This window comes from Acanthopagrus latus, chromosome 1 (assembly GCF_904848185.1).
Source record: "Acanthopagrus latus isolate v.2019 chromosome 1, fAcaLat1.1, whole genome shotgun sequence".
NCBI lineage: Eukaryota > Metazoa > Chordata > Actinopteri > Spariformes > Sparidae > Acanthopagrus > Acanthopagrus latus.
The window spans coordinates 2,238,048-2,509,765 of record NC_051039.1 but is presented as its reverse complement, the minus strand read 5'-3'; the positions used below and the strand labels follow the sequence as shown (position 1 = coordinate 2,509,765).

Sequence of the window (271,718 nt, the reverse complement as noted above, 5' to 3'; positions counted from 1 at the left end):
AAAAAGGATACAGCACTCAGAAACAGAGAGAGTTTTCAGGAGGGCAGCATGTCAGTTATAAAGTTTCTTGAAGCTGAATGATCCTAGGAGCTATGTTGTCCGGGGCTTAATGCCCCTGGTAGGGTCTCCCAAGGCAAACAGGTCCTAGGTGACAGGTCAGACTAAGATCGGTTCAAAAACCCCTAATGACAGAGATAATATCAAGGACGCGTATGTCGCCCAGATTGGCGTTACCGGGGCCCCACCCTGGAGCCAGGCCTGGGGTTGAGGCTCGCAGGCGAGCGCCTGGTGGGCACAGCCCGAGGGAGGGACATGGGCCCGCCCTCCAGTGAGCTCACCACTTGCAGGAGGGTCCAGAAGGGGCAGGTGCGGTGTGATTTGGGTGGCGGTCGTGGGCGGGGGCCCCGGCGACCCAATCCCCGGATGGTGACTCTAGCCATGGGGACATGAAATGTCACCTCACTGGGGGGGGGGAGAGCCTGAGCTGGTGCGAGAGGTTGAGCGGTACCGGCTAGAGATAGTCGGGCTCGCCTCTACGCACAGTCTGGGCTCTGGAACCGAACTCCTTGAGAGAGGCTGGACTCTCTTCCACTCTGGAGTTGCCTGCGGTGAGAGGCGGCGAGCTGGTGTGGGCTTATTTATATCTCCTCGGCTCAGCCACCATGTGTTGGAGTTTACCCCAGTGAACTAGAGGGTCGTTTCTCTGCGCCTTAGGGTTGGGGATAGGTCTCTCACTGTTGTTTCGGTTTATGGGCCGAACAGCAGTGTAGAGTACCCGGCCTTCTTGGAGTCCCTGGGAGGGGTACTGGAGAGTGCTCCAACCGGGGACTCTGTCGTTCTATTGGGGGACTTCAACGCTCACGTGGGCAGCGACAGTGTTACCTGGAGGGGTGTGATCTGAACCCGAGTGGTGTTTTGTTACTGGACTTCTGTGCCAGTCACAGTTTGTCCATAACGATCACCATGTTCAAGCATAAGGGTTTCCGTATGTGCACGTGGCACCAGGACACCCTAGGCCAGAGGTCAATGATCGACTTTGTGGGCGTGTCATCAGACTTCTGGCCGCATGTCTTGGACACTCGGGTGAAGAGAGGAGCTGAGCTGTCAACTGATCACCACCTGGTGGTCAGTCGGATCCACTGGCAGGGGAGGAAGCTGGACAGACCTGGCAGACCCAAATGTATTGTGAGGGTCTGCTGGGAACATCTGGCGGAACCCTCTGTCAGGGAGGTCTTCAACTCCCACCTCCGGGAGAGCTTGGACCTGATCCCGAGGGAGGCTGGGGACATTGAGTCCGAATGGACCATGTTCTCCACTTCTATTGTTGACGCGGCTGTCCGGAGCTGTGGCTGTAAGGTCTCCGGTGCCTGTCGTGGTGGCAATCCCCGAACCCGGTGGTAAACTCCGGAAGTAAGGGATGCTGTCAAGCTGAAGAAGGAGTCCTATCAAGCCTGGTTGGCCCGGGGGACTCCTGAAGCAGCTGACGGGTACCGGCAGGCCAAGCGAGCGGCAGCACGGGAGGCTCCTCAGTGGCAAAGCACCGGGAGTGGATGAGATCCGCCTTGAGTACCTCAAGTCTCTGGATGTTGTGGGGCTGTCTTGGCTGACATGTTTCTGCAACATTGCATGGCAGTCGGGGACAGTGCCTCTGGACTGGCAGACCGGGGTGGTGGTCCCCCTATTTTAAAAGGGGGACTAGAGGGTGTGTTCCAGCTATCGGGGGATCACACTCTTCAGCCTCCCTGGGAAAGTCTATTCCAGGGTACTGGAGAGGAGAATTCGGCTGATAGTCGAACCTCGGATTCAGGAGGAACAATGCGGTTTTCGTCCGGGGCGCGGAACACTGGACCAGCTCTATACCCTCCGCAGGGTGCTCGAGGGTTCATGGGAGTTTGCCCTACCAGTCCACATGTGTTTTGTGGACTTGGAGAAAGCATTTGACCGTGTCCCTCGTGGCATTCTGTGGGAGGTGCTCCGGGAGTACGGGGTCGGAGGCCCTCTGTTAAGGGCCGTACGGTCCCTGTACGACCGGAGCAGGAGCTTGGTTCCCATTGCCGGCAGTAAGTCAGACCTGTTCCCGGTGCATGTTGGACTCCAGCAGGGCTGCCCTTTGTCACCAGTTCTGTTCATTATTTTTATGGACAGAATTTCTAGGCGCAGCCACGGGCCGGAGGGGATCTGGTTCGGGAGCCACTGGATTTCATCTCTGCTTTTTGCGGACAATGTTGTCTTGTTGGCTCCGTCGAGCCAGGACCTCCAGCATGTCCTGGGACGGTTTGCAGCCGAGTGTGAAGCAGCTGGGATGAGAATCAGCACCTCCAAGTCCGAGGCCATGGCTCTCGACCGGAAAAGGGTGGCTTGTCCCCTCCGGGTTGGGGGAGAGTTACTGCCTCAGGTGGAGGAGTTTAAGTATCTTGGGGTCTTGTTCACAAGTGAGGGAAGGATGGAGAGTGAGATTGACAGGCGGATTGGTGCGGCGGCCGCAGTAATGAGGTCGTTGTATCAGTCTGTCGTGGTGAAGAGAGAGCTGAGTCGAAAGGCAAAGCTCTCGATTTACCGCTCAATCTACGTTCCTACCCTCACCTATGGTCATGAACTTTAGGTCATGACTGAAAGAATAACATCCTGGATACAAGCGGCTGAAATGAGTTTCCTCTGCAGGGTGGCAGGGCGCTCCCTTAGAGATAGGGTGAGGAGCTCTGTCACCCGGGAGGAGCTCAGAGTAGAGCTGCTGCTCCTCCACATCGAGAGGAGCCAGCTGAGGTGGTTCAGGCATCTGTTTCGGATGCCCCCGGGACGCCTCCCTCGGGAGGTGTTCCTGGCATGTGGAGAGCTAGAGGAAGTTTGAGGGAAGTCTGGGTGTTCCTGGCCCGGCCAGTGCCCCCGCAACCCGGTCGGATAAGCGGATGAAAATGGATGGATGGATGGATGTTTAAAGCTCCAGAGAATGAAGTCTGGTGGTTAGAGTCAGTGTGCGGTCATATCCAGTATTTTAACAAACATCCTCACCAAAAAGTTCTGCACTAAGTACTTTTGAAAAAAGGTGTTTTGATGAAATAGCATGGTAGCCAATAGATGGTGGATTGGTTGTATTTCCATGGAACTTGGACGGAGGACGGATCTCAGCCCAGAATATATCCTATTATAGATCCTTATGGATTTTTACTCACTTTCGTTAATATTGAGAGTTGGGATGGATGTTTTTTTCACATTTTCTTTAATTTATCAGAGATCTTGATGAAAAAATCAAGTGGCTGGTATCTACAAGTGAGTAAAATCGGATGCCTTTCAAAAACAAAAAATCTGGATGAAGCTCTTTTAAAGGTTTTATTTGATATTGGACAAGGCTTGTCTGAGTTAAAAAAAAAAGGACTGTTGGTCCTTGGCGGAGGTATGCACTCTACTGAATGCTATCCAACTGCTGAAACAGGTTTTGTTTTCTGTAACATTTTGTATTTTCAGGACAGTTGTTCCTCTCTGAGCTGCAGTTAACGACAAACACTGACACTGAAAGAACCAAACTACACAGATTAATTGAGACATGAACTGCTGTAAACACACAGAGCAGTAAATGTGAGCAGGTGATGGTTGTTGTATAAGAATATGAACTCTGTCCTGAGGTGATCAGCAGCCAGATGTCCAGGGAGGTAACCACACCTGCCTTTCAAAACCTCTCAAGCTGTTTGTGTGTCTGCGAGGGAAATTAGGCCGGATTAAGTGAGGTCGCCTGTTAAAGTGAACCGTAATGTCTCTGGACAGGGTGCTGCTCAAAGTGTCAGCTGCCATATGTCACATACAATCAACTCTTTAACGTCAAGGTTTCATTCATCTGCTTCATGATTCACCACTTATGAGCTTTGAGTTCAGTTCAGGTTTTCTTCACAGTGACATCATTTTGCCCATTTTGTCTCTGACATTGTTACACTTCCTTGTGTCTGTTTGTGTTTTTGAAATACTTTTGCATTATAATACTTTGTTTGAGGTGTCTTATTTTATACAGCACATGGACATAAAGTACAAATTAATGATTGAGAGACTTATAAAAAGAAACTTACAGTCTAGACTAACCTTATTTTTGAGGCTGTGTTATCATGTGATGGCTCGGACATCATGGGGTCTTGCAATTCCCGACAATGTAAATTACACACTTTTAGGAACAACACTTACATGGTAAAAGACAGTTGATTGTTGAGTCTCATTCCCAGGACGTGTTGGGTTGGTGAAGTGTCCCGAGCAGAGTCGGCAGCAGAATCCTCTGAATTTGAGTTATACATACATTTCCCTCACGTACAGGTTGCACATAAGACCTAGATAAACTGCTTGAAGGTGGAGGAATCTGCCCTCTGCTGCCTTTTCAAGGTGTGAGGCCTCCGTGGGGAGAGAATCAGGCTCCATATGCCGGTCTAATCCAGTCCAGGTGGTCCTGTCTGCTCCTATTAGAGGAGGCTGCAACCAGAGGAGCCTCCAGCAGGCTGCCTCTGAGTCAAAGAGGAAAGCTGGTGATACGCTGCTTACCCTGAGATTACAGGAAAATGACCCAGGAGACGCCCTGACTCTGCCCGACTCTGACACTAACGATGCATTTCTATGCCGACTCTTCTCAGTAGCTGGTCAGGAGGTTCAGAGAACAACACTTGATCCCTATTAACCTGCCAACATGTCCCGTTGTTGTCTGGCGAAGGATCAAGAGCAGAAGTCATGCAGCACCGAAGAAGAAAAAGAAAGCTGCTCCAGTGTTTGCATACAATCTATCCATCACGGTCACACGGAAGATGTTTATAGCTTCCATGTTTATAGTTTCATTTATTCATATCTTATCTTAATTAATTGTTTTATCCTGTTTCTTTTTTATTTGCCACTCAGACACTTTTTACTTTACTTTTTTAAATTATGAGCTGCTGTATAAAGTGAATTTCACCAGTGCAGGATTTATTAAAAAAACTAAAATGTCTTAATATTTCTTACAGATGTTATTTCCCTACCAGTTTGAATGAAGTAATCGTGTAAACAGTTGTTATAAACTTTAATCAAGGCTTCTGAGCATATTCCATGATCAGTGACGGCGATGAAAATATAAATATATAAATACAAACATAAATAATTAACCTATAAAACCTACAGTTAAAGTACTAGTGATGCTGGGGTGTAATGTGACAAACAACACAAACATCGAGTCAAAAAACAAGGTTAAGATCTCTGATCATACTGAACCCTGGTCTGAAAAGATTAGTTTTAACCTCCTGGGAGTCTCAGACGGGTGGAGTTATCTACATCAATACAATATGTTGAAGCAGAAGAGGCTGAGACTTCCTGAGAAAAGCTCTTCAGGCTCTAAAAACCTTTGGATACAACACTTCCCAAAATGCAACTTGGTAGCTCTTCTTAATAAAACCTCTCTGTCTGCTAAATGTTTTTAAACTCTACAGTCTCAGTTTGTCATCAGAACTGTCTGATAACGATTTAAAACCGTCTTCACAGGTTCTGTTGGACTCCTCCCTCCTCACTTCTACTCACTCTCGGCCTCTCAGTTTGGAAGCTGAACTGCAGCTCCGTCACCACCTCAACATTTTGGCGATTATCGTCTCTGCAAAAAACAGATATGTTCAAGTTTATACGTGTCGTGCATGTTGACATTTCTACGATATGTGTCACATCGTGTTCACACAGCATGTTTGTAAGTTGACTTTCATGTCAGGAGGTCGATGGTCGACTTAACGACCAAGCCAGTGACAACTGTTCATGAAGCAGTTTAAACATTTGCCTGTGTTTGATGTGGATTTTCAGGGTCCATTTCCCTCTTGGGTTCTTGTTCTCGTGCTCCTCAGCAGTTGCAGCATATCTGTGTTTTGCAGAAACGTACATTGCCAACATTTATTCTGCTGACTGTGAACTGACAGACCTGCAGCTCTGAGCTCGTCTGGATCTTGCTACGTTTACCTGTTTGGTGATACTCGCCACCCGTCTGCCACCCTGTGTTGGAAAGCAAAACCAAATCTAGACAGTGTTTGAAACATGATGTGACTCCTGTTTGTTGTGTTCACTTGAAGTCACAGCTCTGCTCTCCCATCAGACAGCTGATCTTCCTCCACCAGGTCTCCGAGAGGCTCTTGATCTTATCGGGCGTCTTCTTCCTCAGAGTCAGCCTCTGCTGCTGGACGCTACAAGTGTCTGTCTGCTGGATGCTGGCCAGGATGGCCGAATCAAAAGCGTCCTTCAGGTTCTTCTGGGTTAGAGCCGAGCACTCTGCAAAGCCCACTGCCCCGATCTCCTGGGCGAGCTGCCGGCCCTCCTCGGTGCCCACCGGCCGCTCCTGGTTCTGTGCCAGGTGGATCAAGACCTGGACGTCCTCCCTCAGGTCCAGCTGGGTGCCTACGAGGACCAGAGGCGCACCAGGACAGTGCTGACGGACCTCGGGAACCCACCTAGTGATCAGGTTGCGGAAAGAGCAGGGGCGGACCACGCTGTAGCAGAGGAGGAAGACGTCGGCGTTCTTGTAGCACAGCGGCCGGAGCCGGTCCAGCTCGTCCTTCAGACAAAGAAACCAGGTTAGAGGAAACTTCAAAAACAAGAGTGGCATCTGATGTCACCATGCTGTTGTTGCTCCTGCAATGTCTTGATTAATGTTGAGGACCATCACTGCAACTGAGCACTCACGTTGTTGTAAAGTCATAGATTTGCTACTACTGACTGATCCTGGATCTTTGGGGTCGATGTTGATCCAAATAATGGAGAGTAAAAGTCCATATGATATATTCTTAAATATGCAGAATATACACACAAAGAGTGTTTTGCAGTGATGCCTCAAATTGAACATTTGTGAAAAAGATATATACAAAACTGAGAAAGGATATTTTTTTATAGCTTAAGAGACTTTAAGATCCAAAAAGGCACCTGAGTGCACTGAAACCATAGCAACCATAGCACCTTTTTCTGTTGTTGCTCTGTAAGAAAAATAAAAAAGTTTTCATATCGGACGGCAAATGTACATGGTGATATATCAGTGACAGGCAAATATCAGCCCATAATGTTGGCCAGTCAATATGTCTGTCAGGCTCTTGTCTAAAATCTAACAAACAGCAACAGAAAACTGGAAAAAAAAAACCTAAAAATAATAAGTAAACAATTTGAGAAACACTTCCAAACAGACCTGACAGCCTCACTGCCTGAAGGTGGACCAGATGAATTTAGTCAGCAGGTTTTTATCAAGACTTGGATTTATCTGGTCTTCAGCTGTCATATCAGAGGTGAAAGTTAACTTTACATTTTGTCTGTTTTAACAAATGAATGGTTTAACAGATCTGAAACTGGATTTAGAACAACCGGTTTGAACATTCAGAATAAATCTAATCCAAGTTTGACTAATATTTATAGTTTTATTGTGCCTGCAAATACATTTTCATGTTGCTACAATTCAGACTAAAACAAACAGGCACCAATTTACTGTTTGAAACTGAGTTTAGAAAATATTTATTTAACTTCAGACTGATTCTTATTTCTGTCCAGCTTTGGTTTATTTATTTTTTCTATGTCTGTAAATCTCCTGTTTTCCTGAAGAAGTAGTGTCCTTCTTTAAATCGTTTAAAATCGTCCTTTAACTTGACTTCACGATACAAAAAAAACAAAACAAAAAAAACATTTAAAAAGACCTTTAAACTGTTGGGATGTTAGAAGTTACGCTCCTGATGGGAAGGTTGGGTGGGTGCAGGAGCTCTCAGGGTGACTGAGGGGGCAGAACGGGCTTCGTGCCTGCAGGGGGCGATGTAAGCTGTGGAGTTACAGGACTACTTGGCTCTTAAACTAAAGGGGGTCTTAAAGGATTTCAGTCCAGGACTAAAAGCAGGCTGCAGGGGGCAACAAACACAAACACAGCAAGAGCTGCAGCTCACTGACAAATACTTATAGATCGATGATGACTTACATTGATTGATCCGTCAACCAGCCCCCATTTCTATCATGAAGAGAAAGAAGTGAAGCTGAGTGATTAGTAGAGATGTGATGCAGCTGCGTGTTCAGGTGTGTTGGTAGATGTTACTGTATGTGGGCTCTTTGTGGTTCTGTTCCAACAGAAGGTGCAGCTCACCTGTCCGGCCATGTCACACAGCTGCAGCCGCACTGGTTTCCCGTCCACCACAACCATCACTGAGAGGATAAAGATGTGTGTACAGTTTGTGTTACACATGTTTAACATCATCTCTTTGAATCCATCTACAGGCTGGAAAACGAAAAATATCAGCGTGTAACAATTTAAACTTGAACTTTCAGTCGTGCGTAAAACTCGTGCGTAACGCTCCGAAATCAGATACAGTGGAGACAAAGTTTACCGGTGAAGTTGTCGAACGCAGTCGGAACATATTCTGTCGGGTATCCGTTGGTGGTGTAGCTGACGATGAGGCTGGTCTTGCCCACGGCTCCGTCTCCAACCAGGACGCAGTTCACCTTGCGCTCAGGTGCGGAGCCGGACCGCCGGCGCTTCGCGCTCAGAGGGAAGTCCCGGTTCTTCAAGATCCGAGGCGGAGTCGTGGGACCGTCCACTCCGCACATCGGTTCCGACACACGGCGCGGCTTCTGCTTCACGACCTCCTGAGGCAGCATGTCTCTGCCTTCTGACAGGGAGCGGGGTTTTTGTTTTGTTTGTTTAGAGGCTCCCTGCGCGCTCCATCCTCTCACAGCCCACGTGTTTCCTCTGCTGTTGTAGTTTTGGTTCAAACTGCGAACACAAAGCGCCAAACGACATTTAAGGTGTGATTCAAGTGAACCGAGGCAGAGAGTGTTGAAGCGCGCAGCGGCACAGCCGTCGGGTTTCTCCGCTCAGCAGGAGCTCCTGATTGGCATTCTCCCTACATCTGCTGCGGTCGTGATTCATAAGAGGCTTACCGAGCAGAGCGCCATATGAAGCTCCAGAGCTTTCCAAGTGAAATGAACTAAGCCTACTGGAAGCCTTTATCCCTCGGGGTAAAATATACAGTATGTCACCCTCTTGAGCCAATTAAAAGATAGAAATAAAAGTCTGAACTTTCATATTGATCGTGCATGTATTCATTCTGTGGAGCAGAGGGCGGGAAACACAACACACACAGGCTGAGTTTTATGTTTTATCCTTTTTTAATATTGTAAGAACCCGTGGAAATGGATTACAAACTATATAGAATAAAATAAATTATATTTAAATCTCAAAATCCTCCCAGATTGAGCTCCTTGAGACAAACTCTGCCCTCAGTGTTGCATAAATGTGAGAAAATATAGAATAAATGACAATAAAACGCAAATAATCAGACGGTTTATGTTTCCCGATCAGTCTGACTCACTGCTTCTGTCCAGTTAATCGATCAACCCGATAGTTCACCTCCACCAGGACTGTTCATAGGACAACATGTAGAGGTGATGTGGCGCACTGACGCCCCCTAGTGGCGGAGTCCCGTCAGCTGTGGGCACTGAAGGACCGTGTGCAGCATGAATCACCACGTCTTGTCACTGTGACCAGCAACAAATAAACAGCTTCCACAGTCAGACAGTCAGTCAGACAGTCAGTCAGACAGTCAGTCAGACAGACAGACAGACAGACAGACAGACAGACAGACAGTCAGGCAGGCAGGCAGGCAGGCAGGCAGGCAGGCAGGCAGACAGACAGACAGACAGTCAGTCAGTCAGTCAGTCAGGCAGGCAGGCAGGCAGACAGACAGACAGACAGACAGACAGACAGACAGACAGACAGGTAGGCAGGCAGGCAGGCAGGCAGGCAGGCAGGCAGGCAGGCAGACAGACAGACAGACAGACAGTCAGGCAGACAGGCAGGCAGGCAGGCAGGCAGTCAGTCAGTCAGACAGACAGACAGACAGACAGACAGACAGACAGACAGTCAGTCAGACAGTCAGACAGACAGTCAATCAGTCAGACAGTCAATCAGTCAGACAGACAGACAGACAGACAGTCAGACAGACAGTCAATCAGTCAGACAGGCAGGCAGGCAGACAGACAGGCAGGCAGACAGTCAGTCAGTCAGACAGGCAGACAGACAGACAGGCAGACAGACAGTCAGTCAGTCAGTCAATCAGTCAGACAGACAGGCAGACAGTCAGACAGTCAGACAGACAGGCAGACAGACAGTCAGTCAGTCAGACAGGCAGACAGACAGTCAGACAGTCAGACAGTCAGACAGACAGACAGTCAGACAGACAGTCAGTCAGTCAGTCAGTCAGTCAGACAGACAGTCAGTCAGTCAGTCAGTCAGACAGACAGACAGTCAGTCAGGGAGCCTGAAGCTGAAAACAGATTAAACCATCAGGCTGCAGTGAAACAAATGACTCAGGGAACCACAGAAACCTAGTTTCTGGTTGTAATGTGTTTGTGTTTATGATCCTCATCGAGCCAGAAATTAATGAGAAACATAAACGAATCACACGGCTGCAGAGCCTCCTGATCCGGTTATCAAACCATCTTTGACATGAGAGAATTTTTATATAACGGTTCAACTAATATGAAGTGACACTCAGAGCTGTTAAAGGTTTTGATCCTTTTCAGGTGTTCAGGTATCCATGAAATCAGTCCTGCGGTAGAGAAAATCGTTGATATTCTATTTAATTTGTCAGATGAGGTGGAGCGCTGTAGAAGAACTGAACTGATGATTATGATTGTTTCAGGTCGTCATGGCCTGATTTATACCTGCTAACCAGGTTTGAATTCTGTCGTTACAGACGAGATGAGCTTTCATTTCTACTGGAGGCTTCAGCAGAGCGACGACACAGTGAGAGAGCAGCCGTGTGTGTGTGTGTGTGTGTGTGTGTGTGTGTGTGTGTAGGAGGCAGACTGCGTTGCCATGCATTGAGCAGCACCAAAAAACACCAGTGAGTGGGAGTGAAACCATACGCACCCGCAAAGAACAAGACACCTTCTTCTCACACACAGACACACACACACAGACACACACACACAGACACACACACACACACACACACACACACACACACACACACACACACACACACACACACACACCATGCACAGCTCCACTGTGTGCTGTCTAATTGTTGATCCAGCGTCTGAGTTACCACGCTGCTCTCTGCCGCAGACAGTTTTGATCATATCTGCGTCTGAGATTCATTATTCCAATGACATTAGTTTTCTCAGGGTGATATTTTCTAACGCCGACTTTATTTGATAAAAGTGCAGCTGTGATAGAATCCACCAGGCAAACAGGGACGTTGTGAAACATTCTAAATTCACAAGGAAAAAAATATTTTATTTGTCTGTGTCAAACTGGAACACAGAGCTCAGGACTCAATCATCTTCACACTGAAGAATAATTTTCTTTCCTTCATTAACTTCTTGTATCTTAATTATTTTAGCCCCATTTATTGTTAGGTTATGTTGTGTTTAGCGTGTCTGTTACAGTACATACAAGAAACCTGAATAAATGATTTGAGGATTGAGTGGCATGATATCTAGTCAAGACAAAGGAGGCTGAGTCTGCACGATGTCGAGGTGTGGAGGAGAGGATTGTCGTGTTGTGATATCCAGGCGAGACGGAGGGGAGTGTCTGATGTGCTGGTCGGCATCGTGCATGGCAGCCACCGCCTCCAGTGTATGAATGTATGTATGAATTACTGTAAGTCCTAAATGCCTTAAATGTAAATGAGCGTCATGGCACGATATCCAGGCGAGGCAGAAAAGGGTTGTGATGGCACGACAGTCACACACGATGGAGGGGAGTGTGACGGCGTTGATGAGACTGGAGACCATCAGGGTATGTTCTGGTCGTGTCTGTGACAACTGTGGCAACACCGGGTATTTTAAACCAAAGCACGAGCTCTTCCTCATCTTCATGAAGCGTAAAGAATCGCACAGTTGAAAATGTAAAGAAATGTAAAGCTTGAACATTTCCGTGGTTTGCAGAAACGTCCAGTGCCAACATTTTTCTTCTGATGTCTGGGGTTGTCAAAGAGATGAGGACTGCAAAAAAAACAAAAATGTCCTCATTTACAAACCTCAAACTAAAACTTGATCCTGGAAAGACATTCGTACAAGAAGCAAACTGTCTCTCAGCTCCTCAACGGTGTGAATCTGCTTTAACCAGGCGCTGACATCACTGCTGCTTAACAGGATTAATGAAGAGTCAGAGAAAAACAACGGCTCTGTGAATGGAGACATCAGGCAGCCCTGCTCCAGGAGCTGGCACACAACCCAGAAACCATAAACCCTGTCAACACACACACACACACACACACACACACACACACACACACACACACACACACACACACACACACACACACACACACACACACACACACGTAACATACAAAGCTGCCATTCTACTCATGTACAAACAGTCTCCCTCCTCCTCCTCCTCCTCCAACATCTGATAAACTAGACACCTAATCAGAATCTTTGGGGTCCCCGGGCCTCCTATTGGAGTTTGCAGACCAGGCAAATACATTAACTCAATTTAGAGTTTGGGATTAAGGAACCACCCCTCCCCCCTCATAATACACACACACACACACACACACACACACACACACACACACACACATATACACATAAATACAACAAACACACACCATCCACCCTCCTCCTCCTCTGCCCTTCCTCCTCTCATCTCTCTTTTTGATGGGATCAGCTGAGCGCTACATTCTCCTCTTCTTCCCCTGCAGCCTCTCTCCCTCTCCCTCTCCCTCTCCCTCTCTCCCTCTCCCTCTCCCTCTCCCTCTCCCTCTCCCTCTCCCTCTCTCCCTCTCTCCCTCTCCCTCGGGGGACCGGGGTGCTCGGACTCTATAGTTATGGGCCGGGGCCATCTGTCACCGTGCGCATTCACGCAGCCACCAGAAGGCCGCAACATGTGCAGATTTAAATGGAGAACCCAACTTTCCCAGGACACACAGGCCTGACCCCGGCAGCCGCGGCAACCTCCCCCTCCTCCTCCTCTTCCTCCTCCCTCCCCATCACCCCGTGCCTCACCCCTCCTCCTCCACCTCCTCCTCCTCCATCCCACGGCCATCACCAGCACCATCCTGCATCCCTAAAAAACCCCAGACCCCACCCACCTGCCACACCCTCCTCCAACACCACCAAGAAATACTGTCTGCATGTGAATCAGTGAATTACAGCCTCCCCCCCTCCAAAAAAACCCTCCTGGACCAATCACCCCCCAGCCCAAACACAGCCCACTAAGTGTGTGTGTGTGTATGGTAATGGCTGTGCTGCATGCACAAGCACCTTCTTTACACACAATGATGGATTTCCACCTTACGTAGCAGCTGATGGTGCAGGGGGAGGTGATGCAGGAGGTGGGGTGAGGGTGGGAGGAGAAGGGGATGAGGGCAACCCCTGGTGGATGTGTGAGAAAGAGAGAGATCAGCTGATTGGTAAAATTGATTGTGAAGGAGAGAGGGAAAGGAAGAAGGGGAGTGTGTGTGTGTGTGTGTTGAGAAGCAATACAAGTGTGTGTTGTGGTTTTTGTGGTTGTGGGGAGGGGTGGGAGGGCGAGGGGGCTGAGGGGTGGGAGGGTAACAGGATTGGTCTTGTCTGTGGGACCCACAGGGAGGACAATGGGACCGGCGGGGGTGGGGCGAGTGTCACACGCTTTTGCTTTGTGGCTCGGTCAACAGGCGTGTGCCACGGGTGTCGTCTCGCCTCCCCTCGCCTGCTGTCCGACTCGGGAGAAGGACCGGCAGCCATGAGAACCGGGGCCCCGGGCCCTTTAATGAGGGGCGTGCTGTTTCTTATCAAAGATGGACAAGCCATCATTACAATCATCATTAGAAGCTGCACAATGGAGCACGCCTCCCTTACCAATGGATGGGAAAATCCTCCTACAGAGCTGCGGCGGTGGCAGTTGGGGGATGAAATCAAAAAAAAAAAAAAAAAAGAGCACAAAAAAGTCTGAATGTGTCTATTTAGTGAACCTGCAACAGTTACGTCTGGTGAGGCAGCACGACTCATCAGGTGCAACTGAAAGATTACTGCTCCAAACAAAACACTTCATCATGCAAATTACACTGAGATCCCACATTATGTTAGAGCAATAACCTCCGTTACACGTTTATAACCGGGATATAAACACTATCTGATGGAGGGACGAACCTGCAGCCGCTGAGTCAGCTCACATGTATCGTCTCACTCTCTCCTGTGCTGTCTGTTGTTCTGTTGTTGTTACTGTGAATTGTTTTTGATTTTTTTTCTGTGTTGTGCTGCAGAACGAGAACCTGCTGAGAACCAGTTTTAATTCAGACAGATGAGATTAAATGCAGCACATTTTAACATCTGTAATCTTGCTTTTAATTAGTCTCTTCATGAACCAGGATAAATGTGTGTGTCTGCAGTCTGTGGATATGTTGAAACTTCCCATTTTTCTTAAGGTTTGTTTCTTTTAAAAAACAACTTGGTTCAGGTACGTTTTGGCTTGAAACACAGTCAGCTCATATACATGTAATGTGAACACTGTATGACACTTACAAATTCTGAAACACATCTTTTGTTTGCATGTCAACATTTGATTCTTTTTCCTCCAAATTAACCAGAACATGGATCCATCTTCTGGTGCTGGTCCTTGTAATAAACGTCAGTTAATAGCCTCTTATAAAGCATTATGTTATGCTTTTAATTAATAAGACTATGTAAATAAGAGCATAATAAACATTCATATTGTTAGATTACAAGACATTAGTAAGCTCTTGACAAACTTGTTACAGATGCTTATAAATGTTAATTAAAGCCTCACGAGCTTCTTTCTCTTTTTATTGAGTTTAACTGAAGTCTTTATCAAGATTTTTTGTTGCTTAATTAAATGTATTTTTCATTTTCAGATCTAAAAACTAAATCAGAGTTATTAGATACTTAATTAATGCTTAAGCATCTATTAACTCACCTGTAAGTGCTTATAAATTGCTTATAATTTAACAATAAATGTGTTTATGATGCTTATTGATATTGATAAGTATCGTTCAGGGACTTCTAAGGGCATAATTCCCTGTAAACTAATGTTTATCATAAGAACCAGAGATTCCCATATTGACAACATGATGCAGAGATGGTTGTTTGATTTTTTAAGGTCGCCGCAGCTTTTAAAGGCCTCCGTGTTGGTTTGTACGTTCAGACATGAATCAAGTCTGAATTTCACAGTCGACATTAAACTTGGACGTTGGTGTAGCACGAACATGGTTAAAGGACTGAGGGTGTTGTGTGTCGTTTGGATTGGACGCTGCGGCTCGTCACTTGAAATGTGATCTTGCTCTGTGACAGGTATGAACGTGCTGAACAGGCCCAGATGTCAATAACACCAACGTGATGGGAAAATCTTTTGGAAGAAATGTGTTCATCTCTCCAGCAGAACTCCAGACTTTTATGCCAAGAAATACTGACGCTCGTCTGGAGGTCTGTCCAGAGGTCCATTTCCTTTCGAGGACACTTTTTATTGTTTTTTACACCTTATTGGTTTGCAGCGCTCAGCAGAGTAAACACCTGAACTGATGATGTTAGTTTAATAGATGGATAAAATCGATCTGCCTTGATAAGATCGGTGTCCGTGTCTGCAGACTGAAAGATGAACTTTGCTACTTTTATGGTTTGAGTCTAAAGGTTGACGTGTGGACTGGATTTTATAAGATGTGCTGATAGTGTGGCGTCAAAGTGAAAGAAAAACCATTAAAACCTCTTCTTGTTGTGGAAGGATTGAGAGGAGACCTGCAGCTGTGATCGCTCGTCTTTGAAGTCAACAAAAAAAGGACCGCCGTGAATCTTCAAGTCCGGCATCTATGATCGAGCTTCCTCGACTACAATCTGCTGTAAGTTTTTGCACCGTCACTCAGATTTATGATCGCTCTTTGTATCATCAAGGGCTCCATTTCACTGGGGCCTGGTCGTCAGATTCGTCCAGGTTACCGTGTCGTGCACTGTAACCCTGCTCCGAGTTTGTCATCATTAATGTTCAGCCAAAAAACGTGTTGCTCCGCTGTGGCCTTTCTCAAGAGTCTCCTCCAAGTCCTTTTTAATGCTCTCCACTGGCCTGTGGCCCTGGCCGCAGGGAGCATTGTCATGGTGCTGAAGGTGGAGGGGATGCTGGGAGGAGGTGTGTGTGTGTGTGTGTGTGTGTGTGTGTGTGTGTGTGTGTGTGTGTGTGTGTGTGTGTGTGCAGGGGGAGGAGGGGGGCATGACGCTGCAGCAGTGGCAGCTGGCGGCCCAGCTTGCAGGGGCCATCTCTTCACAATGGAGAGCCTTCCCCCTGGGGCCAGTGATTTAGGACAGGGCTCTCTGGACAGGCCCCTGGAGAGGAGGCGAGAGGACACTGGCTTTGGAGGAACGCACCCTCTCTCCCTCCCACCTCCACCTCCCCTCCTTCTCCTCCTTGTCTTGTCCTCTAAAGCTTCCCTGCTGGTTGCCGTGCCCCCCCCAGCTCCTCCACACACACTCCTGACACCCTCCCCTCATCCCACCGTGGCTAAGCTCTCTCCTGGGACGAGCAGCCTGGCCTCTGGACGGGGAGCATTCCTGAGGTGTAGCACGCTAGCCGGACACAAAAGGGGGACGACAACAGGTGCGTGTGGATCCTCTGTCGTCCAGCGGCAGCTGAGAGATAGGGACGGGGGGCTATTATGGCGCCATTATCCACCGCTGCTCTACCGTTGGGCTGTTGGACCTCTTTTCTCGAACAAAAACAAGGCTTTTTATGTGTAACCTGGTCTTGTACCCACCCTGCTCCGACAAGCCTCTCTTTCATCCTCCTACCCCAGCTAGCACCTGCCACCCCCGGGCCCTCAAAAACAAACCCAACGGCCACTTATCCCAAGACTGGACTCAATTCAGTCCAACCCCAACTGCAAGAAAACCTGAGCCCACTTGTTTAAAACAGCCACCACTTCATACTGGAGCCATAGAAATTATCCAGGCAGCCACCTCTGTACACCACCCAGCCTTCCCCCTCCTCCCTCCCTCCCTCCCTCCTCTGTCCCTCTGAATTATGTTATGTCTCAAATGAGCAGTCATACAGCAGATTGTTCGGTGCAGCCACTTGATATAACTGGTGACAATGCCTCTAACAGAGCGAGTGTCCTGGGGGGATAGGCAGTATTTGGTTACTGCATCCCTGATCTCTCCCCATTGTGGTCGGCTCCGGGTCCCAGGGAAGGTTGAAAGGGGGTTTGGGGAGGGGGACATGTGCGCATATGTGGGCCCACAACGCAGGTGCCTACATCTGTTCATTTCTGGGCAGATGCTCATGGTTGTAGAGATAGAGAGGGAGAGTTTGAGAGAGAAAGGGGAGGGCAGGGCAGGGGAGGTGGACTTCCTCCATTTACTCTCCCATCATTCATACTGGTGATTAAACCTCCACAGGACAACAGCAGAGGAGAGCGGAGGGAGACAAACAGAGAGTTGCTCTTCTTCTGGTCGCAAAAACAGCCACGAGTTTAGTTTTTTTCAACATTAAATACAGTGAATGGATGGAAGTATTTTGGTCTTGGTCGATGTTTTGGATCCACAAACAACTTGTACTCTCCAGCCACTTGAAAAAACGTGTAATTCCAAAAACAAAATGTCAAAATTTACAATGCTAAAGAAAGCGAGAAAACAAAAGTTTTTGTATCCGTCCTTTATCTGGATCTACACATAAAGTTAACATGGTCGTTTCTGGGCCGACACCCATCCTCCATCCACGTTTTTTTGAAATCTGCTTGTTGTTGTTTGAGTTCTCCTGCTGACAAACCAACAAACCAACGGGTGAGAGTATAACCTCCCTGGTGAAGATAATATATTTACAGAACAAAAATGGCAGTCACTTTGTCCCGCTTCCCAGATAGGAATTAATCCTGATCCTGATCCTAATCCTGTTCATGTTTTCTTCCATAACAAATGAAAAATAATCTTGAAGAAACCAACAAAACTACAAAACATCTTTAAGAAAAAAATTGTAATGGGCATTTTTCAGTCAGTCAATTTATTGAACTGAATCACCACCATCAGTGTTGGACGTCGCTGAAGCTCTTGTGGCTGAATGAGCAGAATCCCTTCAGCCAGCCTCCAACATCTGCCTGAACCCAGGAGACTGGAGCCTTTTTACAGAAGCAGAAGTAACATATTGTTCCATTTTGGGTGTCCACATACTTTTGTCAGGACGACATTATGTGCTGATCTCAGCAGGGATTTTATTGTTATATGATTTTATTGTGTTGTGGTATCGCTGAGCAAACAGAGCCAGCGCCACTTTGTTCTCCACTTTCATTTTCACATACGATAATTAAGGTTTATGATTATTTTTCAACTAGTACCTATTTCCTGTAAGTCACCTCACATCTGTGACGAATTAAACCAAAACAAAACAAAGAGTGAGCGGATCAGGTGCCAACATTTCTTTTAACTTAATGATGGGACACCAGCTAAAAGTGAGCTATTGTATTGTATTTTCTGAATTGTTGCGATGGCAACTGTGTGAATTTCCTTAGTGGGAAAAAATGTTTTTTTCATATATATTTCCAACAGCACATGGGTGAAGAGTTAGCGTGTTAGCATGTAAACATGTGCCAGTACCACTAAAGCACAGCGGAGACTGATGGTTGATTCAGCAGGTATTTGGTCACTGGAGGAGCTTCATGTGGCCATTTGATGTTCGTTTTGTTTTGTTTTTGTTGGTTTGTAGGATTGATTACATGAAAACTACTGATAGTATTTTCCTAAAACTTGGGTAGAGGATGTGTCCCGGCCCAGAATAGGCCCACTTAATTTTTGGTGCTGATCCGAGCAGTGGGATAGGTCCTGGAATTTCTTTAACATTGCTAGACAGGGCGTTGTTTGACATTTTTGTGGGAATAATGATTGGACCTTTATGTATTGATCTGATGTGTACAGGGTCATTTTGATGTTTTAAGGATGTTTTTTGAATTCATTTTGGACAAACTTAATATATGTGACCCTCGTGGATCAATCATCGAGTCCCTCTGTAATAACTCCACACTGTTCTTAGACCAGCCTCAGACTTTTTACCTCATTAACATTTTTTTTAACTTTATAAACACAATTTTAATGTTTGTTTAACCCTCAGCTCGACATCATTACAGCAGCTTGATCTCTAACTCCAGTATTTGTTGTGGGTAAACGTGGCTCGCGCACAGTATCAGTTGTGTGAGTTATCGATTTTATTCACAGGGACCCGCATATGTTGCGGTGCGTCACCCCGGGGTGCGCCGGCAGATGTGTTTTCATAAACACTGGCACGCGACTGGCCACGTACAGCTCCCTCTTTACCTCCCCCTTAGCTCCCCAGTGTCTCTGCACACACACACACACACACACACACACACACACACACACACACACACACGACCCCCCTCCCCTCTCACACACTTACAACGCACACACACACTTGCAGCCGCGTCTCTGGGCCCCCCACGTAATTACTGCGGCACTCTTCCCATAAACTTAAGCTCAGCACGTCTCCAGTAACAGCAACGTATGCAAATGAGACAGCAGCCCGGACCGGGAGGCTCGAGGAGCCGTGGGAAGCCGTGGGGAGCCTCGCGGAGCCCTGAAGAGCCCTGGGGAGCCGCGGATCTGGCCTGTGGCCCCCGCTTCCAGCAGCTGGCCACAGTAATCTGATCTGGACACAAAGGCCTGTTGATCTGTGCGTTTGAGCAGGTAAACCAGGGCGAACCGGCCGGAGGGAGACGCTCCGGGTCTGGGCTCAGATCACTGGACATGTTACAGAACTTTAAGGATGATGTGACAATTCATGGCTCAAAAAAAGCCTCTAAGGAAATAAAAATGTAGATTTAAATTTGTAGCGATGACAATAAAACACTCACAAACATCATACTGATTTTATTGAAATTATTCTAATTGTCCATGTGAATTTTTCTTCGTCATTTCTCGCCACGTTGACCACAGTTTTTTGTGCGTGCGCGTCATTAAGGACTCGGAGGAGGCGCGCGTGAAAACACCTCCTGAGAAAGTGCTGATTCAAAAGCTGCCTTTTCCTAAAGATTCACCACTCGCCGACATTCAGCACGAGTGGCCTCTGAGACACCCGCCTCCCTCCTCCTCCTCCTCCCACCTCCTCCCTCCTCCTTGTCTCAGCTCCATCCAACCGTGCTGGTCTGGTGCCTTGCTCCTCCCGCATCGTTCCGGGTTTGGAACCACCAACCCTGGCACCATCACGGGCTCGGCTCACTGCGCTCCACAAGCTTTCACTCAAGATGTGTCAATATTTAGCACAATGATGAGGTATCAGTGTTAGGAAGAAAAAAATCAATTGATTATGACGCCGCAGCACCTCCTCCTCCTCCTCCTCCTCCTCCTCCTCTCCCTCCCCAATCACCGCTTCATATGATCGATATCGTGTGATGCGCGCCGTGTTTACGTTCCCACGAGTGACCATGTGGTGTCTCCTCTTCGGGGACCAAAAAAGGAAAAAAAAAAAAAAAAACCTCCTGGCTTCCCCCTCGCCATATGGCCCCGGAGGGCCCATACCGTTACAGGTCCTTTAACATGCTTCCAGTTGAGTGTAGACGGAGCCCGGTGGACAGAGGCGCATAGAGACGTGCGCTTCAGGCCGGAGGAGGGAAGGAGGGAGGGGAGGGAAGCAGGGAAATAAACGTCGTTTTCGGGATGTGGAGGGGGGGGGTAGTTAGTGGCAGATGGCTTGTAAGGGTCTGTCCGCGTCTGAAGGCGTGTCGTGGTCCTTCACTGAAGACCCCCTTCCTCCCTCCCTCCTGCATTCACAATCAATGGAAATTAAAGCGCAGAGAATGGATGAATAGTCAGACCCCGAGTCACCCTTTTTTGTTTGGCGCAGCTACTGGTGGGCAGGAGTTAAACTACAGCAGCCCCCTACAGTAGCACTTTAGTTAAACAGTCAGAGCTCAGCCAGCAGCTTCTTGGCCACAAGGAGAAATATATACTGTGGAGACAAACTGTGTCCAAACTGGGCACAGGTTCCATCCCCACCGGGTCAGATCCTGCTGCAGTCTGAGTCCAGGTTAACTCAGATCACCTCTGGTGCTGCAGCTCAGGGTCTTCACAGTGCTGCTCAGGTTTAGATGCATTTATAGTGAAATGTTTTGTTCCTCTGGTGGTCAAATGTATGAGAACTCAACTCAAAGAGTAAATTAATACATCAGGGCTCAAACAACCGGCAAAGGACCGAGCTTCAGTGAGATTTAGGATGAGGACTTTTTAATCTTGAGTTTTGAATTCAGTTATTCCAGTTGTGTTCATACTTAAAGGAACAGTTCACCCAAAAATGAAAATTCAGCCGCCATCTCCTCCCTCTGTGCTGATGTAACGTCATCCATGTACAGCTCCAAACAGTTTGGACCTTCATGACAAAACGACTTGGCAACCTATAAATAATGATTCTATTCTCCACTCGCCACGAGAAATCAAGTCTCCAGAAGCCCCGAGATCACAAACTGATTTAAAAAGATGTTTTTTCACTGCTAAGCTAAAAGCACACATCCGTTTCAAGTGGTTACACGAGCTTGAGTGAGCGTCAAGGGAGTAAATCACATCTTTTGGAATCAATTTGGGATCTCGGAGCTTCAGGACAGTTGGATCACCCAAAACAAGCTGTTTGGACATTTATACATCTTATTATGTTTGTTTGTTTCTGTCTTAAAACAAGTTTTCTGTCTCCTTCAGGTGTTTAGCAGAATTCTGCATCTCTGTTTTGCTAAGAAGCTCCAGAAATGTTTGGTGGACTACGACACTTCACCTGATTTTATATCATCAGGAGGAAGGAGAGGATGGTGGAATTTTCATTTTTGGGTGAACTGCTCCTTTAACTTCAGCCTCTCTCTCCCTCTGCCTGCCTGACTTTAAAGGTTTTCAAGCTGACATTTGTCTCCACAGAGACTTTATGGAAGCTGTAAAACATGTCGGAGTGTCTCTCCTGAAGACTGATGAAGCCTCTGGAATGATAATCGATCCTCTCCTGTGAGTCTCTCGGAGGTTAATCGTGATGGTCACGGTTCAGCCCGGAGAAAAGCAGAGCTGGACGGGTTTATTAATGGAGGAGGACTCTGTTTGGTTGTTGCTGCCATTGATTGGAGGTAATAAGTAACCAGGGACACCGGAGCGCTGCTGCGGGTGAGAGAGAGAAAGGATGGAGCAGCAGCAGGTAGCGACAGAAAGATGAAGCCGTGACGCGCATATCTCAACACAGTGACGCAATTTACGCGCACGGTACGGTGGCCCGCGCGTGCAGCTTTTGCCTTTGGTCCCCATTATACAGCAGGAAAAAAAATCACACTTCTAATGAACGACCTAATTAAGAAACAACCCCCACCTTCCTCCTCCTCCTCCTCCTCCTCTCTGCAAACCTCCTGCTCCTTATCCACACGCACGCGCGCCCCACACCACCCTCACGCACAAGTTCAATAATGATCTGTGTGTTTTTTTACTCGCGTGCCACACAGGAAGAAAAAGAAGAAGAAGAAGAAGAAGAAACATGGGAGCGATATTTGTTCGGTTATGTTTGATGTGTGAGGTAAAAAGTGTGTGTGTGTGTGTGTGTGTGTGTGTGTGTGTGTGTGTGTGTGTGTGTGTGTGTGTGTGTGTGTGGAGGGAGCATTGTGTGTGGGACGTGTGGGCGCGCGCTCAGCCCAAGGGGAAGCGCGCGCACGCTGTTATTGAGGGGAGAGCAGGTGCTGGACGAATTACCATACAGCTGAGGGGGGAGAGAGAACTTCTCCTCCACCACACACACAATAACAAAAAGTTCCCCCTCATGTTGGCCACGCGAGCGACTCCGGTGCGCGCGCGCCCGCTTGCGCGCACACACACACACACACGTCTATATGCATGAGCACACGCGTTTTTCTCCTCCTCCTCTTCTTCTTCTTCTCCTTTCTTTAATCTCAGGCCGGAGAAAGAGAAGAAGGGGAGAGCAAAATGGAAAAACGCAGCAGAGTCCAGCCCCTCCAGTCGTTTACCTCACCGCGCAGCTCTGCCAAGGAATGTTTTCTCTCTTTTTTTAAAGTCTTTTGAGTCGATTCAAAGCATCAAATTCTTCCCACAACCAGAAATACCAAAATTTTACAGGGTGTGTGAGGAGGAGGAGGAGGAGGAGGAGGAGGGGTGTAAACAATTAACTGAGTCAGGGGATTTGACCAAGAAACATTTCTTCTTCTTCTTCTTCTTCTTCTTCTTCTTGTCTGAATCAACTTCACACTCTTTATTTTATATTTTGGCACTTTATCCAAACAAAAAAAAAACATGTTAAGACGCACAAAGACGTTTGTCCAGTGAGGCAACAGCTGGAGGGATCAGTCCAGCCACACGTCACCAACATCCTGTCAGCAGCAGATCTGTCGTGTGTGTGTGTGTGTGTGTGTGTGTGTGTGTGTGTGTGTGTGTGTGTGTGTGTGTGTGTGTGTGTGTGTGTGTGTGTTTACATTATGGTTCAATCTACAGAGAAGAGATGTTCACTGGAACATTAATATTTCTAGGGGAACTGGTGTGTGTTCAAAAAGGAATAATTCCATTTCCTTCTCATCCTGTAAACATTTCCTCCTTCAACAGGTTATCTGAAGCCTCCTCCTCCTCCTCCTCCTCCTCCTCCTCCTCCTCCTCCTCCAGGAGACTCACAATCTTTCTTTTTTTAAAAAAAAGTTTCACCTCTCGTTTGCTAGAAATACTTTCACACGTCTTCCATTTTAACGCTGCTGCTGCTGCTGCTGCTGCTGCTGGGGGGCTGCAGGGAGGCTGTTGGGGTACTTGCATGGGATCCCATTGTGGAGAGCCGGGCCAGATTGGGAGGTGAAGTCGGGGAGGAGGAGGAGGAGGAGGTGGAGGAGGACGAGGACGAGGAGGAGGGGGGCGTCCATTTGCATGTTATTACCATAGCATGTGTCAGGCCGTATATAACAGGCTGCAGGCGGCCTTGGCTGGAGACAGACGCACAGTTCACAGTGAGGAAAGACATTAGGAGGAAGAAGGAAGCATGTTGGACCAGTGACAAATCTGTCCTTGGGTTAGACCAAGACCTTCACACAAAAAGCTACTTCCTAAAAATCCTCCACTTTCTTCCACTAAAACCAAACCAAACAAACACGGAACCCTTCGTCTTCTTCTTTTTTTACTCTCTTTACGCATTGGATTAACGCTTTCTAACGGAACTGGAGGACTTCTCTGTTTTTGTTTTTTTCTTTTGAACGCGCACTCGCACAAGTTCACAGATCTTTGTTTTTATTTTATTTTTTTGTTTTGAAGGATTGGGATTTATCCTCTTCTCGCTCCTCGGGACATGAGTGAGAGCGGCGCGGCTGACAGCGGCAGCAGTTGATGCGAGAACCCCGTGAGGCGACAGAAACGTGCTCGATGCATCTTCCTCAGAGGGATTGAACAGGAGGAGGCACCCTGAGGACAAGCCGAGCCCCGAGACTTTTTACTTTATTTATTTATTATTTATTATGTATTTATTTAATATGGGGCGCGCCATCCTGCTGACTCTCGCCGTCATGTCCATGTTGCTGTGCCAGGTAAGCTCCTCAATCTTTATATTCTTTTTCTCCAAACAATGAACCATCACCCCCTCCTCCTCCTCCTGCTGCTGCTGCTGCTCCTGCTCTCCCTCCACCCCTCCCACCACAACACTCACTCATACACGCGCGGTGTATGTGTGTGTGTGTGTGTGTGTGTAGTTAATGAGACGTTGCTTTCCTCCGCAGGGGTTTTGTTCGGGAGTTTTTGAGCTGAAGTTGCAGGAGTTCCTAAACAAGAAGGGAGTACAGGGCAACAAAAACTGCTGTAAGGGAGGCCTGACGTCGTCTTTCCAGCAGCAGTGCGAATGTCAAACCTTCTTCAGGATCTGTCTCAAGCACTACCAGCCCAACGCCTCCCCGGAGCCCCCGTGCACCTACGGCGGCGCCGTGACGCCCGTGCTCGGCTCTAACTCCTTCCAGGTCCCCGATGTCATCCCCGAGAGTTCATTCAGCAACCCCATCAGGATAAACTTCGGCTTCACGTGGCCGGTAAGTGGAAACATTCATGTCCATATTCACTGTTTGAAGCGCAGGAGACAGAATCGCGCCATTTTTTGTTGTTGTTGATGTAAATCCGTGCGTAAAAACGCGCCGCGGCACGTTGTCTGACCGCAGCTTTAGAGCCGAGAGCGCACACAAAGTTTACAGGTGTTGAGTTTCAGCAGATCGGGTTGGGCGGTTTGTGTTGAGCACAGAGCGCGTATGGCACAGTCGCCTCCGGCCTCTGCTTGATGTTATCGCCACGTCTCCGCTGGCCACCTGTCTCATGAAGCCATTTCTGTTCCCAGGGGACCTTCTCACTGATCATTGAGGCATTACACACCGACTCCAAAGACGACCTCTCCACAGGTAGGAAACAAACACCCTTCCATTTTCAATCTTTATCACATTCTCGCACTTTCTCGTGCCTTAACCCTCAACTTCCCCCCCTCCACATGTGCACTTTCAGAGAATCCAGAGCGCGTTATCAGCACCATGACCACACAGAGGCATCTCACGGTGGGAGATGACTGGTCTCAGGACCTGCACACCGGCGGCAGGACGGAGCTCAAGTACTCGTACCGCTTCGTGTGCGACGAGCACTACTACGGGGACGGCTGCTCGGTGTTCTGCCGGCCCAGAGACGACGCCTTCGGCCACTTCACCTGTGGAGAGCGCGGGGAGATCGTGTGCGACGCCGGGTGGAAGGGACAGTACTGCACTGAACGTGAGTAACACAACTTCTTGTTATTGTGTCAGGAGTGTGTGTGTGTGTGTAGACGTGTGTGTGTATTTCAAGACACAAACTGAAAGAATATATAATCTGAGATATTTAAAAAAAATAAATAAATAAAAACGCAATTAAGTTGTTTTAAACTTCAAATAAACAGATTATACAGTGACGTAAAGGTGTTATTTGTTTTTTAAAAAAGTGTAGAAAACATAAAGTGTTAATAGTTAATTTTCTCTGGTGGGTCTGTAATCAGATCCTCTGAGTGCCGTTAGAAGGCAACTTGTGCGTAAACACCACACGCACCCCCTCCTCCCTCACACACACACACACACACACACACACACACGACCACTTGATTTATTCTAAGGAAAGTTTTTTGGGGAATAATCTCACGCGTGCCATAAATTTACATGCTACCTTCCGATTCGTTACTCTCGGAGTGGGCCGGGCGCTGATTGGCCGAGGCGGGGGAGGTATTGTTTGAAGTGGGCAGCTGCCGGCAGAGAGGAGACAATGGAGCAGCTGTCGCGCACTGGCAACACACTCGCCAGCTGTCCACTCTTATCTGCCCCAATCCGAGACATTAAGGGGAGTGTGTGTGTGTGTGTGTGTGTGTGTGTGTGTGTGTGTGTGTGTGAGTCAGTGAGTGTGTGTGCGCACAGAATGAATAAAAGAGTTTTGACCCGCAGCGAAGAAGAAAAAAAAAGAGGGTGGTGGGGTGGGTTGAGGGGGTCTCTGTGTGTGTGTGTGTGTGTGTGTGTGTGTGTGTGTGCGCACACTCTCTGTGGCACACACACACACACACACACACACACACACACACACACTCTCCTTTGTCTCAGCACTATGTTAAGCAGAAAATTCTTCCACGGTGATAAGGAGATTGAGTTTAAGGTAACAGCTAATGGGTTTCAAGAGCCTCTGCTTTCTTTTATTTTAATGACTTTTTGGGGGGTTTTAGGTTTTAAGTTTCATATCTTGAGGAGAAAACTGAACCATGAGTCTGTATTTAAGTTGTTTTTGTAAAAAGTCTAAAAAGGTGTTTTTTTTTACAGCGATCTGCCTGCCGGGCTGCGATGAAGAGCACGGCTTCTGTGAGAAACCCGGAGAGTGCAAGTAAGTTTGTCTCCACTGGTTCACTGGGGCATTAATTAATTAGTGGGACACATGAGGTAATGTGAGTGGACTGACCGGTGTTCCCTCCCTAATTGGACAACAACAGGTGCAGAGTGGGATTCAAAGGCCGCTACTGCGACGAGTGCATTCGTTACCCGGGCTGCCTCCACGGGACCTGCCAGCAGCCCTGGCAGTGCAACTGTCAGGAGGGCTGGGGAGGACTCTTCTGCAACCAAGGTGAGGAGAGAGAGTGATCAATGATCGGGTGATTGGCTGATCAAGGTTGTTGAGGCTCAGGTTGTGAAGAAAATGAAGTACATCTGGAAGAATATCAGCTGAAAAAAGATGTTTTTTCAACTCCAGTCCAGACCCATTTTCACAGTTTTTCACTAGGCAAATTTCCGTGTCATCTCTGATCGATCATCATTGAAAGCTGGTAAAAGTTTAGTCGTCACTGTGGTAAAGACACAACAACAGAGTTGCAGTTGTCTCCAAGTGAACAGCTCAGACAGGAAACAAAAAAAAAAAACACTGGAAGAAGAGAAAGAGTCGAGTGTGCCGGAGGACAAAAAAGACATTCTGTCGCCGCTGCTGTTGTCCCGCCATGTGTTGTGCTGTGGCTAATCCACATGTGTTCGCTGTGTCTTTCCAGATCTCAACTACTGCACTCACCACAAGCCCTGCATGAATGGAGCCACTTGTAGCAACACTGGTCAGGGCAGCTACACCTGTTCCTGCAAGCCCGGCTTCACTGGGGCCAGCTGTGAGATCCAGGTCAACGAATGCGCTGGAAACCCCTGTCGCAACGGAGGGAGCTGCGCTGTAAGTGTTGTTTTAACTTCTTAAGACGTCTTGGAATGAGAATAGTGACATCCTGTCAACTGTGGCTCACACGTGTCACAAGCCTTCATCCCGTCTCTTCCATCTCATTCTTGTGACTGCGCATTAAGCCAGAAAAGCTTCCAAAACAATGGAACAGATACGACGAGAGGCTTAGTGAGATGTAAAGACGTTCAGCTTGTAGCAGCTGCATTTGCCAGACAGATCTTGATGTCGAGCCTGTTCTATTTTCTCCCCTACAGGATTTGGAGAACACATATACCTGCACTTGCCCTCACGGTTTCTATGGCAACAACTGCGAGCTGAGTGCCATGACGTGCGCTGATGGGCCCTGCTCCAACGGTGGCCGCTGTGCTGACAACCCTGACGGAGGCTACTTCTGCCAGTGCCCCACAGGATACGCCGGGTTCAACTGCGAGAAGAAGATTGACCACTGCACCTCCGGCCCCTGCTCCAACGGTAAGACTGGTGTCACTGAAGTTTTGCAGATTTCTTTCCGAGTTCCTTATGGATCTGCGCAATTTATCGCTCCAACTTTCTGACCGTCTGTTCTTCTGTTCTCAGGTGCCCGTTGTGTGGATCTCGTCAACTCGTATCTATGTCAGTGTCCCGATGGTTTCACTGGCATGAACTGTGACCACACCGGGGACGAGTGCTCAATGTACCCTTGTCAAAATGGCGGGACGTGCCAGGAAGGTCTCGACGGCTACACATGCACCTGTCCGCCGGGATACACCGGCCGCAACTGCAGCTCACCCATCAGCCGCTGTGAACACAACCCTTGCCACAACGGCGCCACCTGCCACGAGAGAAACAACCGTTACGTCTGCGCGTGTGTTCCCGGCTACGGTGGCAGAAACTGTCAGTTCTTGCTTCCAGAGCACGCTGCCATCCGCGGGTCGGAGGTGCCTTGGATGGCTGTCGGGTCCGGTGTGGCCCTGGTGCTGCTGCTGCTGGCAGGCTGTGCCGTACTTGTTGGATTTTTCCGATCGAAATCCCAGCGCGGCGGTCAAATAGAAACCGCCGGTGAGGGAGAGACAATAAATAACCTGACCAACAACTGTCACCGGAGTGACAGGGACCTGGCGGTCAGTGTGATGCCAACGCCAGGCGTCAAAAATATCAACAAGAAGATGGACTTCTGCAGCGGCGACCCCGATGAAGGATCATCACCAGGGAGGAGCAGCTACAAGAGCCGCAATCCACCTGCAGACTACAACCTCGTACAAGAGGTCAACTATGAGCAGGTGGCTAAAGAGGCCATGCTTGAGGCGGCCTGCGAGGACAAGTGTCAATCCCTGGACTCATTTGAGTTCGAGGAGAAACGCAGCAAACGTTTAAAATGGTAAATATTTGTTTCTGAAAAGTTTCAGATCTCTCAGACAAACTGTTTGACTGAGGCTGTCTGGATCACTGAGCTAATGATGTTTGTTCTGTCTTTCCTGCAGCGATGCATCAGAAAAGAAAGCCCCAGAAATGTCTGCATGTGCGGACACCAAGTACAAATCTGTGTTTGTGATGTCAGAGGAGAAGGATGAATGTATAATTGCAACTGAGGTGAGTTCTGTTCACTTGAGTTTGTTTCACCTTTCAGTTTAACAGGACTTCTGTCTGTGAACACGTGGCCGACAAACTCTCATGTCTTATTTTGTTTTTGTCTCTGCAGGTGTAACGAGCCACCAATGGGCTGCCCGTTGCTCATTTGCTCTATGGGAGAGTTTTTATACTCCTTCAGATGCTGCTCTAACCCTAGGGGGAGGTGTCCCACCTTGAGACTGCTGCTGATACTGAGACGTTTAACTGATATTCAGAGTGAGCTGGTTCTCTACTGGAAACTAAGCGCAGGCAGCGGCGGCCTGTGGGATAAGAACTGGCGGGGTAAAAAAAATAAATAAATAAGAAAAAAGAAAAAAAAAGAAAAGTTTACGGTTGAAAGTAAACTGCCACTTAGCTTTCTGTTCTGCCTTTTATCGGGGAGAGGGGGTAGAAAAATAAATAAGATATAAACGGACGCTGTCTTGTGGCGATAACGTGCGACGCTACGATTTTTGTTTTTGCAACATTTGCACCCAGGCCTTTTCTTTAACCCACACGCCGTTGCTGAGCGCAGGAACTGCATCAAACGGTGGATGTTTGGCCATACTGGCCTGTTCTTCACGAGGCTGTTCACATGGGCTGTGCACCCATCACCACACCTGTGAAGACTGTATGTATACGTGATCACTGTGTTAAACTGAAGTGCGTTTTCTTCCCCCAAGCCCCTCCAAAACCATTTATGACATAGTATTGTTCATTTTTGTTCGTTTTTCTTTTTTGGGGGGGCACATGAAAACTTTGGTCTTAATTACATTTGAAAAAAAAAAATGTTGCTTTTTGATACAGATTGTCCTTTTTGTAAAATAAAGAAAGAAAAAACAAGAAAAAAGTTATGATTTAAAAAAAACTATGATTTAATTTAAGTTAATTTAATGATTTTGTGTTATTTTTATTTTGTATTGTATATTTGTGATGTTTGTTATGATTATTTAAGTTGGCTTTTCTTTTTTTTTTAATAATGATATTTGCAAAGGCACTTCAGGTCAATGGGACTTTTTTTTTTTTTTTTTTAAGAAAAATGTTATTTAAGAGGGATTGTACTGTACAAATTGTTATGTCACTGTCTCCTTTACCGTTTTTGAATGAAGGAATTAGCCAAGACTATTTTTCCAAATAAATATTGCTAAACATGAAACGTTTAATTGCATCCAACTTTTTTGTTTTGTTCCATCTTGCAGGCACTCTGAAAAAAACCCCACTTCTTTAGGGGTCTGTGAGCAAAGTTAATCAGTAACATCTGTTGTCTTCCCCTGGCGACCCCATAGTGGGCTTTTCTATGCCGACACTGTTGGCTACTGCCAGAAGTTGAAAGTGTCTCCCTGGAGACGGGAGAGGGGGCCTATTCATAAAAAACAATGTCCCTACGCTAGATTTACCACTCCTATTTCTCCTTCTAAAGAACAAGTCAGGTAATTCATGCCTCTAAAATTCAGATCAATGTAGAGTTACGCCTACTGGACGTCCAGCTCTTTGGGTTTTCTGGTTTTTCCACCCTTCCTGTTTCCTACCAAAAATAACTTTAGTGGCTTTTTTTTCTCACTTATAATCCTTCCACTGCTGTAAAGTTTTGTCACATTTAAACACAGACATCGTTACAGCGGGAAAAGCTTTTACTCTTTCACAATTAGCTCTTTAGATTCCCGTCAGTTTTCTTTCTTAATTGCCCCCACAAGGACGTTGATTGTTTTTCAAGACACAAATAACTGTAAATCATCAGCCCAGTAGAGTCGGCCTCTGGAGGGGTTTATAACCCCGCGGCATTATGGGAACAGACTTCAGCACAGACAATGATGGAATTGACAATGGGGCACACAAAAGGCCACCCTTGGGAGAGCCTGCGTGTCCCTCGGCATGCTGGGAGAAAAGAGAGTAACAGGAACAGATGTTGTTGAGTAACAGATGCCTTCTGGCCAGAGTTCAGCCACGACCAGCCAGACCTTCAAAGGTCCCGAGCTGCAGGGGAAAAAAGGAGAATATCTATGGGCCGTCAAGAAAAGACAGCTTCTACATTGTCCTGCTGATAAATATGTTGGGATTTTTGAGAAATGGCAGAGATAAGAGAACACCTCAGAGGACTTTTGTGTTGAGTGATGAATGCAGACAAAGAAACTACAGTAACACACAAAAGCATTCAGTCAACAATTTGAGGAACAAAGGAGTGTTTTTTTTCTACTATTTTTAAATAGTAGAGATCAAGAATTTAGCAGCTTTTAGTGGTCAGAACTCTGTGGGAAAAGTTTTTTTATTTTAAAATTAAAAGATGTGTGAAGACATATCTTTTAAACCTGACTGCGGGGGCTGTATGTTATTGTGACAGATGCCAGAACAGCCTTATCTTTATCCAGTAGACTAATGATTTCCTCCATTGATCCACTGGAAAAGATGAAAAATGGCCATAAGTTCTTTATTTTGACATTTAGTTCTTTATTTTGTCCACCACCAGCTAAACCTTCAAAGATATTACTTTAATATCACATAAACCAATTAATAAAATAGTAGTTGATGAAGTTTTTCTATGAGAGGTTTTCTGTTTTGATTTAACCCCCTTGTATCTGAAGCAACAGTTGTTTACCACATAAAATTTTACTGTAAATCTAGTCTTCCATTGGAAGTTATTTTCCCCAGTGAGAAGGTGAGAAGGTTTTTTTTTTACTACCTCTTTATGTCAAACACGATATATAAGTATATTTTTAAAAGTATGAGAAAAATATATACATGTAGCGCCCTGCTAATTTGTTTATATGGGTTTATAACATTCATTTCTGCTGTTAATATTACATCAAAATGTCCTATGTTTTGAAAGGCCTTTGAATGCATCAGTGTTCATTAACCTGTCGGATTGTTAGAGGGGCGGGACTAGTGGGAAAGGGAGGGAAAATGGAGAGAGACAGCGTAAAGATGAAGAAGTCCTAACGAACTTTCAAATAACTTTATGAAATAATATTTAGTTATCAGCCGGGAGTTTAGGCGAGTGATCGCGTGTTTTGTTACCGAACGTGTTTTAGAAGTGAGGGCTTGTTACTGGCGACAGCTGAACACCAGGACCGGACTGTTGCTAGCGGTTAGCATCGCTAGCTGCTAATCAGGAGACGCTGCAGAAGAGGTTGGACGTTAGACATTAACATCTGCTGCGGCCGGACCGAGCCTCGGCACAGAACCGAGCTTGAGGACGGGTCGCTTCCTCTTGGAGAAGGTTTTGGGGGATATTGCTGGATCGCTGTTCTGTGGTTCTGGTGAGTACCTTGACCTGCGGTTTGCACTTGGATTTCTGTATGAGCTCCAACATGGCGCCATAACTGGTACCAACTGAAACGCTTCAAAAACCCGGAAGTTAGCCATTGTGAAGGTTTCTAATGTGTGTGTGTTTATTGAATATGAAGTGAGTCTAAACACAGGAGAAATATACAAGCCACAAAGTTTAGACATTAAAACTGTTTAGTACCATTAAATCCTGGTGATGGTGTTTATATCGGATAAGATCTATAGTTACTGTTAAAGTGAACTGCATGGAAAAATGAATGCTCAGTAACAGTGTAGTTGCTATTGATAAACTAACATGGCCGCTCTGCTATTGAGCCAAGAGTCATTTTCAATGTGTGTTATTTATTAAGTAAAACATCCCAAATTATAATTTTTGGTAGCTCTCAACAATCAGCCCTCATGGAGTCAGATACATTAAAGGGGTATTCATGAAAATCATAAAGCAGAGTTGGGTGAGAGGGCTATAAACATACACAAAAGATTTTTCTTTAAAGATTTTTTGTCGGCGTACACTTCGCCAGTTTTGGAAAGTCTTCAACTGTGGACTCTGTCAGAGGACCCTCAAGTTGGGCACACTTAATAGGAAAGCGCTGGGGTCACACACAGTATCGGGAAAACACCAGTTAGCCTCTAAAAGTCTCCAGCGAAGTCACCAGTTCCTGGTCCAAATTCATCCAGTTCTGCTTGACTCGAACTCTGCGCTGCCTCCGCCGCCTCGCAGTCAAGCGACATTCAAACCATTTTCGGCTAAACTCTGATGTTGAAAGCAGAGGTGCTTTGGATTTTGAACACTGTGTGTGTGTTCACCAGGGTTATTATAGTTAATTAAATTAAATTAAACTCTGGGGGGAAAAAAACTAAACCCCTTAATCACTTTAACTTGTGTGCTCTTTTGTTATTTACCTTGTTAATATTTTACATACGAAGCATCTGGGTAGCTTTTAAAATGGGATTCATGGTTACTGATTAAGCTGCTAAACTGTATATAAACCAGTTAATAATTAATGAATAGTGATAACTCTGTTTACACATTAATGCCTCAGTGGTAATATTCCAACATTAGAACAGATAGCAGCATATTAACACCGACTGGCTGACAACTATCACTATTGTTACACTTTGCTGGCAGAACTTCAGTCAATACCAGAATTTGACTTGTGATGACCTTGTCCAAGACAGTGTCCCTCCAAGCTGATGGAAAGTCAGGTGAGGTTTTGTCCACAAAACATTTCTGGAGCTTCAGAATAGACTCACAAATTTAAAACAAGTCTCCAGCTACTTCAGTTGTTTAGGAGAATGCTGCAAACCTGTACCTAGCTTAACATCTTGCCAAAGGACTACAGTTGAAAATCAGCATGCTGGCTAACACTGGCACATTTACAGAAATGTTGATTAATGTGCACTGTCCTTTAAATAAATAAATAAATGAAATGAAAACTGTTTTATTGCGAAGCTCTAGAAATGTTTAATGGATTACGAGTCTTCACCTGACTTTCCATCAGCACTGAGGGAGGGGATGATGGCTGAATTGACTTTTTTGACTGAACTGTTCCTTTAAAACTTTTTCTTCCAAGAATTGTGAAAAATCAAACTTTTACTTTTTTTTGTTGTGTCTTTTTTTCTAAATTTTAGGGTTGAGAAAAGTTGCTGACACAGTCCAAATATAAGCCCCCTGTAACATCACCCATTGTTCTGAAGCTTCAGGTTTTGCATTAAACCCATCTCCATTTTGGTTTTCTGGAGCCAGAGGTCACCAAATCTCCTCCAGAAACACCACAGTTGGCAAAGATTCAAATCATGGAAAATGAAATAATAAGTGTCCTGACAGGAGCACTGAGCTATGATTTGTCGATTCATACAAACACACATTAAACATTGATTGGAGAAAAAAAAAAAAAATTGGTGAAATGAAATGACGAGCAGCTGGCCTGGAGCCATAGAAGACTTTTTATTTGGAGAAAGAAATCTTTGAAATCACTCATTTTTAAAATTCAATTAATTCATTGAGTACAACATCTAAGTTCTCAGAAAAAGTTAAAATCATGCCTTTAGTCTTTTTATACATAAAAGATGTGGTTTTACGATGACAAGTGATTTTTTTTTTTTATAAAATGACAGTTTTCTTCTTTCTGACATATTTTTAACCTCTGTTAAAAGAAATATTAATGTAGAAAAACAATTATCAACTCCCCTCCCAATAAAACAAAGAACAAAAAAAAAGGCAAAACACAGTACGTTACAATGCGCTGACATGGCTTCAAAGCACACATATTACAGTACTGTACAAGGGTCCGCCTCAGACAAAATGCACCAAAACCACTGCTGAGGATAGATCAAACCTCTGAAACAGCTCAACACTGCTTATTTACCAAACCCAGACCACAGCATGGCGTTGGCAACTGGAAAATGAGGTAAATATTTCCAAAAAAAGCACCAAAGGTTTGGCGTTAAAATTTTAATATAGCTTATAACCAACAGTGAGTTGGAGGAGTTTCAGTCCAGCTTCTCTTAAACATCTTTTTTTTTTCATCTTTTTTTTTTCCATCCACGACGCTGGCGAAACAAACTGAGTCTGCAAATTCATTTGCAATGTTCAGAGGCCAATGATCACACGCTGCCAAGCCTAGTTCCCTGTAAATAAGCAGTTTCTCCACATTTAAAATGGGACATTTAATGTCAATATTTATAGTGAAATCCAGACAGAAAGGATTTGAATCGACGTCTTTGCTGGATTCACTTGTCATATTTGGAATAAATTGTAATTAAAGTGATATTCTAGTCGAATTATCTCATCACTTGCCAAATCAAGCTCAAAAATGGCTCACTTGTGAGGGAGGCCCACTTATAAAATCATGTCAATTAGAAGGCTCTTACAAAGCTTAAGTAAACTACTGAATATCATATAATGCTGCGACTGACAAACATTAAGGAAAATGAGCAAAAAGCAGGGACACGTAAGGTCTTTTTAAGATCACCTTTTAGGTGTAAAAAAGGAAAAGAAAAACAATCTTAGGCCAAATACTTCAGGGGACAACAACATCTATGTCTAAGTAATATGATGTGCAAACTTAACTGTGCATAGAGATCAAATTGTAATAAATATTAATGTGATAATTAACATTATCACGAGTTTGACTTCGTCAAAACTTGTAGGGGTGATTGTACATTTTCATGATTAATTTAGTTTTACTAAAATCTTAAAAAGGTTTTTTTTTTTTTAATAAGTGCTGCGAAAAAAGCTTTTATTGGTTTTTTTTTTTAAGCAACAAACACTTCCCATTTATCATTAAGAAGAGCCCCAAAAGACAAACACAAACACTCAATAAAAATCCCAATAAAAATCATTGATTTGTCATAGTTATTCCACCAAGTTTAACTTCCTCTGAATGGCTCTTTCACTTTAAAGTTTTTTTTTTTTTTTTTAATGTTCTGCCTTAGTTCTGCATCAAAGAATCACATGAGCAACAAATAACAAAACTGAGCGTTATAGCGATGTACAGGAACTTTACATAGAAGTACTTTAGTAAACAGATCTATCTTAGCTTTCGTTTTCACTGTTTCTTCGTTTGATGTAGCTTAAAAGATGTGAAGCATAATGCCTGTCTTTGGACCACCGAGGTAATTGTAGGTGTGTGTGTTTTTGTGTTTGTGTGTGTGTGTGTAAAACATGCTGAAATGTTTCCCAAACATTTCAAAAATGAGAAAATAGTGTCCCTCTGAGCCACCAGAGGCTCGTCCTGGTTCGAGGTATATGATCCTGGGGCCGACCAGTGGCGCCTGTGGAAAATGTTACAAAGCTGTCTGATGGATGATGGTGAATTTCATTCACACTGCTGTGCATCACGCCTCCTCCTCCTCCTCCCCCGCCCTCCTTCCTCCTCCTCCTCCTCCTCCTCCTCCTCCTCTCCCTGCTGTAGTCTCGCTCTGCTCCAACTATTTTTCCCTCTTCGTCGAATCATTCATGACAACCCCTCTTTGTCACCCTGGTTTGCTCCTGAATAGCGCCGGGCTCCATTCAAAACATTCAATTCATTTAATCCAAGAATTCATTTTGTGTTCTTAAATATTCAAAAACTGGAGAATGTTTACAAGGACGAGGCTCTCAAAATGCGTTAAAACGAGATGGGAAGCACATTTTTCCTTTTGTGTCATGCAAAGCAAAAAAAAACAAAAACACAACAGGTGCATAAAGTGAAAACTTAATAAAAGTGTCACCGTGAAGCTTCCCAAGTTGATTTACTGACATTAAGATGATCATTTTTTGTACACATTTTCTGAAATTGGATATTTAAATATGCTGATTACATTTTATTATTATCATCACTGGATAAAGTCAGGTTCAAAGTTATCTTTTCATTTTGTATACCAGGGTTTTTAAAAATGTTTATATATATATATATATATATATATATATATATATATATATATATATATATATATATATATATATATATATATATATATATATATATATATCTGTAAATCATAAAATATAAAACACTGTCAGGCCGTGAATGATTTATGAGCAGAAGTCATAACTAGAAGACCTGAGAGTGTATTTCGGACATTTTCTTTCCATGAGTACGTAAGATACTTTTGATCTTTTGATCGTTTCCTATTTCCCAAAAAAATTCTGTTTCAGGACTTTAATTTATTTAATTTTTAAGCTGATACAAATTCAATACAGTTGGTGATGAATTTAATGGTTGACAACTAATGAATTCATTGTTATGGGAACATTTAGCCATTTCTATCGTATGGGTGGATTTACATGAACATGTAGTACGTTAGAATAGACCAGAGGTGAAATAACAAGCTGCTCAACAGAAGATAGTTTCATGTCTTCCTCAGAACATGCTAACAGCTAACTTGCTTGTACAGCAGAGAAAGCTAATGCAACACAACCTGTTTTTTTTTTTTTTTTTTTTTTACGTAGTTATTCTCCATCGGCTTCGACAACATTTTACTCAGATCTTAGCAAAAACAAATTGCTTTGAATGAGTCACAAGGATGGTTTGTAGAAAGAAGACTCTGTTACATTCAAATGTTTCGCACTTAATGAAGTGACAGAACCATATGACTCCCAGCTTGAATTAAATGAATTGAAGGTGAATAAAGCTCTGCATCCCCCCCCCCACCAAACCCTTCCTGCTCCTCATTTTCCCCAACTTGCATCTCAGTACAACCCAAATCCCCATCCCACCCTCACCTCCCTACCCAACCCTACGACTCCTCTCCTCCTCATCCACTCCCAAACCCGCTCTGTATTCCTAACCTCTTTGGTGACTCTCTGGTGTCTTTGAAACAGGGTTCCTACACATTCTCTACTTAAAGATTCAAGACTTCATCTTCTCTCCACCATCTGTCTGGCTTTATTTTGGATGGCTATGTGATTGTTAGTGATGTCGCCCGAATGATTAGTCGTCACAGCAACAAATGTCACAACACAGGAAATGACAGTAGGACAACAACTATTAAAGATGGGTGTCCGGAGAAGGAACAACTACTTTTTTTTTTTTGTTTATACAAACTTTTCCTGTGTTTCTGTGCAATTCCAAAACAACTTTAAAATATACACAATTTTCAAAACTTCAAAAGCCTTTCAGCCCTGTGTAGGAACCCTGATTGAAGGTGTCATTGAGCTAAAACAATCAGAACCATGAGCGCTGTTCCCACCAGAACAAAAAATCAACAAGGCTGTTAGGACCAATTAGGTGTTGGTTCGAGGAATGGGCTCACTAACCTCCCCCGTATCTCTCCCTCTCTCGCTCTCTCTCTAGGTGGAGGAAGCTCCGTGGCTGGGCATGTTGGCCATGCCACCAACCATGCCAGCCGCGCCAGCCATACCTGAGGGCCCTCCCAGAGCCGGAGGACTGTGCTTGGTAGGTGAGGTCATGTCGGGCCCACGCCCCTGGCCTTGGCCCTGGGCCTGGGGGGCGTGGTGGGCGTGCTGCAGGGCGTGGCGCTCCAGCAAGGTGCGGTGGGTGAAGGCCCGGTGGCACACGTTGCACTGGAAGGTGCGCTCGGCACGGTGGGTGCGCATGTGCACATTGAGCGAGCTTTTCTGGGTGAAGCGCTTGCCGCACATGGAGCACTGGAAGGCCCTGACTCCAGTGTGCACCACCATGTGTTTGAGGAGGTAGTCACGCAGGGAGAAGGAGCGCCAGCAGATGGAGCACTGATGAGGTTTCTGACCTGGAGGGACATGCAGAGTAGTCCTATTAGCACATCTCAAAAAATTACAATTTCTCTTTTGTTCAAGTAGAGGCAAATAATTATCAGTTTTTGTCAATGATTCTAACAAAACAACATGCGTTATTGAGGGTTTTGCTTTACATGTGTGGAGACTTCTGTCTGATGTAGAGCTGCAATGATCAGTCAACAATTCAGCTTTGACTATTTTGTGAGTGGATCATTTTGAGTTTCTGAGAAAAGTCCAAATTCTTTGATTGCACCTTCTTAAACATAAATATTTAATATTTAAGTAAAGTGAATATCTTCAGTTGAGGAAAAATTCAGACATGTGAACATCTTGGGTTTTGGGAAACACTGATCTAGGTTTTGGGAAATTTTATAGATGTATAGCAAGATGATAATCTACATATCAATCAACAATAGAAATAATTATTAGTCACAGCCCTAAATTACACAAAACTTCAATGTGTTTTTTGCTGAGATGTTGTAGTATTGCCGTTGTTCCTAACGTTACAAGGGACACAGTGTGCAGAGTTTACGTTTTGCTACTTTCAAATTGAAATGATCTTAAACTGTGGACACTTTGTCATTTTATCTGATTCGTCTTTCCACTTTGACACACTTGCTATGTTCTCTCTCCTCCTACATCTTCCTTGTAATTTGTCCACATCATAAGTGTGTCGTGCATCGTTAATATTCCCCATGTGGTTTGTGTGTGAGGATGACTGACCTTGAACGTTAGTCAAATTGTCACTCTCCTTTTAGCTCAGGTTTGGTTTCCACCATCTCCTGAGAGAAATAGCTACCTTTTTTTAAGCTGCTAGATGTTCAGCTTTCTTCTTCAGCTAGTCTCCAACTGGGTCTGTCTGCTGTTTGGTGCTGAAAAACAGCTCCATGACAAAGTTTAGGGACGTATGGGCTTTTGTTAGCTGATGCTAAAACCTGTAACCATGTGCTTCTCATGGCTAATCCAGATAGGTTAAACATTTTACATTTTTCCATTTAAAAAGAAGTTCATAACCTGTCGTTTCAGCACATTTGAGGGTAAGAAGTGATTAGACGTAGTGAGCAAAGATGGATGATTTCATATTTCACAGCTTTAATAAGGTTTGTTGTGGAGTTTCATTCTCCAGATGTTTGTCACTGAAAACATCTTTCACATTCCATTTTGATTAATTTATTACACAGAGGTTAGGAGACTTTTCAAACGAAATAATAGACAAATACAGATAAGTATAAACGAGGCGTGTCTTACCGGAGTGGATGAACATGTGCTTGCTGTAGTTCTTCCTGGAACGTAAAGATTTGCCACAGTGCGTGCAGTCGAACGAGGTCTCAGATCCCTGGGAGGAAGGGGAGGGGCCTGCAGAGCAGGAGGAGGTGGAGGGAGGCGGGGCTGGGGTCATCGGAGCAGGGGGCGGAGCCTGCTGACCGGGCTCCGTCCCCGCCATATTGTCAATCCCACCCATGGGCCCGCCCACGTAGAACGGAGCGGGCTGCGACTGGCTCACTGGGTACTGGAAAAGAAGCTGAGGGCGGAAACAACAGTCAGTGTTTGCATGGATGAAATATATTTCAACTGTTAGAGTGTGTTGTCTGATGAAATAAGCTTTTTTAGCAAGTCGATTTTGATTCTAGTCAAATAATCTTTGATAAAATTAAATTATAATTCAATTTGCCTTTTCATTGTTTAATTGTTATTGTACCAAGGCCACAAAATCAATGTCTGTGCTTTCCGTTTTTCCTTTTCTATGTGGTCATGCGTCTGCGCTCCAAAACTTCAAATGCAAATGTAAACACACACCTGTCAATCAAACTGTGTAGGCGGGAAGTTCGAAAAAGTCCATCGCACTAAAACCAACGCCTTCATTTAGTTTCCCGGGTTTCATTGTTCTGAGTTGAGTGATTTCCTTTAATTTCAGTGCCGCACTGCGATAAATTCTGCTTTCTGTCAATCACCCCATCATAGCAAAAAAAAAAAGAAGACGAAGAAGAAGTACAGAAGCTGTCTCGGTTAAATGAACCTTAGTTTAGAGGCATTCAGCTCTGGAATTTAATTACCATAATCTTGTTGTTTTGGATGGTTAATGTCGTGGATACAGAGGGCAAACCAGACAACAGTGGTAACTTTCTTACTTATTCATTCATGGTTAACCTATCTGCCCCCCATGAATGTTAAACAACCATTTTATGCCTTTTTGTTTCCCTCCAGCCACAATTTGTGTTTCCTTTTTAGTACAATACATCAAATATAATCATCAAAAACCTTAAAGTTCATAATAATGCTGTTTTTATACTGATGCCTTGGCTGTAGGATGTAATAATTATACAAAATCTACCATTTCAGTGTAAAGAAAATGTTACAGATATGACTTTAAACAAAAAAAGCAACGCAAGACAATAAAAAGCAAGTGATGCCTATTTTTAATCATCAGTGTGTCAAATCTGCTAAAACCTTTGCTAATCTATTACTAAGTTTAGTTCATATTTTAATATCACAGTTAATTTAATTAAATACTTGGATGCAACTGTTTTAGCTGCTTGTTTTGTTGTAACCTAAAACAGCTCAAATTTGATCTAAAAGTCTTTGGATCTAATAAATTGTTTGTTTCTGATTTATATAATTTTGAAAGACTCAATTTTTTTTTTTTACTCCTGACCATGAATGAATATGCTCTATTATAATTATGGTTGATTTGACTTGTGTTTGTTTTGTAAAATTGCTTACTTTAAATTAAATGTTTTATTTAAATAAAACAACTGAAAATATAGAATATGTAGAACTCAGTTATTGCTGTTGAACTCAGACGTGGTTCTGTTGTCTGTTAGTATCAATGATTGTCTTCCACCCGTGACATGTTGTGTAACTGTAACGTCACCTCTGGCATGTAGTCTGACAGACTTTCAAAGCTCCACCCATCTTGTTGAAACATTTTGTAAGTGCAGTGCAGATTAAATGTAATTAGTGTGTATGTGACGTGAGAGAACTCACCTGGTTGTTCATGGACTGTGTGGTTGGAGGCGGAGTCAGAGGCTTGTTGACCCTGCCTCTAGGGTTGAAGGCCATGGCCTGAGGCGGCTCGCTCTGGGGCCAGAAACTCTCCGAAAACACCCCCTGCTCATCGTAGAAATCCTGACAGACACACAAACAAACACGCAGATATTAATTAAAGATCCCAACATAGAAAAATCTGACAACTCCAGTTTTAGTGGTGTTCAAGTTTTGGCTTCAGCTCAAGAATCTTTAAAGAACAAGTCGACAGCGGCTCTTCTGGTTTGAAAACACAGCTTTGTTTGGTCTCAGGTTGGCAAAATGACTTCACGCAGGTGCTGAACTCTTACCTGCTCCATAGGTGAAGATCCTACCTGTCTCTGTGCTCTAACTGCTTTGTTCTCAACATATGTTTGCATACGTCAGTGATTTCCACGCATACACTTAACTTTGGCGGGTTGCCAAGGTGTATTAACTGCCGCCCAAGAATATTGCGCAACCCATTTTAGCTTTTTTTTTTTTTAACTTTTACTTTTTGATCTGTCTGAGAATGACGCCATCTGTGATCTGCCCTCGCTCCATCTACTGACATCCACACATTCTGCACAGCTTCCTCTTGCTATTAATTTGTTATATATTACAAAGTAAAGAGGCGAGTTTGAACGGTCTTAACCCTGCTGGTTTAAAAGGCGAGTTTATAGCCAGGCTTAGTTTTCATCTGTTTCTTTTTCATACACTTACAAACAGACCACTTCCCTTTTATAATTTGCATTTTCAACCTAACGTGTTGCACGCTAGATGAGTACAGACATTGGATAGATTACAGTCCAACCAGTCCAGCCACATTACATTGTTTGATGTATGGTGGTATAGATAAAATGATAAAAAACACCTGCATGAGAAGAGAAGAGCTCGTCTAACATAAAGGTGCAGTAATGCCATCACAAGCTTTTGCTTATTAGTCGGAGAGGCCGAGTGTTTGATGGAAGGCAATGTGGATTTAAATATCATGTTATTTAAAATTAGCATATCTACATAATATTAAAAAATCATTTACAAAAATAACGAGAGGTAAATATCTGAACAGTGCTCTAGACTTGTATTTCCACCACTGTCACAGAACTGTCATTTTTTATTCATAATCACTGATCATGTTTAAGTAGCTGTACCTCAGCACATTTATTCACTGAATAGTCTGCGCTGAAGATAAATGTGGGAGTAGCATGAGAAGACAGGCTGTCTTGTAGATGCTGCTCAGTTCAGTTTGTTATTTGCTAAGCGATAATCAAACATACTGTACACATAAAAAAACCTTTCTGTCCATGTTCATTTTCTATTGTTCCTGGGGTGACGGAACAATGTTAGCCTCGAGCTCTAATCTGAAACATTGAAGCATTTCATCATGTTGATATAATGCTGTAAATCCAATATTATAATAAAGCAGTTGTGCTTTATTGAGATTAGCGCATTTAGACCTTGGTGATGAGTATTCCTGTCATCTCATCAGCTTTGTGATGATCAGGGGCCTGTTTCCCCTAATTTACAACACACATGCATGTCATGTGAACTAAAGCTCAGAAGAGAAAAACTGCTCCGAGACATAAGATTTGATTATTTCAAGCAGTGTTGGGTAAATTGACGATCACTTGCTTCGCCTTGCGTGAAAAACTTAACGATTTAACCTCTGTAAATTGAGTGAATGAATCCATTTCCAATCCGAGCTACTCTGCAGCACTTTTTTTTTTTTTTTTTTTGAGAAAACTGTCAGGCAATGCTGAATCCTTCTGACTGTGTGGCAGATGTTCCTTGTGTAGTCTGCAGGGTACAGCAGGCTGCGGCATAAATCCACTCCACCATGTTTTCCCCCTCTACTTACCTCAGTACTTGTGACAGAAATGCTGAGAATAAATCTGACAAAATAAAGTTTCCTTCTTCAGAAAGACTAAAAAATATCCACCAAAATATTACCTTGAACTCGAGGCTCAATACTTAAAATTCATCCATGCACTGAATGTCCTTCCACATGCCGTCGTAGATATATTATTAAATTAAAAAATATGGGTTTCTTTAATCACTTCCGCTTTATCACTGGCTCACATTATTGCAGCTCAGCTCCGAGTTAAACTCACCTGTCCAAAGCCTGCCATGGTTTCCTGGGAGCCCTCCTGCCCCCCATCTCGTCTCCCGTCCTCCAAGGCATAGACGGTCCCATCTGTGTCCTGAACACCTTCATCTTTCACCACCACTCCCTCTCCTCCCAGCACCTAGAGAGGGAAAAAAAAGGTCAATTTAAATCTTGAGTAGTAAAGAGATTATGGTAACAACACCGGCAGCAGATAGTCTGTAAGAACAACGGCACATCGATCCGGCTACAGCCCCGTTAAGTAGATACTAATAAGTTTAATGACCCACAGTGAATATGCAGAAGTCCATAGAAGGTCTACAAGGCAATTACGGCTGAAGTTAGGACGAGATCTTCTCTTCAATTGTGCAAAGTGCAGAAACATCTCAGCGATATACGCCAATGCAGTGTGAGAAGAGGGAAAAGCAGAAAAAGAAAGAAAAGCAAAACCGTTGCAGCTCTGCATGCCTGAAAGCTGTAACCATGGCAACCCATTCCCCTTATCCCTCTACCTGGAGTCTGAGCGGCTGCCTCTGCTTGCGGCTGTGGCTCGCCCCCCTGTCTCTGTCTCCGTCTCTTCCCCGCTCTCTCCCGTCCAGGTCCTCCTCCTCGCTGTATCTGTCCATCCCCACCAGGTCATCAGAGAGGTCAGTTGTGTTGCCGCGGAGGCTGTCCCTGCCGATGCTGTCCACACTGCCCACACCGGAGCTGCAGCCCGCCGAGAGGTTCCCTGTGCTACTAGTGCTGGCTCCGTTGGCCGTCTGCGCCAACAGGTCTCGGAGCTTGTACCTGACGTCCTGAGTACAGCTGGGGCTCTGCTTCATGAGGATTGTGCCGGGCCCGGAGCCCAGACCGTCCCCGCCACACATGGAGCCGGGGCCCATGTCGCCTAGCGCCATCAGACTGACGGTGTTGGCTTGCTCCATCGGTCCTGGGCCACTCTCACTGACATTGACGCTGGCACCCCCTAACCCCCCGCTCATGTTACTAGCCCCGCATTCAGCCATGAAGTTAGAGAAGTTTGCGTAACCTCCGCCCCCACCTCCACCACCAACAGAACAGCTTCCACTGCCGCCTCTCTCTGTCCCTTTCCCGTCGCCACGCTCTTCTTGTTTAGGGAGAACTCCTCCGAGCATCCCTCGACCCGCGGCAGCCGCAGCAGCAGCAGCGGCCCCGGCCGCGGCCTTCCTCTGAGAGATGATCTGGGTACACTCGTCAATGACCGTCTTGATCTGCAGGATGCTTGCAGCGGTGAGGATGCACAGGGCCTGCGACTGCAGCACTACCAACGAGCCGCTGTACATGAAATCCACAAGCTGCTTCACGGTTTCGGCGGGCACCAGCGGTGGCACAGAGATTTCAGAATGACCCAGCAGCAGCTTGTCCTGGAAGAACGGGCTGCCGGCTGCCAAGACGCAGGCGTGGGCGCGCAGTGAAGCATCGTGTATCCGCACGGTCACATCACAGAAGAGGCCCTCACGCCGCTGCGTGCGCAGGGCTTCCAGCACTGACTGGCTGGAGTTGTGAAGGTGGATGTAGTGCACGGTCTCTGTGCCAGGCGCCATGGGGGGAGGCGGCGAGTCGCTGGGGATGGGGTGGGAGTGGGGGTGGGGGAGGGGGGGGAGGTGTCTGGGGTTTTGCGTCAGCTTGAGGGATAAGGAGGGCAGGGAGGGAAACGGGTACAGTGCATCGGCCACGGTGGGTCCGTGTCGTCTCAAACAGTCATGAGTCTGATGGAAGCTTTCAAACTGCTGCTCTGCTGTGGTTCAAGTGTGTGAGGAGCTGCCTTTGTTGTCCTGAGCGGGGGGGACAGGGGGCGTCAAGAGGTTGTTTCCACCGGCTTCACTATCTCTACGAAAAACCCTGTGAAACAAAGCACAACACCAGTGATTAAACACGCAGCAGCTGTATTAGATGTTGACATCAGAGCGGGAATGATAAGCCAATCAACAAACAGTGGTGCTTTCACCAACATCGTTGCTGTTGGTGTTCTACCTTATTTTTACCTTTTTTTTTTTTTTTTTTAAGGTTCCATTGTTCTTGGAACTGTAAAAAATGCCCTTTTGGCACATAAAAGTGCGATGAAACGTCCATCCATTGTACTGTAAAGATGCAAAGTGGCACCATGATCCCTTAACGGACTGACTTCCTGCTCCGAGTCAAACTCTGTCCGCTGTGCACAGATTGTGTAAAACTATGAATTAATAGTGGTTCTAAATAATTAAGGAGCATGTGTGCCTCACAAGAAATACAACAGCATCAACATTACATCTCTCTAACTAGTGTTTTTTGTTTCCTGCTCCATCAAGCTGCAAGCTGTGCTGCCCTCCTCTCCTCCTCCTCCTCCTCCTTCCTCATGTCTGTCTATCTAGAAAATGTAAATCTTTTTACATTCTGATTTTTTGTTTTGTTTGTCCTCTTCCATGTCACCACAGTGGAGAGGAGGTCGAGTGGCTCGGCACCACCTCGTCCTTCATCCACACTCTTCGCATATATTTCATATAATTTCCTTGTATCAGACATTCAGTCGACGCAATTGTTAAACCGCGATCTTGTTGTTCTGTTCTGTAAGTGCGACATCTAATGCACGTCTGTCAGATGTCTGATGGCTTGCTCCTCTGTGGCTCTTCCATCGTTTTATTTCCCTTGTAAAAAAAATTTCAACACAAGATTTAAACTGGTTTGATTTTAACATCATCATAATTTTGTATTTTAATTTATCATTTTTATGCCAGAAACATCTGGTAATGTGGAGCCTGTTTTCATGAAGCAGACACCAAACATGACCTGTTTAAAAAACTGAACATGTTTAGGTTTATGACACCAACTGAGAGACTATGAGTGACAATTAATGATCCATACACTTGACACTTGATGACAATATCATCACTTGATAATTAATGCAAATAACAGCTAGTTTCATCCCATGTTTGCATCCTACACACTGATTTCTCTCGTGTTTGCGCAGAGACACACAGCTGTACCTGAAGGTGACACAGGTGACAATTAACGAGCTGCTTGATCGATCATCAAACGAGTCGCGTGCACCATCTGAAAACACCTGTTTTGGACGGATGACGGCACGTGCCAGCGGCAGCTCAGGCTCAGGTCAGTGTGTCTGTGGCTTGTCCTGCTCGGTGGGTGGCCGGAGAGAAATGTGACTTGTTGTGCTCCAAACAGACGCACGGAGAGCGAGGTAACCAGCCAGTGTGAGAGAAAAAACACAGCCCGTTTACCTGAGTGTCACCTGCCCGGTCCTGTAAACACCGACACCGAGCAGCCAACGCTCGCTCCCACCAGCGGACAGGTTAACGGTGACAGGCTAAGTTAACGGTAGCTAACCGTTAGCTGTTGACATTAGCCGCTCAACTCCCGCACGGAAATCTGCACGAAACGGCCACATTTACACACGCAAACCGAACCCCGGTACCGACCGAAACACGAAGCTGGATCCTTAGATATCAAATGTGAACTGGCAACGTGCCTGGCATGACATAAAAGCAGCTGTCGGGAGCTCGCTCGCACCCCCCCCAAACACAATGCTAACCTAGCTAGATTACTAGCTAGCTAGCGCTAAAATCGCGAGACACAGAACTAGTAAAGTTAGCATGGCAGCTAACACGCTAACACCCTTTTGTGTGCGGAGCGTGTTTAACGCTCCTGCGGGTGAACGTCGGTGTGTTTTTGCGTGTTTTAAGTCGTGATTACATACCTCACAATGTGCGGGTGACAGGTCGGCGCTTTTTAATGTTCAGGCGGATGGATGCAGCAGGAAGCCCTCAGTATATAACGCACCCAGCCCGGTGAGAGAGAGCTGGAAACAAACACACACAGCCACACAAACACACACTCACAGACTCACACGAACACACACACGGCAAAGCGACAGGGACACACACAAAGGGGGGAATGTGGACTTTCTCCTGCTGAACGACAGCAGTTGTTGTACACACTATACCCCCTCACATTCACACACACACCCTTTCTTAAAAGTAGGACAAATGCCTGCACACAAACCCTCAGTAGGTGCAGACATGCATGCAAATACACCTGTGCACACCCACCCACACACTCACACACACACTCCAGGAAACATACCTTAACAAAAGGGTGGCACACAGACAAATGGTGCATTTAATTAAAATGTCACTCCCCAGCAAACAGAACATAAATCTGCAAGAGCAGCAATGTAATAATACACAACAAGTGTTAAATAGACACCAGAATCACAGATTTACAAGTTGGCAGGTGTGTGAATGTGTGTTGTTTGTGCAGCCTGTTTGTCCTCTTTGTGTTTAGTCTGGCAGACATTCATTAAATGCACAAGTTAACATAGGAAGTCAGGTTTTTTGCAGGATGAGTCAAAAGTGAGACACATGAAGAAAATGTCTTATGTAGAAAACAGAAGTGTGATACGACCGACAGAAAAACACTGTTTTCTGATGTCTAAGGGATCATTGCAAGAAAAATATGCATATATCAGCAAATATATCGATAAATATATGATTTTATTTACTTTATCAGTAGAGGCCTTGAAAATCAATTATCAGTTGATTTGTTTGTTCATTAATAGATGTGGGACAAAAACATGTATGCATTATTTCGAATCACTTTCTTGGTTATGCAGACATTCGCTACATTGCTATAAGAACAAATGTGCTGATGTCGCGCTCGTAGCGGCAAACAAATTATATTGCAGCTGGAATATCAAATAAACCTTCTTAGTTCAAAACATCTTAGAAGTTCTTGCACTCAGGTGTGAATACAGAAGCATAAAAATGTTTGTTTCTATTATCGGTTGTTTTATGGGTGTTGGCCACGAGATTCGGGTAATTATCAGTTATCATATCGGCCGAAAGAAATCCATCGTGCGTCCATCGTAAACATGTAATGATCGGTTTTTGCTGGATGATGAGTTGAAGTGAGACACATGTAGAAAATGCATTTTTAAATAATTTCCTGACATCTAAAGACTAAATGTGTTAAAGAAGTTATGTAACTGAGCAGCATACAGGAGTTACAGCTGCAATAAAAACAAGAATGTAATGATAAAGATAAAGAATGATGGATTTATAAGTGGGCAGATGTTGTAGATATACGGCTTGTTTAAGTTGTGTGTTTGTACAGTGTTTTTCCCCTTTGTGTGTGTTTGCAGCTTTGGTGAACTGAACTGGAGATTTCAGGAGCAGCGATTAATTTCAAAGACTTAATGTGAGTAAAACACACCGCTGCACATCTTTGATGAATTATTACGTTAATGTGTAATGATCAGATTTCAACAGATGATGAGTTGAAGTGAGAGAATGTCTTATAACAATAATAAATGTTTAATATCCATTTTGATTGACATGAAAACACTGTGCTGGACGTTTATACACGTCGAAAATCTGATGTCAGCTGAAGATTTTTTTTCTTCATTAACGAATGTGGGACAAATATTGATGCTTTGATATTTGGTGTCGTTTTCTTTCGATACACTGACGCCAAATACTGACATGTTTTTTTAATGTGCCAGTTTGACTTCTACTTCTTCACTCACTTTATTTCTGACTGGTCTAAAACTCTGCAAACTAAATTTACACAAACTGTGAGGAAGAGTTTTATTTTTCCTTAAAACAGAGCTCTTTTTTTCTTAATTTATGTCTGTTTTACCTATAAGTGACGGCTCATCTTGAAATTGCTTTGTACATTATTTCATGTAGTCCTGCTTTCTTCAGTCACAGAGACATTGTGACGTGTCTTTAGATTGTTACTGTGGAAAGCATATCGTGGTTGTATCTTGTCATCCTGATTTTCACCCATGATGAGCAGGCCAACAGGCTCAAAAGACTATTTCATAGAAAAGGACGGCCTCTGTTGGAGAAATGCTTCTTAAAATAAACAGGATGTCATTTCTTCAGACAGCAATTAGTTGGAAATTGTTTGTATGTATAGTCTCATCTCAACTACTGGATTTGTAGCCTGCATCAGTATTAATGTTGCTTTGCTAATTCATAATTTTAGCAAATTTTCTTTGAAGTGTCTTAGTCGATTAAGGTTTTTCTGGGGTTCACAGCAGTAAAGTAGTAGTTTTAACCTGTCCGGCATAAACCAAGTCTCCAAAAGTGACTTTGAAAGGACGTTAATTAGACCTTCAATGGGGTCTTAACAGCTACAGTGAAGATTGTCACTTTACAAAACCTTTATAAAAGCTTTACAAAATGTCTTTTCAAATCAGTTTGGGATCTCAGGGCTTTCTGGAGACTTGATTATGCCATGAAGACATTCAGTGTTTTTCATTTGGTTGTTTTTTAACATTTTAAAACAGTTCCCAAGCTGTTTCTGGGTTTTTATGAAACTTCACCTCACTCTCAGTCAGCATAAGGGTGAGTAGACAGGAGCCCCTTTCACACAGAGATGCTGCAGCAGCGGTTCACCAATTCTTCGCCGTTGGTTGTTCAAACAAAGCCAAGCAGCGCCGGCATAACGGCGACCTGCTGCAGCTCCTAAAGAGGCGTGATAGTACATGTCATGATGTGTGTTTTCAAGGTGTTTCCCCGGTGTTCCCCCTGTCAATCTAAATCCGCGGACAGCTTATAATCATATGGATGCTGTTATGTGTCGTGATTGAGATCCTGACCCTCCAAACATCCTGGAAAGTGACAGAGTTACGTTTCTTGCTCTAAATTACATAATTACTTAATCAACATGAGTAAACAGGACCTGTCTGACTCACTCATTCACGGGCACAGAGGCTGTTTTCGGGGGGAAAGTTCACTGAAGTCTCGGTCTGGAGGGCTGACTGTTGTGGTGATTTTTTTTTCCCACACAAACAGTCGGTGAGTTAAAGTTTTTTGCCGGTGACAGACGCTCCACATATAACGGCGATATTTTCCCCTCATATAAGTTGCCAAAGACAGTAACAGTTACGTTACTTTTGTTTGGTCCTGTAACGTTGCTGTGTGGGACATTTCTCCTTATTTAGTGATTGAAGGACCTGTGTTGTTACCAGACTGTCTGATCGACACGCCCGCAACACGCGCAGCTGGCTTATCCATTCACACTGGCTTGGTTAGCCAATACTGCGCCTCTTATACTACCTCCAGAGGCCGACCAGCACCAGAGTGAAATTTCACTCCTCTTCGCCTCCAAGACATTCACACAGAGGAGGAGGCGGAGAATTGGCGCAGGATCCCTGCATCCAAACGGCGGTGTGAATGGGGCGAGTGACTGAAAACCTCCACTGCTGCCTGGGAGTTTAAGAAAGAGACACCAGGATTTACTCCACAACAAAATATAATTTAATGAATTCACTTTTCACTGTGTCGATCACAAATCTATATTGATGTAAAAAAGAAAGAAAAAGAGAATGATCCAGTGCTCTCCTTTGTCTTAATGTAAGGCATGCAGTCTCCACAGAGCTTTGGACATTGAAAGCTACAGGTCATTACAGTAAGACACACTGACACTCGGCCACAAATACACACAAAAGCGCTCGTAGAATCCACTCTTTTCTCTCCGGGGGGCCCAATAAACATTTATTCTTTGCACATACAGTGAGTAGAAGTGGGATTCATCACAACACCAAAAGTATAGTATTTCACAGATAGCAACAGGATACGCTAACACTTCCACTTGGGCCTTTTTTTCTACCCTCTCAGCTCGTGAGGAATCAACGATGGTGGTGCTGCTGGAATACGTTAATATGTGAGTTACACTGACAGTTACACAAAAGGGAAGTTAGTAGCAGATTAGCACATTGTGTGAGCATGTTGCACATAAAATGAGGATGATTTGAACAGCCGTGACTCTTGCGTTCGACCCTCATGCAGCGAGCCCTTTTGGATCTGGTTCTTCTGAACCAGTGGAGCCCGTTTTCAAAATGAGCTTCATCACTCAGTGAGAAGGACGTCCTTCATTTGGAAGTTACATTGAAATGCTGCTGTTGTAACTCTCGTATATAAAAAGTGCCAACGTTTTCTTCTATTGTCTATGGTGCAAAATCCTAATGACCTCTGGGATTCAAAGTGGCCTCAGCTATATAAATACAGTTATATATTTGCCTCCATATAAAAATAAAATTAGCAATACACAAATATTGCACACCTAAGGAGTTTAGATTTATCAGATTACCGACAAGCTACTGCTGAAAATGTACAAACATGGAAATAATAAACCCTCTGGTTATAAATAAATATTTAGATATTCAGTTTTAATTCCCGATGCATGCAGCACGTCTCTCTGGCTGTAGGAGGGTGGGGCCAGGTGGGGCAGAGGTGGAGTCACGGCTGCCAAGGGGAGATGGAGTTGGGCTGTGCGGCGGGTGAAGGACACGGTGGAGCAGCAGGTAGATCTGGAGGACAGATGGAGGGGGCGGAGCTTCCTCAGTGCTGCTGCGCTTCCAGCTCTCTCTGGCGGCAACCCACGGCTGTGATGAGGGCAGCCCCCTTGCCGCTGCCGTCCTCGGAGAGCAGGAAGTTGACGTCACACTTCGGGGCGAGTTCCTTTACCGTCTGCTGGAAGATCCGAGAGAAGCTGAGGGTAAAGAGCAACAGGAAGCTGTGGTTAGGAGGCGGCTGAGAAACGAGAGACGCTTTCTAGTACGAACATCAGATGCAGCGTTCCCAGAAGCCTTTCAGCCCGGATGAGCATCGATGCAGAGCGAGGAAATTTCATTTAGGGCCTCATGAAGAGTGATTATAATGAGCTGTAGAGCTTCGTTAACTCAATTACAACATTATTTTCCAGCTATTTTGATATTCAGTTAGTTTGAGTACATGTTTTAGGAGGAAAAAGTGTAAATGTTTGATTCCAGCTTCCTAAAAGTGAATATTTTCTGGTGTCTTTGCTGCTCTGTGAGCGTAAACTGAGTATCTTTGGGTTGAGACATTTGAGGACGTTGTCTTGGGCTTCGGGAAACTCTGATGGACATTTTCACTGTTTAAAACAATTGATTAATCAAGAAAATTAAATTTAAAAAAACCTGACATCATGCAACGCTACCAAATTCATTAGCTGCATAAAACACTATCCCGATGGCTATCCAATGTTTTCTGAGCCACTGATTTGCTCCTACTAAAACCAAATCTCTCCCCAAGTTGAGCCAACCCCATCATGTCAGATTCAAACATTTTTTCTTTTCAACATCACGCTCTCTAACGACTGAAATCAGAAATGTTCGAATTCATGAAAAAATGTCTGCAAATTTCCTCTTTTATAAAACTAACATCCCCAAACAAACCCAAAGATAAAAAGTGTACCGTGACACAAAGACAGAGGAATCTAAAATACTAAGAATCTAAAGATGACTCCCTTGACACGTCACCTAAGAGCTCTCCTCTCTCCTGAAATGATTGAAACAGTAGAATAAAGTCCTCTGCAGCCTGATGAAATTCAGTATGTACTGTAGTGTTTGAGAATGAGTTGACCCTCTGTTGTGCTCCTAGCCTGCGTCTCTTACTGTGGGTGCAGCTTGTACAGCGTGCCGTCCACGCCCACGGTGATGTCCAGGTGGTCCATGCCTCTGTTCTCACGGATCTTGTCGACCACGGCAGCCATTCCGGCTCCGCAGATCTGAGCGGCGCGGCGGGACACCGTGCCGCACACCTCCTTGACGATGATACTGTCATCACAGGTGCTGTCGAGCCCCAGCTGCTGCAGGATCGCCCTGACCTGCAGCAACGCCAGACGATCGCTGTGGAGAAGGAAAGGAGGGGGGAGGAGAGAGCGTGTCAGAGGTCAGCCAGCAGCAGGAGAGTCACCGGATACCTCACAGCTGTTCCCAGAGGCTAAGGTAGGCTTAAACAGTGTGTAACCTCAAGTCGTCACAGAGCCCCTCCTCCTCCTCTCATACCTGGGTGTGTTATCCCCCTGGATGATACTTCTCTGTGAACAATGCTGCTCGTGTTTTCATGCCTTTATCAAAATCATACAACTGTTTCTGTTATAAACATATACATCACATATTTTACTGCACACCAACTATTTCTGGCGTTTCACATTTTGTATTTGTTTTTTTCTTTCTTCCAGGGAACAAGTTTCTAGTGTGAAAATCAATATGAACCCGCTCGATCAATGTTGTTTGTGGTTTATCAGGGGTGTTATGTTACATACATGATACTCTGCTCATTTGCTTATACTCTAAAAAATGTTATTAACTTGGAGTAAAACTTTACCACCAAGTGGCCCAAAACTTGAAGTTCAAGGATGATTTTTACCTTTAAATATGACATGATAGTTTGAAGGAGTGGAAATAATGCGTCTTCTGTCATCTGTTTAATCACAATCAGAATGTAAGATTGATATTGCAACCTTTTTTCTAAATTTTGAAATGCCCTGTAGACTGTAGTCAGGCATGAAATAGCCTGTGTATATCTCTGTTTGCACTATTAAAACAGTATTACATTATTGATAGCTCCTTGTTGTTTCTTTATGTCTTTGTGACATTATGAATATCATAATCTCTGGGATCTGCTTTAAAAGAAGTTAGCGGACGCCTTCAAGATTGATCACAAATCCTCAGATCGTCCACTCCTGGAATCGATGTGTAAAAAGCCTCTTCGACAGCTTTTTTGTGATAGTAATACGTGTTTAGTGATTCTTTTACCTTTCTATCTGTGACAGGAACTTTGTTTCGAAGATGCCCCTGGTCTTCAGTGTCTCAGAGATTTGTCCCCGGAAGAGGAAGCCACGCTTGGTCAGATCGATCAAAATCTGCCTGACGATCTCTCCGAGGTACATGCCACTGCACATCTTCTCATATCTGACATGAGTGAGAAACAGACAGATCTTTAGTTTACAGGAAAAAATGCACCAACACAACAACATCCTCATTAGCTTGTTTATACATGTTATATGAACTGACAATGAAATGTTGAAGATCACTATCAGAGGTGTTCATCCGAGCATATTTACCTTTGTTTGCCTTCGTTGAGCGAGTTCTCGTCCACCGCCTGGTCGTACCTCGTCCTGATGTCGTCCAGACAGCCGTTGTCTCCAAACGCCCCCCACTCCATGTTGACACACATACGACCCTCAGTTCCATCCACTATCTCGATGTTCTTCGTCTCCTCCATGTAACAGGCGTTACTTCCTGTCCCTGAGAGGACGCACGACAACATCCCATCAGTGTCAACGACCCTGAGCTGTAGATCAGTTTGACTGGACGATGTTAAATGAATAAGAAACTTTATTTACATAGAGCTTTCCTGAAGGATGTTACAATGTGCTCAATGAAAGGAAATAAGATTAGTGTAGGTAAAATAAGACTAAAATGAAACTGATTAAAATCAAGAAGCATAAATTAAAATGTGTATGAAACGTTTTACAACAGTTTTAAGAAGAGATTTGAAAGATGTTGGAGACTTAATGTGGCTGATAAGGTTATCAGAAGAATCGGTGCTATGATTCTTTTTCAATACCATGTGGTTAAATCGTTTTTTATGATATCGACAAGCACTGAGGCTGTTAATAAAATTATTATTATTATGTATTATTATTATTATTATTATTATTATTATTATTATTGGTGGTTAGGACTTTCTTTTCTTTGTGCCACGTTGTCAAGTATCAAGTTTTTTATCCTAGTATTGTATCAAAGTAAAAAATGCAAAAGTACAAGTTAACCATCTAATTATTCACCAGTCACCTGAAATTTTAATGTCGTAAGTGTAACCTAAATATGACAATATCCTTTAAAAAGTGTGGATGTTCAGCTCACCTGCGATGAGCCCGACCTCACAGGTGGGTTCCTCGTATGCACACGTCATCATCGTCCCCACGGTGTCGTTCACGATGGCGACAACATCCAGCTCAAACTCCTATGAAAAAACACACAACAAAGAATGTTAATCACAGGTGGGAGAAGATGAAACTACATGTTCAAACGTCATGCTTTGTGTTATAATCCAATAAGTAAATAAACAGAGGAGAGTTGAATTATTAAAGAGTAAAGCTCAACATTGTTTCTGTTTTTACTACAGGGAACAAAACACCTGATGATTCTTTGTATCTGAAGTAGAAAATATAATTAATCGATGATATCACTCATGTTTCCAGCACGTCACTCAACACTAAAGCCATGTTTAGTCTGCGTTTTGTTGCTGAACAGGTGTGTTGACAGATGGATTAATAATCAGGCCTGGCAACTTTTCAAACGTCACACGGAGCTCAATGCAGTTCACTCACATTCCTACACAGACTGCAAAAATAAAAAATACACAAGCTGCCAACTTCAGGAGCTCTGCCAAACAAAACAATCCAGAGTCTTATCCTCGTTATCACTGTGTTTATATTGTTCTTAAATCAGACCCCACACTGCAGACACAGACACACACGCTCCTCCACAATCCACAATATCTGGAAGTCGTTTTTTTTCCCCCAACGTGTTATAAACATGCTACCACGACAATAACCACACACCGGTCCAGTCCCCGCACTGCTTTACCTGCCAATTAATGGTTTACAGTCACTTAATACTTACTGGATCCTCCATCTAAAGGGGTGAAATCAGTGTGAGGAACTCAACAGTGATGACATGAAGTGAATAAAACAAAACTTCCTGAATACAAAACAGATTCAAAAATCTGAACAGAACTGTCTGCTGTCCACATCTGTACAGTAGTGATGTTTTCAGTGCAGGGAACAATTTCATTTGTACACTTGAGCAAAACTAAAACAGTACTTTCTGTACGTGAAGACAAAACAAACTCGTCTCTAGATCTGAAATCACTTAATCTCATTTAAAAACACTGAAAGCTGATTGAAAGCCTGGTAGTGACATCTATCAGCTGTCTGTCAAACCTTTGTGTACGTGGGAAGCGTGAGACAACAGTCTGAGCTACAAACAGGACAAACAAACATCAGATGAACGCTTTAGTTCATTTTAATGGTGCAGGAAAACGGAAGATATCGATCTACAGAGTGTAACATGTAAATATTACCAACTATTTTAAAGTTTTTTGTTAGAGATGCATCACTTGAGCATGACCATGTCAGATATATCTGATTCTTGGCCCCCAATGAGACACCAGCCTGAACTGAAAGAAGAAAACTAAATATTTTATTGTATTTACATAATTTATGTGTCACATTTACACAGTCTTGGAGCAAAAAGGGACGCTGCTCGTGTTAACGACAGGCTGTGTTGTGATCTGTTGCATCTGTCTTTGGGTACAAAGTAAAACACGTAGCTGATGGTTGTGAATTTCACATTAACTTTGAGGATAAGGATCCGTTATCTGAACCTGAGTAGCAAACTGTTTATTCTGCTTGTGTCTGATTTTACCTTTCACAATAAGAGTATGTACTGATATGCACTGCATAAATGCTCAAGAAGGAGCCAAAATTCTCTTAAAGATGTTAGTAACAGGCAATTAAAACAGCTTACAAGGTTTTATTATTTATACGTAATTAATAGTCAGAAAATCATATATCCTCCAAGAGAATTGTCATCCATGCATCTCTAATTTTCACCTTATTCTAACTAAGCCCTGAACTTTATCACATCCTGATTATCTTACTGTGACAATGTGATTGATTCGTCATTTTGCCGTTTACCTCTTTCCTCTTGATGGCTTCCCTGAGAAGCTCCACCACATCTTCACCCTCACAGTCTGTGGCCTTGAAGCCTTTGGTCCAGGTGACGAGGATACCCTGCAGAGCACACGACAAACGCTTAGTGGGGAACAACATAGTTAAACAGTATAATAATAAGACTCTGGTGACTAAAAGGTCTCCTCTTGAAACCCTTGATATGAAGGGGAAATATTAAAGTAGGTGATGCTGCTCATGTTTGGCCACATCAGATCCGTCAGCAGAAAACAACTTTTACTGAGCTATAATCAATATTTTAAATACTTTCTAAGGAAACATACTGCGTCCAGGCTGGTCTGGTGGCAGGGGAAGGAGAAGGTGAAACCCAGCGGCAGTCGAGCACTTTTCATCCCCATGTAGTCCAGGAAGTCCGAGATGCAGTGAACAATGTGGTCGAAGAGCTGAAACGAGACACACTGTCAGTGTTTTGCTGACTGAGACAAAAAAAGCTTTTCTTCCAACGTTGTTTATTGTTGGACGGAGCAGGAATAGGACTAAATCTTTGTCAAAAAAAAAAAAACTAGGGAAAGCACAGCAGTAAATCTATTTCTGTCTGAAAGGAATGTGAATTCCTCAACAAAGAAACCAAGCTGAACGGCGTTACCTCCTCTCCCGTGCCCTGCATCACTTCTATGGGAATGGCGTAGATTTTGTTGTGCATCTCCACCGATCGCTTCTTCCCGCCGCGAATCTTTACCAGAAGCACGCGGAAGTTTGTCCCTCCGAGATCCAGAGCGAGGAAATCTCCGTTCTCTGTGGCGCAAGAAAAACAAAAGTCACGAACCAGCAAAACATCTGTGACTACAGAAGACGTTTATACTTCCACCATTTTGGTTTTATTTAAATGTGCTCTGATGCTTGTGGGAAAGCAAGAGGGAATAGATTTGCAAACTGCCATTAATTAGGCAATAAAAGATGACGGGAGGGAAGTAACATTTTGATAAGAACTGAGAGAGGACAAAAGATCTGATCATCTCTGAAACAAAGGATATTTTTGTTTTCAAAGGAACTGCATCACTTTACATGTTGGGTTGTATGAGGGGCTGCAGTATCTTCTACAATATGGCAAAATATAAACTACAGCATGTCAGATGTGTGTTTTTATGACTTTCATTTGGAAATGTTGAGTTTTTTTTTCTCTGAATGTGTCCACACTAACTGGCTCGGGATTGTTTATTGAAAATCATATTAATTTGATGATTAGAGGAGATTAGATTGACACAGTTCAAGGTCCAGTTTTGTTAAACAGCTGATTGTTGAGTCTCATTTTTTTCTGGCGAGACTTAATCGACTTTCTTACAATTTGGACTTTTGAAGAATTTGCAAAAGGGAGTGAACTCTTCTACACGGTCTTGGTAATTAGTAGTAGTATATCTTTCTTTCCGTCACCTGTTCCGTCTGGTGTGCTTCGGACGAAGGTCGGCAGCATCTTGACCGTGGCCTCCTTGTGGCTGTCCTTCTTGAGGCCTCTTTCGATTTCCACCCTCATGCGTTTCTTCACTTCTAACAGCTGCGCTTTGCTCAGCCGGAACTCTGCCATCGTCTGCTGAATCTGGCGCGCCTGCTCCGTCAAACGGTACGCCACCGCCGTCACCATGGCTGCGCCTTTCGCACTCCCACTCTCCGACAGCAGGAAGCGGACATCTGAGTCTGGAACCAGGCGGCGCACTGTCTTGTGCAGACGGCGGGCGTATCTGTGAGGAGAGAGCAGGAAGATTTTCAGACAGAGAGGCTTGATGCATGTTACAGCATCCACAATGTTCATCTATTCACTTCTATTCATACACTTTATGACTATAGGTTGAGGAAGGACTCACAGATTACAAGTTAATGCACAATAAATACAAACGTTTTGGCGTTAGTATGAACTTAAAAGTACTCATTATGCAGTAAGGCCCATTTCAGAATAATGTACAGTATATTATTTAATTTAATTATTATTGCCTCCATGTATTTGTCACTTTAATGTTGCATCTGGTTTGTGAATTTCCTCCAAGAGATTAAGTTTTGTTTTGATCTATTTTAATACACCATCACTTACTAACTGATTATATTCTGTAACAAAAGCTGTCTGAGAAAGTCGTCAAGTAAAATCCATAATTTCCCTCTGAGACGTGTTGGAGTTGACGTAGGAAGTTTTATTAAATGTTAAATACTCAGTTACAGTAAAAGTACCTTAAAATCCTACTTCAGTACTTGTTTATGGGAATCTAAATCTTCCCTCTGTCTGCTGCACATCCTCTGTTTTCCTCAGAGGATCTTGTTACCACATTCTGGATTTGATGTTTTTCATGTTGGTGATCATGAATCATTCCTGCTCTCTTCACATCCCTCCCGCTCTTCAAGAAATACTCACTGAGGATGCATCTTGTAGAGCGACCCGTCGATGCCCACGGTGGTGCGGAGGCGTGCGACTCCTTTGTTTTCCTTTAGGCGAGCGAGGATGCCTCCCAGCGTCGCCGCGATTAGATTTGCAGAGCGGAAGGACACGATGGTGCACACGTGCTGCACGGCCAGACAGTCTTCGTCTGAAGGCTCCACGCCGAGCCTCGTCAGGATCTCCATACATTTCTTCAGTCCTTCTTTAGTCCTGAAAATAACACGTGCTTCTTGTTATTAAAGCTCTCATCACTGCTGCTGAAGAAAGATAATAAACCAATAAACATAAAACTCTCTTCACTCACTTTTCGATGGCAGAGACGTGTTTGGTCTCAATCTTTCCCTTCGTCAGGAGCTCAGGAGTTATCCGCCCCTCAAAGAGCAGCCCTTCTTTGGCCATCTTGACCAGGATGAGCCGGACCAGCTCGCCCATGTACATCCCACTGGCCATCTTCTCAAACCTGAGCAGAAAGAGAACACGGCAGCATTTATAGATGATGCATCATCTTTGTGTTAGTCACTCAGAGACCCACAGGAGAGTTCGCTGTGACTGAGGCCTCGTATTCTTTGGATGGAAGTTTTAGTTGCACCAAAATCAAAAAGACACATTCCAACAAAAAGGATCAGATCCCCAGAAGATCAAACATGCATACTGACATCACAACATGATTAGGAACATAACTGATAGATCGATCGATAACTTTATTAATCCCAGGGGGGAAATTATACATATCAGCTGTACTGTGCACTGGTTAACACTTACATGAACATATGTAATGTCTACTGGACTATCAGTACTGTGTTATTCTGCAGTAATGACACAAAACCTACAAAATGGTGGCTATTTTTTTTTTTTTTTTTCGGCATGTTGAAATTGCAACATTTCAAGTAGAGCTGTGATGATTCATTTGTTTCAGTCATTTTTCCAGCAGAAATGTCCAACATAGCTTATAAGATTTGAAGATTTGCTGCTTTTCTTTGTCATTTCTGACAGCTGATAAAGAGTCTTTAGATTTTTGGACTTTTGGTTTGACAACTAAAGCAACCTCCACAATTTATATTTTACATTTTATAGTCTAAACTCAAAATAATCAGCTGAATGATCGATGATGAAGACATCCAATAGTTGCAGATCTATATACAATGGCGTCATAATGCGAGAACAGCTTTTAAAAGAGCACCAAACTTTTAATATGAATATGAAACTTTTTGTTGATTGTAGCCTGAATTACAAGTGTCTTTGTGGTGCTGCATTGAATATATATAAACAGTCTTCTTTGTTGGGCCGGATCCAGAACTAGAATCCTTGAACCCACATGGAAAACACACAATTTGTACTTATGCAGTTTGTCGTAAACTCTTACAGTTGTTTTCCCGGGTTGATGGAGCCGCGGTCGATCTCACGGTCGAACTCTGTGCGAATGTCCTCGATGAGCCCGTTGTCCCCGAAGGCGCCCCACTCGGTGTTGATGCACATCCGCCCTTCGTCTCCTTCCACCAGGTCGATGTGACGAAGTTCCTCCATGTAGCAGGCGTTCGTTCCCGTTCCTGAAAGGATGCAGAGCTGCATGACTCCCCTCCTACATCACCATTCCTCTGTGTATATAAACCTCTGGCGCCCCCACATGTAGACTTTACAGTATCTGCAGACTTAAACGAAGACTTTTTATACTTTATACTTATACTACACTCAGTGAAAACCACATTTGTGGTAAAATAAAGAATGAGGTGTCTCATATTTAGTTGAATAAAGTCTTCAAAAACTCTCTTTGATTAGCTGTTGGATAGATATTGTCTAAAATAGTTAAAATTGAGCTCAGTAAAATGCAACGTACACAATAATGCAGCCGTAAGATTCATCCAGAATCATTAGATATGATAATAAAACACTGACAGGGAGCTTTTTAGCACTACTTTTAATGATTTGGGATTATTTCCCTGAGTCTGTTTAGTGTTTTTTATTTATTTATTTTTTTTTGTACCTATGATGATGCCCACTTCACAGCGCTGATCGTCAAACCCGCAGGTCATCATGGTGCCGACCGTGTCGTTCACCACCGCCATGATGTCCGCCTCATAGTCCTGCGGAAACCAGAATAAAAAAGATACAGTCACTGCTCACATGCAGTTCAGTTTGGACTTTAAGAAACTGCTTTTCAACTCTGAATGTTAAGTTTTCTGTGGCTAGACGGTTTAGTTCACAGAAAAAGTTGAAAAAAAAAAAAAAAAGAAACTCACCCCTCGTTTCTTGATGGCCTTGTTCAGAAGCTTCACGACATCCATCCCCTCGACACCGCTGGCTTTAAACTTCTTTGTCCAGGTCACTAAGACGGCCTATAAAACACGTCGTTTTTATGAGGACAAACTTTAAGTTACAGTCGGGACGGGCTTGGCAAGTCTGAGACGTCTGTCCATTAGTATTCTGACCACACAGCCTTTCTCCCTGATGGCACTGTGAGGACAATTACACAAGATTTATCTCGTCTAAACGGCACCACTGTTCACATCCATGTTTTCTACAGTTTTTTCTCCACAAGATCGAAGAAAACGCGGCCAAAAAAATGTGACATTCGAACCTAAAACATCGAGACAAGGTGCTCATCAAAATGTAGAGAAGTAATCATCCAGTCATCTGAGCCAAACAACTCTTTCCTCTTAGTGTTTACCTCATCGAGTTTGGTCTGGGCACAGGGGAAGGAGAACGTAAATCCTACAGGAAGCTTTTTATCCTTGATCTTCTGCTTCTCCATGAAGTCGCCCAGACAGTCTGCGACGTGGTCGAAGAGCTGCAGACAGAAAGAAAATCAAATAAATCAATCCGTCTTTATTTGAGTAGCGCCAGTTCACAGAGAAGGTCCAGGCGATTCTCCTCCATTATATTTATGGAGTTTAAAAGAGACATTATGCTGCAGTTATACATAAATCATAAGTTTTTAAGTTTGACTCCTGTAACTATTTGATTTTACTGCGACATCTTCAAGTATTTAACAATAAAAATTCAAAGATTGGTCAAAGACAGAAGAATGAAATGTTTAATACTTATTTCCTGTCTCATTAATCAGTCAGTAGTTTATTAACCCACTTTCACACTGGTCAAAAAAAAACAAAAACCCTGACATCTGCTGACATCTGCTGACATCTGGCGTTTGTCTTCATCGTGTCACAGGGGTCGTTACAGATCAGCTGTAATGTGATTACAACACCTGGGCTACGTCCTAATATTTAGCCGCGATGCTGTGACGTGTGTTGAAGTTGAGGACGGTAGTTGAGTTTTAAAGAGAGACTTAATTTAAAGATATTAAAGATAAAGTTTCTTCCTTGACTTTCAGCCTCCTGGGTCATACTGAACATGTGCTGCTCTAAACAGAGATGAGCGAATAAACCTGATGTCTCACTCTGATGAAGTTTATGATCTGCTGCTTTCTACTGCGCCCTGTTTCTCACTGTTTTCCTGAGCTCCCTGACAAAAAAACACAGAAAAGCAAACAGGTTGGCAATGTAAAAAAGAGTTAATCACCATCTTTTGCTGCGTATACACAGTCATTTTGGTGTATAAGTGGTAAATAGGGACACCTAACTGAAGCTAATTCAGTGTAATCCAGCAGCCCCTTCGTAAATTGGCTTTTTTATATAAAGATTGCAATGTTCAGTCTTAATTTAAACAGTTTTAAAGATGTGATTTACCTCAACAGTATTTTTTAAAGACTTAAATTTATGGAAATGAATTTCATTCCACTAAAAGACGTTTTTAATCGTTTCAAGCCAGTTGAAAAAAGCTGCCGTTTCCAAAATGTCCATAGATTAAACCAAAACCTCTCAAATACTACTGCTTTGTTTATTTTAGCTTGATGTGATTAATATAGGTTGATTGATCTGGATGCCTTTAAACTGCTGCTGAAAGTAAAATATCTTAGTTGGAATAACTTTAAACGTAAATGTATGAAACGGCTGAATTTCTCTTGTGATTTTCACTCTTTTGCTTCATTTTAAAATGATCGTTCTCCATGAACACAAACTCCTTTTGTTAACAACGTGTTCATATAGCGCTTTACAGCTGTCCCGGTGACATTTCACTACACAGCATCTGTCTCTGCTCCGTCTGTCTGTGGAAGTCCGGCTCTGATCCAATCACACGGCCTCAGACAGTCGCTCATGTTTTGGTTATCATGTTACAGCCCGGCTGCCGGCTGTTCTTCAGGGTCAGTGAAGGTCAGCGTGGGTTGTGACGTCACTCGCGTTGCTCTCTGCGTTATTTAGGAGCTCATTTTACACATATTAACCCTCTACATGACCTTGAACACCACTGTGCTCTGTGTGGAGGGCAGCACACGAACATTTATTATTTTGAGGGAAAACTGTCAGTGGAAGTTGGACCTGCGTCATGCAGTCTTATGTAATAAAGTATTTATGATGATGAGGATAATCTGGTGCATGTTTTTACAGACACATATCCGTTACAAAGGTTTGTTTTGGAAATAAACAGACCATCAAACTAACAATTATTCTCATTGTCGATTATTTTCTCCATAAAATGTAGTTGTTTGGTCTCTAAAATGTTCGATCAGTGTTTCCTAAAGTCCAACATGATGTTCTCGAATGTCTTGTTTCATCCACAAACACAAACACATTCTGTTTACTGTCATAAAGAAGCAAAGAAACCAGAAAGTTTTCACATATAAGAAGCTGGAATCAGAGAATTCTGACTGACTCATCAATTATAAAAATAGTCGACGATAAATTTAAAAGTTGACATTTAGTCGATTAATCTTTGCAGCTCTATTTTGGATCCTCATTTTTCACAGCTAACACAATATGTGCCCATTTCAATATAGTCGATATTTGTGTTTACCCGTGACCCGCTGCCGTGGATGATGTCATCAGGGGTCTCATAGACCTGGCTCTCCATCTGGACCGGCTGCTTCTTGTCCTGCGTCACTTTGACACGCAGGATCCGAAAGTTGGACCCTCCGAGATCCAGAGCGATGAAGTCCCCCTTTTCTGTCAAGATAAGAAAACAGATGAGCGTTAGAGATTTTTAAAATGCTGAACTCTGATACTGTTTGGTAACATTTTGATATCGATGCATCGTGACATAACAGAGGTGTTGACCTGTCCTCCTTCTAATACTTGCCTTTGCCTACTTAGTCATTATATCCACATTACTGATGATTATTCACCAATAATCTCAAGTCGCTTTTGTCTGAGACACATGACGCTTTATATTTGGCAGTATTATCCAGAGGGTTTTATGAAAATGAAAAATGTAAAATACCTTAAATTGAACGTGAGCTTCTTTGTTTGTATTTTTACATCATGGAAATCTTTTCAGGACCCTAGAAGTGCTCAGTCGGCTCTGATGTTTTATCACTTTCTCATCCTCTAATTTCATTTTCCACACTTAAAGTAAACCACAAGGTGTATTCTTAAGGATCTTTTATAAACTCTGGCATGAGCGGAATTTCTTGATATGCAGATGATGGCGACTTGTTTGTAGAATAACGCCCACCTGAGCCGTTCAGGCACTGAAAGTCTGCAAAGCGACAAAACAAATACAAACAAATGAAATGACCTCATTTAAAGATGAACTCCAGCCAGTTTTCCGACGATTCTTTTTATGTGAATGAAGCCACCAGCGAGGTGTTTGAGGTAGAGAGGAGCTTTCTCGTTGCATTATATTTAAAACAAAATAAAAACACTGCTTTGTTGCTCTAAAATGTTCCTGATGTGTAAGATGATGTAGGAAGGTGTTCCTTTTAGAGTAAATTCTAATATTTGATAATCTCAGTCATGGAAGAGTGCCGCAGCCGGGAGAGAGCTTCCTTAATTTGGATTAAAGATAATTAATTTATCTGACTGTGATACAGTTACAGTCAGAGAGTCGAGGGGGATTAAGTGTCTGGCGGCAGATTACGTGATAGCGTGTGGATGTACAGATCGGACCTGTGACCTTTCAGTTAGAAAGAAAACATCCAGGACATCCAGCCTCCCGACGGAACAATGTTCTTCATTTATAGCCTCAGTGACTGTCGTGTTTGTTTGTCTCTCTGACCGGACTGGAATGAGATGTGACCGGGCTTGACATATAGAAGTGTTACTGACCTGCAGCAGGCCATGTGTCTGTTTAATAGCCACACAGTCACATTATGGCCTCACTGACATTATGTGAGAGCAGCTATTTGGTTTCTACACACAAACCAAGAAGTAGCAGCGTGGATTGTTTGTATTTAATGCAGTGATTTTTATAGTTCTGCTCCTCAAGACGAGTGCAGAACAAAGATGAGAGTGTTTTTTTATTCTCTGGCTATTTAAATCAAGTCCTGTCAGGTATAAACTACTGTAAGTACACACAGGAACACGTTTTACAAGGATTTAGTCTGATTAGAAAGAAGAAATGTTGTCATTCAGAAACTTAATCCTTGTTGTGATACTGCCAACAAACCCAGAGGTTAACCCAAGAGTTATAATCCTCCAGACCAAGAGCCAGCAGGTATGAACGAGGCAGTCCGAGTTCAGGCTTGTCGGCTGAATCTGAACAATCAGAAACACACAAAGATTCCTCGCTTCTGTAGTGTGACGTCGTCACCTCCTATAGAGCTTATTCATTGTAAGGTTTCAGTGAGCTACATCGTCTCACTCGACACCAACATGGAGCCAACTGGGCTCAGAAAAAAAGAAATAAACACCACAGCAAAACTGCTGTTCTGTGACAGTAGAGCTGGTTCTGGTTCAGGTCTGGTTCAGGAGCAGCAGAGACAACACAGTCTGAAGTTTGATTTGTCTGATGACAGACTGACAAACATCGTGTGTGATTGATGACATAATTCAAACAGGATCAATACATTATTCATCTCTTCAGTCACTACCGCACAAAGTTTTCGGGATGATTTACAGTCAGAAATTTCACAGCAAACACTGAACTTGTGAGATTTCTGCTGGTTTTTATCGAACAAAAAGTGAAATATGAGGATGAGCCGGTCTCTCCTCGTTTTTATCTCCGTTAGCTTTGAGCCTAATCTCATTAGGCAGTGAGGATTTCTCTCAACCGACATCATTAGAGCTCAGCTGTGATTCCGCTCACTCATTTTCCTTTGATACACAGAAACTCTGCCCGGTGCCACGAAGTTAACTGTTAATGAAAGGACCTTCCTGATAACCTCGTCCTGACCGTCCTGTCCGTCATTGCTGCCCGGGCTTTTAAGTGTTTATCAGTTTGCCATAACTTGAACTCTGGCCTTTGCTTGATCCCTCCTGCCTGGTGTGGCTGTAGAAACCCGAGGCTATTTATAATGTGAGAGAAGGCAGGAGACGGGCAGCGTCCCTCTCTGTTCACGGCCACAGAATATCTGACAGCCACTCTGTGTTATTTCTGTGAGCTGGAGCTGTTTACTAACAGGGACAAGCTAAACCAGGCCGAGCCGAGCCGAGCCGAGCCAGGCAGCAAACGGACTCAGTTTGAGGAGACTTGAAACTAGGAGCTGTTTTATTTTGAAGGGTTTCATCCCAAACTCTTCAATTTTATCAACAGCTTTCACTGATATGCATTGTTGACATTACTACAGACTCTTCATCCAGGCTGTTAACTGTCTGTATCTGACGTGGGAGGAAGTACTTTTTCAGGTATCTGTACTTTATTTGAGTCAGAGACGGCTTTTGACTTTCCCTCCCGACATCTTAACTCAAATATCTGAACTTTCTCCTCCACATTTTCACAACAGGCTCCTAACTTCAGTTTGAGGTGAATCATGAGTTGTTTTTATTTGCCGTTTTCGCACGCTGCCTTCCCAACATCACAAGACTGATTTCAACCATCATCATGTGGAGAAACAAAGCCGTAAGAAGCCGTAAACAGACAGAGAGGGAGGCTGGAATGTGGAGAAAAGGCGTGTTAGTGTCTCGTATCTGCAGAGAGTTTCTGATTTTCTCTCTTTGTTGCTGCTCGGGACGCTTTACCAACCCAACATGTGTCTATTTGACGTCCTGGGAATGAGACTCAACAATCAACTGTCTTTGTGGTGCGTTCAGGAACAGCTGGGACAAATCCTACTGATTCTACCTTTAACTTTAATAGTCTTTGAATTCTATTAATATGACGTGAGCTTCAGTTAGCTTTGAGCACAAATGTCCTTCAGAGGGAGACTTTTTACTCTGATACTCTGAGTCCATGTCAGAGCCTGAACTCTGTTACTGTACTGGAGGAAACAAGCTGGATCAGAACTTCTGCTTTTACCGGAGTCTGTTTTTACATGAGCATCTGAACTTCTCCTGGTGGAAACAGTGTGTGGACGTCTGATCTGTGATAATTAGATTCTCACTTCTCTACTGTTTTAACGTTTAATTACTGTTGTACAGCTTTGCTATATTGTGAGCCTCAATCAAAGTGCAGTAAGAGCTGACCATGAAGGATTTTAATGGATTATTTGATTATATAAACCTGAGGATCATTAAATCGACTCTGAGGTTTTCATCCGACACTGTTGGCCGCGTGTCACCAGATGAATACAGAGCGTCATCGGGCAGCTGAACTGTTTGGCCCCGAGTCTAAAACAATAGTCGATCTACTGAGTCCAAATCCAGAGCGCAACACAAAGAGGCTTATGTGACAGAACAGGCCTGATGGTTTTTACCACGTCAGCACATTGTTTATAGGCCGATAGAAACAGGATACCTGCTTTAACACGCTTACAGTATAGATCATGGGTTCTCGGACCGGAGGGGGTGCTGGGCCCCTGTCGGGACCCCCTGCAGGTCGAGCTGAACTTTATGACACTGAAATTCAGCTTGGATCCTTTTTTATCATCACTGATTTAGATTTTAACTGCATGATAACGTCATCATGACTAAAAAAAACATTACTGACTTTTACAACTCAAAATTAGGTGTTGTAGACAATCTAAAGTTAAAGAGTCCTTGAAAATGAACAAAATCTGAAAAACTTTATGTTTTTTACAAGAAATTAACCTGCAGAAAAGATAATTATCTTGTGCAAACAATAATTATAATCTTTCGGGACTACAAGCTTTGTAAAATGTTCATGACATAGCGGAGATGTACATAAATCTGGAGTTTAGGACGTTACATAAATGCAGATAACGTTGTTGGCGATCGCCCGTCGACCGTGTTTGTGCGATTACTCTCTCTGCCAGTAGGGGGAGACGGAAGCTCTGCTGCAAAACAATTTGCTTTGTAAACTCATATTCATATTTATTTAATGTAAATTATTTGTCATTTTGTTCTTCGTCCTGAAGACAAACCACCGCAGAACGTGTTCTGCTTCCACCAGTCTCACTCTCAGTAGAGTTGCTTCCCGACTGGCCACTGTTGATTGGACGAGAGGTGACAGTAGGGTGGTATTTATCGTCATTTATTGGAGGAGATGAGTTTAGGCAAGTGTAACATGTAGCAGTGCTCGATTTCTGTACTTTACATCTTTTATACACGAGACGCCCGGTTATTTCAGCGTATTCAACTAAAGCCACGCTCGTTCTTTCTGGGTCTGTGGCCGGCCCAACATACAGGACCAGCCAAAAGCGACAAGATGGCGTACAAAGAGCAAGACGAAGTTACATCTTTGTACATTTCACATATGGTGTACATGATAATTATACAAACTAGATGCACAGTGATGCTCTTGCTTGCAGTGATTTCGTAGGAAAGACGTCCTTCTATTTCCGTCTTACGGCTCCGGGAAAAAAGTCTCAGAATGTAAAATCCAAATCCAGTCTGATTGAACGTATACATGCAGGAGTAATGTGACTATCAGTCGAATAATCTGGGTGTTTTAATCCGACTAAGAGAAATCCGATCCAGTCCGATTTTAGTCAGACTAAGGTGTATACATGCATCTTAAAAATCTGATCATAGTCAGACTAACCCAGTAATTTGTTTTTTTCGAGTGTCATGTAAACACAACGACCGTCACCTTCTCCAGAATCCCTTTTTGCACCTTGCATGAACATTGTTTATATTTTATTGGATTTCAAAGCTGCTATTTGCTGGATCACTGAGCTTATTCTGCCAAATGACACACCAGCGTTTCCCTCAGTTGCAGGAAACCAGACACTTATGTTAAAGGAGCGGCCGGCAATTCAGCGTTTAACTAATATTTAACTTGCAGCTGAATATTTCACGCAGACCTCCATGACCTCCAGTAAACACCTGACAGAACAAAGACGGTTGGCAGCCACAGATTGAGTTTTCCTTTGAGGTGCACAACATAATGATTTTGCTTCACAGTGTTTCCAAATCCACAGATTTTACTCTCAGCTCAAAACAAAAGTTTACTGGGTCGTGTTTCCTACAAGTATCAAAAGGATAAAACAGTGTTAATGTTATTTAAATTGTCGATGGGTTCAAATTAGTCTTTAGGTTCTTTTAGAGGCAGATCAATACTGCTGAACGGTTTTGGATCTATGAGACAGTGATGTGTAAACTGTACCTGATCCATCAGGGATGGACCTGACGAAGGTGGGCAGCATCTTGACGGTGGCGGTGGGGTTGGTGTCGCGGCCGAGCCCATTCTCCATTTCCCTCCGGAACCGGCCCATGATGTCCTTGACGGTGTCATCGGACAATCGCATGGAGTACAGGTACTTATCGATCTGAGGAGACAAACACAGGCGGTCAGGGAGAATTCAAAATGTGTCAGATTATTTAAAACATGGTTGTTTTGACATACAGTGAAGGTAACTGTTATTCAGATTCAAACACACTGAAGAAGCTGGAATCAAAAGTATGTTTCGGGATTATCAAAACAGCTGGACGTTAATTTAATAGCTGACAGCTGATCAGTTAATCGAGTGTTGGTTACGGTTCCACCAGCAGGAGATAAATCAGTGTGCACAGTTTATATTAGAGGTTTCAGGATCTAACTGGGGAAAACGACCTGACGATCAGATAACACACAACTACAGATTAAAACATTTAACACAGGATATCTGTTGTTTCATGTCGTTTGTCATCATGGTCTGAACACAGTTACACGCTGTGATGTGTCCGTGTTGTTCGCCTCCACCTCATTCATTACTGTTACTCTGTTAGGACACGTCAGATTGTGTTACAGCTAATTTAACTAAATGGATGAGATGCATGTTGGGAGGTTTCGTTCTGAGGCTGAATTGTAGCTAAAAAAAAAGTCAATAGATTGATTCACTTAACACAAAGTGCCTCATATAGAGAGAGGCAGCCTGAAACAGGACACCTCGGCTCCTCTGGACAAAAATGCTGTGTGGAAACATGTTGAAATGGAACAAAGGTGGCAGAAGAACTGTGGACAGAGTTAAAACAGAGCTGCAACAGTTGATTGATTTGTTAGATTGATTGGTTAAAGTATTTTATTTAAAACATTAAAGGTCAAAATTCTGCTTCCAGCTTCTTAAATGTGATTACTGTTGTGGTTTCTCTTCTCCTCGCAGACAGTAAACAGGATATCTTTGTGTTGTGGACAAAACAACACAACACAAAACACAAAAATAACTTGTTGCAGAGAATTTAAAGTTAAAGAGTCCTTGAAAATCCCCATAATCTAAAAAGAGCGAGCAGAAAAGATCATTATCTTGTGCACAGAATTAATCTTTCTTTGGGAAACAGACAATTTATTTTTTAGCACTTTAAGACATTTCATAGACCGAACAGCTGAGTTATCGAGGAAATAAGCAACAGATTAATCGCGAATGAATATAATCGTCTATAATACGTCTCATGCCCTTCGTAAAAGGGTTAGGACTGTTTGTCTGCTGTGTACATTTTCTGTACTTATACTCTTATGTAATCACACAATGTCGATGTCATGCAGCACAACATGGACCATAAATCCATCCTGTGCCATGAAACACAGTCCACACGTCCGTGTGTCATCAGGCTGCTCCGTGTGTCGTCACTATTATTAGCCTCAGATTCATGTGAAGTAGAGTAACGATGCAGAGAATCGACTGCAGTGTGACACAACATCCAGGAAGTCACAGGAGACAAATCACTGCTCGATCTGTTCCTGTCAGCCGTGAGAGGCTGAACACAGTTCGATCATGTTTCCTTCAAACTGCTAAAAAAAAATCAATAATCAAACAATATCACATAAATTCTGTTTCTCCTTTTTCAACCTTTGTTTAAAATATTTAAAAACTTAACGTAAGTTCTGAATATCAGCAGAACAATAAGTCTTTAGAGGTTTGTGTCGAACACGTCTCTGTGTTGTGTTGCAGCGATACTGAAGTTAGCATGCTAACCAGCTCATGTGCTAGCAGTGTAAATAGACCAATACTATCCTGACCACTAGCTGCACGGCTAACTGAGCTAACTAGTTATTCTAACATGTGGTAAAAAAGATTTCTCCCAAAATTTGCCAGGTATATTTATTTTCTTTGGGTCCCCTTTATTTTTTAAATAATGAACTTCTGCAGATTAAAAGGTCGACACTATAATAATAATGCTAATAATGCTAATTCTACTTTTCTTTTAACTGTTATTACTCTACGATATTTATTTAATTATTTATCCCAACACTAGTCATATCCAGAACATTGGTTTGATAACTTCCTTCCTTTTGTCTCATCACGTTTTAACTAGAAAACTTCCTTGAGAGAACAAAATTTAATGGTATAACTTGATCATTTTATTGCTGTTACATGAAAACATGATGTTTCATGTTTTAACAGGATAAAAATAGTATATTGCTAAAAAAGTTTCTTGTTGAATGTTGTGAGTTTGTTTGATATGTAACATTTATAACATGAAAATATCGTAATCACAAATCATCTAACATCATATAACAGTTATTTCACTTAATATTAAAGTATTGAAATTACATTTAAAAGTAATATTTTACACATATTTACATGTTTGTATTAAATCACACAAACTTATCAAGTTATTAGAGCCAGTACTCAGCATTTTTGTGAAACTGAATTAATTTAAAACTGCGATACTTTGGCTCTGACGCAGCATCCAATCTGCAAAGTTACTAGTAATTAAATGTAGTGGAGTAGGAGTACAGTAATTGCCTCTAAAATGTAGAAGAGTGGAGGCGGAACGTTGAAGAAAATGGAAGCACGCAAGTAAATTCACTTGACCGAATATAGTTAATTACCTTCCATCACTGAGTATATAAATACATTTTGATTCTCAGCCAGACAGCTACTTTAAAAGTAGTACTTTTACTCAAGTTTGACTGTTGGCTGCTTGTTACAGGATCCACATGGTTGGATAACTTTCCTCCTTTTAAGGCTTCTCCCTGCAGACTGACGGTTGTAATTCCACTAACCTACTTCAGCAGCTTCGGCACGTGCGTCTACTGCACTGTGACATCACGCATGACATCATCAATCTCCCCCCCAGCATCTCATTTAACTCCCCCCTCCTCCTGGGAAACATTCCCACCCAGTGGCTTAATGTCTTGAAGATAACCAGAGCTCAGATTTCACTGATGGCCACATCTGTGACCATCTGATAATGAGTTTGTGTCTTTGCCAGAGGTGACGAGAGACAGAAGGATCCTGAGTGAAAGTGAGGATCAGTGAGGAGATCGTACAGCTCACGACTTTTTTTTTTTCCCAGCAGCCCCTCACAGACACCTGTCTGCTTCAGACGCCCTGGCAACTGACGCTCCGGAAACACTCGATAACGAGGGTCTGTCTGTCGTTCTGTCTGCAGCTCACTACCACCACCACCATCACTGACCACAGCCCCTCTCAAGGACATCCGTGTCAAACACTGTTCACCCCCGAATAAACCAGAACAGAAGCAGATCTGAACTAGAAATTCATCATGGCCTCCGTCTCCTCTACTTCCCAAATGCTGCATCCTCCTCCTCCTCTCCCGGCCTGATACGCCCCACAGGCTCGCCGCTGACATGCAGCTACCGTTAACCGGCGTTTGTGCCTGCTGTCACGTCACACGACTCCCCAGCTCCAACACAGCAGCAGCTCCGTGGCAGTTTAAAGGCTGCTTTCACTCACCTTTTTGAGTTGATCATCCTTCAACTCGGTGAAGTAGTAGGCCAGAAGCTGGGCTGCTATCATCCTGCCTGCACGTCCGCCAGGAGCTGTCAGCAACTAAGAGCTGGTTTACAGAGAGAGAGAGAGAGTAGAGAAGGAGGGGAAGGAAGGCTGGTTCGTTCGCTCCTGTCCCCCCACGCTGATCCCTCTTTATCCTGGAGTGGAGGAAGAGGCCGGCCTGGAGCTGAGCACCGCGGCGAGGCAAGGTTAAAAGGGGGGAGAAAAAAAAAACTCTGTTGAAACAGGAGTGCAGCAGCGGTCGTGCCTGCTCGTCTGCGACAGGCACACACTTACAACCACACACACACACACAACACACAACACACAACACACACACTTCAACACACACGCACACAGAGGCTGGGTTTGACTGTGTCTCCTCCCTCTGAGCTGCTAGCTCCCTGTTAGCTCTGGGGAGATGCAGTAGCTCTGCACTGGAATGGTGGTTTTGCTACGCCCTGCCCCCACCGAGCGCTCTGATTGGACGAGCTGTGAACGTGAAGGCGAGGCAGAAGGGGGGGAGGGAGGGAGGGGGAGATGTGAGGAGGAGGGGGCTTCTCCTACAGCAGCAGGGGGGGAGTGAGGAAGAGTGAGAGAGGGGAGGGGCGAAGCAGGAAGCTGCATCGGCCTGATAACCTGCCTCTCTGTCCTCCCAGCAGCACAGGGAGCCACAGACTTCCCCTCAGCCGGCACGTCTCACATGCTGCCACGGCACCCAGAGGTGTACGTGCAGAGGGGCAGCGCGACCACACGGTGATGTCATCATCCCCTCTTCCTGCCGCATCACACTCGGCATCAGCTATAGGATGAAGGGCATCAGATACAAAGAAAACCATCTGTCAACAGCTCCTCATGTAAAGACACTCGTGACTGACTGGTTTCTTATCTCCTACAGCGCCGTCCACTCCCACAGCAACTGGTGTCAGCTTCACTTCAACAAGACGCTCAGTGACATGAGGGTGCACGTGAATGTTGGCTTCAAATATGTGCCTAGTATTATACAAACCTCTCACTGTAGCGTCAACACAAGATTCAGTCAGTTTTTACTCTTCAGACGTACATTATCATCATCTCAGCAGTCTGTGGTGTTTAAATGAACAAAAATGAAGGAAAATAAAGAAGATGACAGAAAGAAAAGAAGAAAAGTACCGCTGATACTTTTCTACACTGGGTTGGATTCTTGCTCTTCTCCCTCGTTCAGCCCCCAGTCCAGGTCACATCTCTGGCTTCTTTGTGATGTAGAGACTCCAGATGCTTTCTCTCACCGTGGATAAATAACAAGGTTTGAGATCTGTTATAATGACATAATACAGGTTAACAAGGGTGATGAATGTGTCCGTGGCCTGAGGTAAAGGAGATGAGTTATACCACTCGCTGCATTCATGTGCATGTTCAAAAGTTCTTGACTTTTGTGGTATTTTTGCTTCCAGTAACTGAAATTTGCGACTCAGCGCTGCAGATTTCACCCTCAGACTTTAATTTTCAAAGTGAAGGTGATATTATCGCTGCTGTGAAACACTTTGTGGAGGTTTGTAGACGACGCTAACCTTTACAAATAAAGAGATACTTGTGCTCCACGATAAAACGAAACGAAACAAAAGACTATGTTGAAAAATAACTTTGCGAGGTTTTCTGACATTATCAGGCAGCCCTCGTATAAAAGCTCCAGAACCAAAAACTTATGAAAAACTCTTCTTGTTTTGTTTCCAGTTACATAACTTCTATTAACTCCATGTTCTGAAACCATCTTTTTACTCTGATGCCTAAATTTGTACGTTACATAACCAGTCAGATACCAGCGTGTTTAAAAAGATGTTTTATTCTTTAACTGCTCACAACTGACCCTGTACTGATGTGACATGATGGCTGTCATCGTATTGTTCTCGTTAAACCATTTCTAAAGCGAACACATACACAACGATAGCCACAGAACTTTCTTTTGTCATCTAGTTTAATAGTTTCAGTAGCTGAGAAGGAACACAAATATCCACAAATGCTAATTGTAAGATTGAAGACACGCAGATCTGTAGATGTTTGATATCGGCTACTCGTGCAGTTTTATCTGTTACAGGTTCGCAGGACCTGCAGTGTCTCGTTTCTAATGAATAAATTAGGTGGTTAGTCATCGAGGCCCAATCCAGCTTCCAGTCTGGACAGCAAACAAAACAAAGACGTGAAGAGAAAGAATAACCAAAAAGTGACTTCATTTGTAGTTTGCACATAGAGTAAACTTTTCCTGACTGTCGGGTAGTTGATTACATTCAGCTCCAGGTGTAAATCAGTGACTCATTAGGAGACTCGTACTAATATAACTCCAGATCCAGACCTCAGGATTGTATTTCACTCTTCAGTTTTATATCTACAGTCAGTGTTTATCCCAGTGATGGAACATTTACTCAAATACTGTGCTGCTGTGGAGTATTTTCCTGTTTCTGCTACTTTATACTCCTCTTCTTCATTTACTTGATTAACCAATTACTTTGCTGATTCAATGCTGCATCAGAGCCAAAGTAGTGAATATTATTTTGTTTTAATTGATTTGTTTTTGTTGAATTCTAATAAAAAATATGAGGAAAAATGCTGAAACTCATCAAACCATCGTATACAGCATAAACATGTACATGTAAATAAATGTGTAATTTCCTTTTTCTTGCACTTTTGATACTTAAAAATATGACAACATTTTAATATTAGATAATGACTTTTCTCTCACACAGTGTCTTTAACTCAATTATGATATTTGGGTGTATTTTCCCTCATTACGTCTGTGAAGCGATCATCAAAATAACAGACACTGTTTCTAAAACCCAAGATTGACTTTAGTCATGCTGAATAAAACGGTGGATGTTCAGAGAAAATCATAAACCGAGAATTAGAATTAATTCCATTCCGTTTTTGTTCACCAATAACTGAATAAGAGCTGACTTTTATTTCTTCATCTGCATTATAGTTCAGATATTATAGTCAGTTTTTGATTGTGTTAAACTATCAGAGATAACAAGAAGTCAGTGAGATAATAAGCCTTCCTCCATCCTCTCAGATGTAGTAGTATCAATGTTTCCTCTCATCTAAACTGTGACTCATTATAAAAAGAGTCCTCCTTTAATTACAGGCCTCACATGGTTGGAGGCTCTTTTTGTCATTTGTTCTGAAGCCTGATGCAACAAATCTCAGCATTGCTGTACGTAGTCGACCCCTCCTCTCTCCCCCCTGCAGCTCCGCTGCGTCACCGCGCTGAGCGTAACGCCACTCGCGTCTGCTGACTCAATGACGCACTAAATCCTCTGACGTCCCTTTTATTTCCCCTCCTCACTGAGCGGCTCTGATTTAGGGTTTCCCCTCCTTGATTCCTCTCCATCCTGCCCCACGTTCCCTCCCCTCCTCCCCTTGTCCCGTCGTCTTCTGCCAGCTGCAACCACGAGTCAGCGAGTGCATGAATGAATAGGCAGCTTTCCCCCCTACAGAGCCCCAAAAGAGCTGCTCGGAGGAGCGACGGGGAGGAAGGGAGGGTGTAGTGATCATCCACTCCCCCTCTGAGGGAGAATGTCCTGCCTGGTGTCATGGCTGCTTCAGGGTGACCTTCTCTGCTGACCTTCATGTAATTAAAGTGTCTCCACTGGCACACAAACCCAGTAAATCTGCAGTATCTTTCATGAAGCTAATTAATGATGATGAGGAGATTCAAGGTTGATTCTCAGGCAGTTCTTAGGATTCGCCTGTAAACCTGTGAAATATGACCGACATCTTTGTGTCTCCAGCTTTTTTACATGTGAGGTTTTGCTTCTAACTTGAAACAGATTCAAGGTAACATTTAGTGAAAAGCTTCTTTATTGATGATTCAAGATGAAAATGAAAATTGGGTGTTCATCTCCAAGGAAACATTAATTTGTTCCTTATATCTGACAGGAATTCACCAGAGGAACACTCATGAAACGTGGATGTGATCACAACATTTAAATTATTTAACTTAATAGATTTTTGTGCTCAGCTGGACATATTTATCTGATGGTGGCGCTAGAGGGAAAAGGTCGAGGGGGGTTGTCACCAAAATCATTAGCCACTCATTCTCATTATTCTTTTGATCTGTGGAAATCAGGTCAATAGTTTTGGGGTGTTGTTATAGGGAGGTTCTGAAAAAGTTCAGCCAAGTTATTTGAAATTCTCCATGTGGGAGCCAAGAACATCCAGACCAGACACTGTGGAGATAATGTCTGAATAAGATATTTGACTAATGATCGAAGTGTTGGACTGATGATAAAAAAAAAAAACAATATATTAGAATTTCTCCACCTGACTCGAGTCCCAGTCTGATCACAGAGGACTCAGCTGTTGAATCAGTCTCAAACTCCTAAACTCAGAGGTGAATGTGGCTCCGCAGAGACGAGGCCCCTCAAAGTTGTGGACTTCCAGCTCATCATATTATCATGCTCCAATAATCTCCTTTATTCCCACTACAAACATGCTGTGTACTGGGGCCAGAGGGAGGACGGGAGACTGGAATTCCGCGGGAGACTCACACACACACACACACACACACACACACACACACACACACACACACACGTGTCAACTGGCATGAATACAAAAAGCTTCTAACAATACAGCAGCACCGCAAACAAACATCAATTAGTTGATGCTCGTGATGTTTGAGGGGGAGAGAATGTCAGTGTGATGGACGATCGTCTGCTTGTTCACCCAAAAATTTTAAATTCACTCATTATCTACTCACCCTCACACTAAAGGACAGGAGGGTGAAACATGTCTGGAGCTTCACAGCAAAACAGAGTCGCAGCATTCTCCTGAACAACTGAAGTAGCTGGAGACGTGAATATAAAAACAAGTTTGAGATCCGAGCTGATCTGAAAAGATGTTATTGACACCCTCCGCCTGGGGTCGAGGTTGTGCACCTACATTTATCTCAGCAGCTGCAGTGAAGATTTTAAAATTCTGCTTTAAAAACGGCTTCAGGAGACTTTGATCACACCACATGAGCTTGTTTATACTTTTTTAAAAGTATTTTAAAAGTCCCCAGTTACTTCAGTTGTGAGGGAGAAATTAAAATGTTAAAAAAAAACAACCAACCAAAACATAAGATGACTCTGAACAGCTCATCTGGAATAATCCACAAGAGAGAAGACTTGAAACCATTTTTGAAGGTCAATCTTTGAATATTCACTGCAGCTGCTAAGATAAAAGTGTCTGAAGCCGGTGCACAAACTTTACCCCACGCTGAGTGTAAATAACATTAATATTATAATGTTTTAAATCAAGTCTCCAGCTGCTTCAGTTGTTCAGCAGAACGCTGCAACTCTGTTTTACTGTGAAGCTCCAGAAATGTTCTGTGGACTACAAGACTTTACCTGACTTTATATCATCAGGAGGAGGAGAGGATGAATAATAATACAACTAATACAACTGAAATTCTTCTCTTGTGACGATCTTTTAAATATATATTTGAAAGCAAACATTACAATCATTATGTGACTGTTACATTTTCATTCTCCCCGTTATTAAACTTTCCTGAATTGTTCACATTTGTATTTTCGCTCCACGTTTCTTTTTATTCCATTTGTTACGGGTGGTTTTTATTTCTGTGTCTTTATGCTGCTGTCAAATATTTTTAATCTCACTTTCGAGGAACAAGTTCAATAAACCTTTTAACTCCAAACAATAACTAAGGTTCAGCTCCTGGCTGACAGTCTTCATCTGATCTGCATGAGATAAAGAGACGAACACATTCCAGCTCTATATTTACAGATCTGCTGGTCGTCCACTGCAGCATCGACCTACTGACACCAGGTGGCAGCATTGAACAGTGAATAACTCCAAACTGAGTGTTGCTTTAAAGGGCAACTCCACTGATTTTCCCCATTAAGCTCCACTGGTTTCAGAAAGAAGTCAGATTGTATGTAAGCTTATGAGAAAATGAGCCGACTTCTCACTTGGTTTAATACACCGGTAAACAGTTTCTTTACGAGTTTAACAGCTGATTGTTTGTGTTTGCAGGAGCGTTTGCTTCTCGTATGAAGGCGGGAGGTGGACGGTCTTCTGGACTCCGTTCGTCAGGACTCTTGCAGTAAGTGACCATCCGATAATCTTCACTTCTGTTTGTTTGCATCGATGTTAAGCGAGTTATTCAAAGCTGAGATGTTTGAGGGTTTCTTTGTTTCACCATCTTAAACATTTGTCTTCGATTTGTCCTAATAACTCCTCCTAAACCTTCACAAAGTGCATCCTCTCTGATCAGGTGAAAATAAGAAGTAGAATGTATTTTTTATCCCCCTTCAGCCGGTTTTTAAATATTGGTGCCTCCCATGGCGTCTTTCTTCGTTCTGCCACTGGAGGACGCTAAAAACTCACTTTTTTTTTTTAAACCCCACACTTAGAGGCTTTCAGGAGGACGCTGAATGCGTGTTTTGAGGTTTTAATGAGTTCAGGTTGTAACACAGACTGTTCTGTAAATGTGAACAAAGTTGAAGTCCAGCCCTGAACAGAGGAGAGGAGGTGGTGGTACCTCAGTGAAGACACGTGGGAACAACTGCAGACCATCTGGGCCATAAACTCAAGACCGACCGCCTCTTCTGAGCTCACTCTGGTGTTTTATATGAGATCGAAGCTTCATCTCTGCTTCACTTCTCCTCTCTGTGTCTTCAGTCATTTTTATTTCTGAAATAGACTTGTGAGTAAAAATAGCAGCTCGGGCTCTTGTACAGTAAGAATCGGGGGTGTCACTGTATCGGAGGACGAGCTGTTAAAAATAGCCTGACTGTTGGCCACAAGTGTTGAGCCAAGGAGGACATGCTGTCTCCAGAAACCTAAAAAGGTCTCATAAGGCGTTCAGTGTTGGGATTTGCCAGCAAATTATCTCAAAACCTCTTCCAGGCTTTTGGCTGAATGAATATTGGTGAGATCTGAAGGTGAAGTACATCTTATTAATCTTGTTTGAAGCCAATATTCCTGCCAATAACAGGAGGACGGGCACCGTGCCATTTCAACATCGATTCAAGGACTTCAGAATTGAGTTATTGCTGTGTGGAAACTGTATTTAATCATAGAAATCCAGCCTCTGTAAACATTTATAATTTTCTTTTAAGTGCTCCCTGAAAAAAAGAATCTCAAAATAATCCTTAAATTAAATAAATGCAGCGGATTAAAAAACATACCTAGTAAGTAATTCAATAAAATTGCAGGTACGGATGCGCACTCCTCATCTCCAAAGTGCAGAATGAGAACAAAATTTGGGGGTAAATGCTATATATAGTCTAAAGTGCGTCCATACATGGGGTGGAAGGGGAACAGCATTCCTCTGGTGAGAGGGTAATATTTTTGTTACCATCAGCAAGTGCTTCCCAAGCGGCATCAGGCTGGTCTGCCACCGCTTTGCGCTGTTTTAATCTCTTGGGGTAAGTCACTTTTCTTCTTATTTGCTCTCCGGTGGGCTCATTTCATCAAAGAAATGACTTTCACTAGATGATTTTCAGAGTAGGAGGAGAAGGTGTCTGCTGTTAAGTGTTGAGATCAGTGAAATGTGTTGCGGTAATGGATGGCTGTAGATAATCTGTCTCAGCAGCAGCCTGTTGTAATCTCCCTGAGCGGTGCTTCCTTAACATACCAGGGCATTAAGAGGCTGCTGACCCTCTTTTCCCCCCCAACTTGTGTCAGCCAGAGAGACTCAGGTAAAACTGTTCTTGTGCTGGAGTAATTTAATTATACAAGGATGGAAGTGTAATCACCCCGAGGCAGAGTGAGGACTTGAAGGCTGGTTTAGGAAATGAGTCTTTTTCGATTTAAAAGAGCCGACACAGTCCGATCAGCCTCGTTTCCTGCGCGATGGTTTTAATTAAATAATGCGAGGCCTGTGCACTGCGGCTAATGACTCTATTTCCTTCATTTCTCCAATCATGGAATAGACGGACTGCTGCAAGCTATTCATAGCTGAGCTGTGTGAGGTTGTAAGGTGAAACATTTGAAGTGCTGAGCTCTGGTTTATGCAGGAACTGTCCTGAAGCCTCATAAATGCTGGACTTTCTATGAGATAAATGTATTAATGTAATAGTTGTGTGTTCTCTTTATATCAGTGTTTTAGCCACTGGAAGTTTCATAGACTCTCTTGATTCTTTGTATGTTTATTCTCAGCCTCAACAATCTCTTTCTTTTCACTGGATTGGGTTGAAATTTGTCCTGAACATCCACGAGACTCTAAGGATTGTTTACAACACGGGAAAATCTGCAGTCAAATAACTAAATAAGTAGATTTTTCAGCTCTGGTGCTATATTTAGTGACATCCGTGACACTGATTTTTTTCTTTTTTTTTTTAATGCAGGAACGATCAACTTTCCAGATGTGACAGAATGACGTTAATACACAAAATAAATATTTATGTGCAAGAAAGTAAAAAAACTATTTGAATTAATATATGTTCCTACTAAGTTTCCTTATAGACTTTTAGATGTTCAGGACAAATTTCAAGCCAATCCAGTGAGAAATAAGTGATTTGTGAAGCGTCGGATACACAAAGAATCAAGAGTATTTGCAGGACAGCTGTAGGATCTTGTTGGGAAAAGTTTCTTGATTTTGGGTGACGATAAGCTGACAAGCTAAAGATAACCTCTAAAAATATTACTCAAGAGTCGGGATTGCACCGAGGTTTGACTGTTGATGCTGCACGCTGTACATTTAAAAGATGACCGCGGGCCTCATTTCTAAAAATGTTCTCAGTTTAATACTTTAGCTCAGTCTTAAGATCATTTCTGATGCTTGTTTTTAAATTCGTAAAAGACCCTGAGCAGGTGATCTAAAGATCTCAAATCAACCTAAATTGACGGCACCTGACTTTGTGATTTCCCCTTGTTTCATCTCACATAGCCACTGACAAAAACTGAAACATCGTGTGAACAAAAGAAAACCAAACACGAAGCTCTTGGAGTTTGTTGCTGCTGCAAATTGTTTGTAAAGCTCAACCCCACTGTTGCGTCCCAAACTGCAATATCTCTTCATAACCAGCAGGGGAATCACTTAAGTCAGGTCCAGGGTTTGCTTCGAGATGAGATCACTTCCAGGTCAAAATAAGCTTTTTAAATAAGTCTTTATATGTGCTGCTAGAGCCTGTTTATTATCTGAGGCCCCGGATAAATGTGTACCTCAGACTTCACAGTTGCTGCAGTAACAATAAAGAGACACTCAGACAGGCTTGTGCTGACATTGTTATCATGGTTAACACATGTTTGGTCTCCCCTCCCCCTGGTGTCCTCAGCCAGGTCTCCTTGAAGTGTTCCAGTCATGGCTACCAAAGTCATACCTTGGTATAAGAGGAAGCATGGGAGCCAGGTCAAAACTGATTATGCTTATCAACACTCTAAAACTGTTGTCAAGCAGCATACAGAAAGGTACGAAGGTGGATTTCACCTGCTGCTTTGAGAAGCTCAGCTGCTGCTGCTGCTGCTTTGCCAGGTAGAAAACTAGATCAAGCCGCTGCTGAGAGAGGAGGGGTCTTCGTTTTACTGCTGCCACGGTACACATCTGCTTCCAAGTTGCAAAAGGATGAAGTTTGGAGTGAATCTAAAGTTTCCTTCACAGCAGTCACCACACAGAGCAGCCGGACTCGTCAAGCATTTCTGCTTTTTTCTAGTTATCTCCGTTCAGTTTACATCATCCCAGACTAGATCATTTGTCGATGTTATCTAAAGAGGAAAAAGACAACTTTTATAACAAACGCAGCATTAGCAGCATGGCTACGACTAGCAGTCTGGCTACTGTCCAAAGCAAGAATCAACTGTAAGAATCCCAATTTGAAACCCTGATCTCAGTGCTATGAAAAGAAGTTTTGAAGTCATCTTGATAAGGTGCTGATGAGAAACACATACCAGCAGGGGAACATAATTTGACACAACACCGGGCTGCTCTCCATTGAGTGAATTCCCATTGGTTCACTTTTGTTTTACCATAATCTGACCTCAATCTTTCCAGGAAATATCCAGCCCGGTTGGAGACCGAATAACTCAGTAAAAGTGAGATTTACAAGGATCTGTATGCAGATGATTCATGTCTTTCTTTCCATTACTTTGTGCAGTCAGTGTTTATTTCAGAATAAAAAGCAGGGGGCGCCGCATAGCTCAGTCGGTAGCGCGCGCGACCCATGTGCCGAGGCTCTGCAGCGGACCTGGGTTCGACTCCCGGCCCGGGTCCCTTTGCTGCGTGTCACTCCCTGTCTCTTACCCTGTTTCCTGTCTAACTCTTCAGCTGTACTATCAAATAAAGCCAGAAAAGGCCAAAAAAAAATACTTAATAAAAAGCAAAAAATTGTCTATTACCGGTAGAAACGCTAAGATCATTGCAGACAGGCCCTCACTGACTTGCTACAGACGATGCTAACGCTGATGTTGCTCTGCAGCCAGATCTGAGCCGCAACAAGCCAGCCCCTGATCACCGGGTCGTCCTGTAGAAAGCTGCCCTGCTGTCATGTAGCCTCTTGCTTCATGCCAGAGGCAGCCTGACACTCCTCTGAACCTGACCTACATCTGGGGCCAGATGTCACAGCTGTAGGTCTCAGGACTGATCAAGTTTCTCAAGACGTTTTCCATGACAGTGATTGGAAAAGTGTATTGTTTTCTATGCAGACAGAGTGTAAATGAGTTGGATCAACCATGTAAAGTAGTTTTTAGATGAAATCTTACTCATGAGTCTGCATCAGCTGTCAGTAAGGGGAAGTTCATGCAAATGAAAAGCTTCTGCAAACGTTGAAGTTGTTTGGCTGATCTTTACTAAATTAGATTTAAGCAGATACGTTGATTAAATACGAGTGGATTTCTCAGGATACTCTACATATAGGTTAGGATTTAATTATATTGGCAATAAAAAGAAGAGAAATCTGCCTCCAACTACAGATACAGAGAAGGAAACACAAATGTAGTCCAGAAGTTGAACATGGATTGGCAAAACATTCGAAAGAAAAATTTCTTTTGCACCAATATAGAATTACTTAAAAATCAAAAATAAACCTTCAGTGGATCGTGACTGATTTCAGCTCAGCGACTGCTTCTGCAATGCTTAAACCTGAAAAACGTCCGTTATCTTGATTCCTGTTTCTATAACGATGTTTCGTCCTCCTGACAGGAAATCAAGCTCTAAATCAGTGAGCCAGGTGCAGGCCCAGGCCACAGAGGCTATGGCGGAACCAGCGTACACCATCCCGGTGTTCCGGCAGAGGTGAGTTCCCATTGGCTGCTGCCATATGTCAGGCTATTTTAAGTGTAAGGTAATACTGAACTACAGTCTCTACTAGCTGACCTCAGTCAAGACAGCACATTTCTCCCATCTTACTAGTTGTTCACTTTTCAGTACGGATCATTTTGAATTGTCAATTCAATCAAAAGTGAATCAGCAGTCGGAACGCTCCGTTAAATTAAATTACACCTGTCGGGCTGATAGAAACAGTTGGTCAGTGATGAATGAACTCTACTGTTGCTTGAACTGAGTTTTAAATAGTTACTTCTTACTTTTTAATTGTGAGATGGCAGTTCCCATGTAGATTCAGACAGAAGACTTGAGATGAATCGTTTAGGGAAAGACTAAGAGTTTTAATCGTTCAGGATGTATTCAATATAAAGTCTGTATAAGATAAAGTCAACGTTTAACTCATGTTGACATGGTGAATTAATAATCTCGTGCATGTAGTTAGTATGAAGATGAATAGATCACTTTAAGTTATATGTTGGTAACAATGTCATCGCAGTTTATAGAGCCCACCGATACACAGTTTTGGGAGTCGATGCTGATATTACAAACGGCAGTATCGATATATATCGGTTGATATACACAGTTTTTGCAGTAATTCCTCAACCACTGGACAGAATTAGAAAATCAACCTGGGCATCATTTTCTGCATTGTTGTTTAAAACCAAAACGTTTCCATTTCGGCCAATATCATGATATCTGAGATATATCAGCTGATAATATCGGCCAACCAGAATATCAGTCGGGCTCTAATAGTTACGAAACTTTAAATCTAGATGTGCGAAATAATAGTTGATTTAAATAAAACTTAAAACTAGTATTAAGAGAAAAGAAAACGAGCTTAAAATATGTTTTTTTACTCACAATACTAAAATAAATTTAAAAAATATATAATAATGAATGTTTTTATTTCAAGTCTTTGTCAGTTTGCTCAAATTTGTCAACATAAGAATCATCAGGAGACGTTGGTTCATATGTTTAGTGAGATCAGGATGTTTACAGGACAAATTAAAAAGCCTTCACAAAGTCCTGTGTTTGTATCGTGATGCTTACTCATAAACTTATTTAATCTTGCCTCTGAGAAATACTCCCCATATCACGATGGTAAAAAACTGAAACTAATGAACTTAATATGAAGTTAAGTCAAGCTTTTACTTTTTTAAAACAAGAAAACTACAAAGAAATTAGCTAAACCCACTCAGGGAATTAAATGAAACTGAACTGAATACAACAATTGAAAACAAAGTAAAAATGAAAGAGTGCTGCTGTAATAACTGTGGTTGTAGGACTGCCGAGGAGACTGAGGAGTATCAGAGAGTGTCTACGAATGTTGGGAAAGGACTGGCTGTGATTCAGGAGGAGCTCAGCAGGATGAGGATAACCACCAAGGCCCGAGTGGACAGCCTGAACATCCAGAGAGAGGTAACGAGCCTCTCCGGCAGGATCGCTCTTCTGTAGCGTTTAATTATGTCGTCTTGGTGTTTTTTTTTATTTGTTTGATGTCAGCACCTCCAAAAATAACTGTAAGATTTGACCACATCATCTATAAAAGTTGTTCAACAGTTTGAAGTGAAGTATTTCAGCAGATTAATGTCGGTAAGCAATCAAATCAAATCACTTTGTAATTATCGAACACTGATGATATTCAACTCTACATTTATGTTTTACACACCACTTGGTTATCTTGATACACTACATATGTCAATATGTTTTAAAAATGAATAAAAATGAGATGTACTGTATTATACATGTACTGGATAGTTCAGACTGAAGCTGTATTTCCTCTGTGTAGTTATTTCGTGTGTCTGTAGAACAAACGACCAGTCGATCTGAGTTGCACCTGAACTTTGACCCCCTACAACAGCAGGCCTGTAATGTAGTCATCTACAACTGACTTTTAATTTTGTCATTATTAATTATTTATCATTAATTAGAAAACAATGTAAAAAAAACTTGAATGAAACTACACGTGTAGTACGTGATATGTGATTGTGGATTTTTGACATATTTTACTCAGATGATATTTGTACAAATTAAAAAAAAAGCACATTATCTGTAGCGGATATTAGTTCCAGCTGAGCGCTCGCTGAACCCGACTAATTACAACATATTAATCTTATATTCATCGATGTGTCCTCGAGTCGCAGTAAGAAACCAGAGCGGTGAAGCTGTGTTGACTGCAGGTCTTACTGCTGCTTCACCTCTTTAATCCTTCTGGTCCGGGCAGATTTCAGATTTGTTGATAGTGATGTCAGCTGGTTAATGTTGATGCTGACAACATGTTGGCAGAGAAGACTTTATAATGACACAGAAACAGGTGGTCTGTGTATTTACAGTGTACAAGCAGTAATTTAGATGCAGCCACTGTTTCATTTCAACGCACAGTTCAACCCAAACCAACCCAATCACCAGAGTTAATGTTAACCAATGTTTCTGCAAATATGGTGAAACTTGATATTTATTTAAGTTCAGTTTAAATTTCACCTTGTGACGATGCTGTGCTCATGTTCTTATTTGGTTTAGACACAAAAACTACTTGGTAAGCGTTAGGGGAAGATCTTTTTTTGCTTAAAATTTCCGTTTCGGTTGCCACAAACACAACTGGAAATTGTCCTGATACGCACCCATGTGATGCTTACAAATATTGAAACACTGTCGTCCCTCGTCACAAATATCCAGCAGTTTCACACTAACATATATTGAAATCCAGTCTCAAACCGCGTTCACCGTTCTAGCAGCCTTCTCTCTCTGTAATTCCACCACCATCCCCTCCACCTCTCGATGTGAAAGTCAGGTCGTGCACATGTAAGATGAACGTGATGTGACTCATTTTTATACAGGAGAAATGTCAACATGGTACACAACATATGACTTGTACAAAACATGTCTAAAGAAACATTAACTGCCAGCATTTTATCCTCCCCAGTCTTTGTTCGTTTACTCGTGCAGCATGTTCTGTACAATCTCTTGATGCATTTCACTCTCTCCAGGTTAAGGACATGATGGCGAAGAGGCCAGAGTTTTTGGATGACATCCCCAAGATGCCGGACTTCCTGGTTGCCCTGCGACCCCACACCGTGTGGGAGAAGACGCCTGTCAAACTGTTCTGCACCGTGCAGGGAAACCCGAGGCCCATCGTCAAATGGTCAGAACATCCAATTCTCACAGGAGATGGTTTTAGATTTGACCTCAGTTTGCTCTTCAACAAAACATTTAAATGTAAAGCATGTACTATCGAAGCCTTCATTATCCAAGTCTTATCTTGAAGTAGTTACATGCAGTTCATCAGAGCTGTAGTTGATGTTTTAGTTGTACAGAACACCCTGTATACAGAAAATGTGTTGTGTCTTGGGAATAAATACAGCATCGATCTTTTGATCTATCCTAAAAAAGTTGTTAGCATTCCACTGATCCCTTTAATACGAGTCTACAGTGTTTAGCATACCTCCAAGCAGCCATCACCTCGTAAATATCGGCTGCTATTTAAGTTCACAATGTCAGTTTATTGGTGGATGAGCCATCAGAGAGTCACGTGTCCCCATAAACATACAGATTCAAAGTGAGAGCCTGTAGGTGTGAACAGGTGACCGACTCCCGACTGTTTGCAGGTATAAAGGAGGCGTGCCAGTCGACCCCCTGAACGCCCCTGGAAAGTACAAGATTGAAAACAAGTATGGAGTCCACAGTTTGATCATTAGCAGGTACGACACAAACACAACACAACTCTGCGGTGTTAAAAACATCCTGACACATCACACAAACAAGAAGCTGGTGGTTGATTTGAACCGTATTGAGGACGATGTTATCTGTACGAATTCAAGAGTCCAGGTTTTTAGAAGTGTTGACAACCAGCCCCAGTTTTTTGATAACGTCCCTTTTTTGCAATTTGTTTTGTTAATACTAAGTAATACTGTTCTTTAGAAGGTTCAACACTTCGTACAAACACACATCCTTTGTAAATTATTGCACGATCTTTTTTGGAATCAGGATTGTGCATCAGAAATATGGGACCTTGAAATATGTAAAATCTAAAAAGAGCCTGTCGTACAGGAGGGATTAGATAATCTCCTCTGTGATATTTTACCTTTAATGGTTTATATTGTAGCGTTCCACCTTCACTTTTGGAGTCTAAAATTAAAAGATGAGCAGCGAGAGAGGAGAGGGAAGTTAGATTGAGGGCTCAGCCTGTTGGTCCGTTCGTCATCTTGGAGACTCCTCAGCTGTTCGTGTCGAAGTGCTGACATTTGCGTCATTCGAGCCATGAATTCCTCCCGCCGCTCCCCCTCTCGCTCTCTCCCTCTCTTTCTCTTGGAGGCATTGAATGTCTTCGGTTCCCCGTCATTGCATTACAGGGTCAGTGAGGAGACGTGTCGCTTATGTCCCAAACTTTGCAAAAAGAAGCAGAACAATTTTCTCATTCACAGTGAAAAAGCTCAAACAGAAGGAGAAACGGTTTATGTTCCCCGACAGCTGAGCAAATGGATCGTCTTTTAAAATAGTTGAGGGGGTGAAGGTCACATTTCTTCCTTCTATTCTCACCCTCAGACTCCTTTTCAATCGCTGTCACACGGCGCCACTGCCCTCCTTTTCATCACCCTTCCAACATGTGAGGTTACTTTTAAAAAGAGGCAGAACATGATGTCTTGTGCCTGAATCAGACACTGACTTCAGGAGTTCACCGCTGACCTTGACGAGCCACCGACGTGTCGTTGAGGAAAGAAAGAGCTTAGCTGCTCCGTTCGCTCGTGTTTGGCTCCGTGTTTTCACTGCCAAGACTTTAAGATGGGCTCAATTTTCAGCTCGTTGTTTCGTCTCTGCTCAAATCCTTTCTGACTGTCAAGTTAAAAGTGGATCTGCTACCAATTCTTAAGGCAAAATAAAATATACAGTAATACAAAGCACAGCAGTCGGTTTAATGAATGCACGTAAAGATTCAGAAAACAAAACAAAATTCAAAATAATATTCTATTTTAAAGCTATATTCATAAACTATATTGTTATGTGCACAAAAAATATTCAAGAAAAAACAGAACAGGACATAATGATCATATTTTAAGAAACAAATAATGAAAATAAATAATAAAAATGTGAAGAAAGAACAGAAGTGGCTTCATAAAGCGAGTATGAGCAGGTGACTGGATTTAGATTTGACTTACAAATAGGATGTAAATGTTGAATATGTATTTTTTTAAGGAAAATCAGGTCCCTAGAACACGGTTTGAGGCTAGAAAGGTGGCAGGGTCCGCCACATGTAAACAAAGTAGAGCAGGTCAGTTTGTTTATTGAGTCATGAAAACAAAGAGAGTTTGTTTGTCTCGTTTGTTTAGACAGAAAATGAAGAAACCCATGTTTTACAAAAAGGAGCCTTGTGTGATGAGTATTTCATAAATACTCTGCGTGTGGTTGATTGAACTACACTCTGACGTGTGTGTAACGTGTGTGTCTGGTGCTGCAGGTGTGTTGTGAGTGATACTGCTGAGTACAGCGCTGTGGCCACCAACCAGCACGGCACGGCCACCAGCAAGGCGACAGTGACGGTGAAGAGTAAGTCATCGCTTGTTCTGGTTCTGTACCATTCAGACGTTATCCACTTCTGTGTTTCTCTCTGTGACTAACGTGACTTTGTGTTCGTCACAGGAGCGTCAGGAGCTGGCGAGTCCTGCCATCTTGGTTTAGGTGAGGAGAGAGGGAGCGGTATCTGAAGATGTAGCTGAAGGGCGGAGCGGAGGGTTGTTGTTGTTAATTTTTTGTTTGGAGTCGGGCCCAGACACAATCACTACAAGCACACGGGATCAGCTGCCTACAAATAGCAAGCAGGTCACATGTGAGAGGCCTGATACGCAGTGGAAACTATTGTAAGAAGCTGTTGTCGAGAAACAAGTTAGTAACAAGAGGATGGTCTGCTTAAAGTAAACAGACGATAATCTAACAGAACATCCACAGACTTAATGTGTTCAGGGAAGAAAATCATTAAGTAATTAGGTAAATACTTTCCCCCGCTGTTAATATATCGTGAGGCAGTTTCTCTTGTGCTCCAAACATCTTATTTTGTTTCAACTGGACGAGCAGTAACATGTTGGATCCTTAAACCAATCAGAGACATTTAAAAACTGCCAGAACGTCGTGACTAAACACATCTTTTCATTTTCTTGTAAAAACATTTTTGCAAAGAATCTGTCATCTATTGACCATTCTGATAACAACACTCCTCAGTCTGTCACCTGGTACGATCAATATGTTGTTTCCCACTGAAGTTCTGAGGACGACATGTTGATTATATGATTAATAAAAATGATTTCCAGGTTGCTGAATTCTTTCTTTTTCTCAAAATAACTACGTCTATTGTACAAAGCAAACAATTCAAAAACAAAGTTTCATCAACATCTGTGGCAACGTGTTTTAAGTTGATATCAAATGTTATTGATTGTTAACAGTGCTGCTTCACTTCTTCAGTGCCTCATCTGACTGACATCCATCCCAGTAAGCTGGAGGTGACCCTGCTGGATCGGTTCAAGGTGTCCTTCGGTGTGGAGGGCGGCTCCATCAGTCTGGTCTGCAGCATGGTGGTCATCCCCAACCTCCCCAACGTACCGCCGATCACCCAGTGGTACAGAGACGGTGAGACGTATTATTTTATAGATCAGTTCATTTATTTAATCATTCAGCCGGTTGTGTTTCTTCACTCTTCGCTGCATCTTCCCTCTCGTCCAACAGATAAACTGCTGAAAGCCGGTAAGCTGGCTGAGATGTCTGTGGGTGGAGGAGCCGCCCGTCTGACGCTGCCTCACCTGGCGAAGGACGACGAGGGTCTCTACACCCTCCGCATCTTCACAAAGGACGGCACCGCTGAGCACAGCGCCTACCTGTTTGTTTCAGGTACATCTCTCTGCATCATGGAGCTTTTTAACGTCGATCAAAAATGGACATTTAGAGCACAAAACAGCCTGTTTATGACCACAGATACCACAGCTGAGGAAGAAGGGGATATTAACTGATTGATGAAAATGCTGGAACACCAAATCTAGAACTAAATATAGACAAAAGAAAGATGAATTTGAGTGAAGTCTGTTGCTAAAAATGTGCATCGTCGAGACAAAGTGACAATTTATCAGACGAGCTTCAACACGCTCGAATCCACAAACAGAAAATCATCTGATTATAATCTAAACGATTTGTCCCTTTGTGAATGGATGAACTGGTCTGATCTGAATATTAATCTTATCTTTCAACGCAGGTTTTAAGGTTTTAGGACTCGAGCCAAAATCAGTTCATTACAAATGTCACATCGTTTGTACACGACATGAAGCAGACTCATTAACTCAGATAAAGTTCACTCAGTTCTCACCAAACCTGCTCTCAGAATCTGCCTTGACACGACCAAACGAGGGATTATTTTCTTTATAGTTGCTGTGCAAACCATTAATTAGAGAGAACCTCGGTCAGGGTGTCTGCAGTTCCCATGATGAGAAGCCTCGTCTGAGTTTTGATTTACAGTTTTTAATCATTATTATATCAAACACTCAGACAGACAGTTGATTATTAATTGTAAAGCTCATATCATCCTGAAAGAAAACAACATGCAGCACAATAAATAAAGGTTGTCACGTCCATAAATCATTCCCTTTTTCCATTAATATATTTTAAGTTGCATCTGTCTGTCTCCCTCCTTCTTTCTGATCCTATCCTACGCTCTTTTCTCCTCGCTCTTCCAGATGCCGCCCCCTCTGTGGCCGGCGCCCCTGGAGCACCAATGAGCGTGAAGGCGTACGACATCAACTCTGACTACGTGCTGGTCGCCTGGAAACCCCCAAACACCGTCAATGAGGCGGCGATCACCGGATACTTTGTGGATCGGTCAGTGTCTTTTTATAGCAGCGTTGGCACATTGAAGCGAATACAGTCATATCGTACTGAAGTTAATGCCAAGGAAACCGTTATAGGTGACACTTTATCAGGTGTTTTCATCTCAGATTTGTTTTTTATTTCACCTTAGTAGCCAAAGACAAACATTTAATGCAGCATTTACTCAGAAACATTAAAGTTTAATTTCTTTCAGTTACCTACAGTTGATTCCAATCACTTTTATTGTAGGTTTATTTAATTCTGGTTTCCTTTACATGGCAGCAAATTTAAAAACAAGCTTCAGATTTTGTTTCTTGTTGATGATGTCATACTACTGATGTCATTTCCTGATCCTGGTGTGTGTAGGTGTGAGGCTGGCAGCGACACCTGGGTCCAGTGCAACGACGCCCCGGTGAAGGTTTGTAAATACCCAGTGCACGGACTGAAAGTGGGCCGCTCCTACCACTTCCGCGTCCGCGCCGTGAACAGCGCCGGCATCAGCAGGCCGTCCCGCAAGTCCGACAAAGTGACCGCACTCGACGAAGCCGAGAGCCAGAGGCTGCAAGGTACTGATGAAGGTAAATACAAAACACAGACCGGTGGGATACGACTGTTTTCTGACGGGTCTGCTGCTGTCGTTTCCTGCAACAGTGATTAAAATCGAAGGAAAGTACGACATAGTGATCAAGGACGATGACCTGGAAGGTACGGTAGTCCACAAAGACCGATCTGGTTCAGTCCTTTAATCCTTTAAACCACCTGAACTTCACATTAACACTAACACCTCTTCCCTTTGTCCAACCTTCATCACCATATTAACACATTCAGCAACTTAAAACTTCAAAACATCTCTGCATTGACGATTATATCACTGATAATTAATCAGTCGTAGGGAGGGTGGTGTGTTTGTGGCTCAGGAGAGAAAGACGAGGGAGCGGGTCACTTGTTTACACGATCACTCATTGGCTGTTGTAGGATGTAGGGCGGATGTATACAGTCCTGTCATTAACACGGCCGCCACCTCAGGATCTCTGTCGTTAAAGGATAATGGAGTCTGCTGTGAAATGAGAGGATTTTTAGTTTGAGCAATCAGATATTTTGTCGACCCTGAATGATCACCGGTACCCATGAATTTGGGTTTTTCTACAATTTTCTGGCAGGGAAGAAATTGTTCATACATCTGCCACCCAACCTACAAAAACCTCCTTTACTATGTCTTTATTTTGTAGTAGGTCAGAAACAATAGCTTTAGATTCCAGATGTTTCTACTTACTGACACAAAATGTTCAACTTACAAACAAAATGACCTATAAAAACATCCTGCTCGTCTACATTTTAAGAATGATACTTTGAATGCTACACAGATCAAATAATTTCTTCTTCTCCTCCTGTGATAACCGTCGTGGTTCCCTCTTTGATCTAACTCCATCTTTTCTTCACCTGATTTAATCGACTTATTTCCAGTTAAACTACTTAGTGTTTTTCTTCCTCCTTTAAAAAGTGTGTCATGTATCTCCTTTTACTTTCAAGCAAACCTTTAACACAAAAACTAATTTAAAAACTAAAAACACGTTGGTAACATTTCACACTTGAAGCTGTTGTTGAAGTCCCACATTTTTACTGTAATGTTCACAGCTACTCCCACACCTCAGGAACTTTATTAAAGACATTCAAATCTTTTTATCAGCTTCTGTCATGTTTATAAAAAGCTGAAACATGATCCTGGTGTTGTCTTTATTCACTCCAACACCTCGTCATTTCTGCAAAGGTAAAAGATGATTAAAAACACAACACTTAGTTAATGAAACACACAATGTGGGACTTCTGCAGCCGCTGTTACTGTTAGTGATCTAGGCCTCAACACCGTTCACTCCCAATCCAGGCTACGTAACGATCCCGGGAGAGCCCACCGACGTGCACGCATCCGAGATTTTCAAATCGTACGTCGTGCTGAGCTGGAATCCTCCCAGCCCCCGCGGACGAGCTCCGCTGTGGTACGTCATCGAGAAGGTGTGTTGTGGCTCCACCGTAAGCCATCGCTTTCCATCAATGTAGCCCAGTGTTCAGCTCTGTACTGTAGAGACAAGGTAAAGAAGACATTAACCTCCTGAACTCAGGATTTTTATGTTAGATGTTGATTTTTGGATTAAACTCTCAGAGATCCTCACTAGAGAAGCTTCTGTGTTTCACAACATGAGGATGTAAAGATGGATTAACTCATAAATCCATCAGTTTAAGAGGTTACATGTGTTTTTTATGCTTATGTAATAAACATGAAAGCATTAAAAGCTCACCGTGTTTCACTCGTGCTGTTGGGGCTCCACTTACGCAATAATCTAAATATTCTCTAAACAAATCCAAACAAAGGTCACACAAACATATGCTAGAAATGTAGATTTTAATGTAGATATAAAAACAACACTGGAAAGGATTTATGACCAATGTACAGATATGTACATCTAACATTAAGGTTTATTTATGCTCGACAGCAGTGTAGGCAATATTTCAAGTGAGAGGAAGATGTTTAAAATATGTCGGACCTGTTTGAGGATAGTTAACAGGAGTTGGTGACACGTTGTAAACAAATGATGTGTCTCAGTTCTGGTCTGCATCCTTCAGAGGAGCATTTGAAGGCCAATTGCATCAGTACGCCGTGTGAAGGTTGTCCCAGTCTGAAGGCTCCTCCAAATGCTCCTCCTTTTCCCTGTTTTTGGAGGATGCTTCACTACGATCCTTCATGGCCTCACATATCCCAAGATTCTTTGCACGCCAGAAACTGAAGAAAGATAGAGAGAAAATGGCGACATTGCGTAGCGTAGATCGTCACTTTTGCGGGCCTGGGCGGCCGAAATCGTGATGCAAGAGTAAAACATCTGCTGACACAACCAGGAAATGCTCCAAAGGCTCGACTGTCACATTTAACAACGACTGACGAGGTTAACAAGGACTCTGAAGGACTCGCCTTCACAGACCACAGAGGCCGAGTCCTTCAGAGGACGCAGACCCTGAACTGGGACACAACAATTATATGATGTTGCTTCACTCAGACACAGATACAAACAGTCACTACAGAGCAGCTGGGAGGAGGCTGGATGGTTGCGAAGGAAAACTGGAGGTGCGTGACAGACTGATTTGACTCTGAGCGGCGCCCTCTAGTGGTTGTAGTACTTAACAGTAATGCCAACATGAAGGACGTTAATGTATCCTCATATTTATCTTTATTCATAATAATTCTTGTCTCTCGACTGTTTCTTTTTTCCTCTTTAAGGAAGTAGTTGTCTAAACTTTCATTATTCGTCTGTTTTGATATAAAAAACTAATATAGCTGAAGTTGAACTGCCATATTTGGAGGACTCAGTATTGTACAGTAATGTGTATACGTCTCAAAAGTCAAGTCTCTTTTGGACACGTGACGATGATCACACCTTTAGATAATATTGATAATAAACTTTATTTTAGCAGCACAGGTCCAACAATCGTGAATCGCAGAGGAATGAAACAGAATAAGATGCAAATAGAAACGTTAATTGAAGAGTAATGAAGAAGATTAAACATCGAGAGATAAAACAAAATATAAAAGAGCAACAAAAAATCATTAGATAAACTAAATTGAGCCCCAACTCTGCAGAAACACTCGATCTGTGAGCTCGTCTTTGTGTTGATGCTACATTGATGAGGTTGTGTCGCAGATGGCTGTTCCTTCTCATGTCCTCACCCCCTCCTCCCTCCTCCCTCCTCCCTCCTCCCCGACTCTCCCACAGTGCTTAGCAGGCACTGGAGCATGGCAGCGGATCAACACGGCAGTCAAACTGCAGTCCCCTCGTTACCCAGTTTTTGATTTGCAAGACGGGCAAAAGTACCAGTTCAGAGTGTATTCTGTCAACATGTACGGGTCCAGCGAGGCCTCGGCGCCCTCAGAACCCGTCGAAAAGGTCGACGAGGACGGTAAGGGGCCGGGTTCTGTTTCATATATACAGCAAAGTTCACACAGAGATTAACACAAAGATCTGCTCTATTCCTGTTAACTATGAGGAAGAAAATCACATTTTGGACAAATATTCATTAACTTTAATTAGTTAAATGTTTTAGTGCCCGGAATCACAAATCTTTCTTCCACAGATGAAAAAGATATAATCATGTCAACAATTCAACTTTAAAAGAAAAAAAAAGGGGGACAAGCAAGTTTAAAATTTAAAATGATTATTTGAAAATGTAAAGGTGGAACGAAAAAGTGACATTTAAAATGCAAAAACGTTTAATTAAAGTGCTCAAACTGGAAGATTAAATCATAAATAAGAAAAGAAAAAACATCAAATATAAAACTCAACATGAAGAATACAATAAACAAATGAAAAATGGCCTGAATAGTTTAATGTGCACTTTAGGATTTGACATTTATATTCTATTTAATTGTTTTTACCAGGTTGATATTTTCTTTCAGTGTTTATGGACATATAATTCCTCTTAGTGTCTTAAAATAATCTTGTTTATCTAGTTTTTAATTATGACCAGAAACATCCTCAATGAAACTGAGATGATGAAGCAACTTCAAGAAAAGTCTCAGTGTCTCACGTTGACAGAAGATTTTTTTATTATCTTTATAACAGATTGTTGGTTAGTGCTCGATCATTTCTTCACGACAAGATTTATTGACCATAAATCAAAATCATTTGAAGAAAAAGATCTGGAGAGAAATGTTGCGAAAATGGGGGAATGTATTTTTATATTTGCTCATTTTATCTCTAATTCAGTTTTTGTATTAAAAGACAAATAGATGAAATGTGAAATGTTGAAAACATCTTTTGCTCAGAGTAAATCTGTGTTCATTCCAGGAACTGAGGTGTCGATCGGTACGTACGTACAGATCAATGAAACTCTTCCACTGTGTGATCTAACCACGTGTGACGGGCTGAGCACTCAGAAAGAATAATACATGTACACTTGTGTTTGTGTTGTGACGTAGATGAGCTGAGGTCTTCAGTGAAACCTCCTCACCTCAACACGACTTGTTGTTGTTCTTGTTGTTGTTGTTGTTATTTCAGTCGAGGCACCAAAACCAGTTTCACACCTGAACTCTCTCTGTGTCGGCTCACATTTACTGAAAACACACCAGGACACACCTTTGACTTCTGCATGTTTTATATAAGTGGCACTTGTTTCATAATCTGCGGCACGTGACAACAAACACCTGCAGTCAGGAGCATCAACAGGTGATTATCAGGACCTCTGTTAGTGGATCGGTACCGGTACCTTGCTTTTCAGAAAGCGTTTGTGTTCTTATTTTTTAATCGGATTGGGTTGAAATGTGTCCTGAACATCCAAGAAACCCTTCAACATGTTTTTATTTTAATAGTTGTTGGAGAATATTTGGCAGTAATCAGATTAAAAGCAAATGAAGAATCTGTAGTTTTCACTTTGTTTGCAACTGGACTTTGATTCTGTTCAGTGTCAGTGTGGTTCTGTCACATCTGGAAGATATTTAGTTAAACATTAAATATTGAGCTGCAGATTTTGTGAAGATATTTTGGCTGATATTTCCTCCAGATGGAGTTTTTGCTTTGCAGGAACATGTCAGTTTTTACTGCAGACATATAAAATATTTCAAGATGTTTTATTTTCACCTGCTGTAAAGTTCGGTGGTTTTATTTCAGAGGTAGATATTTGCACATCGATGCTGCTGGATTTCTCTCACTTTATCTGTTGAGTGTTTATTTTATTGTCTTTCTAAAGTTTAACTCTTAAATGTTGATTCATTTTTCAGCACTCTACCACCTCGTCCACACTGATACAGATACGTTTTCTGTGTCCACACGACCTTCGTTTCACAAAATATCTCCGTACAGACGAGACACAAAATGATTACAAACGCTGAAACAGGCATGTTAGCAGTGTGTATGTCTGCCATCGTTAGTACACACACAGGATTATTACAGAAAGTAGAAATGTTCAACGTCATCGTTTCCTTGAACACTCAACACGTAAACATGGAAACACAGAAACAAAAGAGTTTTTTTTAAAAAAACTGCGTGGACGAGACTAAAACGAACAGGAAGATGTTTGTTCTGCAAATTATCCATATTAGTGTGGACGAGGCCTAAATGTCAGGACAAACAGGCACATCTGTAATTAACCCATTATGGTTAATTGCTTGATAACGATGTCATTACTTGTGTTGAATGATGACTCCCTCTCCTCTGAACAGGCGTCCCCTCTGCTCCCGGTCAGGTTGTTGCCACCAGGAACACAAAGTCGTCCGTGTTCGTTCAGTGGGACGCTCCCAAGAGTCCCAAAAGCCTGATGGGCTACTACATCGACGGCCGCGTGGTCGGAGCCAAGGAGTGGTTCCCCTGTAACCACAAACCCTTCAAACACACCAGGTCAGTGAACAAAACACTGAAGCGACGTTAACATCTTGAATCTGAAATTAAACCAGACAAGAAACAGAGTCATGAGTTGTTTCTTGTCTTGTTTGTAACCAACATATCTTCCTATAATATATAATTGTGTGTGTGTGTGTGTGTGTCAGGTTTGTGGTCCACGGTCTGATCCCGGGTGAGACCTACGCGTTCCGCGTCCAGGCCGTCAACGTCTTCGGCCTCAGTGAAGAGTCTCAGGAGTCGTCTCCCATCGCTGTGGAGCCGGCGCTCGGTGAGAACAACAACATGTTTGTTAATTAAAAATGTTTATGAAGCTAAAAAATACTTTAAAATGCAAATAAAGCTCATAGATTTAATCGAAAATGTAACTGTGAACAAGTCAAACACCGTCAGTGTAGCTCAGTGCTCATTGTTCATTACTCTGTCCAGGTAAAGGGGTGGAGTACGGTACGTATGAGCAGTTTGTTCCCACCTGACTCACCCACCGTTCTCACTTTGATTTCCGTGTTTTAATCACAGAACTGCACATTTACAATGTCACCAAACACGGTTGTTGCCAGAAAGTTCACAGAATCAGTTGTACGATACAAAACTACGGTGCGGTTATTAATGAAATGAGTTTGATGTGTTTTTGGAGTTCCAGTCTGCTCACAGTCGACATGAAGGAGTCAGAGAAGTTGTTGTGAAGTATCTGAAACATGTTAAAACCTTTAAATGTTACCTGTGGTGCAGCGACTCCCAGCGCTCCCTTCGGCATCACCATGCTGAGCTGCGACGGCGCCTCCATCACTCTGGCCTGGAAGAGTCCCAAACACTGCGGCGGCTCCAAGGTCAACGCTTACTACGTGGACAAGCGCAACGCCGACTCTCTGGTGTGGAAGGAGGTCAACCAGGAGGCCATCACCGAGAGGATCTGCACCGTGAGAGACATCACTCACACAGTTAAATAAATGAAACTAACAGATGTGAGTTTGTTCTGATTGCAGGCGTGTGAATCTTCTCTCTGTATCTTCAGGTTGAGAATCTGACCGAGGGAACCTTCTACGAGTTCAAGGTCCAGGCTGGTAACATGGCCGGTGTCGGCGTGCCCTCAGATCCCAGCGCCCCGATGAAATGTGAAGCTTGGACCATGGACGAGCCGGGTAGGAGAACCATCACTGTATCATACCTGTGAAGGATAACTGAGTGGATTTTTGGGAATTACAAGTAATGTGACTGTTGTGTTCAGAGGGGTCAAAGACAAACATGAGAAATATTGGAGGTTTTTTGATGCAGGGTGCTGAAAGATGACTCCGGAGCAGACTCTCTGTGCTCGTGTTTTCATCATGTTTTCATTCGGTCGCACCTTCAGGTCCGGCCTACGACCTGAGCTTCAGTGAGGTCAGAAGTCACTCCCTGGTCGTCCTGTGGAAGGCTCCAGTCTACACCGGAGCGAGCGCCGTCACTGGGTATTTTGTGGAGATGGCCAAGAAGGGCTCATCGGAGTTTGTCACTCTGAATGAGGAAGCCGTGAGCCACCGTTACCTGCAGGTGAGAGAAAAGATACGTAGGTGGTAACAAACCAGAAGAATTGTTCTTCAACAACAGAATTTGAAAGAGGGATTTTCGGTCAAACACTGTTTGAATGGTTACCTGCAGGCGACCGGTCTGGAGGAAGGTGCAACCTACGTGTTCAAAGTTCGTGCTGTGAACGCGAGCGGCGTCGGAAAAGCTTCCCAGCTGTCTGAGCCGGTCTGTGCTAAAGCTCTGCCAGGTAACAGCTCAACTTCTATAGCCACGACTTCTGTAGGGATTTAATCAGTTGCTTTTTGAAATTATTACTACGGATTTAGTTTTGTTTAATTCTGGGGGACAAAATTAAATTTGTGTTTAGAGACAAACTTCTCCCTACTTTGCTTTTTAGATTATGTCCTGAACATACTGAAAATAATTTACAGACGAGACCAAAGTGCAAAGAAATACTCGGATGACCTCACTGTATGTTTTGTGTGGATCTGAATGTTATATTCCAGATTTGTGCTTCTCACGTTATTATCACAGGCACCAAGGAGATCGTGGCCAGCGTGGACGAGGAGACCGGAGACATCTTCCTGTCTCTGGAGGCCTGCGAGATCTGTGAGACGTCCAAGTTCATTTGGTCCAAGAACTACAAACCCATCGGCGACTGCCCCAGGGTGTCCGTCTCCACGAAGGGCAGAACGTAAGCTCGCTGTAATCCTCGAACGTGTCTCTGCAGGCGCAGCTCAGCCCTCATCTGGCTTCTTCTTTGGTCACAGACGGAAAGATAATCTTTAAAATAGCACTTAATAAACACAGCAGAGCAAACGGTGTGTTTCCCCTCGAGCCTTCGAACGTTTACTCAGCTCAACTTACTGCTGAGCAACATCACAGCTCCTGTTTCCTGTTTTCAGTGTTCTCAGAAGAGATGTAACATAAATGAGGTGAGGTTTAACATCTGCCTCTGAACTCATTTATGGACATTTGTGAAAATATCATTAAAATTAGGAAAAGTTCTAATGATTTTTTAATAATTTCCCAAATGTTTCCTGTAGAGAACTTTATTATATTGGTACTAATTCTATGAGAATTATATTTAAGTTTAGTTCAGGTAGTTTATCATTATTGTTTAAGTTTCTTGATGTTTTCCTGAAACTTCATTCTCAATATAAGTTGAATTATTTGTTCACTAAGAGAAATCTGACACTTTTGTGTGTTTGATTAAAAAAGTAAGAGACGAAACATCATCAGTTAATCGATTGACTGGACACTGTCTCTAAATGTACTAAATGTCTTCATTCTTTTTCAGGAAACCTCTTGAAAAACGATCAATAAATTGAAACAAAATTCCTAAAAATACATAAAATAAAGTTTTCGACCTGACGTCTTACAGATTCATTCTTTTCGACACTGCATCATGACAGAATTATGAAGTTTGGGGGAATTAAACTGTGAAATGCATTTCTTTCAGTTCTCACAAGCTTGGTGTCTGTGATTGTTCGGATCTTTACGGATATTTAATAGTTGCTGTATTTGTTCCTCAGCTCCAGACTGACTTTCACCAACCCTGACAAAGACGATCTGGGCAGATACTCTGTGGTGGTCACTGACACTGACGGAGTCTCTGGCAGCCACACTCTGACTGAGGACGGTGAGTTCACGTCAACTACAACTAATAATAATCCAGCAGATCGTTTGTTGTTCTGGTTTGTTTGTCGCTCATGTTCGTTGTCCTCTGTCCTGCAGCTCTGAACACCATGCTGGAGCTCAGCTACGCCATCAGACATCCAGGTGAGTGTTGTTTCGTAGCAGCAGACCTGCGATGCAAGTTAGATTGTTTCCTGAGGATCTAATGTTTGGGCGTCTTCTGTCTCGGTGCAGTTGTTCCTCTGAAACACGGTCTGAACTACGAGATTCTGGAGAAGGGTCACGTTCGTTTCTGGCTGCAGGCCGTCAAGCTGTCGCCGTCTGTATCCTACAGGTTCATCGTGAACGACAAGGAGGTCACCAGCGGAGAGGTAACATCAACGATCATTGTGTTTATTAAAGTTGTAGCTTGTTTAAAGTAACATTTAAATCTTTTGCTTGTTGTTGCTGTTATAATAAAATTGACGAACAGACAAACACTTATGATCTCTTCTGTAATCTAAACACAAATCTTCCTCTCAGGGACACAAGATCAGCCACGACGTGGCGACAGGAGTCATCCAGATGACGGTGGATCATTTCACCAGAGCCAACGAGGGCACTTACACCGTCCAGATCCATGACGGCAAGGCCAAGACCCAGAGCTCCCTGGTGCTGGTGGGAGACGGTGAGGCTTTTATTCTCCCTCAAGAATCATTTTCAACAATCTGACAAAAGGAAAAAATATTGGAGCAGAAACAAAATACTGAATCAGCCTTTCATTCTCAGTGTTTGTCAGATGTAGTTCTGAGTGGTCATTAAGTAATTTATTTGTCCACTTTCATTGATCGTGTTTTCTCTGTTTCAGTGTTCAAAGCTGCTCTGAAGGAAGCCGAGTTCCAGAGGAAAGAGCACATCAGGAAGCAAGGTGCCGACACACACACACACACACATCTGGAAACACTCAGAGTTCAACGCTGTGGCAGAGATCAACTCCCTCTGAGTGTTTCTGATGTTTCATTTCATTCATTGTTGCTCTTTATGTTCCTCGTACTGATGATATCCTGATTCCACGTTGTGTTTTCAGGTGCACATTTCTCTGAGTATCTGTACTTCACTGTCACTGAGGACTGCACCGTTATGCTCGCCTGCAAGGTAACAGGCAACACCACTCAGTTTTCCACTCTTCTCATCTCTTGGCCTCTCCTTGATCTCAATGAAACGAGTCCTTGTGTTTGTCTTTCAGGTGGCCAATGTGAAGAAGGAGACGACCTTCCACTGGTACAAAGAGGACGAAGAGATCGTTCCAGAGACTCCTCCCAATGTGATGTCAGGAGCCTGCGCTCTTCCCATCCCTCTGGTAACTACAGCAGCACCCTCGTCAGCATAGCTTCCATATCATGGCATATTTGAGTGAAACAGTACAGACAATTGGGACATAACGTCGGAAGGAATTTGATTTGAACGTTAAAAATTGGGCATAACAAACTGTCAGCACCTTACGTTGATGCTGAGGTGTCGTACCGGGCTGTTGCTAGCTCGCTGACTCATGACTTGACGGGTGGATGTCGGATTAATATTGGTTTAAATTGGTTGCTTCAAGAAAACACACGTCATATTTGTTTTACAAGTAGAAACAGGTGAACAAGAAGAGCAGCAATGTGATGTAAACATATTTTTTTCATCACGTCTTGACTTTAAAGTTGGTCCATGAGGTTTAGCACAGTTTTAAAACAGTTAGATGATGCTAATTTGTTCTGACAATGTAAGAAGACGCACAAACAAGAAATACAGAATGAGCAGATCAGATCTTGAAGACACAAGGCGGCGGTGCTCATACCACTCTTGTCCACAGGGGGCGCCAGAATCAACAAATAATTAAAGTTCCTTGTAACACCTGTAACACCACCTAATTACAAACAAAACTCATCATATCATCATGGTGTTGTGTGATGTTAGAGACACTGTTCACTGTGTATCGACACTCCGTACCTTCAAAATGACAATGAAGGTGTTAGTTTAAGGTAAAAAAAAGTGTCATAATGTTGCTTTAATCTTAATAATCTTTGTTTTCCCAGTTCTCCAGAAAAGATCAGGGCATTTACAAGGCCGTGCTCGGTGACGACAGAGGAAAGGACACGTCTGTGTTTGACATCTCAGGACAAGGTACGTTTCTTCACTGCTCAGACGGATCAATTATTATATTCTTACTCTCATAATCAACATGTTATAATGTGTTTTGTGTGTCTGTCATTGACTTGCAGTGTTTGATGACATCATCAATGCCATCGCCCAGATTGCTGGTGAGTTTGATCTCACTTTAATTTTTTTCTCCAAAGTCTTATCAGCGGGTATATGCTTGAAAAAAGGTGAATGAATCTTCTCCAAAACAAACATGTGGAACAGTAGAAAACATTAGCGAGGCCAGTTACTTTATTATCTCTTTTACTTCTGTCTCTCTACCAAACACAACGCCAGCTCCTCAAACGGAGACAGACTGAAAGGTATTTACTCACATCATACCATCGGGCCAGAATTTAGTTTTTTGTCTAACGTTAAAGGTGCATTACTCATAATATCAAACTTGTGTTATTCAGTGTGACAGGATATAATGATTTATTTAAGTCATAACTCTTTGCTGCATGTAGCTGTAACCTGTTGTAGCCTGAAGGTTTTGACTGGTTGTGGATTCAACCTTTAAATAAAAACTGAGGGAAAGAGCAGCCTCAGGGACTCTTTAGATCACTATCTGAAGAGAAAACTGAGGGAAAAATGAGGGAGGGAAAGCTGTGTTTGCAGAGTGAGGTAGAAGGACGGAGTGTTTACTTTCTGAACACACATGCAGCAGTTTTGATTGCACAGAAAACATCTTTGTCTTTTTCTGACAGTGTGTTTCTGTGTGTTTGCTGCCTTCAGGTGCGTCGGCCTCTGACCTGGTGCTGCAGTGTACTCCAGAGGGCATCAGGCTTCAGTGCTACATGAACTACTACACAGAGGAGATGAAGACCGTCTGGAAACACAAGTACGACCTCCACATTTACATTTCACATAGACAGGATTCAAATATTTACTCTTTCAGCTGAGATGTAACAACATTTTGCAGCTCTCAAGCTCTTTTTTTGTGACAGTTACGATACCTTTATTTTAACTATTTGAAACATGCATATTCCATTTGGATATTCCTAATTAGTTCCCAACGCAGCATTAAATACATGTGGGACACACCAGTATTTTTCTGTACTACTATTTTTTTTAGACTTGTTGCCTGTAACAACTCAGATTTCGAACATAAACATTATTACAATCTTAAATATGAACAGTTTTGTGAATACGAAGCAAATATCACAACACCGACATTATCAAGAGGGTTGACAGACTGAGAGAAGGAAGCTGTTTGAAGGATTGAAACAAATCCACCACTGCCGGAATACTTATTATGTTACATCTATATGTTGATGTGATAAATCACATTTCAGGGAACTTTAAGTTGACAATATTTAGTGGAATTACAGTTTAATAGGATTATTGGGGTTTTTTGGGATGGGGGGGGACGTAGCCAGTGTTGTGAGGGTGGTTATTAAATTTGTGTAATAAAATAAAGTCAAAACTCTGATTCTAGCGTCTTAAATGTGAATATTCTCTGGTTGCTTTCCGGCTCTCTGACAGTAAACTGATGACTTTGGTTTGTGGACGTCATCTCGGACTGATCGACATTTTTCACCATTTTCTTCACGTTTTTTCGACCAAACCTCAAACTGAAAATAATCAGGATTTATTGACAATAAGATTGATGTAGTTTCCCTCAGACTTTGTACTTGTATTTAGTATTCTCCTCTCATATGTGTTCATGGATGGAGGAGAATTCCCTCATCAGTCAGTCAGCTCTGAGGTGTTGTGGTTGCTGTGTTCAGCCTTTGATCCGTCGTTATCAGTGTGAAATGAGAGCCTGTGGCTATAAAACCTGCAGGGAGAGTAAGATCGCCTCCTCTGAGAAGATGAGGATCGGCGGCACGGCGGAGATGGCCTGGATGCAGATCTGCGATCCGTCCGACAAGGAGAAGGGTCACTACTCCATCGAGATCTCAGACGGTGTGAAGACCCACACCAGAACCTTCGACCTCTCAGGACAAGGTAAAGGAGGAATTAACCCTTTTATCTTGACTTAACGTTTCTAATCAATGTTTGTATTCAGTTTTATTTTAATAATCTGTGGTCAAAGGTTTTGATTTCTAGGTCTGCGATCTTGAAAAGTAACATAGATTCTTCCTGTCTTTTTTTTTTTTTTTTGCAGCGTACACTGACGCATATGAGGAGTACCTGAGACTTAAGTAAGTTACTGGGGAGTCGAGTAGTTTGTGAACAAAACTCATTAAGTTGTATCTGAACCTTATTAATTATACCGTCGTTCTTTCATCTTTCAGGGCAGCCGCATTCGCTGAGAAGAGTGAGTATATCTTTATTTATTATAGTGATATATTCATAATATTTAAATATTATGGATGAGTGAGAGATGATGTCTAATCGGGTCATGAGAGTGTTTTCAAAGACGCCGCCAGCGGCTCTTTGAGCATTCTGAACCTTTTCAGAGGAGCCTCAGTTTTTTTTGCTTTGTATGCAAATTATGAGTTTTGAAATGATGGCTTCAAAGACAGCTTCACATTCCTCCTCCCCCTCTTCCTCCTCCGTCTTCTGAGCATGTAAACCGTAATAATACTGAGACAGGTGCAGTGTTGCATCACCTCACAATGTAAACAAGGTGATTTTCTTCACTGGAGTAACGTTCATGTTGTCGTCTGTCCTCAGACCGTGGCAGAGTGGTCGGCGGTCTGCCTGACGTGGTCACCATTATGGAACAGAAGGTGAGGCGTTGATATAAATGGACACTGTGTCATGTTAGGTGACATTATCACAGTACATTCACTTTAGGTGTTTTGATTAAGCCGTTGCAAGCTGACAATAGCAAGGGGGTCAAAAAGCTGCACTGCAGCATTCCCATGAAGTGCCGGAACAAAATGTACATGGAAGTCTTTTTTTAGAGTAAAGCAAAGATAGTGATGTCAGCCTCTGAATGGACACGTGCTGCTTCTGTGGAGGTGGAAGTGTTTTCAGTCAGATAGTGTTTGTTTATGCAGCTCAAATGTAAATTAAAGAGTATTTCCTCTTTTCAGAGAGTATTCATCTGTTAGTGTGAATAATCCACAGACCTCCCAGTGAACAGAGACTTTTACATTTATAGTTTACAGTTCATATATTTTTAATTAGAGGTCTTCTTACAAGCTGTTTGCATGTTAAAGTGTGCAGAATGTCCCAAGAAGTCTTTAGAAATAAACCTTCTGTGCCAGAAATATATATCTGTTTTATCCTTGCATCCATCTTGCAAACTCTAAGATTAATCACACGAACCCTTGAGGGGGCTCGATCCACAGGTTGAGAACCAGCCACACACTTCTACTGTGGTGATTGAGAAGAATGACATACTTTTATATCTACTGTAATGAGTTCTGTTATTGACTTGACTTTTGAACCTCTGCAGTCTCTGAGCCTGACCTGCACTGTGTGGGGCGAGCCGACCCCGGAGGTCACCTGGTTCAAGAACGAGCAGGAAGTCGCCTCCACTGAGCACACCAAGGTCACGTTTGACGGCGGCAAGTTCGCCAGTCTTGTCATCAACCAAGTCACTCCCGACGACTCTGGCAAGTACAGCATCAACGTGCGGAACAAGTACGGCGGAGAGTTCGTCGAGATCACCGTCAGTGTCTACAGGCACGGTGAGAAGATCCCAGAGCCCAAACTGGGACAACCCAAAATGCCTGCCGCCACGCCAGCTGCTACACCTGCAGCCACGCCTGTGCCGAGGTCCCCTGCTCCGCCTTCCAAGACCCCCACCCCCACCCCCTCCAAGTCTCAGACCCCAGCGCCATCCGTGAAGAGCCCAGGCTCCACCCCCGCTTCCACCCCGGTCCCCAAATCTCCAACCCCGGTCCCCAAATCTCCAACCCCGACTCCAAAGTCTCCAACCCCGACTCCATCTCGTGGCGTCAAGTCGCCCACCCCGCCCAGATTCATGAAGTCTCCGACCCCACCCAGGAAGTAAACAGCGGTGGTGACGTCCAAGGGGGAAAAGTTTGCTGTTAGCAAAGCTGATTTATAGCATGAGTGTGAAACCATCAGCTGTTAAAGTTTATGTAGATGTAGTCGCTGTTAAAAGTCCCACTTTCTGAACTTCTGGACTACCACTGACAAAGAACGGGCTTCTCACCAGTTTGAAGGGTTTTTTCTTTAATTCTCTCTGTGTTTCCGAGAACAAGTTGCAGAATATAAACCTGCAAAAGAGGGACTTTGACAGTGGCGAACATGCAGTAGATGTCCCGTCCAGCTGTTTCATGTCAACTGTGCTTCACAGGAGGGAAAAAGCACAAAAACTAAGAAAAATATAAAACCAGGGTAGATGTTGATGTTCTGTGTTTGAAAAGCTGCACCTTCCACTACGCTACATTAGTGGAACGCCTGTTTACATTTATTTTTTGTGGCTGTTAAAGGATAATTCCCACTTATTACAACTTGGTTCATATTTTCACAGTTTAATCAGTGACAGATCAAGAAATATGACATTTATTTGGAAAAGAAAAGGAGGGCTGGCGGTAAAAACTATTTCCCAGGCTGTTCGCCGTACACATCTCGATTTACTGACTTATCGTAGTTGTGCACAGAGTGTCCTGTACAGTCAGGGATTATTACCGGCATTTCCAAATAAATTAGTTTGGATTATTTTCTAACCTGTCCAATCATGTTTCTATCCCTTCTATCCGTAGTGATGTCACCGCGTTCCGGTGAGTACAAAGTCATAACTGCTAAAAAAAAAAAAAATATGACCAAAATTGTTGTCAACCGAAATTATCTTTTAAACTGGATGACCTGTGAGTGAGCAGGTATAGACCTGAGCGGTTCAGATACCAGATTATTCTTTTTGTTTTAGTTTTCCTGTCATCAACAGATGCTTTTGTCCCATGTAGCTTTCATCACGTAGAGATCCCAATAAATCTGATCCTGTGAATAAAGAAACATTTACTTCCTGCCCTGGTCTGTCTGTCTGTCCGTCCGTCTGTGTCCCCCAAAGCTTTGTGATGGCAATAAACTTTACTTATCAACCTCCGTCTGTTGTCTCTGTGTGTGATCTCTGCTCTTGTCAGACACGACAGGAGATAACGTGACATATTGTGTTGAATCCAGGCTCACAAGGGCTGCATGAGATCTGCTTCAACAGCCCAGGTGAGGTGAGGTGGGCAGGGCTTGTTACAGAGCATGAGTAATAGGGCAGGTACAACGAGCTATTCAGTTTGCACAGACAATTCAAACCCACACCTTAGAGCTGCTGCTTCATGCTGCAGAGAGCACAGACGCCACCACTGACTGTAATTTAACTTTACAAGCTGCTTTTTCGTCAAGGTTCAGGACTTGGGAACAAACCAGGGTTTTCTCATCCAGTCATGAAGTAAGTTTTTCAGTGTTCTGTATATTTGCAGAGGAAGGCAGCACATGCCTTGTACTGTTTATCTTGTGGTGAATCACACTTGACAGACAGGTTTTTGTCACTTTGAACCACTCTGTCACTCTCAGTGAACTCTGCAGTGTCTGTTGCTTCATTACAGGGAACAGAATGGTTACCAGTCACACCACTTGTCACACTGAAGGTAAACCTCAAGGCCTGTTGTGAGTAGAGACTCAGAGGGGCATCGATGGAGTCCAATCTGTCCCAGCTGTCTTCACTGATAGAGGACGACAACCCTATTTACATCCAGCCACATTACAAGGAATCCTACCGTCTGGCCATCTACGCCCTGCTCTGCGGGGGCAAAGAGGCCTACGAGGAGTTCCTCCAGGCAGAGCAGATCAGCCACCTTCTGTCAGAGGAGGAGATCCTGTTCATTTTGGAGAATGCAGAGTTACCTGTCCTGGAGGAAGAGACCGAGGAGAAACAGGACAAGGACGGGCTCAGTCCCTCCACATACTTCCCAGTCGAGTCGGATGAGGAGGTGCCGGACCTGGAGCTGGGCTGGCCCGAGGTTTCGCTGGAGAGCGTAGACACGAGCATCAGCCTGCTGTACCATCCGCCCAGGCTAAACACACCGAGCATTAAAGAAGTGGTTCGCAAACAAATACAGGAGGCGAGGAAGGTGAGGAGCAAACACAGCCGAGTGCAGTAGTTTCACCATTTATCTGTTGGTTTAGCAAATTTCCACAAACCAGAGGAAACTGGTCCAGTGGATTGTAAAACCAATCAACCGATTATCAGAACAGCTTAAATATAAAATATTCAATATGCAACATTTAAGCATTGAAATGTCTGAAGATGACTCGACTTGTGTTTTATATTTTGTATTTTGATTCAGCTTCTTTACTCCAGTAAAGGGAATGTGTTAAATTCTCATCCAAGTTATGTTCAGTTTGCTCTATATATCTTAACTTTCTCCTCCTCGCATTTTCAAAACAGTCTTGTTACTTTAGTTTAAGGGAACTGAGGATTTTTTTTTTGTGGATTTGGTGTCATCATGCTGCCTTCCCAACATCACATGACTGATTTCAGCCATTATCATGTAGAGGAACAAAGACGTAAATGACATAAGAAGCCGTAAACAGACAGAGAGGGAGGCTGGAATGTGGAGAAAAGGCGTGTTAGTGTCTCGTGTCTGCAGAGAGTTTCTGATTTTCTCTCTTCGTTGCTGCTCGGGACGCTTTACCAACCCAACATGTGTCGTCCTGGGAATGAAACTCAGCAATCAACTGTCTTTGTGGTGCGTTCAGGAAACAGCTGGGAAAAAATCCTACTGATTCTACCTTTAACTTTAATCTTTGAATTTTGTTAATATGACGTGAGCTTCAGTTAGCTTTGACCACAAATGTCCTTCAGAAAGAGACTTTTTACCCTGATACTCTGAGTACTAATGATGTTCTGGAGGCGATGTGTGATGACACCAAATTTTAAAAATCCATAATTCCCTTCAATTGCGTCAAACTAAAGTAATGAGCCTGTTTTGAAAACGTCAGGAGGAGAAAGTTCAGAAATATAGAATCGAGGAAGGAAGTCTGAAGTGAATTGAGCATAACATAACATGGACGAGATTTTAACACATTCCCTCATTTATTAATAATGAAGACAACAACTTCCATGATCCCACACTACTTACATCTTGTGTTTTGTTTTGATAAAGAGATCCCTAGTGGCAGAAATAACATTCACTGCCTTCACATTGACATCTGATCAATCACACCTCTGAATAGTCTAACGTCTGATCTATCAGGTGGATAAATGTGCTGAGATTCATCTTCCTGGCTTTGCTGCACATATCTTTACAAATGGACTCCGAGGACAATAGCAGCATAAATGCACAATGAAAGGCGTTGCTTTGCACAGAGGAAAACAAACACTCATACATATTTCTCTGCACACAGAGCACACTGTGGGCCTCGACAAGGCTGTACATCAGTGGAGACAGCTGAACGCTCAAGTCCTTCTGTTCTATGTCTAACTGTGACACGAAACTCTGAGCTTCACTCTTTCAACAGTCACAAAGAAACATTTTAAACCCTACTTTAGCCGTTTCACCACACCAGATATCAGAAACAGTTGTACCAAAGTGGTTTTTAGTGTAATCTACACTGTAAAATCCAACAGGTGGTGGGCATATTTTTTGATAGATTTTTACTTGTACATCTAGCTCCATTAAGGGTTAGAATAAAAGCTGAATCCTTACTTGAGGGTCTCTAGGTTCCAGTTTGGACTCTTCAGTCCAACAGACAGCGGCTTCACTCCTGAATCGTGACCTAAGGGTCACTAGTTTACAGTATGGACTCTTCAGTCCAACAGACAGCAGCTTCACTCCTGAGTCCTGACCTGAGGGTCTCTAGTTTACAGTATGGACTCTTCAGGCCAACAGACAGTGGCTTCACTCCTGAGTCCTGACCTGAGGGTCTCTAGTTTACAGTATGGACTCTTCAGGCCAACAGACAGCGGCTTCACTCCGAATCCTGACCTGAGGGTCACTAGTTTACAGTGTGGACTCTTCAGTCCAACAGACAGCGGCTTCACTCCTGAATCCTGACCTGAGGGTCACTAGTTTATAGTGTGGACTCTTCAGTCCAACAGACAGCGGCTTCATTCCTGAATCCTGCAGGTCATTGTAACTCAGGTCCAGCTTTCTCAGACTAGGCAACTGGTAGCTGAGAACTGAGGACAGAAGTCATTCTGACTAGCATGAATTCATCACCTTTAGGCCTAAAAGGTGGCCAGCTGTCTGAAGTCACCCTCAGGGGTCAGAGACGCCGCCGTCTCCAGGGTTGTAACTTCCTGCCATGATAAGGGGTTATTTACATACTGGCGGCACATACTCGCAGTTATGATTTGGTGTTTTGGCTGCCTGGGAGGAGTTTACATTCTGTTTTTTGACAACCTAACATTTACAAGATCAATAGAGTTTCTGTGATCTGGTAATTGTTCTGAGAAAGTTCGAGCTTTCTTTTCTTTGAGGATTTTAAGACAGGTCAAACTTGGTCCCAAAGCGTCACTTTTGGATGGGTTTCAGACTCAAAACTAAACTTTCTCACAGATCGGACCTTTAATTTGATGGGACAACCTCCGTTCAAATGAAACGTGCGCAAACAAATCCTAAAATATGAACAGATCCACTTCATCTGACTCAGTGCTGAGCTCAGGAGCAGACACATGTTAGAACGCAGCCTGCCGCCCTCCTGCAGGTCAGACCAGCTGCGTCCTGCAGCTGCTCGTTCATTGTTATAAAACCATAATCGCTCTGCTAAACGAGATGCTGACAGTTCTGTTCCATCAAATCTGTAAAAACAAACCTACTGACGGCATTAAACCATGATGAGCCAAAGAACAGCCTGTGATTTGGCAGCAGCATACGTAATTTAATGATTAGTAATAGAAGAAGAATTCAAATAGTTCTCCTGCCCTTACTATTGTCATTAGGTGTCATTAAGCGTCATACGATCAATGATGAGGGTTTGCTTAATTGATAAAATGACACTTAATGACATCAATCATAACCAACACATCCTCATTCCTTAAAGACTGAACCCAGCCTGTGTAATAGTGTTGAGTTTCTGACTGCTGGTTGGATGAAACGAACATGTTGAAGGTGTCACTTCAGCTTGGTGTCATTCTGACGACATAATCAGTTGATAAACTGGAGAAAATAATCAGAAGATTTTAAAATGATCATCCACCTCAACCAGCTGCAGCAATAAAATCATAACATGACACGTATCCAGCAGCACCTGACATTAAAGGAACAGTTCACTCAAAAATGTAAATCCAGTCATCCTCTGCTCCTCCTGATGATATAAAGTCCTCCTCTCCTCCTCCTGATGATATAAAGTCCTCCTCTCCTCCTCCTGATGATATAAAGTCAGGTGAAGTGCCATAGTCGACAGAACAGTTCTGGAGCTTCACAGTAAAACAGAGTTGCAGCATTCTGTTAAACAACAGAAGCAACTAGAGATATGATTAAACAGAAAACATAAATGGATCCGTACAGCTCATCCAAGTCTCGGGAAGCTCCAAGATCCTGGAGCTGCTCAGCTTAAAGTGTTAGCTGTATAAAGTGGGTGCACGGGCGTCGAATGCTTGGACTTGGACTTTCCATCATGCGTGGAGGGAGAAGATGATGACTAAGTTTTCATTTTTGAGTGAACTGTATCTTTAAAGCTAGCAAAGCACTGACTCAAGGAGAAAAACTAAGCACCTGAGGGGAATTTTTAGCCTTTAGTCCATGTTCTTGAGTTAATGCCAAAAGATCTTGCTACAGCATGAACTATACAACTTAAAGAACATATATCACTACACACACACACAGTTTACTCTGCTTCAGGCAAAGACATTAATTTGCCTTTTGCCTTAATGCAAAAGGTTAGCATGAAGGTCATGTTTCACTTTCAGACACACAACGTCAGCCGGCCGACGTGTCTCAGCTTGAGTGTTCTAGATGTTCAGATGTCTGCAGAGCTGAACCTGATAATTCAGAAATTACAGCAGGGTGTGTGTGTGTGTGTGTCATTCCACAGATATCCTCAATCTGAGAATGATTGATGACAAGCACACACGGTGTAGCTGCTCAATATGCAGTGACTGCAGTGTGTCTCTTGTCAGTAATCTTCCTCATTTATAGCACATTTCTATCTCATATACATTTATATTAGGATTTTAAAAAGTTTCTTAAAATCACAATTTAGGCCTAAAACATAAACATTAGTTTTTAAAGTGATAATTTTAAGATATACATTTCTATCAGTTGACTCATTCACAATGTCGGAATTTAACTAAGTACATTTACTCAAGCACAGTCCTTAAAGGGTAACTCCACCAATTTCCCACATTAGACCATGTTTACAGATGAGTACATCATTCTTTATTTAGATTGTAATCCTGTTAGTAATCACTTTTTTTTTACTGAATGCATTGCAATCTAATTACACCTTATGTCTTCAAGACCTACAAACATTTTTTTTAAGTAAAATTGATGGCGTTACCCTTTAAGTAGACTAAGAATACAAGGTATTTGTTCTTTTTTATGCAATTTTACACTCTTACCATATCTCAGATGCAAATATTTTACTTTTACTCCACTACTTTGACTATTTATCTGACAGCTTTAGTTACTAGTTACCTTTCAGTCCAGTCAGTCCAGTGACCTTGTGTTTGTTTATATCTAGAAAAATATTCTCCTATTTATTAAATGTTAAATACTATAGATTCTGAACATTTATATGAGAATGAAGTATTGCTTTGTAAAGATATATTTGAGTAATGGCGTCCAGAGCATAGAGTGACGTCATACTCCAGCTGTGTGTGTTTTTATCAGCGCTGTTGAATAATGTCTACTAATAATCTTACAGAATATGATGCATTACTGTAGACGAAACCACCTAACAGTATAAATAAACTAGTTAAATGAGTTCAACATTAAACATCTACAGCAGTAAAATGTCATCTGACTACTCAAACAGTCTGAATAAACATTGCTTCTTCATGTAAAGGATTTTTGAATGTTTACTGTGTCTCCAGGTTATCGCCATATCAATGGATGTCTTCACTGACGTCGATATTTTCAAAGAGCTCATCACAGCCACGTTGAGGGGCGTGGCGGTCTACATCCTCCTGGATGAGTCCCGCTACAGCAGCTTCCTTGCCATGTCGCACAGGATTGGCATCAACATCCAAGACCTCAAGGTGAGAAACACCGTCATGATCTTATTCATATTCATTTAGTCATAATCCTCCCTCATGTTGATGGAAAGTCATTTGTTCATGCAGAGCAGACATGTGTCAGCACAAATGTTTATCTTCCAAAACTTTGGAAAACCCAGCAAAAATGTGGTCAGGTTGGTGATGATGGAAGCATCTTGCAACTCTTACAACAGAAAAGTCAGTCTCAAAAAAACAAACAAACACAGGAAGGTGACGCTGACTCGGGCTGAAAGTTTGGGGGGACAAAAAACTACATTCAGTGTGCACCAACCAAGTTTGGGCTGTGTTGGTTCATTATCACTTTAACAGCCAGCAGGTGCAGGGAAGAAACAAAACATTACGCAATCAATCATGTGATCCACTTCATTAATATATACCTGGTTGTTTACGCTGCACAATGCACTTGTTGGCATGTGCCAACAAAGATGTTTCGTACCATATCACATTGTGTCACAGTGTTTCATATTGTATCGTTACATATCGTGTCGTTGTCGTGTGGAATTGTATCAAATCATATTGTATCATATCGTACTGTATCGTGTCACATTGTGTCATGCATGTAATGAGGATCTTGTACTCAACATGAAAGGATTTAGGGGACTTTAAACAAATGTACAAATTGCTGCTGAGGGTTTGAAAGTGATCACTTTTATTCTGGTCAACAACATTCACAGTAAAACAAACATCCACTGTTCTAAAATAGACATATTGTAATGCACACACACGTACACAAGTAGACAACGTACACCACAATAACGTGTTAAATATGATCTGACGTGAACATTTTTCTGACATTTTGGAGGAAATAAAACAACCCATCTTCTCTGTCCTTGTTCATTTATATTCCACCGATGTTCACTGCCAGAGGACGTTTCGCCTGTGGCATGACCTTTCTTCTATTGGCAGGAGTATTTAGTGGATTAAGTCTGACATTTGCTCCACACCCTCGTGAAAACGTTGTCATTTACCAGCATTCCCATGCTGTGTTCATACCTGCTATTATCATACGAGACGACTGCAGCAGCCGTAGGACTGATCTGTTAGCGTGGCTGGATTTTCCTGTCGAACAGCATCACCAGCACAAACAAAGAGACGTCAGAGAGAAACACAGTCAAACTCTGTGATCTCTGTGCAAATTGCTTAGCCAGTAGCAACATCAAAATACCAGCCTCAGAGAAACTGGTGCACAGGTTCGATCTTGTTGAGTATCACGAAGGGTGGGTGTGCTCAATGAAAGTGGAAAAAAGTACTGCATAACTTCTAATTCCCAGAATCACTTTGTTTAGGATTGAATTTAAAACAAAAAACATGAATGAAATTAAATCTAGTGAAGTAAATTACATCTCATTTAAACTGAAAATGTTGCTCGAACATGAAAAACAAACTGTTATGTTGTTATGAAGGACGATTGGTCAGAAAGTTCAAACTAGAAAAATGACTAAAAGGGTCATGAGCTGCAGTACATGTCAACAAAAAAAAGATGGTATGTCAGTGTTGTTTTCACGACTTGTTTCAGACCCCAAGTGGCCTAAAATTAACAGGTTTAAGTAAAATGTATGTATTTGAAAAAGAACATGTACAAAAAAGTATTTAGTTGAATCAACTGTTTCCCTGGCTGAGGAAGCTGTAACCTGGTGCCTCTTTTTTGTTTTTCTCTCCAACAGAACATTCGTGTTCGGACGGTTCAGGGGCAGGAATATAAGTGCCGGTCCGGGGTGAAGTTCCACGGAGATCTGGAGCAAAAATTCCTACTGGTGGACTGCCGGACAGTGTTGTACGGAACGTACAGGTGAGTCGGTGCTACCTTTATCCACTCAGATGTATTACTCAACAATTAAGTCAAATTAGGGGCCACTGATCAACCAAAGTCTGTAATCCACCTGATGTTTCTTAATGTTTTGCTCTGGAAATTCAACACACTGTTGCCATCTATGCCTTAAAAAGTGATCTGTATCTGGATGTCCTGTCTAGAAAAAAGCTTGTTAATACAACTTCTACATGTAGCGGTAACAACTTGTCAATGATGTCCATCCATTTTTAATGCTATGTTGTTGACACTGTCTGTCAGTGTCGCCTGACTAATTGGTATTTTGAGATTTGACCACATTGTGGGCATGTCAACATGAGTGTACAAGCGTACTTGGCAACATGCTTATTTTACTTTCAAATTCTCAGACAACCACACAGAACAATTCACCATCTCGAATTAACTTCACCTTCATTGATGTAACAAATTTTACAGCCCCTGTTCTATAAGACTTTACATAAGAAACAGGGATTCTCCTCTCCAGGGTGTCTCAAATTTTGAGTCCGTCTCTCTCTCATTGAGAAGGATGAGGGGCAACAATACAGCAAGTTACTTAAGGAAAAATTGTTATGAATCAGGAGAAATATTAGATAGCTGGAAAGGGCAACAAAACACATGAGTCTCCTGGCAGGTATGTGTGCAAGGTAGCAAGGAAAAGGACCGAAATACAGACAAGAACGGTTTGGTGACTTATGGGAAAAACGTTGATACGTAAGTGTAAAGGCAAGTCCAAAATGAAATGGTCCAGACTCCACAGGATAACAGGAATGGGGCAGACAAGCAGGTACAGGTTTGGGTTCAAGTTCAGGATCAGATGACTGGAAAGCAGAAGGACAAACGAACATTGACGATGTGGCAGCTGACTGGAGAAAAGGGGGGGGGGGGGGCTGGTCTAAGTACTGTTTAATGAGACACCAGTGAGCAGGTGGATGTGGGAGTCAGGTGACAAGGATTGATGGGGAAAGTCGAAAAGAGATGGGAAATTAGACTAAAATATCGGAGGCATCCGAGAGGGGAGAATCTAAAGTCTAAAGTTTTGGTTATTAAAGATTAATTTCAGTTCCAAGTTAGTAAGGGAAATCTATTCATCATCATCATCCCTGTTGGATCTCTGATGACTCATGATGCTATTTTCTTTTTTCAGCTTCACATGGTCCTATGAGAAGATCAACCTCAGCATGATCCTGGTGATCACTGGTCAGCTGGTTTGCTCTTACGACGAGGAGTTTCGAAGATTGTACGCTCGCTCCACTGTTCCTCCGGTGCGATTCGCGGCGAGGCCATCTGCCCAGTACCTGCGAGAGCCTGTGACCATGCAGAGCCCAAACTCCAGCCATCTATCCCTCCATCAGATTCACATGAGATCCATTGGGATGCAAGCCATGAGAAGTGCTCAGGAAGAAAAGTATAACAATGCTGCCATGTTGACCAGGGGCCTCAGCGTGCAGGAGAAATTGCATCAGTATCACTATCCTGACATCGGGAATCTGGTGCGGGGACACAGTTACGGCGGAGAACTACAGAAGTTAAACTCCTTGACTCGGCTGAGGATGGGAACCAAAGACCTCGGAGTCCCTGTGGAAAGGACTGGATCAAACCCGAGGGGTGTGAACGACATGTTGCCATCAAACAGGACTCAGCAGCATCTTCGGCACCAGACTCGCTACGGAGCGGATCAGAATCTGATTCCATTCAACTCTGAGACGTCACTGCACAGGTGGAAGATGGACACGTACATGAACGACAGCGACATGCCTCTAGATGCATCGTGTGATGCGCTATCCCCGATGTCATCTCCATACAGTAGTCACACCGGATTAAACGAGTATCAGTCTCAGCAGATTCACACCCGGTCCAGGAACATTAAGTCCAGGATGGAGGAAATGAGGCAAAAGAGGCTCAGTCTGCAGGATTTCAACAACCTCAGGCAGAGCCAAGAGTCCTTGAGGTCTGGATATCTGTCAGAAAGACCTAAATTTGTCTCGTTACGAAGAGGTCTGGACATGAGTGTGGCAGAATTAGAGTCAGACACACACAATGGAGGCAACCAGAAACCAGCCAACCACAAAGACAGTGAACCAAACATGGAAGAAGGTCTAACTGATGGACACCGTTCCACTTCTCACTACGATGTCAAAACGGTTTCAGATCGAAGGACGATGCCGACGTACGACTGGCATGAGCCTCTTTCCAGAACAACCTCGGCAAGTGACTTGGATGTGAAACTAAAGGATCCATCGCTCAAGCTCTCTCATCTGCAGCCCAGCGGTCTCAGTAACCAGCACGCAAGAGCAATGGAGTCTTTGATCGAAATCCCTGAAGAGAAAGAGGGTTCAGGCTCACGTGTCAACAGTTCAGACTCCGCCGCATTCAAAGCGGGAAACGAGGAGATTCGCAAGGACGAGAAAGTAAAGGAGAACTCTGTGACACTGAACTTACAGGCAGAATCACAACATCAGGGGCCAGTCAAGAGAAAACATGGCTCTACAGGTAAGGTGGCTAACAGCTCAGACTCCCCATATCCCAAAGGACAGACACCAGTACCGAATGAGGCACAAGCTGTCCCAAACACTTCTCACCATGCAGTGGATCCTAAGACCAGTCACGCGGACAAAGGGCAAACACAGTCTGAGGAACCGACCCTCCAAAGGAAAAACTCCTTGAGAATGAAAGTATATTCACTGCTCACAAAAGAGGAGAAGACGCTCCAAAGAAAGCCTTCACTGAGATCGAAGAATCCCTCGGCATCAAACCAACCAGTCAAAGCAGAACATTCACAGGCGTCTGCGGCAGACCAAACAACAAAGAAAGGTCATTCACCGAACATCTCCAGGTCGCAGAACTCTGTCGACGGTCCATCTGAGACAGACAGGTCAAAGTCTCCATTCCCGAGATTATCTATTCAGCGTTCAAGTAAAAGAAAGACGAACCCAGCAGCAGAGCAGGACCAAGGATCAGAGAGCACTCTGGACGACAAGGGAACGACTACCAATCAAAGACAGAAAGTATACAGTCGATTTGAATACTTGTTGAACAATGATGGCAATCCCAAAGACAGGGGCATTCCACCAAACAGGCCTCAGTCTGGATATCCAGCATATCAGACACAAAGTGGGACTGAAAACAAACTGGGAAAATTCATGCAGCGAGTAGGCGGTCTAATAGGCAAGAATAAGTAAAGCTGCGGGAAGAAAAGTAGGCCGCCATGTTCAGGAACGAAAGCAGAGTTCACCACTGGACTCTGCTACATTTTCTCTTTGATGAGTTTGACAGCGTGGCTAAGATCGTATCAGATCTTATCAGGGAAGATTTTTACAGCTGATGCCAAAACACAAGATGTAATGAATCATGAGCTGCACGGATGAAGTGGATGTTACAGGGAAACAGGGTTGTGATGTGAAAATACCAGTATGTCAAGTTGTTTACCGGTGAAGTCGTTGTAACATGAGCATTTATAGACGAGACGTTAGAAAATACATCTGTTTATATTGAATGCGTTTGTTCTGTTTTGAAAGTTTAGTTCAAGGATAAACTGGAGAGATTTCATGTTTTCTTTAATGGTAACAAATCCCATGAAAAGACCAAAATTAGTCATGAACTGATCTCACAAGCAGGTGTCATTTGTGTATCCAAAACCAAAAACCTGACTTTCCTCTGCGACATAGAGCTCCATTGTCGTCCCAAAACTATTTTAAAACACACAAATGAGTCACATGATCACTTCATTTTGACTCAATTTCATAAACACCATTTCGCTGCCCAGTATGTGGATTCATCCGCTGCTGAAAACACAATTTCCATACGTGTACCAAGGAACCGATGTTAAGACAGTATTTTAGAAATTAACTAATACATTGATGGTTTAGGTCTTTTCATGGAATGTGTTTAAAATAACACAAAAGAATGTACTGTAGTATCACTAGCCTTATCCACTGATATTTTTCTGTTTTGCCTAGTTTGTAAAATATAATGTTTCTGAAACGGCTTGAAGTTGTTTATTCTCTCGGTGTTGTGTGTCTCAGCTGTCCTGGTGGTCATTGAAGGTACTCATATTCTGCTCGTACTCACAACTAAATCAGTTATGTGGACATGGAGACTAATATCTGGAATACAGTTATTTTGAAAGGCCAAACAGGTAGAACATGTTTATATGAACATCTCTATCAGGTTAAAAGGGCCCAAACCTATTGAAGTTATGTCAGATGGCTAGTTCAAAGTTTTTTTTCAACTTATAGAATTGTTTTTCTTGTTCATCACACTGTTGGCTTCTGTGCTGAACTGGGCCTGGAGAGTTTGTTTCTGATAAAACCCTAAAGGACTGAACCTAAATAAAGTTAGTTTCTTCACTTTTTACAGTTAGCTTAACACATATTGGTAATAATACTGCTCCTTTTATTTAGTGTTGTTTATAAGTTTGTGTTTTAGATAACTGTTAGCAAGGTTAGCTAAGTTACCCATACAGTGTAGCACTGTAGATTTTAGCTAACATTAGGCTGCAATGGCTCTTTGCACTCAGCGTGTCAAAGCTACTAAAAATTAAACTTATTGATGTACACTGTCATGCGAAAGAAACCTGACTGGCATCCATTACAGTAAATACTGTGTACAAAGCTAACAGCTTTAAAGTGTAAACAGTATTAATGTTGTCATTTTTTTGTAGTTATTGTTTTGGGTACCGGTTAAATGTTAGCTAAGTTAGATACTTAGTGTAGCATAAACGTTAGTAATATTTTCAAAGCTTAGCTAATGTCAGGTTGACCCTTTACAATCTGCCTTAGTAGCCAGTTAGGCTAGCTGACTGGCTAACCTTGCTATTAAGGTGATAACTGAAATGATCAAATATGCTAAAAAAAAATTATATACAAAAACAAACGGTAAATACGGTAACAATGGGTACAAAGCTAACAAGGTTCAAGGTGAATATATTGTAGCCCACTCTAAGTAGTAGTGATGACGTAAGTTACTTTTCAGTTAGATACTCAGTGTAGCATAAATGTTAGCCAGATTTTCAGAGTTTTGCTAACATTAGGTTGCAATGACCCTTTACAATCTGGTTTAGCAGTCAGCTAGGCTAGCTGACTGGCTAACCTTGCTAGTGAAGTGATTATCAAAATGAATACTATCTACAAAAACAGCGCTAAATCCGGTGAACAAAATGCAGCCTTCAAAGTTGAGTTAATTACCTCAAAGGTGCCATTTGTAAGAATTTTAATTGAAAACATACAAAATATAAGAAACAACAGTTTCGACGTCATGACGTCTTCGTATATTGGGTTGCAGAGATATCTACCAAAGTCAGTATGGTAGCCAGCTAGCCCCAGCCCTTCCTGGTCCAAAGCTCCTTTGCTAAATATCTTTTTTTTTTAAATATCAATATTTCCCCTAGATCTCTGAGCTAACCACTAGTTGTACTGCTTACTGAGCTACATAGCTAACAGCAGCTATGATTAGCAGCAGTTAGCAGTTACTTTGTTTGATTTGCCCTCTATTTGTTTTCAGTATGAATTTTGCAGGTGGCCAATTCAGCTTATTTGAGCATCTGTGGCATACTTAGCCAATGTGTAGGTCAATACTGATTTCTGTATTACTGTAGTTGATGGTGTATTATAGACTTCTGTGTTCACACTGGTTGCTCTCGGAAATAATAAAAACTGTCCACACAACAACAAGCACAACAATTGCACAACACTGCTTTGAACATGGAGGGTGTACTTACGCCTTTATTTTGAAATAACTCGGAAAAAATCTACATTCTGTATAATAATAATAATAATAAGGTATCAACATTATAAATAAAATAAAAAGCTTTTCTACTCAAGTTCTTTTTCATGTTTTTATTTGTGTGGCAGGAGGAAGAATATTTCTCATATTATAAAAACAAGAGGATTTCTAGATGAAATACTCCAGGCACTTGTTCCTCTCATCATCCAGTTCTTGGGTCTCAATCTCAAACTTTTTCATGGCAATGAAATACTGAACAAACGGCTCTCCGAGGGCATTGCGGATGACGTGATCGTCCCCCAGGGCCTCCAGGGCGTCGTCGAGCTTCACAGGAATGGCGAACTCCTTCTGCTGACTGGGGGCTTTGTTCAGACTGCCGTCGATGTTGAGGTTTCGTCTGATGCCGTCCAGTCCTGCGGCCGCAGTGGCAGCCAGGACGATGTAAGGGTTGGCCATAGCTGAGCCCAACTTGTTGTCGATGTGTGTCTCCCTCCCGCCGTGACACTTGATATTGAAGGAGCTACTGTTATCATTGCATCCGCAGGTGGCACACAGCATTCGTTTGGGGTCTTTGATCGTCTTGGCGATGTGGCTCCGGCAGCCCAGACCAGGCGACATCAGGCAGCTCAGGGCAGCAGAGTGGGTGAGGAGTCCGGCCAGCCATTTCCTGCCGATCTCAGAGAGCTCGCCCGCCTTCTCCCCGCTGTGGAAGAGGCTACGACGGCCGTTAGCATCCCACAAACTGTGAGAGAGCACCCCAGCATTGTACAGGCCGTCGTCCGTGAAGAAGCTAGCAATGTAGCTGTGTTTACGAGCCATCTCTTTGATGCCAGTGCGGAAGGTGAAGGCGGTATCTGCAGCTGCAATCCCAAACTCTGGCCTCAGGTTGATCTCCATCTGGCCTGGGCCACTTGCAGAGGAGATGCTGTCTATGTCTGCGCCCATGCAGTACATACTGTCCACCAGCTGCTGGAAGAAAGGCAGGTCATGGTTACTGAGCAGGGTGGTGGCCGGGAACATTAGTGTCTTTGGTCCGATCCGGTCTGGCGCTCCGAGGACGCAGCATTCGTAGGTGAAGGATGAGAACATGGAGAATCCCATGGTCTGGAGCTGGCCGAGCAGCTGCTTGGCGATGAGGCGAGGTGACGTGCGAAGGGGGCTTCCTGTCACAGTGCAGGGGTCGCAGATGACCCGGGCTGTCTGCTCGGCCCAGGGTAAGACCTTAAAGGTCGAAAGATCCGGGATCAGAAGGACATCACTGCTGAAGTTGGCAGTGCTGGCATTGTCCACCTCGTTGCTCTTTGGGCTCAGGGTCAGCTCCAAGTAGCTTCTCGGCATCGGTACCCCATAGACCGCTTTCTCCTGTTGATGCAACATTTATGCTGAAGCATTAGTTCAACATTTTAGGAAAGACAGTACACATCTAATTGTTTCTTTGAGAGTCACATGAAAACATCGATACCGGTACCATTAACATTTTCTACAGATATTCCCAGTTATCAGATCCCACTGACTTCGGTGAGGGTTAGGGTTGCTATCTATCAGCTCCATCAGAATTATAATGTCTCATTTTTTATACCTTCAAATCTGTATTTTGTGTTCAGTGGTTAAATGTCAGCATGCTAACATGCTCAGTTAAGATTGTAAAAACAGCACACATACCTTATGTCATCACCTGATCTGAGTGGCACATACAGATACACTTCAGCCATCTTGGACAGCTAGGTACAGCAACACAATTAAATTTGATTATTTAATTATTATTATTATTATTATCAATAATTATATAAGACAATAACGAACAAGAAATATTTTGAGATAGTATTTTGAATATTTGTTTAATAAAGATAAATATATACTTCCTATAGAAATTTCTTCTGTTTGTTTCGTGCATATGTTAGCTGTAGAAAAATATTTATTTTTCAATGTACTTACGGAATTAGTTTATATATTTATATGAACAATTAATATGACACTTGAAAGTTAAGTAATAAACATAAAAACAGATTAAATAGCAGTGTGTGATGCTTGTTGTTGCAACGTCGTGTTACTGTACCCAGCTGTCCAAGATGGCGGACATACTTGCACATATGCAATTCACATCAGGAAGTGACACACCTGCTTGGCATCAGCATTGCATGTTAGCATTCTGTTGTTAGCACTGCTTTAGACTCTTAGTCCTGTTACAGCTCTGTTTTGTTTGTGTAGCTACAGATTAAACTGAAGAGATGTCACGTGTTAATTAGTGACACTTGCTGGTTGGTGTGTTTTTAAAGTTGGCCCGGCGAGCTAAGGTGAGGTGAGGTGAGGCGAGGTGATTACATGAAAGAAGCGGACAGGCACTGTCTTGGACCTGGACACCCCGTGGAGGTCGGTGGCTTCAAAGCGAACGAAGTTGATGTTTTCTCTGGCGATCTGCTGTTTGATCTGCTCCATGGCTGAAATGAACTTCACGTTCCCAAAGTTCTCGACGGTGTCGTTTCCGTTATCTGTGGAAGAGAGTTTGAAATATCTGCAAAACATTGGACAACCATCGTAGATTTTGATTTTAAATCTTAAGTATCCCATTTCTGAAAAAAGAACAGATGAACCCCCCAAGTGGTGTCAGAACCACTTTAATAAAACCAAAATGAATTCTAAAACCAGTTCCTTTTGAGTGCTGCAGTTAACATTTAATTTCAGGACAGGAATGCTAGGCTGGATTTGAGCTAATTTAGAAACAGTGTCACCAATACAGAGTTTGTCCACCAGAGAGCACCGACCAGCTCAACAACCTCAACGTAAGCAATACATCTTTATCAGACAAGTAGAACAAATTGTTTCATTAAAAATAAAAAGAGATATTCTGTAGATCAATTAATACCAAGCTAATTATACTGACTGTCATGGAAATTAAAAGACTAAATCAAAGACAAATATAAATGTTTCCGTCTCCATATAAATCAATCATCGGATCCAAAAACAAAGTGAGACAAAACAAAGATTTTAAAACACGACTTGAGACTTGGAGCTCTGAACCATCTGCTGACTCTATCTAATCTCACTTTGCTCAATTTTGACTTTGTTAAAGAAGAAGTTTCTTCATCTTTATCAGGGATAAACTTTTAACCAAAACTTCACCAACCTGTATTAGAAGCTCCAGTCTCTCCCGAGCAGCCACCGCTTGCGTATGTGTGTGCCCTGACTCCAGGCTGCCTATTTGTGTTGGCATCAGACCTGAATGAGCTGGATGAATCCATGCTGGAAGGCAGCTGAATAGATGTACTATCTCTGGAGCTGGCCCCCCTTCTGGAAGCGTCAGAGTGGGGTTTGAAGGTGCTGAACGCCCTGTTGGGGTTTCCATCATCCTGCCGTCCATCGGGTTTTCCACCCCCACCACCACCACTGCTGCTGCTGCTGCTTCCGTGGAGGTACGTATAAGGACTCCCTGGCTTCCCAACATCTCTTCCTCGGATGCTGAGCAGAGGACTGTCTCTCAGGATGGTCTTCAGCTCCTCCATGGTCTGCCGGGGGACGCCCATCTCGCCGTAGGTCACCCGGGTTTGTGGAGACACCTCTTTGGTCCAGTCCTCCCCAACGGCGGGTTCATCCATCCTGGGATCATCAGCTCGTTCTGGGGGCCTGTGAGGCAGAGGGCTGATGGAGATCACAGTCGGGGTGTCTGGAGGTAAAGGGATGCTGGTGGGAGGGTGGACGATGGATGGACCTGCCCCTCTGCTGCTCCAGTCCACCGGAGGTGCATACTTCCCAGTCACCCTCACTCCCTTCCTGTTGCCCAGGCTCATCCCTGTGCCATCAATTTGGTCTTTGCTTCGACTCTGACCCTCCTGGAAAACACACAATGGGAATTTCACAGGTATGGTAAGAGAAGTGTGTATGAAAAGAGATCCAGTCTAGTCAACAAAACCAAATTAAAAGGAACATATCTGAAGCCCAAGCTGCTGCATCCATTCACGTGTGTGCTGAAACAAAATGCAAATGAAAAAGTTAGATGTGGAGTTTTTTTTTACCTTGAAATCTTCAGAGTCATTCATTTCTTTGTTTGCACTCTTTCATGAACTGTGATTTGGAATTTAATAGCCCTCATGTGAAGGCAGCGCTTCACTCGCACATTAATTTTTATAGACAATTGGTACAATGGTGACGGATTAGAAAATTCTTTTTGCACCCCGACATCCGCAGGAGTCCAGCTGAAAACTGGCACTCGCCGGCTGCCGGTGGACACTGAACCCCTGCTGCTGCGAGCTCATTGGCTGCACATGAGGACAATTCAGTGTTGCCTTTGTGTCATCGCAGAGTGAAACTGCAGCGCTCAGCAGCTCTGTGTGTGCTTCCAGAAAGATATAGGAGCAGGATATGTGAGGGGAAAAGTATTTATTCCAGAGAGATGAAAACACACGACTATGAGGACGGGACAATGGCAATGGCTGCGGGTAGTGATGGGCTGTGCATTAAAGAGCTGCTGTCTGAGGGAAATCACCTTCCAATCAATCAATCAATCAATCAATCAATCAATGTTTTCTTAAATGAGAAGCTGAACATGAATCAGCTCAAACAAAAGTTTAGTTTTCCTGCTTACCTGAAGGTCTTACAGGCTTCAGTCGGTGTAGGAGTCCATTTAAGGGTCCAATTAGTTGCTGCTCTGGAAAAATTACGTATCCTCTCCTCCATGATAATATAAAGTCAGGTGAAGCTTCGTACTCCATAGAACATTTCCGGAGCTTCACAGCAGAATGTAGCTGCAGCATTCTGGTGAACAGCTGAAGAAGTTGGAGACTTGATTTAAAATGTCAAAAAAACAACATAAAATTGCTCGAATCAGCTCGGCTGATGGACTCCAAGTCTCCTCCAGATATCCCAAATTGATTTGAAAAGGTTAAAATCCCCACTGTGGCCGCTCAGCTAACAGTGTTAGCCAAAGGAAAGTGTGGCTGGTTTAATCCAAGTCTCCAGAAACCTGTAACTGCTTTAAAAATTATTATCATTGTTAATTGTTATTCACAGCCTTGATGCCTGGTCGGGTTTGTGCAACTGCTTCAGAGGGTGCATGCTTTATCTTAGAGGTACAGTCAAGATTAAAAATTGTAAACAATGTCTTTCCAAATCCATCTAGACTCAAGACTTTTGAAGACTTGGACTTGCAATGTTCTTTCACTGTGAAACTACAGAAATGTTTAGTTGACTACGGACTATGGAGAGAATGACTGAATTTTCATTTCTGGGTGAACTGTTCCTTGAAGCCAACAGGGGCGAGACGTCCTTACTCAGGAAAATGAATGTCAGACATTTAAAAGATATCATAGAAACCAGCAGATGAACATGTGATACAGTCTGAGGTCTGACCGACGTGGACCTGGACCTTGTGTTGAGGTTATTTCTCAAAACTAATGTTTTAAAAGTCAAAAATTAACTTTCAGTTTTTGTTGGAGATGCACGATTATATCAGCACATAATTGGTATTTGCTGATAAAACCTTTAAAATGAACTATCAGTAACAATATCAGCATTTCTGCCATAATGACGAGCACAGTAGCTTTTTCTTATTTTGCCCAGTGAACGTAGAATCAATATATTTGTATTAATGATAAATAAATAATTTGTTAATACCTGATCTAATCATAATAAGCCATTAATAAGGAATATTTAGGTACCTCTTGTTTATCTGCTGCTCGCTGGACTGAGACTCCAGCTGTGATGACTTTAGAATTAAACATCAACATGAACGACTTGTTAAAGAGAATTTAATCAGGATTCAATCGGCTTCAGCATCGGCTTTAATGTGCTGGTTAATGATATGGACCAACATGTAATCAGAAGCTTTCACATTAAATTGATAGAGGCTCAGTTCACACAAACCGTGGGGGCAAAAAGGTTTTATTTTAGTAAAAGTTGTCAGGATTACAAAAATCAATTGTCGCCAACACCTCGATATCGGGATGACTTTTAGAAATACTAACACAAAGAGATTATTGATAGGTAATCATCAGTAATATGAAGCATATGACTGTTGTACTAGAAGAAGTACAACAGTCAGTTACAAAAATGACATCACTTTACTGTAACGCAGCTTTTATAACCAACAGCTATACGATATCACCATATGATGATATCCAAAATCTAAGATAATATATAGTCTCATATCACCATAACAATAAAATGTTGAGATGTTGCCCATCTGGTGCAACATGTACAAAATTTAGCTGAAAAAAATGAGTATGCTAATCATCTAGCCCCGTCCTGTCACAGTCCAAAGCTCCTGTTGTGCTAGCAGTGTAAACACCAACACTCCACCAGTGCTCCAAATCTGGACCGCTAACTGCATGGCTAACTGAGCTAACTCAGCTCACTGCAGCTGAAGTTAGCAGCAGTTAGCAGTTAGGCTACTCTAGTGATACGCTGGCCCCTGTTAATTTTGAGTCAGACTTAGAAAGGTGCAACTTTATTATACTTTAATATATGAAAGACAGAAGTTAACAGTTTCATTTTAAAACCTCAACAGCAACATCCATGTAACTCAGAATACATGCACCACAGTGGGAGGATTTATTATAGTCTATTTATTTATTTGTTTTCATTTGTTTGTGCAGCTTTTCTAATTCCTCCATCTCTAAAATTGATGGTGTAGATTATTCAAAGTGGATTGATGCAGTGAGATCTGGTGGTGGTTTCTGGTGTCCACATGTGGCAGCAGTCACCACCTGACCTGGGCAGCATGGAGGCAGAGAGATGTCTGGGCAGAGCACCTCACATTTTCAGGGTGGGGTTTTAAAAGAGCTGCATCAAGTTGGAGACAATTCAATACAGGGGAAACAGGAAGTAATCTGGGTTTCTCTTCAAAATAGAGCTCAGAGGTGGGTCTTAGGGACAAAGCATGGCAGTGACAAGGTAGTTGATAGTATAGAATAAATCAGAGCGCCATTGTTCTGAATTTATGAGTAATACAAGACAGTTTTAATCATGAAAAAAAATGTGTATATGTATTTTCCATTTTCTCATGTAATTACGCTTTTCTGGTGTTTGTGCTGATGGAACTGGTTGGACAGGATTGTGCAAAGTTCAGTTTGTCTGATGATTAAGGATGCGGGTATTTTATCTGTCATGCAACACTGACCTAAATATCTATGTTTCTCTCTTGTGTTGCCTGCTCTATGTGCCCATGAATGTATTGTTGACCTGAATACTGTGGCATCGCTGAGCTTTGCCTCCAATCCTGCCCTGTGGCCACTCGCAGAACTCCAGAGAATAATTCCCCTTTGGACACTAAAGCATTTTCCCCATAGAGCACCAACACCAGGCATTTAAACCCTGTGTGGGAGCGTCCTTATCGAGTCGTTAGGACCCCTTTTGGGTCGTTGACTTAACCGGCCTTCATGTGGGTTACTGAGTCTAGGTGAGACCAGGTGTGAATGGTTGTTATGCTGTCTGGGGAAGGGAACTCAGTCCTGCATTATAGGTGGGTGATAGGTAATGTTGTAAGCCACCTCCTCTGTTCAAAGATTGTCGTTCCAATTTGACACATATGGATTCTATTACTCCTCTATCAAATACTGACTGTATCTGAAATCACCCACTCATAGGGAGTCCAGCATAGTGGACTACATAGGGAGCTCTTCGGCAGAAGGAAAGGGTTAGTGACCATCGCTTCTACACTATTATTTGTGATGCATTGTGGGATACGTTGAGTCCCCTATATAGGATATTTTAGTGGACTGAACAGACATAATTCACCATCTTCTTAGTTTCCCTCTCACTGACAGCTGACTGTTGGGCAAGGCCCCTAGTAAGCATCAGTGAATAACCATGGCAACGAAGAGTTGTGAGTGAATAACCGTGGCAGCGGAGTTGGGAGGGGATGGGAGTGTTAGCGTTGTTTCCCACTGTTGGAGGGTCTTTTTGTGTTTTGTGAATAAATGACTGATAAAGCAGTCAAAGAGAGAAGTTGTTCGCTTCCTATTTTCCACAACTTCTTCTGTTTAATAATTCCCATTAGACAGTAATACAAAATGGCTACTTCTCTGGACAGGATCTTTACATCTTTATATGATGATCGATTCTCCTTCAGATGTAAGAGTTCATCCAACAATATACAATCAGATAATATTAAACACATTAGAAACACCTGTGCCCTGAACACTTTGACCAAATCTGGAGTTGTTAAGTCAACAGTGGAAATACGGGCGTTTTATTTTGAAAGCTGTAACCGGAAGTCGTCTCAGTCTTTCTGCCCAGCACTGCCGGTGTCGTCGCAGCGGGTCAGGAGACTTCGGCTCCGCTCGGAGAAACAGCACCGGACTGTATGGTGGAGAACCGTTTTGCATTTTTTACCTTTTTCTGGGGACCGGCTGTATGATTAAGCTACAATCTTCAATGAGTAAGCATATTCCAGTAAGTAACGTGTTTTCTGTGGCTGCCATTTTGTGTCCGTTGTCATTTCCTTCGGGCTTGTGTTGTGAAAAAGAAAAATCAGGACGTTATCGTTACCAGCTGGCCTTCACGTCTCTCCGGTGAAAATCACGGCCTTGCTGGTCACGAAGCCGGTTTAATTCCTCCGTGTCTCTGACGGTTAACAGCAAATCTCACCCAGCAGTGACACACAAAAAGACTGCGTGTGATTTAAAAGCGTAGTGAAAGCTTTTTTTGTCGTGTCGGTGTTCGTCGTGTCGGTGAGGAAGCGGCGGTTACGGATGCACAGCGCTGCTCCTGCCGAGTTACTCGAAGTTTCTAACGGTTAAAACGACGCGTTCTAATGCGGTAAAAAAACAAGAAGGAGGGGAATAAAAATGGATGACGGGTTTTCTTCATGGTTACCCGCGACACGGGCTCCTACTAGCCCAGTGCTTTGTGTCAACGGAGCGTCGTGTCGGTCACCTGAACGCTCCCCGGCTCGAAGATGGTCCACCTCGGCTCCTGACGGGAGCTCGCAGGCCTCTGCTACCGTAGGATGATGGCGCCCAGTGTGTCCTCCTCACACAAAGGACACTTCACAGCTCTGTAACATCCTCTGCTCCGACAACAACACTTCCAACGCTTCCTCACCTCGTCCTGTCTTCTCACATCACCTCCATCTTAGACATTTAATCGCTCCATTTTGTTCACTGCTCCACTGTTTTTTTGTTTTTTTTGTGTGTGTGTGTGCCTGTTTTTTCCAGCCGGAAAATACCGGATTAACAAAGCATACTTGAACAGCTTGGGGTTTATTATTTTTTATTTTTTTGTATTTAGAGCATAAGCTGCAGAGAAACCTTTTTGCAGCGAGTAAAGCCTTCAGGTATTAACACCCTTCTTAGGAGTGTAAAGGGTAAAAGCGTTTGTGAGTCAGGTTGGTGGTGGTGATGACAACAGTGTGTTTAAAGCCCAGCTGAAGGCCTCATGGAGAGCTCTGATATGACCTACATGTCAGAAATGACACATCCTTCCTATTGCACACCAGCAGCCATTAGATAAGACATGACATGGTGCTGCGGTGTGGCTTTATATAACAGGTACATTTTTTTTTTTTTAACATTAGTACTCTTTTATTTATTTGAAGCTCACAGTTTTTCCCCAGAGATTTCTCCTTAAACCACATTTCTATCTGTACCTGTTCAATATGGGAGTCAAACCCACAACCTGCCACTGATTGGATCCTTTTATAACACCTCAATCTTAGTAAACAAGTTCAGGGAGGTTAAATTTTATTGCTGTATATTATCCACTCAAGATCTTCCTGGTTGTTAGAGCTTTGGTTCTTTTTTGATGGAAGAAAACACGTTTAGATGGAGAAATTAGAAGAAGTACATACAGGAGTTTGATTGGTAAAAGAAATGGGTATGAATTTAAATGGAAATATATACCCAGAGTTTATTATTCTGGTGGTATGTTTTATACCAGGCTGGATTTGTCTCAGAACCGGTCTCGTGCTTGAAGTGACGTCTGATCTGTGTTCGGTCTGTGTGCCTGTTTAATTGATCGATCAGTTCATCTTTGAGTCTGAAGAGTAGTTAGGTTCCTGTTTTACTGGAGGTAGAGTTTGAGTATCAGTGTTGGTATTCACATGACTCGAATGATGCAACTGTGGGACAATACAGAAATGTCAACAGATCAATTTATTTTCACTGTTCGCTAGAGATTTTAATTCTCAAAACATTTACATGACGAGTACGGCTCCGACTAAATGATTGTTTGAGGTTATTGATCAATCTATACTTTGTTTCTCTTAGTTAATTAAAAGTAATGACAGTAACATCCATCACAAGTTATAAGACGTTAGACCTCAGGCTTAACTTAAACAGTATTTTTGTGATTGGCAACAGACACGGCTAATGAAAGGGTTAATTAGCTGACTAATAAATTATAAATAGGCTGGAATGAGGTTGTTAAATGGCCACATTCGGCCCACAGGCCACAAATTAAATACAGCGTGTTATTGCAATTTTTTAAAGCTAAACTGTGAAAAATTGACTTGTTCAAGGTTCTCAAATACAAATCATTTCTGTTTTTCTCACTCATCTATAATAGTCAAGTGAATATCTGTGTTTTGGGATAAAATTAGACATTTGAAAATGTCATCATGGACTTTGGGGACTTGTGAAAAACATTTTCTTGTGAATTTCCTGACATACACTCATTAGTCGGAGCTCTCACTTGAATATTCTTGTAGTCAGTTAACTAATAAATCCGCACAATAACTTTTCTTACACCAGTCACTATCAGTATGTTCTCAAAATTGTCCTTGTGTAACATTTAAAGAATTCAGTCTTTTATCCACGGAAACAAGACGCAGGCAGAGCACAGCACCAGTGGAAGTTATGTCATGTTTCAGTGCCAGAACAAAGTGTATCCTGAGTGTGTTTAACACTCTGAATCTCAACAGAAGCCCTCTGTGTGGTCTCTTTTTTAAAGATCTGTTTTTCAAAGCATCTTCTTCTCCCTCCCTGCCCCCGTCTGTGTCCTGCAGCAGTTCTGTGGTGTTCTGGGTCACACATTTATGGAGTTTCTGAAGGGCAGTGGGGACTACTGCCAGGCTCAGCACGCTGCCTATGCAGACGAGTGAACAGCCAAACTCGCCATCGATCCGAAGCACTTGAGCCACAGGAGGGACCCCGGAAAGTTGGCAGGACCGGGACGCCTCCCAGAACCAGCGACAACTCGGCCTGGATGGGGTAACTCCACCCGCTGCACACTGCCCTCGTCGGCTTCCGCCTGGCCTGAATCAAGGTGGAACCAGCCTTGTTTTTTTTTCCTTCCTTTTCTTTTGTTTTATCCCGAAGGAGAGGGTTTTTGAGTTGTTTCTCTGATTGTCCGCCCTTTTTAGGCCTCTAACTCCCAAATTTTGCCCACTCGCCTGTCGCAGCCTTCTTTTTCGTTTAGCCTTGCCAACCTCGAAGGAAGACCAGCGGATTTCTGTTGCTAGAAGCTCGTTGGACGTTTTTTTTGTTTGACATTCCCTCCGAGTTTAACTACGTGTTTACATTAGTGTTTTTACTCCGTGGAAGACTTTTGGGTTTTGTTATTTTTTTACGTTGTCACAATGGCTCGTATGAACAGACCAGCCCCTGTGGAGATCACCTACAAGAACATGAGATTCCTCATTACCCACAATCCCACTAACGCCACCCTGAACAAGTTCATCGAGGTGAGCTTCAGTCTAAAATTTCAGATTGATTCAGTCAGATTCAAGTTTATGAATGAAACCTTATTACATTTTTAGGCAACATGAGGACAAAGATAATGTACAAGGAATTATTTTTAGAATGAGAATCGTAATGTAAGATAATAAAACATTGGAGGTTTTTCTTATCGAATGTTTCAGCACAAGTTAAAGCACTGTCTGTGTACGTTCTTTTTGTTGAGATATTGTCCTAAATCTGTCTTTTTTTAAACAATTCCTGCAATACATTTTTACAGGAGCTGAAGAAATATGGAGTGACCACCGTTGTTAGAGTTTGCGAGGCCACCTATGATGCCACCCTGGTGGTGAAAGAAGGAATACAAGTTCTGGTGAGTTCAGGCCTACAAACTCTCATGATTTTCAATGCATCCAACCAAACTCAATGTAGATTTTTACCTCTTATAATACGTTATTACCCTCAGCCCGTACGTAGTTGGGAAATCAGGAAGCGATACAGCAGTAGTGTTGTGGATAGCAGCAGAAACAACCCTCCGTGAGCAGAAATGGATAAAGAAAAGAGTCTTTTGAATGGCAAGTTCAGCTTTAACACCGAGCCAGATGGTTCTCTGGCAAGAACAAATTATTTGCATTTACTGTCGATGTGAGTTACCACCGGAGTACGTCGAGTCTCAGATACCACTTACTGGCCGAGCACACAGCTGATGCAGAGAATAACTGATGATCAAGTTACCTGAAAAATGCTCAACACACTTTCCAAATGCACAAGTTGACACTTTCAGATTGCTTGTTTTGCCAAGATATTAGATTTACAACCATTTAAAAGAGCCTGAGGTGGCTAATTTTACATTTCCACTTATATAAATGACTAATTAATCAAGAAATTGTTGCAGAACCAGTGAAATTACATGAGCAGAGTCGGTAACTTTTTATTGCTTTGTTTCAGATTAATTTAATGACGTAAGAACCTGATGTTTTGTGTCTTTGAAGTATTTTACATGAACTGTCTCTGACTCCATTAACTGGCTCACAGCCGGTTTACAGATTGAAGACACTGACGGTGTAAGAAAAGCCTCTCACACTGTCCCTCCACCTACAACAACATTTTTGTTCCCCTGCAGCTGGTCACAGCCCTCACACTTTCTTTTGTTTTGGTTTCCAAGAAACTGGGCCAATGACATCATTTCCCTCTTTCTCCCTGTCCCTCTCCAGGATTGGCCGTTCGACGATGGAGCTCCACCCTCCAACCAGATCGTGGATGATTGGCTGAACCTGCTGAAACTGAAGTTCAGGGAGGAGCCCGGCTGCTGCGTCGCTGTCCACTGTGTGGCAGGGCTGGGGAGGTGAGCACTCACTGCCACGGGGATTAAAGTCTTATGTTCTTAGTGTACGGGATAATATTTTACATGTTGGCGATGTGGCAGATAAAACTGTCACTGTTTCCTTCTGTGTGTAGATTATCTGATGCAGAAACACGTGAGCTAAAATAAACATTCAGTAGTTGATTGAGTAAAAATAAATCAGCAGCCTTTTTTATGATTGTTTATCAGTTACCAAGCAAAAGTGTTAAATATTCTTTTTACAGCTTCTCAAATTTGCTACTTTTCTCTGTTTTATATTACCATAAATTAAATATAGTTGGTTTAAGGATTTGTGACCTGATAAAGGCATCAGGTTGAAGACACTGGGCTCGAGGAAACAGACAGGATTTATTAGAATAAATAAAAGAATAATGTGCTTATAAAACCAGAGTTAGCTGCATTGTGAAAGTATGAAGTTGACCATCATTAATAACATAATGTGGTTCATCCACACCATCACTCATGAAAACCAGAAATGTTTTAATTATTTGAAATGAAGCTATCCTGCGTCATGAGGGCGACAATCTGATACTAGAACACCTGCATTTCCTGTATAGTGTATTTAAACTATATTTGTTGTAATTAGAGTTTTGAAAGTTTTGAAAAGTGGCTGAACTGTAGTCTTAATCTGTGCAAACCCTGTTACATAAAGTTCATTACTGTCTCATTTACACGTGTTTATATAATGTCACAGGTTTTTAATTAGTTGTGTTTCACTGAGTCAGAGTTTGGATATTATGATTAACTAAATAAGACCTATGCCATCTGTTGTGGTTAGAAAAAACAAACCAAAATCTGCAACTGCAACAGATTATTTTATCATTTCTGTCTCATTTATCAAATGTTTTGTCCACAATCGAAAGATCTTCAGCTGTCGGAGGAAAGAAACCAGAAAAAAGAAATTCATCAATATATTAACAAAGTAGTTATTAATTACATTGTTGACAACTAATTGATCAGTCATTGCAGTTTTAAAGAAATTGATTTTTTGGATTTTCCTTCATGTAGCTGCACGTTATTCATGACCTCACTCACATAATGTCCAACTTGTGTGTTTTCCAAGTTTAAACAACCAGCCAAGCAGGTTGTTTTCACCTCGTCTGCATTAAACCGATGTGAGATTCAGAAATAGCTCAACGTCGACTCCCTGAACTCTAAGACAGCTGTCTTCTTACACATACACCTTAACTTTAATTAATTAAGCTCAGTCACATATTTGGAGGTTTATAAAACTTGGCTTTTAGAAAACAAAAAGCTCTTTCTGATTCCAGATGAAACCAGACAAAGATTAAAACAACAGTGTAAATCTGACACACTCTGTACTTTGTTTCTCCCGCAGAGCTCCTGTCCTGGTCGCACTCGCCTTGATCGAATGTGGGATGAAATATGAAGATGCTGTCCAGTTCATTCGACAGTAAGTTCACACGGAAATGAAAACCTTTTTAACAGAGCTGCCAGTTGGTTCAGAGGACGGTTCTGTTTGGTCAGGAAAGCTGATTCAACCTCCTGCTGATGCGTATTATCACAGTGAAACAGCATCACGCAGGAAAAGCCTGAAACTAGATTTTTCAGCACATTTTCCAATTTTAAGAAACCTGTTATGTTTGCAAATATTATTGTTGTACATTTTTGTATTGCTGCCTTTTATTATGTAGGACAGTAAAGAGAAAGTCAGGAAGCCTCTGGACACAGTGCCTAAACCATCAGGATATTAGGACGTCAGGTGATATTCTTTTCAACATAAACATACAAAACAAGATCCCTTAAATGTATCATATACAAACATGTAGTTATATTCACTTATTGGACATTTCAACTGTTGAATAATTGACTTGTTGGTGCTCTCTGGTGGACAAACTATGTACTACAGATGCCCTCAAACACATTTCTGCGCAGCAGGTTCTTCTGACTTCTCAGTGTATCTGTGATAAACCCAAATTCTCTCCTAACATTGGCCACTAATTTTGAAATCTTCCTACTTTTCTGTGAGACATATTCGTTGCAGGAACTGATTGTATGGGTGGTAGATGACAGCAGAGGGAGAAATGAGTCATGTAACTGTAAATAGCTGAGATAAGATAAGAGTGATTCAGTAGGAGTGAACAGATTTACAGTGTGTGATGCGTCATAGCTTGAAATGGTTTTTTTCTGAAGGTCCCACACGTTGAAATGATTGGTGATCTGATTCTGCCAGGAAGTTATATATTTTATATTTAATGTTATATGTAGTTATATACCTCAGCGGGTATTAGGGACATGATGGTGTTGTATTAAAGTCTGTACAACCCTGAATCCAACAATGTATGAAACATAAATACAAACAGAATGCAATCACTTGTAAACATACTGCTTTTGTACGGCGTTTCATTGACTGTCTGTTAAAAAAGGAAGCAAGTCATCACATTCTGTTGTTTCTTTTCCAGGAAGCGTCGAGGAGCGTTCAACAGCAAGCAGCTGTTCTACCTGGAGAAATATCGTCCAAAGATGCGCCTGCGCTTCAAAGATTCCAACGGCCATCGCAATAACTGCTGCATCCAGTAGAGCCAAAACCCTGAGCCACGCCAACCCCGACCCACAACAGAAGAGTCGAGTTCAGCTTAAAACCTGGCAGGCTTGTTTTCTTAGTCATTGTGTTGAAGTATTTTATTTTGGAAAAACCATACTTGGTAAATTCACCTGTCCCCTTCCCACTCCAGGTTCAAAAGCAAGTGTCAAAGAAAATGAAAAAAAAAAAAAAAGAGTGGTGTGAACCGGAATCACCGTGTTTTCTCTTCATGTGCCCGGCAAAAAAAAAAAAGAAGAAGAAGAAAAATTAGGAAGGGCAGCGCTGAGTCGTGTATCAATGTAAGATGTTGGATTAATTGTTTTCTGCAAAACGCATCCCAAAGATTTAAATTGGCCAGTTTAACCTGAGAATGTGTTTAAAAAAAAATTTAAAAAAGGAAAGAACAACGACGACAACAACAAAGAAATGTTTAATTTCGTGTCTGCAGTTCTGCCCCCTGTTCAATCTTACGGTTCCGTTTCCAGACTGACTAGAAAGAGGTTTGCCTTCCTTCAAATCAGATGGTTCCTCCATAAATGCCTTACAATCGAAGTGAAACAAAGGCAATCGAGGCGGGAGTCGACTCTCGCCGGCATTTGGAAAAGGTGTTTCATTTTTCTACTCGGAACAAATAAAAAACACACAAAAAAAAAAAAAAGAAATCGTTGCCTTTGTCTCGTGCAGGAAGTCTTACACTCACTTAAGCCCTTTCAATACCTATTTTTTAATATAAAATTGCTTAATTGTTGCAATATTTGTCAATTGAAAGTCTAGGAACTCGTACTTGTTTGTTTTCTCTATCAAACCTTCTGTTTACTAATTAACTGCCATGTCCAAAATGTGATTTATTTTCTTCTCCCATTTTTGTTTCTTTTCTTGTCTTTTTTTCTTATTTTTATTTTTCTTTGCTTCAAACTGGACTTCCAACGTCTGCGATATTTTGTATGCCTTTTTATTTGATGTCTGTAACTTAAGACTTGGATACTTGATGATTTTATGTATTTGAAATGTGTACTATTATTATTATTATTATTATGATTATTATTATTATTATCATTATCATTAGGTTGGCTATTTATACTATCAATGGATGTGTGATTTAGTACCGTGAGCGACAAAGTTGTACCTGTTCACCAACTTGTGAGAGTACATTAAAATGATACACTGAAAAACATCACAGACTTCATGGGTGGTTATTTTTCATCGGTTATGAATCATCACTATCATAGAATACTCTTAAAATCTCGTCTGCGTGGAAATTTATTCTTGATTGTGGAAATATCTGAATGAAAAACATGTCAAAGTTTCACGTACCAGTTTTTTAATCTTTCAGCTGCGTTAAATATTTAAGGTTGTAAAAAGAACACAAATATCTGCTGGAGGAAAAAAAGATTTTGTGATTTGAATTAAGTACTTTTGAGTCTGTAAGACGGTTACAAATAGTACTCGATAGCACACAATAACAGAACATCTGAATGTTGCTTTTCTCCTGAAGGTGTTTGATCCTCCAGGTTTCATTGAGCCAATAAACCAGCTGACAGGTCTGTTCTTCTTCTTTGTCCTCTGATTCTTTTTCTTCTGTTGCTGATTCTGTTTCTTCTTCCTCTGTTTCTATTTGTTCCTGTTTCTCCTCCATCTTTTTCCTCTCCTTCCTCTTCCTCTGTTTCTTCTCCTTCTTCTTTCTTACTGCAGATACTTAAACTCTGACACAGTTAAACGTCTATCGTGGATTCAGTTCTAGCAGAATTTAAAAGCATGCGAGCTAATTAAGAGGACGGTACAGACAAACAAACGAACAAACTCCCCTGGAAGCTTTTCATCTCATTAAGGTCATGAGTGGTCGTGCACTTCAGCCTCTTGAGGTCAAAATGAGTATTACAAAAACAAATGCTGTGTTGCTAAAATGTTGATGAAGGTTCTCAGTCACCATGTTAGAGCCGAGGTGTGGAGGGAGTTTTGTTTGTGATGCACTTTGAGGAGATTGTGCTGAAAACTGCGTCAGTTCAGAAGGAAAAACTACACGAGCGATACTCTTCTGTAAAGAAAAAATAAGACTCTCACTTCCCCTCAGGGCCGCCGTAGAAAACTTACATTGCAGATCGAGCTGGTGTTTTCTGTGTGTGAACGAGATACTTCAAACATTTATTTTGAAACACTGTCGTGGTTTAACACACACATGTATTTAATAATACCAACTGCAGCAGTTCACTCCTTTAATACTGAACTGGCAAATTCAACCACAGCTTCACTAATCAAACTTCAGGAACTTCTGGCATGTTTTTCTCTTCACGTCTCTTTGAGTTTGTGGGAATAAGTGTCTCCAAGCTGTTGATCACAGGAACGTAGTTTTAATTTGAAAAATTCTCAAGCACACTGCTGATTGTTTCTGTGGCCGTACTCGTTGATACAAAACATGCAAGAGGTTATCAAAATGTTTTTTATTTCCTCCTTTGTACAACTCGAAGATGTCACTTTGAACCTTTGATATAATAAATAAGAAGTCATATAAAACTGCCAGAGAGGTTTTCACACATCGCCACCCTCCAATCAACAAAAACAACAGTCGTCATGAGAGAGAAATTATCAAACATATCCTACAGAGAGAGCAGAAGAGGGGAGCACAGAGGGGACGAACGACAAAGATACTCACAAACAAGATGTACGTCGTCCAGCAGTATAATTTTGCGTATTGACACATTTACATAAACATACAGAGAAACTTTTTCAGACTCGCGTCGTTGCTGCTTGGTTAGAAATGTGGCTGGAAGGTCTGTACATGTTCGGAGAGTTTTGAATTTCTCAGGTCTTACAGTACAGAGATGGCAAAACTGAGGTAACGTGAAACTTTTTCTGCAAAGGAGTTTCAAAAGGTGAGGTGTGCTGTTCAGTGTCCACCTTCGTGTCACTTTATAACCACAAAGATGGCGTCAAGAGAACAAAATTACGTTTTCCAAATCAGAGAGTTTTAAAACAAAAAACAAAAACATACAAACCAAGTGACAAAAAACCCAAATGGACAAATCTTCTGCTCCTGGTTTCTCCTCCAGTCTCTCAGTTTTCAGCCCTTCACATCTCACTGGGGCCCTTCATGCTGGTGTCCTTTGCAGAAACCGGTGACGCCACCATGGGCAGGACGCACTGTGACGACTCGCAGTAACCGTTCAGACCGGGAGTACCGGGAGGCCCGGGAACGCCGGCTGTACCGGGAACACCGCGGGGTCCCCGCAAACCTTCACGACCGTCTTTACCGTAAGCTGGTCGGCCAGGTTCACCTGAAAGAATCAAGGATTCATCAGAACACTGAGTTTTTATTCCTGAGTGAAGTATTCATGAGACTACAAGAGATTCATCTGTAATAATTCAAAATTAATTTTGAGAAACTGGTTCTCAAGCTTCTGTATCTGGGCATCAATAATCAATGATCAATACTCGCTGGATTACAGATTACTTCCATATAAAACCATATTTATCAGCGACACAACCAAACAGCTCCACATTTTAAAGTTGTACATATTTAAAAATGAGTTTTCAAGGTTTTTTTTCGTTGTTGTTTGGTGAATGATGTGGATTTATTTTGCAGAAATTGAGGACACGTTCTAAAATCTTCGTCCCACTTGTGACTTTACCTGGTAGACCTGGGGCACCTGGTGCTCCTTTGGGTCCTCTCTCTGTGGGTCCTCTGTCCCCTTTGTCACCCTGGTCACCTGCACAGAGGCAAACATGATCATCACCACGAGGATACGCGTAATTAAAGTTTCCAAATTTAGCTGCAGACTTCACATCTCATCTGCTCCGTCATTAACATCAAGATGAACCTGACGGGGCTCGGAGGAGGAAGTGGGTCACTGCAGGAGGGGAGTAAAAACTAAAGATTCACCAGGACGTCTTCAGCTCCCGGTCACAGGAAAGTCTCACGGTTTTGACTATTGATTCATGTGAACATTTACAGATGAGATGCTGCAGATGTTTGAGGTTTAGCTCATCTTTCTTTGCCAGGTTTGATTCCAGGACCTCGAATCAGGATGTCTGAGTACAGATCTGGTACAAGGCTGAGAGGAAAAATATGCTTTAAATTCCACCTCTCCTACAATATATGGATATAAAAGTGTTATAATAATCATAACTAAACTCACAAATCAGCATTATTATGATTATTATGCATTATTATTATTATCGGCAGGTCATTGATCAGTTTGGGCACCTTAACATAAATTCTCCCTCATTTATTCTTCTTGTTCATTTCCCAGACGTTCAGTCCAACAACCGTCTGGTCCTGGAGCTGCTCATCTGATCATGTTCACACACTTTTTGAAGTGATCCCTCAAGTGTCGTTATCAAACACCATCAGGTATTTTAAAATAAAACTGACACCGACCATCTATCAGCCGATCAATGCATCCAAATCTGAGTCTCACCTTTGGGTCCTTTGCGACCCATCAGCCCAGCCGGACCCTTCAGACCGGGAAGTCCTCTTGATCCGGTGTGTCCGGGGAAACCGTTCTCACCGGTGGGACCTGGCGGTCCGGGTGGGCCAGGAGGACCGGGCAGCCCGGAGATGCCCGACTCGGGCCTGCTCAGGCTGGCTGCTAGCTGGGCCAGCTGCTCTGTGACAGGACGACATGTTAGATGTTTTATATTTACACATGAGACATCGAGACAGCGTCCTTACAAAGACTGGACGAAGTAAAAATCTCTTAATGTCCTCAAAGTGTCGACAATATTTACACATATACATTCAGTCTTTTGCTTTTGATTAAGAAGATAAGCGGTAGAACGTGCAGAACACAAACGATGACACTTACCTTGCATTACCCTCATGCAGACTTGTTTGATGTGAGTATCAGTTGGTGATTTTCCCTGAACAGACACAGATCGTACACAGTGATGAGTCTTTCTGTTAGAACAGTTTTACATATTTAATCTCATAAAACCGACAACTAACAAACATTCTGCATTTCAGCTCTGACTCAGGAGAGAGCTGTGAGCTCACCGCTGGTCCCTGTGCTCCGGGCAGGCCCGGTACTCCCATGTCGCCCTGCATGCCGCGAGGCCCCTGCTGGCCCTCTTTGCCCTCTTTGCCCGGCTGTCCTCGGCTGCCCTCGGGTCCTTTATTTCCCGTCTCGCCTGGTGGACCTGTCTGCGATGAACAGCAGCAGGTAGACGAGGACATTTACTCAACACGGTGACGAATATAAACATGTGTTTTATTGTGTGTTTTTGGTTCGACACTCAGAATACGCAGATATTTATTTTAAAAAATCAGTGAGTTAGAACATTAAATATGTTGTCTTTCTGCTGTTTTCCTGTCACATTCTGTCCTAACATGTCTGGTAAAGATGTCAGACAGGAGTTGATGTTGTTGTTGATCAGCTTTTTATGTAAAATTAAAAGATTTCCTGCAGCTGCAACAATGTGGATGAGTTATTGTGATGTGGTTGTGCTGCTCTGTGCAGGTGAACGTACTGATCCTTTCTCTCCCGGTTCTCCTTCATCACCCTGCAATAGAAAGGACACGTAAACAACAGTTTGTCTGCAGGAAGTTAAAACAAAAGTCTGGTATAATGAAAGGAAATGACACGCTTTCATATGATAACGGGACACCTCCGGACTTTATTCGACTCCGCAGAGCTTCACATTTATCTTTGATGGTTTCACGCAGATGGTTCTGTTCTGTCCTGGTGTCTGAGTCGTCGATCACTCACCAGTTCTCCTCTGTCTCCTGGTGTTCCTTCAGAACCTGCAGGTCCCTGAAGATAAAGACACATGACGGGTTGTCGGCTCTTTGTTTGCTCTCCGGTCTCGACACTGTGATCAGTAACAGAGTTGAACTAGCAGCTGAAACGTACCTGCTCTCCTTTCGGACCATCCAGACCGACGGCACCCTGAGAGGAAAAAACAGAGGTGAGTAAAATCAGTAAGTTTTCGATATCGAGGGTCCAGATTTGATCCTGTTTCATTCAGTTTTTGATGGATGTTTGACTTTAAACCTTCAGGATTTAGACTCTGTTGTGATTGACAGTAGCTAATGTGTGTCATTGTTCCTGAGTTTCGTTCTTTAAACCTTTCACAAAATATTTTTCTTTGGCAAACTTGGAGAGAAAACAAGAGTCGACTGATGAATCAAAGTCCAACATTCACTCTTAAATGTCAGGGTGGGACTCAAACTCTGAGTTACAGGAGGATAAAAATCTTTAAAAAGCTCCACAGCTTTCTCATTTAAACTTACATTATCTCTTTATTGTTACAGCGAGGTCATGTTAAACTTTAAAGCTCCTAGAAGCTCGTTAGATGCCGACGCTTTGGGATCGTAGGTGAGATCAGCCGCCATCACAAAGTGACGCAATTTAAAAACAAACTCTGACGTGTTTCAGTATCAAACTTCTGCGTCGGAGTTTGTTTTAAACATCTAACAAGAGCGTGACAATAAAACTTTTCGGTAGTGTTAAGTTATAATGTGAAAGATGGAAAAAGGTATTTCCATTTTAATACCAAGACACTCTTTTATGTGGATTTCTATTTTTGCCCTCGTCTTTTATTGATTATAATTTAAGCAACTTGAGTTACTGGGTCGTACAGAACCAGAGCTGCATTGATCTGATGCTGATTATCAGAACAGCTACGTACTTCTTGCATTGAGATATGTGAAATCTGCAATTTTTGTTTATTCCTGTTGTCATTTTCAACCGTAACATGTAGTTAAACATGTCTGTCCGACCTGCTGTGGATTTGCTAGCATCTTTAGTAGCGACACAACAGCGACATCCTTCAACTGAAGGTGAGTGGAAGTGTTGTTAATGAGATACGACAGCGTCAAACAAGGACTTTGCTTGAATTAGATGAGATGACATCATGAAATAACCACAGTGAAGCGTCACACTGTCGTGCTCATCATGTGGCGTTGTGTGTCTCTTACTCTGTCGCCCTTCTGGCCACGATAACCAGCCGGACCAGGAAGTCCAGGAAGGCCCGGATCCCCTCTGCCTCCCTGTTCAAACACACACACATCAAATAAATAGTTAAAAACACAGAACGCACACAAGACCGACTGTGTGTGTGTGTGTGTGTGTGTGGCTGAGAGAACTTTCCTCCCCCCACCTGAACCTGACCACATCTACAGAGAATATAAAAACATCTCAGTGAGGCTGGAAGCTCCTGAAGACCCCCAAACCATCCAACCCCCCAAAAACCATCCAGCCCTCCACCCTCCCGCACATGTTTCTGGGTGTGTGTGGGCACTGATGGTGGTGTGCAGCGGGGCGACGGGTTTCAGGCATTCCTGGGGAACAGAGAGCTCTTTCAGGGCTTCTCTGCTTCTTTTTTCCTGCCCTGAATCCCCCCTGAGCTGCAGAAAAAAAAAAAACCCCATGGGCTTTCAGATTCCTGTAACAAGGGGCCATTCATGCCCGCTCACCGGGCGGATTAGAGACTTAACTGCAGCGACTAAAGTTCATAAAGACCTGACACTCTTTAATAAAAGCGTGGCGCGAGCATTCAGGTCCCAGATATACAAGGTTTATGTTGGTGAATGATCCTCGTGTTGAATAATACGTCCAGGAGAGGAGGAAGTGTTGATGAACACTGGTTCTGGGTTTGTGTTTCAGGTTCGGATCTCTGACTTTGATAGAGTCCAGGTTTCTGAGCCGAGCGGAGAAGCTGTCGATCACACGAAGGAGATCGTGAGCGAACCTCACGTTTAAAATACCGAACAGTTTCACTTGTTTCTGATCTTTTCCTTCAACAAACACGACTGACTATAATCACGTTGTTTTCCTCTCAGGTTCAACTCGTTCGACTGAAACAGGAACTTTTCTGTTGGTTTGTTGTTGATCCAGGTTTATTTACTTATTTACTTATTATTTTGACCATCAGTGCAAGTTTAAGGTTTATATGAAGGTTTGTGTCCATGTTTCATGTTGGTGATTTTCGATGTGAGCTCTCGTAGTTTACAGATTCATCAGTTGCATTTTTAAACTTCATCACCGTAAACCAGCACTGATCACTGATCTTTACCTGATTCTCTTTTTGTTTCAACGTATAACACAATTTAAAGGTGCAATACGTAAGAATTGTAGTTTGAAACATTCACAAATTAAGTAAAACTATCACAGGACTGATTTTTGAGTTTTGACGTTATGTCAAAGATGTGTTGTGTTGCAGAGATATCTACATAAGTTAGCATGCTAACCAGTCCTTTGTTATTAACACCACTCAGTCAGTCGCTCCCAGTCCGGCCTGCTAGCTGCACGGCTAACAGTTAGCGGTTACTCTAATGATTTGCTGCCCTCTGTTTGTTTGCAGTGTGAAATCGAGAAGTGGACATTTTTTACATGTGGCACCTTTAGGATAAACAATTTTCACGCAGACAAACTGACAAAAAAAGGAGCTTGTTTGTCCAGCAGCTTGTTTCTGCAGGTAAATAAATGCTTTCCAGTCCTGATCTGATATTTTCCCTCTGACTAAACTCTACCATCACCTCCGACCTCTTCAGCTCCAGGGATGATTAGATTCTCTGACACTGTGTCAGTCACTGATGTTTGGAGGAAGACTTTATCGTTTAAACCCTCTCTCAGGTCTTACCCGGGCTCCTGGTGCTCCTGCAGGCCCATCGTGTCCTCTCGGCCCTCGTTCACCCTAAAAAGAGAGAAAAGAAAATGTAGAATCGAGCAGGATGGAGTGAGATATTTTAGATCCAGAGCTGCGCCTGATTTATATTTCTGACTGATCAGTAGAGCTGCAATTATTTATCGCAAGTCATTTCTCACGCAAACACGTCAAACATTTTCTGGTTCCAGCTTCTTAAAAGTGAGGATTTGCTGTTTTTCTTTGTCAGTTTTGACAGTAAATGAAAATTCTTTGGGTTTCGGACTGTTGGACGGACAAAATATATCTGCAGATCAAGTCTCCACTGTGTTTTGCTGTGAAGCTCCAGAAATGTTTCGTCCCATCAGAGTTTGGGGCTGCGTAGATAATAAATGGTTTTACATTTTTTGTTTTGATGAGCTGGAAGTTTCTCCATGATGATGTCTGAGGAACAGAGTCGGGTTGTAAGGAAGCATAAAACACAGCTGTGCCTCATCAGGATGAGTGACACATGCTGAGGCAGGAAGTGAAGGGAAAGAGGGCGGGACTAACAATATATTTCCTGTTTTAGGAAATAAAAGAAACTGTTGCTGTGTCTCAGTTCAGGGTCGGCCTCCTCTGAAGGACTCGGCCTCTGTGGTCCTTGTTAACCTGGTCAGCCGTTGTTAAATGTGACGGTCTAGTCTTTGGAGCATTTCCTGGTTGCGTCACCAGATGTTTTACGTCACGATTTCTGCCGCCCAGGCCCACGAAAGTGACGATCTACGCCATGTGATGTCATCATTTTCTCTCTTTTGTTTTACTTTTTTGGGCGTGCAAAGAATCTTGGGACATGTGAGGCCGTGAAGGATCGTAGCGGTGCATCCTCCAAAAACAGGGAGAAGAAGGAGCCTCTGGAGGAGCCTTCAGACTGGGACAGACTTCACACCTTCAAATGCTCCTCTGAAGGATGCAGACCTGAAGTGAGACACAGCTTACGTCTTGCAGCTTTAAGTGAAGTGATGTAGAAGCAGCTGACTCACTGGTCCTCCTCTGGGTCCGACCGGTCCAACCTCGCCCTGGTCGCCGCGCTCGCCCTGCAAACAAATGAGAAGTCAAATCAGTTCATCACTGAGATGAAGAGAAGGAAAACACACCAGTGGCATCTGGTTGTGTTAAAGAAAAGAAAATGGTGAATTGCTTTGAACTCACCTGTTTCCCTGGAGACCCCATCAGTCCTACGACACCTGGATCACCTGTGACACCCTGGTGACAGAGACAGTTTAGTTTCACAACACAGACATGACCATCAGTAACAGAAGAGGAAGAAGAAGTTGAGTTAATTGTTGGATCGCTTCTGATCATACCTTTAACCCACTGTGGCCTTTCTGGCCAAAAGCGCCGGGCAAACCCTGCGAGAAGAAAAATGGTATCAAACATCAGCGTCTGAGCTCGAGAGGACAAATGTCACACTGTTAGTGAAGAGTCAGGGATGGATTGAGGTCAGAGGTCACACTTACAGGAAGTCCCTGTGGGCCAGCATCACCTGGAGCTCCACTTTTACCTGGAAGACCCTGGAAAACAACAGAAAGGAAGAAAATCTCTGATCCAGACTGGAGACTTTCTGCCTAAAAGCACATTTCTCCGTCCTCTTGGTTGTGTGTGGTTACCTTGGATCCTGGAAGCCCAGGTATTCCCTCACGGCCATCAGGACCAGCGAGGCCCTGTCGACAGGAAACATGAGCGTTAATATATAAATGTGTCTCTGTTTAAATGAAGAAACCACTCAGACAGCTGAGATGTTTCCGTCTCGTCATTAGGTTTCACCCGATGTTAAAGATAATAAATTAATCTGAAGATCAGATGACGCAGTGCTCACAGGCTCTCCTTTTGGTCCTGGCACTCCTCTGATTCCAGCTGGACCTCGATCCCCCTGTAAAGAGACAAAGAAGATTCATAACACAAAGTAATAAAATGAAGGCAGGAGAAACAACAGACGCAGATCTGAGGGTGAACAAACACACCATGATGACGACACTGAAGAAGTATTTTTTACTGCTCCAGAAATCAGTGTGAATGTGTCGTTGTTGTTTTTACCTGTACTCCTGCTGGCCCGACCTCACCTATGGCTCCTCTCTGGCCGGGATCGCCCTATAAAACAGTCACCAGATCAGTATTTTGTCTAAATAACAATGACGGAGGTCAACAGAGGTCATTCAGAGACAGATACTCACATGGCCTCCCTGGATTCCCTGAGGACCGACGTCACCAGGTTTCCCACGAGGACCCTGTTTGTAACGAAGGAACATTGTTGTTAATTAATTTCACTTAATCACTGAAATGCAGTTTCACCTTTTGACAGGGAGTCCTGGTGAAAATGGGCAACAGAACATGTAAAACAAAAGGTTTCATGAAAGTGCCGACGTGGATGATGATAGAAGTTGCATGAGCTTTTATTTTGAAATTTTCTTTGCTGGAGATTTAAAGGTTGCCTCTCGTTGTCTCGACCTGATTGGATAATTGATGATCAGACATTATTTGTGTGTATATATAACCCATCGTGAAGCCTTTGACAATATGGATCATCAACATCTTGGGTGTATTTTGGGTTTTGTAACCATATTTGGATGAGAGGGCGGAGCTGAGGAGGAACATCCTGATTGGATCTAACTAAGGACACGCCGTCTCAACTTTTAAATCACAAATTAAAACATAAATCATCATAAATTAACTTTAAATTAATGATTGACAAAACAAACATCATGCTGTGTTGACGATGACTTGAAACTTGAGTTGTAGGGTCATTTTCTCATAAGCCTAAACACAATCGGACCTGTTTTTGCAACCATTAGGCTCGTGTCAGTGTGTGTGTGTGTGTGTGTGTGTGTGTGTGTGTGTGTGTGTGTGTGTGTGTGTGTGTGTGTGTGTGTGTGTGTGTGTGTCACCTCTTACCCTGTCACCTTTGCCGCCCACTATTCCTGGGAGGCCTCTTGATCCACCTGGGCCCTAAAATTACTCAGCGGACGGAGGAAAACAGACAAAGACGTCCGATGTTAATATGTGTTGACTGCGAGGAGTCGCCTCGTCACAAACACAGCAGGAGAGAAGAGCGACGTGTTTTTACTGGTAGTCCTTGAGCTCCGACGTCACCCGGCGGTCCCTGATCGCCCTCCTCGCCCTGCAAGAGAACACAGCTGTGAAATATCTGACATCTAATCAAATTCAGACTTATTTAATTTTGTGGAATGTCTATTTTATCCTATGGAAGCCCACAGGTGTAAAAGAGAAAAATAAGATGAAAACTTATTTTTAATTATAAATAATATTCCAATGGTTAGTCATAATTATGAGAAAAGATTCAAAATTACACCTTTTTTTTGTTTTAAATGTCACTTTTATTCTTTTTGATTCTACTTTTTAACTTTCTCTCTCATAGTTTTTATCTCATGTTTCTACAGTGAATCATAAATATGAAATGAAAAATCATGAGGTTAGAAAAGTAAGTAAGAAATATTGTTTATTTATGTATTGTACATGCTTATTTATTTGAAAATTATAACTTTTGAAAGATATTTATCTCATAATACCGACTTTCTCTCTTGATTTATTATCTGATAATTACAACTTTTTGTACTTTAATTTCATTTATGACATTTTATCAGGTCATAAATGAGATTAAAGTATAAAAAGTCATTTTTTTCTCAGAATTATGATTTTTAATCTCACTATGTCAACTTTATCTCAGTTTTATTTTATATTCCCATTGTAAATCATGATTATGAATTAAAAATTCAGAAACTACACAATTTTTCTTATAGGAAATATAAATCATCAACTTTTTATCTATTAATTATGACTTTTAATCTCACAAATTATGCGCTTTACCTCATTTTTGACACAATATGAGCATTTCTTTTATCATGAATGCTAATTTTTAACCCGTCCTTGTAGTTTGAATCCTTCAGTTTCAGTTCAGACGACGTGTTTGCAGGTTATCTGTTGCAGTAATCGATCACAGATCTGCGCTGTGTGAACGGAGAGGACGTTACCTTGTGTCCTTGTCGTCCAGGCTCACCAGATTCACCCTTAACCCCTTTGTGGCCCTGCGGGCACGAACAACAAAACAGTCACATTAAAAAAATCAGACACACATGATGTCTGAGAGAGGAAATAACATCAGAATCAGAGATGTTTCACTCACTTTCATGCCGGGGAGGCCAGGATGTCCGGTCAGACTGGAGGGGCAGGCGTTGGGACACTGAAAAACACAACAGCCTATTTGAGGTCATGGACGAGCCCTGCCACCAGGGGGCTCCACTGACAGTCGCCCCCCCCTCAACCTGCTAGCATGAGTTAAAGTTTTCTTATGATCTGTGATGTTGAAGAGAAGCTGCTGTCCAATCAGACATCAAACGTCCTAATAAGACAGACACGGGGCTGTTTGTTGACAGCAGCTTCGCAATTTTCAGATTGTTGAGCTTTCTGTGAGCAACGACAACAGAACTCTGACCCAAAATACCCAAAATAGAGATCAGAAAGAAGATGGCTTCAAAGCAGGTATCAGCAGTTGATTCATGAGGTTTATTTAGCATTTTCACATCATATAAACTGTCTTTTGTTGAAACGGTTGCAGATGTAAGTACATTTTACTTTGGGGTCAAACTTACCAGGTCCTCGCCTTGATACACGCCTGGAGGACCCTGAAAAGAAAAACACAAGAAGGTTTAGCTTTAGATTTTTTAACGTTAATTTCTGATTTTCTTTGTTTGACATCCCACAGTGTCACACCTTCTCACTGAGAGCTGACCCTTCACTTACCTGCCACGATGAATCTTAATGAACAACACTTCACCTTCAACATTAATAATCAGTCTGGTAAAGTTCAACAGCAGTGGAGACGGAGGTTCTGATATTTACCCGCGGCCCGGCAGCACCCGGAGGCCCAACTTGACCTCTCTTGCCTCTCGCTCCCTGTGTGAGATGAAGAAAATCTTTATTAATACAGTTGATACGGTTAAAAAAAAACATCAGTTACCTTTATCAGTGTGCTTTTTATACTTCTTCTAACCCTTTTTAATTAAAGGATTTATTAGCAGCGTATGATCAGGTTGTAGATCGCCTCAATTTTCCCTTTCAGTGGCCACTAAAAATGTGAAAATGCGAAAGTCCCACTCCACAGTCAGTGTTTGATTTGTCCTTTCCTGGCACACTGAACCTTAAATATTCATGTTCTTATGACAGAGATCAATTTAATGCCATCAGACAAACAATCATATAGGGGTCGACTGTGAACGCAGCTTATTACGACCTGTATTTATGTTTCTTGTGAAGCAGCAGCCTCTAGTGGCCGTAGTGATTATAGTGGTAGCGAAGAAGGAAGTCAGGTGATGTAGCAGAAAGAACAAAGTCTGCATTGAGAGGAGGTCGGGGACGGATTCAAGACTTGTCAAGTGTGAAACCAAAATTAAACTTAAAGTAGGTAAACGTAACCAAACTAAACTGATGACCTATTTAGTCCTTTGGGTTCGAGGATGTGTTTATCAATTAGGTTTGTCGTGCTTTACTTGAATTTAGACTTGACAGGCTTCACATACTGTAACCGGAGTGGTGAGTGTACTCACAGATGGTCCAACTTTGCCCAGTTCACCTGGAAGTCCGTCAGTACCGGGGATACCCTGGGGATACGTGACACAGCCATGTTAAAGAGTAACTTTACACCATCTGTACATCCTGTTTTTGCTGCCCTCTGGTGGTTGCAGCCGTCACTTTGCTGCTGTGATGTCAGCGTGTACTCGTGGGTGTGGTCAGTGCACAGTGACATCACAGAAGAGGTCAGCGTGATGTGATTGATCCAAAACAGGAAGTGAACACGCAAAACATGAAAACAAAATAAAAGTCTAACCTTTAGTACAATTTTGTACTACTTACAAGAACTTTACAAAGACATTAACACATCTTTAAATTCTTAAAAATTACAGTATTGGACCAAATGATTTGTTTTCTCTTCTTTTTTTTGCACCTTGTTTTCGCTGCAGGATCCCCGCTTAAGTGAACCACTCACCATAATGTTGAACTTTAACAGCATCGTGTATAAAGTGTGTTAATGTACTCACATCCAGTCCATCAGGTCCAACACCCTGTGAGAGAGAAATAACAGATTGACTGTGTCAGACTGAGACTCCAGCGCAGCTTTTATAGGTTAGTTGTTAAGGAGAATGGGGTGAACTGTCATTTTTAGGTGACCTTTTCCTTCATCTAAAGAGGGTCTGAGGTTTTTTTGTTTTGTTTTGTTTTGTTTTGTTTGTTTTTTTACCAAAAACTGACCTGCTGTAGTTAAATTCAGGTTAATATTTGTACTCACCGGCTCTCCAGGAGGCCCTCGTGGACCAGGATCTCCCTGAAAACAAGTACAGAAATGTTAAATCAGGAAATATCAGAGAGCAACAGGAGGAACAATATTTATATAAAGAGATGCTCAGAGTTCAGCCTTAAAGAAAAGATTTGCCCACCAGCTCATTCATTCATTCACTTCATTATTATGGTATTAAACTCACTTTGGGCCCTTTGAGTCCTGCTGTGCCTGGATCTCCAGGAGGTCCAACGGGTCCCTACAGTCAGGACACAAAACACTTTAATTATTTAACTGCAGCATACTGAACGCTGAACGACACACAGATGCTTTAAAACTGATAAAACATGCTGTAAAATCAAGAGAGTTTCAAGTTGTTAATTCTCATGAAGTTAATCACAACATACTTTTCTACTTTTGTTTGTTCAAGTAGATGGAAACCTGCAGCGACAACATTCAACTTCTGTCATATAACTTAATATACAGTGTGTTTAATACCAACGTTACAACATCAGGGACGAGGTCGGGTTGGACCGAGTCTCACTAATAATATCTTTCATGAATCAGCAGTTACAGTTTCTGTTGGGTCTCAGTTCTGCTCTTTGTTTCTGTTGGTTATGATCGATGCAACAACACACAACAATCTACAACAGAGGCAGATGTGACGAGAAACACAAAGACCTGAGAAGAAAATCAGATCAGCTGTAAACGAGCCGGCAGCTCAGGCAGATTATCTCAATCTTTAAATTCTTCTACCCGACCTGAACCCAACAGATCCAGACTAAGTTTCTGGGTTTGAGTCGCATTCAGGCCGTTGTGGGTTGATTTCATCTTATATTAAAGTTCAGGCTGTATCAGTTAGTCAATAAAAAATAAGATTATTCTCAGAAAAAAGCCGAACATTGTCCAGGTCCGGCTTCTTAAACATGAGGATTCTGACAGTCAGTGAAGAATTTGGGGGTTTTTGGACTGTTAGTTGGACAAAAGAAGAAATTTGAAGACGTCACTTCAAACTCTGGGTAACTGTGATGAGCATATTTCATCATTTTAAGAACGATTAATTGATTAATAATCAATAATTAGAGTAATCGTTAGCTGCAGCTTTAAATCGGGAAACAAGGACATTTCTCTCTTCGTCTCTGATGGAGTTGGTCCTCAGTGTTTGTGTGTGTCTGCTGCATGTAATCTGAAAAAGTGATGTCACTCAGTGGCATTGTGGGTAATGTAGGCAGCATCTTAAAAAAGGATGTGTGGAGTAAAAGACGTGATATCTCCGGTTCTGCTTTTTTTGAAACTCTTTGTGCAATCATAGACACCTGAAGCCTACATTACCCACAATGCAACTGTATCAGATTATATGCAGCTTCCTCTGGAGCCACAAAAGTCAACAAGACCCGTAAACGCACTTTAATAGGAAAATAAGACCCAGGTTAAAAAAATAATAACTGAATAAATAAAATCCTTGTGTCAAAGTTGTGAAACTTTCTCTACTCGCCTTCATCTGTGGAGAAATCTAAAAATACTGAGGAGGCGTGGCCTTTTCCCTCCATTCTTTAGCTCCTCCCCCTAACCTGTGGCCTCCATAAATAACCTGACAACACTCCAGCTAAAAGCATCAGGCAAAGAAGAGAACGATAAAATCTATAAAATCACAGCAACACGTCCCCTCAGATAATCAATATATCTGGACTGGATCTGGAACTATTTTACAGAATCTGTTTGGTTTTTTTTCTGCTTCTTCTTCGTCGATTTCTCAAAGTCTGATTGATACAAACATTGCCGTACTTTTAAACCTTGTCTCTGTTTTCCCTCTCATGAATCTGCCGCTCTGTTCTCAGCAGCGTCACCACCAGACTGTCGACACACTGACTCCATTCTGCATCCACCTCTCCCAGCGAGCGCTCCTGTCCTGTCAGCCACCTCTGGGCAGCCGAGCCCCTCCTGCTCAACCCCCACCTCACACAAAAAGACCCCTGTTTCTGTCAGGAAGCCACTCGACACTCTCCCCTAAATAGTCGGATTGATTTTTTTATTTTTTTTTTCCAAACCCAGTGGAAGCCAAGACAAACTGCTCACACAGCAGCAGATCTGAATATCTCAGATCTTACAGACAGAGTGACTCTCGTCCGCTGGATTAAAGGAGCCGCTTGATTCAAATTCAAACACGATCTTTTGTTGTTTTTGCAAAGAGTTTTCTCTGTCTGAGGAGAAGAAACCAGTCTGTGCCCGACGTTACTCCCAACATGTTGCTTCACTTACATCTGCTCCTGGGAGGCCTGCAGCTCCAGGAGCTCCGTCTTTGCCGTTGTCTCCATCAAGGCCCTGCGAGCAGAAGTTTGGTTTTGGTTCATGAATCTTAAAGCATCTGTTGGACATTTCTGTGTTAGAAAGGAGAAACTTAAAGTCCACTCACTGGTCCTCCGGTCACTGTGGAGTCTTCTCCCCTGTCGCCCTGTAGACACATGAACAACATGTTCAGATGATTATTCGATATCATCATTTTTAAATTTCTTGTTGCACAGGGCTTTATCTTCCACTGGAGTCGTGTCCAGGTTCACTGTGTAAATGTTAAATTCATCATAATAAATAAAAAGCGCTACACACAACCTGCTCTTGTTCTTGCTAATCAAATATCTCAAACTGAATTTAATTTAAATTTGCGAACGCTCTATGATGATGTCAGTTCTCTGCAGTGGTTCTGGTGGCTCGACTGTCACGTCACTGCCCAGTTTTTATCCTCATATTGTTGTTTATTTTTTTAGTCTTTAATTGAAGCAAAGCCTTTGTTTTTGGTGCCCTGACGAGGACTTAAACTCATGATTGTTGTATTTCCAAACACTCTGACAATCATCCTGTTGTTGCAGAATCAGGAACTAAGAAAAACAGCCAGTTTAAACATGATACATAGTTGAGTTTACTGAATAAGCTTTTGGAAGAGAAGCTGAATTAACTTTGAATTAAACACTGAAGCTTCAACTCTAAGCAGTCGTAGAATCTTTTCTCGGCCCAGAGTGCAGAGAAGATGCTTCTGAGACGTCATCACATCACAGCTCACAGCGACAGTGAATACAGTCAGGATGAAGTCACATGAAGATGTTTTTTATTTTCATATGACTTCACCGCTGCTTTTTCTCCTTCTTGTGTAAAAACAATGAGAAGCAGCTTGTCTGAGCTGATTAACCCAGAAGTGAACTGATCCGCAGCTCTGACCCACATCTGAACAGTCAAGTTTATAACTGAGATGAAACTGCGACTCACATCGATGCCGTCCACTCCGGGAACGCCGGATACTCCTGGCGGCCCCGCGGGGCCTCTGGGACCGACCGGGCCCCTCTGTAGAACAAACACACACACACAGAAAATCAGATTTCAGTTTTTTTCTCACTGAAATTCATCTCTAAATATCATCCACCGCTGCTGCTGCTGGTGTGACGGGCAGCTCACACAGAGTCTCATTGTTCAGGTGATGTGAGGGGAAAGGTCATGAAACTAAACCCGGTTTCCCATTATAGTCCCATTAAGTAACGGCATGTGTTGGGATTACTGCTGCTGTCTGGACCTTATTGGTGCCAGGTGTGCACGCTGGCAAGAATGGACCGCGGTTCTGGACCACTTTTGAGATAAATATCATAAAGAAATAGATTCAAATTCACCAAATTTCACCCACCAGGTTTTATAAATAGCTTAAACAATAAAAATATGTAAAACAAACACATGTTAAGATACAAAACACAAACACATGCTGTGAAAGAAAATCCAGCTCTTAAACCAGAAAAGTATTAAAAGTACACTTCAGTCCCTTAAACATGTTATAGACATTTGAGGAGATTTAATTTAAGCACATTAAAGTATAGAAAGTACTAAAGAGTATAGAAACACATAAGTTTTCGTGATAAAATTTAAAATATAGGGGGAAAAAAGTATAATGAACAAAATCTACTCCTCTCAGAGCAACACTGATGATCCCACAGGTCCAGTAGGAATATAAAATATGATACAAGGAGATTAAAAATAATACAACATATAGTTAAGATACAAAATCATCCATCTCAGATTCTATATAATCAGAATACACAGGAAATAAAACATTTTTAAATACAGTCAGCTCTCTATAACTGCCTGAAGAACACCTTTAGGAATACTTCAGGAGTATCCCAGTGTTCCTTCTGCAGGAGGTGAAGCAGAGAAAAAAGACAGAGCACCTATCTCTCACCTGAGCCGAGCAAATCAGCACGATTTGTAGTAAAATCACCAGCAGAGACTCTCGACAGATCCTGGAGAGAGCCATGGTCTTCCCAGGGCCGAGGAAGACGCTAAAAGTCCCTTTTTCCCAGATTAGACGGGGCTCACGGACGGTCCACCTGTCAGACTCCCCCCCGACTGAAACCCCACCGCCTGCTGGAAGGGGAGGATGTTAGAAAGTCCTGATTATTCATGAGAAGCTGAGGAACGGCAGGAGGAGGAGGAGGAGGAGGAGGAGGAGGAGGAAGCCCCCCCCCAACACAGACTGGGTGATGTGTTCTCACCTTACTCACCTTTACTTTGAAATGAAATAATCTTTGGTTCAGTGGAAATTGACCGTGACAGAACATAGTATGATATTGTCCTGTACCTGGCCTCAGGATGTAGACTTGTTCTGTGTATCCCTGATAAAACAACCAATGAGGGACTAAGATCCTTTACTTTATAAAAGTATCAGTACAGCAGTGTGAAAATACTCCACCATAAGTAAAACTCCTGTGCTAAATATACTATATAAATAGCAAAAAGTTGGTACTTTTTGTGCAGTAAAATGTTCCCTGTCGGTGTTTTCCTATTATATCAGATATATTTTATTAATATTATCAATACATTCATGTGTGTGTCACATGTTAGAGCTGTAGTTGTTAATCTAAAGTACCACACATCATTTCAAGTAAACTTTTCATGCATTTTCGACGAATCCAAGAGGGTTTATAATTGTTTATTTAGTTTAAATTGTTGTTGTTTTACCCATTAAGGAACAGTTCTTCATTTTCGTCACTGCTTTAAGAACACTTGCCTTTATTTATTTATTTGTACTGACACTTTTGTATTTTCTATGTTTAGTTTGTTTACACTGTTTAAATGAGTAACCACTTCCTGCTCCTGTCCCCCTCCAGCAGAGTAGGTGGCGCTAGACTACCAGATTCACGACCGCTAATAACAACAGCGAAGAAGAAAAAGACCGGAAGTTTTCTTCGAGGCGTCGTTTTCAAAGCCCCGTTAACGGCCGACTGTTGTCCTGGTGCAGCTGCTGTTGTGAAGCTTTAAACAAGACAACACGACCACTGCTAACACACTTCACCGTCAATGTTTATTTAATAAACTCTCTATAGGAGCTATCAGCCCTCTAGAAGGTGAGAAACAAACTCATTTAACGTCCGTTTCTAGCTAACACTGCTCATATTTACTGCTTGTTTTGCAGCGGTAGCGTTAGCCTAGCTTGCGTATGAGTTCGATATACCGAACCCTCTTCGAAACTCTGTCACTTTAAGATTGGCTTGCTCATAAAGAACTGTTAAACTGTCTTTATGAGCTAATCTTTTAGGCTATTCAAAGTCTATAATCTACTGGTAAATTCGGCTCGTCATGAGCCACAACTAGCTAATTCTGTTTGGCTGAAACGGGGTTCAAAACACTCATAGTACTAACGTTGTTAGCTATCTCTGCTTTTATATAGAGTACCAACATGTAGTGGCGATTAATTTAAGAAATGTTCCAGCTTTTAAAGAAATCATATAGGCTATGTGTCATATTATTCATTTAGATACAGTGATTATGAGTTAACTCAGTGGTGCACCAGTGTTTAGAATTGTCACTGGAGTGAATGTGGTTCGCTATGACACAGATTATTTATTGATTTGCACTTAATTGTCAGCTAATTAAAACAACAGCTGTGCAGTGTATGCTACCTTCATGAAAGTTAAATATGTTCAGACTGTTTAGGAAAGTGCTGATTCAACGTTATGGTCTTTTTGGAGGCTGCAGTTTGAATTTTGATGTCTCACTGAGAGATGTTTATAATGTATGAATAAGGGTTGACTGTTTATAACATATATCTCTTTTGATTTTGATTTTATCTCTTTTGATTTTGATTTCCAGTTGTTTATCTTGTAAACTTACTGAATCTGAACAATGCTAAACTGAGAGTACACTACCCAGAATTAGTTTGGGTTGTTGGGATATTGGTGCAAATGAAATGAAATGTGTCAACCAAAAATATTCACAGAACACAACAAGTGTAATTATTTCCAACGTGGTATGAAAATACTTAAGACTTAAAACAATAAAATGATGAAAGCCAACCTGAACTCTAGACACCCACATGAAATCACTTAAGTACTTTACAGAATAAAAACAAATTGAGGACTTTATGTCATTAATAGTCTGTCACCTCATTCCTTCTTTCCCTTCAGGATTCATGCTACCTCACTGACTCAAAACCTAAAAATACAATGGACAACCTGGATTTCACAGAGGAGGAAATCCAAAGACAGCTGGCGGTCATGGGCTACAGAAACATACCAGTTCGCAAGGTGCACCAAGTCAAGCAAGGTTGGACCTTTAAACATCCATCTTCTCTCCCTCCATCTCAACCTTATCTTTGTTTTCAGCTTTATTTATAGCTTGTTAGAGACCATGATTGTTAATGTTGCGCATTGATGCTAAAATTACTTGTCAGATTATTATATCTCAACAAAGGACTGAAGACCAGACAACGTCAAGATTGGTGATTTTCATGTCTTAACTCGTCCTAATGGATCAGAACCTCTGTTTGTTATGTCAGATCTTGATGAGCTGATTCAACGTGGTCGAGGGAGAAGCTTCTCCTCGCCCCCTCAGACGAACGCCGCCGAGTCTCAGACAGCCACTTCTCGGCCGAGTCCTCCTGCCTTCACCAAGGAGAAAGGTCAGGGACAGATCGAACTGTGGGATATTAGCAACTACATGTTTATAACAAATGTATCCAAAAAGAAGCACATCAGTCAAGATTTGCCTATATGTGATCTGGTGAATGGTGTGTTTTTCTTCAGTTGGTCATCGCTACTTTGAAGACGCTCGTGAAGGGTTTTATTTACATGCTGGACCGTGGGACTATGACAGAGAGGTAAGCATTAACCGCCAGGGCCTTCAGATAATGGTGCAGTGTTTTTAAGGCTGTATAGCAATACACATTATTATTTATATAATATTTATCTTAATATTTTCAAATCTCTGCAAATCTTGGACTTTAATCTTAATCAGACACATGTTGATTAATTGTATGTGTGATTTAACACAGTTGCCCACCACCAGTCAGATCAGAGACTTTGGACAGCAGCAGAGAAACTTCGACCCGTACACTCAGAACTTGGTGGATCCAGGCGCTCTCAGCAGGCTGCAGGTGGAGCCGGACCAGGACGACACCGTCGACCCAACACTCTCTGACAGCTACACGTCCTCCGCTGACTCGCAGGGCCGACGCTTCATCAAGAGGATCGTCCTGAGGTAATTCTAAAGAGTCTTCAGCTGTTGTTTCAGTCACTCAGTTATTTGTTTGTTTGTCACGTTTTCAAGTTACATTTTATTTGACATTTGATCTTTGGATAAAGAGCTGAATGAAATATTGATTCTCTCATGAGTGGATTATAAAAACAGACAAAACATCAACACAAGTATCTTCAATCAATGATCTGAATGTGTTTCAATCAAGTGCATGATGGTCAAACAAAGTAGTTTTCTGATTCGGTTAAAAAAGCTCATCTGCCAAATTCAGTAACACAAAAAATGTACAGAGAAGGAGAAAAATAATCAGAGAAGGAATGTTCAAAAAATAAATACAAAAGAATATATTTTGTCATCGGTGAACAGGCAGAGAAAAGGTGCTTTCTGTAACTGTTGAAACTGGATCTTTGTTCTTCATCATCTCTGCTGGAAATGTAACAATAATGGTGTTTTGTTTTCCCACCTGCAGGAAACGTAAAGGAAAAACTCTCATCTGTGATGAATCGTTCTACAGTGAAGACTCCGGTAATATACAATTAACTTCAGATCATCTGTTTAGAGTTTTTGTTCTATGATGATTATTATCTTCGTTTAGTTTAAGTTAAGTTTGTCACACAAGAACACCTACAATTTACAAAATCATTGCAGAATATGATTAAATTTAGGCCTTAAGGTGACAAGATAATTCATGGGAGGAGCACCAAAACACTCCAGTAACAGTAATATAAAGCAAAAAAGTAATGAAGGAAAATTCAATAAAACAAAGAATTAAAACTAGTAAAAGCTCTCTGATGATATGTTTTAATGATACTGACCACCATCATTTCACATACCTATTTTACAGGATTTTGCTGAGAGTAAACAGGATATTATGTCCCTTTTCATATGAACCACAAAGTAACAAGTTAATAAAAGAAAAATCACATTAATGTTCACTATAAATCTTTATTGTCCAACAAGCAGCATAAAAACATGAAATAAAACGATCAACACAAACAGTCCTGGTGTCTGAGGCCCTCATACGCATGTTCCTTTAAAATGGAAACCAGCTGAGATTAAATATTATGGAATTAAATAAAAACAGGGTGTAAACACGCAGAGACGTAATCCCTGTGGTCACCAGCAGCAGGAGCTGTTTGAGAAGAGGGTGAAGCTCCTGGATATCAGCTTAATCCTCTTAGCTCGCTCCTTAAGCCCTCAGCCTCCACAGATCACTCACCTCAGCAGGAGAACACGTCGCCGCCATGTACAAAATGTACAACAATCAGTTTGTCGACGAGAGTGACGACGACAAGAATTCTCTTAACTCTTCTTTTTGGTCTGATGGAGAACGCGAGGCAGATGAGGAGGAAGACGAGGAGAAGGTGGAGAACAAGGTGGAGGTTGAGCGAGTGATCAGCGACGAAGGCTCCAAACTTGTTGTCACTGCCGAGGAGTCTCTGCAGGAGGCGTCAGGGGAGGAGAAGCCTGAACAGGACGAGGACAACTCAAGTGGAGAGAGTCTGGAAGGTGGAAGTGATGAGGATGAGGATGAGGAGGATGATGAGGAGGATGATGATGAAGAAGAAGAAGGTGAAGTAGGAGAAACAGAGGAGGGAGAAGCAGAAGGAGAGGAAGATGAGGAAGAACAAGGACAATCAGGAGAAGCAGAAGAGGAGGAAGAGGAAGATGAGAAAGCAGGAGAAGAAGAAGAAGAAGAAGAAGAAGAAAACTGTAGCAGCAGTTGTGACAGTCCAGCACCAAGTCAGATGACCTCCGGCTACGGCACCTACAGACCGGAGGAGCAGGAGGGAGGAGACTACAGAGACGACCACACCATCACAGAGTTTGATCAGGACAGTCGAGGAGATCTGTCCGAGACAAAAGAGGATGAGGAGGACGAGGAGGACGATCGGTCACTTTGCAGCTTCAGCGGGTTTGACATCGAACCCATGGAGCTGGACTACAGCAGGACTCGTCCACTGAGTGTGTCAGAGGACCCTGAGCCTGAAGCCAGCGTGATGTGTTGTGATGATGATGATGGTCTGCATGAAGAGGTGAACATCACACACACGAAACCAGAAGACGATGAAGACCAGGCGGATGAAGAGAGATTTGAAGATCTACATGCAGTTTGTGAAAACGAGGTGACAAATGCAACAGCAGAGGAACAACAGCACGTCGCTGTATTTGAAGACAGACTCCTATTGGACGAGAAACATTTGGATGGTGACTGCGTCGATGTTGACGGGCTGAAACACCACGAAAGAGCAGAAGAAGAAAAAGAAGAAGAAACGCAGGACCTTAAAGAACCAGAGGACAAAGTGGAGTCTGATCCGGACGAGTCTTCAAGCAACAAAGACATCAAGTTCATCGACTCCCAAGTGAAGTTCAGCCAGACGTCGTTTGAAAAGATGTGTGAGGAGTGGGAAGGAAACCTGAGACCAAAGGAGGGTAAAACGATTCCTGTCACGCAGTTGGAGATATTTATGCTGTCCGTCTGTTTCACACGTCATTATCAGGAAGTTATCAGGAAGACAAAAATCAAGCAATTTCTTTTATTTTCCGACGTATTTATGAAGCGTCTTTGTGTGCATCCCACCTTTACAGTTCGGTCTACCAAGATCTTAATTCATGTACAGTAACTTACTTCCTGGTTGTCAGTCAGAGCTGGGTGATATTTTAAGGTTTTATTGTGATACACAGCACACTGTATGTCTCCATACTTTTGAATCTTCCTGAAAGCACTTCATAAATGCTCGGACTGGACTACAAAATCAAATGTCATGATGGTTTTTGACTGAAGACCTCAATACTGAGACAATATGTTTGGGATGAGTGTTTGTACTTTCAACCCAAATCAGATTGTGAAGATTTTAGATTCAAAGTGTGTAAATAATGTCTTTTCAAATCAGTGGGGGAATTGGTTGCTACCAGTGACTAGAAAAAAACCAGGCGGAGACATTTTATGGTACTTTTTAGTTGTTATTTAACATTTTAATTGAGTCTCCGGCTCCTTCAGTTGTTTAGGAGAAAGCTGCGACGCTCCAGAAATATTTTGTGGACTAAGAAACTTCACCCGATGGAGTGCAAGTGTTCCCAAAATCAAGACAATAATGAAGCTAATTCATCGCCAGAAGTAATAACAATAAATCGGTTCCTTCTAACTTTTAGGTTTAGCGTATCACCCAAACATTAAAAGCAACTTCATGACTGAAGTTTTTCTGGTCTGAGTCGTCTCACCTGCTGAAAAACTGATCTGGTTTAACTCGTGTGTGTGTGTGTGTGTGTGTGTGTGTGTGTGTGTGTGTGTGTGTGTGTGTGTGTGTGTGTGTGTGTGTGTGTGTGTGTGTGTGTGTGCGCGCAGACGCAGCGAGCAGTCTGGAGGAGCGACTGGCGGATCTAAATCTGTCGCCGTCGTCTCAACACGACTTTGAGGCGGAGAGCGAAGACGTGACCAGTCAGAGCGACACCCAGAGTTCAGAGTCAGACAGAGTCCCTATGAGCGCCTTCGAATCCTACATAAGAGGCATGGTGGGTAATGTAGTCTCCTAGCATGCTTGTGTCACAGTATGAAATATGATGTTAGATTGTCACTGACATTTATTTAACTGTTGTTGCTTTCTGCACAGACTCGACCTCCAAGAGACGGTGACATCAAGCCCAAACACAAGGCCTGTAAGTCAACACAGACCTAATGAATCAGGTCATTTTATTGTTTTAATGACGCTGAACTGTTTATAATTCATCAACAAAATGTTTGTTTCAGTCATCAGACCAGTGATGAACCAGCAGCCAAGAAAGAAGACGGACCCGGTGGCCAAGTGAGTTAAAAACAGATCCACAAACATTTGTCTTCCCAGGTTCACATTCAGTCAGACGGCTGACATGTTTGGTCGTGTGGTTTCCTCGTCTCTGCAGGTATTTCCAGTATAAGCAGCTCTGGGACATGTTTAAACTTCCTGGAGAGCAGGACAGGAGAGCGGTCCGCCTGGAGATAAAGGTGTGAAAACTTCCTCACCTCAAGTCAAGTGTCCAAATATTTACCTTCAAGCTCTTCTGTTGGTGTCGGCTGCAGTCGTACTTCATTATTCTCCACAGTGTTCAGATTCAACACTGAGTCGTGCACTTCTCTCTGTGCTTTCTTCAGTTGTTGGACATCTAGTTGGCCTCATTTGCCGAACAAGATCGTCTTCAGTTGTTGCCTTTCTGTGTTTTGCTTTAAATTGTTTTCCTTTTTGTTTTCAGGAGCGACTTGCCTACCAGCCTCCACCAGTAAGTAAATATTCTCCTTAAGACGTTTGCATCCTTTTATTACAGTTAAAAACACTTCCAACCTGCATAAACAGTTTGTTGTCCTTTAAGAACTCAAAATGAAAGATGTTTCAACAGCAACCCATGTTCACGTGTTAGTATAAAAGCTTTACAAGACAGAACTATCAAAGCCTGGTCGGTATCATCTCTCAAACATCAGTCTGTACAGTGTGACGACAGACATGAAGCAGCTTTCATGTGTTTATGTAACACAAACGTCTCCCATCGTTTGAGGACTAAAGGCTCATTTATGTTCTTTTACATCTGAGAAGAGATTTGTATGTTTCAAACTATAGAACAGCCACTGCTCTCATACTTCTACAGATGTTAAACAATAAAACCACCAGAGGGCGCCGTTTTCTTTCATCACCATCCATCTCACACTTTGTCTGGGCACTTGTCACTTGAACATTTGACTTCATCTCCCTGAGACTGACGGATAACTGCTCCGTTAGTCTGTAACTATGAGCTTTCAGAAAACATGCAGACATGTGGACGTAGAGCATGAAGTTAAGTCTTGTTTTGTTGTGTTGCAGCCGAAGCCTCGGAGAGTTTACCTGCCCAACACCTACATCGTGCCAACAGATAAGCGTCGCTCGGCGCTGCGCTGGGAGATCAGGAACAACTTGGCTCACGGACTCGTTCCGTACAAATACAGCCATCGGTTTTAGGCCTTTTGTTCTCCTCATGCCTTTTAGATAGCTTTTAATGAAACTTTGCAATGTCTTTTTTTTTTAATCATTGGTATTATTTATTGATGACTTGTTTTTTTTAACATAATAAACACATAAAGAAAACATCTGTCTCACTGCAGTCAGTGAATATATTACAGCTGGGTTCGTGTCTCTACGGGAGGTCGGAGTACGGCAGTTTGAACGGGTACAGCGGCGTGTAGCGCTCGTTATGCCAGAGCAGCTTGTCTTCCAGAAACTTGATCGTGTCCAGCGTGAGGACGACCGTCTCATGTTTCAGCAGGCTGTGGACATTCAGACCTGACAGAGAAAAGACACATCAGCTGGGCTGTCAGCACGATTACACACAAAAGATCTAGTGATTTAACATTACAGTTCAGAAGTTATAAGCAGTTATCTGTAACCTGATTACATGTCAAAATGTAACCTTCCCACACTGAATGTCAGTTATATCCATGCCTCCATTAGCTTGTTAGCAAATTTACCATTCTGACAAAAAAATGGTATTAAACTGTATTAAATGTAACGTTGCACTACAGCAGCGTGAGACACTGCTGGAGCTGCGACAGGAACAACAATAACAGTGTGTTACATCACGTTATAGCGTCAACTTACCGATGGCTGGAATAATGTTGACCGTCTTCAAATCCGCTGTTGCCTCAAGCATGTTTTCAGGAATCTCTTCAGCTCTGAAAGCAACAAGAACAACTTCAGTACTGAGCGAACCGCAGAGGAAATATATGTTTCGTTTTTCATTGAAGTCGCACTCACACATCGACTATCAGCACCGACTGTCCCCAGTGTCTCTGTTTGATGAGCTCCAGCAGGTACCGAGAGTCGGGAGTGGGGATGTTCAGAGAGTCCACGATGTGAAGGTAGTCCTGAGAACATACACAAGACTCTGTTCAACATGTGCGGCAACACTTACAGTAAAAAAAAAAAAAAAAAGATTAGAGCTGAAAGAATTAAGCAGAAATTATTCTGAGAAAGCCTCTAATCTGTGAGGATTTTTCTGCTTGTTGTTGTCTGGTCTGACAGTGAAATGATCATATTCAGGATGTGTGCTTTGGTTTGTGTCCTGACTTACTTGAGCCATCTTGGAGCTCAGAGCCACTTTGAGTCCGAGCACTCGAACCTTCATGGGTAACATGTAGTAGTAACTGTTGGGTCCTCTGGGCCCATGAGCCACCCCACCTGAGAGAAACACAGCAGCTGTCACACCTCTCACCTCCAACCTGTGAGTCAGTCTAGATCAAACCACTGAAGGTCAAAACATCAGATTCATGTCACTTCAGAAGAGGACAGACTGAAGCAGATCTCAGTAAAACATTAGAAACACATGAATCAGATGAATGAATCACCTCCTCTCCATAACGGCGATCTGATGCTTCCCTGACGCGCTCTTCCACTTCCTTTCTGTTTCCACGGTTTCCTGCCTCCACCTCTGACCTCCGACCTGATCTTTGTGTTGGCGTGGCTCTGACGGATCAAAAACAAATATCAGTCATGTGATCAGCGGCTTCTGTTAGTCACATCTGAGAACATGTGGGTGATCTCAGCCGTGATTCTCACAGCTCATACTGACTGATCACACACAGTTTATCATTAAGAAAACAGACTGTTTCACTGAACCTGGTGGGTTTCAGTCTACACTATAGTTTCACTAATCATGGTCCAAATTAATGTGAATCTTTTGTTTTTAATTCTTTTTAATTTTCTGCAGGGAAGAACCCTAAACTACAGAAGCCTGTTTTTTCTGGTGATCGATTTTCTAAGTCTGATATAAATTGTCTTTTCTCCTGTGTTTATGACTTGAAAACTGGTGAAAAAAAAATATTTCAGGTGATAAACCCAGTGATTTAAAAAACATTTTTTTACAGGTGAATTGTTTTTGGACAGGTGTGAAATGAGTCAAAAAAAATTCAGAAGGAAAACAATTTTTGCCACTTTTGAAACTTTTTTTTTCTTCAGTTGAGAGACAAAGTGATAAGATTCTTTTTCTTTGTGAGGTGTGTAAATTGTTGTAATACTTATTTTGACCACAAGAGGCTGAAGATCATCTCTAACTCATGTTTTCTTCCAGGACAGTTTTGTGTCATATTTAGTGCTAAAACTGTTTTACTGTCTTCAAAAAATATGTGGTTTCACATGACCAAAAAAAGCACTCTGAAAATAAATTTTACCTTGAGAAAATAAAGTTCACCTGGGAAAAAATGTGAGAAAGTTTTTTCACAGATGTAAAAAAAAAAAAAATGAATGAGTTTAGTAAGATTATACTGGTGAAACGTCTTCAGGTCTCAAGTCACAAACACAGGAGAGAAAACAAGATGAGAGCACCAGAAGAAGAACTTCTTCACCAACACACATCTAACAAGAACATGAAAAAACAGAAAGCACAGCATCTGACGACGAACATCTGAATGTAAGTGAATCTTTAACTCACAATTCTTTTGAAATTTCGCTGCCATGTTTCCACCGAATGGAGAATATCGAGCCTGAGAGGAGAGAAGACGAACATTAACACTCCCTTCATTTCACACATTCATTTCGTGGCTGGATTCAAAGATTGTAGTTGGTGTTTTCACAGGATGTAGCTTCAACTGTTCACAGTATTGCAGCATCTACTTTGTTCAGCTAAATAAAGTCCATCAGTCTGCTGCCCCTTTTTTTATTTTAAAGAAATGAACACGGTGCCTAAACCTCAGAGCTGATGAAAGACAAGAGGGGACAATTTTCATATTGAAGCGTTTAAAAACATGAGCTCATCTTCACCTCGGAGGCACCGCAAAGACGTCCGGGTGGAGCTGAGCCAAGCCCACCGGCTCGCCGTCCCGACTCTCCAGAGTCTCCACCCACGTGTGGACGGGACTCAGATGAGCAGGAACGACGGCATCGCACTTCCTCAGGACGGGCAGGGAGCAGTCTGCAGGAGGAGGAGGACGCTCTGCAGGAGGACAGAGCAGTCAGTAACAGACAGACAGTGGAATCAAAAGTGACAGACAGAGCAGAGAGGAATCTTTCTTTTTACTTCCACAACATGTCAACTTTACAACAACAGCAGCAACATACAGCCAACAAGTTTAGATGTAATTCACATGTACAGAAGTCAGTTGTGTTGACTTACTTAATCTGGAAGGATCCACTAGGTTGGTAGGCAGCAGCAGATTTGGAGGCAGAGCGCTCTCACCAGAGAACGACGAGGCCAACTGAGACAGAGAGAGCGTCTGGTTAGTGGAGCAGCTTCCATTTTGTCTCAGTCTTTCATCTACAGCTGCACACGTGTTAAAGTAACACAGCTCGATCAGAAGTGAGACAATTTCTTCTTTGTTCAAAAATCAAATCCTCAAAATATTCGATTTACAATGATGTGAAACATTTTAAAAGCTGTCGCCGTCAAATATTTCCTCTTTTACTTCATTTTAGTACTAAAAGAATCATTTTTATTATATCAATCGATTGTCAGAAAGTTTCTTCAGCAATTTGGCAAAAAAATTGAAGCACTTCATTGTGAGGATTTGCTCTTTATCACTAGTCATAATTGGAATAATTTTATATCTACCACATTCGGCTTACTCACTTCTTCTCAACAGAGAACATGTTTATATATCAGAAGTAACAGATGGATTCATCTGTAGTTAATCTGATCTTGATTTGTCCAAACTGTCAAACATGTTGCATTCTGAGGCTAAACTCTTATTCTTGATTGTACTGATGGAACATGCAGGCTACTCTTCTTCATATTCTCTCCTTTAAAAACACTTAATACACTCAGGTTTCATATTAATCATTACTAAACATGTATGAGTTACATTTTGAGGTCACTGGTTGAAATAAATATCTGTATCAGCATGTTTATCAGACAGGTATATTGTTTGTCAAGTTACCTGAAAGCTACAGCTGTTTTATTCTGTATATTCACCTTCACCTTCCTCACAGAAGCCTTTAACTGGATCATAAATCCAGAGTTATGACTGTCACCACGTTAATGTAACTGTGTGATGCTAATCCGCTGCATGCTAACTGTCACTCACCCTCTTAACGACTCCTCTGCCACAAACTACCACAGAGCAACGAAACATGTCGGCGCAGCTTTCTTCCAAACTCGCACACACGTTCAGTTTAATCCGAAATTATCTTAAATTCACATTATAAACGGGATCGAAGCGTGTCGTCTGCATGAAAGGTCGCGGCGCTGTTTCCCTGCGGTGTGTTGACGCGTGTTGATGACGTAGCGCATCAAAACGTAATCGTTGCGCGACGGTTAGCAGCGGAAGTTCCAAATCAGTTGCAAGCTGATAGCTGCAAAGACAGATACATAGACAAATATTTATTTATATGTATATATAAATATAACTTTTCAGGATGTGGTTATTATAGACACAGAAACAACATTTCTGTCATTAATCATCACAGCAGCAGCGTTACATACACTGACAACTGTAAACACTCACTAGAAAAATAAATGCATAAGTGGGTTTGGTGCCTACCTGTATAAGACTATAATACTAACCTTAACTTGAAAAATAATTTCACCTCTAAAACCGAATTAATCTTTAAAAAAATATATACCTGAAAAATGAAACACACCTTCAAAAAAATCTTACATTTCTACTAAAAAAAATGTTTACCTTGAAAAAAAATATTACCTTGAAAAGAGTTATTTTTTTCCAAAAAATTGTACCTTGGAAAAAACCAAAATTTACCTCTGAAAACAGATGTCACCTTGAAAGTAAATTGTACCCTGGCAAACAAAAGAAATCTTATCTTGAAGAAAAAAGATAACCTTTAAAAAATCTTACATTCTTACTAAATATGTTTACCTTGAAAAAACTATTACCTTTACATATATTTTTTTTTAGGTTAAAAAAAAGTCTTACCCGTAAAGCATTTTTTTTTACTTTCAAGTAAATTTCACCTCTAAAAAAAAGTTCACCTTAAAAAAAAATCTTGCATTCTTACTAAAACAAAGGCTGACCTTGAAGAAAAAAACATTTTCTTGAAAAACAAAATTCCCCTAAAAATAACTTCCACCTCTTTAAACGTTTTTTTTTCCTTGAAATACACCCATGATAAAATTTCTTCTGGAAAAAATCTTTCCTCAAAAAAGATTCTTAACTTCTTAATGTCTTGTGAGTTAAAATGCATATGAGGGGGATCTCTTGGAGGAACCACACACTGTTTAATGTGAGCATGAAAGTAAAAAGAAAAACTGTAAAATGTATTATCTATTTGTTTACAGTGTATCTTTAATACTTCTCTAACATGTTAAAATTAAAAAAAAATCATTGTTCAAATGAATATTTAAAACATTTTAAGACAAAGGGACATTGAGTCTTTATCTGCCTCTGAATGTTGAATGTGCATGTTGTCAGGTGTCGAGTTATTATTTATCTTACATCCCATGATTTGAGTGATGATTTGATAAAACAACTAAAATCTTATTGTCTTCTCAATAAAATTGAACAATATGAATAGGGAGACAAATACTGTTACATATACATGTTTGAATGTTTATTTTCGTACAATATAACAACAAAATCATACATGGTGTGTCTTTTGTAAACAATTTAGACATCTTCATGGTCCTCTTAAACATGGTCTAAAGCGCAAACAATTTAATTACTTTTTGTTATGTTATTGCTCTAAAATAACAGAAAAAATGGATGTAAAAATATATATAAACTTTACTATTTACATCCCTAATGAATATAAAATAAAGTGGGTGTTTTCAAAAGTATATACACACAGTATGATATAAACATTTGCAAAACCTTGGATATTTTAACATCCAGTTGACAATATATAACACAAAAGACCACAATAAGCCACATATATGATAAAACAATTAACATCTGTTGATCTCACAATGATTCCCTAAAACCCACAAAGAGGGAAAATGTGGGGATTTTGGAGGTTTTTGGTCCCTTAACTTTATTCTGCACAGAAATAATACCTCCTTTTCAGACAAATATTGTGCAGTGCAAATACTTTAAACAACAAAAATGTGGCAAAGCCTGAACATACATATCAAACAAGTGCAACAATGCTGCATTGTAATGTAGGGTTACCTAATTACAACTGAACAAGATGAACTTTATATACAACCTTAATGAGGCAGAAAGAGACATATTTTGCAAAATCACAATAAATGACAAAATAAAACACAACAGCTTAAGTCACAATAAATACACCCAGTATAAGAAGTACAATAGAACAAACATTTAGAACAGCTTATGTAAATATCAGTGGTTTGAAACCTACACGAGGTCGGAGAAAAAGAACGTTGACCCCTTCTGGTCATTTAGATCTGGAACTTCAAGGTCCATGTTTCTGGGATAAAAGCCAGGCCCCCCTGTGTTGTATTTACGGTTTGGCATTCTTTGATTTTGTGCTTGGTCTGGGAAAACTGTGACATAGTACTCATCTGAATTATCAGGTACTTTTATTGTTTGATCTTGAGAAAGATGTGACAAATGTACATTAGGGACAGGCTGCCTTCTTTTCTGAGGCATCGCATATATGTCAGCATCTCCAGAAGGAATTCTCCTGCTGTGTCTGGGGTCCTTCATGTTAACATTAACACCCGATGGGTAGCTTATCGGCCTGTAGTTAGGTGACATCTGGGGGTCCACTCTTGAACCTCTGGCTCTAGCCACATGATCAATTCCTGTGAAATCATCGATGTTGAGATCAGAACGGTTGTAATCAATATCCTGGGGCACATGAGCAACCACCACAGGGTAGTTGGATGTTATTTTGGGTCTTGGTTGCTTTCTATCAGCATGAGGAAGCATGACATCTCTATCTATATCCAGGGCAGGCATTTTCATGTTGACCCCTGTGGTATCTGATCTGCCATTCTTATAAGAAGGCCCTCTGAAATTTAGAGAAGGATCATCAACGTTGAGATCTGGATTTCTGGGATGCAGTTGTGGACTACGCATTCCCATTTTTGGCATGCTGAGGTCCATGTTTGGAGCATTAACGTTTGGACCTGTGATATTTGCCTTCAACTGTGGTGGTTTCACGTTAACATCTGGCATACTTAAACCAGGGCCTTTCAGGTGAGGCCCTGACAGATTAATGTCTGGTGCTTTTATTTTAGGTCTAGAGAGACTGAAGTCTGGTGCATTTAAATCTGGCCCTTTTAATGTTCCTTTCAGACCATTTATGTCTACATTTGGGATATTCATGTCAGGTCCCTGTAGGCCCCCATTTATGTCAACATTGGGGCCTTTTGGCATCTTAATTTGGGGAGTTTTGATTTTTGCATCGGGAAAACCAATATTGGCATCGGGAATGTTCATATCCATCTTTGGAGCTTTAAGGTCAATGTTTGGCAAGCCCAATTTAGGGCCATCGATTCCCCCTTTTAGCTTTGGAGCTTTCAGGTCTGAATCTATGTTCAAATCTGGTAATTTGGCATCAAAGTCAGGTGACTTGAAGTCAAACTTTGGGCCTTCTAACTTCGGACTCGAAAATCCCACATCAGGCATTTTCAAATTTGGCTTTTTAAGTTTTGCTGATGGGCTTCCAAAGTCAACATTTGGCATCTCAAAGCCAGGTTTGGACCCTTTGAGGTTGACATTGGGTGCACTGATGTCAATGTCTGGGCCATCAAAATCATCATCAATCTCAGGTCCTTTCAGGTTTGGAAGACTAACTTTAGGCATCTTTAATTTGGGCATCTTTAATTTCGTCTTGGGTGAACCAATGTTGACATCTGGAGTGTTCACATCTAACTTTGGAGCTTTAAGGTCCATGTTTGGTAAGTCCAAGTCAGGGGCATCAATGCCACCTTTTATCTTTGGAGCTTTCAGATTCAAATCTGGTGTCTTAAGATCTGCGTTCACGTCCAAATTTGGTCCTTTAGGTAATGTACCTGACAGATTGAATTTGGGCATTTTCAATTTGCCTGATGGAGCTTTAACATCCCAGTCTGGAGCATGAAGTTCTGGGGCTTTCAGTTTACCTGATGGCATGTCTAAGTTGAGCTTTGGGGTGTTGAGGTCCAGTTTTGGACTTTTGACATCAAGCTTTGGCATGTTTAAGTCTGGTGCATTTATACCACCACTGACACTGGGACCAGCAAAATCTAGGTCAGGTGTTTTGAGGTCCAGGTCAGGGGCATCTAACTTCGGGCCAGAAAGGCCAAGATTAGGCAGGTTCAAGTTTGGCTTCTTGAATTTTCCAGATGGCCCAGAAATATTCAAATCTGGCATGTCTAAATCAGCTTTAGGGGCTTTGAGATTGACGTTTGGTGCATTAATATCCATATCTGGACCATCAAAACTGCCATTGATATCAGGTCCTTTCAGGCTTGGAAGACTAAATTTAGGCATCTTTAACTTGGGCATCTTGAATTTTGCTTTGGGTGAACCAATGTTGACATCTGGAGTGTCCACGTCTAACTTTGGAGCTTTGAGGTCCATGTTTGGTAAGTCCAAGTCAGGTGCATCAATGCCACCTTTTATATTTGGAGCTTTCAGGCTCAAATCCGGTGTCTTAAGATCTGCGTTCAAGTCCAAATTGGGTCCTTTTGGTAATGTACCTGAGAGATTAAATTTGGGCATTTTCAATTTGCCTGATGGAGCTTTAACATCCCAGTCTGGAGCATGAAGTTCTGGGGCTTTCAGTTTACCTGATGGCATGTCTAAGTTGAGCTTTGGGGTATTGAGGTCCAGTTTGGGACTTTTGAGATCAAGCTTTGGCATGTTTAAGTCTGGTGCATTTATACCACCACTGAAATTGGGACCAGAGATATCTAGGTCAGGTCTTTTGAGGTCCAGGTCAGGGGCATCTAACTTCGGACCTGAAAGCCCAAAGTCAGGCAGGTTCAAGTTTGGCATCTTCAATTTTCCAGATGGCCCAGAAATATCAACATCTGGCATGTCTAAATCAGCTTTAGGGGCTTTGAGATTGATGTTTGGTGCATTAATATCCATATCTGGACCATCGAAACTGCCATTGATATCAGGTCCTTTCAGGCTTGGAAGACCAAATTTAGGCATCTTTAATTTGGGCATGTGGAAGTTTGCTTTGGGTGAACCAATGTTGACATCTGGAGTGTCCACATCTAACTTTGGAGCTTTAAGGTCCATGTTTGGTAAGTCCAAGTCAGGGGCATCAATACCACCTTTTATCTTTGGAGCTTTCAGATTCAAATCCGGTGTCTTAAGATCTGCGTTCAAGTCCATATTTGGTCCTTTAGGTAATGTACCTGAAAGATTGAATTTGGGCATTTTCAATTTGCCTGATGGAGCTTTAACATCCCAGTCTGGAGCATGAAGTTCTGGGGCTTTCAGTTTACCTGATGGCATGTCTAAGTTGAGCTTTGGGGTACTGAGGTCCAGGTTGGGACTTTTGAGATCAAGCTTTGGCATGTTTAAATCTGGTGCATTTATACCACCACTTAGATTGGGACCAGATATATCTATGTCAGGTCTTTTGAGGTCCAGGTTAGGGGCATCTAACTTTGGACCAGAAAGCCTCAAGTCAGGCAGGTTCAAGTTTGGCTTCTTGAATTTTCCGGATGGCCCAGAAATATCAACATCTGGCATGTCTAAATCAGCTTTAGGGGCTTTGAGATTGACATTCGGTACATTTAAATCAACATCTGGACCATCTAAGTTTCCACCAATCTTAGGTCCTTTTAGGCTTGGAAAATTAAATTTAGGCATCTTAAATTTGGGCATTTTGAATTTTGTCTTGGGTGAACCAATGTTGATATCTGGTGTGTTCACATCTAACTTTGGAGCTTTGAGGTCCATGTTTGGTAAGTCCAAGTCAGGGGCATCAATGCCACCTTTTATATTTGGAGCTTTCAGACTCAAATCTGGTGACTTGAGATCTGCGTTCAAGTCCAAATTTGGTCCTTTAGGTAATGTACCTGACAGATTGAATTTGGGCATTTTCAATTTGCCTGATGGAGCTTTAACATCCCAGTCTGGAGCATGAAGTTCTGGGGCTTTCAGTTTACCTGATGGCATATCTAAGTTGAGCTTTGGTGTACTGAGGTCCAGGCTGGGACTTTTGAGATCAAGCTTTGGCATGTTAAAGTCTGGTGCATTTATACCACCAGTGAGATTGGGACCAGATATATCTAGGTCAGGTGTCTTGAGGTCCAGGTTAGGGGCATCTAACTTTGGGCCAGAAAGGCCAAAATTAGGCAGGTTCAAGTTTGGCTTCTTGAATTTTCCAGATGGCCCAGAAATATCCAAATCTGGCATGTCTAAATCAGTTTTAGGGGCTTTGAGATTGACATTTGGTGCATTAATATCCATGTCTGGACCATCAAAACTGCCATCGATATCAGGTCCTTTCAGGTTTGGAAGACCAAATTTAGGCATCTTAAATTTGGGCATGTGGAAGTTTGCTTTGGGTGAACCAATGTTGACATCTGGAGTGTTCACATCTAACTTTGGAGCTTTAAGATCCATGTTTGGTAAGTCCAAGTCAGGGGCATCAATGCCACCCTTTATCTTTGGAGCTTTCAGGCTCAAATCTGGTGTCTTAAGATCTGCGTTCATGTCCAAATTTGGTCCTTTTGGTAATGTACCTGAAAGATTGAATTTAGGCATTTTCAATTTGCCTGATGGAGCTTTAACATCCCAGTCTGGAGCATGAAGTTCTGGGGCTTTCAGTTTACCTGATGGCATGCCTAAGTTGAGCTTTGGGGTATTGAGGTCTAGGTTGGGACTTTTGAGATCAAGCTTTGGCATGTTTAAGTCTGGTGCATTTATACCACCACTGAGATTGGGACCAGAGATATCTAGGTCAGGTGTTTTGAGGTCCAGGTCAGGGGCATCTAACTTTGGACCAGAAAGCCTCAAGTCAGGAAGGTTCAAGTTTGGCTTCTTGAATTTTCCAGATGGCCCAGAAATATTCAAATCTGGCATGTCTAAATCAGCTTTAGGGGCTTTGAGATTGATGTTTGGTGCATTAATATCCATGTCTGGACCATCGAAACTGCCATCGATATCAGGTCCTTTCAGGCTTGGGCGACCAAATTTAGGCATCTTAAATTTGGGCATGTGGAAGTTTGCTTTGGGTGAACCAATGTTGACATCTGGAGTGTCCACATCTAACTTTGGAGCTTTAAGATCCATGTTTGGTAAGTCCAAGTCAGGGGCATCAATGCCACCCTTTATATTTGGAGCTTTCAGGCTCAATTCCGGTGCCTTAAGATCTGCGTTCACGTCCAAATTTGGTCCTTTTGGTAATGTACCTGAAAGATTGAATTTGGGCATTTTCAATTTGCCTGATGGAGCTTTAACATCCCAGTCTGGAGCATGAAGTTCTGGGGCTTTCAGTTTACCTGATGGCATGTCTAAGTTGAGCTTTGGGGTATTGAGGTCCAGTTTGGGACTTTTGAGATCAAGCTTTGGCATGTTTAAGTCTGGTGCATTTATACCACCACTTAGATTGGGACCAGAGATATCTAGGTCAGGTGTTTTGAGATCCAAGTCAGGGGCATCTAACTTTGGACGAGAAAGCCTCAAATCAGGCAGATTCAAGTTTGGCTTCTTGAATTTTCCAGATGGCCCAGAAATATCAACATCTGGCATGTCTAAATCAGCTTTAGGGGCTTTGAGATTGATGCCTGGTGCATTAATATCCATGTCTGGACCATCGAAACTGCCATCGATATCAGGTCCTTTCAGGTTTGGATGACCAAATTTAGGCATCTTTAATTTGGGCATGTGGAAGTTTGCTTTGGGTGAACCAATGTTGACATCTGGAGTGTTCACATCTAGCTTTGGAGCTTTAAGGTCCATGTTTGGTAAGTCCAAGTCAGGGACATCAATGCCACCCTTCATGTTTGGAGCTTTCAGAGTTAGGTCAGGTGTTTTCATCCCTGCATTGATATCCACATCTTTCCTCTTTGGTAATGTACCAAAGAGCTTAAATTTTGGCTTTTTAAGCTTGGCAGAGGGAGCTTGAATGTCCAATTTACCAGAGGGCATATTAATATCCACATCTGGGGTATCAAGGCCAAGCTTCGGGTTTTTGGGATCAAAACCAGGCAAATTGATATCCCCTTTAAACTGGGGAGTGGACATATCCATGTCTGGAGTTTTTAAGTCATACTCAGGGCCTTTAACTGTAGGCCCAGATAGCCCAAAGCCAGGCATTTTTAATCTTCCAGATGGAAAATCCACATTTGGATCTGGAATGCCAGCTTTGAGATCTGGTGCTGCCAACTGCATATCTGGTGCAGCTAAATCTCCCTTAAGACGTGGAACGTGAATATCTGGTAAATCAAAATTGGGCATTGTAAACTTAGGAGCCTTGTATTTTCCAGATGTACCTCGAAAGTCAACTGATGGAGTGTCAACAGCTAAGTCAGGGGACTTCCCAGAAAGCCTGAGATTGGGTGATGCTGTATAATTTGAAGGTTCATCCACGTTTAGAGCTGGGTTTTTCAGTTTCTTGGAATACTTGAGACCAGCACTATTGACACTTGGACCATCTGGTAATGTTCCAGACAGATGGAAGTCTGGAGTGGTAAGCTGTGGACCGTCAGCATCGACTTTCAGTCTTGGTGCCTGAGCTCCCATGACAGAAGTCCCATTCAAGCCAAGACCCATTGGTGGAAGGTTCAGATTGCTACCATATTGTAACTCTCCAGTGTCATTAGATTGTGAATCAAAATTAACATCTGTGTTCAATGTCGCGCTTTTAAGAAGTCCAAAGTCAACTCCGCGGCGAGGCAACCTCATGTTGTGTTTGAGGGTGGCTGACTTGCCGGCAATCTCCCCATTAAAACTGCTTTCTTCACCAAGAAATTCACCTCTCATGAACTTCTTGATTTTGGCGTTGTAGAGTTTGTTGTAGGAATCCTTCAGCATCTGGAAATATAAACCACAACTTGGTGATTAGAATGTAACCGTAATATCAAGGTTGGTTTTAAGTATTGCCTAGCAGCTGGGGTGGAGATGAATGTTAGCAGTGTTTACATGACAATCAATGTCAATCAATCAGACATTTCAATAAATGTGTGGGTTGTGTTGTTGACCAAAAGAAGAAGGTACAAGAAAATGATTATTAACTAAGTGATCAATTTAGTGTGACTTGATAATATCAGCATTTCACTTACTGTCTCAGGACTTTTGGCAGACTCAACAAGATTTCCAACACTCTTGCTCCGGTTGCTCTTTGTGAGGACTTGGATCTTGTCATCATACGGCTCCATCAGCTTCAGTACGTTCAGGACCTCGTCTTTTGATAGATTATCGAAATTGATTGTTGCCCCCAAAACTTCATCTCCTGAAAAAGAAAAGGGGCACTGAGATCAGGGTTTCTGTTTTCTTCTGTTCACTCAGTCTAAAAGATGATCTCAACCTTGGATGAAAGTCAACGATTCCTCAAATAAGCAAGCAGTGTTCAACTATTATGTCTTGCTTAGAAAACCATCAAAGGCAATACATAAAAGAAAACAAAGAGGGTTATTATACCGTACCTTCCCTCAGTCCCTGATTGGCTGAGTCACTGCTGTTGATGCTGGATACAACTAACCCGCCCTGCTCTGATTGCTCCAGGGTGAAGGCCTCAGAGAGACTCCTTCCTCTGCGGTGTGACATCTGCAAACCAAGACTTTTCATAGTCAAAGTGCTGAAAACAGACGCACATCTCAACAGGACGCATTTTAATTTAGAATTAAAACACTGTCGATGTTTCGTACCGTGATCCTCGTCTTTCTGTCACAATGGAACCAAAAACTCTTCTTTGACTAAACCTAGAAAAGAAAAGAAAGTGTTCAGGAAACAGATTCATCTATTATAAAAGCATGATAAACAGCAGTTCTTTGCACATTTTGTGCAGCTTTTGAATATAAATATATTAATCTGTGACATCTGTGCATGAGCCCTGAGAGACAGGTTCAGATGAGTGACCCACAGGTGACTCATCAGGTGCATCTCTCAGGTATTTGAGTTATGGCCTCAGCTCTGAGCACAACAATCGAGGAAAACCAGGAACAGGTTTATCCAGAGTACAGGGAACTGGCGGGTGTTTCCTTTTTTTGAGTAAGAACACAATGTCAAAAGTAACCACACCCACTACTTCGTGGTAATCGACTGAATCCAGATACGAATATGTTCTATCAAGATCGTGTTAGATGACATGCAGAGATGAGCTGGATGAATGAAACTGTGCTTTATTCTGAATGACCACCTGACTGCAGTTTATACAAGTCCACTCATTGGAAGTAAAAGTATGTAAATTAGGAGACAAAAAAAGTTAGCTTAAAGGAATAGTTCACCCAAAACTGAAAATCCAGTCATCATCTCCTCCCCCCATGCTAATACAAAGTCAGGTGAAGTTTTGCAGTCCACAAAACATTTCTAGAGCTTCACAGTAAAACAGCGTTGCAGCATTTATGTTGAAATCATAACACGGCTGCATACAGCTTGTCCAGTGTAATCCCAGTCTCCTTAACCCCGGAGATCCCACATCAGACGGGTGCGCACTAACACTCTTAACTCAGCAGCTACAGTGAAGATTTCAGGAAAGAAAGCTTGTCAGTAATATTTTTATCAAATCCATTCAGGATCTCTGTGTTCCCGGAGATTTGGATTACACCTGGTGAGCTTTATGGAGACATTTTTTGTGTTCTTTTGATCGTTTTTTACTTTTTTTTAAACAAGTCTGCAGCCACTTCAATTGCTCAGCAGAGTTGTTTGTGATGTTTTGCGATCTACGAAACATCATTGTCCTTTCCATCAGCATAGAGGAGGAGATAATGACTGGATTTTCAATTTTGGGTGAACTGTTTCTTTAATGATGACATTCATCTTTAAAAAAACACAGAGTTTCTCCTCTATTCATGCAGCATCACTATGCAATGTCATGCAACATCATGTAGAAACTGGCATTTGGTGCAATCTGGCGCAGTTTCTGAGTGCGACACCACTTCATACATACAAACTGCAGGTCTGTAACAGTTTGTCAGACGGAACGTCGGTGCTAACTACAAACAAAACTCATTATGTCATAATAATGTCATGTGTTGAAAACTTGTATCCTGAAGTAAACATGTGTAACGCTGTGATTCTTCATAGTGCAGAAACAAGTGACAGAGACACCATCACCATGATTCTAAAGCTGTTAGTTTAAGGTTAAAAAACTAACAATATGTTGCCATAAATCAAATTATAGTGAAATATGTCTCCAAAAAATTGTGCTCTATATGTTGTCGCGAGGATGCGATTCTATTAACACCTGATTTATGTTGTAAAATGGACCTGCAGCCTTAAAAATGTGTAGAGTTAATACATTTACAGTTTGTGTTTCAGTCACATTTTTAGGGCATTTGGTTCGACTCCAAAGGAAACCGTTGATTTACTACTTGAAAAGTTACACATTGAACATTTTACACATGAGTCAAAGTGCACGAGCCTGCAGTTATAAAAGGGAAAGGCTCAGTTGAATACAGTCGAAGATGCTATAATAATAATAATAATAAAAATAATAATAATAATAGGATACACACATCAGCGTGCAGTTGAGTGTGAGCAATGCAAGTCCATTGAAATGTCAACAGATTTAATTCTGATAGTGAACGAACAGAAAGCCAAAAATGAACGGTGTGCAAAAAATTAAAAGACTTTTCATAGAAACACGCTGAACGAGAGAGTTCATGTCAACACTTTATGAAAACCAGCATTGCTAAATGTTAAATCTATAGTTAATTCAGCTAGCGTCATTATTTTTCACTTGATTTATTCAGCAACTGTTTCTTGTGAAGTTGCAACAGAAGTTAGTATGAAACCTCACAGGTAAATCAACTATGAATCAACCTTTTCTTAATGATGGTTATCATAACAGGTACCGAGACGTGACAGAAACTACCTGGATGACGGCACCTGAAACTTGCTCAGCAGCTGTCAGAGCCCACACAGAGTGAATCCCACAGCTGGAAATAAAACTCACAAATCAAACTGACCTCGGGGTCCATCGGGCAGCTGTTCTGGCCTCCGTGTTGTTGAAGTTGCGTCACAGAGTTCCAGCTCAGAGTTCGATCAGTCCATGCTGTTTGCTCTGCAGGCTGCAACTGAGGAGAGGCGCGCCGCTCAGGTGGACGAATACTTGACTCGAAGCAGACAAACGGGTTCCACCTTTAAACGTCCCACCTCCATCAACTGTCAAGATGTAAACACACACACACACAGTCACACACACACCCTGCTGCAAACACACCCTGACTACCACACACCCGCAGCTCATATGCATGCAAACACAAACACACACACCCCCAGAGGCGAGAACACATCTCCAGTCTCTGACATGCTTCTCCTCAGACGTCAGCATCTTTTCCCACGTGAACACACACCTACATACATATACATGTATGTGTAGTAAACCCAGGACTAAACTCAGGACCTTGACTTCCAGGAACCGAGACAGAGCAAAACAAACATGGACCAAACACTCCCCGAAAGAACATGAGGAGTTTGTTAACATGAGAAAAATGCTGACCTGAGCCAAGGGAGCGGCAGGCGTTCACTGCGTGAGTCACTCTGATTACAGTCACCTGTTGGTCACAGAGAAGGAGGTCTGTGTGAATCTGGGTGGAAAAGAAAAGAGCAATTCAGCGGCATTCACAGTCATTATGTAATTTTACCTGGAAGGCTGCGTGTCTGACATTACGCAAGAACAACTGTGTTCTCAAGCAAACCTGCAGAAATAAAACAACAACAAAGTTTATAACAAGGAAATGATTTATTACAGTTTAATCCCAACAGAGCGCTTCATAAAGGGAAAAATCAAAATAAATCATTCACAAATAATTTGACATTTAGATGTTAATATCTTCAACATATCAACACATCAAGTCCAGTTCAGTGGCTCAGATGTTGTTTAATGCATGTTGTGATACTGTTCGGTATATTAAAAGAAAGACACAATTTGTTCTTTAAATCAATATCTGAAATCAAATTGACATTACAGCTGCAATGATTAAAATCCGTTTTGATAATCTATTGATTGTTTGCATCAAATTTTCAAGCAAAAAAATTAGTTTTTGCTTCTTTTTTTAATTTTAAGTCGAACTAAATGTAATATTTTGGGGGTAGGGTCATTTAACAGCACAGACAGTGAGAAACATTTTCATCTTTTCCTTCAGTTGTACCTAAACTGAAGTTGTCAGGACATCAGGATTACTGAGGCCAAAAGCATTCAAGATAACAGCTTTATTCTTTGCCTAGAAATTATCTGTAGATATCACAATAATATTATCAGTCAAAGTTTTTGCTTGTATGGAATCCAACAGAACTCCCACGCTGGCGAGCTGACTTGTGTCTCGCTTTCATCTGTCTTCTCCTTTTCTAATATTTAGACATCTTTTACATTAGAAAAATGCGACTATGATGTTGTCTGAAAAAATATATTTTCCAAACAGCAGATACTCAAACTAAACAACTGTTGAATAATTACCGGTTATAATAGCTTGTTGTGCTTGAAATGTCCATCCCTGCTAGTTACTGTGTCTTGTTCTTCTTCTCTTCTCTGTATTACGACGGGTGGCGACCAGCATTAAAAGGTGCAATATGTAAGGACTGCTAACTGCTGCTAACTGTGTTCTGTTGATACATCCATGATTGTAGCTACTATTAGCTTGCTAGCTGTGCAGCTAGCCCGACTCCTCGGTGAGAGTTGGTGTTTACACTGCTGGGGAAAAAGAGGCTTTCAGGCCTGAGGCTAGCTGGTTAGCATGCTAGCATGTCTGCAAGACAATAACCAGAATTCTTCTATTCTGTTTGCACACATGTTGCACCTGTAAAACATATCACTGCAACATATTATGACAAAACCAAACAGAATGGATCAACAGAAAGTACAACCACAAACACACATTCACAGAGAAGACCAACAATCAATTCTGAAAACATCTCCTCTGGTTAAAAAAAGCCCTCAGACTTCTTAATTACAAAAACATACTTAATAAAAATATATTTTTGGTTTGATGAACAAAATAGGAAACAAAAGACAAAATGACATAACCCAGGTATCAAATTAAAACCTCTGACTTACTGATCTTTTGTAATAATGTACTAATGATGATGGACTTTATGAATACAGTTCTGAACATTCATTAGAATATCATACTGATTAAAAAGACAAAAACTGTCATTAATTTGATGAAATAAAAATTAAAAAGTTCCTACAGACAAAAACAACTGGACAAAACTTAACACAAATGTAGAGTTGCTAATCATCAGCATACAGTGTTTCCAAAAAATCTCCAAAGGAACACACATACAACAAAAACTAGAGGGGACCAAAACAGCTTCCCTGAGGAACACCAAAAAACATCTGTAATAATTCATACACCCCCCTGTGAAACAAACTAAGTTACACAGATAAATGATCAAACCTAGTGTTTTCTGAGCTGTGACTGACACTAAAATCTGACTATGTTGTCTTTAGAATATTGCTTACTCCATGTTCCTCCGAGCTGAGCTGGCTAAAACCGATCTAGGCTCAGGTACGTGGTACCTTCACAAAATACACTTTGTTTCAATACTTTTTGCCTTCACCTTCATTTAAACCTCACTGTACATAAAACAAATACTTCAAATAATGTTACCATATAACTGTAACTGCAGGAAAACTGTCTGATGTTTGTTAAGTGTCCCGGAGTATTACTGCTTATGTGAAAAACAGCTAGTATAAAGCATTCTGTGGCTCCAGAGGAAGTTGCTGTAATCTGATAAACTGTCTCCAGTGATGTCACTTAGTATCTAAGATGCATTGTGGGTAATGTAGGCTCTGGAAGAATGAAGAAGAATGTGTGCCAATAAAAAGGTGTATCAATTTTTTCACTTTATTAATTTGAACTGTCCATAATGAGTGTTAATGAAGTGTAAAGTCAGATCAGTGGACTGTTTCTCAAAACATGATGTGCCTACATTACCCATAATGCAACATAGCCTCTGAGTGACATCACTGGAGGTAATTTATCAGTTTACACACAGCTCCCTCTGGAACCACAAAAGGCTTTAAAGCATTTTTTGACATATGCAGCTGAACTCCTCAAGACCTGTAATCACACCTGAATGTGATCAATTATCCTTTAACTCCTGCTGTAATGGAACATTGTTCTATATTTTCCCCAGATGTTTGGCAGCAGCTAACGGAGAGTTTTCATTTTATATTTCTTCCCTTTCACGTTTTTAAAGCAACAGTTCACCCAAAAATGTAAGTTCAGCCATCATCTCCTCCCTCCCACGCTGATGGAAAGTCAGGTGAAGTTTCATAGTCCACAAAACATTTCTGGAGCTTCACAGTAAATCAGAGTTGCAGCATTCTGCTAAACAACTGAAGCAGTCAGGGGCTTGTTTGAACATAAAAACAAGGACTCCATACAGCTCGTCATGTGTCTGGACCCCCGACTTTCCATCATCATGGGGGGAGGAGATGATGACAAAGTTTATATTTTTGGGTGAATTTCCACGTCACTCAAACATGAGTGTAACGACTGTCCAGCATCAGCCACCACTGCTGACTTTTAAAAGAGCTGATGACTAAGTGATTTTCCCAGAGCAAATAAAATAAAACATCAAAACATCAGAAACATACTGAGTCAACAGAAACAAAACAGAGTGTCAGACGAGCTTGTACTGGTCGAAGAGTCGTATCTACTGTTAACAGGTTGTAGTTATAAATTTAAACAAATCTTAGCTGTAAAATCTGCTCCATAGTTAAAAAAAATAAATAAAATGAAACAGGGGAAAAAAAAAAGAAAACAAGTTTGTTTTGTCTGTAAAAGTGTTTTTCAGCAGCACGGTGCAGAAAAAGGGCAGCGAGTTCTCGTCAAGACTTTTCAGCATAAAATATAAAAATACATCTTCAAGGTGTCTTTTATTTCCTCCGTCTCATTCTCCTCTGGACCCGACCAGCCGCTGGAAGATGGACTGGTCCGTTTGGCAGAGAGCAGCCGGGGTGTCAAACTCCGCCACCTTCCCAGCATGCATCACCAGCACCCGGTCACAGTCCATGATGGTGTTGATCCTGACGACAAAACAAAGATAAGAACGTAATTATGCAAAATCAGTCTGAAATTTGACAAGATTGGAAACTGATTTTTCAAAGATGGTTCCAGCTCTTGTACCGGTGTGCGATAGTGAGGACGGTCTTGTCATGAAACTTCTCTCTGATGGTTTGTTGCAGCAGTTTGTCCGTCTTCTGGTCCACGCTGGCTGTGGCTTCATCGATACACAGCAGCTACAGGACAGAAAACACAGTCTCAAAGTCCAGTGATGAGATCAGAGGCGGCGTTCATAAAGCTTCCTGGAAGAAGCTGCACGTGAGGAAATTCTGAGAACATTCTCAGAATTATGATGCTTTCTAAGAATTCTTCATTAAAATGTTAACATGATCTTTGTCAAGATAAAGTAAAAAAAAAAAAAACAAAAACAGAAGACTCTTTCTTTAACTGTAAAAATATTTTTTTCAAAAACCTTTTATTCAAGAATGTTTAACTGTAAAAATATTTTTAAAAAAATGTAAAAATAAAATTCAAACTGTAAAAATGTTTTTAAAAAATAAATAAGTCAAAATGTAAACTGTAAAAATTAACTATAAAAAATGTTTAAAAATTAAGAAAGTGTAAAAAAAAACTAAAAATGTTTTTAAGAAAACTGTAAAAATGTAAAATAAACTGTAAAATTGTTTGAAAAAACTAAAAATGTTTTATTAAAAACTGTAAAAATATTTGAAAAAATATGCAAAAGCAATTTGAAATGTGGTATTCCATCAACACAATGATCACACAAACATCTAGAGTGTTGTGTTGCTCTTAAGATGCCGTTCCTTCATAATTCATGCTAATTAATATTAATTAATATCAAATAGATTGAGCAGGTCCATAAAAATCACCAGCATGGTGACGACATGTAAGCAAATAAGTATCAGCATGTACTTTATGTGTAGGTGTGTTTTCAAACAATTGGTAGACTTCTTTCACAGAAAGTCATACAGTTTATTCAACAGAGCTTCAACATTGTTCACCGTCCATTCATTCTTATTTCTTTTGTTCATCAACCAATCACAACATTTAAAAAATGTGCCACACCTAGCAACGGGCTCGACCACGCCTCCTCACTGAGATCAGAGTTTCTGTCTGGTCCTCGCTAAGAGTTGCTCTAAGAATTTTCCTAAATTATCTTTTTGCTCCGACTCTCCAGGGGCCCTGGAGCTCAGTGTTTCCATTAATAACAGAGCAGGAGTTACTGGGAACGATGATGAGAGGGATGAAGGTGAAGCATCCTCTGACACGGGAGCAGGTCATATTTCAGTCAGTGAAATCAAGCTGTTACAGTCGATCAGAGTAAAGACAAAGTGTCTTGAATTTTAAATGTGTGCTATGTGTGACTGACAGTCTGAAAGGTTTTGTCTCATCAGGTTCTCATGGTGAGAACAAAACAATGCAGCATCATAAAAATAGAGCTGCTCCTCAGGTAAAGGTGTGGCTGAACATTCAGTTATAACACTTAATTATAATTAACTGCCCGCAAACACCCGAGGGAACGACAGCATGTAACACTGTTGATTTATCTCCCTGATATCAGCTGCACAGGTTAATCTTCTTTTTCATACAGTTGTGTCAGAGCTGGATTAGTTCACTGCTAATGCTGACCGAAGATCTGCTGCCGCTGCTCCACAAAACAAGGGATGGTCACAACACTGTCAACAGAACAATGAAGTTTAAACCCATTAAGTACACGGGCGACATCCTGCCCACCTGCAGCTCCTCATCCAGGTAACCAACTCTGCTGCAGAGTGGAAAACTACTCTCAGTGCATGAAATCAGGTCGTGGTCAGCTCATGGCGTGATGGAGGGCAGATGTTTGTCTGCACTGTAAACAGACACACTGTTTGATTTTCTGTTGTGTTCCTGACAAAGTAGCCGCTCGACGAGTGTTTGCTTTTGGATTTCTGTTTCTTAGAGTTCCCGTTTGATTCGGCTGAACTGGTGAGCTGCACCCAGGTGAGCTCAGTGTCAGCAGCTGTCGCCATCTTGTTTTACTGGAGCCAGAAGTGACCGTATGTGGATGAAAGGGTGGAACTGGGCACAATATCGTGATTAGATGTGGCAGCGACTTGTCAAAGCAAAGTCGATTTTACTCTAAACAGGATCATAATTTACTAAATGAACATCCAGCCGTGTTGAAGAAGACTTGAACCGAGAGACTGAGACCATAAACTCATTAGCTAACTGTTTTCTAAAGTCAAGTCAGACTTCTTTGTGAAACCGTTGGAGTCATTAGAAAGGACGCAACACTGAGAGACACTTTCACACTGGCTTCACTCCACAGACCCGGAGGCTGCGTCCATATTATACACAGTCAGGTGAGTGTCAGCACAATAACACAGGTGAGGACTCACCTTGGCCTGAGTCAGCAGAGCTCTGGCCAGACACAGCAGCTGTCTCTGTCCCACGGAGAAACATTTTCCTCTCTCACCGACCTCAGCATCCAGACCACCTGACACACAAACACACGAGACGTCAGATCCTAACGAGCTGATATCACTTTATCAGATAAAACTGTGTGAAGTGGCACATTCAGATACTTCACAGGATTTCTGCAGAGGACTCGTGCTTCAGCTGCAGCAGGTCGTGTTTTAATGTTTATGTTAAAATCTAAAAATTGAGATTCTAAGGCAGGATCAGCAATCCTCCCCGAATGTCTTCCAGTCGCCTGCGGCTGCAGTGACAAAGATGTTGGGTTTACTTTATTTTCCAGAGATCCTTCATTGATTTGTTTGTGAATTACTCAGGACAGGTTTTTGAGAAACCGAACTTTGAACAAACTGAATTTCTATCTTTTGTCGTTTATTGTTCAATCACTGAAGGTGGCATTTTTTTTTTTTATTTCTAGGATAAAGTCAAGCTGTCGTGGTAAAATACGACTTCCACAATGTGACAGTTGTGTCGATCCCGTCACCTTTACAGAGGGCTTCCTTTCAAACAGCCAAGGTAAACACAAACACACGAGAGGAGGAGGAAGATGAAAAGTAGTTGATACCTTCAGTGTACTTAGCTTTATGTACACTGGCAACAGTTGTGTGATCAGATAATTAACATCACGTGGTTGATTTGCCTGTTCAGATCACCTGATGTTTGAAATCAAACCGGACACACAGACACACCTCGGCTTCACAAGCATCTCTGTGCTCGTCATGAATTCACTGAGTCATCCGTCTCCTCGTCTCGCTTCATTACCAACTTCCTCATCACAACGTTTTAATCTCGTCCGTCTCAGCATCTCACCCATCCTGTTAACCACAGAGCTGAGGTGGCACTGGTCCAGCACGTCTAGCAGCTGCTGGTCTGGGTTTCGCCCACATGGGTCCAGATTCTCCCTGATGGTCCCGCTGAACAGGAAGGGGTCCTGAGGAATAATGGCCAGCCTGGACCTGCAGGGGGCGCCACCACAACACACAACACGTGTCCACTATTATCCCGTATTTTGTGTTAATACGATACTGAACTTTAATGCAACACCTTGAAAAATATTGATTATCTTATTTCAAACATTAATAAGGCAACAAACCCACCACCACTTCCCTCATACCTGAGCTGAGCCAGGCCCACGGTGCTGATGTCCAGCCCGTCCAGGAGAATCTGACCCTGGTCCAGCTCCACCATACGGAACAGGGCCAGGAACAGGGTGGACTTGCCGGAGCCCGTACGTCCCACGATGCCCACCTTCTCTCCGGGTCGTACCACCATGCTCACCCCGTCCAGAGCGTTGGGGAGACCGTCTCTGTAGGCCAGAACCACGGAACGGAACTCCAGCCGGCCCTGGTCGGGCCACGCCGGCGGCAGCTGATGATGACAGCAGAGAGGAGGAAGTGAAACAAGTGAAGGAACAAAAGAGACAAGACGCATCTTAGTGCAGATGTTTAAATGTTCATTATGTATATTAGACTACAAGTTAATTGTGTTTGTATCATAACAGCTGTTGTTTCCTGAGTTCACCACTAGATGTCACTAAATCCTGAAAAATGGTTGTTTAAAGATGCAGCACAGTGGTTGGATGAACGAGAATAAACCCAATGTAGTTAAAGTTGGTCTATGTGTGGACTGAGATCTCGTCCTTGGACCAAGACCAGTTGGAAACCAGAGCTCTCTATTCACATTCTCCACCACACCTGCTCTGTAACGGCTGTTCTGTCAGTTTCAGTGCAGCAGCTGGTCTCACCTGTGGGTTCAGCTGCTGCGGCTCGATGGGAAGGCCGGTGGAGTATTCCTCAGTCCTCTCCACACTCACCAGCTGCATCTCAGTCTCGGTGAAGTTGGATATGAGGCCAGACAGCAGCATCGTGATGGACAGGGAGTAGGACAGCGACAGACCCACCAGACCTGACGGGCAACACACAGTAAGGAAACTGACCGTCTCATATACTGGATCACAGCCACCAAACTCAGCTGTGGACTCACCTGGATCAACAGAATTAAACTGGTGTTGGACGACAGCGATCACCCCGAGGCCGGTCACCACAGAAACACCGATCAGCTGCAGCCGGATGTCCAACCACTGCGTGGCGGCATTGCTAAGAAACAGGCAACGCTGATTCTGCTCCAGACGTCTGGCGTTCTCCTCCACAAACCTGGAACAACAAAACCTTTAGTCTGGTGTGAAGAGAAGCACTGTGACTGACAGTGAGATGATGGTTCCTGACAGTGCCACCGTTAGTTTGTCCATCAGATATCAGTGATGCATTTATTTTTCCACTGTGAAATGTCACATATCGTCATAACTATTCTTTAATTATCTGAGTTCATACATGTTAAAAATCAATTGCTGACATACATTTTTAACTTCAAACAGATATAATTTTCTTCCTTCTTTCCCGTCTCTCACCTGGCAGAGCTGCCGCTGGCCCGGATGGTTCCGAGCCCGGTCAGCGTCTCAGAGAAGTGCGAGTAGAGTGGCGACAGCGTCAGGCTGTACAGGCGCTTCAGCTCCCGAGACGTGTGACGGTAAAAACGCTGCGTGCGGAAGTAGAACAGAGCGAGGGGCAGCAGGGGCACTAGGACCCAGGGGAGGCTGTAGCTGATTATCACCAGCATGCCCAGCAGGTTGAACACGGTGGCGAGCAGGATGTTCAGGATGAACGGCAGTTTGTCGTCCACGCTGTACACGTCCGAAGAGAAGCGGTTGAGAACGCGACCCATCGGGGTGGTGTCGAAGAAGGTCATCGGGGCCTACGGGAGGACGCAGACAGGAAGTTAAGAGTCAAGTTTCAAATTAAAATATGAGGGTAAAGATGAAAACAATGTCCTCTAAAAGCTGCTTATAGAGAGCTTTTTAGCATCTTTCAGCTCATTGTTTTGGTTTTACCGCCTGCAACTTCACTGAACTGGTCACTGCTCTCAGTGCTCAGTGCTACAAGAAGAAACTGGAAACTGTTCAGCAACAAACAGCTGACAATTCTACAGTGAAAAAAAGAGTGAATAATCGACCAGAAACACGATTTCAGGATGTGTAAATGAGCACAATTTAATGTGTTAATGTTGTGTCTGCAGCCTGTTTCTTTGGACACAGAACAACATTATCATTCAGCTGCAGTCGTGTCCGTATCCACCTGATGGAGAAACTCAAGATTTATTCCCCTTTTAGCTCTGGTTTGGTCTCCACCAGCCTCACCTGATAGATCAGCGTCACGACACAAATTGAGCGGCCGCACGAGGATTTACATGATAGCAAATGAAAATAATTGTGCTACAAGAGGCTCTTTGATGTCTGATTCATTTAAATGTACAAATATGATTTAGTAGATCTTTAAATGAATAGTTCAAGTTCTTCTGATGAGTTCTTTTTTGTTTTCTTGCCATGAGGAGACCGGTCCTAAAAACAAGCAGAGACATTTAGCTCGGCTCCGTCCAAAGGTTCAAAAGTTGTTTTCACACTTTGTCATGTGTGCAGATTAAACAAACACGATGTCACATGTTTGATTTTAGGTTGATGTGGACTTTACTTTTAGACAGAGCCAGCTCAGCCGGTTTCCCCTGTTAGCAGTCTTTATACTGAGCTACGTTTCCCAAAACACCAAAATATTCATCTTGTGTGAAGCAGTGTGAGCACCACATTTAGAGGTGTTTGAGGATAATTAACATCCTCTCATCAGCGAGTGTAGAGTTTCATCCTGGCTGACGTTCAGTCAGCCGCCTGGTGCTCTGACCCTCATCTTCTGCTGCCAAACATGACAAACACTCAATCTGCTCGGCTCGGTTCTCGCTGGCGGCCCGCAGAGAACGACAGTTGCTTGAGGTGCACGAAGCTCAGATGACGCACCTTCAGGACCCGGTCCAGGAGCCTTCTGTGGATGAACGTGGCGGCACAGACGACTCCGTAGGCAAAGAGGAAGGCTCGCATGGCGGTGAAGACGGTGTTGGCCACGGCAATGCAGGTGTACACCGTCAGGTAGAACTGGACGTCTGAGCTCGTGTTTGAAGGAAAGGTTTGAACTGACGAGGACGGAAAAGACCTGAAGGGGAGATTTAGTTTATTGACCTGATTAATTTATCCCATTCCTTTGGTAGCTTGACTCCAGAAAAACTTAATTTCTTTTCAGCCAAATAAACATTATAGTGATGAGTCAACTTACATCAGCCCTCCAGGTGAGAAGAGCAGCAGGTGAGGCGAGCTGAAGCCAGCTGAGGTCGAACTGTTCGTTCTCGAGGAACCGTTGTTTTTCAGCTCTGAGATCCAGTGAGAGAGCCACCAGTCAGAGAGGTTCCTAGAGGCTGAAACAGCAGGAAAAGTGTTCATTTATCTGCTTCGCTGGATGAAATACAGTGAAGTCTGGAGACAAAACTACAGTCTGAAACTACTCGAGGCTGAACAATCGCTTCCTGTAACATCTTGTTTGTGTTTGACTGCTGATTTCTTGGATCAGCTCCGTCCTTTGAGACAAACCGTTGATATAAACACAAAAGAGTGTCCTTAATAAGAGTGACTACATTAAAGCGGACGATCCAAACCTTGCATGAGGAGCAGAGACATCAGGATGGAAGCACCCAGCACTCCGCCCACAGCGGCCCAGTAGGTCCGGTAGACTCTCCATGACAGTCCGCCCGCCTGCTTCTGCTCCGCCCCCAACTGGTCGGGATCATCATCCACACGTAGATCAGGGGCAGAACCGGGATCCTCCTCGGGCTCGACGCCGTCTGGTCAGAACCGAGAAGAGACGTGAAAATAATGTTTTCAGCAAAGCTAAAGCAAACTACAGCTGAGAGACTCTCACTGACATCAGCCAGAACAACAGAACCAGCTTTGATAAGATAAGTGAAAAGATTTGATTTTATTAAGAAGACGTCAGTAAGTTCCACATTAACATACATACTGTGTTATATTATAACTCGAGGTGAACATACCTTTCTCTTTCATGTTGTGGTCGTTCTTTTGTTTTTTCGGCACCGCCTCCACCAGAGGAAGGATTTCTGCCGCCGTGCCTGTTAAACAGCAAAGAAACAGAGCAGGTGGAGTAAAAAAAAGGCTTGTTTATTACAATGATGGTGCTTTATTTGCAGATTTTCCCAGATTTTAGTTTCTACCTGTCCTGACGATCGTTCCGTTGTCCATGAGGACGACCAGGTCGGCGTTGTACACAAACTCTAAGCGGTGCGTGCAAAGGATTCTGGTCTTTCCCTTGAGGAGCTCCATGATGCATTTCTTCATGAGGTGTTCGGCCACGTCAGTATCGACCGCCGCCAACGGATCATCGAGGAGGTAGATGTCTTTGTCCTGAGGTGGCAGAGACATGAAAGCATGAATATCATGAGACACCTGCTGATTGAACATGAACACCGATGTGTTTCTGAGCTACTACTACTTTTAATGATCAACAAAAACAGAAATAAATACATATTAATGTATTTCTGTTCTGCAGTGGTTTTATCCTTTAACACTTGTTTAGTAAAACCTCGTCCACGTCTCTCTGTGCTGTGAGCAGATGGCAGGTTTGTGCAGTGGACCGACCATGTAAACAGCTCTGGCGAGAGCCAGCCGAGCCTTCTGTCCTCCGCTCAGAGTCACTCCGTTCTCTCCCACTTGTGTCTTGTCACCATTCGGCAAAACCTGAAAACGCATTCAAGAACTTTAATTAGTTTAAAACCCACACAAGGATCTCACACAGTGATGTTCCGAGACACTAAAGGGAAGAAATACAAAAGGCAGGAAATCATAATGATCGTACGTTGAGGTCGTCTGAGAGAGCGCAGGCCTCGATCACAGCCTGATAGAAGGCGGGATCGTGCGCTTTGCCGAACAGGATGTTGTCTCGTACTGATGCATGCTGGATCCACGGCTCCTGGGCAGCCAGACCGAAGCCAGCGGCTCTGTCTGCTACATATACAACTCCACTCAGCCTGCACACACAGGAGGAAAGAACAACAGCAATGACTGTGATCTCTTAAAGTACCTGTAATTTAATTTATCAAGACGTATCAAACCCTCCGACACTGCTCCACAATGCAAACAAACCTCATGAATTAACTGTACAGAAACCTTAATGGTAATATTTGAAGTTTTGGTTTAAGTTTGTGGTTTTACCTGCTGAGCTCTCCAGTGACAGCAGCCAGTAAGGAACTCTTCCCACAGCCGACCTTCCCCACCACCACGACCAGAGAGCCCTGAACCAGAACCACAGGTCAGCACTGTTACTGCCCGCTCAGACTTGTGTCTTTTTTAAAGTCCACTTTTAAATGAGACTTCTGACTTCACTCCTCAGCACCAGCTCAGCCAGAACCAGTACCTTGGTTATGTGAAGATTGAGGCTGTGCAGCTGCAGACTCCCTTTAGCTGCTCCACGTTCAGTCTCTCCGTCTTTGGGACTGTCGGGCCCCTGCCAGGAAAATGTCCCCTGGTTGAACAGGAGAGACGTCTGACTGTCTTCAGGAGACACTGAGACACATACGGAAGGTTTTTAGGTACAAAATAACAGATATTATTATATATATTAATCTAGTTTTCTTTTAGAGAAATAAGCAGGATTGAGTGATTGACTGCACAGGATGGACTGTTGTGTTTTTATCAGGGGTGACACCAACTAACTAACACACATATGCAGTAAAAAAATAAATGTATTTGCATGAGCAATCTGAATAATAAGTGAATTTAAGTAACTACAATGTACAATTATTATACTTGAGGACAATTTTGAGGTATTTTACTTGAGTGTTTCCATTTTCTGCTACTTTATACATCTATTCCACACATTTGGGCTGATACTCGTGATGTGGAAACATTCAGATAGTATTGTTGGTGGGACACTGAGTGACTGTAGACAGAGAGGATGCTGCTTCAGAGCCACAGTAGTGTGTTCACGGCTACAGCGTTTAGTAAACCTGCTCTTCCCTCAACAGACTTGACCAAATGTGAGCAGATAAAAACTGTGTCTGTGACCTTGAACTCATCCACCCACACACTCAAACATCAAAGAAGAGGTCTACCCAGAGCGTAGTACGCCTGCAGGTCCTGGTTGGTCAGTTTGAAGAAGCGCTGGATTCGTTCCAGAGACACTTTGGCCTCCAGGATGCCGTTGAGCACCCAGGGGAAGGCGTTGAGTGGGATGACCAACATTCCCACCAGAGCCAGCGTGGTGAACACCTGCAGGAGAGAACGGTTACCGCTGAGTCATCAAACATAACAACAACCTGCAAAGACAGAAAAATACAGGCTGCAAGCTCAAGTTACAATAACTTCTGATGCTCAAAGAAAACAGTTGTTGCTGCGATCAGAAATGTAAACTGGCAGCAGCCTTTAATCAATTCAAGATGACATTTGGTAATATTAGAATGGCACAGATTATTCCTAAGCTTTTATTTTGAAAAAACTCTTGTCAAACTGAACAACACTGAAAAGTTACATTTCAAATCATCAGGCAACGTTTCCCCACCTTGGCTGCAGTCAGCTGGTGTCCCAGCAGCACGTACGTGATGAAGGTGAGGATGGAGATGACTACAGGTAGAGCTGCCCAGGTGTAAACACACATGGCGTCCAGGTACTTGATGGCCTTGAGGTGCGACAGCTCTTGTTTACGACTCTCGGTGACCTTCTGAGTGAAATGAGGCTCCCAGTTGTAGAACTTGATGACACGAATGCCGAAGAGGATCTCGGTCATTAACTGGGAGAGAAAAGTCAGAAACTCAACGTCTTCCTTGTACAAATAATGCATTAATGTTACAGCAGATCTTACATTCAGTACTACTTTAAGAAAAATCTGATATTACATATGTGCACAACTGGAAGTAATGACAAGAATTCAGATTATAGTTGATGCAGATATCAATATTTATATCAACTATAACTGTAATATTTATAAGGTTCTCACCCTAACGCGGTCGTCCTTGCACCTGAGCATGCCTTTGCTGTTGCTAAGGATGCGGATAGCGAGGAACCTGTTGAACGGCAACAGCAGCACCGCCACACCGAGCCCTCCGAGAAAGGCCACACCCACCTGCAGGTACAGCAGGTAGAGGGTGATACAAAACCGGAAGGGCAAGCTCCACAGCTCATGGAAGCTACTGAAGAAGTTGACCACACGGTTGGTGTCTGCCGACATTAAGTTCACCAGCTCTCCCAGACTGAAGCTGGCCAGGCTGCTGCCGCTGACCTGCACGGCTTTGCTGTAGATGGACGACACGAGAGCTGCGCGTGCTGCCAACGCCACCTTGGAGACCTCGAAGACGAAGATGTTTCTGAGGACTGAGGTGAGAAGAGAGGTGGCAAAGAGCCCCAGAGCGCAGTAGGCACCCGTGCTGACAGGAGCTCCTGCATCCTCCATGAAGTTCACCAGAGCGCTCAGGAGGAGGGGCCCCGCGAAGCTCGACAGGTTCACCGACACCTTCAGCACACCAAGGATGTAAAAACGCAACCCAAACGCCTTGCGCAGCACCCTCAGCAGTCCTACATCACCCTCCAGCTCCAGCGGTTCCTCCTGGTTGTGTGAACTCCAGGTGCCACCCAGGAGGTTTCTGCTGACCGGCCTGGGCCACTGGTCCTGCCCGTCACCGACTGCAGCCCCTCGTCGGCAGGCTTCCCAGCACTGGTTGAAGTATCGACAAACCACATTAGTCCGAAGTTTCCGAGGGAGGTGATAAACATCAGCTGGTCTGTCCAGCTCCCCTCGCTGCCCTCGTCTGAAGAGAGGATTCAGCCACAGGTAGAAGAGCCGCGACACACAGCTGCTCCCGTCCTCGGCCACCATCTCACCTGTATCCGGCTCCGTGCTCTCTGGGATGAGAGGGGATCCATCCACAGCATTGATGTACAAAGTATATCCAGCATCACTGATGCAGGGGAATGTAAACGCCAGAAGATAAACCAGGAGAGGGACTGTTCTCGTTGAGGCGAGCACAAAACGTGCCAATTTCAGGGGCTGAGTAAGGTGTAAAAACTCCTGACTGTCACAGTAAATCATCAAGGTGATGACCACGTTTGGGACAGACAGAAGGACCAGCAGCAGCAGCAGCGGAGGTCCTCTGGTCCTCCTGAAGGCAGTTCTCTGGAGCACCGTGATGGCACTGAAGTGGACCAGCCAGGCCAGGATGGCACAGCCGTCAGCGAAGACGTCCAGGTACATGTCCGCCTGCTGGAGGAGACTCACCACGACGACGTCCGCAGTGAAGAGCAGCGCGGCCAGCAGAGCCGACACCAACCTGAGCCTCCAGCCACAGGGAGGAGACGTCTGGAAGAGGCTGCATCTACGAAGCAGAAACATCATTACAGAGGGAGAGATTTAACTTCAGGGCCAATCACAATCACAGAACAGTGTCTTCTGCAAAAAGACAGCAAAAAAATAACAGATTCTAAAGATGTAACAAGGACATTAAAGGATACGTGGAAAAGTTTGCCTTCGCTAATGTTAAACTGGAAATAGAACTTTTTTGTATTACTTTCTGATGCATGTATTAACTGACCAACGTGTGAATGGGAGCTCTACATGTTTCTACAGATGTGTGTGAACTACCTGGTCATGCCGAGGTAGCAGGCACTGAAAATGGCCATCCCTGCATGAGGCAAGGCTCCCAGGACGAGCTGGTTGAAACAGGGGCTGATGTGTCCATCCTGCCACACAGGGAGAGGATTCTGCTCGTCTGTATGACAGAGGCCTGCGACCAGCTCGGCCGGCCCAAAGTACCTCATCCCTCCTCCTATCTGACTGCTGTCATTCTGGAAAAATACCTGAGGAGCAGAAAATAACACTGTCAGGGAGAAGAGGACTGTTGGAGAGATGAAAGTGGTTCTTCTATCAAGATCTCTCTGAGATGCACGTCTGCTTCGGCTCGAGGCTCAGAACTGACCGAGCCAGAGCCGGTTCAGACCAGGTATCACTGTCTGTCCTTTCTGTCCTCAGCTGAAAATGAACACTTACATCACCAGGACAAACAGACACAATATTTTTTACACAGAGAAAGAAAGACAGACTTTATGTGCGTCGATTTCCTAGAAGGCCAAAAAACTTTCACAAAGTTTACAAAGCTTCTCCTATTACAACAGGTTACTAAAATGTGTAATTTTGTAACAGAGTCTGGGGAGAACATTTCTGAATCTCTAATAATAAACATTGTTTTCGTGTTTTGTCTTTAGTTGAAAAAATATGACCATTCTGAACATTTCAAATCAGTGTGAGCAGTCAAGTGTTCATCAGCTAAAGGAGCCTGAAGGCATCATGTGTGACAGTGAAGTAGACGCAAAGATAAACAAGAAAATATGATTTTCATATATTTTCCATTCTCTCTGCTTCAGTTCTGTTCCTGTGCAGTAGTCAGGAGAGTTTAGTTAGACACAATGGACGGTCAACACATACAAGAGGACAACAACCAGTCAACATTTTCAACAAGAACACAAACTTGGACAACAAACCTAACACACTTCATGTTGTCACTGGCATTACTTGTTAGTTTTCCACCATTAATGTGTTTCAGCACGTACCTGTAACCAGTGAGAACCAGTTAAGATATCAGGGAGGCTTCCTGACTGTGTGTGACCTGCTGAGTGTACTCATGTAAACAAATGAGGCTAGCTAACTAGCTTAGCTAACAACATATGAACCCGTCCGGCTTGTTCACTCGGCACCGCCACGGTAACACAATTATTAAGTAAATAAAACACCGACGAGACAATCTTGTGCTTTATGTGACTCAACAACACAACTAATGCCACAGAGTTAAGAGTAGAAACCTTTAAATATTACCGGCTGTCATCCAGCTACCTGGAAATGCTCCTGTCGACTGCTGATGACGCAGGCCACCACACAGCTTTTCAAAATAAAAGTCCCAAGTATAAATATTTAATTCAGTTGTTTATATTTATTCAACTTTAATTTTGATTGAATTATTGGGATTTATTTCTGGTATGAGTGTGATAACAGTTATCTAAGAATGGACTGAAACATACTTAAAGTAGAAAAAAGAAAACTTTAAGTTCAAAAAGTTGTATATAAACATATTTAAGTGCATCTTAATGGAGCCTCAATACAGTCAAGTACACTTTAGTGTATTTAAGTAAATCATTAGCAGCATCAATGATGAATCATGAGGAACCGGTGGAAGTCACTGATGACAACCAATCAAATTACTATAATTAAGTAATTTCTTTGGTATTTTTTAAGTCTGTATTTTTTACTACTACTATTAACAATCTAATAAGGTACTTTTAATCTTAATAGTGCATCAATCATGTGCCGTATAATTATACTAAAATCAAGTGTACCTCAGTGTACTTTGTTTTCACATGGGACAGTAAAAACTCAAAAGTCAACTCACTCTTACACAACATTTTTTTTCCCTATAAAGTAATCTAATTTGAAGCTGAAAAGAGAGAAACATTCAAAATCTTTTACATCTTTATGTTACTGTATTAAAAAAAAAAAGAATAATAAAATTGTGTTTCTTTCGACCAAAGTGACAAATTTACAGCACAGCATATGTTGATAATTGCATGTTGAAGTGTGTTGAACAACTCTTGTCTCTTATTTTGTGATTTCCATTGGGGGTATCACAACTTTTACACAAGTCAACTTTAAATTTCATTATTCATTAACTTAACATTTTCTAACTGATCTTAATGTCAGATATTTAATGTTTGTCTCTGTCTTGATGGATATAAATGGACTGTTAACACAGCAGGGATCATGATGGAAGTAAATCCAGGACTATGTTAAGGACTCTGATATGTTAAAATTTGACCAAAGAAAAACACAAAAAAGACTAAATTATGTTTTATTATCTAGAATTCGCCCCAAGATGAAAGTAGAAAAAACAATAAAGGCAGCAGCAGGGAGCAGTTTAAGTTCTTTATTGAGGGGGGGTTGTAGAAAAGGAGCAAACCTCATGTTTTAGCACCTTCATACAAATTAAAAAATAAATTGCTGGTTCTCTGGTTTCTCCTGATAAACACAACAACTGGCTGCAGAACATTATGTGACATATCGGCTGGGAGAAGGAGAAAAGCATCTAATTCACAGAAACCGAGCAATAGAAATGTCTTAATTTGGAAAAAAAAATCTCATTATATATATATTTTTTTAAATTACAATCAAGATTAAATTTACAAATTGTTGGAAACCTGGGACTTTAAATCAGTGCACATTACATTAGCATGTAACATAAGTTAAAAACACAAAAAGGAATTTTACAAATGTTGTTACCTGGAATTAGACAGAGAAAAAACAAAAACATCTTTAAATACTGGGTGCAGCTGTCTAAGGCATCTTTAATTCAATAGAAAAAAGATCTAGAAGTCTTATACAAAGCAGGAATGAAGCTATACAATGTCACATTATATTTTATTCCTTACACGCTGTACAAAGTCCACTTCCTTCAAGGCTGGCCGCGCCAACCGCAACACTAGGCAGCTTAACTTTTGTTCTCTAATATCCTACATTTACTGTGTCTACCAGACACACACTGTATTTACATATTCAGACATGAAATACAAACATAAATATGAGCAGGCTCCGTCTGTCCATCCCAATGGCATCGCATGTCTTCAGACACATTCTTGAAAAAATACACCAAATATTGGCCACCTAAGCTTTACGTCATCTGTTGCCCCCCACCGCGTGAAGCACTTTGAGGAAAACTGTGTCAAAGTGCTTTAAAAAATAAATCTGACTTTAGCTTTCATTTTTATTTTGGTCATAGAAGTTGTTGTTACGTATGTTTCGTAGCGAGGCAACAACCCGCCACGAAAAACATGTACGTCACAGTATCGAACACGCCACAGTGGAAACGTAACATACACGCTCGTCTGATGGCGCCGCGCTAAATCTGACCAGGAAGCCTATCTGACAATAAGTCGGTGTATTTCTATTCAATGAAAGGAACTCCCACACAGGCCGGACTTCAAACTGACCGATGACCTGTTAGCAAAAGATCAGGACATCTTCAACATACATATAAAAAAAAAACGATATGAGCAACAGAATGTTTCCTGTAAAGCAAAAAGATATTAACTTGTGTGAATACTGTACAGTAGGCCTAATGCTGGTTACCTGTATATCAACAAAAAAACAACTTCTCAGGTGTTAATTCAGATTTAAAGCTATCACATAGCTGGGAAAAAAAAGGTCATGTACAAAGTAACTGAACAAAGGCCTGAGAAAGTTTTAGTTTTTTGTTTCCATCTCGAGACGTGATTGTCAAGTCAGGCCAAATAATTGGAAATCTGAGTCATATATACAGCGATGCATAGGCTACGAATCATCAACTCAAAGATATACTGTAGGTAAAGCAGAAAAGGCAGAGTTGCCCCAGAATTCAGTTATAATAATTAGTACACAAAGTTTAAAGTAGGGCTGGGTATCGTCAGGTAAATGTACCAAATTTGTACTTTTTACTTTAAGAAGTATAAAGATTTTTTTTTTTTTTTAATAAAATAAACCCCAGAATGAAAAAAACCTGTCAAGTAAAAAAAAACAAAAAACAAAACAAAAACAAGACCTTTCAATTAACAAAAGAAGTTTTAGGTTGATGTTAAAAGCTTAAAAACATAAAGCCATCGAAGAACAGAAAAAATGTCTAAAACTAGAAAATCTAAAAAGTATGAATCCGACCAAACATTCAGCTCCGACTCTCGATACTCGACAGCTTCGATATTCACGGCTTGGGACACATTTCAGTACCAGTCAGGACCAAACAGAAGCATCACAGTTCGATACCCAGCCCCGAGACGTTAGCGTACCTGGCGTGGCATCCAGGAGGGGAAGACCAGCTGAGAGCCGACTCGCTCCTCCCATCACTAATATCCCACTGAATTAATCCTTTGACCTTTATCCTCAAACTTGGATCTGTTTCAGGGTTATCAAAAAAAAATCTGCTCAGCCATCTCTGACACCACAGGAAAGGAAGAAGGTTGAGAGTTTTTGCAGCGCTTCTCTCTGGGCGGAGCATTTAAGACACCATCCGAACCAAACCGCTTGCCGTTTACTCTGAATTTTTGTTTTGCTTTCACATCTGGTGTTCCACAAGGTTCAATCCTGGGTTCCTTATTATTCTCCCGTTACATGTTTACACTTTGTGACATTATGTCCTATCTGTAATTTTGTTAGGATTGAGCAACGGTTCGAATCCAGCCGGCGATCTTTTGTTACATGTAACAGAGAGTCTGAAGATTGAAATAAGATCTGTGGCAAACACAAGTTCACGATACTGAAATCAGCAAGATAATCTTCACAAACAAACATCAGTTTATGATTTTAACGACTAACGCTGAATAATCTGAACAAGGAAAGCAACCGGTAACTACGGTTATCAAATAAATCTAGTGGAGTGTCAAGCAGCAAGTTCAGCATTTGAGTAAATTCTAGTTAGTTACTTTCAATCGATAGTTATTCTTAACTCTGACATTTTGTTTTTTTACTGCAAAGGCATATCTATTCCAATTATCTGTTATTGTTATAAAGGTGGATTCCAAATAGTTGGTATCGCTCTGAAGAAAAACATTTCAACCACTCTACAAATTCTAAAGTTAGAGTTAGATCAGGTCTTTTACTTTTTTAGTCTCATTTAGACATCGATTTTAAGAAAAAGCTTCAAAATGCAAATGATGTATTTTCAGTTGTAGAGCAAAACATGTAAATCTCTGAACCACAGACCTTTTTTCAGAGATTTAATCAAATACTGATATTAAAAAAAACACAACTGACTCAAAGACGAGGGAAGCGGAAGATGAAATACTAACTTATTTCTGTTGTCGTCTCTCTCTCCTGTGTTTCCTTCTGCCAATAAAACTGCGACTCCAGCCGCTTCAAATCCCTCATCGACAGCCTTTCAGAAAGCCAGATTTCCACAATGTTGACGTCAAAAACGTCACTGCTGCACACAAAACTCCATCAACCAAACCCAAGACAGCATTTTAAACCTTACTAAGCTGTGAAGTTTGTTTTAATTACCATTATAATCTTCTGTGACGACTGTTGACCTTGAAATTTTTGACGTTCATCTCGTTGCTTTCAGACTTTAAGCATATTTTCCACTAAGATTTCCCCACACGACTCAAATTCCATCTGCTCTTCACTTTCTGCCCGTTTTGTTTGGAAATTTTAATGACAACTTTTAAGGCACAGTGACTTCTGGCCCTGAAGAGCACGTCCAACTCTTTCCAGGGCTCAGCACAGCCTGAAGTGCTGCTGTTTTGTTCTGCGGGTCTTGGCAGCCGAGTGACTTTGCCGTCAGAGACGCCAGGATCACTCTGCAGGAAGAGCTCGAGCCAAATCCCTCAAAACAAACGTGCACATGATGAAATACTCCTTTAACTTCCTCCTGGGCCTGTTTTTAAACTCTGAGTCTCATTTAATCTTTGTCCACATGCCTATTTTGTAAATCAACTTGTAACAATTGTATGAAAAAAATGTATAAATAGTTTTATTATCATTATTAATATTATAATAGTTTGCATTTACATTTTAAAAATAGCCGATGTAAACTTCTAGAGGTTTTCAAAAGTCTTCTCTGGGAGGTTTTTATGTAATGGTCCCAAATTTGTTGTTTTGGGGGGGATACAGATTCTTAAATCAGCAGAGACTCCTGCTGAAAAACAAATAGCTTAAAACTAAATTACCATTCTACTTGGGTAACAAACTTCTGTTCTATTTACAAAACATGGTGTTGAATTTTCTCCTTTTCTGACAGCCAATTTGTAAGGAGCTCCCGATGTTCAGCACCAGACAAGCTAAAAGACAAAACGAGAAGGATTTTGTAGAGAGAAAACAAAACAAAACAAAAAAAACCAAAACAAAAGGAGGAGGGAGAGCTGGAGTCCTGCGGTTTTGGTGTTGGAGTCTGAATTATTCTGTGTTTCCCGCCAGAGCAGTTTATAAATAAGCAAGCAAGAGTTAAGCATCTGAAGCCTCGCCACCTCGACGCCTTACTCGTCCAAGTCGGAGCTGGTTCTGGACCTCCGCTCAGACCAGAGAGAAGAAAAACAAAGTTTAACTATTATTAATTAATTTGCTGGATCAGTTTGAAGTCCACCAGGTAGGATGTCATTGTACACCAAGCTACAGTGTCCTAGAGGATTGAGGGGGGACATGGGGACTTTTTTTGTGTGGAGTATTTCCCGCACCGGGTCAAGTCTCAGACACTCCCTTGGTAACGTCTCCTCCACCCCTCCGTCCTCTTAATACAGTCTTGAGTTTGAGAGAGTCTGTCTGCGTACACGCTCTGTAAACAGGCAGCTCACAGGTTCTTGGTGTTTATGTGAGTCTTGTAATGCTTCGTCAGGTGGTCGCTCCTCATGAAGCGCTTCTGACACTGGCTGCACTCGAAGCGCTTGTCTCCTGTTGGGGAACAAAAACAAAGTGACAGGTTACATTTTAATTTGAAAAATATATGAAGGAGAACAGGCTCTGGGCAAATCAACATTGTTCACTCAGAGAGATAATAAATATCTATGAAAGTTTTTACTTGCTGCTAGAAATACAACTTTTTACAAACTTCTGTATTTGAAATGAATGACTTTAAACCAGTTGTATGTAAGAACAGGGAGGCCAGAATCCTCTGGCACATGAAGGACTGTGAGTTCATGGCTCCAGGTGAGAGTGAGAGGTAACTGGACCTTTAAAGACACAAATGTTCCTCAGATGTGAAGTCAGTGAACTGCACCCAGCTGATCAGCGAGGCCTTCAATGAGAGGAAACCAAAAGACTGCACAAGAAAAATCGCTTTGCCTTCTTTCAGTTCTGATTTCATAGTTTCAACTCATCTCTTCCTGCTGGTTGAGTGATTAAAACTGCCATCAGAGTGTCGTTTGTGTTCGAGCAGACAGACCTGTGTGCGTCCTGGCGTGTCGCTGCAGCTCGTCGCTGCGTGTGAAACGTTTCCCGCAGAAAACCCAGTTGCAGACGAACGGCCTCTCGCCGGTGTGCAGCCGGACGTGAGCTCTGAGCAGCGACGTTTTCCTGAACGTCTTCTCGCAGCCGGGGACGTGACAGATGTGCTTCCTCTTCCCCACTTCCCCGGGCCTGCACAGCGTTCACACAAACATACCCAGTGAGACATACAGGCTTCAGTTACACAGGACACACAGTATTTATGAAGAATTAAGATTTGTATTCTGATGGGCAAAAAAAGGGGGGCAGGAACCTTTTGTCTGCGTCTTTACAGTTCGGGCAGGTGCAGGCCATCCGTCGCTTCTTCTCTCCTGGCTGGCCTGGCAGCTCCAGGGTGAGGGTCTGGTCTACCTGGATGGCCTGCTGGCCCTGCGTTGTTGCCAGCTGGAGCCCTCCGCCCTGCATCGTCTGGACCGTGAGGTGCTGCTGGCCTGACAAACACACAGACAGACGCGCTGTAAGAAACACAGCAGGGCTCCGACCAGAGCAGCCAAGTTCCTCTGAAAATCCAGACTTCAGGCTGACCGCCATGAGTCAAACTGAAGCGAAAGTCTAATGATTAATTAGAGGACAAAGTGTTGACAACATGTTCTAAGCAGATGGAGCTTTTATTAGAAACTGTCTGAAACCAATAGTAAAAAGAACAAACGGAGAATCTGAGAACTGAAACAAGAAAGACGTCCAGTCGCCTATATTTTGCTGACAGAGCACAATGATTTAAGTTGATTTATCCTTTTAATCTCTCTGTGTGTTCTTCTTTGTGATTCTTGGATTTTTCCAGTTTTTCCACTCCTCGAGGCCTTTAACAAATCTGTGTTCTACCATCCTGGGTCTCAGACTCACCCCCTGCGTTGGTGATGGTGACAGGAACTCCCTGGACTTGGACCCCGTTGATGCTGATCGTCTGAACCGCCTGAGCTGCCGAGGAGAGCTGCGACGTGTTCAGCGCTATCATCCCCCCCGCCGGAGCAATTTTCGCCAGAGTCCGTTCTTTCCTTCCCCCCGCGAGCGCCCTCTTCGCGCTGGCCGGTGGCGAGGTGGTGGTGGTGACGACCGAGGTGGTGGGTGTCGTTGTCGTGGATACCGAGTCCTGGAGCTGAACAGACTGCCACTCGCCCGCCGCTGTTTTGAAGAGGATCTGAGGGAAGAAAATGCCAAACGGACGTCTGAAGTTTTATTTAAACCGGTCTGCACAGTGTGATATACGTTTGTTCTCTCTTCCTGCATTCCCTCAAAGCTTTCCACCGCTGTTATCCTATATTCAGATAGCATTAAATACAAAAAAAGATATATATTTTCAGGTAAGGTAAACAATTCAGCTCCAAAGAAAAAAGATAACAGATGAGGCGACCGGTTACAAACTGAAAAGACAAACAGCAGTAAAAAGGCACAATTACACATGATTATTCATTATCTTAACAATGAATAAAAAACACAAATGCTCAGTAAACTTTTATGGATTTATTGTAAACCGGGTTCTTCCGGCTCTGAATGGGTCTTTGGGGAGTGACTACACACAACAGTAAGCACGAATGGTACGCGTAAAGTTAGGTTTCATTGATACGGCTGAAACATTTAGTGCAGTTAAAGGTTTGATTCCAGTCAATATGCAAGATCACTAATAATACTGATCAAGTTGAGTTGAGTCAATTGAAGTGAAGTAACTTTCACTTTGTTCACCACAAAATATGATTATAATACTTGCTGAGCTAGTCTCACATAGCCAGACGTTCGACCTGCCCTTTATCATCAACAGTTTCCTCTGTCTGCAGCGCTCCTGCTGCGTCACATGTCGACAGCACAACCCAAAAAATACAAACCTTTAGAATTACTTTCACGCTCGTTTACCACGGGATATAAAATGAGCTGTGCAGGACGCAGAACATGACGCTGTGGCTGTGATGGAGCATTTCTAAAATATTCACCAGAAATAAAACAGCTTATATTCTACAGGAAGACGTCGATGAGCAGCAGCTTCACTGTGACACATTCGGGCCAAGACAAAAACAATGTAGTTCAGCTGGATTATCCAGCACCGGCCACATTTATAACAGATGAGAAGTTCTGCTTGTTCAACATCTGTCTGATAAGTTCCTATTAAACAAATTCAGAAAGGATGTAAATTGATATTTCTATTCTCAGCTCTAATCGTTTTAGTGCTGGTGATTTTCCTTTGACGTCAAAAAGTCCTAGAAATGAATTTGACTCAATAAGAATAAAATAACTGAACTAATGTTGATGTTAATCATTAATTTCTAGCCTTTTAAAAACAGCTCTGAATGAGTCAGACAGCAGAGTTGTTCTGAAGCGAGAGCGTGTCTGAACAGATACCTGCGTTGGTGTTGAGTCCGCCTGAGTGACCTGCAGGCTCGAGGGGATCGACTGCCTCTGTGGGACGGGCGGTAGCGTGGCGGAGGCGGCCTGCACCACCTTCAAGGCCTGCTGGGGGATCTGAACCACCTGAGACTCCGGTTTGGACTGGACCAGCTGGACCTGCTGCACCACAGCCGGCTGCCCGGGGCTCTGTACGATCAGTAGGTTGTTACCTGCCTGCAAACAGAGAAGACAGGTGAGGTTATCCTGTGGTGTTCAGGTGTGTGATTGATTCAATGTGATTTGATAAATTAGTCAGCTCATATCTCATTAAACCTGATTAATTGATCTTCAGGCCACTTGAGAGCAGCAGAACAAACTGAATACAACTCTGACATTAGCAACATGTTAACACGTCCAATATTCACTCTCCTTTTAGTTCTGTCTTTTCTAAACACCAGTGAAATACATCCAGCTCTTAAGCTGATAAATGCTTCACTATGTGATTCCTCGCCTGCAGCTTTTAGAAAACAGCTGAAGCCTGAAACACAACTGACGAGGCCGAGTGAACCAACATAACAAAGTTCAAGTTGTAAAACCAAAACAATCAAAGATTAAACCGCTCAGACGTGAAGAGAGGAAACTGCAGGCGGCTAATAAATCTCTAAAATAGGTATTAGAGGAACATTGAGTTTACTGAGACACAGGTTAGATTCACAGTCTAACTTGACTTGACGTGAATTTAGCCAACTACCAAATACTGTGTAACACCAGCAACACAAACTACAGCATGTCATTAAGGTCATTGTGCCAGAAGATGCAGTGCAGCACCTCACATGATTTCACTCATCCCATCTCATGAGGAACAACTGGCTGCTGATACATATACGTTATTCTTCAGCGAGAGATCTTAACTGTTAATATCTGTCAACCGTAGCACACTAGCTAACGTTAGCCTAGTTTTGGCTTGGAAACGACATGGGCTGCTCCAAGCTATCTCTCTCCTTAGATCTTGTGAAAGTACCGACGTGATGACAACTGTAATCGTTCAGATTTTAAAACCTAAACAACGAGGCGGCCCTGGAGAATCTGCAGCAGTTCAGGAGAGTTAAGATCTGTAAAGCCTGCACATTTCCAGATCATCTGGGCCGAACATCAGGACCAGCCGAGTTCAGGAGCCAGATTTATGTTGACTCAATTAATCGTTTTCTTGGCTGACGGAAAATAATCTGTTATCTTTGAGTTGTAATACTTAATAAGAGTGATTAACTAACCACAAAGGCCAAAAGTGATTCACAATGTGAGGATTCACTGCTTGTATCCGTTTTATAAAACTGAAAACTCAAGAACAAACTGCTCTGCTGATCTGTGATTTATAAAACCTCTCAGCTGAATGTTTTTCTGGCACTTTCAACTAAAATCTCACAAGCTTACAGTGGAGTATCTCAACCGTCGACATTCAACTCTTATTGTGTAACTAACTGGCAAAAACTTGAATTTAGTTAATTTTGCCTCTGATGTTAAATTTGCTTTGCGTCAATAAAACTTGTGTTTGCATTATCATTCAGGTGAAGTTGTGTATCCTGATCAGAAACAGGCTGTCTGACAGATTTCACTGTAAACATGTTTAGGTTGTTTGATGCAGCACTTGATGCCTGTAGCTCAGCGTGAGCCGGTGATAAATAAGAGAAAGCTCGTGCTCTGTTGTCAGATGTACCTGTATGATGTTGTCACCAGCCTCGATCAGGATGGTCTCCATCTGCTCTGGGGGTGGAGAGGCAGCCTGCTGAGGAGGAGGTGGAGCTGCTAGAACTACTTTTTTCTTCCTCCCTCGTCGCCCCTTTCCTGGGGTGGGAGGTGCAGCTGCCGTCTCCGTGATGATTTGAGTCCCGCCCACCTCTCCGGTCGCCACATTGAGCGGCAGCGTGAGCCCGCTGGGTAGCTGCACCATGTTTGCAGCAGAGTTGTTTGGCTTGCGTAACTTGGGGGAGGGTTTGATGGCTACAGTCTTCTGCGGTGTGACCGGGGTGGCGGCGGCCGCGGGGGCCGGGACAGTCATGGGAGTGGTGATGATGGCCTGGTTGGTGCCGGGGATAAGCTGGATCTGACCTCCCTGTGGCATCACCTGGATCGTCTGGGCCCCCTGGATCTGCGGCACCACCTGGTACTGGATGTTGGCGGGGGCCGCGGTGTTGGTGCGGGCCGGGCTCTGCTGGATGGTGAGCACGATAGGACTGCCAGGCGTCGTGGAGCCCAGGCCGGCAGGGAGCTGAATCACATTGCCCTTGGCTGAAAGGAAACCCAGGTTTTTGGGTGGAGCGGGGGCAATTGGCGCCGGCTTAATGGGGAGGAGCCTGCGGGGCTGCGGCTGTGCTGGAGGAGAGGTGACAGGAGCCTGAGCAGCAGGAGGGCCGATTTTACTACAGGTGGCGGCCAAGAGGGCCAGAGGAGACGGCTGGGTGTCCTGAAACACAAACACAACGGCTCAGACACAACACACAGTCTGCAACGACTAACCACACAATGATTTAACGTCAACTGATAAATCAATCAGCAACTATCCTGAGGAGCTGCTCAGTGGCCAACAGATCAGACATTTTCTCAAACCAGTATTTTGTATTTCATTTTGATCTACATCTATTCATTGAGCAAGTATTTGTCATTTGTATACGGTTCTTTGAGTTGTAATTTTGCACTTCTTCGATTGTCAGTTATCAAATTTTCAATCGGTTAAATTCCATTTTGGAGTTATCAGCTGCGTCTTCAGTCAAGCTAAAGACAGCTGTGAGAAAGCTCCAGACAGTCTGTATGTTGACTTTTGACCTTTGATTATTCTGTTACAAAATACTTCCCAAAGGTCAAAACTGTGTGTCCATGTTCAGGGAAACTGTCCAAAAATAAGTCCCTAAATCTCTCAAGGGGACTGTGTCTACAACTGAGTGTAAAGAGACATTCTGCCTAGAAAACAGACAAATACAACATCAGATTTTACATTTTGTTGTGATAAAACAGTGTGCAGCGACTTGAATGCATCACGGATTAATAGATATTACGTAGAGAGAGGAGAGGGGGGAGAGAAACAGTGCAGAGCAGACGGTAGACGGACGCGACATCTGGCTGTTACTCACTTGTGTGGAAGCGGTGGAAGGCTGGAGGTATTCACTGGGACTGACAGCAACAGTGGTGGCCATACTGTCCTGTTGTTCTGGAAAACACACAGACACAGCAGAGTCAGATTCAGGCGGCCTGCAGCATCTATTTTCAGTGGTTAGGTTGTTCAAGGACAACGCAGGACATTCCTACAAAACAGAAACAGATCTAAGAAAGACGAACTCCGTGATCTCTCGCTGTGATCAACATCAGCTACACACACGAGGTCGTCAACGCAACGATTAGTCGATTAAGATGTCGACGGATTTGTCTTTACTCACACGGCAGAGAACTCAAGAAAAAACTGCTTCTTATAAAGTCTACTTATAATCTAGCATGTTTTAAATATCTTAAAATCTAAGTCAGAGACACATGAAAGTTCCACATGAAATATATTCTGCAGGATCTCTTTTTATATTTCATAGCATCATTTATTTTGTTAACTCGATGCACACCTTCAGAGCTCAATGATTTGTCAAACAGTTGTCAACTATTGTACGATAAAATATGAACATTTTTTGCTTTCTTTCCTCCCCTATGACAATAAACTGAACATCTCTGGGTTGTGGACAAAAAGAAGACGATTAAGGACGTCATCTTGAGCTTTAGGAAACTTCTGATCAACTAATTTCTGTCATCTTATACCCCAAACAACTAATTGATCAATTGAAAAAAAGAGAGATTTTGGACAACATATTGTGCGATAAACACTTCGACAACAGGTGCAGCACTTGGATCTTCTGCAAAAGCTGATGTAAAGCAACTGAAAACCATTTCATAAAACTTGTACTGCTGTGGTTTTCGTGGATTTATCTAACTGGACATGTCAGCTTTGATATTTGGTATTTAAGCAAAAAGATTTGTGACAAACAATTATCAAGCTGCAGACGATGATCCAGACGCTCTCCGAGCAAAGAGGTGCACAAATGGACTGCGGTCAAAAACACTGTGTGAGGAAAAAGACTGAATTTATTGATATTATACTTCTGTTGACTGTCAGCATAAGTACATTTAGGGCCGGCTGCCCAGAGGTTTAAGAGCAGGTTAAATCTTCATGACCAGCAGCGCTGCTTCACAGCCAAACCAGGTGCCAGGTGAAGTGGCACTCTAATCATTTTAAACTGAGTGACTTATTCCGACGTTCATTATTGACTGATCTGAAATCACAGGTCTATAATATAATAAGTTTTGAGATAAAAGAGAAGTTTCAGAAGAAGTTTTTCATGTGTGGTTTTATGCACCAGTAGTTATTAGAGTGTATTTCCATGTGTAACATCGCCATGATTTAAGAATGTTTATCACAAACTGATGTGTTAATATTTAGTTAAGCTGGCGGTATGTCAGCTGGCAAACACTTGCAATCAAACAGCAGGTGAAACATGATCACATGACTATGTAAGAACGCAGCTCTGGCAAACCAGCGATAGCAGTGAGGAGTGCAAACGCTGCTGGGAAATGACTGAATCATCACAGATCCACTCCGACTACAAGAAATGCTGATTTCATGAACACACAGATGAGTGTTTAAAGTGAGGCAGCCTGTGCCTCTAAAGGATGTCTGTTTTATTATGTTCACACTTCCAGCAGCTCTGACAAGATTTTCAGAACCCTCAAAGGTTTTTTTTTCTTTTCTGTCAACCTAAATTAAAACATCTGCAACAGGATAAAAATGATCTGGCTGGAATGTCACATTTCTCACCTAGCACACCATAAGAAATACTATTTTTCAGTGAATGTTAGCCCCACCAAAATACATATATCAGTATTTCTGTATATGTTGTCCAGTAAGTTGAAAGAAGGTTTGAGGGTCATTTTAACTATCAAATTCCTCGTGAAGCTTCCTCTTTCAGTGCACAGATGACTTTTTGGAAAACACATTTCATTGTGGGACTGTAAAATATCCTGTTCTCCATTACTTATCTTTGGCATAAGTGTTTGATAACCAGATTTAAGTGTGTACTTGTGTATATATTCTATGTATACAAGAATATCAGCAAGCACATGTCACTTCAAACTTCAGATTTCAAGCCTCAAACAAGTTTGTATCATTTTTCAGAAAACATACACTCAGGTCTCTCTCTCTAGTGTTATGGTTCCTTGTCATGTTACAGTAACACATAAACAAACACAGAAATTGCTTGTTATAAAGCAAGTTGTCTTAAACACAGTGGACTTTCATCAGCAACACTAACTGCCTGATTGTGGCAGCTCTTCTGTCCTCACTGAGCTTCAGCCTGACACAAAACAAGCTCCAGCTCTGTGTTGTGGCTGCTGAACAGACACCACACAGGAACCGTTTCCTCTATTAGCTCTGCCTGCGTTATTAAGTGAAAGTGTTGTGCATTCAGCTGTGGATCATGGTGTCTAAACTTCACCTCTCAAACCACAAAAAAAAAAACTTTCACACGGAGATATAACTCAAACCTGCTGAGCCACTAATCTCTCCTGGCTAGGACACATTTATGGATATACAAACGTGGATGGCTGATTACAGACCTGCTGCACGGAGCACAGAGCTTCACAACAATGAATTTAGCAATTTCACAATCATCACAAGTTACACGAGTGTGTATTTGAGCCCTGCCAGTAATGTTCACAGAGAAGAAGAAGAAAAACAGTGCGGCCTCAAAATAGCGCCGCCATCAAACACATACTGTTGGTTTGCTTTGCTGTGGACACCCACTAAACGTTAGCGAGCTTGCTAACTAGCGATACTACACCGGGGCAGGCTGAAGTGGCTAGCCGCTAGCTTAAGCTGATTTGGTTCGTGTGCATCTTAGTTTCTACTAATAAACGAGCTAAGGTGAGGCCGTTATCTGCATCGTCTAGACAACTCTGTTTTTTATTGTGGAAAGTCTTAGTGTGGGGAGTGCACGACCAGATTTGGAGTAAGAACAAGTAAACGACTAGCTAGCTAGCTAGCTACATAGCTTACAGTAGCATATTTGGCTAGCTGACGCGTAGCTAGCAAGTCAAACTCTCTTTGATAACGTTACAGAAAAAGGCAGCCCTTTTCCGGAAGTGCATTGCTTATTTTGATACACACAACTGCCCGAGTCTCCCTAAAACATACTTATTCGTAGCACATACTGTCCAGCGCTTCCCTGCTCGACACAATATAATGTTTTACGAAGTAGAATGTAATATAAACACCAATGTTTTAATTCCTACCCACCGCTCATGACGACATTCGCTCTCCGCGAGCCTTGAAGACCGAGCCCATGGAGGAATCCCGCCCGCGCTCCTGCACCAATCCACGGACAATGGGCCGTTGACGAACAGCCACGCCGACCAATCAGCGCGAGGTGTCCGCGTGATTGAAAACCAACCAAGCCAATCGCAGCGCGGTAAATTTGCACGTCGGTCGATGGATGACAGTTTGACCAATGGCATGTCGAGATTGCGCTCCCAGGGGGCGTTGTCGCAGAGGAACCTTAGAACGAGCTCTGGCCCTATTACAGCTGGAATCCACTTTGACTGACGTCCCCAAGGACCAATGAGAGCGCCGAGGGGCGGATCAGGGAGAAGAAGAATGACAACCGTGTTGATCAATGAGCTTTGAGTCGGTAACGTGTGACCCGTTTAAACTGTCCCGTGTTTCATTATGAGCAGCAGTCAGCTGTGAGGGAGCAGGAGTCAACAAGGCGGAAGCGTTTTAAAGTTTTTAAATAGGTTTTACTTCCTTTTTTAAGATTTCTACAGTCCTATTCTTTATTTTATGTGTTGCACTTTATACTATATTATACCTCAAATCTTACTGTATAACTCCATACTAGACCATGTTAGTGTGTTAGACTGGACAAATAAAGTTTTCTGAGTCAAACTGAATTGTTATGCTGAACCCTGATGTTTACTTGCTGATCACATCATGTGACTTTAAATCATCAAGTGTCACTTTAAGTTGCTATTTACTGCACAGAACATCTTAAATTACACTTCACCCTTCATATAAGAGCTGTAGTTTTCTCCTTTTTATTTTATTTTTGTGTATATTTGTCTTTATCTGGCCTATAACAACTTTTATACCTACTTGCTTCTTTATCCTTGTGCTGCAGCATCACTTGCCCCTCTGGAGATTAATAAAGGATTATCTTGTTTTATCTTATTTAATCTTCTGTTGTGTTGTTTTTGTCTTTTCTTGTCTTATCTTACAGGAAATCAGTCTTTTTCGGTCGGTTCCAATAAAATCCTGTAGGATTCCTGTGAATTTCCTGCTGGTAATTTTAGAATATACTGTACAAACTGTACCTCGACCTATTTACACTCTATTTATATATTGTAAATACTGTAAATATGTCTATATTCTGCTGCACACACTTGCACTTTACTGCATCTGTTTGCACTTCTGCTTAGATGTTAACTGCATTTTGTCGTCTCTGTATTTGTACTGTGCACAGTGACAATAAAGTTGAATCTAATCTAATCTAATTTCTGATACAAGGGGAATGAAGTTTAGCAGGATTTTAATTGGAACTGACAGATCAAGAAGAATAATCTAAACATTTTAGGAGTTTATGAAATGTATGGGAATCTTAAAGGATTTTAATGGAATCAGCAGAATAAAAACAGGTTTCCAGTTGGATTTAGGCAGTATATTCCTAAAGAATAATTTCAGAAAAGTTGAAAATCCTCCCAGACTTTTTGACTGTGAACTGATTATATTCATATGGATATTTTAGAGCTGTGGCTGTGGACATACAACAGTACAAAGTAGTTGTTTGAACTCACCTGGCTCAAACATGTTTGGTGTGCATGCTGTTGTCAAGGTGAATCTTATTGTTATATTCAATACAATCGTCACAATAGGTCGTAGTTTGACCCTGAAAGGCCGTTCACAGAAAACTTGACTCCATGCTCGTGTAGTAACAGCTGATCCAGTGGTGGATATATTGTTACAGTAATTAGTTTAGAGAAATCAGAAATATTTTCATGCTAAAGCCCGAATGATTAATATACTGTATCATAGTGACATAAAGAGTGACACTTATAGTGACAGCAATATAACATTACCAACTGTTACAAGTACAATCAGTAAAATATACACATTTTAAAGTGTTCGTTGTGCCGGATGTACTGTGAATTGTTGTGTTATTATCATGTAACACATAAGTAGTAGTTGTAATTGGCTCACATGAAGCTATTTTGACAGGTACAAGCTTTTACCGTGCTGGCGGACATTTCAAAGAACCTGCGTTTGTATATTTTGTACTCTTTCTTTTTGTCATCTGTCCCATTAATGTTGTGTACGAACTGTTGCTTTCACACATCTTAAGTTTCTGACGGATAATTGAAAATGTTGAGAATCACTAAGGACAAACAAACTGGAAGGGAAAGGAAGGAAGAGTCAAGCCAAAAATTAAAATTCAATTATCAGAATCATTAAGACTCCAAAAGCCCAAAAATACCCAAAGTGATCTGAAAAAAAACAAACACCATTTTACAGCCTTTGTTATGCCAAAATCTTCACTGTAGCTGCCAAACTAAAAGTGCCTGAAGTGGGTGTATGAGTCTTATCGCATGTCACAGGTGTAAATAATGATCTTTTAAATCAATTTGGGACTTCAGGGCTTCCATAGATTTGATAACAAACCATATGGAACCATTTGCACGTCTCCTGCTACTTCAGTTGTTTGAGAATGTTTACAGTTTCTCTGTGAAGCTCCAGAAATGTTTTGCTTCCATCAGCGTCTGTTTGTGTGAGGAGATAATAACTGGATGTTCACTTGTGGATGAGCTTCTTCTTAACATTATTAACATTAACCATTAACAGTGTGTTTTGTCGCTTTTTCTTTTAGACTGGTAACTTGGAGTCAGACCACGTTTGAGCACTGAAGACTTGGTACTTGTCTGTTTGGTTTGGTGTCGGGTCACAGCCCAACCAGAGAGGCCGACATGATCCCAGCTTCCACCCTGTGGAGGAAACGCTCCAGTCGTGGCTGTCAGTCCCATCCGTCATCAACATCCGCTGAATTTTGCCGGCAGCACTTTCAGCCGACATGCAGGCTGCGATGAGCCGTCCCTCTCTCTCATTGGATCACTCCCCGTGGCTCTTTTCACATCCACAATGCATGTGGCCCTTTTCATGTAGGCTTTTCCTCGAAGAGTGCACTTGACCTTATTCACATCCAGTCGTCTCTGTTCCTCCCCGGTGCATCCTCTTCCCTGCGTCACTGCGAGGGCTCTTTAAAGTGCTCGGGAAAACGAGAGTCCTGCTTTTAGCCAAACCACTTTCTCCCTCTCCACCTCGAGCGTGCTGCGGTCGGCGGTGGAGGATGCAGATGCCGTCTATCACCTTCTCCCCAGGCACATCTGTGGAGAGCCTCAGAGAGAAAGAGCTGCATAATTTAACTGAGATATTTCGCTTTTTTATTCCTCTAACGGGATTCATGAAGGAGCCGACGCACGAGCTGGAGAGTTTTCAGCCTGAAACAAGTGACGTTTAAAAATGAAACACCGTGAAACCTCCACCAGCATCTTCACGCTGTTATCGGCCATGGAAGCATCAAACATCCAGCGGCAGGCTGGCTGCCAGATATCATGTTGCACTCACCTGCTTTTGACAGGAACATAAACCTGAAACACAAGTTTAACTGAGTAATTGATCAAAACCATTGGCAGGAAATCAGTCAGCATCAATGCCAACTTATCATTTGAGTCATTTTAAATGGAAAAATGACAAATATTTGCTGTTTTTTGCTTCTTACATTTAAAGATTTACTGTTTTTCTTTGTCTTGTATGCAGCTGTGGCACATCTGTGGTAAACTGACTTGTTCATATAGTATTTTTCTGACATTTCAACCTGAGATCCAACAACCGACTTTCAACTGAGTCCACAATCCAGTTTACTGTACTAAACACAAGTTTTGAGGTACTTTTACTTAATTATTTTGAATTTTAACGTAATTTTTTGGCTAAAAGTCAGTCACCATACCATTTTTTTTAGGTCAGATATTTCAGCTATCACTAACAGGTGCATAAAACTCTGCACATAACCTTAAAATTGTTCACAATGGATCAAACATGTTTAAAATAGTTACACAATCCAAATTACTGTCAAGTTCCTCTGAGGACCTCAACATTTCTATAATCCTGCTCATGGTTCCGGGTAGACCTCAAACTCGTTTTCCATCTTTTTCCAACAACCGGATAAAAATATTCACATTGAAAAACAATGACACACACCAACATTTATTTTTTCTTCTTTTTTTTACTGAAAATGCTGAGCCAGTCGCCAGCTTCAGGGTTCTGAGAAATAGAATGAGCAAAGGTACACCTGGGCATTTCAACAAATAAAACTGACAGGTAGAGACGAGTCACGGCAGATTTACACACTCAGAGGCAGGGCATTGTGGGAAAAATGAGGCTTCATACCCGGCTTATAAATGCAAAAATTCTCCAAAAACGTAAACGCCACATTAATGCTGTCAGAACTCTCTTTTGTTATTTCTGATTTTCTAAGATTTCCCATCAACATAAGAACATGTACCTGATGCTCAACGACACAGTGGACCCACAAAAAAAAGAAAATGTTCTCGACATTATAGAGAAGCGACATCATTCCACTTTTTTCGCATTCATTTGCCTTAATTTCCGAAGTGCTATTTGTAATAAAACAACATTAAACTCCGCCATTTGAACTGTAAATTGCATTTCTGAAGATATTTTTCTCTTTGGTTTATTTGGTCCAAATGTAAACAGCAACTGTAAGTAGTGAAATCATGTAAGAGCAACAGATGTCTACCATCGTGAGCCTCAAAGGACCAGAATGCATTGCAACTCCAGGACATGTTGTCTTACTAGTATCAGACACAGCCCAGCGTTTATAAACCAGCTGGCAGCAACCATGGTATCTAAAGGTTGCCAAGAGGCATTCTGGGAAGTGTAGGACATCATCATCACTGCTATTTCCTTCAACGACATCTGGAACTGATACCGAACAGTATAAAGATGGATTTTTTTCTTGTTTCAGAGAAGCACAAAGAAATCAGACACTGTTTCACTATAAAAACACCAAGAATGACTGTGACCGTCTATTTTTCTTATATTGTGGCTGCAGAATATAAAACAAAGGTCGCACTACTTCTGTCTTGCAAACACATGACCAGATTTCTGTGACCTGATTGGGAGTTCAGTTAAAGTCGATCTGTAAAACAAGGTAATGCTGTGATTGTCATTGAAACTAGCGACGTTTGTAAACCACCGAAGAAACAACGAGGAACACGACTGCAGTCTAATAATAAAATCATTGACCTCTGTGAACTGAAATGTTCCAACATGTTGCATTTGTCTGCCGTTAGCCGTCTATTTCTGTTAGCATTCTCCTCTCTTCTGCATCCATCAGAAAACAACAACAACTTCCGAGGTAGCACTCTAACATTATCCTGGTGCAACCGTAAACGAGCTAGCTGCTGTTGTCTCTTCATTAGTTATTTTAATGCGAGGTTTTGCCTGCCTCTTTGCAAAATTAGCCACCCAAAGTGACTGATTGGTTTAAAGAAATACAAGCCAGAGCATTTACTCCACGATAGTAGACTGAAACATGCCAGACCTTTCTCCAGTGCTGCCACAGAGACAGATTTGTTTATGCAGCTGGTGATTTCCCTTTGAAAGGTTATGAGAAACACCTGTTGGGACATCACAACTGCTGCATGTTGGACGTCAGGATGTTACTTGGTTTCAGCAAGGCAGCTGAAGAGGTCGGTGTGTTTACCAGGGAAACTACAGGTCACAACCCCCTGTATAAGCATCAGAAGAGCAGCACTGCCAAGCAGACCAACCACAGTCTGTTGCTGCGATGTGCCGTCACATTTCTGTGTAGGTGCACATCAGGCTACAGGTAGGCTACGCCATAGGTAGATTAAACACAGCCGCATAACTCAAGTTCAAGAACGTGGATGTCATAATTCTTCAGAAAAAAACTACAGAAGAACAAAAACGGCGACAAGAGTGGATGTGATTCACTTAGTTCTGATATTTCTTCTGAGAGCACTTGCAGATAAAACAACTCTTACTCGTTCTTAATGTGATCTGACAAATAAATTATCTTCAACTAACATCTGGCATGGCAACTTCCATATTGACTTTTGAGACAGATATGTCTATCATGCCGATTCATTTTACCAACAAAAGTGAAATGCCCCTTCATGTAAACAGCTAACGTAATCCATCCATCAGCTTTACTTTATCCTTTCAGATCACAGGCGTCTGGAGCCAATCCCAGCTGACACCAGGACACATCTTAGACAGGTCAGTGAACTTGATGTCAGACTAGATTGTTTAAGTGAAACAAAACGGCAATTCGTTCTGATTATCAGATTTAAAAACATGATCAAAACATTCCAAAGGTTGAGTATATGAAGTCTGAGCTTCAAGCGGATGTTGCAAAAGCTTCATTAAATCCTTCTGTGTAACAAGTGCCTCTGACGAAATAGTCTTGAATTCAATATTAAACAAATTTTCGATGTCTAATATACACCTCGACTGTCTGAATGCTCTGCGATGAGCCTCCGCTGCCCCGCCTCTGTGTGTATATCTGTCCTGAGGGAAACTTTAAATCCAGAAACCTTCATTTTGATAGACCAGAAGGAAAAAACAAGGAAACGGCAGCAAACAACAGTTGTACAAATTGACCAGTGCATTGTGTTTCAAAAGTCCAGTCCAGCACGTTCAGGAAATCAAGTTCTGGTTTCTCCTTTTGTTTCAAACCAACGTGTTTTGCAGGCGAGAACATCTCTGCAGTCCCTCTGAAGACGAGGCTGGGTCCGCCGCATCTCAACTTCTCAATGACAGTTTTCCCGCCATTCCGACTGCAAACACTCGTCCCTCTGTTAGTCCAAATCAAGAGAGAGGCCGGTCCATCCAAGTCCAAGTGGACACAGAGATTTCCAGGGACTCTGATTGGCTGACGCTGGCAGACCAGATCAGTCCTCCTTACAGAAACCTGGGCAGAGACAAGTTAGACTGAAGGTGGGGTGAAGCTGCATTCACACAATTATATTCATAATTAATATGAATGAAATTTATTATTATTATTATTATTATTATTAATTACAGTCACATGACTAATTATAATAGTACGAAACAGTTAATAAAGCAACTTTGGAAGTAACATGTCAAAAAAACAAAACAATAGATAATAAAACAGCGAGCATCACAGGTAACGTAAAACTGGTTGAAGACTGAAGACTATTCAAGTTCATAAAATTACTTCTTCTTTAGGTAAATAATAAATAGAGCAATTTCTGATGAATCCAGGTCAATTAAAGATCTTATTGAAGACAAATCATTTTTTAAAAGGAATAAATCTAGAGCTTGTTGAAACGTGCAGAATAAAACAATAGAATGCAGAATAAAGTATCTCTTTTCCTTAAGGCATTGTAAATTAATAATTGAACAAAGTTTGTCGGGTTCAAAATAACTTTGGGCCTCACAAAGTGAAAGATCCAGGAATTTTTTTGTGTCCAGGAAGTCAAACGTTTTTGGCTTCATGCAGCACTTGAGCAACTTTCAGAGGAATTACCAAAGCTCCGCCTCTGACGTTGTGTCCAGATTACCCTCATTACATCCATGAGTTGAACGGATACAGATGATGGTGTACTCGTCCATCCCTAATAGCAAATAACTGCGAGTGAAGACCGATGAATATTTAAAGCAACTCCAGGAAATTCGAGCACTAACTCACTCAGAGGATAATTTAAAAGTCTAGACTGAAGCTTCAGAGAACAAGACGCCACAATCCCTTTTGGATTCTTTTAATGAAACAATTAGAAAACAAATTCTGTGTTTTTAACTGTTTTTTAGTAAAGATGGAGTTGATTGGTTGGCTTGTTAAATTCTGCTTTAGGGACGTTAGATTCTCGTTTTTAGGATCAACACTTACTTGAGCGTAGACGATCTCTGCTGCTACGTCTGCGACTCGGCCTCTGGCTCTGCTCCCACCACCCGCCGGATGCTCTTGATTGACAGGTACATCTCCTCCTCGGGGTCGTAGTAATAAAACTTACTCAGGTAGGATATTAGTGGTCTGGAGAGAAGAAGAAAAAACAATGATGATTAGTGCTAGCAGTTTGAAAATACAGAGTTTATAGAGAATACAGAGAAAGAAAGAAACACTATGTCCACGTCCTGTTCACACACAGCACAACAGGTGTATATATTCTTTCTTCAGGTGACCGTATCGGAAGGTGAGTACCTGGGCAGTGGAAGCTCCTGGATGTGGTCGATGCGGACTATTTGTCGGATGCAGAAGCGACAGAGATGTTGTAGCGACTTCACGTTGCTGAAGCGCGATACAGGATACAGCAGCTGAACCGGAGTGGGAGGAAGCCCTGCAACAAACACAAGCACTAAGTCTTAGACTTCTTAGCCTTATTGGTTAAAAAAAGACCAGAATTACCAAACAAACAAACCAAAAACATTTTAATCTATTGATTAATATTTACAAAACAGCTCATAATCAAATCTCAATAACTTATATAACAGATGGAAGATGCAGATTTTGAAAAACATCAATCAAACAGCAGCAAACAGTTCATTTTGTTGGGTACTACTTTCTGTGGCGGATTAATACACAATTGTAAACAACGTGAATAACTCCATTCCTTAATATCAGGCCATATTTATCCCCCCATTTCTGTTTTCATTGCCAGTCTCTGATCTTTCAAATGCAGCTTCGCTTGTTATTTTATGACTCACTCATGCAGCAGACTTACACTTTCTGACTTCCTGTCTGTTGCATTTAGCTCCAAGGTTATTCTACAAAAACAAAAAATATTCTATCTCTACTTGATTTTGTTTCAGCACCAAGGTGTAGGTATTATACAACTAAATTACATCACAGATAGCTCATCTTAGGTAGATAAAATCAGTTGTTATTTCATAATGCACGCAGGCCTTCATGGTCAAAGTTGTCGAATTTAAGGTGGAGTGATTTATTAACCATGACAACACATGTAATAAGTAACAGTCCACCTTAAAAGTGGTTGAAGCAGCTTCTGAAGTTATGCCCAGTGTTTCCCATAACTTGGCTCTACGTGGGTTCATTATAGCATGAATGTGACAGTAGGAGTCCTTTAATTTAGATAAGAAAGATAAAATAGAAATTTAGTTGGACTTTACTCAGAAAATTGATTATATTAATATATTTTGGGACGTCAAAGAAGTAATTTCATTACATTTCCTAGTGCTGAATAGTACGTTTCCTGCTAGGTCAGATTTTTAGGAGTTCAGTGGAAGTTGGTGTTGAGCCAACCAGGACGAGATCTCTACTGTCCTGGATTAAAGGATTGTTGACCTCACCTCCTTTTACCCCTCAGCAGCAGAATAAACATCATAAAATACACAAGGCCAGCACCTCACAGACCACAAAGAGTTGTTCATAAACCTCTATTTGTTTATTATTGAAGTCAAGCTGTGACAAACACTTTGTACAATGTGACCGCGTCACCAAAGTAGTCGGTGCAGACGATTTTTAGCCAAATATTAGTAAATCTAACATTCAAGGTAAATCGTTAATTCAATCTCACCCCTAAACAAAGCACTAATTCAAGCCAATCAAAACCCTGTGATTCTTTGGGGAGCAAATCATCTGAACAGGCTGAATGCAGACAATACAGACAGTCACATACATTCCTGCTCTCCTTCTCGCTAAGTGGCGGCTCACATCCATTTTTGATCGGCTCGTCCTGCGTGCGGATATATGACCTATATTTTACCTGGCACTCTGGAGCGCAGGAAGTAGAGGAATTTGCCGTTCTTGGAGTGCATGATGGCTCGCTCGATGAACTCCACCACCGAGTGGCAGCGGTCCTCAAACTTCGGGTGACACCACAGGCTGAACGTCCCTGGAGGAGGAGAGAAGTGTTTGTCTTTATATATATATCACACGCAGCGTTTTATCATCTATAAGTCAAACCCACATTAATTATTAATCAGTTGTGTGATTACAGCAAACATATCATGTCAGCTGCCTCTTTATGTGTCACACTAGCCCCATTCACACTGGCGTTCGGATGCGGCTTTAGTACGCCAAATCCCACGCGTGCATCTCAGTGGGAATCTCTCGGAAGGCGGTGAGGGCTGAAATTTCGCTCCAGCGCTGATCCGCCGCTGGAGGTAGTACCAGGGCCGTATTATTGGAGAACCGAACCAGTGTGAATGGATAAGCCGGCTTCGCGTATTGAGGGCGATTCGATCGGATGGTCAGTTAACTACACAGGTTCCTCACTCAACTTAATACAGAGAAATGTCCAACAAAGCAAAGTTACATGTCCAAACAACAGTAACGTAGTAACTGTAACTGTCTGTGGCAACTTACACAAGGAGCGGGAGCTTCACAAAAAGTTTGTCATCAACAGTCTCGTGTAGCGTTTAATCCTCCCATGTACATAGATATTACTAATTAACAAAACTACACACACATACTTGTACTTCCATACAAAATGTCCCCGCTTTCCAAGAAGGTCCTCATTCCGATGGTTAAAGAAATGTCCAAGTCCTCACTATGTGCAAATACAAGTAATCTTTTACATCAGTTAGTGTTGTTTAAAAGCATAGTTGAAATATATGAAATATTACAGCTAGCAGCTGCTAAGCTAGCCCTGTCCGAAAGTAACAAAAACCATCTCCAGGCCTCTAAAGCTCATTAATTAACATATTTTATAAGTAAACACATTTCCCCAAATGCCAGGAAATTCCTTTAACACACATTTCTTTAGAATTAAGAATTATTTTTGCAGCAGCGGCTCCAACACTGGGATGGGAAAAGTTGCCACTTTAACTGCAGGAACCAGCTCACGGACTTTAGAGTTAATATCACACAGAAAATCTGATGCCTTTATGAACCCGGTTAGTCACGTGTAGATACTGTTACCGATGCCTTCAGCTGTCTTAATTTCAAAACAGTAAAACATCAGAGGGTGTAGTCATCATGGGGATGAGCTGAGGCTGGAATATCATTCATTTTGAAGGTTTGTGGCCGTGAACCAAAGTTTTAGATGAATTCAAAACTTGACGTGATGCTAAATGAAAAGTCAGGAGATCATCAGAGGCACATTATCTGGGAACCATTAATGTCTGTTCAGATCCTTGAAGTAGATGTCAAGCTGCAGTAGTTCACTGAATAACTGATAAGTCTGAACTAATGATGGAGTTAGACCAAACGTCAGCGAATCACCAAAGACAGGATTTATTCTGAGAGGAGCCTTAAATATATGTAGCAGGATTTACATCAATCCATCTGATGGCTGCTGAGGCTGGCTTTTACTTTGAAACACAAAAGTCAAACTCACGGTGAAAGCAGAGGGAAAAAAGTTTTTAGGATTCATCATGGAGCAATATTTTATCATTATTGTAATATGGGACTATTTATCGTTGTTCTATATCATGATATGACATAACTGTTGGTGCATTCTGATGTTTGTCTTTAGCCACGTGGTCATTATATCCTCATTACCAATAATCAAACATCAAAAATTTCATTGTGTTAATATTTTGTGAAAGCACCAATAGTCTTCCTACAACGTTGTCAGAATTGCGATATTTCAGGTATTAGGTACAAACTATTGTGATATTTAATTTTGTCGTCTGGTCACTTTGGAGGAAATTTATACGTCGTGAATCGCAATAGTGCTCAGAATAAAATATTGTGATATTAATTTCACCTAAGAAGACTTTGAGTATCCATACATTTCATGGCAATCCATCAGATACACAACGACGATGCCCCCCGCAGAGCCACGACCCCAATGTGCATAAAAACTGTCTGAAATGAGTGTTAAGTGTAAGATTTCAAAATAAAAGCCTGTAATCTATATCTACAACTGGCTGATCCGTCACCACACACACGTGGAGTGAATGGACACATCTGAATAAGTTCAGTGGACGGGTCGTATCTGAAATGCCTCTCTGCCCTCGATTCACGACAGGCCGCGATGCGTTCAAGCACACGCGATCGTGTTGATGTGAATGTGTTGTGTCAGTCGGGGCTGCGTGTCTGAATAATGAATGTGTTTCCAGGCATGACTCCATTGCTTTATAATGGTGACTCATTACTGTACAGCCCCTTGTCTGTGTGTGTGTGTGTGTGTGTGTGTGTGTGTGTGTGTGTGTGTGTGTGTGTTACACATGTGTCCTCTTTGAGTCACCTTGTTTGTCGCACATGTGGCGTGTGTGCAGATATGCATGTGGTGTTATGGTGAGTTATTCATGCGTCAGTATTGTTGTGTGATCTAATTGGATCTCTATTAAGGCGTGTTTGAGTTTATTCATACTGTGTTTGTGCTCTGTTGTTTCTGTTTAATGAGTCTTATCAAGCCATTTTGTTGTTCCTATTGTTGTGTTATTGTGCGGCATCCAGCACAACAAGACGCCTCTGGAAACTCCTGGAAGCGTTGTAAAAAAATAAAAATCGTGGAGTACAAATGAAGACAGATTCTGCAGCTGCATGGCTTATTTCTGACCCATAAGGTCTTTAGGAACGTGTTGCTGAGCTGCTTTTGTGATACAAGAGACAGTTTTCAAAACAAGCTGGCGCGATTTAAAACAATTCCTTTACTTGTGTTAAAGAACAACTCCTTGGTACTTTTCACAACACTGGCTCGGCCTTAATATTCTAAAATAACTATTGTTAGATGCAGTGTGACTTAAATGAATTAGACAACATTAAAGGTTTGCATTTGTGTTTTCTTTAAAGACTAAATGCAATTTAGTCAACAGATCATTAGAGGAGAAAAAAGAGAGACGTCCATCAGGTGTGATGATGTTATGAAATGCTAAAACTCAGCCAAATTACAAAATAAAATCAAGCTACTGAGCGGGTAAGATGATTCATTGACCTTAAATTAATTTGCGACAGTCAGTTAATTATGTAGCTGTAACCTTTCAATAAACTAGTGTTTGATGAATGGTTTATAAAGCATTTCATTGTTTGCTAAGAATTAAATGAAGAATTATTTTACCATTATTTAGCAAAAACATGTGACACAGATTATTTTTTACTGATTACATTCAGGTGCAGGTGAACAGTGAATCCTTGTTAAGTCTCCTGAAGCATTTTTTTTTTACATTTAGCAGTGTTAATAAAATTGACTTGACTTGAGTAAATGTCATGAAATCGTGTTATGTGTGTATTCGTATATGTATGTTGGCATGTTGTCATCTTACGTGTGTGCATAAATGTCTTATATGACTCATCATCATCGTGTGCATCAAACATGTGGTTTGTGTCCATGTTACGTGCATGAAGAGTCAAACGACCAGCGTATGGATGCACACGTTTCTGCAGGCATTGTGTGTGTGTGTGTGTGTGTATATGTGTGTATAAACATGTCTTACCAACGTTGTGTGGACTACAGTTTACACAGTTGCATTGTGGGGACGCAAAAGCCTTATGGGGACAAGATGCAAGTCCACATCATGTAAATCATTACATTTGAGGGTTCAGCAAGTAGTGGCGATTGTTACTGTTGTGGTAAGTCTCCAGGAAATAAATGTAAGTCTGCATGATGTGTGTGTGTGTGTGTGTGTGTGTGTCGCTGTGAGCACACATTATTCTTGCATACTTGCACACATATGCAAGCATAATGAAGGATTATGGAGGAAAATCTGCGTGTGTGTTCTTGTACTTCCATCCTCGTGAGCTTCAGACTGACGATACACGACATTTAGCAAAACGAGAATGATGTCTGATTATTAGCATCAGGTTTGAATGTAGCATTAGGTTCAGGTCATGGTTGAGTTAAGAGTAGAGATTAGGCTTGTAGCTGTAATCACACCTTTCTTATATCCAGAAGAGTTTGTTAATTTTGTCATCTGCATATTTCTGCAGCGGTCTGCAGAACAAAATGTTTGACAGAGCTGATTTACATAACTTTCAAACATGCATGTGTTTATCCCTCCATACTGTTAATGTTTACAGATTGTTTAGTCAGTATTTTTCATGCTGCATCCTCTTTGTTTAATCAATAGATTCCACGTGTAGTCAGCATTTTCTTTCAACAGCTTCCTGGTTGTGTGACCCGTTGACTCAAAATCAATGCAGAAATGTCTTGGTTGAATCAGACACACCTCTTTTTATGTGATTTTGTTTCACCTCATATTTCATATTAATGTATTTTATGAATTTTCAGCATATTAAAAGACTGAGCAGCTCATTCCTTTTTAAAACTGATTTATTTTTGTTATATTTAATCATAGATTTATTCTCTATTTTTATGATTCATGACCTTTATTTGTGAATGAAATATTTCTGACCCCTTTACATATTAAGGGGTCAGAAAATATGTATTATTTCAGTGAAAACAGTCGGTGAGTGTTTGTGTTTGTGTCTCACCTCGGTAGTGCTCCATGCGTGTGTGGTGTGTGACTCCCTGCGACCTGAAGCTGAGGCTCAGGATGTATCGTGGGTCCGAACTGTCTCGGACCAGAAAGGATCCGTCCGGTTTCCCCTTCAGCTTCATCTCTGCATCCTCCCAGTTCATCGGACCCCAGTACCAGCCACACTGAAGAGAAAACCGTCAAAACCTTCAGTACCTTCAGACAACAGACCGTCAAAATGCCCCAGAAACCCAAACACTCTGCAGAAACATCCACTTCACCACACGGGACGCAGCTTCACATCCTCAGTGTTACATCAAAATCTACCGCCGTCAATCACAACTGACTCGAGCAACGAGGCAACTCAAGAAGTTGAGGGAAAACAAAGTTTTATTCTGAACCTGTGCCAAAATAAATACTTGATGAACCTCTGTTTTTTATTTGTTTATTTGTTTGTTTGTTTGTCGACATGAGTTAAATGCAGAAGATTGAACATGAAAGTCCATTTTGAGTTTGTTACAGAGGACTCTCCATGCTCAGACCAAGAACCAAAAGTATTGATCGCAAAATAAAAGATTTTCATTTCATAAAACCAGACCAAGCAAACAGCACCCCTGGGTACTTTTAACAACACGGCCAAAATATTTTACAATCAACAATCAACTTAGTTGTGGCGGGGCATCAACCGTAGCTCTGTACGAAACATGCAGGCTAATAAATTAAAATCTTTCCTCTCTGATGTGAGTCTTACCTTCTCCAGCTCTCTCAGACTGGCGGTGAAGTTGCTGGCTTCAGACCGCCGCAGGGCGCACAGCATGGGGGGCGGGGCATGTCTGGAAGGGGGTGGAGCATCAGACGGCGATGGGGTTGAATGAGGAAGTGCCCGCAGGAAGGCATCTAGATCGGGGGAGAGGACGTCAAGAGAAATTAGATGAGATGTTGTTTGTATTTGTTAAGATTGTTTCAAAAAACGTGTTTATGGAGGTAAAGTTCGAGGTAAAGTTCCTTAATATCAGCTGTTGTGTTCAAACTTTCGCTAAGAGAGTTGTTAAAGGTGTAATTTGTAAAATAAAGTCCAGAATTCAAAGTATTCTCAGAAGTCAAGATATTCTCGTTGCTGTAGTTATGTTTGGCTGTAGCGACTAGCTGCTGTTAGCACGTAGCTCAGTTAGCTGTGGAGCTAAGTGGCCTGATTAGCTGACCTCAATATAGACAGTAAATAGTTGCAAACTGTCACCTCCAGGTTATAGTGGTGTTACAGGACAGGACGAGGCAGGCTAGCTGGTTAGCATGCTAACTCCATTAGACATCTCTGCAATACATTATCTTTGTCGTAACATCAACACTGTTGTTTCTTCACTCTGCTGATAATATAAGTTCATTTTTTTAACGTTTTAAACTAAAATTCTGGCCAATTCTTACAAGTTGCACCTTTAAATATCAATTTAACATCTTTGTTGTCTCCACAGCAGCGCTCACTTCCTGTTTGGTGCTTACCATTGAGGCTGAGACTGTGCTGGATGGTGGCGTGGGAGGGAGGAGGAGGAGGAGGGAGAGGCAGGGGGAGGGACTGCAGGGAGGCGCCCATAACACTCACTAGGAAAGGCCCAGGCTGAGGCCCGGCTATGTCATCTGGAGGAAGGACAGGACGGAGAGGAGAGAGCGAGGGGGGAAGGAAGGAAAGGAAACGAGGTCAGGGGAGGAGAGGGAGGGATGGAAGGGAAGAGGAGAAGACAGCAAAGAAGGTGTCAAGATGGGAAGAGTGAGGAGGAAAGAGGGTGAGGGAAGGCAGGAAGGAGTCGTTCATCGCCATCAGACAGAAAGTCTCTGTCCACCGAAGTAAAAGACTTTACCTCCTCTTACAATGTCGACCAATAGGATTCCTCTATTTGTGGGTTTACAGTATCACAATTTTTTTTTAATCCTTACTGTCAACTAATCCCATCAAAAGATCAAAACCACCAGTGACTGTATCTCCAAACAAGTATTGTTTGTGTATCTCAGTCAGATATATTTTCCTCCTCACAGACAACGACACCTCCCCTGACTCTCCATCAGCGTGAGGACGAGAAGATAACGAGTGATTTTTCCTTTTTTACGTATCCTATAAATCTGCTGCATAAGTGGGTCAGATAATAACACCAAGCTTGGAGCAACAATAGGCATTTGAAAGGTCAGAGAACGGCTGTGAAAATAGAAATGTCGTGATATTTAGCAACTTAAGTTTTTACTTTGCTTCTAGTTGATTTCTTGACCACAAAAAAAGATCTGAACTGCATTTGAAAAGCTTGATACTGGAGTAGAAAGTGTCATCTGCCACAAAACTAGGACGAATGAAGCCTTTCAAAGAACAAACGAGAAAATAAAGTTGTTGGTTTTTTTGTTGTTTTTTTTTGGCCTGGCACAGATTGTTCTTCCGTGGAGAGAGGAAAACTGTTTTTCCACCATCGATTGAGTCATTGCGCTCAGATTTCAAATTAAATCTGTAGTTTGCCGCTGACCTTTCAGAGCTTCTCCAATCAGATTACAGCAGATTACAAAAACTTGTCTGTGTCTATTTCCAGCAACGTTACGACAGAGAGCAACATTTATAAGTATCAGTCCATGACAGAAATATTAAGAGAAAATGCCAGAAGCTCACTGTTCATCTTGATTTAGAGAGGATTCAATAAAGCACTGCGAATTACAGAGAGGACGGTTTGGCTTCAGCTGCACTCTTGTTATCGTATCAAATCATTTGTGTGTCTGTAAAAAATAAAGACGGCGAGGAGAGAAGACGGACGGGAAGGAGAGAGAGGTACCTAACAAACTGAGACTTCGGCGTGGAGGAGGCGGAGGCGTGGGAGGGTGTGGCGTGTTCGCCCCTCGCCGTGAAATATCCACATCCACCAGAGAAACAGTCTCACCTGAAGGCAAAGAAGAAGAAGAAGTTAGATGAGAGGAAGGGAGAAGACGAGTGCAGTAAAGATGCAGACGCCGGAGCGATAAAAACCCTGGTTTGTGTTTCTGTGACTGTGTTGTTTTGTCTGTGCAGCAGAGGGCCATTAAAGCTGCACCAGGCAGGATGTTTATGGAAAATTACACCAGCTAATCAGCCTAAATCACTGCAATAAAAAGGAACATCACATCCCGGCTAATTGAGACGCTGCAGATTCACTGTTTACCAAAGTGAAAGTCTGCAGTTGGGGATGCTCGCTGGCAGGAAAAGAAACAAAATTCAAACGTAAGAGACCAAATCCCCCACCGTCTCCTGACACAGCAGAGAGAGACGCTGGACTCGCTTCACTTCACATCTCGTCTTCTATCGTCTCTTTGGTTGTGAGACATCACAGACCGGCCGGGTTGATAAACACCAGCGTGCCGTGTGCATGAATTCTGGGTCTTGAAGTCCCCAAGATTTAAAATAACTCTCCCGTCGCTCCTGTGGGGCCCGTCAGCGTGAAGTGTTGCAGCTTTAATGTTCCTGTCTAATTAGTAGTTAGCCCTGTGCCAAGCATGTGTTCATTAAACGATAAAGAAACTACAAAAATCTTCATATTCAAGACGTGGACCGAGCAAATCTGAGACGTACGAGCGATGTGGGACAGCAGCAGCGCTCCTGAGCCCTGCGGAGGTTGTGGACCGATTCTGATAAAGTCAGCGAAATAATTTTTGCCAGCTGAGCTTCAGACCTCCTCACCCTTCTTACCCATCGGCCCTTTGTGCTGAAGCCTGTCTTATCTTATCTGGAGCACCAGCGACAGTCTGACTGCTGGGACGAGTTAAAGGTTGCAAATGTGAAATGAGAAGATGAAATTCTGCTTGTTACCTCCTCGAAGGAGGCGACGTGTCCTCCTTGTTTGTTGGTTTGTCAGCAGGATTACACAAAAAAAAAACAACTACTGAACAGATTTCCACAAAAAAAAAACTCTGACGGAGGATCGGTCCCGGCCCAGAATAGACCTCATTAACTTTCCGGGTTTGCGGATCAGGATAAAAAGGACGGATCTGGGATTTTAAAGCTGCTGTAAGCGTTGTCATCATTTTAGCTAACTTCCTCGTCTGTTTTTACAGTTAGCAATCTCCTCCATCCTCTCTACGTCACCACATAACCTCCAGACACAGAGGACAGGTGGACAGCACCGCCTCTCTATGGAGGTCTGTGTCCTGATTGGACAAAGTCGGCAGGGATACCAGAAACATGTATGAGCAGGAGGTGCAGTCGAGCCGAGCAGCACCGGAGACAGACCGGCTCCAGAACTCAGAGGATCTCTCAGCTGTTTCAGGAGTCGTGTTCAGCCACTGCTGCTGAAAACACAACGTTTCCTGTGACGCTGCTTCACAATAAAAGCTTTCAAATGACTAAATAACGGGAGGTTTCTGTTTGGAAGACGTTACGAGAGCATTTCTGGAGCTCTGCAGCAAAACAGAGAGGCAGAATTTGACCTTTCAGGATGAAAATAATGTCTTTTTAAATCAATTTGGGTTCTTGGGGCCTCTGGAGACTTTGTGGAGACACTTTTTTCGGTTGTTTTTCTGTTTTAAATCGAGTCTCAGCTGCTTCAGTGGTTCAGCAGAACACTCCAGAAATGTTCTGTGGACTCACGACACTTCACCTGACTTTATATCATCAGGAGGAGGAGATGGTCCTTCAACATCTATAGATGCAGATGTATCGATAATGAACACAATCTTTAGTTTTAGCGCAGGAGAGTTTGAGACACTTCTGAGGGAACCAGAGATGGAAGCAAAGCAGCGAGCAGCATCTTACCAGTGAAAGCAGAGAGGGAGGCAGCGAGGGAGGCGGGGGAGAAGGCACTGTGGGCCCTGGTCAGTCTGGGCTGGCTGTGGCTGCAGGACAGACACCAGGAGGAGAAGAAGAAGAAGAAGAAGAAGTATTAGAAGCTGCAGAGGTTCAGAAAATTAACTTTTCAGTACAAGTGTTAGTGTGTGTGTGTGTGTGTGTGTGTGTGTGTCTTTCTGTTTGATGCTCTTAGCTCCGGCAGTCAAGACTTCTGAAGCTATGTTTTTTTAATCACAGCCTTCCTTCAGTGTGCTGTTGTGAATAATGACTAAGCAGCGAGTTGGATCGAGGGGGACAAGACACAAAGGTTTGAAAAATATCTGCATGGAGGGAAGAAAAAAAAAGAAGTTCTGCTGGTGGAAACGAGTCAAGATGTTAGAAAATGATGGTTACTGAGAGGGAGAACAGAGAAGGATCCCTGGTCAGATTGGACTCAGGTGTTCTGGGTGTGTTTCCCTGATACTCACTGACCTATATTTGAGAAAAACAATCTTAGAAGTCCAAACACAGCAGAGGGAAGTCCTGCAGGGAGACTGAGGAGCAGAACCAGCAGTGTTTACACCTGGTTCTGCTTCATGAGATTGTGATGTTGGACCGTGTGGTGCTGCTCACCTGTCTGCGTCCTGCTCAGCACCAGCCGGGCTCGCCATGTCCACCAGGCTCCCGGCAGAAGACACTGAGTAGGTCACTGAGGGCCTCTTGTCCAGCAGGTGATTGGAGCCGCTGCAGCTTTTAGTCCGGAACAGTTTGCTCAGGCGGATCTTTAACGAGCCCTTTTTGGACTTCGCCGGAACTTTGAGCGTCTTTTCTCCGCCCGCGGTCCAGCCTGTGGGAGTCCGCGGCGCGCTGGCGCAGCGCTCCGGCCGCCTCCTGGGTGTGGACGCCTGGCTCTGGTTCGGGCTTGTGGCCCAAGGGGAGTTCTGGACCGGTGTGGGTATCGGCGACATGGCGGAAACTTGGGCTAGGACCTCTGAATCCCCGGAGCTTACCTGTGAGAGGCGGCCGGCTAACCCCCCGTGGAGGCTGCACACCTGCGCCGCCGCCGCCTCGGTCGCCGCCGGGTCCAGACCCTCCACCTGCCTCCGCAGCTCCGCCTGGAAGCTGCTGATGGAGAAAGTCCCGGACATCTTCTGAACTATGTCCCGTTTCCTGTGGAGGAGAAACTCGCGGCGCCCGTTCTCGTCGTCGGTTTCACCCTCCGGGCACTCGTCCATGCCCAGGCCGGCGACATCCCCGGTCCCGAGCCCCTCCAGGACCAGCAGAGCGTCGCTGGTCTCGGTCGGGTCATCCCCCGGCTCGACTCCCCCTCCTCCCGGCCCGTGCGCACCCTGACACGAACACTGCGGGAGCTCCCCTGTTTTGAACAGCATCTTGGGCACCGCACCGACCCCGAGCTCCCCGAACCGTCTGGCCAGCTCGAACACGGCTCCCTCCCGGTCCCTGGTGGCGCACCCCCATTTAGAGTCAATCACGGTGAGAGGGTTGGATCTCTCCGACAACAAGGGCCACTCGGGCGGGGTGGTGATGAGTCGATGCCGGCGGCACAGCTCCGCAGCCCCCTGCATGTCCGCGGTGACGGAGCCCGGCGGATGCGCTCCCCAAGCCCGGTCCTGCAGGTTCTGCAGCTGCTGGTGCTGGTGCTGCTGCTGCTGGACGTCTCCCGGACTCAGGGTGTTGTTATTGACAGCCGGGCCGGAGCAGCCTGACCCCGGGCTCGGGTCCAAACCCAGAGCATCCCTCGGCTGATTCCGACGGTCTAACTCTAAAATCCCCTCTCCGTTCCGCATGATATTGGAGAAGACCAGCAGCTGAGGCCGGAGGCCGGGACTGGGAGCGAAGTCGAAGCCCTGGGCCTCCATGGGGCTCTGCGGCGGAGGAGGCGCGGACAGCGGGGCTCGGCTCTCCGTCACCCCGGTGTCAGGTGCAGCCGTGCCCTCGCCGCTCGGCTGGGCTTTGTTCAGGCGGCTGCTGGGATGCTCGAGGCCCGCCGTCGGATCTCGGCTGATATCCAACCCGGCTTTGACGCCGCTGTGAGCCAGGACCTCCTTCCCCAGCCCTGCCACCACTCCTCCCGGCGGCAGATTCCCGTTTTCTGCGTCCAAGCGGTCATCCTCGGCCGCGGAAACCAGGCGCATCAACACGAAATCGGGCGACATATCTTGCGCGTTGTTCATAATTGTTCCCTCAGGATCGCGAGATGAGAATTACGAGGCGATGTGCAGCTCACATAGCTCAGCGGAGACCTGCCTCCTATAATAAAGAAAGGGCCAAGCCGCCGCTGCCTCCCATAAACAGGCTACGAGCGGAAAAAACGCCAGAAAACACACCAGCCGACGCTTCTGCTCATCCTCCGCCTCTACGACAGCGCAGCATCCATCCGGCGCATATCGGCGGGATGCGTGCGGTTCGCTGCGGGCAGCAGGCGGACCCCCGGGTCAGACATGCATGCGGTCCGATCCGAGCGGAATAAAACAGCCAGCAGAGCCTCCGGTCAGTGACCACAGTGTGTCAGCCAGGCCCCACCCGCTCCTCCTCCTCCTCAGCCCCGGAACCAGCGCGTTATGAGCGCCGATGATCACAAGAGTAAACGAGTCCTGATCTGAGAACAGCTGATCTCTGTTCCCACCGCTAATACACAGGACAAAGGCAGGAGGAAATAATAATAATAATAATAATAATAATAATAATAATAATAATAATAATAATAATAACAACACATATTCATATTACAGCTGTTTTCTTATCCTGATACTCTGATTATTTTTAATTTAGTGCAGCTTTATTTATTCTACTGGGTTTATACTTTAAGTTCCTTCTAATGAACTCAAGTTAATTGATATTTAAAAAGTCCATATAAGGCACTTACTGACATTAATAACGTTATATAAGTGTTGATAAGAGCATCAGAAAGTTAATAGGTAATAAGACCTTTATAAGATGCTTATAAACACTAACTTCATAATAAACATGTGTATTGAGACATTTATAAGCTCTTATAACAGGCTTATTAACATGAATACGACTTTATAAATGTTAATATTACATCCTGAACATGTTTATTCTAAGATTAGAAGGCCAGAAAAGCCAGAAGCAATAGTTGAATATCTTTTAAAAATGCATTTTTATGCATTTGTTAACACTAATAAGGAATTGGTCAGTGCTTCATACCAAGATCCTCGTAATAAGCAGAAGTAAATAATAAGGCCATTATAAGTGTTTATAACGGTCTTATTAACATGGACACGACTTAAAGGCATTAATAAAGGGATCATAAACACATTTATTGATACATTGGATGGTAAAAGTCAATAAAAATAGCCAATTATTGAAAAAAAACGTGTATTATTACACATTAATTAACATTTGATAGCACTTTACATTAAGGTCCTTGTAATAAATGTGAGTTAATAAGAAAAAAATGCTGTTATAAGTCCTTATATGATGCTTATTAACATTAGTAGGGATTCTGAGTGTTATAATGGAATAATAAGCATGTGTATTGTTAGATTCTGATATATAAGCACTTGTTAACAGTTTCAAGACTGTTTAAGAATGTTTGATTGTCTTATAATAACTCAATATTTGATTATTCCACCTAGAAATGAGCTGAGTGAGCTCCACCTCAGCCGGCTGCAGCAGTCGGATCCTGATCGCTTCCTCGACACCACCTGCCTGAATTCACTCAGGACTGTTTTATAGCTCTCATTTAATGAGGTGTAGGGAGGAAGTGCTTCTCTCTGGCCGTCTCCCAGGAATCTGTACGAGTTAAGAACAGGTTCATTAAGTCCTCCGTCAGACGACTGTCGCTCCCTCAACCCAAACACTTCATTCTTGGCTGATTCAGACTCATTCCTCATCAGTTCTGCATCGGACATCCGAAGTGAATCGCGTCAGTTTGTTACCTGCAAGATAAAAATTACATCAATAAACAGGAGGGAAAAAAATGTAAAGCAAAAATAACAATGTGTGAGTCTACTTTGATTAACTGGACATTAAAAATTAGCATGTTTGGACCAAACCTGAGCAATAAAATAAAATCCTGTCACAGCAGAGTTTAAAGGAACAGTTCACCTGAAAGTTTCCCTCCACTACAAAGAGACATTTATTCACTTTATCTGAACTGGGTGACGGAGCTCAACATGATCTGGAACGTTATTTACACAGTTGATGCACCGCTGAACTCGATTTAGACGTGTTGTATGCTAATGTTATTAGCTAAGTAGCGACATTGATGATTTTGGCTTTAAAACAGGTATAAATAACGTCCTTACAAATCAGTGTGGGACCTCGGGGCCTCCAGAGACTGGTGTTTTGTCAGAGATGCTTTTTTCTGTTGTTTTTGTCCGTTTTAAAACAAGTCCCCAGCCACCTCAGCTGTGTCGGAGAACACTGTTTGCCGTGACGCTCCAGAAATGCTTTGTGGACTACAAGACTTCATATGACTTCTCCATTAGCGTGGAGGGAGACGATGATGATGACTGGGTTTAAAGTTTTTGGGTGAACTGTTCCTTTAACAGGGCTGCTGCAGTATGTGGGGCTCCAGAGTTTTGATGAGAACTTTCATGACTTCAGTTATCAGCAGGTAGAGACTGTCTGTCTGTCTAGAGACATTTCTACACAAGAAAACGCTGCAGATGTCAACCTCATGGTGGCGCTAGAGAAGAAAAGTCAAGAGACTGTCAAAGTCAGCAGGATTCATCCTCTGGAGACCACGAACATCTGCACAATATGTCAGTCATAGATTGTTTCTGAGATATTTCAGTGGTTCGCTGAGCGGCAGACAGATTCACAGACATGTCGCCTGTTCGAGCGCCCCCTGGTGGCTGCAGCAGCTCTCACACACACACACACACACACACACACACACACACACACACACACACACACACACACACACACAGTCTGAGCTGTACACACCCAACAACAACAACAACAACAACAGCAACAATAACAACACTGACCTGTGGAGCTGCAGTGCTGCTGTCTGACAGGCAGATGGCGCTGCAGGACATCCAGCAGTGATGGATGATGCTGCTGGTGAACACAGATAATGATGGGAGAGTGGATGAAGGGCCATTAATCCTCACTGTGTGTGTGTGCGCGCACATGTAAGCCACAGAGAAGAAGGCAGCGTTGGTTCGTCTCTGAGGTTTAAATGTGGAGTAATCACACTAACGACCTGCCCCCCCCCCCCCTCCTCCTGATGTGATGCAGGCTGGAGGTCAGAGGTCAGCAGCAGCTCTGCAGCAGCAGCATCACACTCCTGTTGTTGTTTATTGTTTCTGTGCTTTCGTTTGTCTCATCATGTCGCCTCGTCTCTCATTTGATCTCACGATGTTCTGATGCGTCTCTGGAGGGAAACAGACGAGGCAGAAGATCTGAAAGACTTTCTTGTATTTTCTCTCAGTTTGATTTTGTTTGGTTTTTTTCTTAATTTTGTCTTGTAACATTTTGTCTTCTTCTTTTTTTTCTCTTTTGATCTAATTTTGCTACAGCAGAGACGCCACCGCCTTAAAGGGACAGTTCACCCCCAAAATTAAAACATACGTATTTATTCATCTGGATTGTTTTGGTCTGAGTTTAGAGGATATCAGCCGCTGAGACGTCGGCCGTCTCTCCAGTGACGTACATGAATAAAACTTCTCTCTCCAGGTGGATCTCTGACTACACACACAAACGGTTGTTTGATATAAAGTCAGGTGAGGTGTTGTAGTCCACAGAAGAGTTCTGGAGCTTCACAGTAAAACAGAGTCGCAGCGTTCTGCAGACTTGATTTAAAATGTAAAAAATAAAAACAAACAAACAAAAATCTAAACAAAATGGCTCCGTGCAGCTCGTCAGGTGAAATCCAAGTCTCCTGAGGCTCCAAGATCCCAAACTGATTTTAAAAAGATGATATTTACAACATTTTTAAAGTGAAATCTTCACCACAGCTGTGAAGATAAAACTGAATCGTGTCCAGATTATGACTTGGATCCATTTGTTTGTTTGTCTGACGGGAAGTGAACATCTTCTTAGCTGTGTCAGAGTTAGCTTCAAGCTAATTTACATCCCTAATATAATGATGCCACCAGTGACCTCAGACTGTATGTGATCATTTAAAGGATGCATCCAATTTCCTTTATTTCTGATGAGTTTTTCTGGACGGATGATGATGTAAACGTGTGTTTTTTCTCGGGTTGGCTCCGGAAAGACGACAAGATTCTGTGCTGATTATAGTGTTTAATGTGATGTTCTCCTCAGACAGATGTTTCACCAACGCAACAACACTTCTGGGTGTCTTCGCTGTGCTTTGGGATTTGTACTCGCACGACACAACAAATGACAGAATCAGTAAGAGGAGAAGCACAGCGAGACGATGTCAGGAAGCAGAATGTGACCGATGGCATCTTTTCATCCTGACACATGTTTGTGTGTTTTCCTTTTACATGAGAGCAGACAGGAGCACGACTACGCCGCAGCATGACACACACACACACACACACACACACACACACACACACATACACACACACACACACACACACACACACACACACGCTGCCTTATTGTCTTCCTCAGGCTCGACTGCAGCACCTTCGCTCTGCAGTGAAGTCCCAGGGTGGGAGGTGGGAGTGGTGTGTGTGTGTGTGTGTGTGTATGTGTGCGGATGGGGGGAGTTGGGTGGTGTCGGGGAGGGGAGGGGGGAAGGGGGGGTGATTCTCAGAAACCGGTTGCCATGGCCACCAAAACAAGGATTCTTGCCTGCATCACTCCTCCCAGTGAGCACGCTTCACTTCGCCTCTCTCTCTCTCTCTCTTCCTCACACTCCTCATGCAGCATCTCTCGCTTGCCCAGACACACACACACACACACACACACGCACACACCGATATGAAGAAAGTGCATCCAACACACACCCCTGCACACAGACACACACACAGAGTCAGGGAATTCCCTGACACTGCAGAAAAGAAAAAAAAAAACTGCAAACAAAAAAGCAGAAGTCAAATCTCGTCTCGTTGTTTTCATGTCTGCAGTCTGCAAATGTCAACACGCTGCATATGATCTCCTGTGTGTGTGTGTGTGTGTGTGTGTGTGTGTGTGTGTGTGTGTGTGTGTGTGTGTGTGTGTGTGTGTGCAGTAAGAGAGCATCCTTTTCCTCATCTGCTCACTCTGTAGGTGAGGGGTTAATCTATCCATCCAACCTTCCATCCATCCATCCATCCATCAGGCAGGGAGGATTCCTGATGGATGCTCAAATGCAGCAGAGCTTAACCCTCGTGTCTGACTGCCTGCATCATCCTCACACACACACACACACGCACACGCACACGCACGCACGCACACACACCAGATGTACCACTCTCATCACCTTTCAGCACTGGTGAGCGCCCCTGTCGATATGGAGGAGGGAGACACACAGGGTGAATGAAGAGGAGGGAGGGGAAGAGGGACTGATGGGAGAGGAGGAGGGAGGAGGAGGAGGAGGAGGAGGAGGAGGAGGAGGAGGGAGGAGGAGGAGGAGGAGGAGGAGGGAGGAGGAGGGAGGATGGACGAGCATCACCATCCTCCGTCAGTTCAGCTGGAGGCTCTTTGGAGCAACAGATAGCGGAGCGGCAGACAGAAGAAGAAGAAGAGAAGAGGAGGGAAAGTGGCTCTTCATCCCTCCACCTCTACAACACACGACTCTCCTCTCTCCTCCTCCTCCCACCTGACACGGGGATCCCCCCCAACTTTGAGGCTCTTCCTCCTCCTCCTCCTCCTCCTCCTCCCCCTCTTCCTCCTCCACCTCCTCCCCGCATTTCTGCACGCTGCGCTGCGCTCCGCTCCTGAGCTTGGCGCACCGCAGGCAGGAGACACCGGGACGGACTGCGGACATGCGGGGTTCGCTCCCTGCGTCCCCCGCCTGCCTCCACCCGCACCATCGAGGACACGCAGGTTTTTTGATGACAACTTCGCGCGTGCGTGCGTGTGTCCGCGCGGCGCACAGATGGAGCCGTGCGCTCCGCGTGTGAGAGAGAGCTGCCGCGCGCCTCCGGACACCTGCTGCTGCTGCGGCGCCGCGTGAACATGAAGGAGAAATCCCCGCAGGAAGTCCGAACCTCCGCAAACATGTGACATTTTCTCTCTGTCTCCTCCAGGGAATCACAGAGGGGTCAAGCGCCAAAAAGAGACGGTGTTGGAAGTGTGTGACCCCACCAACCCTCCTCCTCCTCCTCCTCCTCCTCTTCCTCCTCCTCCTCTTCCTCCTCCTCCACCTCTTCCTCTCTTTCTTCGGAGTGAATTCAGGATGGGTCCTGTTTGGCTTCTTCTTCTGCTCCCATCCGTCCTCAGAGCACAGGTGACTCCGGAGCTCCCATCAGGAGTCACGGTGGAGTCCGACAACAGCACTGAGTCTGTGGCCAACAGCACCGCAGCCTCAGAGGTCTCCAGCAGCCTCAGACCTCCAGACTCCTCTGGGTCTGCAGTGATGCCTACAGAAGCTCCCACAGAGGAGGAAGATGACTGGACACCAGCAGAGACCTTCATGTACACCGGAGAGTCGTCCAGTCTGGAGGAGGCCCGGTGCTCACGGGCGTACAGTCCTCCGGGACAGACGGGTTCCCTGCCCCTCAGCTTCACCGCCCCCCTCCGGCCGGCTCTGGACGCGCTCGCCAACACGGCCAACTTCCTCAACATGATCTTCCAGGCGAGCGACCTGCGGGAGAGCACCGTGCAGGAGGACATGGAGTGGTACCACGCTCTGGTCCGCGCCCTCCTGGAGGCCGATGTGCTCATCCAGCGGGCCCTGCTCACCTTCGACGCCGACCCGACCGCCCCGGTGCCGCAGCTGGTGCTCCGCGCCTCCCGCAACCCGGCGGCGAAGGTTCAGACCATCATCCTCCAGGACTTATCCAAGGCCTGGGAGAGCCTGCACCCGCCGGCCCCGGCGCCGGACGACAGCTGGTTCAGAAACTTTAAATTCCCACAGTCCACCCAGCTGAAGACGGCTCTGTCCAAGAGGGTGCTGTTCAACGACCTCAGCACCTTGGAGACGCCCAAGTGGAGGCAGGGCGACAGCTACGTGACCAACCGCAGCGGGGTGCGCTGGGCCGGCGCCCCCTTCCTGGACTGTGAGGACCGGCGCTTCGTGCCCGGCTGGATGCTGACCCTGTCCACGTCCTTCTACGGCCTCAAGCCCGACCTGACGCCAGAGTTCAGGTTAGGGCCTGCACACACACACACACACACACACACACACACACACACACACACACACAGTTACAACACAGAAATACTGGAGGACACAAACACAGCCAAGCTGTCTCATACTGATGATGTCACTAGCAGTCGGTTACTAATGTCACATTTTCCTCACTTTTAATTTAGAGGATTAATTTAATCTTTTAGAAGCTTTCTGCAAAACTGGAGCATCAAATGTGCTGCTGTTTTTTTCCCCCATTACTTTCAGACCGGTGCCTCCAGGGGATGCTGGTAAATTTCCCTCCAGTTGCATTGTGGGTAATGTAGGCATCAGGTTCTGAAAAACAGGCCCGCTGTTTATGGACAGTTTAAAAACAAGTTATCTAAAACAGGTACAACAGAACCAGAGATATCACCTCCTTCTCAAAACCTGCTGCCTACATTACCCACAATGCATCTAAGCCTCTGAATGACATCACTGGAGGCAGTTCATCAGATGACATGCAGCTTCCTCTGGAGTCACAGAAGATTTTAGGATTGTATAAAGTCCTCCTCTCCTCCTGATGATATAAAGTCCTCCTCTCCTCCTCCTGAGGATATAAAGTCCTCCTCTCCTCCTGATGATATAAAGTCCTCCTCTCCTCCTCCTGATGATATAAAGTCCTCCTCTCCTCCTCCTGATGATATAAAGTCCTCCTCTCCTCCTCCTGATGATATAAAGTCCTCCTCTCCTCCTCCTGATGATATAAAGTCATCTTCTCCTCCTCCTGAGGATATAAAGTCCTCCTCTCCTCCTCCTGATGATATAAAGTCATCTTCTCCTCCTCCTGATGATATAAAGTCCTCCTCTCCTCCTCCTGATGATATAAAGTCCTCCTCTCCTCCTCCTGAGGATATAAAGTCCTCCTCTCCTCCTCCTGAGGATATAAAGTCCTCCTCTCCTCCTCCTGATGATATAAAGTCCTCCTCTCCTCCTCCTGATGATATAAAGTCCTCCTCTCCTCCTCCTGATGATATAAAGTCCTCCTCTCCTCCTCCTGATGATATAAAGTCCTCCTCTCCTCCTCCTGAGGATATAAAGTCCTCCTCTCCTCCTTAACGACACTTTCTTTCCTTCTCTGCCTGTTAAAAAAAAACAAAAAAAAAACAGGACCTTTTTTTTTTTTTGAAGAGGGTAAAAGCTTTGACGGCAGCAGTGTTTGTGTTTCATCTGCCTTTCTAGTTTGCGTGTCGGCCGCTGTGACCTTCTCTCCGACACTCTGGAGACGAGTTTGATACGAATTTCAAATGACAGAAATCTGTTTGAATCATCGGTCGGATAAAATCTGACATTTGAAAGAGGATCCACTCGAAGGCCACGCAGGTTTCTGCAGACGAAATGTGGAAGTGAGGGGGGAAAAAAGTTTTATTTTAATGAGTCTGATGATCTTTATCTCTCTTTGTGTGCGTGTGTGTGTGTGTGTGTGTGTCAGAGGTGTGATCCGTGTGGATGTCAACATTCAAGACATCGACTTGGACCAGTGTGCGACAGGAGACGGCTGGTTTGCTGACACACACCTGTGCAACCGCACCACCATGGAGGTAAACAGACTCAAGGAGCTGCGAAACTACCTGAGAGGGTTTTGTTGATTCTAGCGCCTCCTGTGGACAAAAGCGGTACAATCTGTCGTAACAAAGATCGTTGTTAGCTCGTGACAGGATGGATCGCGATGACGTAATATATTAATATGTGATTTTACATGTGATCTGACCCGAGAACAGGCGTTAATAATAAGTGTATAGAAACAATCTCTTCACGTTTGCTGTTACAGGTCGTTTATAATCACCAGAGGAATCACAAGACTGTTTCCTCAACATTTAAAAGACACTTGTAGTCACTTTCACAGATGTTACATTCGTGAGATAATTTTCTTGACATCTCAAGAAAACAAAGTTTGTCGCCATCACAAGAAAACAAATGTTGTTCTCCAGATATAACTGACTTCATAACAGCGGACCATTACATACACACTCTTCTGTGGGCCGGAGTTTGGGAGTTTCAAGACAAACCATGTGAAAGTTTTATGATAATTTTTGCCGTTAATAACAGTATAAATCAGTTGCCATTGTTTTTGTTAGGCAAAAAATGCGGGACACAGGATTAGAAACAAAACAGGCCGTTTTTCACAAAAGTATCAACACAAAAGCTAAAACTAAGTAGAACAACTCGGGGAAAAACACGAGGTATAAAGCAAAAACACAACACAGCAAAAAACAGGAAAAAACACACCACAGGTGAGTAACACAGGACAGACTGACAAAGGCATCAGCGGGAAATCACACGAAAGCAGGAAATGAAAAGCAACATATGAGGGCAAAACTTCAAAATAAAACAGGAAATCACAAACTCACAAATTGAAAACAGCCATACTTCAGACAACTGCTGAATAAAACACCAGAAAAGACTTTTGTGTTCTTGTGATTACAGATTAATTTATCTCGTTATCTGACGACGCTTGTTATTGTGTTAACACTTGTCAGCCTGTGATAATGAAATAAAACGTAACCTGTTATCACGTCGTGTGTTCAACCCATGACTGTTCAGGGCTCAGCTACAGATCTCCTCGTCACATGTCTGGATGCACTCTGCTCCTCCTCTAACCTTTAAACCTCCTCCTCCTCAAAGGGCAGCCTGCTCTGCAAACAGCAGGAGAAACATCCCACCAGCAGCATGAAAGTGTCGCCTCACCTGTGAAGCAACAGAGACGCTGAACTTTGTACTGAACCGCAGACAGAACTGATGGTTTGGAAAGAAGGAGGACACTTTTTTTGATAGTGAGTTCAGAGAGGAGACAACAGGGACGGTGAATATACCGTACGTACTGTACCGTACTGTAGATTAATGAGCCGTCAGGATGTTCCCACATTTTTGTGAGACACTAAATCACTTTCGGCCTCATCTGTTAATGATGCAGGTGACACGATAATGACGCTGCCTGTGATGGAGGTCGGGTACGTTCGGTGAAGGTGTTGCTCAAAACCTCTCTGAGCTCCAGCGTCACGGAGAGAGTTGTACTGGAGACGTCACGCAGGTCTTACCTGAACCCCGGTCAGTCCGACTCTCTGCAGAGTGGGTTCAGGTTATAGATGAAGACAGAACCGACCTGAACTGCACACACACGAGCAGAAGATCCAAGACTTTAACGTCAAGTCTTCCCAGTTAGCAAATGCTTCACATCGTCCTCCTTCATAGCTAGTTAGCTCCTGAGCAACATTCATGATGAACAGTGAAATACGTTTACTGCCCAGCAGCTGAAATGTCACTTGAATCGATTTTAAAAACCCGATTGAACGGATAATAACGGTGACAGACGTGCAGCTGTTCTGCTGTGTGTCATTGATCCTGCTGGTCAGTAACCCAGAGAAGCAGGAAGCGAGTCTGTGAGTGTAAACGGAGAATCCCACCACCACAGAAACAACATTATCCTTCTTAAATGCGTTTCCACCAAAATTAGCGGGTCTACAAGCTAAAAAACTCCTATTGACCCCCAGAAGTGTCATATTGACGTCTGCAGTTCTGTGAGCAGAGAGCTGGTTCTGGTTCAGTTCTGTGAGCTGCTGATATACAGGAGCAGCTCTACAATGTTTAAGTCAGGAGATGACATCACTGATGACACTGCTGGCTGTGATGTCACTGATGACACTGATGTCACTGATGACACTGCTGGCTGTGATGTCACTGATGACACTGATGTCACTGATGACACTGCTGGCTGTGATGTCACTGATGACACTGCTGGCTGTGATGTCACTGATGACACTGCTGGCTGTGATGTCACTGATGACACTGCTGGCTGTGATGTCACTGATGACACTGCTGGCTGTGACATCTATATAATGACGTATTTTCACAGTCTGATATTTCACTGGTTTGATGTCAAACTGAGACTTTCTCAAAGAAAACTGCTTCTTAATGAAATTAAAGTTAATGAAAATATCGCGAAAATTGACACGAAAGTTAAGTGTGTTCTCTACAAATAGATGACTGCTGTCAACAATGGATAATAACCAGTGGTGTGCACAGACTTTTTGAAGTGCAGGGGAGAAAATACAGCACGTTCGCTACTGAAGAGGGCACTTCAGCACGTGTTTTGGGCTCCCAAGAGGGCAGTTTATCATGTTTTAACCAGCCAACAGGGCACTTTTGCCCCCCGTGCACACCACTGACAATAACATTGGAACATGTTACGTGAAGCAAAACGCAGGTGTCCCCAAAATGAGGTTGGTTGAAAATGAAAATGGCGGCTCTGAAGAAGTGATGATTCCCACTGAGGAGAAAATACACAACGATGCGTATGACTGTTTATTTACGCTGAGCGATAACGTGTATTTGGGGTTTGTGGCCAATAGTTTGTGACTTTTGGACCCGGTGCATGTAAACGCAGTCTGAACCGTAAGACGAGGTGTTTAAACGGACTCATGAATGGTCGTTACATCACTCGCACAAACACACTCTAAACTGTTGGCGACCTCGGGAAATGGACCTAAGCCCGTTCTGTCTGTGCGCGATACTTCATTTCTGCCTTTTATCCTTTTTATCCTCATGCTTTCACACTTTAACTCTTCTGTCTGCTCCACCACATCCGCTCCACCTCCAACCACCTCTTTTAGCGCCAGTTTTCCCGTCTGCCCAGAACCCAATCCTCTACCTCTCATCTCCGGCGTCTATTTAAAGATGGCTGCGCTGGGCGGCGGGCTGCGGGATGATCTGATGGATTATGGCGGTAATCCAGACCACTGACATGCTTCGCCTTTATGCAGTGCACTCACAGAGGTCTGAAACAAGAGAAGAACAGTCCTAAAAATCCCCAAATCCACATGGCACCCTTTGTCCCGTCCTGTCCTACCTGGCTTAGAGGATTCCAACCCGTCGGCTGAGCAGAGCTCGTACTGGGTCACCCACTTTCCCTGTTGGCCCACTTGGTTCTGTTCCCTCTCGCCTCTGATCATCTTCTAAGATGTCCTCCCATCTCACCTCCTCTCTCACTTCCTGTCCCTCTCTCTTCTTCTCTGGTTTCATCTGATCTGATGTCACCTTGTCTTCTTCTTCTTGCTCTCTCCTCTCTTCTCTCACCTCATCTCGTCATATTTCATCTCATGTCGTCTCGTTTCTCGTTGTCCTCCCCTCTGACGTCTTAACGTAACGACCTTTCCCTGTCACGTCCTGAAGTACGAAACTCATTTCTTTTTTTTAATCATCTCATCTCATGCAGCTTTTCATTAGAGCCGTAATGAAAGATAAAATCATTAAGACTTAATGACAACTGCAGTCAAATTATGGGTTTCGTTGAGCGTTCAACGAGATCACGTCGCTAACGACGCTGTTGGCTGCGTCGTCTTAATTGACTTGAGCAATTATCTTTTAAATTGACAAACATCATACGTGTGATTAATGACACAATTCAAACAGGATCAATAAATTATTTGTCTCTTCATTCACAACCAGACAGCGTTTTTCTGAAATAAGATCCCATGAAGGAAACAGGAAGCAGTCGTGGCTTGTCTCTGTGGACAACAACTCCCATGATCCCGCACTTCATACATCTTTTGTTTTGATTCAATTCAGACACTCAGAAATAAGAAAAAGTGAACTCTGAGCAGCAGAGTGCTTTTACATATACAGTTCTTCACCAGTTACTGAGATGATTTGAATTCTTTCACTAAATTTGCTTTGTGTCCTGGATGTTTCAGCTGGTTTCACGTGAAAAGCACGAAGCTTTTCAAAAGTGGTTGGCGTTGTTTCGACTCAAACGTGACAGACGACTGAACGCGCTCGTTTACTGCGACTATCTGTTGAATCGAGATGCGTCCGTGAAGAGAATTAAGTTGACCACACTGTATAATCCATATCACATTAATGTCTGCTCCCCCCGGCATTAGAGCCCCTGAGCTTCTGGTAAGGCGGTCGTGGGTTTGTATATATATATGTGAGGCCAGTGTTGTGTTGTGTTGTGTTGTGTGTGTGTGTGTGTGTGTGTGTGCGTGTGTGTGTGTGTGTGTGTGTGTGTTGTGTTGTGTGTGTGTGTGTGTGTGTGCACGTGCTTGAGAACAGGATTTCTCTAGAAAAAGGATAATACTCTCAGTAGAGGCATTATGTATCCATTTAGCTTTTAACTTAGATTAACACACAGGCCATCCAAATGTGTGTGTGTGTGTGTGTGTGTGTGTGTGTGTGTGTGTGTGTGTGTGTGTGTGTGTGTGTGTGTGTGTGTGTGTGTGTTGACAGGCTAGCATCAGAGGGGAAATAGAGTGAGAGGGAGGAAACTGACCCCCTTTTTTTTTTTCGTTCAGGCACTGTCTGCTTCACAACACCTGCTTCACGTTCTCACAGTTATCAGCTGTTGCCATGGGAACCAGTAATAATATACACCTGAACCTTTCCCCTGAACTTACAGCCACGTGAGATCAGTGTGTATTTGTGTCTATATTAGTGATAAACGTGAACCTGAGAGCCGATCAGAGGAATAAAGTCTGGTGTCGTCTGCAGAGGAGTCAACAGTCCTCACTTTGTTTCCTCCAGTAGAAGTTCTGATCCAGCTTGTTTCCTCCAGTCCAGTAACAGAGTTCAGGCTCTGACATGGACTCAGAGTATCAGAGTAAAAAGTCTCCCTCTGAAGGACATTTGTGCTCAAAGCTAACTGAAGCTCACGTCATATTAACAGAATTCAAAGACTATTAAAGTCAAAGGTAGAATCAGTAGGATTTGTCCCAGCTGTTCCTGAACGCACCACAAAGACAGCTGATTGTTGAGTCTCATTCCCAGGACGTCAAATAGACACATGTTGGGTTGGTAAAGCGTCCCGAGCAGCAACAAAGAGAGAAAATCAGAAACTCTCTGCAGATACGAGACACTAACACGCCTTTTCTCCACATTCCAGCCTCCCTCTCTGTCTGTTTACGGCTTCTTACGGCTTTTACGTCTTTGTCTCGTCTCGCTGCGTCTGATTGGTCCACATCAGTCTGCTGATGTTGGGAAATAACAAGAATCCAGAATTCACCTCAGATGCATCAAACTAAAGTAACAAGCCTGTTGTGAAGGAGGAGAAAGTTCAGATATTTGTGTTCAAAAGTTTCTGCTTCAAGAGACTCGTGTGTCTTTATTTAAACTTTGGAGTTCTGCGACTGCTGGCTGCAGGTTTGTTATGTCTTGTTTATTTCCTAAATGTATACTTAAATACACGATTCCTTAATAATCCTTACAATAATAACTTAATCCTGAAACTAAGACACACAGATATCTATTATCTACCACTCATCCTCTGCAGGGTCGCTGGCAGCTGCAGCTGACGTACAGAAAGTGTTCATACACAACATAATGTTGACAACACAGTATAATAGGAACGTAATCTAACTGGAACAGTCTGCGTTACATAACATACAGTGACACTGTAGTGGAGGGTCACACAGTGTTTTCAAAAATATAGAATGAAAACTTAATTAGAAATTACAAGTTATATATTATCTTATTGTTATTAGAACTCAAAGGAACAAAACTAATAATAATAATAATGATAGTAATCTGGATATTTGCTCTGTTTCTTGCAGTGCGTACCGATTCCAGGCCGAGGCTTCAGACTGGGTCAGTACTGCTGCCGCTGTAGAGACGGTTACTACAACCCTCTGATCGGCCCTCCAGACGCAGGTACGTCGATGATACGTCTCCTACAGCGTCTGCTGTCCAAACATCATTATTATAACGTCTGGCCGGCCTTTATGGAGGATAAACTCTGGGTTTGATTCAGTTTGTTTACCTGTGTGTCTCCCTCCTGTCTATCACAGAGATGAAGTTACTCAACAGAAAAATAAACGCAACACTTTTTTTTTACATCTCTCAGATTTGAACCTTAAAAGCAGTAAAACTAAATTAAGGAGCCTGTTTTGAAAATGAAAGAAGGAGAAAGAACAGATATTTGTCCCGACTAAATACTACAGACACAAAGTATTTGTACTTCACGTTACGTCCCACCTCGGATCTTTAAACTGGTCGCAGTGAAAAGAAACTCTGGCTCCACAGTCGACATGCTGACTGCACGATCGTCCACCAGAGGTTTTTTTTTGTTCCCCACGAGAACTGAATGTTCATTTCAGCACCAGGACTCGTCTCCAGTGTTTGTTGAGGTGGAGGTCGGTGTCTGGTGTGACCATCATTCTGCTCATGCAGAGAGAAGAAATGAACATTCGGTTCATGAGCGAAAGCTGAACTACGGCATCAGAACCGACTGGTATGCGGTGTCACGTGGATTTTAACAACTGATGTCGATTTTTCAGGGCTGATAACACGATACAGATGATTAAAAATGAAGGAGGCCATTTTCTGCTCCTGTATACTTCCTCACCAGTACATTTGTTTTCATTTATTAGGTTATTTGTTATGTTGCAGAGTCAGATTTTTCACTGTTTATAGGCTGTTCACTGGGCGGGACGCATATTGAATATTGATGCCAACGATCGGTCTGCTACTAACATAGACAACAAACTTTGATAAAGGAGGAGTCGAACGCTGGTTGTTTGTAGTGGCTGCGTGTGATTATTTCACAACGCAGCAGGGAAATAAATACTTTAAAGACATTAAATGATGAATATCTTGCCTCAGATTAAGTCACATGTCTTCACATGGGTTTGTGTAGGAGTGGGTGCAGATGGCGGCCCTGTGAACGGGAGTGATGGGGACGGCGGTACGTGTTACCCGAACATGCCCATCTGTCTGCCGTGCTGGCCGGGCTGCCCGAGCTGTCAGGACGGCACCCCCTGCCGGGTGCAGGAGGCCTGGCTGCTCAGGGCCGCCGTACTGGCCGTCCAGGGTGTCTTCATGTTCCTCATCTTCGTCAGCATGCTGGTGGCCTACAGGCACCGTCGGAACCGGGTGAGTCAGGGCATTTTTGGCTCCACGGGGCCACCGTACAGATGGGATCGGATAGAGGAACAATCAGAAGAGCTGTTCCAGGCGTTGTGCCAGGATGCATTGTGTCAGAGACTCTGCTGTTGATCTCGCAGAAATGTTTGGTGTGATCGACTGTGATCACTTTAAACTGAATTTATGTCTGTATTTGTAAATTCATATGAGTCTAAAGCTGCTGTGACGTCCCTGATTGTGTTTTATGATGATTTTTTTAAAATGATCAATCTTTCTAAATCATCTCCTGATATCTTGTCAGCCCTCCTCTTCAATCTTCTGTCTGACATTCGATTCAGTTTTCCCAAACAAGTCATTAGAGACCAAAATATCTGCCAGAATATGAGTTAATTTATAGCCAATGCAAGCTGCTGGTTTTGACGGGGCTTTACAGGAACAGTTCACACAAAGAGTGAAATTCAGTCATTATCTCGTCACCCCCCCATTCTGAAATCTTCCTAAACAACAGAAATAGTCAGAGACTTGATTTAAAAACGTAAAAGACCTAAAATGGCTCCATGCAGCTCGTGGAGAGTATTATAATATATTATGAGACAACATGACACGAAACTATACGATACAATACAATACGATACGACACAAGACGATTTTTATGACGGCCAGATTTTACTCCATGCAGGCTACGAGCTATAAATGTTACCAGGTGAACTATTTAACAGCTTTGTTACATTTCAGATCAACCTTCATCAAGTAGACCAATGTTCCACTGAAACATGGTGCTTATCTAAGCTGGTCAGTAGCTCTCCTGGTAAAGTACAAGCCTCATTCAGACCACGGAGGTCGAGGCGCAGGGTTCAAATCCTCCCTGTAGCTTTTTGCTGCATGGGAAGAAAAAAAGGGCGTCATAAAAATCTGCCACTGAAGTTGAAAAGATGAATAATTATATATTGTTAAAACTCGTCACTTTTGATGTTTTTTTGGATCTCAAAAAGACTTTAATTCTGGCTGTCTACTGGACGTCCTTTCATCATCAGCAAAGACGTTGACTTGACGTGTTCGGATGTGTTTCTGCCCGGCGAGGGGAAATTTTCACTATTATAGCAGCAAAGGATAAAATAAAAAGGCAGTGAGAACAATACAAACAGTCCAAAGCCATTTAAGTTATTGCATGTTCCTAAAAAGTTGCTTTCACAATCGACCCATATGATCTCTGACGAGGACAGGCTGCAGTGGCGATGTTTAAACAGATGTAGCGAGCAGGTGAAAAATAAATACAGAGGTGTTGTCCTTTAACCTGTCGACTTGCTGCACATCTCCAACTTCATAACTGCTCTTTCCTCCTCCTCCTCCTCCCTCAGAGGATCCGGGCGTCCGGCCTCCTGCTGCTGGAGACGATCCTGTTCGGCTCTCTGCTCCTCTACTTCCCGGTGAGTGTCTGAGCGAGCTGAGTGTCGCAGATTAGAGCTCTTTACAGATCACTGCACAGCACAGCGCCGCGGATTATATCATAATGGACCATTTGTGGGAGGGTGAATGGGTTGAGGGCGTGTGTGTGTGTGTGTGTGTGTGAGTGTGAGTGAAAATGAGGTGGGTGGGCGGGTGCTCGACAGTTTTCATAACTGCCCCGGTGACAGATTATCAATCAACCCTCAGATTCATTTGACCAATTAAAGAGCCGTTAACATAAGTCAGCCATGACTTCTTTATCCGTCTCTCTGAGAGTGCAGGTCGATGTGAGACGGTCCTGCTGACTGTGGGTGATTCAGTGTGTGTGTGTGTGTGTGTGTGTGTGTGTGTGTGTGTTGCAGGACATTGATCATTGATTTATCTTAACGTGTTATGTGTGAGCATGTTAATGAGCAGCTCTCATGGCGGCTCTGTGCCTCTTAACTGCACACCGGTGCATTAAAACGATCATCATACGATTTGATAGCTGTCATTTCTCAGTTAAGTGCAGCGAGGTCAGTTTATAAAGCTGCACAGGAAAATAAGACTTTTCTAGTTTATATTTATGATAAATTAAAGGACCTGTGAGTTGTTTGTTTTTTGTTTTGTTTTTTTACAAATTACAGACAATCAAAACAAGAAGTGGTTGTCATGTTGGACGTCTGAAGGACGATTCTGATTGGATCTCATATTCCCACTTACACCAGTCAATCCTAATTCATTCGCCTGAATTAGGATTTTTGAGGATTATGATGAGGACTGGAGTTCAGTTGAGGTGGACTAAGTATGATTGGCTGAGACACCTGTCAAACCAGGCAACATGCGCTGAAACATGCCAGTGTATTGGGAACATTTAGCTCCAATGAAAGCGCTTTAAAACATCAGACCTGTGATAAATTCGATGATGAAGGTTATGATTTGTGCAGAAACTGTTTTAGAAAGATGTTTTTTGATTGGCTGTTCAGACCACTTGTGTTCTGGCTCTACATGATAATAAACACGTGCATCACCAGGATGAACAAACGTTTTAAACAAAGTGGGAACTTCATGTGTAACACGGCCCAAATATTTAAGAATTTGTCAAATACAACATTTCATAAGTTTGTTTCTCCTGACTACTACTCACTAAGCTGAGCAATTTTTAAAGGGAGTCTGGGGACTTTCTCAACAAAGAAGCCTATACTGGTTAATGTTTACTGCATTTGTAAAAACTTAGATTTTTACTATCAACAGAATTTTGTCCTCTTTCATAAAGTGACAGCGGATGGTGAAGCAGATGTAGACGTGCTGCCACAGACTTTTACAAGGAAACAAACAACTTCATGTTTTTACATGAAGGCATCAATGATTTAGAATTTGTCGTGGCTGTTTTTTTTTTTTGCAAAACAAAGAAGTTTCTCTTCACTTGCAACTCTTAAATCACACGATTTGTTAAGGGAAGCTGGTGATATTGTGGTTACTAGCTCAATGGCTGGAACTTTAATAACAGGTCTGATTTATTTTAGAGTTTTTGCTGGTGTTGTGTGATTCTTGCGCGATGCATTTTTTAATATTCACCTTCACATTAGCGTCTTTCGTTGACCTGCCCTGAAGACTTATAGCGACAATCTTCTTACCTCCAGCCCAACCCCTGCGGTAAAAGCTAATAATCTGACTCAGTGTTTCCAGACGTCCGCCTCTGAATTTCTCTGGCGAGCCTCCAGCAGGTGGAAGTTTCATGTGGCCCAAACAGAGACATTCATTATCCCCAGAGAATGAACCTTTTAAACCTCTCACTTGTCCTGTAGCGCCACCATGAGGTCGTGGTTTTGAGTGAAATATCCCTAAAATTGAAATTGTTCCATCATCACCGATCCTTTGACTTTCCATCCACTACTTTCATTCACTGCTACCGACCTGTAGCCTCAGCTGCTAATTAGCTTGTGTTAGCATGCTAACAAGTTAACCTAAGCCGGTGCAAGTTGTAAAGACTACAGCTTGTCATTAGCCGTTGTCATTTCCAGCATGTTAGCGTGCTGAAGTTTAGCACAAGTGTCCCCAAGCTCATTCACTTCCATTCAGATCCAAACTGCACTGAATATACCTCAAATACAGTGAATGATTGCTAGAACAGAGGACAGATACGATTGTTCTGTTAAAGTAAATTTACAGTCAAAGTTCTTCAAAGTTCAGCTAAAACTCAGGCATTGGGACGATGCTATCAGAGTTTTGGCTTAATAAATTCAAAGGTAACTTGCAGCCCACGGGCCTGACTGTAGTTTGTGTCCCGGATGTAAAGTTCACCCTCTGATCTCAGTGGGGGGTCGCAGTGGTCGGCTGTCCGCTTGATCTACAAACAGATCAGCTGCCGGAGGGTCTGTTTGGTGTGAACATGAAGAACGGTCGAAGCGTTCAGAAACCTGTTCCGTATGAAGTAATAGTTAATATTCTATGCAGAAATCACTGTGTAAACAGCCCCTCAGAGACCCGGTTAAACTCAGCTGAGGTTCTGGTGTTCGTCTCTGCTGATTAAAGCTTGCCTCGTCTCTTGCATCGTCTCTGATTCCATACGTGTTCTGTTGGCTCTGAGCAGTTTATCCTTTATGAGTGGTTTGAACCCGGTGATGTAAATTTGCATTCACATTTGAGGCTTTAGCCGATGCTCTTATCCAGAGTGATGGAGACTGACTGTCGCCGCACAATGAGCTTTAATTCCTGGATTACAGTCATCCACTCTGCTGCTGTTACACACCGAGCAGAGACGGAGGTACAACCTGCTGTTGAACGTGACCGACCGAGACACGTTTTGTTTTCCAAACGGGCAGGTTTTGTCTGTTAATGCAGATGAGACGTGTCATTAAGTGTCTGTATGACGGAGTCACATGGTGTAAAATGAGCGTTAATAGCGGCACTGCTAATGGTCGCGGTTTTTAAACATATAGTCATAAATGCACCATCTGTTGTAGCAGTAATAGCTGCTAGTCATAGCGGAAGAAGCAGTCAGATACTTAAGTACACTTAATGGACGTGTGATATCACTGCACAATGTTATTGATACATTCATGTGTCTCTAATGTTGCAGCAGGTGAAGATGGAGCAGATTTTAATTACTTTATATACTACGGTAACACATTTAATAACAGTTTATTTGTGGATATATATATATATTTTTTATTGCAGTTGGCTTTCATTAGTGTCTAAACCTGTTTTTGTTTTCGTTTAATCATTCATAAGCACTCTGAACTGTATTTTGATTTGTTTGAAAGGTGCAAGATAAATAAAGTTTGACTGATTGTTTCTTTAGTCTGTTGCTGTAACCTTGTACAACACGAGCCAATAGTAATAGTTCTACATGTCGATCATATTTAACACTTTACCTGATTAGAAGCATTCGTCCACGGCGCTCCTGTAGTTGGACTCACAGGAAGTGTCGCTCCGTCTCTGCAGGTCTTCATCATGTACTTCAAGCCGAGTACGTTCAGGTGTATTCTGCTCCGCTGGGTCCGAATGCTCGGTTTCTCCATCGTCTACGGCACCGTCACGCTGAAGATGTACAGGTCGGTTGGACACATTTCTGATCTTGTTGAGGAATATAAACATGTGTTTGAGTGAGACTGTGTAGCTGTTAGACATTCTTGCCCTTAGAAATAAAACATTTTAGAAATAAAAACCTTTGAGCATCTATAATGATTATTTAACAATCATAAAATAAGTGAAAACCTCCAGAAGGAAATCTGAATGTTGTCATTATACAATTATTAAGTTATCCACATTTTGTCCTCAGCTGTCAAACGTCAGATTCTCGTCTCTTGTCAGGGTGCTGAAGGTTTTCCTCTCGCGCACGGCTCAGAGAGTTCCCTACATGTCCAGCCTCCACCTGCTGAGGATTCTGGGAGTGATGCTGATGACGGTCAGCTGGTTCCTGTGCGCCTGGACGGTGGGCGTCCTCCAGAACCGCGACAGGAACATCCCCGTGTTCGTCACGACCAACACGTCGGACGGCCAGGGGTTCAACCTGTGTTACCTGGACCGCTGGGACTACATGATGGCTGTGGGTGAGTGTCAGCAGACTAACAGTGTGTGAGCGTCCTCAGAGCAGAAAGATCCGCTCGCTCCAGCGACGTCAGTCGTATTCAATCGTTATGTTACTCTTTTATGTTTGATTTACTGAAAAGTTAGAAAACAGTAACAGTATTTCCATTTGCTCATACACTATACTGCCAAAAGTATTCACTCACCCATCCAAATGATTGAAAACAGGTGTTCCAATCGTTTCCATGACCACAGGTGAATAACAGCAAGCACCTAAGCATGCAGACTGTCTCTGCAAGTGCAATGCAAAGCGTCGGATGCAGTGGTGTAAAGCACGCCGCCACTGGACTCTAGAGTGGTGGAGACGCGTTTCTCGTGCTTCTCCATCTGGTAATCTGATGGACGAGTCTGGGTTTGGCAGCTGACAGGAGAACAATACTTGTCTGACTGCATGGTGCCAAGTGTAAAGTTTGGTGGAGGGGGATCATGGTGTGGGGTTGTTCTTCTGGGCTTGGCCCCTTAGTTCCAGTGAAAGGAACTCTGAATGCTTCAGCAAAGAGATGTTGGACAGTTCCAGCTCCCAGCTTTGTGGGCACAGTTTGGGGATGGCTCTTCCTGTTCCAACATGACTGCACCAGTGCACAAAGCAGCTCCATAAAGACATGATGAGAGAGTTTGGTGTGGATGAACATGACTGGCCTGCACAGAGTCCTGACCTCAACCTGACAGAACACCTTTGGGATGAATTAGAGTGCAGACTGAGAGCCAGGCCTTCCTGTCCAACATCAGTGTGTGACCTCACAAATGTGCTTCTGAAAAAATGGTAAAAAATTCCCATTAACACTCCTAAACCTTATGGAAAGCCTTCGCAGAAGAGTTGAAGCTGTTATAGCTGCAAAGGGACCGACGTCATATTTAAGCCTGTGGATTAAGAATGGGACATCACTTAAGTTCATAGGTGAGTCAAGGCAGGTGAGCAAATACTTTTGGCAATATAGTGGAGTTTGACCTGAAAATACGGTCAGCTGGTTCCCGTGTGTGTGGACGGTGGGCGTCTAAAGACACAAAGCACAGACCCAATTTTAAACTTGTTCTCATTCCAAACAAAGTAAAAGTAAAAACCATGTCATGTTTCCTGAGAAAAGGCCAATCTTATTTGTTTATACTTAACCTCATACCTTAAAATATTATGTTTTGGCTCATCTGTTAACCCCTGTTTACTGTATCCGGTGATTATTATATTATTATTATAATAATATAATTTACCTCTTTATTCTTCCTTAATTCCCAAACTGTTACTCCATTGCTGCCCTTTGCCTATATTTACGTAGCAGTAGGAACCGGTAAGTAGTAGCATAACGAAATTACGCTAAAACCTCAGAGGAATTATACTTAATTACACTTAGCTACAAGTCCAGAAGCATAAAGGATCAGACCGGTTGGAGGTCAGGTTATCTCGACAAAGACAAAACTGAATTGTGAAACTACAAATATAACTGACAGACAAGCTGTGACTCAGACCATCTTAGATTTTAACATAAACATATTACACTAAAAAAGAGCTTCACTCTTCTACTGTCACCACTTCCCTCTGTTCTCACGTTGTTCTGCCACAGCTGAGCTTCTGTTCCTGTGCTGGGGAAGCTCCCTGTGGACCGCCGTCAGGCCCGTCCCCTCAGCCTTCCACGAGCCTCGCTACATGGGCATCGCCATCCACAACGAGCTGCTTCTCTCCACCATGTTTCACCTGTTCCGGTAATGAACGGTCATTTTATCCAGATCCGGACAGCTTGCATCGGCAGTGTGGTGTGTTACAGATGTTACATGATTGTGTGTTTTCCGTCTCCTTCAGGTTCACCTTCCCCTCTCTACATCCTGATTGGATGCTGCTGCTCTCCTTCACACACACCCATGTGACCATCACTGTGACACTCGCCCTGCTCTTCATTCCCAAGGTACTCGGCTTTTGTGTGTCACAGCACCAAAATAAATGATCAGATTAGGAAAAAAAAGGTCATCAGTCAATGTTGAATGATGAGGAATCTAGACCTCTTATTGGGACATTCTGACTCTTGGCCTTGATCAAAACTTCCAGATGTGACCGGTTCACACATGGATTGTATCTCTATGTGTGTCCCACAGTTTCTTTACGTGTCAAAGCCTGGTAGAGAGGAGATAGCAGCGGAGGTGTACGAGGATGAAGTGGACCTCCGGCGCTGCGGCTCGTACCTCAACAACAGTTTTCACTCTGTTTGGAGTGAGCCAAGTGTGGACCCAGATGACTTCAGGGTAAACTCTCTCGTCACCTCAGAACGATGTTATCACTTTGCATTGGGACATAACCTACCAAAAGTGGAAGAAATTCCAAAAGTCACCTTTAAATAACAACAATAAATGTCCCTTAATTTCAGTTTTGGCCACATATACGCTCAATTAAACAGATTTTAAATGTATCATAATTTTAATCTTAAATTAACAGCATACAATGAAACAATAAATGGACACATATTTTACTGTATAACCTTTCTCCCCTTTATCCTTTTATCCTAATTTGTGTTCTTAAATGAAACGTGTCTTTTACCTTACTCTCCATATCTTTTCCTCTCCTCAACCATTTCCTCAATCCCTTCATCAATTCCCACCCTTCTTCATATGCACCAGGATGAACTGAAGAAGTTATATGCCCAGTTAGAAGTCCACAAGACCAAGAAGATGACCGCTAACAACCCCCATCTGTCAAAGAAGCGGAGCTCACGATGTGCACTGGGAAGATCCATTATTAGACGCATTGCTGAGATCCCGGAAACCATGAGCCGGCAGTGCAGCCGCGAGGAGAAAGATGGATCCTTCCGCAGTAGAAGTGTGAATCAGTCAGAGTCCTTCAGGAGCAACGCAGATACAATATCGGTCAGTATCAGTTACAGAAGTTCAATGAAAACACCGTCACCGTGCATGCGCAAGTCCCAAAGTGATCATCACTACGTCAGGGAAAGAGAGTCTTCTTTGCGTGACTCCACATTACAGGCCAATTCTGTGAAGAGATCTTCCCGGCGATCGGAGACTGATTCCTTAGATATCCCACCAGGGGTCTGTAAGTCAGCCAGTGCCCAGAATCTCACAATCGATACCAATCTCCTGCATCCTGATCACACTAGGCTCCACAAGTCCTGGAGTCTAACCTCAACTACCAACCATTCTGTGGAGAACACACCTAAGGTCAACAGATCCAGCACAGTGTTGACAAGGTCCAAACAGAGCTTATCCATTGGTGACCAAACCAGGAGTGCTCTCCAGTCAGAGTCTTTTGACAAGACTGAGATCTGTCCTTGGGATGTGGAGCCAGAACATTCAGGGGACAAGAACCAGAAGCATGTCACCTACGCAAACTCTGATGATGATGAGGAAAAGGGGCCGCCATCTCCTCAGGCGCTTATCTGTCCCTGGGACCATGTTCCACCTGTGGAGAGTACACCTTCCAGGGACAAGGGATCACAAGGTGAAACTGAATCCACAAACCCACAGTCCCCTGTGTCTGCAAGTGCACCGGGCTCTCCAAGACGGAAGGTCAAAGATCAACGTGTCCTTTCCTTACGCACCTCGACCACTAAGTGGCTCTCTGTGAAGTCGTTTATGGGATCTGTGGATTCAACAAGCAAGTCCAGTAGGGAGGGAAGTTTACATAAAGAGGATTCTGTTTCACAAAAAAGTCAGGAAAGTGCTTCCACAACTCCAAGATCGGGATCCTCTAGTAGACGTCCAAGCTTCGAAAAGAGGGCATTGCATAAAAGAATGGCAACAACAGACGGAAAACCATGCCTTGTGAAGCAGAATGCTGTCAGACTGTCCTCTGGGGATTCTTCAGACAGAAGCCCGAGAAGGCTTGTGATGGTGAAATCTGCCGTCTACCCTTGGGATACAGATGACATGCAAAAAGATGGCACTTATGAAAATGTGTTTTTATCAAGGCAGAACAGCAAACGTGGCAGTATAAGTTCTTGGGAAACCGCCAGCAGCTGTAGAACTCCCTCAACTCACAGAAGAGGTAGTAATCGGATTACACCAGTCCGTAATGTTTCCCATGTGGATGTGTGTCCTTGGGAAATGGGAACTGGTACTTCCCAGGAAGGAGAGGGACTAAAAAAGCAGCAGAGCATTAAAACAAACGTCTGCCCTTGGGAATCGCAGGTATCTGAACCATCTAATGTGTGTCCATGGGAATCTCAAGAGCCAGACATTGTGAGAAGACAAGGAAGTGAGCATAGTAATCGCAGAGGATCGCAGAATATCCCCATTATTTATCATACTAACGTGTCTACAGAGTCACTGACACAACACTCTTTAAAACATGCAGCGAATATATGTCCCTGGGATTCTGTAGAACCATGCCAACCTTCACAAAAGCAGGATAATGAATATACTAATGTCTGTCCTTGGGATGTTCAGGACAAGCCTGAAGTTGTATATGAAAACCTAAATCGTTCAGGGCGCAGGGGAACGCTGACAGTGCCCATTCCACAGGAAGTCATGAAAGCTGCTGTCTACCCCGGTACATCAAAAGAAGGTTTAACTAATGAGCAAACTGCAAAATCAGCTGCCCTGAATTTGGGTAGACAAGTGACCGAGACGACAGAATGTTGCCCGTGGGAATTCCCTGATCCCCCCAAAAACCTTGGAAACATTTGTCCGTGGGAAGAGGGGAACATGGAGCCAACAAATTCAGACTCAGTTTCCCAAATGACCGTCAAGGCAGATATATGTCCCTTGGTGACTGGACAGCAAGACAAACCAGAAAACTCACAAAAAGATGTCTTGTCTTTGAATGCTGCTTCCATACAGACTGAAGGGAAGGACGGTACAAGAGTAAACGTATGTCCCTGGGAAACTGAACCCCCTGAAGAAACTGCTGCTGCCAAGACTGTGTCACAGAGAATGGAAAGACTGGCAGATGTTTGTCCATGGGATAGTAGTGAACCAGAAACAGGAAAGCCAGAGACCCCCAAAGCATCAAATAGTAACGTAAGGCAAGACACAACTTGTGCAAATGTTTGTCCATGGGATACAGAGGAAGCAGGGGCAGTCAAACCTCAACAAAGACAAGAAAGTTCCCAACAAGATGTGTGTCCATGGGAAACTGAAGAGCCAAAAGTTCTGAAAAAGCAAGATACTGCCCGGGACAATGTTTGTCCATGGGAGACAGAAGAACCTAAAGTTCTTACAAAGCAAGACAGCGCTAGGGAAAATGTATGTCCATGGGAGACGGAAGAACCTAAAGTTCTTACAAAGCAAGACAGCGCTAGGGAAAATGTATGTCCATGGGAAACAGAAGAACCTAAAGTTCTTACAAAGCAAGACAGCGCTAGGGAAAATGTATGTCCATGGGAGACGGAAGAACCTAAAGTTCTTACAAAGCAAGAGAGTGCCCGGGAAAGTGTTTGTCCATGGGAAACGGAAGAACCAAAAGTTCTTACAAAGCAAAGCAGTGCCCAGGCCGATGTTTGTCCATGGGACACAGAAGAGCAAGGAGTTGTCAAAAAACAAGAGAGCACTGGAGGAGATGTTTGTCCCTGGGATTCTAAGGATCCACAAACCTCAAATGAATGCAAAGTTGATGTTCCCAACAGTGACAAAGATGAAGTCGTAGAGAATGAGGGTCCACTCGATGTAGAACAGACACATTTCAGCACAGAGCAAATAGGTGAGTCCAAAGAAAACTTGGCCCTGGGCCGCCGTGATGCTTTGTGTCCTTGGGAGATGACAAGGAGCCACTCCGGTTCATTCACTGACAATGCCTCGGATGTTTTTACATGGGAGCCTGAGAATATCCCTGAGGAGGACGAAGAGGACGATGCAGAATGTGCTGCGGAGGCTCTCGTATTCCCGCCTGACTTGTGACCTAAATCCAGCCAGCATTTGCTTTCACCTCGACCCTTCCTGCTAAAATCAAGGGGGAATGTGAGCGCTATGAAACCATTCTTGTGGTATCCTGCTGAAGGTCAGGGGGAACTTTGTTTTTTAACTTCCCCAGCTCCACAATGGAGGTCAGAGAGCAGGGTCAGCTCACAACCAGCTCCTGTGCAGCTGGCGGAGCTGAGAGCCCTTTCTCTGGGACAATTACTTTGGCTAATCAAAGACAGAACTTAGGGCGATGTTACGTTACCTGACTGAGAAGCCTGTCGTAGAGACTTGATTGATTACATCTATAATTAATCAAGCAATGAACTACAAACAGACTTGTCTTGGCTGATGGAAGGGCATCTAAGGCATTTAGATGAGGTCCCTTTTCTTCCTGCTTCTACCCTCCCATTTTAAAATTAAAATCTTTTTTTGTGTCTTTGTATGTTCCTAGGTAACAATTCACAGATTTGCCATGTATGTACAGTATGTTGGACCCATTGCCGGGGTGAATATGTTACAGAACCTGAAGTTAATCAGTCCACAGTGCTCACAATCACACAATTTAGCACAAGATCCCAGAGATGGAACCTAATGGAAGTTTAACCAACATACGCCAGATAAATTCAGTTCTTTATATTTTCATGAAATTATATTTTCAAAGTAAAAGAAAAGTGTGATGTGTAAAGCACTGCCGCCAGAACTACAACCGATGTCAAAGTACAATTCTATCAAGTAGTGCTTGATAAAACTATGCATACCTGTGACTGACTTCATGACTGAAGGGCCAGTGATTAATACATCACTCTCACTTTTGATTCAGTCTTAATGATGAGGAAAATATTATTCTACCGCTTAAAGAAACAATGCCAAAAAAAGTGCATAAAATCACCATAAACTGGAGCGAAAAGCTACATAATCCTTTCACATCTGAGCATTTAGAGAGGGATGCAGCGCACTGGACACCAGTACGGTTAAATGTTTGGTCATTTTAAAAAACATCAAATTGTTAAGGATGTTTATTTTGCAGCTGAGCTGACTTGCTTCAAATTCTTAATGTTGCAAATAACGTGAATTGCCTCCTCTTTGAATCTGCGCAGACCTGCTTTTATCATCCGTCCTTCAGCAATCTGATCACAAGTGGACAGTTAATATCTGGCGTTAATATGCGACTTGAGTGACCTTCCACTAGGACAAACAGAAGTTCTTTACACAAAGAAAGAAAGAACTTGATGTAGAACATTTGCCAATTTGACAAGAAGGAGCAAACAGTTAAGAATTTGTCAAGGACAGTGTTTCAAACAGTTTATGACATTTCTCCAAACTCAGCATCTTACAAAATTCTGTATTTTCCTAAGGGAGTCTGGGGATGCTCTCCACAAGTGACAGAGAAGTAGCCAGAGTTTGTTAAATAATATAGTAATAATAAAATGTTGTCTTCTTTCATAAATTGAGTGTAAATGGTGACATCAATGTATCAGTGATTTGGCAGTGATGCAGCGATAGTTAATTGGTTGGATCAGATAAACGGTCAAATATGATCAGATCTAAAAATGCCTTCATTTCACATCAGCTGTCCACATGTGAGCAGATCAGTCAGGATGGATCAGGTCTCAACAGTCTCTTTGTGAAGGTTTTGGTCAAATACTAAAGTTTTTTTAATCAGGGTTCTTTAAGTAGATAATGATATGAGTCGTTATAATCATTGCTGGAACTCTTTAATAACCATAAATATTCTTTGAAGGTAACGTGATTAAAAGAGATTCTTCGGCGTGAGTCCATTGATATGCAGACGAACAGTAACACTCAACTATTTTTTTTAATTAAATCAATTTTTGGATAAATCAAAGATGTCTTATGTCTACTAGAAATATGCATCAAGAGTGGCCCAACATTTCATGTCTGACAGAGAGAGCTGCTTTAAGGAGTTCAGAATAATTAAGTTTCAGGTACAGACGACTGCAGGTATTATGCTGGACAAAGTTTTATGGTGAATGAAACTGAAACAGTATTAACAGTTTTTTTTTTCTGTATGAATGTAATTAAGTCACATCTCTATGCCAGCAATCTGTCTGTGAACTCAAGTGTCGATTTCTCAGCATCTCTGCTCGTTCAGTGGTCTCGTTGTTAAACACTGCGCCAAGTTTTTTTTTGTCAATCGAGTGATCCAGTTTTGTGAGCGTTGTTGCATGTTAGTGTGTTCTTTGAATGAGCGTGCTGTAATTTGTCGTCACGTAAAAATAATCTAATATTGTTGTAACACATCCCTTGACTTAATTTTGAACGCGGTATCTTCTATGAAAGATTATTCTGATAAAGAAAATGTCCTCTGAAATCTACTGGCGTGAAGAGAAGCAGATGGGAAACTTTATTTTTGTATTTCCTGAGGTCAACATGCAGCATATTCATCGGAGAAATAAAACCATCTGTACAATTTGTGGAGATCTGTGCATTTTATTTTTTTTTCCTTTACATGTACACATTAAGTTAGTCAGGACAAAAATAACAAATCTGAGTCAGGGTGAAGTCTGAAGTCACGTTCAAAGTCCAGGTTGTTGTGTGATCACTTGCAGCAGGAACAGAAGCAGCTTTATTGGCGGCAGGACGCAGCAGTTTGTTCATCCTGAAACTCACCTGCTGCTTCCAACACTTCCACAGCCAACAACATTTACAGATAAGAGCTTCCAAATGAAGGCTGGTTTCCTGCCAAAGTGGACAAACTAACCAGCCACAGCCAAAAATTTTAACTGCATTTGGCCCAAGACTGCAAATAAAATGTCCTACTGTGGTTTGATGAGCACAGCAGCGCCACCTGGTGGCCTACTTGTTCCACTGAACTGGCTCGGGTCTGGGAACGTTGTAGCTGAGGGCGTCAAACTCTTCTCCAGGCTCCAGCTTCGGACCAGGAATCATGACAGTCTGAGAGGGTAAGAAGAGCGGATGAACATCGTTTGCCAGCTGTGTCACATATTAGTAGAATATATTCACATTAACACAGATCACATTTACATTAAGGCTGCATGAAATACAGACCCGTGTTGGCTTTCTGTGATAAATACTGCCATATGGAAAAAATACTGCTTTTTTCTCCAAATAACCTGAAGAGCTTTAGTAGAAAAAAAAAGAATGATTCTTTAATGACGGTGCTGATTGTGAACCAGAGCAGGACGGAGGCTCACAGCCAGCAACCTTACATCCATTTAACAAGACTAACTGTGCAAATCAGAAAGACGTCTCTTGTAAAGGAGTCTTAGAAAATAAGAACAATGCCATTTGTAGCACGACGTGTTTAAGTTAACATGCACACATTAAAAAAAAACCTCTCAAGTGTCACCTATCAAACTTTTGTTCTCAGGGGACCAACATGGAAAAGCAGTTTACGATGAGGTCGCAAAGACTCTTAAAAACTTTAATCAACAACCTCATTGCTCCTGCATTTCCTCAATGTTTTCTATCACTACAGATCATTTTACAGGTTTTCTTTGACTCAGCAGGTCTTCACAGTTTACCTCAGTTGTTTTAAAAACAAAATACTTCGAGTGAAGTCGAGTTAAGTTCATGTCAGCAGCTTTTATTGTGTCAGATCTGTTTTTCATTTCTACTGCTGTGTCTCAGTTAATTTGTCAGTTGCCTTGACAGATTGTGATTGAGTCTAAATAACCACAAAGAATTAATCCAACCAGAGAGATTTGGTGAAACTGATTTCAGGTTATCTGCAATATTCACGCAAGGCTGTGCTTTGCAGAGCGGTGGAGTAGTATTGTGAAACACTGAGAGGCGTTTCTGGACTATTCTGAACCCGAACTGTCGATCACAAAAAGGTCATTTTTATTCGACTGCAATGGCTTTAACTGGATGTACCCAATAAACAGGCAGCTGGGTGTTTGTCCTTCTGCCACGTTATGGAGTTTTAAAACCTTGAGGAGTGCAGACAGGTTGGACTGCCACCAAACAGCCTCGACTTTACGGGGGGGACGTACAGGTTGTTCTAAGAGGATTTGTGAAGGAAACAGTGAGGAGGAGATAAATAAGAGAGTGATTCTGAAAAGATTGAAACACTAAAACATACCTCGCACACTTTATTCATGTGGTCATTAAAGTGAAGTATGAACTGGACAGTTAATAAAGGTTTCTTAATTTCCTTTTGACAGGAAGTGTGTGTTGGACCTCGGCCTTTTCTCTAAGTAAAAGATATATAAAAGATGTCGTGAGCCGGTGCAGAGTCGAGGGTCACCTTAATAATTGGATCTTTGGCGGGAGCCCAGGACGGCACTATTTTTCCGTGTAACCTCCACCGACCGTAGGGGTTGACGAGGTGTCGTTCTATGACCAGGTACTCCAGGACGTCCTTCGGCTGCTCCTCGCTGCCGAGCATCAGCCTCCCGAAGCGGTCGTAGATGGCCAGAGTCTGCAGGGAGAGCGACATTAAAGGATGGCTTATAGTTTCAAACACTGGCAGAAAAAATCCCCAAACTACGCTTCAATTTTCTTTTCAGCACCCCTGCAATTAACTCTATTTAATGTTAATAACACAAAGACTGTGCAGGTTTGGATGTTTGTTAATCCAGCACCTGTTCAAACTCAGTCTGGTCTCAACAAACGGTGTTTGAGCAACAAGCAGGGGGCTCAGGATTCGATTCCTGTTTCAGAGTTCATCAAAAGAAATACCAAATATCAGTGATTCAAAAGATACAAAGTCAGTCTCTCAAATCTGTCATGAGTAAACCCTCTTCCCAGACAAAGTGATAAAGGATCTCTGAAAAACAAAATAAACCCAACATCTCAGACGTTGTTGGAGTTTCGTCTGGTTCGTCTGGTAAAATGCCCCAATGACATCTCTTGACAAACAATCTACTTGGATGTAACTTTACACAAGGTGAAGACACACTGACACATCAACTTTATTAATGATAGCTAGAAAACACTCAACACTTTGAGAAAGAACTGACACCAAAAGTTCAGACTCAGATAATGACTGAACTCGGCTGACTACAGTCCCTGACTGAACACGAGTCGTACCTGTTTGGAGTGCATGCGGACCGTCACCTGGCCGTACAGGTTGCCTTTGGACACCATGTCGGGGCAGCGGGCATGCACCACCTTAGGCGGCTCCAGCGACTCTATAAACCTCCAGTGGATCGTCTTGTAGCGGTTCCCCCTCGTCATATCCTGAAGACGGGACAGACGAGTGACAGGAGGAGTAAAAACAGTCGATTGAGGGATTTGATGAAACTGAACGAGTGAACAACCTCAGCGACGTTTAGAAGAACTTACAGGATAACACCTTTCTGTCACCAGGGAGTGAAGCTTCTCCCTGTTGAACCTGTGAAAACAAACAGCAGATAAATAATTAATCTTCCTCTCTGAAGACATGTTACATTACTGCTCCACTTCCTGTGGATTCATAGAGATAAAGGATCCTTTTCAGTGAGACATTTTGCTTTGTTAGGGAGTTCTGATAGCTGATACTTTTGGAAAAAAGTGCTGTTTTATTTCTTACAAAGAACGAAAACAGACTTATATAAATGTCCAGAATGAATTTAATTGTTGACAGTTGGAGTTTCCTCAGTTAAATTTCATCCTTTCATTTTACCCAGTTTAGTTAAATGAGACTGAGCAACCAGCTGAAAGCTCCAGATAAACTTTACTGTGACTGCTTTTACTGATTAGGGCCACACACTCATAGTTATTGTAGCAAAATATATATCAGGGTTAGTAGAGTTTTTTTACATAGTTTAAGCTTTTCAGGTACTTTTAAGTTTCCAAACTCTTGATATCTTCATCACAATTCACCACATGCAAATGCAATGAAACAAAATTCAGATCACAGTAATTTAATTCATGCTAAACTTAACACCAGGAGATGACAAACAAATACGATGGGATCATTTAATTTTTGGTTTCTATGAGTGACTGTGTTGATGAAACACCAGATTATGTTGAAAATCAAACAGTGTTGAGGAGTATATTCAAATTCAAAAAAGTACCAATCATGATATATTCGCCAATAAACCTTTGCAATTGTTACGCTCAAAATTTCACAAGGACTTCAATAAAAAACTATTAATATGAAACTCATTTTTGAAGCATTTACTCCTTAATAGAGAAAAGTATGAGATTGTTTGTCCACAGACGACATGAGTATCGTAACTGTAAATGTACGTCACCTCTGGCTCGTACTGCAAGATATTTTCTAAGAATTAGCAACTTATTCGTCAAAGTCAGTAGAACAAAGCTTGTTTTTCGGCTTCATTTGTCAACTTCCTTTATGCTTCACTACTGTACTTCGCAGCAGAGCCGAAGGCAGCACGAGTCTCTCACTTGTATAACAGATGTCTCACTGTACATTCAGCATCCCTCCCTGATGACGAGGCTGAGAGGGGCTGTGTCAGCTGGCTGGGTGAGGTGAGAGTCATGAGTTCTTACTGTGTCAGATAGTTGTGAGCTTCAATGAAGATCTCTTGAGCTTGCTCTGCGAATTCCTTTGTTACGAACTGAGAGTCATACTCTTTGATTTTACGGATCCTGTTGGAAACGACATAAAAACACGCGCACACACACACACACACACACACACACACACACACACACACACACACACACACACACACACACACACACACACACACACACAGCTCTCTCGTGTTAATGTCAGTTCATCATCTCAACCCTCCAGGAGTCGACTGGAACACATGACTGGTTCAAGCAGATCAGCATGAAACATAACAGGTCACCGGTTTGAAACTCCAGGCCATGACTCATGTTTGACAAGAAGAACATCAGCGCACAAACAACATGGAGAAACAATCTTACGCTAGCTGTGAGGCAGCGCTCTGTCGCAACTGTTCCGTTCGTTGTTTCAGTCCTTCTTTAGACAGAGAGGAAAGACGAGCGTCGCCCTCCGGAGGAACGTAGGGGTCAAAGATTCCCGCTGGTAAAGACAGCAGACAGAACTGATCGATCAGGATGCTCCCTCCAACCAGGAGAGACATTAAGAAACTGAAAATATCTAAAACACACTTTTAGGTTGCTAACTAACATTTATTCTAAAAAAACACAACAGAAGTTTTGGAGTTGGCATTTAAAGGAAAAATGTGTTGATGTCCAATTTATCTTACCACCCACCACTCTATCCCTCAAAAGGCTAACATGCTGTTAATAAACCCAATCAAAGATAATTTCACATCATTTCTTTTACACTTTGAGTTTTAAAATTGAACCTGAAAGTCCCACACCAGCAGCAACAACCTCATGTGTGCCTGTAAACATGAAAAATACTAAACATAATCACCAGTGCAGGCGATGTTGATGGGCCTCTCAAAGTACTCCTGTCTGAAGACGACGCCTGCTGCTTTGGCCTTGGACTCCACGTTCACTTCCCTTTTCCCCTTCACACCTACTGCTGGAGGGATGAAGTACCGCTTCTTGGTCCGGACCGGCAGGAAAAGTGGGACGGGATGTCTCACATCCAGAGACGCTTCAGCATTCTGAGAGAAGGACGACACGCAAATGTTTTACAATCTGACAAGTTTTCAAAATGTGTTTGTTTTTACACTCTGGTTATGTTACTTTTAATTTGACTGGGTTCTTCTTCCTCCACTGTTAGTGGTAGTGAAGTCAAATTTAATGATAAACTTTAACACTTTATTGATACCACTTGTCGAAACGATGCAGTATATACATTTATAATATTGAAAGCAGAGAGGTTGTGAAAAAAACCTAACCTACAATCGAATTTTAAACCCAAAGCTGCAGAGTTCACATCTCATCTCATTATCAACCGCTTATCCGTGAGGGTCACAGGAGTTACTGGAGCCAATCCCAGTCATCCCAGTTATTATTCATATTATTTCATTTAAATAAAGACTACAACAGGGCTGGGTGATATGGCCTTTAAATGTCCTAAAACTGGACAACCTCAATATCAATATTGCGAGAGTATTGTGGGGTCGAAAAAGTGGTAGAACAGTCTTGTAAGTTCAGAAAATCACTTTACTGTGATGGCGCCTTTAAAACCAGGAAGAGACAAGACTGATGTCATTTCAGAGGACGAGAGACGTCTGAATAAGGTGATGTGCACTGCATCAAAAATTATTGGCTGTTATCTTTACGCCACTAAAAAAGATTCTGACAAGAACAAACAGATTTCAGAGACGCACACGAAGCTGTGAAGCTGTGAACCTTCACACTCTGAACTCACCCTGCAGGCTACAAGAGACGTTTGTCTTGTCGTGTCATTATTGACTACATTATAGAAGGTATAGATCTGTTGTGTTTCATATGACTGAGCCTACAATTACAAATGTTTATTCCTATCTCATTACATATCAGACAACCTGCTCATCAATGTGTCCAAGCATGCAATTCAAACCGATCTGGGTTATTTAAATGTCTAATATGGGTCATTTGGACATTTTGTTGAAAGTAAATTAAAAGTAGTGTAATAACTAAAACCTTAACCGCAGACTGTAATATTGTAACGTAATATAATGCTAATAGTATGCAATATACTGCATTATGAAAGAGACACACCCAACACTGCTCATATCACGATATCATGATATTGTATTGATATATTGCACAGCCCTGACTAGTATTGTACTGAAGAGTCAAACTCTTGAGTATTGACAAGCTTCTTAAATTAAACATGAGTTTCTAATGATGTGGACAAAATATAAGAAACACTCAGTGTGATGCGGACAAGTACAACAACAATAACTCTCATCGATGAGATAATAACTTGTTTAAATGATATGATGCCTGACTTTAAATTAACAATCTCATTATGTTGGCATCCTGTCCCTTAATTTATTATTATTATCATTACAATTATTCTATGCTAACTCTTGCTGACACTTCATGTGTCTCTGTGTGGAGGTTAATGTCAGCTAGCTGGCGTTAGCTAAGCTAGCTCCGTCAGGACTGTGCGCAGCGCGCCGCGTTCATCACAAACTAAACAAACGAGCTGATTCTTCAACACACGAACAGTCTGCGTTTGAATAAAGTCTTATTAAATGTCCCCGTACCTTCAAACTGCTACATGTCGCCCTGTGAAGAGCCACCAGCGTCCTCCTCATGGGCATCGCCATCTTGTTCTGTCTCTTCTTCGTGTGTTTGGAGCGCAGCGGCGGTTTGTAAACACCAGCTGAGGCGCGTCACCGCCACCTGCTGCTCCGGAGATGAACCACAGATTAAATCCTGTTGATTAATTATTCTGTCTGATAAACTACAAGAAACTCTTGTGCTCTCAACACATTCAGCACATCCAGGTTGATTATCATTAATATTATATAATAGATTTTGAGTCAAAACAGCCCAGAATACGAGCTGACAGCACAGAAACGTTCTTTTGTCCGAAAATTACTTTTGGTATCTAAGTACGTTT

The 271,718-nt window shown here is 42.8% G+C and overlaps 17 protein-coding genes and 1 long non-coding RNA gene across 39 annotated transcripts; 7 read left to right on the top strand and 11 right to left on the bottom strand.

Moving 5' to 3' along the window:
- Positions 1 to 5,006: 5,006 nt before the first annotated feature.
- Positions 5,007 to 9,090, bottom strand: LOC119025132 (rho-related GTP-binding protein RhoU-like). Of its 3 annotated transcripts, XM_037108519.1 has the most exons (5): positions 8,875 to 9,090; positions 8,322 to 8,707; positions 8,081 to 8,139; positions 7,919 to 7,948; positions 5,007 to 6,526 (listed from the first exon to the last, which is right to left on the bottom strand). In XM_037108519.1, exons 2-5 carry the CDS (start codon positions 8,590 to 8,592, stop codon positions 6,038 to 6,040), a joined length of 849 nt encoding a protein of 282 aa, XP_036964414.1. In that variant the 5' UTR covers positions 8,593 to 8,707; positions 8,875 to 9,090; the 3' UTR covers positions 5,007 to 6,037. The 3 variants fall into 3 exon arrangements, with proteins under 3 accessions (XP_036964414.1, XP_036964405.1, XP_036964422.1); XM_037108510.1 differs by having other exon boundaries at positions 8,322 to 9,087; XM_037108527.1 differs by lacking the exon at positions 7,919 to 7,948 and having other exon boundaries at positions 8,322 to 9,081.
- Positions 9,091 to 15,644: 6,554 nt separating this feature from the next.
- dla (deltaA) lies at positions 15,645 to 30,047 on the top strand. 2 transcript variants are annotated; one of them, XM_037108494.1, is made up of 12 exons: positions 15,645 to 15,779; positions 24,193 to 24,461; positions 24,651 to 24,953; positions 25,253 to 25,313; positions 25,414 to 25,671; positions 26,733 to 26,793; positions 26,900 to 27,030; positions 27,446 to 27,615; positions 27,876 to 28,092; positions 28,198 to 28,978; positions 29,082 to 29,190; positions 29,300 to 30,047. In XM_037108494.1, the coding sequence occupies exons 2-12, from the start codon at positions 24,393 to 24,395 to the stop codon at positions 29,303 to 29,305; spliced, it is 2,166 nt and encodes a 721-aa protein (XP_036964389.1). In that variant the 5' UTR covers positions 15,645 to 15,779; positions 24,193 to 24,392; the 3' UTR covers positions 29,306 to 30,047. The 2 variants fall into 2 exon arrangements, with proteins under 2 accessions (XP_036964389.1, XP_036964396.1); XM_037108501.1 differs by lacking the exon at positions 15,645 to 15,779 and having other exon boundaries at positions 22,491 to 24,461; positions 27,876 to 27,975.
- Positions 30,048 to 37,398: 7,351 nt separating this feature from the next.
- Positions 37,399 to 48,948, bottom strand: zbtb45 (zinc finger and BTB domain containing 45). Of its 4 annotated transcripts, none has more exons than XM_037107561.1 (6): positions 47,512 to 48,948; positions 44,312 to 45,662; positions 43,807 to 43,941; positions 41,678 to 41,818; positions 39,941 to 40,214; positions 37,399 to 38,685 (listed from the first exon to the last, which is right to left on the bottom strand). In XM_037107561.1, the coding sequence occupies exons 2-6, from the start codon at positions 45,362 to 45,364 to the stop codon at positions 38,267 to 38,269; spliced, it is 2,022 nt and encodes a 673-aa protein (XP_036963456.1). In that variant the 5' UTR covers positions 45,365 to 45,662; positions 47,512 to 48,948; the 3' UTR covers positions 37,399 to 38,266. The 4 variants fall into 4 exon arrangements, 3 of the variants coding, with proteins under 3 accessions (XP_036963456.1, XP_036963466.1, XP_036963475.1); XM_037107571.1 differs by having other exon boundaries at positions 47,036 to 47,601; XM_037107580.1 differs by lacking the exon at positions 47,512 to 48,948 and adding an exon at positions 46,784 to 46,912.
- A 2,533-nt stretch (positions 48,949 to 51,481) lies between these two features.
- LOC119024612 (hexokinase-1-like) lies at positions 51,482 to 73,762 on the bottom strand. Its single transcript, XM_037107554.1, has 18 exons — positions 73,700 to 73,762; positions 70,186 to 70,348; positions 64,600 to 64,748; positions 62,417 to 62,536; positions 61,989 to 62,084; positions 61,733 to 61,832; positions 61,115 to 61,298; positions 60,056 to 60,211; positions 59,728 to 59,961; positions 58,761 to 59,065; positions 57,976 to 58,124; positions 57,653 to 57,772; positions 57,336 to 57,431; positions 55,498 to 55,597; positions 54,693 to 54,876; positions 54,385 to 54,540; positions 53,239 to 53,472; positions 51,482 to 52,313 (listed from the first exon to the last, which is right to left on the bottom strand). The coding sequence occupies exons 1-18, from the start codon at positions 73,760 to 73,762 to the stop codon at positions 52,163 to 52,165; spliced, it is 2,760 nt and encodes a 919-aa protein (XP_036963449.1). The 3' UTR covers positions 51,482 to 52,162.
- On the top strand, positions 70,199 to 109,465 carry myom2a (myomesin 2a). 8 transcript variants are annotated; one of them, XM_037107537.1, is made up of 39 exons: positions 70,199 to 70,336; positions 79,745 to 79,814; positions 84,852 to 84,944; positions 86,258 to 86,393; positions 87,962 to 88,116; positions 88,580 to 88,672; positions 90,427 to 90,515; positions 90,609 to 90,647; positions 91,425 to 91,589; positions 91,686 to 91,847; positions 92,684 to 92,825; positions 93,180 to 93,379; positions 93,465 to 93,518; positions 94,696 to 94,823; positions 96,575 to 96,758; positions 97,646 to 97,663; positions 99,016 to 99,190; positions 99,340 to 99,461; positions 99,620 to 99,637; positions 99,923 to 100,110; positions 100,206 to 100,332; positions 100,542 to 100,720; positions 100,829 to 100,943; positions 101,231 to 101,390; positions 102,232 to 102,338; positions 102,434 to 102,478; positions 102,569 to 102,705; positions 102,857 to 103,001; positions 103,182 to 103,241; positions 103,401 to 103,468; positions 103,560 to 103,673; positions 104,392 to 104,479; positions 104,578 to 104,616; positions 105,230 to 105,335; positions 106,281 to 106,444; positions 106,605 to 106,641; positions 106,735 to 106,757; positions 107,117 to 107,172; positions 107,847 to 109,465. In XM_037107537.1, exons 2-39 carry the CDS (start codon positions 79,762 to 79,764, stop codon positions 108,405 to 108,407), a joined length of 4,545 nt encoding a protein of 1,514 aa, XP_036963432.1. In that variant the 5' UTR covers positions 70,199 to 70,336; positions 79,745 to 79,761; the 3' UTR covers positions 108,408 to 109,465. The 8 variants fall into 8 exon arrangements, with proteins under 8 accessions (XP_036963432.1, XP_036963425.1, XP_036963386.1 ...); XM_037107530.1 differs by lacking the exon at positions 70,199 to 70,336 and adding an exon at positions 74,308 to 75,020; XM_037107491.1 differs by lacking the exons at positions 70,199 to 70,336; positions 79,745 to 79,814 and adding exons at positions 81,090 to 81,141; positions 82,993 to 83,125.
- Positions 109,466 to 109,528: 63 nt separating this feature from the next.
- Positions 109,529 to 120,597, top strand: LOC119020056 (protein FAM83B-like). Its single transcript, XM_037099136.1, has 5 exons — positions 109,529 to 109,805; positions 109,963 to 110,487; positions 115,395 to 115,559; positions 117,242 to 117,366; positions 118,529 to 120,597. The coding sequence occupies exons 2-5, from the start codon at positions 110,050 to 110,052 to the stop codon at positions 120,561 to 120,563; spliced, it is 2,763 nt and encodes a 920-aa protein (XP_036955031.1). The 5' UTR covers positions 109,529 to 109,805; positions 109,963 to 110,049; the 3' UTR covers positions 120,564 to 120,597.
- A 2,647-nt stretch (positions 120,598 to 123,244) lies between these two features.
- Positions 123,245 to 134,035, bottom strand: lgsn (lengsin, lens protein with glutamine synthetase domain). Its single transcript, XM_037099147.1, has 4 exons — positions 131,974 to 134,035; positions 126,230 to 126,932; positions 125,428 to 125,594; positions 123,245 to 124,467 (listed from the first exon to the last, which is right to left on the bottom strand). Exons 2-4 carry the CDS (start codon positions 126,888 to 126,890, stop codon positions 123,274 to 123,276), a joined length of 2,022 nt encoding a protein of 673 aa, XP_036955042.1. The 5' UTR covers positions 126,891 to 126,932; positions 131,974 to 134,035; the 3' UTR covers positions 123,245 to 123,273.
- Positions 129,714 to 139,006, top strand: ptp4a1 (protein tyrosine phosphatase 4A1). Of its 3 annotated transcripts, none has more exons than XM_037099167.1 (7): positions 129,714 to 131,476; positions 134,042 to 134,719; positions 134,992 to 135,084; positions 135,926 to 136,056; positions 137,414 to 137,488; positions 137,730 to 137,797; positions 138,498 to 139,006. In XM_037099167.1, exons 2-7 carry the CDS (start codon positions 134,615 to 134,617, stop codon positions 138,821 to 138,823), a joined length of 798 nt encoding a protein of 265 aa, XP_036955062.1. In that variant the 5' UTR covers positions 129,714 to 131,476; positions 134,042 to 134,614; the 3' UTR covers positions 138,824 to 139,006. The 3 variants fall into 3 exon arrangements, with proteins under 3 accessions (XP_036955062.1, XP_036955053.1, XP_036955069.1); XM_037099158.1 differs by having other exon boundaries at positions 129,714 to 131,490; XM_037099174.1 differs by lacking the exon at positions 137,730 to 137,797 and having other exon boundaries at positions 131,246 to 131,490; positions 138,498 to 138,618.
- Positions 139,007 to 141,038: 2,032 nt separating this feature from the next.
- col9a1a (collagen, type IX, alpha 1a) lies at positions 141,039 to 157,925 on the bottom strand. Its single transcript, XM_037109225.1, has 32 exons — positions 157,741 to 157,925; positions 156,786 to 156,860; positions 155,941 to 155,979; positions 155,787 to 155,849; positions 153,733 to 153,786; positions 153,540 to 153,575; positions 153,292 to 153,315; positions 152,800 to 152,853; positions 152,096 to 152,149; positions 151,846 to 151,878; positions 151,380 to 151,436; positions 151,228 to 151,281; positions 150,303 to 150,356; positions 150,131 to 150,184; positions 149,413 to 149,466; positions 149,276 to 149,329; positions 149,058 to 149,111; positions 148,849 to 148,902; positions 148,699 to 148,752; positions 148,546 to 148,590; positions 148,391 to 148,444; positions 148,222 to 148,275; positions 147,197 to 147,250; positions 145,533 to 145,604; positions 144,466 to 144,501; positions 144,322 to 144,366; positions 144,083 to 144,115; positions 143,610 to 143,756; positions 143,422 to 143,476; positions 143,035 to 143,223; positions 142,246 to 142,323; positions 141,039 to 141,891 (listed from the first exon to the last, which is right to left on the bottom strand). The coding sequence occupies exons 1-32, from the start codon at positions 157,813 to 157,815 to the stop codon at positions 141,686 to 141,688; spliced, it is 2,064 nt and encodes a 687-aa protein (XP_036965120.1). The 5' UTR covers positions 157,816 to 157,925; the 3' UTR covers positions 141,039 to 141,685.
- Positions 142,334 to 144,490, top strand: LOC119025578. Its single transcript, XR_005076850.1, has 3 exons — positions 142,334 to 142,967; positions 143,580 to 143,775; positions 144,354 to 144,490. It is a non-coding gene; the product is annotated as an uncharacterized LOC119025578 (long non-coding RNA).
- An 814-nt stretch (positions 157,926 to 158,739) lies between the features above and the next one.
- On the top strand, positions 158,740 to 166,128 carry si:dkey-23f9.4 (hydrolethalus syndrome protein 1 homolog). The gene is made up of 12 exons (XM_037109238.1): positions 158,740 to 158,905; positions 159,965 to 160,103; positions 160,336 to 160,458; positions 160,583 to 160,656; positions 160,831 to 161,036; positions 161,503 to 161,558; positions 164,380 to 164,546; positions 164,645 to 164,690; positions 164,782 to 164,836; positions 164,934 to 165,015; positions 165,261 to 165,287; positions 165,863 to 166,128. The coding sequence occupies exons 2-12, from the start codon at positions 160,004 to 160,006 to the stop codon at positions 165,995 to 165,997; spliced, it is 1,071 nt and encodes a 356-aa protein (XP_036965133.1). The 5' UTR covers positions 158,740 to 158,905; positions 159,965 to 160,003; the 3' UTR covers positions 165,998 to 166,128.
- On the bottom strand, positions 166,053 to 170,263 carry mrpl4 (mitochondrial ribosomal protein L4). The gene is made up of 9 exons (XM_037109251.1): positions 170,050 to 170,263; positions 169,143 to 169,224; positions 168,791 to 168,962; positions 168,462 to 168,513; positions 167,380 to 167,497; positions 167,106 to 167,212; positions 166,790 to 166,899; positions 166,634 to 166,707; positions 166,053 to 166,318 (listed from the first exon to the last, which is right to left on the bottom strand). Exons 1-9 carry the CDS (start codon positions 170,095 to 170,097, stop codon positions 166,173 to 166,175), a joined length of 909 nt encoding a protein of 302 aa, XP_036965146.1. The 5' UTR covers positions 170,098 to 170,263; the 3' UTR covers positions 166,053 to 166,172.
- Positions 170,264 to 171,486: 1,223 nt separating this feature from the next.
- On the bottom strand, positions 171,487 to 177,678 carry si:ch211-69b7.6 (neuroblast differentiation-associated protein AHNAK). Its single transcript, XM_037094341.1, has one exon. The coding sequence runs from the start codon at positions 177,637 to 177,639 to the stop codon at positions 172,276 to 172,278; it is 5,364 nt and encodes a 1,787-aa protein (XP_036950236.1). The 5' UTR covers positions 177,640 to 177,678; the 3' UTR covers positions 171,487 to 172,275.
- A 5,584-nt stretch (positions 177,679 to 183,262) lies between these two features.
- Positions 183,263 to 199,273, bottom strand: abcc10 (ATP-binding cassette, sub-family C (CFTR/MRP), member 10). Of its 4 annotated transcripts, none has more exons than XM_037094355.1 (22): positions 199,229 to 199,273; positions 198,002 to 198,216; positions 196,364 to 197,735; positions 195,929 to 196,156; positions 195,483 to 195,639; positions 194,786 to 194,934; positions 194,584 to 194,663; positions 194,228 to 194,399; positions 194,011 to 194,109; positions 193,587 to 193,776; positions 193,407 to 193,484; positions 193,014 to 193,199; positions 192,638 to 192,776; positions 192,325 to 192,517; positions 190,891 to 191,234; positions 190,467 to 190,636; positions 190,228 to 190,388; positions 189,598 to 189,851; positions 189,294 to 189,439; positions 188,408 to 188,505; positions 186,132 to 186,244; positions 183,263 to 186,031 (listed from the first exon to the last, which is right to left on the bottom strand). In XM_037094355.1, exons 2-22 carry the CDS (start codon positions 198,175 to 198,177, stop codon positions 185,896 to 185,898), a joined length of 4,641 nt encoding a protein of 1,546 aa, XP_036950250.1. In that variant the 5' UTR covers positions 198,178 to 198,216; positions 199,229 to 199,273; the 3' UTR covers positions 183,263 to 185,895. The 4 variants fall into 4 exon arrangements, 3 of the variants coding, with proteins under 3 accessions (XP_036950250.1, XP_036950268.1, XP_036950260.1); XM_037094373.1 differs by lacking the exon at positions 199,229 to 199,273 and adding an exon at positions 199,216 to 199,224; XM_037094365.1 differs by lacking the exon at positions 199,229 to 199,273 and adding an exon at positions 198,967 to 199,192.
- A 1,042-nt stretch (positions 199,274 to 200,315) lies between these two features.
- Positions 200,316 to 214,860, bottom strand: sp2 (sp2 transcription factor). 2 transcript variants are annotated; one of them, XM_037098253.1, is made up of 8 exons: positions 214,005 to 214,860; positions 210,808 to 210,884; positions 209,397 to 210,143; positions 207,698 to 207,916; positions 206,210 to 206,504; positions 205,620 to 205,797; positions 205,305 to 205,498; positions 200,316 to 204,814 (listed from the first exon to the last, which is right to left on the bottom strand). In XM_037098253.1, the coding sequence occupies exons 1-8, from the start codon at positions 214,009 to 214,011 to the stop codon at positions 204,714 to 204,716; spliced, it is 1,818 nt and encodes a 605-aa protein (XP_036954148.1). In that variant the 5' UTR covers positions 214,012 to 214,860; the 3' UTR covers positions 200,316 to 204,713. The 2 variants fall into 2 exon arrangements, with proteins under 2 accessions (XP_036954148.1, XP_036954158.1); XM_037098263.1 differs by having other exon boundaries at positions 213,903 to 214,005.
- Positions 214,861 to 218,017: 3,157 nt separating this feature from the next.
- socs7 (suppressor of cytokine signaling 7) lies at positions 218,018 to 235,449 on the bottom strand. Of its 3 annotated transcripts, none has more exons than XM_037098231.1 (10): positions 233,539 to 235,449; positions 232,894 to 232,973; positions 230,945 to 231,049; positions 229,641 to 229,775; positions 228,895 to 229,040; positions 228,160 to 228,328; positions 223,544 to 223,672; positions 222,022 to 222,157; positions 221,710 to 221,853; positions 218,018 to 220,790 (listed from the first exon to the last, which is right to left on the bottom strand). In XM_037098231.1, exons 1-9 carry the CDS (start codon positions 235,098 to 235,100, stop codon positions 221,733 to 221,735), a joined length of 2,583 nt encoding a protein of 860 aa, XP_036954126.1. In that variant the 5' UTR covers positions 235,101 to 235,449; the 3' UTR covers positions 218,018 to 220,790; positions 221,710 to 221,732. The 3 variants fall into 3 exon arrangements, with proteins under 3 accessions (XP_036954126.1, XP_036954117.1, XP_036954135.1); XM_037098222.1 differs by having other exon boundaries at positions 218,018 to 220,770; XM_037098240.1 differs by lacking the exon at positions 229,641 to 229,775 and having other exon boundaries at positions 218,018 to 220,770.
- A 5,002-nt stretch (positions 235,450 to 240,451) lies between these two features.
- si:ch211-156l18.8 (probable G-protein coupled receptor 179) lies at positions 240,452 to 264,769 on the top strand. Its single transcript, XM_037093053.1, has 11 exons — positions 240,452 to 242,109; positions 243,564 to 243,672; positions 249,676 to 249,772; positions 250,758 to 250,993; positions 252,343 to 252,411; positions 255,857 to 255,966; positions 256,226 to 256,464; positions 258,058 to 258,196; positions 258,294 to 258,396; positions 258,584 to 258,730; positions 259,103 to 264,769. The coding sequence occupies exons 1-11, from the start codon at positions 241,199 to 241,201 to the stop codon at positions 262,331 to 262,333; spliced, it is 5,391 nt and encodes a 1,796-aa protein (XP_036948948.1). The 5' UTR covers positions 240,452 to 241,198; the 3' UTR covers positions 262,334 to 264,769.
- A 2-nt stretch (positions 264,770 to 264,771) lies between these two features.
- Positions 264,772 to 271,501, bottom strand: mrpl45 (mitochondrial ribosomal protein L45). Its single transcript, XM_037093076.1, has 8 exons — positions 271,360 to 271,501; positions 269,625 to 269,820; positions 269,147 to 269,264; positions 268,760 to 268,858; positions 267,608 to 267,656; positions 267,353 to 267,502; positions 266,568 to 266,741; positions 264,772 to 265,252 (listed from the first exon to the last, which is right to left on the bottom strand). The coding sequence occupies exons 1-8, from the start codon at positions 271,420 to 271,422 to the stop codon at positions 265,154 to 265,156; spliced, it is 948 nt and encodes a 315-aa protein (XP_036948971.1). The 5' UTR covers positions 271,423 to 271,501; the 3' UTR covers positions 264,772 to 265,153.
- Positions 271,502 to 271,718: the final 217 nt, after the last annotated feature.

What these genes read in the sequence shown, in the direction of transcription:
- mrpl4 (XM_037109251.1), bottom strand. Translation starts at nt 170,097, where the DNA reads ATGTTTCGTTGCTCTGTGGTAGTTTGTGGCAGAGGAGTCGTTAAGAGG. An exon ending in ATCGCCGTTATGGAGAGGAG is followed by an intron (nt 167,213 to 167,379) that starts GTGATTCATTCA and finishes TGTTTCTCTCAG; the next exon opens with GTGGGGTGGCTCATGGGCCC. An exon ending in TCGGTGCTGATAGTCGATGT is followed by an intron (nt 166,708 to 166,789) that starts GTGAGTGCGACT and finishes TGTTGCTTTCAG; the next exon opens with AGCTGAAGAGATTCCTGAAA.
- si:dkey-23f9.4 (XM_037109238.1), top strand. Translation starts at nt 160,004, where the DNA reads ATGGACAACCTGGATTTCACAGAGGAGGAAATCCAAAGACAGCTGGCG. An exon ending in ATCAAGAGGATCGTCCTGAG is followed by an intron (nt 161,037 to 161,502) that starts GTAATTCTAAAG and finishes TCCCACCTGCAG; the next exon opens with GAAACGTAAAGGAAAAACTC. An exon ending in AATCCTACATAAGAGGCATG is followed by an intron (nt 164,547 to 164,644) that starts GTGGGTAATGTA and finishes CTTTCTGCACAG; the next exon opens with ACTCGACCTCCAAGAGACGG.
- sp2 (XM_037098253.1), bottom strand. An exon ending in CTGGTGACAACATCATACAG is followed by an intron (nt 207,917 to 209,396) that starts GTACATCTGACA and finishes CTCTGTTTGCAG; the next exon opens with GCAGGTAACAACCTACTGAT. An exon ending in CGGACTCAACACCAACGCAG is followed by an intron (nt 206,505 to 207,697) that starts GTATCTGTTCAG and finishes TTCTTCCCTCAG; the next exon opens with ATCCTCTTCAAAACAGCGGC.
- si:ch211-156l18.8 (XM_037093053.1), top strand. Translation starts at nt 241,199, where the DNA reads ATGGGTCCTGTTTGGCTTCTTCTTCTGCTCCCATCCGTCCTCAGAGCA. An exon ending in GCAACCGCACCACCATGGAG is followed by an intron (nt 243,673 to 249,675) that starts GTAAACAGACTC and finishes TGTTTCTTGCAG; the next exon opens with TGCGTACCGATTCCAGGCCG. An exon ending in CTCTGCTCCTCTACTTCCCG is followed by an intron (nt 252,412 to 255,856) that starts GTGAGTGTCTGA and finishes CCGTCTCTGCAG; the next exon opens with GTCTTCATCATGTACTTCAA.
- si:ch211-69b7.6 (XM_037094341.1), bottom strand. Translation starts at nt 177,639, where the DNA reads ATGGATATTAATGCACCAGGCATCAATCTCAAAGCCCCTAAAGCTGAT.
- col9a1a (XM_037109225.1), bottom strand. Translation starts at nt 157,815, where the DNA reads ATGGCTCTCTCCAGGATCTGTCGAGAGTCTCTGCTGGTGATTTTACTA. An exon ending in CAGGACCAAAAGGAGAGCCT is followed by an intron (nt 148,903 to 149,057) that starts GTGAGCACTGCG and finishes TCCTGTCGACAG; the next exon opens with GGCCTCGCTGGTCCTGATGG. An exon ending in CAGGAGACAGAGGAGAACTG is followed by an intron (nt 144,116 to 144,321) that starts GTGAGTGATCGA and finishes TTTCTATTGCAG; the next exon opens with GGTGATGAAGGAGAACCGGG.
- dla (XM_037108494.1), top strand. Translation starts at nt 24,393, where the DNA reads ATGTATTTATTTAATATGGGGCGCGCCATCCTGCTGACTCTCGCCGTC. An exon ending in GGGACAGTACTGCACTGAAC is followed by an intron (nt 25,672 to 26,732) that starts GTGAGTAACACA and finishes TTTTTTTTACAG; the next exon opens with CGATCTGCCTGCCGGGCTGC. An exon ending in CTCCGGCCCCTGCTCCAACG is followed by an intron (nt 28,093 to 28,197) that starts GTAAGACTGGTG and finishes TTCTGTTCTCAG; the next exon opens with GTGCCCGTTGTGTGGATCTC.
- myom2a (XM_037107491.1), top strand. Translation starts at nt 83,019, where the DNA reads ATGGCTACCAAAGTCATACCTTGGTATAAGAGGAAGCATGGGAGCCAG. An exon ending in CACCCAGTGGTACAGAGACG is followed by an intron (nt 91,590 to 91,685) that starts GTGAGACGTATT and finishes CTCGTCCAACAG; the next exon opens with ATAAACTGCTGAAAGCCGGT. An exon ending in CAAGGACGATGACCTGGAAG is followed by an intron (nt 93,519 to 94,695) that starts GTACGGTAGTCC and finishes CTCCCAATCCAG; the next exon opens with GCTACGTAACGATCCCGGGA.
- abcc10 (XM_037094355.1), bottom strand. Translation starts at nt 198,177, where the DNA reads ATGAGGTACTTTGGGCCGGCCGAGCTGGTCGCAGGCCTCTGTCATACA. An exon ending in GCAAGGACGACCGCGTTAGG is followed by an intron (nt 196,157 to 196,363) that starts GTGAGAACCTTA and finishes TTTCTCTCCCAG; the next exon opens with TTAATGACCGAGATCCTCTT. An exon ending in CGCAGCAGCTGAACCCACAG is followed by an intron (nt 189,852 to 190,227) that starts GTGAGACCAGCT and finishes TGTCATCATCAG; the next exon opens with CTGCCGCCGGCGTGGCCCGA.
- LOC119024612 (XM_037107554.1), bottom strand. Translation starts at nt 73,762, where the DNA reads ATGATAGCAGCCCAGCTTCTGGCCTACTACTTCACCGAGTTGAAGGAT. An exon ending in CACGTCTCTGCCATCGAAAA is followed by an intron (nt 59,962 to 60,055) that starts GTGAGTGAAGAG and finishes TGTTATTTTCAG; the next exon opens with GACTAAAGAAGGACTGAAGA. An exon ending in ACCAGACCAGCCTGGACGCA is followed by an intron (nt 57,432 to 57,652) that starts GTATGTTTCCTT and finishes TGTGCTCTGCAG; the next exon opens with GGTATCCTCGTCACCTGGAC.
- zbtb45 (XM_037107561.1), bottom strand. Translation starts at nt 45,364, where the DNA reads ATGGCGCCTGGCACAGAGACCGTGCACTACATCCACCTTCACAACTCC. An exon ending in GGCAGCCGCTCAGACTCCAG is followed by an intron (nt 43,942 to 44,311) that starts GTAGAGGGATAA and finishes TTCCCTCTCTAG; the next exon opens with GTGCTGGGAGGAGAGGGAGT. An exon ending in CACAGTCCATGAACAACCAG is followed by an intron (nt 40,215 to 41,677) that starts GTGAGTTCTCTC and finishes TTCCGCCCTCAG; the next exon opens with CTTCTTTTCCAGTACCCAGT.
- socs7 (XM_037098231.1), bottom strand. Translation starts at nt 235,100, where the DNA reads ATGAACAACGCGCAAGATATGTCGCCCGATTTCGTGTTGATGCGCCTG. An exon ending in GCTGAGCAGGACGCAGACAG is followed by an intron (nt 232,974 to 233,538) that starts GTGAGCAGCACC and finishes TCTGTCCTGCAG; the next exon opens with CCACAGCCAGCCCAGACTGA. An exon ending in CTCCCTCTCTGCTTTCACTG is followed by an intron (nt 231,050 to 232,893) that starts GTAAGATGCTGC and finishes CTTTGCCTTCAG; the next exon opens with GTGAGACTGTTTCTCTGGTG.
- LOC119025132 (XM_037108519.1), bottom strand. Translation starts at nt 8,592, where the DNA reads ATGCTGCCTCAGGAGGTCGTGAAGCAGAAGCCGCGCCGTGTGTCGGAA. An exon ending in TGCGTTCGACAACTTCACCG is followed by an intron (nt 8,140 to 8,321) that starts GTAAACTTTGTC and finishes TTATCCTCTCAG; the next exon opens with TGATGGTTGTGGTGGACGGG. An exon ending in TGGTTGACGGATCAATCAAT is followed by an intron (nt 6,527 to 7,918) that starts GTAAGTCATCAT and finishes CTTTGTCTGAAG; the next exon opens with GACGAGCTGGACCGGCTCCG.
- mrpl45 (XM_037093076.1), bottom strand. Translation starts at nt 271,422, where the DNA reads ATGGCGATGCCCATGAGGAGGACGCTGGTGGCTCTTCACAGGGCGACA. An exon ending in TGACAGAAAGGTGTTATCCT is followed by an intron (nt 267,503 to 267,607) that starts GTAAGTTCTTCT and finishes TCCCGTCTTCAG; the next exon opens with GATATGACGAGGGGGAACCG. An exon ending in CCAAAGATCCAATTATTAAG is followed by an intron (nt 265,253 to 266,567) that starts GTGACCCTCGAC and finishes TTACCCTCTCAG; the next exon opens with ACTGTCATGATTCCTGGTCC.
- LOC119020056 (XM_037099136.1), top strand. Translation starts at nt 110,050, where the DNA reads ATGGAGTCCAATCTGTCCCAGCTGTCTTCACTGATAGAGGACGACAAC. An exon ending in TCAACATCCAAGACCTCAAG is followed by an intron (nt 115,560 to 117,241) that starts GTGAGAAACACC and finishes TCTCTCCAACAG; the next exon opens with AACATTCGTGTTCGGACGGT. An exon ending in GTGTTGTACGGAACGTACAG is followed by an intron (nt 117,367 to 118,528) that starts GTGAGTCGGTGC and finishes TTCTTTTTTCAG; the next exon opens with CTTCACATGGTCCTATGAGA.
- lgsn (XM_037099147.1), bottom strand. Translation starts at nt 126,890, where the DNA reads ATGAGCCTGGGCAACAGGAAGGGAGTGAGGGTGACTGGGAAGTATGCA. An exon ending in GACTGGAGCTTCTAATACAG is followed by an intron (nt 125,595 to 126,229) that starts GTTGGTGAAGTT and finishes TCTCTTCCACAG; the next exon opens with ATAACGGAAACGACACCGTC. An exon ending in TGCCTGTCCGCTTCTTTCAT is followed by an intron (nt 124,468 to 125,427) that starts GTAATCACCTCG and finishes TTGCATCAACAG; the next exon opens with GAGAAAGCGGTCTATGGGGT.
- ptp4a1 (XM_037099167.1), top strand. Translation starts at nt 134,615, where the DNA reads ATGGCTCGTATGAACAGACCAGCCCCTGTGGAGATCACCTACAAGAAC. An exon ending in GCTGTCCAGTTCATTCGACA is followed by an intron (nt 137,489 to 137,729) that starts GTAAGTTCACAC and finishes TTTATTATGTAG; the next exon opens with GACAGTAAAGAGAAAGTCAG. An exon ending in TCAGGATATTAGGACGTCAG is followed by an intron (nt 137,798 to 138,497) that starts GTGATATTCTTT and finishes TTTCTTTTCCAG; the next exon opens with GAAGCGTCGAGGAGCGTTCA.